The 242,969-nt window shown below is 42.1% G+C and overlaps 3 protein-coding genes and 1 long non-coding RNA gene across 6 annotated transcripts; 2 read left to right on the top strand and 2 right to left on the bottom strand.

Annotated features, from left to right (window-relative positions):
- Positions 1-25,890: 25,890 nt before the first annotated feature.
- SYNPO2 (synaptopodin 2) lies at positions 25,891-126,409 on the bottom strand. The gene is made up of 5 exons (XM_079990190.1): positions 126,125-126,409; positions 60,434-60,585; positions 55,783-56,555; positions 49,898-52,254; positions 25,891-33,002 (listed from the first exon to the last, which is right to left on the bottom strand). The coding sequence occupies exons 1-5, from the start codon at positions 126,227-126,229 to the stop codon at positions 32,430-32,432; spliced, it is 3,960 nt and encodes a 1,319-aa protein (XP_079846316.1). The 5' UTR covers positions 126,230-126,409; the 3' UTR covers positions 25,891-32,429.
- LOC307223941 lies at positions 56,146-58,558 on the top strand. The gene is made up of 2 exons (XR_013842335.1): positions 56,146-56,285; positions 56,524-58,558. It is a non-coding gene; the product is annotated as an uncharacterized lncRNA (long non-coding RNA).
- Positions 126,410-136,558: 10,149 nt separating the features above from the next.
- On the top strand, positions 136,559-198,002 carry SEC24D (SEC24 homolog D, COPII coat complex component). The gene is made up of 23 exons (XM_079990199.1): positions 136,559-136,754; positions 142,815-142,995; positions 143,660-143,786; positions 146,828-146,955; positions 149,756-150,007; positions 153,032-153,153; positions 154,829-154,940; positions 156,639-156,766; positions 169,215-169,353; positions 172,752-172,867; positions 175,980-176,104; positions 178,198-178,389; positions 179,355-179,448; positions 184,150-184,266; positions 185,504-185,674; positions 186,719-186,815; positions 188,045-188,190; positions 189,731-189,869; positions 190,456-190,574; positions 192,401-192,580; positions 193,936-194,127; positions 196,036-196,125; positions 196,317-198,002. Exons 2-23 carry the CDS (start codon positions 142,845-142,847, stop codon positions 196,455-196,457), a joined length of 3,078 nt encoding a protein of 1,025 aa, XP_079846325.1. The 5' UTR covers positions 136,559-136,754; positions 142,815-142,844; the 3' UTR covers positions 196,458-198,002.
- A 433-nt stretch (positions 198,003-198,435) lies between these two features.
- Positions 198,436-217,718, bottom strand: METTL14 (methyltransferase 14, N6-adenosine-methyltransferase non-catalytic subunit). 3 transcript variants are annotated; one of them, XM_079990283.1, is made up of 11 exons: positions 217,553-217,718; positions 216,028-216,116; positions 213,807-213,900; positions 212,957-213,037; positions 212,308-212,395; positions 211,192-211,282; positions 209,643-209,784; positions 209,428-209,520; positions 207,083-207,199; positions 201,575-201,785; positions 198,436-199,987 (listed from the first exon to the last, which is right to left on the bottom strand). In XM_079990283.1, the coding sequence occupies exons 1-11, from the start codon at positions 217,616-217,618 to the stop codon at positions 199,683-199,685; spliced, it is 1,377 nt and encodes a 458-aa protein (XP_079846409.1). In that variant the 5' UTR covers positions 217,619-217,718; the 3' UTR covers positions 198,436-199,682. The 3 variants fall into 3 exon arrangements, with proteins under 3 accessions (XP_079846409.1, XP_079846410.1, XP_079846411.1); XM_079990284.1 differs by having other exon boundaries at positions 213,813-213,900; XM_079990285.1 differs by lacking the exons at positions 213,807-213,900; positions 216,028-216,116; positions 217,553-217,718 and adding an exon at positions 213,266-213,734 and having other exon boundaries at positions 212,957-213,130.
- Positions 217,719-242,969: the final 25,251 nt, after the last annotated feature.

Genomic DNA, 242,969 nt, shown 5'->3' with positions numbered 1-242,969 from the left:
GACTAATCCTTTGCTGAAAGATAAAACCATGCTTGTATACTGCCTAATAGCTGAAGTTAGTGTTGAACAAAGACTGCACTTAAGATTCTGCAGAGTTGTCTGCACTGAAAAAACAATTTTCACTTTGGGTGGGGGGTGAGGATAAAGTCCTATATCACAGTCGCATGATTTTTAATGCAGATTGCTAGAAATGACAGTCCTAAATTTCCATTTTACACACTGCTTCTGTCCATGCTCAGGCTAAAGGAACACTTGATTATTTGCATACAGCTAGTTTTACCATGTTAAAGTGGTTATGCTTGCTTTTTTGTAGCTATTGTTGCTTGATAAGACAGCATACTCCATACTTGACATCTCATAGTAAGTTGTTCCAGAGGAATGAAATGGGAAGTAGTTTCTCAGATATCCCAAGCAAGCTGTACCCAGTTATCATGCAGCTATAGTTTTGGAGATGAACAAATCAGCCTCTGTCTGTCTTTATTCTTTAAAAACGGGCAGTTCTAGAGTGATAGCTTAATGACTGAAAGCTTATCCTACTGATAAACACACAACAATTATATAACGAAATCTACTTAGTGTTCCTCTACACTTTCCTAGAGCAACTGACCTGTGAAGTACCCTCTTGTGTTGAATAAAGATGAAATGCTTTTAGACATCACACGATTGACCATTTTATATTCACTAGTCATGAAACTGGCCTTTACCTTCAGATAAATCACCAGTTAATGCCTTACCACTGAAAGCTTCTTATACCATTACTCCAGTGTCTACTTCAGATTTTGGTGTGTCTAATTCCATATAATTCCAAGTTGTTGTGTTGACCGATAAAGCTCTGAAGCCCTTAAAGGCAGCTTCCATCCTTGTGTTTTGATTCAGCCCTTTAAGCTTAACAAAGAACTCACTTTAATTGTATAATTCGTGTGTTGAATTTGATCAACAACGTCACATGAAGGTCACACACACACCATCCATTTAGAGCATATTTAAAGGACATATCCTCCCCACCAAATAAACCTGGGAACTGTAGTTTGCCCCTCACAAAGCCATGATTCCCTGTACTCTTAATGAACTACTTTTCCCAGGATTTTGAGGGCTTTGAAATTATGGTCTTCTTGGGGACTGCCCTTCGACTATGGTCTCTTAACTGATATTCTTTACAAGGTGATAATTACCCTGGGGGTGGTGTTGAGGAAATTTACAGTAAGCAGCTTTGGTGTTATTTTAGCTTATTTTGAGTATATGTTTGTTATATTACACTGGGCTTTTTTAAAACAATAGAACTCTCACCATGCTCTATTGAGGGAATGGGTTAAGAATATTTAAAAATCTGTTTTGACCATCTGTACCTCTTGTTATCAAGGTCTTAATGGTCCCTTTCCCAGAAAAATTCCATAGATAAATTTTATTATGTTTAATGTAGAACTATACAATTAGTAGAGCAAATAAATTATATGCTGTATAATAGATGTTCAATTCTTAGCTGTTGTGGGATACTCCAGGGGTCTTCCTTCTCGTAAGCCCTTCTTTGGAATGCTGCATCCAAAGTGGTGTAATGTTTATTAAACAGCTGGAATTTTAAAATAGGGAGGGAAATCATTAGCAATTGTTCTAGCTGCAAAAAGGAAACCAGTAATTAACTCATTGATTAATGTATGGCCACTTCAGGAATGCCAATGCCATAAGAGTGAACAGGAAGAAACTAATTTAATGGGCAGAAGCCAAAATAGATAACCAGGAAACTATGAATTAAGTGACCAATTGAAGAGAGAAAAGCCGCAACAGCTCTTTAAGAGGTCAAGCAAGTGTTACAATTGCTTTTTATGGAAGCGGGTGGCATTGTGGTCTAAACTACTGAGCCTCTTGGGCTTGCTGATTGGAATGTCAGCGGTTCGAATCCCCGTGATGGGGTGAGCTCCCTTTACTCTGTCCCAGCTCCTGCCAACCTAGCAGTTCGAAAGCATGCCAATGCAAGTAGATAAATAGGTACCGCTGTAGTGGGAGGTAAACAGCATTTCACTGCGCTCTGGCTTCCATCACAGTGTTGCACCAGAAGCAGTTTAGTCATGCTGGCCACACGACCCGGAAAGCTATCTGTGGACAAATGCCGGCACCATCAGCCTGAAGCGAGATGAACGCCACAATCCCATAGTCACCGTTGACTGGAGTCCTTTACCTTACCTTTTACCTTACCTTTACAATTGCCTTTTGAAATTAATTTTTTAAAATATTTTTTTACCACAAATCAGGTGTGAAAAAGGATGGGAGCAACTCAGACACAGCGGATTGCAATAGTTTGTTAGGAATGACCTCTAGGTTCTCCATAAAACCTGAGAGAATGAGTTATGTACATTCCAAAGAAAACAATTAGTGTAGAAACAATCTACAAATCTCTGGACTGTGTTCACTTTTGAAGATCTCAGGTCTGGCTATGTGTTATTTTTGAGTCTCCTAGTGGAGTCTGGAACACAACAAATGGTTCTTCAAATATCTCTTGTGTCAACTGGATAATGTCCAAAACATTTTTAGCAATGGGCAACATCTCCATGACTGCACCATTTTATAAATGTTTTTAAAGGATTTATTTTTTTCTCCCCCCCCCCTTTTAGGAAATAACAATATACCACTTCTCTCCAATGAGGAGTGCGTTCTTCCCCCTCCAAACAGATTATTTGCCATGACTGCAACAGCATCCCCCCGCTGCAGCAAAGATACACTTGATTCATTTTGTGAGGTCAGGATAATGCACTTACTAATGCTGGCAGGGTTACTGCTACTGAACTAAAATCTATTTTTTCCGGTCATCTGAAAAGACCATAAGAAGCCATCTGCTGCTATGACTCAGCAGTAATGCCACTGCCTTTTCATAGAACAGTGCAGCACCTGATAAGAGGATGAAATTAAGCTAGCGCAAAAGAAAAAGTTGCTGTATAAGACAAAATATTCTGTCCATGCAGCTAAACACAAGGACCAATTGGAAAGTGCAATGCGGCCTTATAACATAAAAAAGAATTTGATTCCAAAGTGTACAATACTGGTTGTTCTTTATTTTAAATAAAATGTGGTGTTTTTTTAAAAAAATGTAAGAGAATCTTTCTTTTCTTAAGCAAGCAGACCAGTTTTCGCAAGATCTGCTTCACAAAGCCAAATTATTTACATGAAGTTTGATATTTTAGCCAGCCAGCTATGATAAATGATGCAAATTATCTTTGCGCAGTCATTTGGCATTAAATATAAGAGCTGTTCAAATCAAAGAAAGGAAGAAAATGACCTAAGTGATTTTGAATAAGCACACCATGAATGACAGGGCAGGTTCACACCATACATTAAAAACATACGGTATTCTATGCACGTTTAAACCACGTGAATTCTCTCAAAGTGCAGGGCAGCACTTCCTCTACACAGCCCCTGACTAGACACAATGTCACATAGATATGCCAGCAGAGTTCTCCTGAGCAAGGCTTGAAGATCTCGGGGGGCTCACAGAGCCAAGTTCAAAAGAAGTGAGTTTTACAAGTGATACAAAGAAGCAATAGATTCATATCTGGTCATATAAAGCTATCTCGCCTGGCTCACCAGTCTGCACAACTTACTGAGATGCAACATTATCTTCCTGATTACCTGTGGAACCATCAGCAGGCCTCCAGATCACCAACCTTGACATTAGCTTATGTCAAGCTAATATTGTATCATCCACATATTGGACTGCAGTTTCCATAATCCCTGACCATTGGCCATGCTGGCTGGAGCTGGTGGGAGTTGCCTCTGGAAACAGTATTGACTATCTCTGACTTGTGCTGTCATAAAAGCCACCTGACATTGCAATGCTTTGGTACAGAATTTTGGTCCTCATTTTTTTTCAAGCAGTAGCACAGACCTACTTTCTTCATCTGAATTTTCAGTGAATGTTGTGGATATCTTTGTTTTCCCCCCTATAAAAGCAACATCTGACTACTGCAGCTCCTTCAAGACATTTGTTCCAGTTTCATCACTGCTAAGAAGTTGGTAGTGTAGATTTGTTGGGTATCCCTGTGTTGGCTTGGGCTAGACACTTCCTACTGCCACACTGCTTCATGCGATACTATTGGACCTAGATCTTCAACTGCATAAAAAGTGGGTGCCCAAAGCCATATTTTAAAAGGTGCAACATGAAGGAAACAAACACATATTTTTGCAAATGTACACATAGCAGTGATTTTCTCAATATGACCCCATTTCATGAACTTCAATGGAGGAACAAAAGGGCCTTGGTGGAGTAGAATATTTGCGTTGCAGATGGGGAGCTATTTTTTGAATGCTCTCCAATATAAAAAAACAAGCAGGTGATCACTACAATTAAATCAGTCTAGTCTTTTCAGGGGGGAAAGTGCTATCCCAACCCTCTCTTTGCTGTATTTGTTTTCTTATTGCAGTGACTTTTTTATTAGGATAAGGAACCATTCACAAGTATTACTTTAGCTGTGTGCAGTCTTAAGTGGTACAGTCCATTCTACCACCTCATTCTGCAGCAGGGTAAAAAAAATCAACATCTAGCAGAGTTGAGAAAATGTTTTGATTAGGTTTTATTGGAATCATAAAAACTACAGCAGAAAGTCTGAAGGCCTTTCACCAGAGATTATTTAATGATAACCATTTATACGTCAAGTCTACTGGTGAACATTCTGTACTCAAGCTTTATGCTGCTCCAGTCTTAAGTTTTAGCAATTCACTTAAAGGCCTTGTTCACGTGGCACACTAAACCAGGGGTTATGTCCCTGGCAGGCCAGGGTTTCTTCATTGGACTAGCACAGTCTCTTACAGCTCACAGCTCTGGTGGCAGATGCAGGAGATTTCAAGTGAAGGCTTCCCCTAGTCTCCAGATGTTTCAGCTGCCAATCTGCAGCTGAATATCCTTGCCTGGATGTTAGTTCCTCACAGGCCAGGGCTTCTTCTCACAACACAGTAAGCCAAACCATGGTTTACTGGACTTCACTAACGTGGGGACTCTTGGAAAGGAGCTTGCATCCCCTATACTCCTCCACTGCCCCCTTTGCTACTGTGCCATGGTAAACTAAGGTCTGGCTTAGCATTCCATTCAGACCAGGACTTAACGGTTTATGTCTCTCCTCACTAACAATGAGCTGTAGCCATGGTCTTGCTGCGCACTATGAAAGGGACCAGGGAGAAGGGATTGCTTCATCTTTGTCCTGCCGGTTGCTTTTTGTAAAAAAAACAAACTCTCAAATTCTTTCCCACTTCTGCCAGTGTTCCAGACTCACGTTTAACTCTCAAACATACTGTGGAATGACACTGGGATAAAAGCAGGTAGGGAAGAGAGTTCAGGCAGGAGAAGGGTTAAGTGCTTCTTTCTCTATTGTCCCTTCTCTGAGGCAAATCACCTCTTTTTGAGAAAAGAGGCCATCATGATCTGGTTAGACATGGCAGCTGTAGTGAAACACCACACCCCCTTCCCAAAGCTCTCATTCTTTCCCACAGCAGAACACAACCATAAACCAACTGGATTACAGTGAAAGGAAATATTTTTGAATGAATGGCAGACATTTGGTTACCCAGAGGCCAGGGCAATACTGACCTCAGTTCTTCCTCTAGCAGTTATGGGCTGAGTGAGCCAATGCTTTCCATGTTTGTTCTTATTCCTCATGGGATCATTCATGTTAATCACGCAGTTTCCTCTAGTTTGCACAGCTGACCAGAACGGAAGAGCAAACTTGAAGATGGAGCTGGAGCAGCAGGGTGGAACCAAGTCATATAATCCAGTTTTCTCCATTAATGCAATTTCCAGATTTCTTTTTCAGCCGTGTCATAGGAACACGTTCAGCTTTCACAGCAGAATATAAATACATTTTAAACCCCTGGATGCATCTGCTCAGCAAGACTTTAAGCTTGTCCTTTAGTTCTTTCATAACTCATGGGAGGAGGGAACCTTTGAGGGTGACTTTTATTTTTTTTTATTTTTTGCCTCATTAGGATTTGTCTCTTTTTTGTGGCACTAAGCACAATGTTCAGATTGCAGGGCAAATTAGGCAGCGTCTCAGCAAACACATGTTCCCAATCCAAAATGATGACATTTTTATGGTTTTTATCAGCAGAAAGAGGAGTCCTTAACTCTTTTCTCCCCACCACATTTTCACTTGCTCCCTCTCTGCCTGTGCACAATCCTAGATAGGGCCGGTCCTACTCTTAGACAGTGCTGCCTCAGACATCAGACGCTGGTGTGCGTGGAGAAGATCAATTACTGGCAAGCTGTTAGAGGACAGAGCTGTGTGTGTCACATGGTCTGCTGATTGCCCCTTAAGCTAGCCTATTGCCCTAAGACAGGGGTCAGCAAACTTTTTCAGCAGGGGGCCGGTCCACTGTCCCTCAGACCATGTGGAGGGCCGGACTATATTTTTTGGAGGGAAATGAACAAATTCCTGTGCCCCACAAATAAAAGCACACATTCTACTCATGTAAAAACACCAGCCCCCCCCCCCAAATAACCCAGAGATGCATTTTAAATAAAAGGACACATTCTACTCATGTAAAAGCATGCTGATTCCTGGACTATCCGTGGGCTGGATTTAGAAGGTGACTGGGCCGGATCTGGCCCTTGGGCCTTAGTTTGCCTACCCATGCCCTAAGAGGTAGTGGAGAATGGTGTCCTGTCCCCAGCGTTATGGTAAGATTCAACTGCTAGCTTTTATACATGGAATGGGAGGATGGGCACCATCTTTCCCTCTGCCCCAGGCACCAAATATGTCTTGGTTTGGCCTTGATCCCAGACATGTGCTTCCCTTTACAAGCATGCATCTAGAAGTACCAGCGAATGATTTGTGACAGAAACCTGGCAGGGCAGGAAAGTGTTATGCAGTCTCAGCCACATCTCTGCATCAAATCACCACAGCTCCCACCTCAGTTTCTTTTCCCTAAGAGAAGTGGCTGTCATTGTTTTGTTATATGCATTTCCATGTACCGGGCAGTTCTCATTCATTGTTTAAGCAAATCCACTTGGACAAAAAATAGACGGTATTGAAAGAATTTTAAAACATAAAATTCTGTATGGAGTCATAAGTGAAATTTATGTTTCATCTGACAACAGAAAATGCCTATGTATGTAGTTATTGCCAGTGCATCCTTTCAGCAGCGTACTATTAAATTTAAGACACCAACAACGAAAATGTTCCTATGCCTGCTGCCCACACCAACTCCACTACTGGCATGCCTTCGGTGCCCCAAAGCCACATACTGCATTCATAAAAAGAAAAGAAACTATGTTCTGTAGAGAGACCCGAAGAACGTTGTAGGCCACATATTAAGAAATGAGCTGTCAGCCTGTAAAGTGAAATTATTTTGCCCCAGTAGCTGCTCTGTTTCCTTTAATTTTTATATATTATTTTAAATTTTTAGAATTGCCCTTGGATTAGAGCAAAGTATATATGTATTATGAGTCAGGCCATAGCTTTATTTTTTTAATTAATCAAAATAAATATATATTAATTCAAAAAAACTCATCCTTGCGTGGTATAGCTACCCTCATCAGTCATGCCCACATTGCTCATATTTATTAGCCCCTGAGTCTTGGTGGGTTGATTAAAGAGAGGCTAATGCATACATATTTCCATATTCAAACCAATAATAATTAGGTAATAAAAAGACAATTCTAATAGGGTAAGCAGCCATACCCGTACCTGCTTCACTGTAGCACGTTGAAGATGGAGGTGTCAGTTACAGAGGCTTTCACAGTTTTTTCCATCTCCTTTTTGTTCTCAAATCTCTTAAATCATTTTCTTTAACAATTACTTTGGCTGTTAGAATATCTGCAAGCTTTCCTGGCACAAATTTAGCATGACCTAGATGTATTAAGTTTGGTTTTCTCAACATGAAAGGCACTAAGATTTTCATTTTCCTCTTTAAAGGGATTCAAAGTGGATAGACTGGCACCACTGTTTTCGTTTTCCTTGCAGGAGCTTACAAGAACAGTCTTTTCAAAACAAACTTCTCATTGTTATTGGGCAATGGTAGGATGTCAAAGTTAAATGGAGCTGTGTCACTTAAGGACTGTTGGTTTTTATGGTCCAGTAGAGAAAATCCTGGGCAGATTTTGGAGGCCTGGAAGAGTAGACTGTTCCACGGTCAAACAGCTCTTACCATCAGAAAGGTGAGCTTTTCTTTAGGAAGACCCCAAAATCTGGATGTATGGCAGCCCTATACTAATGTTTAGTTGGAATCCATCTTGATCCATCTTCCATGTGACAGATATGTGGAGATTGGATGCAATAGATTGCCTTGGGTAAATCAATATGCGGCTTTCAGTGATCTGCCTCATGCCAGGGTAAACGTGACAGATATTCAGGCTACTTCAGTGCTGTATAAGACTGTACATAACACATAAAACAGAAATCTTACCTTATCTGTACTCCAATGTTTGTTTAGTCTCACTTGCACTAACTCCAGGGAAACAGGTTCCACAACTTTTCCTTTAACCCGATCATGGTTATGGTCATTGCTAATCTCAGTCTGCCACCCTGATAGCTTGGCTCTGTTCAAGGCTGGTTGCCCTTTCCCTTCATCCATGCCAGTAAGACCATTTACTCCTCACTCATCTTGGCAACCTTTTGGTATTGTCAATATTCCCATTTCTAGAGCAGTCAACAGTTATTGACATTTTACCATAGGCTCCATATACATAAATGTCAAGATCCCTCTTATCTTTGTTACTGCCATAACATTTACACACTATTTTGCATTTCTGCATTTGGATTTACCTCCTTTCAAAATGTGTCCCTTAATATAAAAATGTTGTGCATTTACTCTTAAATTTCATTGCTTTTGGTGTGGTATGCTAATTCCCACCTTGTCTTTCATTATTCTTTCCCCTCTCACTTTTTGAGTAATCAGAACATTTTATTAATATGTATTTTCCCAGATTTCTTCTGTGTATTATATTTGTTTGCTTTATTTGTACCATTAATAAATGTTGTAATATAAGAATTTCCTGGTTTTGGGATTTTTGATCCATTGAATATCCTGAAGAGCCAGTGTGGTGTAGTGGTTAAGAGCAATAGACTCGTAATCTGGGGAACCGGGTTCGCGTCTCCGCTCCTCCACATGCAGCTGCTGGGTGACCTTGGGCTAGTCACACTTCTCTGAAGTCTCTCAGCCCCACTCACCTCACAGAGTGTTTGTTGTGGGGGAGGAAGGGAAAGGAGAAGGTTAGCCGCTTTGAGACTCCTTCGGGTAGTGATAAAGCGGGATATTAAATCCAAACTCTTCTTCTGGCAAAGAGTGTTAATCTCCACAAAAACATACAAGGAATCGCAGGGCAATTAAGGATATATGTGCATTATTAGCTAGCCCTTGCTGTACTCATGTTCCATAATCACAACATGCTTAGGTGATGGAGTGTTGCTCGGTACTTAAAAGACTCAGAGTACAAGCCCATGATGCACATTTGCATACAATTTACACATGCTAATTTATAATATACAGATGCAAATTTAGGCCTCTGAGCAAATTAGGATGGTACATAGCTGGGGTTTCACTAGCATTGTGTCATACAGCATGGAGAGAGAGAGCCACCCTGTTTGCAAAGTAAACATATACCGGTTTTTCCTACCGTAATGCATTTTTGTATGTTATTTTCTTGAACACATGCATTTCTTTGTGCACTCTGCAACATTGTATGCATTTTGATACACATTGCTTGGTTGGAGAACAGCTTTGCAACTCAGCGAAGTGCAAATTTGGAAGGATGGCTGTGTTATGGTTCTTGTATCACTTTGGAGAGCATGCGTTAGGAAAGTTTGCCTTTAAATGTGAACACAATAAAATGTCTCACCCATCCCTACCCCTGAGTCACCACCTAACAACAGCACTCTTAGATCATATCACTGGGTCACTCTTGACAAAATGAATTGTGTTGTTATCTCTTACGAATGTGTCTGAGCTTGCTTTGAACTTTTTAAAAATACGTTTTGAACCTAAATTTTACGGAATTTCCATGTTGCATTTAGGACTCTGTGCCACCAATAGAAGTGAAATTATCACTGTATAACAAAAAAGCCCAAATATGAGGGTTTTGTGACTTCCCTTGGCTGTCACATAGTATGGCCCAGCTGCATCCAGTGGTGACCACTAATGAAAAGCACTTGCATAAGATGTGGCAGTCAGTTTTTGCCAGTCCCTGCTACCCACTGCAGCCCTCCCCTATACACCTTGAATTGGATAGCCCTCCACAATGGCATTTGATATACTCCTTAGGGCTGCTGTATATTGGCAAAAATTGTGTGCCTTTGCTTGTGCGAGCACTTACCTTTTTCGCTCACATAAACACACCATTGGGTATGAACCTAGGTTTTGAAATTAGTATGCTTAATGCTCTATTTAACATTGCCTTTCTGTCACACTATCCCCAGTAAAAATAAAGGAAGGTAGCTCTGAAGGAGTCAAATACCTGTTTAATATGCACCAGCTTTAGATATTCGGTTTTCTTGTAGCATTTTTTTGTTGCGAAGAAATATTTCCGTTTCATGTTAGTTTTTCCGTTCCCTCATTCCCCGAGGGATGCATAAGTTCAAAGTAAAGTTTCTCAGATTCAACATGTTCTGCCAAGACTTTGTGCTTCTCTTTGGCAGGAACAGCCAAATAACTCAGCTTGCAACGACTGTGTATGCAAACTCTCTTCTGAGGTGCTGTGGAAGTTAAAGGTCACAGAGAGAGATTGTGTGAGAGACATGCTATTGTATTGAGGGCACCACAGACTGTAGGTTGTTATGAAACCCTTGGAGAGGTTGTTGAGGAGGAAATGGGATGAAACAGGTATGTGGAGGATGAAACTAGAATCATGAGAGAAGTATGCTTACATGTGGTATTTCTTTTGGGATATTTACAAGTATTGAAAATTCTGCCTCTTAAGAAGAGCCATGCTGAGTCCTATCTGCTCCAGCGTTCTCTTCTCACAGTGGCAAGCTACAAGGAGGGATTTTTGCCCAGCTCATGGCTGACTGATCTCACCTTCTCTTGGCCCTTAAATATATTTATGAAAAAATGCATACCAGTAATTATCAATGGTTAATTAATGAGTAACTCCATTGCCAGCTGAACAAAACAGACATGCTTCTACTTTATTAATCTTCCAACTCCATCCTCTCATTATATAATTTTGGAAGGGCAATTTGGGAGCAAAAACACTTCTATTGTTCAAACAGATATTGTTTAGCTCTACTCCCTTTTACTTGGCAAAGGAAGTTCCCGGACTCTTTTATATTCCAGTGCCCCCAACATGGACAAGGTACACATTGCACCAGCAAGAAGCGAGCAATAAATGCCTTCCTCCTTTTAGAACAGCCACATAGTTGTTGGGTGTGTGGTTTTTAGAAAAACACATGCATTAATCATCCTGGCTTCTCCACCACCCCCTTTCCCTTGTGAATAATTTACTCTGTACCCTTCCCAAGTGAGAAAACACTTTATGGAAAGCAAATACAATGGTCGATCCAGGGAGGGACAATTTGAAGAATAGGAATGGTGAGGTTGGGTTGATGTGGGAAGAGGAAAACAAAGTCTGTTTGTGTGTGCCCAAGAATGAGTAAACCATATGCATTTTGAGACAGAGGCTGCAAAAGAAGATCCAGTTCTCATTAAACTAAGGTCCCCTTGCATCATATAACACCCACAGCATACATTTAAACCATATCCCCCCACCCTAAGAATCATGGGAACTGTCATTTGTGAAGGGTGCTGGGAACTGCAGCTCTGAGAGAGGTAGATGACAGTTCACAGGATTTTTTTCCTGGGGAGAGAAATGTGCTTTAAATGCATGGTGTTTACACAGCCTTATTTTCCAGCTGGTACCTCTGAACAATTTCTCTTTGTGGTTCGAAATAATTGAACTATAGGCAAAGAAGGGAGCCCCATGTTGACCATACCATTAACTCTTACTGCACTGAACAAATGACAGTTCCCAGAATTCTTTGGGAGAACCCATGACTTGTATGAGTGCTCTGAATGTATGGTGTGCCTGTGACCTTTGTTACTTGTAAGCTGCCTTGGAAGGATTTTATTTCAAAAGGTGGTGTAATGGTAATAAATAGTATATAATTAATTTCCCAGCCAAAAACTGAATATGGATAGAATACCCAGCCTGTCATCTGTGAGCAGCAATCTCTCACACCTCTTTCCCCTTCATTTGCTGCAAAAGTCAAACTAATACACCTAATACTGCAGCTGAAACAATAATCATTTATAATGCCACACCAGAAGACCCTTTCCTGAAAGGTAAAACATAACATATCTGCTTAGCTTTTTGTTACTGGCTGTATACATAATAGATCTGTGAATTCATTTCCTTCCACTTTTGTATGAGCTGCAAACGGAAAAGGAGGTACTTGGGGAATTTAGATGAGCTCTGTAATGAACAGCCCTTTCACAATCACACACTTTCTGGGGCAACAGGGCCAGCACTGATAAAATTCTCCCAGCAACACTCAGATTCCTCTGAATGGAACATCTTCTAGGTTTAGCTCTGATACAATTAGTGAAGAAAATGTATCCAGGTAGGTGCCTCGTTTGTAATGAGAGAAAAAGAAAAGAAAAGAAAAGAAAAGAAAAGAAAAGAAGAGAGAGAGAGAGAGAGAGAGAGAGAGAGAGAGAGAGCAGTAATATGCCAAGCATCACATAATCTCTTCCACTGCTTCTGTCTTTGTATAGAAAAATAAAGTGAACCAGCGGCTATCTGCTAGTGTCTGAAGTGCATTTTCCTGAATGGCTAGTGGCTTAACACACCTTAATGCAATCTGTTCCATAAATTCATTTCTGCTTTCTATTTTTCCAGATTTTTTGTGGTATGGAATATGGCCCTTCTCCCTGCTTAATCTGCTTATTTTTTGTCTTTGTTTCTCTCCCCCACCCCTTTCCCCCCCATAGAAAAGACCTGGTGAAATCAGTTTAGAGAGACTTCACTATTCACAGCCATGTCCTTTTTAGATGATTAACAGAAAACAACCCTCCAACTAGCACATGCTTTCCACTTTACATCAATCCAGGCATGCCACAAATATCTTCCATACCAAACTGCAGTTCTCTACAGTTGTGGAATTAAACCAGCTTCAAGAACTTTGAAGTTCATGCCAGTTATTAGAGTGTGCAGTTTCATAAAAACCTGAGACTATCCTGTGTCAAAAATGCATAAAGCAAGAGTATTTGTTCCTAAGTCATTTTGAACTGGTCACATGGTGAAGTAGCCCTTTGAACTAGTGCCGTCATAAAGCTCTGATCTTGCACTGGATCTGGCATCTGCACTAGGGATTTAGGAGGTATACTTTCAACACCACAGCTGCACCAGTACAACTGCACTGTACAAGGAATTCCATGTTTCGATACTGAGCAGCAACAGGCCATGGGATGTAATGGACTTTGGACTGATAATGTTAGTCAAACTAGGTAAGGTAAAGGGCCCCCTGACCATTAGGTCCAGTCATAGCCGACTCTGGGGTTGCGCCGCTCATCTCGCTTTATTGGCTGAGGGAGCCGGCGTACAGCTTCCGGGTCATGTGGCCAGCATGACTAAGCCACTTCTGGCGAGCCAGAGCAGCGCACGGAAACGCCGTTTACCTTCCCGCCGGAGCGGTACCTATTTATCTACTTGCACTTTGACGTGCTTTTGAACTGCTAGGTTGGCAGGAGCAGGGACTGAGCAACGGGAGCTCACCCCGTCACAGGGATTAGAACCGCGGCCTTCTGATCGGCAAGTCCTAGGCTCTGTGGTTTAACCCACAGCGCCACTCGCATCCCGTTAGTCAAACTATGGTGTACCAATTGTTTAATCAACCTATTTATTTATAACATTTCAATGCTGCTTTTCATTAGATAGCCTAAAGATGGAGGAGAAATGTTGCCTCTGGAAGAGAGAATATAGCTTTCTACCCAGCAACAGAAGTTTGGGTCAACTCCCTTTGTGTACCGATGGGCAGAAAATCATTTGAATTGGTGCCAGTTCATCATCAAGCAAGGACAGCGCCCCAAATTGCATAGGATCCACATGAAGTGCAGAATGTCAAGTTGACATTTCAACAAAAACTTGCTTGTACATTTATAGCCTTAAAATATGATGATTATGTCCACTCACACAAAGAGGCTTTGGGTCATGCAGGGAAAAAAGGACATACATTACAACACGGCTTGTTATGAGATTAGCTGTGCAGCTATATTTACTGTGCAATTAGAAATGAAATGAAAACATTGAGATAGCATCAGCGTCATTATCTTGACTGGAAATGAAACGTAATTAAGCTGACATACATTTGCAGCAGGAATATGGGGCACATTCTTATCTGCCATTAACTGTGGTGTTCTCTTCAGCTTGCTATCTTCTTTCTCATTAGCCACGTCATGGACTTCTTTCTCTCTTCTCTTGCATGTCGACATAAAAGCTGTCAGTCAGATAGATTTTGTTCCAACTTGTGTAAGGAAAAGTCCTTCATCAATCTATTCAAGGTTTATATGATGCAAATGGGGCCTGTAACAAAATGGTTCACTGTGGTGTGCTCCTGCAGACCAGCCTTTGCCAACCTGGTGCCCTCTGGATGTTGTGGAACATCATCCCCTGCCAGCATAGCACGAGTGGAGTTCTGGTCCAACAACATCTGGGGGGCACCAGGTTGGGAAAGTTACCCTTGCCATTCTCCAGTAGACTTGGTACCACTCCCCCACAAGTAGCCATGGATGAACTTGTCGGTTTCACTTCTCCCCCCCCCTTATATTTTTTTTCTAGCCTTGAATTCTCCACATTTCTCAAGCAATCTGCATTTTTAAAAGCCTAACTTCATGAAAATTCATCATCAACTCAGTGCAAATTTCTCCAAATAAACACATTTGTAAGCATATTTTGTCTAATGTAAACAATTTTTTTTTGCAAAGCAACTTCCCCTAGTAAAAAGCATTTTTTTTTGCTAATATATATGTTTTTGCATAGTACTTTCACCAATATATGTGGGGGTTTTTTTTTGCACACATTGCTTGTCTGGAGAATTGCCTTGCAAAATTTGGAGAAGTGCAAGTTTCAATGGATGTTCACATACTGTTCAGGAAATTGCAAATTGAGGAGGTTTGCTTCTAAATGTAAACTGAACAAAATCTCTCTCCCCCTCCCCCCATCCCGGCCCACATCTTGATTTTCTGTTTCTCTCCCCTCAGATAAATTCAGGTGAAACTGGGATTTGGCTGGAGATGGTTGAAACAGCCCTGGGTCAGATTTGGTTTACACGGCACAATCTGGGGCTGTCAAAGGGGGAGAGCAAACGTTCTGATGGTGAAGATAACAGGAGGAAGAGACCTATGCATCTCTTTCTCCTAACTGCATGTTTAATTAGGGCCCCTCCCAATGCTACAATTCTATGGTTTTAAATCCTAATTAAGCACTTTGCAACCCCCCCAATCAGTTCAGGGCTTGGATCTGGGTTTGCAACTTTCCTGAGACCTACAGATGAAGGGCAGTACAGTAGTACCTCGGGTTAAGTACTTAATTTATTCTGGAGGTCCGTTCTTAACCTGAAACTGTTCTTAACCTGAAGACCACTTTAGCTAATGGGGCCTCCCGCTGCAGCTGCGCCACCGGAGCACGATTTCTGTTCTCATCCTGAAGCAAAGTTCTTAACCCGAGGTAATATTTCTGGGTTAGCGGAATCTGTAACCTGAAGCATATGTAACCCGAGGTACCACTGTATACAAATTTGATGATGATGATGATGATGATGATGGAGTATCCCAGGTCAGATTTGAACCACTTCCAAGCATTGGATTGGGCCCCAAATTGTAACTACTGGACTGTGGATGGCTCTAATATATACTGGGCAACTGGAAATTTGTTAGATGTTGACAGTGCGGGAGAAGGGCTTTGAATCGACCCATTTGTGACCATATGGTGGTGACAGTTTTGTTATTTCTTCTCCCATATTCATGAAGCCACTGACCATTTTCCATTTAGTCAGAGGAAATGTGACCTCTGCACCTGATCATTCTCTCCATATGCCCGTGGATGGACTGCTGTGGTTTACAGAACATATGAAGATGCCTGTGGAGTTAAATACTTTGAGCAGTTTTTTTCCATATCTGAAGTTGACTCTCTGCTGGCACGCTGCTCTATTTTGCTGTTAAGAAAGACTCATTAGGAATGGGTGTACTTTGCATTCTTTTCCTACTCCCACATATTCTTAGGCCACTCCTTGCCTAAAGCATGTACTATTTTAGTTTATTTCTTGCGTAATTATTTAGGTTTCTGCTCTGAAAGTACAGGGTGCGTTACAGGGTATTTAAAAACCAAAACACAAAAGCAAAACCCAAAATATACTCAATTGGTCATCTTGGAAGACTCAAGACAGGTTTAAATTCTCTGATGCAACCCTGCTCACTAAAAGCCATTGCAAAATGTAATAGATTGGAAGTGAGTTTTGTTGCTAACTCTGTTTTGTTTTTGCTCTTTCAATATTTCGGCCTTAATGGCATTCATTATGCTGCCAAGTGATAAAGATAGAAAAACAGTCTGCAGATAAGAAGCAGTGGAATTCTGGTGCCAATGCTGAGCTGGTTGGGAAAGAGTTGGGGTGAAGAAAGGTGGTGGTGAGGTTGGGGTCACTGCAAACCCAGAACTTGCTCCCCACAGCTTTACCACCACCTTGCCCCACTGTATCCTGGCCCCAATGAGGGGTGCCACTATAACATCATACTCTCCAACACCCTGGCAGCAAAATCTGGGACACTATCATCTGTGACACCAATTTTCTGTTTTTTCTTGAAAAAAAGGCAGCCATTATGGACATTGTGATTTCACGCGATTTTGAACTGTGATTCCACACACACACACACACACACACACACACACAGCACTTTTTGGGTATGGCGCCTAACAATGCACATTTTGAGGTGTCACATGAGATTGCAGTCCTGGGGCTTTTTGCGGTGTGAAATCACACGTGATCACTATGTCCAAAATGGTCGCTTTTCTTTTGAAAGAAAAAATTGGGATGTCCTGGTTTTTCCAGAACACTTGTGGGGTATGCAGTAGGGTGATGCAACATGCTTCAGGTGGCTTAGATTAAGGCAGGAATCGGTCTCTGAATGGTACAGCAAGACTTTTTTAATGTGTTGGTCCTGGTGGTGTGGAGGGCATTGGGGAAATTTAGGCAGCAAAAGGTCTTGGCCTAGCACAGTGTGGCCTAGAATCTAAGCATGGGGATGGCTAGATAGGGTGAAGTCTTTGCTCCTTTATAAGCTCTCAGCCTGATGTAAATAATTTCAAATTCTTTGAAGCTCCAGTTCTCTTGAAGCTCCAAGCTCCAGTGCAAGGCTTTCCAGAAAACAGACAAATAATTAAGGCAGTCTGTACACATTCAAATAATTTACATTATCTACTCCAACTGTAGAAATCTGACATTTTCAGTTGCAAGAATGCCAGTTGTTCAGACCAGACTACTAGAGCTGGTGGTCACAAACCTGTATGGGTTGTAGGTGCACACAAGCAACAATAGGTGTGCATTGCTGTTTGACATGCTGCTTTCCATACCCACATCACTAACACTGGGCTGGCCCAACACATTTTGCTGCCTGAGGCAGAACACAAGATGGAGTCGCCTGCCAATTTCATATCTACAGCACATGAGGACACCGGCAGGCCACTCGGAACACACCCACCCCTCTCTTCCAACACCTTGTTGCTGCTTCCCATGACCTCTCCTCCAACACCTGCTGCCTAAAGCAGCTACCTCACTCTGCCTAATGATAGGGCTGGTCTTAAACCGCCAGAAGGTACATTTTCGATTTGTGACAGTTTGTGAAGTGATCTGAGGCTTTCATTGACAGGTTGCTGAAGAGGAAACAATTTGTTCCTAGTTCTTGCCTAAACTTATGACTGTGACTTCTGATTCAGTCACAGGTGTTCTGTAGAATATGTTAGACATGCCTGGATCACCTCCTGCAAAATAACTATTAGCTAAGGAAATCTCCCAGCAGTCATGCAGCTAGGTCAAAGCGATTGCCCAATGCCAAACAATGCACCAGTGTCAGAGAAGCCATAGTTCCTGACTCATTGTCACAGGATCAGTTCATGCTTGCCTCTTTACATGTTGGTAAAGATAAAGGTAAGGGATGCGGGTGGCACTGTGGGTTAAACCACAGAGCCTAGGACTTGCCAATCAGAAGGTCGGTGGTTCGAATCCCTGTGACGGGGTGAGCTCCCGTTGCTCAGTCCCAGCTCCTGCCAACCTAGCAGTTCAAAAGCATGTCAAAGTGCAAGTAGATAAATAGGTACCGCTCCGGCGGGAAGGTAAACGGCGTTTCCGTGTGCTGCTTTGGTTCACCAGAGGCAGCTTAGTCATGCTGGCCACATGACCCGGAAGCTGTATGCCGGCTCCCTTGGCCAATAAAGCGAGATGAGCGCCGCAACCCCAGAGTCAGCCACAACTGGACCTAATGGTCAGGGGTCCATTTACTGACTCTGGGGTTGCGGTGCTTCTCAAATAGCTTGTTTTAACATATTCAAAGAGTAACTATAAGAACCTCACCCCCACATTATTAAAATTTACAGCACTAAAGAGCCAAACCACAAATCTCTGTCTAGAGGAGACTGTTGTGGCCACAGCAGGGGTTTCTTCATTTAACTGCTTATATTCCATATATTTAAGGTACACCGTTTCCTCCTAAGAATACTTGGAACTGTAATTTGTTTTGTTTATTTTTTTTTTTATTTTTTTTTCTCTCATTACAAATATAACATACAGCTTACATAACATCTCTCCCTCCCCCTTTTGGACTTCCCTCAACTTCCATTTCTGGTTTGTTAACCTCATTAGTATATTCTGCTATTTTCTACCAATATCATATTTTTCCTTTTATTACATTATCTATTCCCTATCCATAAAGTTGTGGATGTTTATTTAAATCCTACCATCAAGTCAATATTATTTCTTTGTTTCAGCAAATATAATATAATATTCAAATCAGAACCAGTGAAGGCGGTGAAGGTTCTGTGTGAGTGTCTGGAAGCGGTTGGAGGATGGATGGCGGCTAACAGATTGAGATTGAATCCTGACAAGATAGAAGTACTGTTTTGGGGAGACAGGAGGCGGGCAGGTGTGGAAGATTCCCTGGGCCTGAATGGGGTAACTGTGCCCCTGAAGGACCAGGTGCGCAGCCTGGGAGTCATTTTGGACTCACAGCTGTCCATGGAGGCGCAGGTCAATTCTGTATCCAGGGCAGCTGTCTACCAACTCCACCTGGTACGCAGGCTGAGACCCTACCTGCCCGCGGACTGTCTCGCCAGAGTGGTGCATGCTCTAGTTATCTCCCGCTTGGACTACTGCAATGCACTCTATGTGGGGCTACCTTTGAAGGTAACTCAGAAACTACAACTAATCCAGAATGCGGCAGCCAGACTGGTGACTGGGGGCGGCCACCGAGACCACATAACACCGGTCTTAAAAGACCTACATTGGCTCCCAGTATGTTTCCGAGCACAATTCAAAGTGCTGGTGTTGACCTTTAAAGCCCTAAATGGCCTCGGCCCAGTATATCTGAAGGAGCGCCTCCACCCCCATCATTCTGCCTGGACGCTGAGGTCCAGCACCGAGGGCCTTCCGGCGGTTCCCTCAAGAAGCAAAGCTACAGGAAACCAGGCAGAGGGCCTTCTCGGTAGTGGCGCCCGCCCTGTGGAACGCCCTCACATCAGATGTCAAAGCGATAAATAACTACCTGACATTTAGAAGACATCTGAAGGCAGCCCTGTTCAGGGAAGTTTTTAATCTGTGATATTTTAGTGTATTTTTGGTTTCTATGGAAGCCGCCCAGAGTGGCTGGGGAAACCCAGCCAGATGGGTGGGGTACAAATAAATTATTATTATTATTATTATTATTATTATTATTATTAGAAAGGTTCCCACTCTTTTTCAAAATCCCTATTGTTCGGGAACTGTAATTTGTTAAGAGTGCTGGGAATTGCAGCTATGTAAGGGGAAAACGTTGCTTGGTCCCTGCTCCTGCCAACTTAGCAGTTCGAAAGCCTGTCAAAGTGCAAGTAGATAAATAGGTACCACTCTGGCGGGAAGGTAAATGGCATTTCTGTGCAATGCTCTGGTTCGCCAGAAGTGGCTTAGTCATGTTGGCCACATGACCCGGAAGCTGTACACTGGCTCCCTTGGCCAATAAAGCAAGATGAGCGCCGCAACCCCAGATTCGTCCACAACTGGACCTAATGGTCACGGGTCCCTTTACCTTTGCCTAAGGGGGAAATTAGAGTTCCTAGGAATATTTTGGGGAAAGGGTGTCTCTCAAACGGATGGTGTGCACACAGGCCTTAGACCTGCACTCTCAAAGGTTTCCCAGTAAAAACTCACAAAATTCACTTTGTTTGTTGACATCACTTCTGTGGGCCTCCCTACTTTTGTTTTAGTTCTCTAAACACTTTTTAAAAGCATCAATCATTATGGAAAATGAGACTAGAACAAGAGCTTTAAGGGGAACATATGAATATGCGCATTCCCCTAGATTTTCAGGGACGCAATCCCTCAATCAAGCACAGCATCTGTTTACTAGCAGTGCATAGCACAACAGCAGAGGTAGCACTCTGTCCCCAAGTTATACTTTTTCCAATAGTCTCCTAGTCTGTAAACAATTTAAACTGTCTCTCTTCCTTACTGCCCAAAGTGGTATAATGATTTTGCTGTAATGTGTGCAGAGGAGTGTGATTGTAATGACCCAGCCAGTAGATTGTCAGGTATCAAAAATGAGTTGGAGGAAAGCAAAGACAGGGGGAAGAGAGGAAGGATGTGTAAAAGGGGGCGGGCAGTTTTATCCAATCCTTCATCCATATATTATGCCTGCTGGAAAGGGTGCATATATCTCCAGTGGCCACATCAAAGCAGATAAATATGAGAGCTGACACAATGGCTCCCTGAATTTGATGTGAGTACAACTGTGTCCTCTTTAGTAGGGACTTTTCTAAACAGTACATATATAAAATGCACCAAATAATCCGTTGGCTTTTGCTACTAGGTCTCTCTGCCCTCTAATGGGCAGAACTAGAATTGCACCACTTTTCTGGCCTGCTGTTTGTTAAATTACTTCTGCATCACACTTTCTCAAGTAGTGTTCTGCATCCATTACAAAATATATTAAAATCCTGTTTGGCACATATAAATATTGAATGTTCATATTTACAAACACAGTGCCATTTCTGTATAAATTTGCATAAAATAAAATGTGCTTTTGCTCCTATCCAGTTGCCATTGACGTAGGAAAAATAGCTAAAGAAGCTGAAAACCAAGACCAAATAAACCAAATGAAGACAACCTAAGAGATATATGAACCTTTTCCTCAATTTTGCTTTTTAATCTGCTCTCCTTTTAATATGCTTCTGCCGTTATTCCCCTCTTTCAAATCCCTTCTTTCCTTTCTGTCAAATAAAGCATATTTCTTTCCTCCCTGCATGGCCTTTTAACCCTATTTCCTGAATTTACCCTTTCTCTATTTTTGTAATTGTATCCAAGTATTTTTTATAATTGTATCCAATCATTCCTTTGTAATTATATCCAGGTAATTCTAAATTGTATCTAGGTATTTTTCTTGTAATTGTGTCTTTACTACTTGTAAATGTGAATCCCTACTGTGACCCTTATGCAATTGTTACATTTGGGGTCTTTGCAATGGAAATGGACTCCTTTGTATCCTTGTGCCTTATCAGTGTTTGTTCAACTTCTCAATGATTGTAACTACTTTCAGGAAAATAAGAATTGGAACCCATGTGTTCAAATTGCATCGCTTTATTGTAACAATGAAAGTATAAACGTTATTTTTAGCCTTAACCTAATCACTTCCACTCAGCTCCCCTTCCTTCTTCCCTAAAGTGCCAGATGACCAGATCCATTTCCTTTGACCCTGCGGGAAGAGGAATTCAACTGTTAGATAAAACTCTCATCCCTATTGTTATTCCATGGGCAGATTCCATGGAGGCGCAGATTGCAGCTATAACAAAGGCAGCATTTTTTCATCTCCGCCAAGCTAAGCAGTTGGCTCCTTACCTCTCTCGCCCTGACCTAGCCACTGTGATCGACGGTCACCTCCAGACTGGATTATTGTAACTCGCTCTACATGGGGCTGCCCTTGAGACTGACCCAGAAACTCCAGCAGGTGCAGAATGCTGCGGTGAGACTCCTTATGGGGTCCTCGCCATGGGATCACATTCACCTGGTGCTATACCAGCTGCACTGGCTCCCGGTGGAGTACAGGATCAGGTTTAAGGTGCTAGTTTTAACCTTTAAAGCCCTATACGGCCTAGGACCCTCGTACCTGCGGGACCACCTCTCCTGGTATGTGGTATGACCCACAGAGGAACTTACGGTCTTCAAACAAAAACATCTTGGATGTCCCAGGCCACAGAGAGGTTAGGCTGGCCTCAACCAGAGCCAGGGCTTTTTCGGCTGTGGCTCCGATCTGGTGGAACACTGTGTCACAAGAGACTAGGGCCCTGCGGGACTTGACATCTTTCCGCAGGGCCTGCAAGACAGAGCTATTCCACCAGGCCTTTGGCCAGGGCCCAGCCTGACTCCCTCCTTTGGCCATCCTCACAGAACTCTAGCCCAATGGTTGCCATCAATTTGATTTGAATTAATTTTATAACGAAATGATTTTAGAATGTTGTATTATTTTATTGTTGTTAGCCGCCCTGAGCCCGGCTTTGGCTGGGGAGGGCGGGATATAAATAAAAATTATTATTATTATTATTATTATTATTATTATTATTATTATTATTATTATTAAAAACCGGGTAACCACATCATTTGCCATCTCTCCCTGGATTTCTAGGTATTACCTTACTCATGTAGATAGGATTTGGACCCCACCTTGTATCTTTCATCCAAACCTCCCTTTTGCACCCTGCACCCATGTACCTCCCCCTTACCTTGTAAACTGACGAACAAGACCACCCACAATTGCGATTGTATAAATTTCTGGACTTACCTTTGGGCAGGGTTCCACATACCGTTTGTCACCTTTGCGTAGGGAACCCGGTTGCAACAGAATAAAAAGCCTCTTGCTTCTTTCTCTCCTTGGTTGGACATTACCCATCTTCTCCAACCACAGCAGACCCCTTTGGGCCCCCGAACCAAATTCTAAGTTTTTTGCATCACCATCAAGAGCTACATATTTGTACTGGCTTCTTTATTTGTACATCAGTCTTGGACTGTACTGTACTGGGAATGCGACTGCACCTGAGTCTCTCAAGGTCCCCATATATGGAAGCAGCTCCTGGATCAAAGCAGTTGACTTCAACCGTGAGATCTCAGGGAATGTCTTTTTAGGGGGTGAAATTTAAATTTTTGCGAATTTTTTCAATGAGTGGTCTTAAAAATACATTGTGGGATGTGAGGAATTTAATTTGGCTGTAAGTTTTGTGATTGGACAACGTTTAGCTTGGTCAATCTACATTTGATTAAAACACACATAAACTGCTCTTGGAAAACCAAAGAATTTTAATTTTACCTTCTGAATATGTCAGGTAATGTTATATGAATTTTTGTTTCTCTGCATAAGATATATACTACGAAGCATACAACATTACCTTGTAATCGTAAAACAACGATTGCAAATGTTGCAAACGACAAGTTTCCCAAGTCATGTTTCAACTATTTAGCTCCCCTCATTTTCAGAATTTGAAAGCTGAAAAACTCAACAAACCCTATAAGTCACCTAATTTTTGTTTTATGTCAAATCTTTAGTTTTCACATAGCAAAGCTTATCTTTACAACCAAAAAAATTGCTTTGCTTGCAGAATGACAACTTGATCTACTAGATTCCACACTCGAAGCCATCTACTGTGATTGAAAGTGTACCCGACCACAGAGAAAACCAGCATCCCTGCAAATGACGCTGTCATTCTGGATTTTAGGTTACATTTAATACAAAACTTGTGACCCACGTGTCATGATACCAGAAGCATTGTGCATCGTAATTTATATGGTTAAATTATTGGACCTACAGATATTGCTTCCATCTTTTATCTGTCCCTTGAGACAAAGTGCATTAGAAATGCTTTGGGGATAAGCACGCTGGCTTTCTTTCAAATACGATGTTTTCCAGCAAACACAGAGTGATCTGCTCTGATTATACTAAAGCTGGCTATTAATATCAGGAAATAACAGATTAAATCTAAAAGGGATTAGCATCTTATTAACTACATTAAAAACTATACAATTTTTATTGGTTTTGACGGTCCTGTGTGTTTATTGATGGAAGTGAAAGTATGTTACCCTGTGCATTATTGATTAAATTACGCTATTTTCTTTTATTTCAGGCCATTTGTATTAATCTTGCTCATGTATGAAGACTGACATGGACTAAGACCATTCTTCTTCTTTCTTTCCTTTCCCTCCCACTCCTGACTAAAGAAAACTAGAGTACATAAAAAAAAAAAACCCAGCTCAAATAAACCAATGTTCTGTGGATATTTTGCTGTCTGCGGAATCAAGAAATGTAATTTCCCACTTCACCAGTAATTTACTGTGTGTCTATGCAATCAGCAATGACCAGAAATATGCACCTAGATTATATTAATTAAAGATAGTTTAGCATATGCAGGACAAGCTTGAATAAGAGAGAATTCTGGTATGTGAATTCCTGTTCAACTCATTGACATGCAGGCCTAAATTATCTAAAGACCTCTTTGGAATTCAGGGGACATTTTTACATGCTTCTGAAAATTTTGGCAGGAGCAGCGTGAGTGGGGGTGGAGCAAAGTGACTTTAGCCTGGTGCACTAGTAGTCTGAATGCTCACTTTTAAACCATAGGTTAGTTTAACGATGGTTTACAAAGATGTACAAAGCCACTGTCTACAATGAGCGGCAGCAGGTCTCCAGAATTCCAGGCAGAGGACTAAGGTGGCAGGGGTTGAACTGGGGTACTTCTGCATGCAAAACATGTGTTCTACCACTGAGGCATCACCATTTCACAGATGACACATAGGCATTAAAAATGGAATCCTGTGTTATCTGTGTCAGGGGCTGGTCTGGATCGGAAGATTGGGGAATGCAATTGCAGGAAGGTCAGTTCCTAACAGAAGAGGAGGGGAAATATTCACACACACACACACACACACACACACACACACACACCGCTTCCAGTGTTTCCAGAAGCAGAGAGACAGGCAGACACAGAAGCTGCACAGTTGAGAGAGGAGCTACTCAGCTATGAGATAGTAGCTAAGCAACCAGAAGGGAGGGAGCAGCTGGGCGATGCATCAATTGAGAGTGGGGGGGGAACCCCTCCCTCCCCCTGAACTCAGAGGTCTGAGTGTGTCAGAGAACAAAGGAAACATGGGGGGGGGGGGGGCGGAGGAACTTCTCATTGGTGCACTTCTTGCTGTGGAAGTGGGGAGGAATCAGAGTAGGCAACTGATATCCTTGCGGAGGGTTGCCTGTTTGTGTTTGTTACAGAATGCTGGAATAAAAGGACTATAAATCTACCAGATGCTTATTAATTCTGATTGGTGAGTCACTGGAAGGGAGAGGGAACTCCCATACATGACAATCTGTGAAGATCAGCTATCCCAACTGTGTATCTATATATCACATGTACACAGTGGAGGGAAATACCAGGGAGTGCAGCCACCACTGTGATGAGGCTTTCTTGACATTCCCTGGGCTCTTTGGAATATGTGCAAAGACTGCACATGAAACGATTCTGCAAAAAGTCAGGTGGTGGTTTCAAAAGTGACCCTTAAAACGTTGGCAGGGGAGCAGAAAAAAAAGATGAAAAAGGACTTAATAGTGCTGCAGAAATTGTAATGCTATATGTTCTCTGTAGTCTGTAGATGAAACCTGTTGTATCGGATATATTACCAGGGGACTTGCGGGTATAGGGCGGTATACAAATTTAATAAACAACAGTAATAAAAAGATTTATTTAAGTTTGTAGAACTGGTGTGGTGGTGGTCAGACAGTGTGACACAGACTGAGGAAGTAAGGTTTTTTTATGAGTCAGATTATGTCTGGGCACACACAAATGGGGAGAAAATAAAGTTAAGTCTTTCATCTGATTGGTAAAATCATTTTTTTATTAGATGATACCATTTTACAACTCTCTCATGCATTCTAACAAAAGTGTCATTCCCTGGCAACCTAACAGCTGGTGAAAGTGAAAAAAAACTTAAGAGTACAAATCTTACCTGTTATGCAAAGGCAGTGGTAATAGGTACTAACTTGCATGGAAGCAAAACAAAATAATCACAAAAGTAAGATATTTTTCTTCTAGTATAAACATGGAAAATTCACTTTCAGTCACATATTCAGAGCCTCTGGCATCTTTTATGCAGAAATCTCTGTGATGTAAGAATCTGTTGGAATGTCAGTAACAGCCACTTAATACTGCCAGAGTATTTTCTTCCTTCAGCAGATAGGATCTGTTCCTTTACACACAGGCACAGAAAAAAAGTACTTGAGTGAATGTTCAGAACTCACACAAAACTTGCACATACCTATTTCAATAAAAGAAGTGGGGCTGGAGGAAAGTGTACAGTGAAAGCAAAGTGAAAGAATGTGATTCTTCTTACCCCCCATGGTTTGTTAGGGGAAAACAAACCAGGAGTCAGCTTCAGATGTAATACTAAACCAAACTGTGCACTGCACAACACAAGCTACTTCAGTCCTTCTGATGTTCCACAGTTATTTCAGTAATAAATGGGATCCTAGGAGTAATTTCAAGAAAGCTGAGCTTCTATTGATCCATTCAGCAATGCAACAAATGTGCATCAGTTTCCAGCATTTTAAGCAATACCTGTCCAAACTTCCAAAGATTTTCTTTATATTAAGCCTCCTCTGAAACCTTTACTTTCATAGTCTATGACAGTCAAAATTCTTATCAGCCTGTAGTGATTTCAGGGCCACACACATTGGCGTAATGCAGTTGATCACTATATGTATGGTCAGTGAATCACACTGCAAAAATGAGAAGTACACCACCAGTGTTGCCACAAACCACTAAACCCATCAAGTTTTTAAGTGGCATTCATGCCCCATCTGAGTCTGTACTCCCTTTTCTGCTGTCTCATCTGATCTCCTGAAACTTTGCTTTTTGCCCCATCAGTTTAATCTTACAAAGCACAATATCTCTTCTTCCACTGTTGTTTTCTAAACAAAGCAATGGCATTTAAGAGAAGCTGAGTTGAATAGATCGTAGCAAAGCATGTGGCCATTCTTCACCAAGTTAGTTATGATAAACCTTGCAAAAATCTGAACTCCTAAATCATAAGGCATCCCCTCTGCACATTAATAACATTTTCTTAAAACACCCAAGCAGACATCCCTGCATGTCGAGTGAAATGGCAAATCCAGATTAGGTTTTTCAGAGCAGAATTTAAATTCACTCTCCTTCTATTGTAAAGCACAGCAGTAGATTTTCGTTTGTAGGCTTAGCATACATTTTCGGAATATCATCTGAATCAATGCACATTTTTAAATATTTACCCTTCTTTTCCTTGTCTTAATTTTTTCATGTGTCATGTACTGGAGATAGATGGGATTTAAAGTTTCAGGAGAGAGAGAGAAAAAAAGAACCATGCAGAAAGAACAAGAAGGTGGCAATTCTGCTAAAGCCAACAGGACTGGATTAGGAACTAGGTGTAAAAATCACACCTGCAATCAATTAGAAAGACTAATCAGTCATCAATATGAAATAGACAAATTCTTCTTATGGAGCATTACATGTGTGAGTGCAATTTTATGCATGTCTACTTGAAGCAAGTCCCGTTGGAGTCCCAGAGGAGTTTGCTTAGGTTTACAGCCTGATCCCTCATCTAATCACCCATGTTAATGTATCCAGAGAAAGTTAAGCATGCTCAAATTCTACTGAATTCAATGAGACATTAATACCCTTGACTTTCTCTGGTTTGTTTTCATTGAGAAACAACTGGGGCGGGGTGGAGGAAGACACACTGTCCATACCAAACTTCACCCACAATTGAACCTAACTTAAGATGACGCTATCTAGTCCACCATCCTATGGGTATTCTATAAACATGACACAAGGACAATATCACTGCCCTGCTTTTGTCCACCTAGTGACTTTGTGCCTGCCTAGCCTGCTGTCCAGGTGCTGCTAACTGTTGAGAGACAACCTCAAAGCACCCCCCCCCCCTTCTTAGGGGTTCTTTGGCTTTAAAACCAAACTTGGACCAGGCAGCCCTTAGTTTGAAACAGGACATGCAGCCACTTTGTCCATGTATAGTTTAATTCTCTTTTTAAAATCCTCTGGTACATAATGCCACAGTGTGAACAAGGCCAAAAGGAAAATGGGCTCTATATAATACCCTGTTAGTCTGGTTTGACTCAACAGAAAAAAATTCAAGGCAGAGTCTCTTCCAAGCAGGATTTCATGTCATGACCTTGTCTGTCGGCACAACTAGCTTAATGTCTTTGGATATGGTTAATTCTTAAAACCTTTGGACCATGGGAAGCAAAGACTTCCATTGAATTCAGTGAGCCTGTGGCTTGAAGCCTAAAACCAGAGTAGTTAGAGTCACCCTCACCATGATAGGCAGGGCTAAGGGTTTGTAACATTCCATGTAAGTTCCATCATGTGCTACCTAGCCATACACAATCCCCTGGTTATCTCACAGCATCCCTGTGGTCAGATGTGTCATGATGGGTGCATCGAGGACAATCCTCAGGGTTACTGTTCTCAGGATTCTCAGGGAGCAGAGAACATCCCAGACAGAAAGACACACGTCCTCTTTACAGTCCTTCTTGTGATGGGAAAATTATTTGAAGGGGCCTCAAGTATCCATGCTCTGATCAGATATGATTTCATGCTTTTATCCGTGCCATATTAGGTTTCGTACAAATGTTCAGAAAGAAAACATACATGTTTGTTTTTTCAATACTGAGAAAGGGCAGGGTGTGTGTGTAGCTGCATTTGGCTACATTTATGTTTGGGGGAAGCTAATTAATCATGGTCCAGATAGAAAGGCAAAGCATTTCAAAACAGAAACCTGATCCCTTGGGACATATTCTGGCCCCCAATAAACCAGCACATGAGTCACAAATCCACAACGTGGATTTTCATATTGCCTTTTGCCTCAGGCAATAAAATGTCTTGGACTGGCCTTAACTTTGGTTAAGCCAGGGACAGCCAATGTGATACTTTCCAGATGATGTGAACCAAAACTTCCAGTGCCTTTAAACAGCATGGCCAATTGTGAGGGATCATGGGAGTTGAAGTTGAACAACACCTGGAGGCCGCCAGGTTGGATATTGCTGAATTGAATTAATGCATGTCTCTATACAGCTTCCCTTAAACTAGGCTCAAACCACTGAACACTTATCAGAAATCTACTTCTATACAAAACTGACTTTCTACATTGTTGATCTATAGCAGCTTTTCCTAACCTATTGCATTCCCGATGTTTTAAAAGCTTGTCCAAAATGCCTAGAGGCAACTGGTTGGGCGAAAGCTGCACTATATCTATGTTTTGATACCTTGATAAATCAAAAGTTCCATGACAAATACTCATCTGCTAGTGACACAAGAGAATGTGAGCCACTGAAGGGGTGGTAAGGTTCACATGTCACAAACATATGCAACTTCTGAAGCCCCAAAGGAGACATGTGCCTCCAACTCACTCTGAACAAAATCTAAGGCATTACTTCCCACTTACCTTATCTACCCTGTGATTTTGAGGTCATCCTTATCCCTGTGGTGTTCAAATGCTAGGAATAATTTCTTCATGCACCAGACTTTGCCACACGTCTTCAAACAGATGGTCGTGTGAGACCAGCTTACCAAATTTAGCCATGAAACTCACAGGGTTGCTGTTCAAAAGAGTGGAGGGTTGGGGGATCTATGTATGTATGCCTGTCTGTCGGTCTGCACATGCACATACTAGGCTATGCACAAGTATGCACATATTGGCAAAAATACCACACAAAGTTGCATTAGATTTCAGAAATCTGCTTTGCAAAATACGTATATTAAGCAAAAGTGGATAACAAAATGTGTATATAAAGAGAATTATGTACTAAATGCTAGTGAATTTTCAATGTGGTGGGTTTTTCTGCAGTGGGGGGTTGATATGGAAATGAAGAGAACTGAATTTAAGAGTGGAAAAATGAGAAACTGAGAGACATTGAAACTGACAGATTTGCTCATCCCTATTGACAACTGTGCATATATCACAGGGTCCATTTCAGATCTGAAGAGAATTCCGGGGTACTATTTGTGGCATTGCACACGGCTGAATATGACTGCAGATTTGAAGCACATGCACAATGACATTTCAAGGGATCCTGGAGTACACATTTTGGGTTGTGCTGGGCAATCTCTTGGGAATGCACAGTATAATGAATCAGTTCTCTTAACAACCCATTCCAAAATGGACAAAATCAGAGTTGTCGCATGGCCATTTTAAAACAATTGTTTGGTCAGCCTCTATACCATGTAATAAGATGTTTTTAGATTGAAGAAATATGAAACTGAGAGATACCAAAATGGACACCCACCCCTTTTGCAACACATTTATCTGCTTTCAAATCCTGCATGGCTTTGCACTTCATACCCTATGATCCTTCTCAATTGCTATTTTTGCTAATACTCAGCTTGTATATCTGATAAAAGGTTTATTCAGTGTCAATCCTGCTGTTTATTTCACTATAAACTTTGCCCCAGCTGGTGGTGGAGAAGAGGGAGTGACTTTGTAATTGCCACAGGAGCAACCAATCCGCATTCTGCAAGCCAGCTTTGGCTGGAAACAGGCGTTTGGTTATTTTAAGAAGGTGGCACAGCTATCGAAAATGCAATGAGCCACAATAGGCTCACTGTCCACAACATGTATGCCTGTAGAGAGACTATTAAATAGTTCTAGAGATCTGGCAGAATACAGAACATTTTGCTTCTTTTCCCCCACCCTATCAAAAACAACCACAACAAAAAACAACCAAACCATTGCCACATTTCTTCAGGCCATCTTATTGCCTTACCATCTAATTTGCTAGACTTTGAATGTCTGTGAAAAGTAGTATCACATCTTATTCACCTCTCTGCATTTCAAGCTGAATAACCTTCAAAGAAGGCTATTCCCCAGCATAGCTGCCAATTTTGAACTGGTAAACAGGATGAGGAAGTTTATCAGGATGAATTGCAGGTTTTCAATATTTTGGAGTAACATCAGACAGCATGCAGTGTTGCTCTAAGGCAGAGGTGGGGAACTTGCGGTCTTCTAGATGTTGTCTGATTCCAACTTCAATCAGGCCAAAGCAGTATGATGAAGGATGACGGCAGCTGTACTCACCCCTTCTGGAGTCCACTTTCAGAACATGGGTTAGGGGTGACGATTAAAAATTGTGATTTCCCAGCTTTGCTTTTTTTTTTTTGCTTTTTTTTTAAAAAAAGCCAGTAACATACAACTTTGGGAACTGTTTGCCTGAGCTTTAACAGGTTTCTTACTCAGGGGAACCTCCCTCCTGTCTCCAGTTTTCAACCTGATTGCCCCGTCATAAAAAACCACACCCTTAGAGGAACAATTTCCACCCTCCCTCAAAATGCTAAAGTCTCTCCTTGCAACTATCTTCCGGAAATTTGTCACAGTTCATCCCTTTAGAAAGGTCTACTGTACCTGCAATTTGCATGCAAATATGGTTTTGATATTTATAAGTAGGAGCAGAGCTCAACAACAAGTTGTGCATGAATTTAGGAGGCTGCCATATACCATTAGAATATTTGTTCACCTGGTTCAGCATTGTCAACTCTGATTGGCTGGACTACAACTCCTCTTATCCCTGACCATTGGCCATGCTGATGGGAGCTGGAGCCCAACAACATCAAGAGGCTATCCCTCACTTAGGAAATCTTTGCTTGCTCCTGCCCTTCCCTAATCCATGATTTGCTAGGGAAAGCCCCATTTGACTTAGTCAAAACTCCAACCCCTGTGAAACTGTTTTAAGTCAGTGGTGACATTTACACTGAACAGAGACCAAGGAGTTTCTTTAAAACCACAGACTGGTCAGCAAATAAGAGGTGGACATTTAACCAGCCACAAGCAAGTTAGGATGGAAAACAGAAAGACAGCTTTTCAAAAGACCCACAGGATATGTCCTTGATAAAGGCTCATTGGTTAATTTACAAACATTCAAATCTCACAATTGTTGCACTCTTCCCAGCTGAAGCTTTCACCTTTGAATTTCATTCTTCCACAAATTTGATTTCCTTTTAACACACACACACATGCACCCAAAGACAAAGGAAAGCTTTGAAGCTGGGATCAAAAGCTGTCGTGCTACTGAGAGCCTTATGGATCTTTTGTCAATATCTTCTCAGGCCAGCAAACACCTGTCCCACACACTTCTTCACATTTTCAATTCACCCTCGAATCTAAGACTTGTAGAACTTCAAGAAGAGAAGCTAAAACAGGGCCTTCCGCTTCTCATGTTTGGCGCCTCCATCCCTTTGGAAGTGGATTATAGTTGGAGTCAGCTAGTGACAGGTAGTAATCAGACCTGGAATCCATGGAGACCATGTCAGGATCTGTCTGGGCACGTTGGCCATAGTATGCATACTGTAGACGAGAGCTGCAGGGGGCAGTGGAGCTCGGGGCAGACACTGTGCTCTTTGCAGGGAAAAATGCCGCTGACTGGCTCCTTCCAAACGAAGCTAATTTTGCATGGGCACTGGGAGCAGGATGCTCGTAAGCCACTTTTTGTTTCCACTCATCCGGCGGCGCAGGCAGTGTTTTCCGGCGAGCAGCAGACACAACATTTGCAGCGATCGACTCTTGAATGGTCTGTGGGCCAAAGGCATCATCCACCAGCCCAAGAGGGGACTTGGCGGCTGCTTCCCAAGGAGTCAGCCTCTTCCCAGGCTTATCAGCTGCAGGAGGTGGTTTGCTAAAATAATCAGGAGCAGGTTGAAACACCACAGGAGAGACAGGGGACATGGATCGTGAAGTGGCTGAAGGTGGCCATCCAGGGAGTGATAAAGACCGTTCTCCACCTCTTTCCTAGAAACAACAAAACCTTAAATATAATGACAATCACTGAATAGCAATGACAGAGACTTCCAAATGAAACAACAGATGGTTGTTTTTGTCTAGTGATCTATTATTGTAATACTGTGCTATACAGTAAGTAAGTAGCCCCCAATTTTATAAAAAAAGAACAAAGTATGAGCAATAGCATTAGAAAAGAAAAAGATGGAATTTGCTGGAAAATTGTAGGGGGGGGGGAAATCCTCCAAGTTTCATTACCATTGCCATCTGAGATTTCAGATATCTTTTCTTAGATCAGGGGTAGACAACCTAAGGCCCAGGGGCCGGATTTGGCCCAATCACCTTCTCAATCCGGCCTGCAGACGGTCCGGGAATCAGCGTGTTTTTACATGAGTAGAATGTGTCCTTTTATTTAAAATGCATCTCTGGGTTATTTGTGGGGCATAGGAATTCATTCATTCATTTATTTTTTCAAAATATAGTCCGGCCCCCCACATGGTCTGAGGGACGGTGGACCAGCCCAAGGCTGAAAAAGGTTGCTGACCCCTGTCTTAGATATATTGATAAAACATTTTTTTCTCAAGGGAATTTTGAGAATCTACTATTATTGCACACAAGAAAGTTCTAGAAACATAGGAGATCAATTAGCAGCAATCACCAGCCCAACCTGTTTGCAGGCTTGCAGTAGGTGATCAGGTCTGGAGAAGGATTGCGACACAGCAGGTTCATGGCCAGGAATACCAGAGCAAACAGTTAAGGGGGTGATCAAATCAAGCACATCTATGGTGGACTTCATGGAACGGAACAGAATCAAGGAGAAAGATATGAAAGGGCAAACAGCGAGAAGAAATCATAGTTCTCAAAGGGTGAAGGAAGACAAATTCAAGGAGACAGAATTTTGTGTGACTTTTCAGTTCCTTGGGTGGAACGATCCTTGACCAGATTAGCCAAACTCAATCCACATGTGATATATTCATGTAGCTTGTGCAGGCCGCAGAAGTCACTCCCAACACTAAGCTTTTAAGCTCCTTGCTTTTGATTGACACATTTGACAGTGAGGGAGAGAGGATGAATTAGATAGAATTAGAGAGATAACTGTGAATAAATTAACTCATTGAACGGTTTAGGGATGAGGCAACTGTCTCAATCCAGATTTTGTCGGACTACAGTTCCCATCATTCTTGACCACCAATCATGCCGACAGGGGCTGATTTGAAGTGAAGTCCAACAACATCTGGAGGGCCGCAGGTTCCCCATCTGTTATCTCTTCTTAACTTAAAATCTCAAGCATGCTCTTCTATGAAGGACGGTTACAACCCACCAATCATTGCTGCTGTGCACCCCCTGTTCATCTCAGGGAGCTTGTGCTGGCAGTTCCAGAGGGTGGCCCTTATTTGGAATTGAAAGAGAAAAGGTGAGAGGATAACCTGTGTACCCTTCAGAATACTGTACCTCCTCTGTCAACCTGTGCTACTATGTTTTAGCTATTCAGTATCAAATATTATATTCAAGAGAACGATTATGCTTCTCACTCATTCTAACATACTTATATCCCTCTCCCTCCCAATGATTACGTTCAATATGGCTAGGAAGGCCAAAATTAAAATCAAAGCATCTGACTGAACCTAATTGCAAATGTTTGTATTTCACCATTATGATACTCTACTTAACCCTGCTCCTTTAAAATCAAAATAAAGCTTTGCCCTGATAATTTCAGAACACTCTGACCCATTTATAGGAGCAATCCATTCATAGTTCACAAATCCTAATCTGCTTAGGTAATGAGCGCTTTCATTCATAAATCCAGTGCACTGCCACCGCAATCTTCTTTCATATACAACATGCTCTTACCCTACAAACACTGCCTATTAGGCTATTCAGCTGTACAAAGAGGACTTGTTAGGCTGCACAAAGACAAAAGGTTTTGGGACACATGGGTGGAATGCGATGAAAATTGAAAGAAATATTTCTTAAATTTGTGAGTTATACCACCCTAAGTACATACAGGTGGCCTCAGGTCTGTTGAAACCACTGGCGTTTACTTCCAGGTACCGTATTGGCCTGAATATAAGCCACACACGCAAATAAGCCGCACCTTTAAAATTCAAAGGGTGGGGGAGAAAAAAAGACAATACCCAAATATAAGCCACTCCCTTAAAATTCCGCAGGCACTCACACCCATAAATGGCTAACATAGAAGAAAATCCTACAGCAATATCATAAAAGCCAATTTCTGTAAGGTTGCAAATTTAAGCTGCACTTTAACTTTTCACGGCCGGAATTTTTTTTGGGGGGAGTGCGGCATACATTTGGGCCAATACGATATATAGCTTGGATCCAAAGGTGCTGTTGGATGAACAGAAGGCATTGCTTTTCATGTGAAATTGCAACAGTTTTAGGGGGGATGTAGGGGCACAATGGGGGAAGGAGTGGGTGAGGAAGTTACTCTGTGCAGCTAAAAGCTGTTGCGCCAAACTGTTTAGTTGAATACTGCCCAACATGAATATTCTGAGTATGGAAGTAAATTGCAGATAGTTTATGGTCTGCATTTGTGCTATCTTCCCACCACTATTTGGAGGGGAATGAATAATGCAAACAGGTCTTCTAAATAATTGTGCCTTTACATGGAACATCCGCTTTACACAAAGTGTTTTCTGCATAGTGGAGAAGGGAAGAAATGGGCTTTCTCATGTAATGGCTGTATCAATCTTGGCAACCTTAGAAACTGGAAGGTTTCTAGCTACCTACTACACACATCCTAAATAACTATGCCCTTTATCTAGAAAAGTCAATGCAGGAAGTTAACTACCATCTGCATTTTGACCTACAACATTACACAATCATAGCTTTGTGTTGGTGCAATGCTTCTGCTGAAACATAACGCAAAGTTACTGTGTCACACTGACCTTGTGTTAAATTCCTCCTGTTACACTGACACAAAACTACGATTGTGCAACATTCTAAGTACTTCGCTCTCCACAACTTGGCATTTCAAGCAACGTGGTTTTCCTTCCTCAGGAAGGTTTTCCTTCCTCTTTCCTTCTGACTGTCTAGTCAGGTTACACCACTCTCTTCTTCCTACTGGGGTTTGTGGCTTTCCTTTTTTCTTTGTATTTGCTTATTCCTTAAACAGACTTATACAGCTCGTTCTGACTTCCTAGAATGCAACAGCCAAATCGTGTTGTTCAGTCTCACATACTCAGGCAAGATTTTATTTTTTAAGAAACACCCCAAATTTGCATGGCCATTCCACCTGCCACTGAACACACACACAACAAGACAACATTTTCCATTCATGTTACACTAATATAGTGCGGGAATATGTTGGGAATGGTTCAACCCATCACAGAAGCCTTACCCATCATGGCTAATTTCCTAAAAGTAGAAAAGGTGAAAACCTGGCCTATAGACAAATGTCCTTGCATTTCCCTGCTGCCTAGCCCATCTGTCCCAAGGAGTAAAGTAAGTAAAAAGAAGTTAAAACACAATATCTTATCATAATAAATACTATCAATCCTTACAATCCTGGCGATATAGATGATAGATGGATTACATAGAATAAAGATCCTCAAAAAGTCCTTACCTACCAAGGACAATTGGGATGCGGGTGGTGCTGTGGGTTAAACCACAGAGCCTAGGATTTGCCGATCAGAAGGTCGGCAGTTTGAATCCCCCCGATGGGGTGAGCTCCTGTTGCTCGGTCCCTGCTCCTGCCAACTTAGCAGTTCGAAAGCACATCAAAGTGCAGGTAGATAAATAGGTACCGCTCCGGCGGGAAGGTAAATGGCGTTTCCGTGCGCTGCTCTGATTTGCCAGAAAGCGGCTTAGTTATGCTGGCCACGTGACCCGGAAGCTGTACGCCGGCTCCCTCGACCAATAAAGCGAGATGAGCGCTGCAACCCCAGAGTCAGTCACGCCTGGACCTAATGGTCAGGGGTCCCTTTACCTTTACCTTTTACCAAGGACAATAACTATTTTCTTATACTTGTCCCCTTATTTTGCCTCTTCTATAAAACACTACCAGCTTTCCTTCTACAATGTTAGTAAACCAAGCATCAAAAAGAAGCAGACACAATCTGTTTACTAACATACCCTGCTTTCAAAGTCCTGTGAGCTATTCTAAATCTTGCCTGCAGTCACATACCAAGATTCATATCTTCATTGCTGACCTGGTTCTTCATAACTGTGGAAATTTCTCTGAGCGGAGACTGTCTAGGATGAAGCAGTGTTGTTATAAATGGGTAGAGGAACAACTCTAGTAATTGGAGTTATTGGAATGAGGTGTCATCCAAGGATCACAGGCAAGAGAAGAGTAAGTGGATACCCACAATGAGGTACGCCAACTTTTCAACTCATTTTTGTAGCTGTGCCTTTAACAGCAACATGTTCTGCAGCAATTAGTAGATGATGACATTCTTCTCCATGCAAGGACAAGTCAACAGCTAAAGGCAATGCGACAAGGTTAAAAAGTTGACAGCATTATCTACAGGATGCAGAGATGCACTTCAGTGCTTTGAAAGAGTAGGATGGAGGTGAGCAAGTGGTTCATGATGGGAATAATACCAGTCTTTGCCTTTTTTGTTTGACAGTACACCCAACAAAAGGGAAGCTGTGGGTTAAACCACAGAGCCTAGGACTTACTGATCAGAAGGTCGGCGGTTTGAATCCCCACGATGGGGTGAGCTCCCAGCTCCTGCCCACCTAGCAGTTCGAAAGCACGTCAAAGTGCAAGTAGATAAATAGGTACCGCTCTGGCAGGAAGGTAAACGGTGTTTCTGTGCGCTGCTCTAGTTCACCAGAAGTGGCTTAGTCATGCTGGCCACATGACCCGGAAGCTGTACGCCGGCTCCCTTGGCCAATAAAGCAAAATAAGCGCCGCAACTCCAGAGTCGGTCATGACTGGACCTAAGGATGAGGGGTCCCTTTACCTTTACCTTCACACCCAACAATATTAACAGTTTGCTGTCATAGCTTTGACTACTTTGTGGTCTCAATTGGATGTAGCATTAAATTAAACTATGGTTTAGCATTATTTGAATAGGTCTTGGGGTTTTCAGTTTCTTTTTCCCTACTCCGCTATAGTCACAGGGAGAAAACTGGAAGCTTTCACTTCCATTTTTAACTAACTACAGTTGATCATTATGTACAAACCTGGACAAATCTTAGAAAAACAAGTCAACCTCAAACCGTGGTTTACAATCCTGGCTTGTTTCCCTAAACCGTAGTTTTGCACAGTTTGGGGGTTTGGATGGGACACTAAATTACAGGTAAATCAAAATGGAAGTAGAAGTTTCTAATCTCCACACATCCATGCCAGAAGACGACTGGGTAGTGATGAAGACACAATCCCACGGCCCATTCATGTAACCGTAAACCACACTGTACTGCACTCATTGCCAGCTTAAAGTGATTGCTTTGATTTTGTCTGTCGTTTGGTTCCTACAAGCTTTTGAGTTGTCATAATGAATACACTTTGTGCTAAGTCAGTACAGCTCACTTCAGTTTCCCATCTCCTTTTAAAAAAAAATTTTCATGTACTAAGAAGGCATTCACTACTGCCACCTTCTGGAGATCAAGAGTAAAATCACACATGGTTAACTACTAGAGCACGACACTAAGGACATTTGTTAACAGGTGCAGTGTATGAGCCTGTCATTACTTCAGAGTTTGGCTAAAAATCAATTGGCCATTCAAGTCTGTTAATACTTGCATGAAGAACTGTATAATTACAGTCATACCTCGTGTTGCATTAGGTTCATGTTGCATCTTTTCAGCTTGCAAACACGGCAAACCAGGAAGTACCGTATTTTTCGCTCTATGGTACGCACTTTTTCCCCTCCAAAAATTAAGGGGAAATGTGTGTACATCCTATAGAGTGAATGCAGGCTGCACGGCTAAGCCCAAAGCCAGAACAGGGAGACGGAGCGCTGTGCAGCACTCCATCTCGCTGTTCTAGCTTGGGGATGGCTGCGCAAAGCCTCTGCAGGGCAGTGGGGTGAAGGCACTGATAACCACTGAATAAATGAACTTAAATTATGCAGGTCCACTGATTTCATGGGGTTTATTTTGACAAACGTTGGACAGCGTACTATGGTTTTAGCATCATGTGTGAACACGGCCACAGAACAAATACTCATAAATACATGCATGTATTCACCAATATTTTCCAAATCCAACAATTCATCTTTCAGAGTATGAAGCCTGTCCTCTCAAAACACACACATACAGTTCCATCCTTTCCCAATGACATTTAAAATTTATTTTTAACACAATGCTCCACCAACCACACTTACTGCCAGCTCTCTGCAGAATTCAAATCCCTACCTGACTTTTGGAAAATAAATTCAGCACCACACTGAATTTAATGGGGTTCAGTTATTTTTAATGCAGGAAGTAGGCTTTTGAGGGATGTAAAAACCTAGCTAGCTAGCTCCCCCCCCCACCTTTGCATTTCTCCACACTACTGTGGAGCCCCCATAAGCAACGCTATTTTAAGGCTTCTTTCTTCACTGCATGGTCCTAGCCATTTACAGACCATGTAGTGAATATATTATGGCACTATGCAGCAAATCTGACTTGACTATTTCACCTCACTTTTGCTTATGTACACCAACATTCTCCAACATTTTCATGACAACTTTTACCATTTACCTTCCCACCACCTATTTATCTACTCACACTGGTGTGCTTTTGAACTGCTAAGTTGGGACCGAGCAACAGGAGCTCACTCCATCGTGTGGATTCAAACTGCCAACTTTCCGACCGGCAAGCACAAGAGGCTCAATGGTTTAGACCACAGCGCTACCCGCTCCCTTAAAAAAACCACTTATTACAAACTTTCAAACACATATGACAAACTTGCACCCAATGAATCAGTCCATGTGCAACATAAATACATGCACCTGTAGGCCCTAGAGGGTCTGTGGTGGTATTCATTGAATAGAAGATGGAACAGCTCCTAAGAATAATCACATCTTATCTCAGCCCTTGAATTACAGTGCTACTTTAGTCATAAATTATTTTAGTGCCTCATCTATCTCACATTACAGTTGAGAATCAATGAAGACTGCAATGCACTTTGAATAATAACTACAGTATAGTGCTCTGTAAATAATAATGGAAACATTCCATAGGCTTGGTGACACATCCTGACCTACCAACTACGTGCATAACTCATCAACGTCAGTAGGTACGACAGAATGGAATTCTGTGCAAAGGAACACTAAACTTGGAAACAGAAGTTCATTGGGGGGCAGAGGGGGGCATTGTTATGTAGGCATGTAATTTGCCCCTACTGTCCTCTAAACTATTTACAGAGGGAGGGGGAGGGCTGTTAAGAGCGACACGGCAGCTCTTATTGCATCCAATGAATCATAGGAAGACCTTGGGATTCTGGGGCTACCTTTGAAGGTGACTTGGAAACTACAACTAATCCAGAATGCGGCAGCTAGACTGGTGACTGGGGGCGGCCGCCGAGACCACATAACACCGGTCTTGAAAGACCTACATTGGCTCCCAGTACGTTTCCGAGCACAATTCAAAGTGCTGGTGTTGACCTTTAAAGCCCTAAACGGCCTCGGCCCAGTATACCTGAAGGAGCGTCTCCACCCCCATCGTTCTGCCTGGACGCTGAGGTCCAGCGCCGAGGGCCTTCTGGCGGTTCCTTCATTGCGAGAAGCAAAGCTACAGGGAACCAGGCAGAGGGCCTTCTCGGTAGTGGCGCCCGCCCTGTGGAATGCCCTTCCAGCAGATGTCAAAGCAATAAATAACTACCTGACATTCAGAAGACATCTTAAGGCAGCCCTGTTCAGGGAAGTTTTTAATCTGTGATATTTTAGTGTATTTTTGGTTTTTATGGAAGCCGCCCAGAGTGGCTGGGGAGACCCAGCCAGATGGGCGGGGTACAAATAATAAATTATTATTATTATTATTATTATTATTATTATTATTATATGGAGCTGTTGTCAGACTATAGCATTCACGGTTGCTCTGCGTGCATTTCAAATGCTATATTGGGCCACAATTGTTTTTCCCAGCTCAAGGAAGCAAACTTCTTTTATGGAAAGTTGTTGTCACATATGCCTCTTGAGTAAATAACAACTCCACCCCTGTGAATTTGGGGCTGGGGTAAGAGGTAGCATCATACATGTTTGCACACTGCCAAGTTATGAATTCATATTAGAGGTTGTATAAATGAAGCATGTAATGCTACATTTGGGTTTGTTCTGCTATACAAAGTAAAGTTAGATAGTTGATTGGCAAAGTCCTCAAACACTGTAGAAGGGGGGGGGGGAATTGAATCCTGGGAGTCCCTAACCCAAAGCCAAGATCTGTTGGTATGAGCAAGTTATGATCCAGCACATCTCTAGCTCAGCCAACTGATTCCTGGTGCAGCCATGCTAAAATGGCATAAGCCCCACATCTTAGCTCAGCTAGAGACAGCATGGCATAACTCCTTCATTCTGGCTCAACCAGTGTTCAGCCAGCTGAGCTGAGAATGGTGGATCTTACAGTACTGTAATTGCTGAAAAGCAGGTATTCCAGGGGCGTGATATGGTGACAAGTGGGGGTTGCATTTACCACTGGATCCTAACTCCATTTGGCTTAGTCACATGACCTGATAAGCCAGAGCAACATACTCTGGTAAAATGGATAGTGTAAGTCAAACTCTATTTTAAAGCTTAGCTCTCCCTCTCTCAGGCTTAGGACAGCTGAACCAGCATGATTTCTGCTTCTGAACAAAGTCTGTAATACCACACTGGCTTAATTTAACTTCCGTCAGCTTCCTAATACTTAAGATTGCTCTGTAAAGCAGAAGCAGTCAATATGGTGTCTTCCAGAAGTTGTTGGATTGGTTTGCTAGAATTTGGAGTTGACTATCATGGACCTAAAGGGGGGGGGATACAATGTTGCAGATATCTGCTTAAGATCAACAAGCCTGTCTGCTTATCTATACTGGTAACAGCAGGATCAGGGACGGACTTTGGTAATACGGAATCCTGAGAACAAAATTTGGCGACTCCCCCCCAAATATTTATTTTCACAATAGCTCCTTCCTTTGTTATTTATTATTATTTTGCACCCCACGGCTTGGCGCCTTGTGCAGAGGAACTGCCTGCACCACCCTAAATTCAGAGTTGGTAGGATCATCTGTCCCTAGAGCTAAGCCACTGCAAGAAAAATATTGAAACACATGAAGGAAAATGATCTTCCAATGTTGCTACCAGAATCAGCCCCATTGTCTCATACCCTGGCACTCACACCTTTTCAGAACTTACAGGGAGATTCCACACTGAAAAGCTGGAGCAGCTGAGCATCCCTGTAATCTGGAGAGTGCGCTCAAGCAAAGGGCTGGATACTGTGTGTAAGCCAGGCTTGCTCTTATAGGGCTCTCCTTCCCCACTCCTGCAAGGGGCCCTGATTCTGTTCTTTCTTGCTTAGAGATTGTCACTTGTGCATCTTCAAGAACAGTCTTCTTGGTGGAGACCTTCCCAAACAACATGAGCATGTCTCTCTCACCAGGCAGAGGAGCTATCTCTTTGGAACCTATTGCACTTGCAAAGGCTGCATGATTCCTCATTTATAGCCATTTTAGCTCACCAAGTACTTGTTTTATAACTGGCTTTATTTTGTCTTCACCATTGCTAGAAATCTTGTCAGCTATATTTGTGTATTTGTAATTTAGTAAGGTATGGGACCTGGCAGCTACATTATCAATTTTTTGCATGGTCTGTGGTATTTTAAATATCATATATTTGCTGCTATGGGGGGGGGGGGTGTCTTCTGGCTGTTCCCTCACTGCAAGAAGTGAAATTCTCCTTGTAGAAAGCCCTCCAATCAGATGTTAAGAAGATAAAGAACTAGACAACTTTTAGAAGACATCTGAAGGCAGCCCTGTATTTGGTAGCTTTTAATGTTTGATGTTTTATTATGTTTTCATATGTGCTGGAAGCCGTCCATAGAGGCTGGGAAACCCAGCCAGATGGGAGGGGTATAAATAATAAAATTATCGTTATCGTTATCATTATGTTATATATGACTTGCATGATAATTGAATTGTTTGGTTTTTGTTATAATCTTCACTAGGACTTTGGACTGACTTGTTACAGCATGTGGATTTTGTTATATTATTTTCTAATTTCTTTGAGTTGTGATTGTGAGCCACAATTTGAAAAAGCTTATGTACAAATCAAAAATCAAAACAGAATAGAGTAAGGTGCATCAAGTGCTTTGTGTAAGGAAAGGATACTGTACCTTTTTGTCCTGAAGACAATGTACTATCTTTCTAACACCATGATAAAAAAACCCCCAATAGAATAACAAAGCTCAAACCTGGCAATAAAAAAACCAATTCTATACTAGTACATTTAGCAAAATCCATGAAAAATTGAAGAAGGAGCTATATAAAGAGGCAATGAATCCATGCTTCCAGGATTAGGGGGCCACAGGATAGATGCCACAATAGAAATTAACATGCTCCATACGCTCACACTGACAGACTGTGGAGCAAAGATCATGGAGACACACATGGAAGGAGGTGTTCCATAAGGGGTCTGTGGCTTGGCTTTTGAAAAATAGGGGGTCCTTGGTAATAGCTAATTGGGAACCACTGATCCAGAAAAATGGAGCATCACCTATGCCTTCATGAGAGCAACACAACCTTGGGCTCAAAGCCTGTCGCTGTACTTCCAGAGAAGCTACCTTTGTTAAATGCTTTGAAGACCTGAGCTTACTGGAGCCTCAGAAGGCATATACATTCCATGTCCTGGGTCACTGGTGCACATAGAGCTCTTGAAACCTGCAGGTTTCTCAGCCCTAGTCTAACATGGTCTGTACAACATTGTAAAGTTCCCGTATGTGAACTCTGTCAGTGTTTATGGGCATTGTGAGGTTGGCCACTGAATGGTGTCATGAAGGCTTACTACAAAACACTTGGGTGTCTTGGGATGAGGGGCTTCAAGGGGACCACACTGTAGAGGCACCTCACTAGCAAATTCCATCTGACTCATTGTCTAAGCTGGATTTCACTAGAATATTAATGAGTGGAAAAAGCAAAGACCCTGCTTTCAAAGACATGAACTCACTTCTCAGGGAAGAGCCATTAGCAGTGCCCAACCTTTTGTGTTACCAGTGAAAGAGTGCTCCCACTCTGCGCCAAACAGAATTGTCCATTACATGGGCAAACATGTTTTCCACATCTTACGTTTACAAGATAACATGATGGGGGGGGGGGTTGGACACCTGCAGGTCAGGTGAGGGTACGTAATCCTTAATCACCTGCTGCTTTCTCTCTGCTGTTGCTCTTCCCTGATCCTGTCCCCCAGCTGAGCTTCTTTCTTGTTTCTGAAACCTGGCTGGGAGCAAAAGCAGGGGAAGCAATTGGGGCAAAGGAGGCACTGCAGTGGGGAAAAGGGTGGGCAGTCAAGGATTAAGTACACACGGCTTCTCCCCTACAGATTCCTCTTCACCATGTACATTCATGTAACTCAGCAAACATGGGGCAGGGAAGCTGCCTTTGCCTGCATGACATGAAACTCCCGCCTGGTGAGTTGCCTTAACCAACCTCCTTGTGGCTTTTATTAGAAGGGGATGACGCATAGGGCACAAGTGTGTAGGTTTACTATGGAAGTTAGAATCCAGAGAACATTAGCTTCTGTCTGTAGAAAAACACATTTCTAACCCACCAGCAAAAGCTTAGTAACTGGCAATTTCGGAAAACTTTAAATACCTTCCACAGCTCTCCATAGTTGTCTATCCCCTGCCTGTTTCATACCGCTGCAGCCTCTGCCTTAGCAATCTTTGCCACAAAATTCCAAAGAATTTGAAAACACGAGTGCTTGAAAAAACATTGCATTCCCTTGACAGATAATTCAGATTTCTGGGTGTGTGCTGTGCAGCCATGAGTGTAGACTGATCTTCACATCTGCTCACATCTTTCTTTCTGAGTCTTCCAATAAGAATGCCAGCTGATGCTTCTTTGGGTTGTGGTTGGGTGTGAGGCAAATCACTCTGCTTAAACTGGACTGAGAGTCACCATCCACTGATGTCACTCAGACGACTCAGCAGCTGGGCATGGCTTTCAGTCATTCCTGCCCTAGGCCATATTTGAACAAGAGGTGAGAGGCGCTGTATTCTATTACCAGTCCCCTTTGCAACCCATTCCCTGTGGAGTTAAAAATGAAAAGCATCTAAAACTTTAGTCTCAACTCAGGAAGAGGGCAGGCTTTCCCCGTGTCATTGCAATAGATAGGTGCAGCAGTACAATTCTCAGAAATATCCTTTCAGAGCAAAGATGGAATAGCTCATTGCATTAATCTATGAGCCCTCTTCCTAAAAAAGCCAAATTGGGCAGCTATTTTGACAGGCGCATTTTTTAATCCAGTAACTGCAAGTCTAATGTTTTCATTCAGGATACTGCTTTGTGTATTCAAACACCTAACACATTTATTTGTCTCTGATTCAAACAAATATTTTTAATTAGTCAACACATATTTACTCTTGTGGGTGCCCAGAGGGTGGATCATGGTTGTGAAATGCTTCAGCACATATCCAAATTGCAACTCACTGTGTCTTAGTTCAAACTTAGATTTTGAAGCAGTCACAAGTCTACTCACCACTGAAAAGGCAGCTCATGTTGACTCAACACATTTAAAATAGTTGGGGAAACCAGACTGGAATAATTTATTCCTGTACAAACTTCTAGCAGAATGGTTATAGGACCCTGGGCCTCTCAACCCAATTTATAATCCAGTTCTGACAGATATGATGAGGTCTACTCACCTTACCCGAAGCAGGATTCCCAAAAGGCAGACCCTGAGAAGCAGACAGCAACTTTGAAATGCCAAAATGTGGCCAACATTTTGAGGGCCCGACCAGAGAAGAATGATAGCACATTTCTCAGATCATCTCAAATTCACAGGGCAGCAGCATTGATTATTTTCTCTGTTCAGAATTTAGGAAAGTGAGCAACAAGCAGAAGGGAGAAGGAAAGGAAGAGAACTGTAGAGGCTGTGCAATGAAGCTTTAATTTAATCTTCCCCTTCATGAGATGGTTCAGTATGAGCCTGGTGAGTGATTATAGAAAGACATCACCAGGCTTCTTTCACTTTCCTCCCTCTGATAGTTACAGCAAAGACCAACCTATATGACTGCAGAGTCATCAGCTATAGAATCACCCTCATAACCATCTTGGCACCAATTCTGCACAACAAATTTATGACACTTCAGTTCTATTGATGTCCTCCTACTCAATTCACACCCTATTCAGATTTAAGCGCTTGGATTTAATTGAGTTGTTGATCAGACTGAATTCATTCCACCAGAAACTGAATGGCATTTTGAGCAATTTTGGCAGAAGGAAGGAGAGAAAGGAAAAGAAGGAAAGAAAGACCTTGAAACTCTTTTTCAACTGCAGATAAAAAACATGTGAAATCAAAGAAAAAGCAAAAAATACAGATAAAGAAGAAAGGAACAATTTTAATGGTAGAGGGAAAAATACAGCAGATTGTAATTGGAAAATGAACAGAAATAAGACCCCAAGAGGATTAAAATATTGGTACTGCATAATCTTAAATATGTTGTGCTGCAAAAGAATCCTTTGTGTACATATTTCTATGTAACATGGGCTGTTTACTTAAAATTAATACAGCCACATTTGATTTCCAATATAGACTACTGCAGCTAACAAAGCCTACCCTAAATATGTTGAGCTTTGGACAAGAACCCCACTGTAGTCAAAAGAACTTCTTATGACTAAATATGTTCTAGCTGGTCAAAAAGAATTATTCCATTTGCTCTATGGACTTTGGATATGTCCTACATGTTAGGGAATGCTCCTTTTATGTGTGAAGTATGATATATATGCCTCAAATGTTTCCTAAGTGTGGCACATTTCACACTTTTTCATTTTTGGATGGTGATTGGTCTACTTATATGGTACATGGCTGTTCTTTCAATATTATAGTCAAAATGCCTTCCACATGACTGGAGAAAAGCTGTTCTCAATTGCCTGCCCACTGAACGTAATCACATGGGGCAGTATCCATCAGCACAAAAGTTTCCATCTACACAATAGAACTGGCTCCCTCTCCCATCTCCTGTGTGCCCCCATTCCCCCTCCAAAGCTGCTCCAGAAGTTTGGAAGAAACCTCAGAGCAGATTTAGGGGTTCCATAGAAGGCAAACAGAAAGAAGAGAGGGAGGGGAAGTTCTGTTGTGCACTCCAATATCCTTGTGCTAATGGAACTACTTTAATGTATACCACCAAGGGAGGTGGTAGCAACAAGGGAGGCTTGTTCACTGTGTGACCTAGTCTGTTCACACAGATAGGTAAGGCTTCCTTACATAAATTTCTGTAATTGTGACATCAAGCCACAATAGTGGAAACTGGAACCAAGAAACTACCCATTGGTGTATCCCCCCAGCCCTGCAGGCTGCGCATGGTGTTCTCTATGGAATGCATCTTCAAAGGCAGTCAAGACATATTAAATTGAAGTAATTTTGACTGCTTGCAACATTATTTTAGTGGTATAGGAAGTGTTGCAGCATGTGCCCTTCACGCATTGCTGAAACCTTGGAAATTCAAGTTGTAGCTGTTTGTGTGAATTGGACTGTAGGCAAGGCACAGCTCTGTTTCAGAGGGATTCAGTGATGTGAAGGTGAGCATCAATTTCAGCACTAGACAATGGGGCAACTTCTCCCATGAACACCACCAGCCTTGGCAATGCACCATTCAGGCAATGCAAATGGGAATGAAATGGCATTATGGCCACAGTAGGTTTTTGAGGGCCTCCAGAACTTAGTATGCTACAATGGGGAGGGACTGTAACTCTGTAGATCACATGATTTGCATGTAGAAGGTCCCAAGTTCAATCCCTGGCATCTCCTGGTAAAAGGAGTAGATAACAAGAAATGGGGGCTTTAGACTCCAAAGAGCAAGTGCTAGTCAGACTAGATAACCCTGGGCTATAAGGGCCACACAGAAGCTTTGTATGTTCATTTATATAAATTCAAACTATTTTCAGACCTGACTTGGTTGGATCTGTTAATCAGCAGTCAGTACATTCACATGAACTGTCCCTACTCAGGCACTTTCCCATTATGGCTGTATGTCCAACATCCATCTAAATAATTTCGCCAAACCTAAATTAATTATTGTCATTCATTTTGTGGTGTTGGTTTAGCTAGAAGAGTGGGGAAAGTCTATCCCTTAACCCCTTTTTTACTCACCTCAGTGTGTGCACTCAAACGGTATTCAATGGAATTCAGTCTGTCTAGAGTGAATACAGCCTAGACAGTCAAGCGTTACTGGAGATGTCAAATATTGTTCTTTTGTATCACAACCATAAATAAAATTGGCAGAACCTAACCCTGGATATTCAACCCAGCAAACATGGTGTGGTAACAGTGTCTTGATCCTCCTGGTCCACAGTGTATTATTACTCAAGAGTAGGGTGAAAGCACAAGAGCAGAGTGAAAAGAAACGCCAGTGGAAGAAGCAGGACTGGAAAGCCCAAGGTGAAAACGAGAATGTGCCTCAGCGATCCGCAGAAAGATGAGGTCAGGAATCATGGCATGTCATTAGACAAGTATTTATAAGGCACATACTGCTCTGGTTGCAAAACTGGTATTCAAGGACGTGTCCCTTCAGTTTATAGTCGCTATGCTTTCACGTGAACATATTGCACCACTTCCACAGCTGTAGGACCCAGCTCATTCTCCTGGCTCCTGTAATTTTCTACTTGTCAAAAACAGAACAAAATGCTAGGCCTGAGGAGGTCAACATTTCCCCCCAAAATGGGAAAAGTTTGAATAGCCTCTCCAGCCTATGGCTTTCTTCTTCCAAATCTAGTAATATTATTTACCCTTAACCAGGGGAAGGGGGAAATTGAAGAGGTAATTCATGATTGCGGATCACCAGTTTACTCTCTAATGACCCAAGTCTGCAATTGAACCTCCAGTGAATGAAACTGACCAGTGCTGATTTGTATAAATCATTTCCCTGTAGTTATGGGGTCACGGGATCAGGTGTAACACAGCCACGTTATTATAGTGCTTATGTGAGCTAAGCCGTCACGGATCTGTTGTGGTGGTGTGTCACCTTAAGCTGAGAATCAAGGAAATGTTGCTGGCGAATACACCACTTTGCATGCCCAGTGGCTATACAAAAAGGAATCAATTCATTCCCCCCCCCCCACATATGGTTGCAGTGATAGTAGCAATGGGACGCTGAAGATGTCTCATAATAAGGATTCAACTGCAGAGCTGGGCCAAGACTCTATACCTATTTTTATACACAACATTCATAAGAGACATAACATTTGAAGGCACTTTTCAGAAATAAATCTAATATCATTGTTATTTTGATTGTGCTCAGACCCTTTGGCCGCCAGTCTCCCCCACCCCCACCCCAAAAACCTTCTGTGAAACCTATGTTCTAACAGATGAATTACAGGAACAGGGTTCCCTGTGTATTTGTGTAACTGAAGCACTAACACCTAGCATCCTGCTTACTTAATATGAAGTGGCATGTGCCCATCTTAGGACGCTGTGCATGCATAGCCATGAAAGAGGACTGCATACATAAATGTGTGTCATTGCAAATTAATATTCATTTGATTCATTTAAAAATCATCCACTGTGCCATCCTATGCATGTTTACTCAGAAAAAAAAGCCTCACCATTTTCAGTGGGACTTACTCCCAGGTAAGTGTGCATAGGATTTCAGCCTGAACCTTTTTTTTTGCTTTTTTTTGGACCCAGATTTCATGTGATATATCAGAAAAAAAATATTAAGTAAGCCAAGGATCACTTGAGTGCCAGATTACCACTGCAAACAATTCATTGCGAGCTGAGTGGATACTGAGTTGTATCTATGCTTTACTCTTCAATGGCCGAGGGTTTCCACACCTGTGCTGAGACACCAACTTTCTTGGCTGAGAACTTTGGCCTGGGAGCACTAAACATAGAAGATGCTGCTGGTTCTTGCTTCGAAAAAGAAGGGTAGCCTGTCGACACACAGGACTCAATGACAGGGCTAGAGGCATTCGACTGGAAGAAAGGTTGTGAAGTGTAGGCTGGTACAGAGTACACTGAAGATTCCCGGACATTAGAAGGAGAACCAGCGTTGAGCGATCTTGAAGGTAGAGCTTGCTTTGAGGCAGACGCTGAGTCAAACTTCGTGGGCTGCTTAGGAAGTGCACTTTCCTTATTATCAGAGGGAGGCTGGAAAGTAAATAAGGATGAATTAAGCTGGTATGGTTGGTGCTTCATAACTTCCAAAGAACTAAGTGCTTTCTTAGGCTTTTTCTTGGTAGTTTTGGCAGCAGCAGGGGACTTTGACTGTGGCTTGGTAGCAGCGAGAGGATAAGATGGAGTGTAGATGGGGTTATAGCCCACAGGTGGTGGTGCTCGAACATTCGACGAATATTTCCAAGACGCTGGTAAAGACGGAGTTGGTGATCCGGCCCGCGCCATATTGGCCTGCACGGTTTCTGAGTCTACCACATATTTTTCCATCCGCGACTGCCTTTTGGCAAAGAGCTGGGCTCCTTTCCCACTCAAAGCTGGGGGCATCTCAAAAGCTGGTCCCACCCCTCCAGCAAGCACAGCGTTTCCTACTGGGGTGGTGGGCGTTGTTTTGGGTGTATAATTTTGGTGTGGCGCTGCTGTTTGAGGCCCTTTAAAAGGACTGGCTAGCTTAAGAGTACTTGGGGGCTGTGGAGGGGAATAAGCAGGCTGGGGAGGAGGGTAAGCAGGTTGTGTTATGTTGACAGATTGAGGAGGGGGATAAGCAGGTTGTGCTACGTTGACAGGTTGGGGAGGGGGATAAGCAGGTTGTGCTACGTTGACAGTTTGGGGAGGGGGATAAGCAGGTTGTGCTGTTTTGACAGGTGCTGGAGCTGCCATTTCAGGTGAGTTTGGAGCTGGAAAGATAGGAGGCTGAGTAACAGCCACAGCTGGAGGTGACCAGACTGGTGAAGCAGGCGTTGCGGCAGTGGGAGAAACCTTTAACGAGGGTTTGGGAGCAACTGGAGGTGGGACCTTTTGCTTGGCTGCCTGGATTTGCATGAAATTGCAGGCCTCTGCTCCCAAGCTGAGGTAGTCTTCTTCAGGCCCCGATTCAAAGCCTGCAGCACCACCTTTTTTGCCTTCTGTATTCTGTACAAGGGACAGAAGGGCAGGGTTAGGGCTCAGCTTGGGGGTGTCTTTGAAAGTAAACATTGGCTTTGCGGTGCTTCTTCTCTTTGCCTCTTGCAATATTCCAGTTCTTTTGGCAGGCACCGCGATCCTTTCATCCCTGGATGCGATCTGTTCTGTTGACTCTGTTGGAGACCAGATCGCCGGCTGCGCTGGACTGGCGGCAACTGGAGACAAAACAGTTCTGTATAAGGTTTCAGGGGGTGGGCTGACAGAAGTGTAAGGCGGTGGCGCAGGGAGATCTGACAGAGGGCTCGTCATGCTTCTGGTGGGAGAAAACGGAGCCGCTGCTCTGTTTTGTACACCAGGGAAAGGCTTGGCTGTTCTGTTGGAAGCAGCAGTTTTAAGGGTTTCTGAGGACGGGTACATCAGGTTTGCTTCAGGAGTGATCCCGATGCCATTTTGCTGAATTGCTGCACCATGACTGTGGCTCACTTCTATGTAGCTTTTGCTAACATGGCTTTTCACCCTGGAAGATTCTTCCTGTTTTGCCTGATATGAGGAGGAGCTCATTTTGTAGGTGCTCTCGGTTGCTGTGGTTGCCTGGTGTTCCTCAGAGGAGCTGTGCCCTGCCTGCATCCTCATTGCCTCTTGCTCAGCCGTGATCTGGTCCAACCGTTGACGCCTTTTGGCAAACATGACTGCCCCCTTGCCCTTGCTTTCTGGAAGCAGCTGAGACATCTCGTCCCCACTTTTTGGTTTCTTTTCAACCTCAAGCAGTCCAGTATCCCAGTCAAATGTCACAATCCGGTCTTCCTTGTCAATGTCGGAGAAGAAATCTTCATCGATTTCCGACTCGCTCGTGCCTAGCAAGGTAATTTCAAAAGCGTTCTCTTTCTCACCTTCTTCACCTTCGTCTTCTTCACCCTCGTCCTCGTAACGCTCTAGCTCCCCAGTCCCGTAGCTGACCAACGTATATTTCCTAGCTCTTTGGCGACGCTTCTTGAACATCAACACCCCCTTGGAATTGGGATTTGGAGCTGCTGTCAGCAAGAGGGCAATGCTCTTACATTTAGACTTGGCTTCTTTCACCTGCTTCTCTGACTGACTCTCACTCCGTCTGAGCCCTGCAGAAAAGGATTAAAGAACACATCTCAGGCAACAGCGTAACATGAGAGCCATTTTAACCATAAGCTGCACAATAGCTATTTGGGGTGCAAGAGTGCAGTCCTAATCTTTCTTTCTCTAGAGCTGGAATGTTCCCCCTTATGTAAAGATGCATAGGAAAGGCATTAAGATTAATCTTTTCCCACAGTTCCAGCCATGATAAAAATTCCATAGCAATCATTCCTCCCTGGCTGACATTCATTGCACAATTTTTTTTTTCTTATGGATTTGCTAGCTCCACTTTCAAGAGCTTTTGATGTCACATATTTGCTTCTGTCTGTGTACATATATATAAGCCAGTATAATATAGAAGATAAATCAGAAGTGTCAGATAGACGTACATATACTATGGATGCTGAGTTAGCCACACATACTCCTGGAGAAGCTTGGAGAATGTGTTTATTAACTTAAACAAGATCAATTCCTCTGAAATAGTTAAATGGTTCAACTTGTCCAGCGATCTCCCTCTCCCCACATGTCTGAAAGTTATGGTGTAAGGAATAGGAGTTTGAATAAAACCAGGAATATTTTATATACACATACACACACAGTCCTACTGCGACACAACTAGCCCTTGTATTTCTCTATCCTGAGCCTTCTATGCGGCATAGAAAACCATGGTTGCAATGTAGTAGGCTTTTATAAGCAGATTATATGATAAGGCATGGATAGCCTTCTGTTCAAAGGAGAGGAGAGTAAAAGAAAAAGAAAAGGATCCCACTGGAGGTATCTGTGCTATCATGCCCAAAGTAGCTATTGGGAACTCTCCCAGCAGTGCCATATCTGGTCCTACGGAAGGCAGCCCAGTTTTGCTGCAGAATTGCAGGGCAAGACAAATCACAAGTTCTTCTACAAACAGAAAATAATGTGATCATCCAGGATTTATATCCACAGGAAAATAAGTTTGAATCCCTGTACCCTGAAAACCATTTTGAATGTGAATAATTGTAACCATGGTATTGAATCATGCTATTCAGAATTGGATTTTTTTAAAACAATATGAAATAAATACTTTAATTAAATGTAACCATTTCTTTCTCTGGGGAGTGAAAAAAATAAAGCAGACTCGGTAAGCAGACCTAAATCAGTGGTATTAATTTACATTTATTTTTATTTTTTAAAAAACATGTTATAACTCTACTTTAATAACTAATTTCTGTTAATGTCTCTAGTTTTTATTTAAAAAGAAGCTCTGGAGGATATAAACTTTTCACCTTGAATGAACTGCTATCGAATGCTCACATTTTGCTATCCTGAGATAAACAGCATTTCCTTCTATTCATATTTCATCTCATATTTCATCTTTTACACATGTAGGTCTGCGCCTGAGCGTAAGCATTGTAATGTAAAAAATGCTTCCACCAGTATCACAGCAATCCTATGCACGCTTATTTGAGAGTAAGCCCCATCAATCAGAGGAGGACATACTTCTGAATAAACAGGCATAGGGTTGGGTTGCCCACTTCCAGAAGCATGTACTGGGCAAAAAGGGGAAATAGATGGTTATATAAGACATGAGATCTTAAACATTGGCAGGCACATGCTACATGATAAGCAGGCTGTAGTGTGAGTACTAAAGCATAGAACAGAATTCCCAACCTGGTGCCTTCCAAATGTTTTAGACCATAAATCCCATTATCCCTGACATTTTACATCACTGCCTAGGAATGGTGGGAGAGAAGAGTCCAGCAATCTCAGGAGAGCACTTGGTTGGGGAAGATTGGCAGAGATTAGAATATATTGATATTATAATATGGAGCCCTGTTGCTTTACAGGCTAGCTTATATTTCAATGTGGGATATACTACCCCATTTTCCTTTTGATGCATCGCAAACAGCATCCATTTTAACACAACAATGTTACATAATATTTTAGGCTGTAGATAGCCGAATCCAGGGAACATGGTTTTCATGGATACTTCCATAGTAGCTACTTGTTGGGAGCCAAAGAGCCCTGGAACTAGAGATGCACACCCCAAAAGACTTTAGATTTGGGTGTTATCAAACAGAAATCTCCCATATCTCATTGTAAAACACATTGGAAGCTGTTTCTAAAGCAGTTTATGATATGACACGAGTGTGGGAGCCTACTATTCAAAGAGCGGGGGAAACAAAAATCATATTGGGCGCACGTTAGCCCTTGTGTATATGGTACCTAAGCCTATAGTGACTCTTTTGATACCAGCCTATGTTTATGTGTTTAGAAATGAATGTATTTTCTTCTTTAAGAAAGGAAATACGACTCCCTGATTTGTATTCATTGCAATGGTACTTGAAGCATGCAAAACATTCCTATATTGAATGGCTTAATTATGGGTATTTAGTCAAACTCCTTTCTAACTAAACCGATGGTGTAATCTGACAAGCACAACCCCACAGTTGCTGCTGGCTTCACTGCCAAAATGCAAAGCATGCATGCTGTTCTTTTATACTTTGTTAAATATGACATAAATATGTGGATTACAGCTGGGCACTTCAAGCATAAGCAACAGCTTAATTTACACACTGATGCAAACGGCTATAATTCTAAAAATATGCTTGCAGGGGAATTAGTAATGGGTTATCATGCTCAGCCTGTGTAAGACAGCTCAATGCTACAGTATAGCATCAAGCCTTTGTCATTTTGCAATGAAAAATCGCTTGACGGAATTCTTGAAATAGTCCACAGTGAATGCACAACTGCCAGGAACAGAAGTGAATCAATAAATGGATGCTTTGAGAAAAGCTGTATCTGAGTTAGTCTTTTTTAGCTGTTGTACTATTGGTCAACTAGTTTACTTCCAATTAAAGACCTTGTGTAGATTTTGCACTGACCTCTAGGTATGGGAGGCAGAAGGAATAGTAAGTTCACTTTACAGTGTAGAGAAGCCTTGCAAAACTGAAAGGGATCATATAACTGGCCAAAAATACACATGCTGGTGTCTGTCAAAGCGACTTTCTGCAAGCATCATCAAGCTTCACTACTTCACCACTTTTCCTTTTTTTAAAAAAAAATCCTTCTCGACTTTTAATAGAAGTAGTATCATAAGTGTGCCAATTCTAGACAAAACACAGCCTTTCTTTGTACATGGTGAAACCTACAAGCAAGAAACGGTATGCCTGACAACATTTCTCTCTTCTGGGACAATCTCTGTCAAATTGCCTTTTACGTCTTTGTTAAGAAGCCCCACAGGCTGTCTGTACCAGCAAGTATTTTTAGCAGTAGAAAGTTAGCAGACCTAGATAATGTTTCAAAGCGAGCTTTCTAGTCAGTGCTATGAAGAACATTCAATTCCTACTGATTTTTTTTTAAAAAAATATTACTACAGGGCTTACAAAAACGACATATCAAAACAACAGAAACTGAATGGCATTTAGAAAAGTGAGGGGGAGATATTAAGAAACCCCCTTTTAAAGTTTATATTAATTCTAAGCACATGGAGGCAATTGCACTTTGAAATGTTCTACGTTGCAAAATGTAAGTCTCAAGCAAAGCGATAACATACTCACTGGCGTGCCTTGCCCTGTGTTTGTGAGGTCTGCTATGTTCCCTTTCAGAGTGCTGGTCGTCTTCTCCCTGCTCTGTGCCTTCTGACGAGATGCCGAAGGAGACTACAGAAGGAGGTGCTTCTGACTGCCCTCCTTCCACTTGAGAATCCACACACCCCTTTTCGGCCAGAGACCCAAACTCTTCCTTTGCCCTGTCAGAGCAGTCTAGGATCACCTCTACCTTGGTGAGAGACGGCTCCTTTGTCTCAGCTCTGAGGGCTGCTTTGACCTCTTTGCCGCCAGCAGCCTGGAATGTTCTGCTTGACCACTGGACAGCGTGGTCTTTTTCAGCCGCGGGACCTGCAGTCAGCCAGCTAGTCCCATCTTGCGGTAGGGTGGCTCCCGCTTCTGAGGACTTGCGCTGTTCAGCTCCCAGGACAGTCAGGCTGGGAACACTGCTGCCTTTGTGTTTGCCATGCAAGAGGGACAACTGGAGCTCAACTGTTGGTCCTGGCTTTTCCCCGGTGAAAGCAGGCACCTCTATGAATTGTGTTTTAGGGGCTTCTATCACTTTGGGAAGGATTTTGTGAGAAGGGGTGATATCTCTTTCGGCATTGCTTTGCTGCTCTTTCTGGAGTATTTCATGGGTTGCCCCTATGATCTGCAGTTGTTGGTGAGGTCTGGGGGCTGCTGTTCTGATTTGCAGGGTAGTGCTCTCTTTATATTCCTCATTTTTAATGTCACTGCCATTTTCTGTTTCAGGACTGAAGGACTCATTTACTCCACTGGAAGATCTGCGGAGACACAAATAGCAAATCTGAGTTGTAAATCTAATTATGTATCAAGCTACTTTTTAAAAAGTTCACATCATCAATACAGTGCATTGCACAAGTAGTCAATGTGTTGCCCTCCAGACTTTTGGAGTACAACTACCATCAGCCCCAGCTAGCATGCTCAATGGTCAGGGATGATGGGAGTTGTAGTCCAACAATAGCACACCACAGCTATCCCTGGTGTATGCAGTACTGGACTTAAGCTGGGGAGAACCAAGAGTTTACAAATGAATCTCAGAATGGAGTTTGGCCAAGCAAGAAATCCTCTGGATCCCAAGTCAACCCAGCTGCTGTTGTGTGATGTCAACAAGCCTCATTCAGGCCTTTTCACTGCACCAGTCTAGGAGCTGGCAAAGCAAACAATCAGTTTCAACCTTCTGCCCGGGCCAGCACCAGTGGCAGGGCTGTGGATGTGGCACTGGGTATCCTGCTTCATTAAGTTCCACTGCTGCCAGCCAAATGTGAGGTGGTTTCCTAGTTCCTTCCTAGTTAGTATCTAAATCTATCACATAATTTGCTTTGTAGGACAAAACTAGTAAAGTTTTTGGTTTTTTTTTTACTAACAGTAAGAAACGTAGACACCTGAACAAGTGTTGACACTGATGCTAATGCATCTTTCTATCCTGGTCTTCCAGTATATTGATGAGCCTCAAACATATTTCCATGTATTTCCATGTATTATGAAGAAGAACATGTTAAAGATGGCATTCTTTTCACTAGATCAAACCATAGCTTAGTGTGCATGTTCAAATGTGCAGATTATTGGAGAGGGTTGTGGCTGCCACACAACTCCTGTGGTTCTGCTGCCATACTAACTGGGAATAAGCCATAGTTTGGCTTCGTGTATCATCAACACCCACTCTCATGGTTTGTCTCACTCTGGACATACAGTGAGCTGTCACCAAGGTTTGTTCTTCATTTAGCGTATATGCCACACAACTGAGTGGAACTATTCTAAAGAACAGGGTTGGAGGATTTTAGCCTTTAGCACTGAAACTAGAGATGGGGTGAGTCTTTGAGGGAAGGCCAAGCTCTGCCCTGCTACCCTTCGATTTTGCTCCAATTTCCCTGAGAAAAGTACCTTTACCTTTGAGGAATGATGGCATAATACTTGGCGGAAAGCTGACTTCAAAACAAGACAGGCTTCACAAGGTCTGTCCTTAATTGCAAATGGCAATCCCCTTGTACCCAGCAGGATCAGGCCACATGTGACTTCCAGCTAAGGGAATGCTTTGTGGTATCGAGGTTCGCTGTCTGTCATTGGATACCCTATCCCTTCTCAAAGGCAATATCTTTTACTGTGAGAATGTGGGGAAAATTGGCAGTGAATGTGTGAACCAATCCTTTGGGTTTTTGAGCATTCAAAGCCCAGTTGATTTTTAGGGCAATCCCAATGTGTCCCACATTTTAAACAAGCTTTTCAAAAGCATCTAAAAATGACTTTTTTCTCTTTTCTTGGCTCCTAGAAGCCAGATTCTACAATATGAAAGTCATAGTATTGTCATCAGAGAACTATTCACCCCTTTGTTACTGCCTAGAGGCAGCAATGGACTATATATGAAAAGGCAAAACAGAGGTGCTCCTGGTCAGGAGAGATGACAAGTCATTTTTTGTTTCTGGGATGGTGAGAGTCTAATGATTCCCTCTAATTCTTCTATTAGTTAAATAATATTGTACTTCACAGAATGGCTGTTTAATGGGAAGTTACTCACAAATTCCACAGGCAGGATCAATAAGAAGCAGTAAAATGTATTGAATTTGTGAGCAGTACATTTCTATTTGAAGTCATTGGGGGCTTTTGTTGAATGGAACTTACTTGTGGGTCTTATTGATAACCCACTTGGCCATTGGGAAAGGGCACTGCTAGTTAATATAGCTGTTAAGTGTGTTAATATCAATGCCACCTTTTTGGGACAAAGGGTGAAATATAAAGTTAACAAATAAAAACATACAGTATTGTGCCATATGGAGATCTCTCTTTTAATCCAGCAAATTGCAGAGTGGTGTCTCAGTAGCACTAAAGGGGTCTAATATGGACCCAAGGCTGTCACATCTTAAAGGAAAGGGGGGAAATGTAAGTCCTTGGTTCCCTCAGACCCCACAACCATACAGTGGTATCTCAGGTTACATACGCTTCAGATTACATACGCTTCAGGTTACAGACTCCGCTAACCCAGAAATAGTGCTTCAGGTTAAGAACTTTGCTTCAGGATGAGAACAGAAATCATGCTCCGGTGGTGCAGCGGCAGCAGGAGGCCCCATTAGCTAAAGTGGTGCTTCAGGTTAAGAACAGTTTCAGGTTAAGAATGGAGCTCCAGAACGAATTAAGTACTTAACCCGAGGTACCACTGTACATCCAAGTGATATACCATGAATTTTCTATCTGGCTTTGAGGAAGCAAAAGTTCAGTATACTCAATAAAAAGCATGAATAAATTATGCAGGATCTGGCACTGTTGGCTGAAGATTTTAGGGGAAACTGGTAAATTAAAAGACATGCTTAAAATGCCATCTGTTCTGGCAAATCTCAGTCCCACTCTGTCTCTGTCTTGCACATCTGTATCAGTTGCTGGAAACAGTACCTGGACACAGGGCTGGTCCATAATATCTATCAAACCATGGATGGAGCTCCCAAAAGGTCAAGCATCTTAATTTATGGAGCCCTGTGAATGTAGCTGGTTTCCATCATGTTGTGTTATTTGGACAATCAATTGTGGTGCTTAATAAACTATGAATCTGTAAACATTTCCTTGTAGGAAGGAAGACTGGTTGTGAGCCAGATAAACGTTGGCCTTTATTGGTAGCTTAGTGTGTCTGGATTTCTGTTTATGTGAGGACAGGAGGGAGGGAGGGAAAGAAAGAAAGAGGGAGAGACAGAAACAGAGCCACAAAGAATTCCCCCCTTAAAAGGCTCTCTGCCTATGGATATACTTGAAGTCTTTATACACCATCTCCTGTCCCCAACAGTACATGTTTGCCCTTTGCTGTGCAGGATTAAACATCTTTCTTTAAAGTCTGATGATTACAATTAACCAAGTTGCACTTCTGTTGTGGGGAGACTGACCACAAGATACAAAGTGCGTTGTTCCCTCTAGGTCTTAAATTTCAGTATTTGTATCTGGTCTGTGGGATTTAATCTTCACTCTTATTGGGCAAATGCATTTTCTATTATATAAATGATAAGTGGTACAACTCCTATCACACCACTGTATGAACTTCAACAGGCTGATGCTGTTTAAAAGTGAACACTACTCTGATCCCTCTGAAAGTTTAGATAATTTTGTGTTATGACTGTCAGAATGATCCTATACCTATTTCCATGGGAATTAATCCTTAGTAAATTGTTCAGGGTCGAAGGCTCAGTTTTCCAATGAAATAATGTAATTACCGTATTTTTTGCTCTATAAGACTCACTTTTTCCCTCCTAAAAAGTAAGGGGAAATGTGTGTGCGTCTTATGGAGTGATAGCAGGTTGCACAGCTATCCCAGAAGCCAGAACAGCAAGAGGGATCGCTGCTTTCACTGTGCAGCGATCCCTCTTGCTGTCCTGGCTTCTGAGTTTCAGAATATTTTTTTTCTTGTTTTCCTCCTCCAAAAACTAGGTGCGTCTTGTGGTCTGGTGCGACTTATAGAGCGAAAAATACAGTAATTTGCACTTTCTTGGTGCAATTAGGAAGCACAAAGAACCAGGCATTGTGATTGTGAAAATAGGTGTTCTTAAAATGGTATATTAAAAATTGTGTAAAGTGACATAGAAAGTGCAAAGTTGGTTCCCAAAATCCCCATGGGACTATAACATGGACCTTATCAGTATATGTAGCCAAGCTGAGTTTCCTTTACCTCTTGATAAGCATCTGGAGAGTGTCAGCCAAGCCTTCCATCAGAGCGATAACTTCAGAATAGGTCAAGTCGTCACAAGGGTTGCCATTGATTGATATCACCTCATCCCCTTCACACAGCCCAGCCTTGGATGCTTTGCTTTTATTGCGAATCTGAAAGAAATAAACAGTAAAGCATCGATTCAGATAGTGGCAGGGAAAAAAAGTTCATTTCATTCGTATGGGGCAACAAGATGCCATAAGAAAGCTGTATTTATCCATTGTTTTGATTCATGAAAGACTGCAATGATTGCAGTAATTTATCAAATTCTTCTACATTTCATCTACTTACATTTTCAATTTCTCTCTCTCTCTTACTGCTGACCACATATCACCAGCTCATGCCCCTTGATTTCAATCAAAGGATGGGTGCCCCGGAAGGCTATAATGTGCAGATGACCAGAGTGATGGTTTGTAGAATGAAAAAAGGACACTCACTAAAACTCGTCTGCCACCTCAGAAGCAGGCTAGCTGCAACAAAAAACCCTCAATAATTTTCTTGATTGATAGAGAATGGTTGAAAAACATAATAAAGCAGGTTGTATAGATATATCAGGGACGCAGGTGGCGCTGTGGGTTAAAGCCTCAGCGCCTAGGACTTGCCGATCGAAAGGTCGGCGGTTCGAATCCCTGCGGCGGGGTGCGCTCCCGCTGCTCGGTCCCAGCGCCTGCCAACCTAGCAGTTCGAAAGCACCTCCGGGTGCAAGTAGATAAATAGGGACCGCTTACCAGCGGGAAGCTAAACGGCGTTTCCGTGTACGGCTCTGGCTCGCCAGAGCAGCGATGTCACGCTGGCCACGTGACCTGGAAGTGTCTCCGGACAGCGCTGGCCCCTGGCCTCTTAAGTGAGATGGGCGCACAACCCCAGAGTCTGTCAAGACTGGCCCGTACGGGCAGGGGTACCTTTACCTTTACCTTTACCTATAGATGTATCAGAACAAAAACAAAAACCAGGCACCTTAGAATGTATTTCTACAGTGGGATGCACCTAGCTTCTTCCACTTTCAAAATGCCAATGAGGTACCACTTGAATACTCAATCATTTCCCTTGCTCTTTCACAGGGTCATTCACATTTCAATGGCACCTTAAAGACCAACTAAGTTAGTTCTTGGTATGAGCTTTTGTGTGCATGCACACTTCTTCAGATACTTCTTCTGTGTATCTGAAGAAGTGTGCATGCACACAAAAGCTCATACCAAGAACTAACTTAGTTGGTCTTTAAGGTGCTACTGGAAGGGAAAAAAAATTATTTTGTTTTGACTATGGCAGACCAACACGGCTACCTATCTGTAACTGACACATTTCAATGGTTATTTTTATAACTTAGCATTTATTTTGTTCCGTGGTTTTTTAAATATTGAAAACCTGCTCTAGAGAATAGGAGGGAAATAGACTCAATCTGGCTAACAGATTGAGGTTGAATCCTGAAAAGATAGAAGTACTGTTTTGGGGGGACAGGAGGCAGGCAGGTGTGGAGGACTGCCTGGTCCCGAATGGGGTAACTGTGTTCTTGAAGGACCAGGTGCACAGCCTTGGAGTCATTATGGACTCACAGCTGTCTGTGGAGGCACAGGTTAATTCTGTGTCCAGGGCAGCTGTCCACCAGCTCCATCTGATACACAGGCTGAGACCCTACCTGCCTGCAGACTGTCTTGCCAGAGTGGTGCATGCTCTAGTTATCTCCCGCTTGGACTACTGCAATGTGCTCTTTGTAGGGCTACCTTTGAAGGTGACTTGGAAACTACAACTAATCCAGAATGTAGCAGCTAGACTGGTGACTGGGAGTGGCTGCTGAAACCATATAACACTGGTCCTGAAACACCTACATTGGCTCCCAGTACGTTTCTAAGTACAATTCAAAGTGTTGGTGCTGACCTTTAAGGCCCTAAATGACCTCGGCCCAGTATACCTGAAAGAACATCTCCACCCCAGTCCTTCAGCCCGGACACTGAGGTCCAGCTCCGAGGTCCTTCTGGCGGTTCCCTCACTGCGAGAAGTGAGGTTACAGGAAACCAGACAGAGGGCCGTCTTGGTAGTGGTGCCAGCTCTGTGGAATGCCCTTCCATCAGATGTCAAGGAAATAAACAACTATCTTTTAGAAGACATCTGAAGGCAGCCCTGTATTAGGATATTTTTAGTGTTTGGTGTTTTACAATTTTTATATGGGAAACCCAGCCAGATGTGTGGAATATAAATAATAAAATTATTATTATTATTATTATTATTATTATTATTATTATTATTATTATTATTATTATTTGGGAAACCCAGCCAGATGTGTGGAATATAAATAATAAAATTATTATTATTATTATTATTATTATTATTATTATTATTAATAATAATACTTGTGACATCACAAGGAACCAGGCAGTCAGTGCTACATACAGCTGTCTTCAGCTGCAAACCGGAAGAATGAAATTCCATTGAACTCAGTTCTTAAGACAAGAATCGGTTGCATCTGCTTCTACAGCAGGTTCAGATCCTCCAAGTCTCTCTATTTTCCATGGTCAGTCTGAGATTTACAGATTTTCTGATTTGATCCCAGAAATGTCCCACTTTTCTTTAGGACGTCCTGATTTTCGTCAGAAAATTATTGTAAGGTATGGAATGGGATACCCCTATTTTCATCAGAAAAATGTTGGATGGTATGCAAGTTTACTGCTGAAATTGCTGAAGTCTTGATACACTATCACAGAGTTACTTTTTCTGCATATCTATAATCTAGATTTGAAATGAGAATAAGTGAATGGAAATGATATAAAGCAATGTGACGCAGACTCAACAGTGCCTCAACAGAACACAAATACATGAACATTACAGCTCCTTACACAGTGGTTTGAGCTGGTAATTCACTGGTTGGGCACCTGTGGCCTGGGGTTATAATTAGGCCTGCAAGGACCCAGGGGCTGGCCCACCAGGCTATTTTGGATGAACCATGCCCACCTTCCCCACACTTAGAAGAGTGACTAGTGGGGTGCCACAGGGTTCTGTCTTGGGCCCGGTCTTATTCAACATCTTTATCAACGACTTGGATGATGGACTCAAGGGCATCCTGATCAAATTTGCAGATGACACCAAACTGGGAGGGGTGGCTAACACCCCAGAGGACAGGATCACACTTCAAAATGACCTTGACAGATTAGAGAACTGGGCCAAAACAAACAAGATGAATTTTAACAGGGAGAAATGTAAAGTATTGCACTTGGGCAAAAAAGATGAGAGGCACAAAAACAAGATGGGTGACACCTGGCTTGAGAGCAGTACATGTGAAAAGGATCTAGGAGTCTTGGTTGACCACAAACTTGACATGAGCCAACAGTGTGACGCAGCAGCTAAAAAAGCCATTATTCTATAATGATGTGGCTGCAAAAAAGGAAGAGCCAGGAGCCCACTCCTGCACACTAACAGAAAGAAGGCATCATTTTTTTTTTAAAGTGCTCAATTTTGGTTGCAAGAAAAAAATTGGGAGCACAATCCTGATTTTTCCTTTGCAAGCATGGCTTGAATTCAAACCAAGGCTGAAAATGATGAATCTTGAAACTTCAGTGACATAATGTCACATGATGGCAAGTGACAGACTGATGGGTGACCCCACTCACTTGTCAAAGTGGCCCATGGAGGGGTTGCCACTTCTGGATTTTGCCCTCTGACTGGATCCAATTCCTCACACTTGCTGTAGGCTAGCTACTCCCCATCTGAGTTGTCTCTGAGATGACCATCTCATGGTTTGAGATGGTCCTGGAAGTCACCTGCTGCCAGCCACCAACCACTCAACTGAGACAGGGTTTGTTTTCTATACACTAAGTTGCACATGTGCTGCTCCTATGCAGAAAAAAGTTTGCATAACAACAGTAACAACATGAAGAATCAGAATCATCCCTATAATTAAAAAAGTGGTTGCAGTGGGCTTAGATGGTCAAGGGAATCAGTATTTAAACTGATTCACATAAACTGGCCAGTCACATTCGCTTTTTTGGTTTGGTCGACTCATGGAGCAGAATGAAGTATTATGAGGTGGCAGGATGACCAGAATTGCTTCAGGTTGCAAGCTGGTAGGGAGGGGCACATTTTGAAAATTATTCCCTATGTAGAAAGCTTGCCACATATAGCACATGCTTAATACTAGGAAGCATTCTGAAATCGCACTCCCATGTGTAGTCTGAAGTGGTATGATCCAGCCTTCCATTAGCATACAGTGCATTCCTACGCATGCCCACTCCATTAAGTTCATTGGAGCATATTCCCAGGTAAGTGTGTACTTACAAGACTGGCACCTTAGCTCACTTAATTACGTTGCATATATAGACCAAGGTCAGAGCTTGGTTGCCTTTGCCATTAATGCAAAATTCATTGAAAGAAAATACATCACTCTCCATCTTGAGGTGAGAAGAAATGTCTTCAAAATGTGATACCTTCTGAGACTCCAAGATTCACCACCCCTCATGCTTCCTGAGTCATACTTAGCTGCAATAAAACTAACTTTAAAACCCAAACTAGTGACACACAGTGAACCGAGCTGCCACTGTGGCATTCTGGTATTCAGTTGGATTAAGTAAAGAGAAAGCTCTGTCAAAACATTTTCCTTCTAAACAAAAATCTGAAGTGGCTATCCTAGCGGATTTTTTCAATAAAATGGATTCGGAATTGAAGCATGGTGACTTTATGGTGCACCTGTTATGGGGCACCTGTTAGTAGATTCCAAGACAAGTCCATACCTTGATAGGACTGATAATTTTTGGTGACTTTCTCCACTTGGATTATGCCAGAGCTTTACTTTTATAAATGAATTTGTAAGAAACAAAATTACAAAATGCGTAATTGATAATTGTGCAAGTTGACTGAGATATTCCTTAGTCTGCAAACTATTTCAAACAGACCAGTTCTGTGCAGGGATGAATGAACACGACAGGTAAAGGGGTCCTCATTTTTATCCTCAGATGTGAAGTGTGGCCCTTGGGTTTTTAGTCCAAACACAACTGTTCCATGAATGAAAGCAAGTCTGCATTCCTTGGATTATCTCAGATTGCATGGGCAGAAGAAACAGGTCTGGGATATCTATGACTCAAGTCACGTAAAGCACCAGAGGCCATAAATAGAATCTTACATTGTTGGAACTGGCAGCTAATACTTGGAAGTACTAGCAAGATAAATTGTTAGTATTTTATGAGTTCCAGGACTAACATAAGATATCTACTTTCTGTTATAGTTCACATGGACTATGAAATAATATAATATTCTGAGATGTGCAGTGACATTAACCAGGTGGGCATCTAAGCACTCAATTATATTAGCCAATGCAACAGCAAATAAGGACATCTCTGCAAAGAGAAGGGGAAATGGGCTCAGAAGTGCCCAGCAGTACACCCAAGCACTCTTGTTTATAGAATTCTTGGCACTGCACAGATCTATGGATAAAAAGAGATGCCTGAAACGGGGAATGGCAGGGATGAAACATGCTTATGAAGCTGGTTAATATTCTCTGTTGAATAGAATGCTGGTCTAGTGCCCTTTCCAGTAAATGGCTTTTAATATTAGCAATCAGTGAATAAAAAGGTAAAGGTACTCCTGCCTGTACGGGCCAGTCATGCCCGACTCTAGGGTTGCGTGCTCATCTCGCTTAAGAGGCCGGGAGCCGGCGCTGTCCAAAGAGACTTCCGGGTTAGCGCCATCGGTGAATGGCGGAGTTCCTCCGATTGGAGGAACGGGCTCCGTGGAAACTGGGTTTTCCCGCCACGGCGAAGGCGGGGACCCGCTAGAAATCCCAGGTGGAAGAAGCCTGGGAACGTGGGGTTCGGCAGAGCACCAGGAGCGCCTCCCCTACTCACGGGGAACCCCTTTTTGGGGCTCCGGAGCGAAGTGGGGTGAGCAGCGCGGTGCATCGAACCGACTGCTACTTTCACGGAGGGAAGCCGCGCAGCCATCGCTGGAGAGCGCTGACTTTTTCCTGATGACAATTGGACTCTAAAACAAGTACCCGTGAGTAAAAACGGAAGATTTGATTAAGGAAACTACAAAATTTATGAATTAGGCACGAAGCGGGAAGGTCTAAACAGGAAGTCTGCCTTCCGCTTTGTAAATAGACTGAAGCAAAGATCCTATAAACTAATCAGCCTGGAAAATTGACTTAAAGACTGAAATTTCCTGCATTTATAAACAACAAAACCCCCTTTGACAGCAGGGGAAAGGGGGGAAAAATCTTTGATCTCCTAAGCCTGCGGGGAGAGAGTAACGGAACATAAGTCTCCGTCGTCCCAAACCTGGGGAAGGGGTGTCAGGGCAGAAAGTTTTGGAGATGCCCATTGATTGAAAGTGGTTTTCTTGACAGATAGTAAAAAGAAGAGAAATAATTTAACTTTAATGCCGCCTTCTGCATTTTGCATGTTAAGGAAACAAAGTATTTGAAAATCGAAAGTAAATTTTCCTTTGTTGGATACCTATTAAAGATGGATGTGAACTGAAATTGTGTCCCCTAGAGGGAGCTTGTCAATTTGTTGCTGCAGTTTATAGTGAAACTCTACAATTCTGGGATTTAGATCGTGGGACCAGCCGCCTGACCTTGAACAGCAATGTGCCGGGAAGAAACCTTGTTGTCTGACCTTGGCAGAATAAATGCTAAGCTACAGCAGCTGCATGAGAAAATGGACTTAATGAACGAAAAGCTAGACTCTATATCTGTTGTAGCCAGTAAAAGTGAACTAACAGAAAATAAGGATAAAGAAGCTCCACAACAATTAACTCAGGAAACTGGCTTGACAGGGCAAGTTCAAGGGCAGATGATGACGGAAGAGGTTGTGATTGCACTTCAAAAGATACAGATGGATAAACCAAAAGTCCTGCATGACCAAAAGTCACAGTACTGCAAGACTGAATATGATGTGTCTCTGGAAGTGTTTGGAGTTAAGGAAGCTTTCAGCTCTGGTGGGACTCTGGAATGGGTTGACAACTATCTCTGGAACAACTATTTTTTGGATTACAAAATTAACCTGGGGGAGTGGGACTCTGGGGAATGGGCTAGCTTGATGAAAGAAAATGGAGACTATTACCGGTTGGAGTTCCCCGGAAGCCCACCTCCCAAGGAGAAAGGGAAGAAATTACGAAAGAAACCAACAAGGGACAGGGAAGGGTGTAAGAATAAACAGGAACAAGAAAATTTGCAGAGGGGGCATGGAAGTGACTTAAGAGCCTCGGATATCAGAACACCAGATTGATGGACTGGACGTGAGACTGAAAGGACTGACATAACCCGAAACCAGGAAGAAGGGATGTTGGATAAAAACTTGAGGAGAACGTCTTTTTATTTTTGGAATTAGTTTGATATTAATGAAACAACAGGGAATTTGTTGGAAAGGAAATAATTGGCGTTAGTAGAAAGCTTTGAAGAAGTTAAGGATAAATATGGTTTAAACTTTGAAATTTTATGGGAAGAAATTTAAGGACTATTTGCAGAAACAGTGTAAAATCAATGGATGTTAAAATGAAGTAGGAATGAAATGAAGTGATTTCTAATAATAAGGTTAAAAAGGAATAATGCAAAAATGGCTTGATAATTAGATGAGAAATAGAATGATATAATATGTTTAAGAGAAAGAACGAAGATAAAACAAAGAGGGGAAAATTTGCTGAATTAACTATTTGAATTGGAATACAAAGGAGGGAGGTGTGAGGAAGTCATGGAAATAAGTAAATGAATTATAGGACAGTGAAAGAGGGATTTGTTTTTAATCTGTTCTTATTTTACTTTTGTGTTGTTGTTTTTTTGTTTTTTCCTGCATTTTGTATTTTTTCTTTTTTCTTTGGATTATGTAAATTCCTTTACTTTTTGTACTTTTGTACTTTTTTTCTTTTTTCTTGGAAATTTCAATAAATATTATTATTTTTTAAAAAAACAAAGACACTTCCGGGTCACGTGGCCAGCGTGACGAAGCTGCAGTTGGCGAGCCAGCACCAGCGCAGCACACGGAAACGCCGTTACCTTCCCGCTATAAAGCGGTACCTATTTATCTACTTGCACTTAAGGGTAGAAGTAACAGGTCTGGGATATCTATGACTCAAGTCACGTAAAGCACCAGAGGCCATAAATAGAATCTTACATTGTTGGAACTGGCAGCTAATACTTGGAAGTACTAGCAAGACAAATTGTTAGTATTTTATGAGTTCCAGGACTAAGGGTGGGCAGGAGCTGGGACCGAACAATGGGAGCTCACCCCACCACGGGGATTCGAACCGCTGACCTTACGATCAGCAAGTCCTAGGCACTGAGGTTTTACCCACAGCACCACCAGCTCTAATCCATGACCACAAAGCACTACAGTACAGTACATGGCAATCTTCAGATATGCTTTTGGTGTCAGAGAACAGGGCAGGAGAACCAAAAAGCCAGATGCCAATTCAAAGTGGATCAATAATCTCTGCATCATTTGACCTCCTCAAATAAGGTTGAGAGCCAGTGTGGTGTAGTGGTTAAGAGCGGTAGTCTTGCAATCTGGGGAACCGGGTTCACGTCCCCGCTCCTCCACATGCAGCTGCTGGGTGACCTTGGGCCAGTCACACTTCTCTGAAGTCTCTCAGCCCCACTCACTTCATAGAGTGTTTGTTGTGGGGGAGGAAGGGAAAGGAGAATGTTAGACGCTTTGCGACTCCTTTGGGTAGTGATAAAGTGGGATATTAAATCCAAACTCTTCTTCTTCCTTCCAGAGTTCTTGAGATGTATTTATTTGCTGTCTCTGCCCTAACAAATGCATCTTCCTTATGGTGAATTTTGTAGCTTCACATTAAAGCTTCTTACAACTTCTTATTGGTTACGAACAATAATTCCTAGCGCACCCTCACTCAGAGCAGAGTATACTTGGCTCAACATTTTCCCTTAATGCTTCTCATTTGGGCCTGTCATCTGAAGAAACTAACTGACAGAATGCCTTGAAGATAACCATCAGTAGGGTAATCCTAGGCATAGCTGTGGACATCTTCACTGTTGAGAATACTTGGCACTCATTTGAACAATATCAAAGCACACCCTCCATAGCCTAATTGCTCCTTGTAGAGATGATAAAAATTTACAAATATGGTGTGGTATGCTGTGCACATCTTTCCCTTGAAGGAATATATAAACACCCTTGCAAGTTTGGAAGAACCCTGGTCTCGAACTTTTGGGATGCCCCTCTAAGAATTAAATGCCTTGTTTTTGCTTGCAATACAGAATCTAGGGCTTTCCTATTATTATTATTATTATTATTATTATTATTATTTTCAGTAACCCTTGGTGCTAATATTTGGTAGTGTATGGGAGCCTGCATTCTTATAGCAAAGAACAATGCATATTCCAGGGAAATATTTGGTTGCTGAAAATAAAAGTTGTCAGTGATGTCAAGGGAAAATACAGCAGTTTCCAATTTCAATCTAGCTGAAGCTGTTAGTCATTATTGGTGGAAGTTGGGTTTTAAATATAGAGGAAACAAACTCTCTAGTCACCACTGGGGCATTTAATCCACTGCTCCTGCCACATAGGAGGTTAATGAAGACTGTCTTTAGCTTATTTGACTCTAAGATACAGTAGTTGTTAAAGTTGCTTGGTTTAAATATGCCATCCGTTCTCCAACAGCAGAAATCCATTCTGGCCTTCTGCAGTCATTTTCTACAGCCTTGAACTACCTTATGTTGAATATGTCTAGACAACAGCTGCCTTACTGGAACATTCAAAAGTCTCCCTTTCCTTCCCCCTGGTGCAGAGCATTGCTCCTGTTGAAAGATGTGTTCCATAATATACAGCTCTCCCTCTAAGGTAAGTTCAATAGCGTGCCATCTGCTGGTTGGAACTGCACACAGGAAGAAAACACAATCAAAATGCAAATCTGATTTTTTCAAGTTGACACTATGAGAAATTCAGATTTGCATTTTGATTGTGTTAGAAGCATGTTTCCTGAATTTAGTGATTTAGTTATATAGGTCCACATGCAACCCAAACCTGAACTTAAATTGGAGAGCTTAACCTTACTGACCCCAACACTATATTACAAATCACTGAATACAAACTGATAGCTGCAAGAGTTCAAAACAGATATAGCAGCAGAAGAACTCCAGAATTCACTCCATGGCAGCCAGAGCGATTTCCGGAGTCTGCTTTTGGATTATTCCAAAAGAGATTTCTCTCCACTGAGTCCAATGTCATTTCTGGGCACAATTTAAAACACTGGTTCTTACATAGAAAGCCCTTATTTGTTTAGGGTGAGGTAGCTGAATGGCTGCCTCCTCCCATATGCTCCTGCTTACACACTGCACTCAACATCAGATACTTTGTTTGTCCCAACATCCTTGAAGGCTTCCTTGGTTTCATGCCTTTCAGGGCCTTTTTTGTTGTGGCACCCAAGTTGTGGAACTCCCTTGTTTTGCCCAGCTTTCAGCTGGTTTTTAATTTCTCTCTCTCCGCTGTTGAATAAGCTAGTTTTATTCTCCTCTAGATTTCATTGCATTTCAATTGTAGAAACAGAATGGCTGGTGTCCTGTGCAAGGTACCCTGACTAGTTTGAAGAAAACAAAGGCAAGGGAACAGAGTTGAGCAACATGAGACAGATACTGGCTAAAGAAAAAGAGAATCTGGATCCCACAGTGATCCACAGGCTTGGAACATCTTGAAAAGAGGAGCATGAAACAGTATTCTGGACACATCCCAAAAGCTGAGCTTGGGGATGCAAGAGAGGTTTCGCTGTAGGGAAGGAGCTTATCAGCAAGCACTAACCTAAGTTTTTAAGGTGGTCTCCTTAATGTCTGCGATGGACATAGGTGACATTAAACAACAAAGGCTACAGGTTGTGAGATTTCATGAGTTATTACAATTTTCCCATATCAGAGTGGGGACAGAGACACACATATGTCTCAGCCAATCAGATAATGTTTTAGTGGGTGTGGAGCATATGCCCATTAGAGCTGCAGATATGCATAAAGTTCACATTTTTTGTATTTTTGGCAGCAAGCCTTTGTAAGAAAGGTATGAGGGTGAAGCTAGTGGAGATGTCTGTAACATTGTTGTGTGTGACTGGTTTGGGTATGAGTGCTTGGCTGGTATCAGGGATGAGGGAGAAATCTGATTTAGTTTGCATTTAAGGTAAACATTCCCAAACAATGTGTGAATCCTTTGAAATTTTCACTTTTCTGAATTTTGCCATGCACTTCTAGTAATGCTAAAAAAATGCATATTCTATGGTAAAGTTTACATTAAAATGCATGTATTAGTGAAAATAACAAACAAAATGCATTGTTGTAAGGGAAATCTCTTTGCAAAAATGTTAGCCAACATTGAATAAAAAATGTATATGTTATACATATATATATATATAAGGAGAAATTGCACTATAGTGTAAATTAATTTTCATGATTAATTTAAAAACAAACAAACAGCAAAAAGACCTGGAAATGTGGGGGACTGACATTAAGATTAAGATTAAGATGTTGTTGTTGTTGTTGCTGCTGCTGCTGTTAAAACAACTGGGAGACAGGAAACCCTAGTGGTTCTGCCAGCCAGTTCTGATCTTTCTTCTGCCCCCCCCCCCCGGAGAGTTTGTTCTGTACTGAAGTCCACCAATTTTCCTGTGCTCCAGAATAAGCTCTCCTCCCCAGTCATGCTATATACTGCATATGAGGTTTGTCTCCTCCACACATCCACCCAGTCCAAAACACTGACATCAGTGGAGCTTGTTTAGATACACAGGTTTCAAATATAGAGTCGAATAAATGCCACCTTTGAGGGTACATTTCAGTTTTGTTACCAACAATAAATGAATGGCTGCAAGAGACGGACCATTCCACCACATAGAGCAAAGGCCCCTCTTGCTGTCTGCATCCAAATAACCAGTTGAGTTCAGTGGAAGGAAAAGCTTGCTTGGGTTTCCAAAGCAGTACCTAAAGGGGCTAGTCTTATCATTGTGCTAATGGACTGCCTTTCCCTACTCCTCCCCCTGGCCAAAGTCCAAGGTGAGCAACCGAAGCAGGGGTGAGGTAACGCTCACCAAAATGTTAACCTGGCAAGCTGACGACACAGCACATTTTCAAAGAGTGAGCCCCGTGCATCACATTGGAGCTCCACGTTCCATCAGAGAATATTGTGCAAGTCTCCGTTTCCCCCGGCAACACAGCATTTTGTCTGAGCTCTCAAACTTCTCGTCTTACGGAACTGGCTCTTATGTCACTTTCCCTGCTAATGCTTGTTTTAGCTTAAAGTATGTGTGGCTGGGGAAAGAATAAGGCAGGGAGATGGAACCTCCAGATATTGTTGGACTACAACTCCCATCATCCCTGACTGTGAGTCTATGGGAGGGTGAAAGAGGAGTAGCACTCTTTACTTCCATGGAGATGGGAAATGTAGTAAGAGAAGAGATGCTGTTGAAAGCTGGGAGGAATGATGCTATGAATGAGAGATGTGACTCCCCTCCAATCTGTGCATGTTAATTATGGTAATTCTTTATAACTGGGATCTTTTTCACCTTGCTTGCTACCATTTTTATTTCATTTTAATCTTTTAAATCAGGTTAGTTTATTTGTATGGCTTTGTGCAATGTTGTATGAATTGGTTTTGTGAAAAATGTATTTACTTATTGACGCTTTGATTATTTGCATAGGCTCTTACATTCTTTTGATGTTTATTTGATGTGTTGTGAGTCATGTTGGGCACAATCTTGTGGGAAAATGCCAAATGAATGAATGAATGAACCATGCTAACTGGGAGCTAGAGTTCAAAAAACAGCTAGAGAAGCACAGTTGCTCCATCCCTGGAATAACAGAAAGGGGCAAATAATTGCTTAGAGTGGTATCACTACCTATTCTCTTCTATGTGCACTGAAGTTCCTTTACTTCTTACTGGCACCAGAATCTGTCATCTGCTTTGCTTTTAATTCCTCCTGAAATCCTGTTGCTGTTTTTAATTGACACAGTAGTGCAAGGCTGCTTCCAACTTTGCAGATGGGATTCAGAGAATCATAGAGTTGGAAGAGGCCCTAAGGGTCATCTAGTCCAACTCTGCAGTGCAGAACTCCTGCCCACAGATGTCCCTGGATGGCCTTCTGGTTAACAGCCAGGTGTACAGATCCATTGCATCACAGATGGATTCAGCAGCATGCTGGCAAACTCAGGGTGCAGAGTTGTTATTATCATTATTATCGATTAAATTTGTACACCACCCTTCCACGCAGTTCAGTTAAAGTGGATCTGACATTCTTGCGCGACAAGCCTGCTTCCAAAGAAACAAAACTAAGAGAGGGCTTTTTCTTCAGTAAATAATGATGAAATGCACTGGAAAGTTTGGGATAACCTATGACCTCCCCACAAGCAAATCAGAATGAAAGCTCAATAAGCAGCAGATGGTGTATAATCTCCCCACATTTTTTCTGCAAACAAATCAGAACTGAATGCTCATTAAAAAGGTCTTCTGGAAGTGACTTAAGTTTTCAGCCATTTTCTCCCAGCTTTTCTGTTCACACAGATCTTAAGGATGCAATAACAAGAAGCAACATCAAAATATGACCTGGCGGCCGGAATAGAACCAGGGAATGTTTATAGATTCTAGTGAACATCTTTGCAAAGGAGGAAAATGATGTATTTGTATGTCTGCTAGAGGGCTTCTTGCTCCATACACCTTATGCAAAGTTTGTGGTGTCTGTTTCCACCTAATCACAGTTTTCTTGTCTTCCCCCAAGTAAGGATGTACTTCACTACACAGCAAATGACATCCGCATCCCGTTCACTCCCATCTGTGCTTAGAATAAAGTTTTACTTTCTCTCCAGATTTTCCTGATAGAGAACAATGCCCATTACAAGTCATCTTTGGTCATAACCCTAGCAAAAGCAAGCCTCATAGCAGCTACAGCAGCTAATTGCCCTTTTATTGCCTGTATCTGTTTCTTCCAACTGGTCTAGTTTATTGCTTTCCTGCACTCGATGACATAAATAAATGAGGAAGGCATGTGTGACTCTGCCCAGCAGGAATACTGGAAGCAACACGAAAAGAATCAGGGGTGTTTTATAGGCCTCTTTTCCACCCAGCATGCAATTATCACTCTCGGTGATGTCACTGGGTAATATTGAAATGTAATATATTTTTTGCTACTTGACTCATTGCTTGGGCAGCCTACCAGTCAACACCAAGAGCCACAAAGCATATAGAAGGGCAGCTTCTCCTCAGCCCTGAAAGTAAGGCAACTGTAGCTGGAGTTAAAACAGTGCTCAAATTACCAAGGGTGACGGGAGGGATAGGTCTTTGGCTCCTTACCTTTTGTGACAGTTCCTTTAGATTCTGTTTTTAGAAGGCTGCATGGTAGGCAGGATTCAAACAGAATTGCAGAGGGTAATGGCTAGAGTTTTGGGGTCCCTTTAAAGGCCTCCCACTACTTTCCTCTCATCATCTGAATGCTTAGTTTAAAACAAAACAAAAAAACCAGTTAGATTTACAATTGTGCTATTAAATTCACTGAGAATACTCTAGACCAGGGGTCTGCAACCTTTAAGACAAAAAGAGCCACTTGGGCCCGTTTCCGAAGAAAAAAAAAAAACTGGGAGCTGCAAAATTCGTCATTATAAAAATAACGTTTTTGTCACTTTTTTATTATTTCTTTGTTTGACCCCTCAGAATTACTCCTCCTCATAGAAATAAACATTAAATTAACAAGTTACCTTTTTGTGTGTGTGTGTTCTTCACTCCCCTTCAAAACAGTGACCAGCGTACATGCCCCTTACAATGTAGCGTGCGGGCGTGCGGGAAGGTGATGTCGGGACGGTGCGTGACTAACGCACGCACCGCCCCCATGCGACGTCACAGCCAGTACAGCACCTGCCACAGTGGGGAGTGTCGGGGCGCCCAATGCGCCTCCTCCCCTCGCTAGTATCCGCCCCGGAGCCGCGGCAAAGGTGTAAAAGAGCCACATGCGGCTCCGGAACCGCGGGTTGCCGACCCCTGCTCTAGACAAAGTGAACTGTTGTTGAAAGAGCAAGTTTCATTTTTTTACACACTTGCTGAGTTTCAAAAACTGTGTGATAAAGAGTTTCGGATCCACTTTCGATTGACATAATGCATTTTCTATTTTAAAAATATTGTAGCTTCGCGGGACACAATGCATTCCCATTTGTTCAGAGTGGTATCACTTCTCGGTTTTGAACTTTTAACCTGTTTGATTGGTGCATTAAAGATCTCCTTCCCATTTTCCAGCACCTGATTAAAATTGGGAGTAGGCCCAGGGCAGAAATCATGTAGGGAGACCTCTAGAATATGTTGCCCTTTTCATACAGAGATTAACTGATTAACTACCTGGGCATAGAGACATTGTTTTGCAGTAGCCCTGGGATAGTCACATGTGTGTTGCCATGTGCATCCTGTGTTCTGTTCAGAATATTTTTTGGGGGGCGGGGGGGGGGGGTTAGAAAAAAGGAAAAACTAACCATACTTGGTTTGCATGCTATGTGGGGTAGGGTGGGTCTCCTGTCAAGAACAGTCCTGCTTCTCCTTTGGAATGCTGGTTTACATGAAGCTACTCTGCTTTGGTCTCAAAGACTATCCCCTATAAAAGGAAGCTGGAGAGGCTGCTGGCATGTTGCTCAACCACTCTGGTTAGAGCTCATTGGTCAGTGCTTTCTTTGGCTGCCTTTGTCTTGCTCTGCCTCGTGTCTCCCTGGATCTCACCTGCTTTGACTGCTCTCAGTTTGTTTGCCCTGACTTGTACATGGCTGGCCACAGGCTTGAAACCAGCATGCACAGATTTTCACGTGGTTTTCTTATAGCTATTACATTCCCAACCGTTGAATAAATTTTGACTCCCTTTGACTCCCCTGTGCTATTATAGAGGTGCTTGTGCTGCAGTTCATAAAGCCACCTTTGCAACCTGCAGGAAGATTTTGTATTCTACACCAGCACTGAGTTGCAACAGCAGGGCACTGAGTTTGATAATGCCAGCATCCTGCGTCACTGCACTGTGTTTGGAGGCATGCAGCCTGATCCTAAACATGTTTGGGTTTAGGCACAAGTGTTCCAAGCATATCCTTTAAAATCAGTTGCACCTTCCCACCAACCACCAGATAGTATGGGTGACACCCTAAGACAAGACGTAAGTCTCCAAAAGTGTAACTTGAGCTGCATCAAACCAAGGGCATTCTATATCTTATTATTCCTACCAAAAAAAAAAAAAAAAATGCTTCTGCTTGCAGTGTCCCATTTTCATAGAGCTTGGTGGGTCAGATCATGTATTTTACAGTGCTGCCAGACAATTAAAGGGCTGTTGGATCCATTTTCCAAAACGTTGGCTCAAAATATAACAGTTTCCATATTGCCTGGCACCTCAAAGTCAAAGAGAACACTATTTTTAGAGGGACGTTCCATTCAACCATCTATATAAGGCTGTGCTGGAGAGGTTGCTGCTTTTGTATAATACATCAAAGTGGCAGTTATTCCAAGAAGAAGAAAAGGACTGATTCTGTTCTCAGGAAAATTAATGTAGATTAGAAGAAATGCTATTGATACCAGTGTGAAATAAGCACAAATGAGATCATTGCACTCTCAGTGCTTTAATATCTACATGCTACGTGTTCTTTCTCTCAAATGTGCACATCCCATCCTCCCCATCATTTTCCCATCCTCTGCCAAGGTATGACTTCTCTGAAACAGCAACTATTTCATTTTAATAAATGTGAGAAAGAGATTGGCACAGAACAAAATAATTACTTCTAATACAAGCATACCAGTCACTTGTACCCAGTGATGTAGTGGTAAATGTTGAAGTTCAGGAGCTTTTCATGAAGCTCCCATGGCCATTATCTCCAAATAGAGTCCATAGCCAAACCCATGAGGATAGCTCAGAAATGCAAGCAGCTGTGCTGATCCAACAGCCTCCAAGTTTTTGCACTGACTTGGTGCAATGGGGGCATAAACTGAACCAAATTTCTCCACAAGGGAGGAGAAGAGGGTTTCTCAGACGAAGGGCTTATCATCAGTAGCAGCAATTGCACATCAATTCATCCTAAGACGTTTTTGCTTTGCTGATGTTGCTGTGAGTGGCAGCATCAGCAAATGTGTGGCCAACTGACCACCATTTTGTATTATTATTACACAAAAATCATTAATTGCCTTCTAAACCACTGTCTCAAGGCAATTTACAAACAGTCAAACAGTTAAAAACAGAAAAAACAGCAAATACATTTGAAGAAAAAGACTAAAACCCTAACAAGTTTTACTTTCATGTTAAATGACCCATTTATTCAACTGGAAAAGCCAGTCAGAAGAAAAATGTCTTCAACTTTTTCCAGAAAGTACAAGCAGTGGATGCCTATTGTATCTCAACAGGACTTCTGTTCCACAGACCCAGTGGCAGAGCTTGTGGTCTCAAATTTCAGCGATGCCAAAATTTGGTGCCCACCACAGAGCCTAGGACTTGCCAATCAGAAGGTTGGTGGTTTGAATCCCCGCGACAGGGTGAGCTCCCATTGCTCGGTCCCTGCTCCTGGCAACCTAGCAGTTCTAAAGCACATCAAAGTGCAAGTAGATAAATAGGTACCGCTCCGGCGGGAAGGTAAACGGCATTTCCGTGCGCTGCTCTGGTTCACCAGAAGCGGCTTAGTCATGCTGGCCACATGACCCGGAAGCTGTCTGTGGACAAATGCCGGCTCCCTCGGCCAATAAAGCGAGATGAGCGCCGCAACCCCAGAGTCAGTCACGACTCGACCTAATGGTCAGGGGTCCCTTTATCTTTACTAGCTCTTTCCTTTCAGTGCACTTCATAGTTGCGACACCCCCTGCAGCGCACCCAAGCCTCTGTGCCCAGTGCAACTGAACCATTTGCACTCCCCGAAAAATGCCTCTGACAGAACAGGGGCAGCCCCACTAAAAGCCCCACTCCAAGTAATCTTCTAGAATGCTGTTCGCCTATGTTCAGTCCAGCACATTGCAGGGTAGATGTGGTAGCTACCACAAAAAAAGACAGCGAAAACTATCTGGAGGAAATTCTGCAAAATGCCTTCTGAGCAATTTTGGCTCAGCTCTAGTACCTATGTAAAAACTTCACAAGAGGAAGGGGCATGCTAAGCACTAGCAGCTGCTACTGCTGCAAAACACAATGTTCACACAGCAGACTTTCAGAAGGCCACTGTGGCCTTCAACTGTCAGGGTTAGATGAGATATCAAGGCTAAATTAAGGACACCAAGTCTATGCCTCGCACAGAAGTTATATCAGGAGCTGCTTCAGGGTTGCTGAGAGTGGGAAAAGGAACAATTTGAGGCCCAGTGGCATTATTGGGGCTGCTGAAAGTTACCAGCCTGAAGGAGTCAGAAAAACATGAGTTTTTGGGTTCAAAGCCTTGATATTAAATACAACTGAATCTGTACTTAGCTAGATTAAACATTTCCCCTATTTATTTTATTCTCACTGAACCAGAAGCGCCATATTTTGCAAAGATGTGTGACCTGAATTCAACATCATATTTGAATATCTACTGGTGTGTTACTAACAGCATAAATGTAATATTTTTATCATTCCATCTCTATTAGTAGATATTATTCTGCTGGGCATGTTGGAACCGATAGTTGGAACAGATGTGAAGTATATTCTGCCATAATAAGAAAATGAGCTTAGGAATCATTCATAATATATGGATACACAATGAAACTGAGAGGCCTTTAAAACCTCAGAATTACTTTTGAATCCCAGGACCTAGTAGATCCATCCAACTCCTGAGCACACCTCCAGAGAAATCATCACTCCCTGTGACTGAATGTGCCTTTTCCAACCATCACAAACAGGAGGTGCTACAGCCGGAGAGGTAGAGCATTCCAGAGTGTGGGAATGAAGGTTCATCTACTTCCTGGGCACAGCTCCAGAGAAACTATCACCACCATAACTGCTCCTTGACCAGCCAGTTCAAATCTTCAGCAACTCTTTAACAAATACGCATAAGAGGTGGCTGCCTGCAGGAAACACTGTCCTTTGGACTGGTTGGTTATGATGCATTAGTAGGGATTGTTTTCTATTTACAATGTCAGTTTTATTTTACTTGGCCTCTCCCAAACCATCTTTAAAAATCATCATCATCATCATCCCACATGAAGAGAACTATCAACATTTAAAACAACTGCTATGTGCTTCTCTGAGAGTAGGATGAATGGATAGCCAGATCCAATGTTATTTTTTTCCTAATTAATATCAATAGCTTCAATAGGTAGAGGTTTTTAAATGAAAATATGGTCAGCCTGCATGATTCAGCTGAGTTTTAGTCTTGCGTTATGGAGAGTAAGGCTGCAATCCTATACAACACTTGCCATGAAGAGAGTCTCAGTGAACACAATAGGACTTAATTCTGAGAAGATACGCAAATGATTGCATGGTAGGGATCATTTTATGGCCATTGGCACTTCACCAGCTCTCAGCCTCAGCTGTAAAATGGAAATAATAATGAGCTAATGTATAGATTGGAAATGGAAATAATAATGAGTTAACTTATAGATTGCTGAGTGATCCCAAACATCAAAGGCTAGAAAGCATTGTACAAATCATATATAGAAATAGCAAACGGTGGTCAGGATTCTCGGGATTTTTTTTGCTACCAATCACTTTTGGCCTGTCGGCTGGCCTTGCATGTGTTGTGTGAATGGGGAGAAAATTGTGTGGAACTGAAATTATGACAGTAAAACTGTGATCTCACAGAAAAACACTCACCACTGTTGCTGTTGAAAGTCCGTTCATCCTAGTGGAAGATCATAACTAAACTTAAGATTGCTCAAGCATATATGGCCAGATATGCCTGAACTGGGAAGCTCATTTGTTTTGGAAAGTTGGAAATGGATATCATAAATGGCTTTTTTAAAGTCATGTGATTAGAAGATATAATCATAGCTGTCAACGTTTCCCTTTTTTAAAGGGAAATTCCCTTATTCCGAATAGGATTCCTTGCAAGAAAAGGGGAAAGTTGACAGCTATGGATATAATGCCCCCCTCTCCAGGTTTTGTGCAAGTAGACTAAGGTTACCAGACGTCCCCGTTTCCCGGGGATGGTCCCCGGATTTACAAATCAGTCCCCATACAAAATCCATTGAAGTTGAAAAGTGTCCCCGGATTCACTGAAAAAAACCCGGTAACCTTAATTAGTAGACAGAATGTGAGCAGTTTGCAATTCAGTTCACTAGCTAGGGGTGGGAAAGAGAGAAGAGCCTGTAAGGTTAATGCAGCCTTCAGCGCCACACTGCATACAAGTTCACAAGTATACAAGGCAAGGCAGAGAAATGCTTGGAACTACATTCATTCAGTTCTGGAAAAACAACAACCTTAAAATAAGACAATGCTGCCATCTCGTGGCAAAGTCACCAGATTCAGATTCAATAGACTTTCTGCTGCCTGGCATGAAGAAGCATTGGAGTCCAACAGTATCTGGGAGGTCATTACTGCCCTGAGCACTATGGAGATTCTTCAGAGTCTCCCCTGCAAACATTGTGATCTCACTGCTTCTTGGTCAACTGGAATGTCACAGGAACACTTGAATCTGCGTTATGCAGACTCAGGCCATTGGTCCCTCCAGCTCAGGGGATCTCTCCCAGCCTTAACTGAAGATGCTGGGGACTGAACGCAGGAACTTCTACTGTACATGCAAAACAGATGCTCTATCACTGAGCTACAGACCTTCCCCATGCCCACGACTGGACACTAGGCTCAGTTATCATCAGAGGCTGCCACAAGCATAATAGACTTTGTTGTTAAGTATAGAGACCTATTCTACCCCCCACCTCCCTAACTTGGCTTTGGAATCCAGACATTAACTTATAAAGGAAGTACTCCTTCTTAAAAGCAGTCATCTGGTTTCAACAATAATTTCAACACACCCTTGATGATTGAGCAGACAGAGGTTAAATCAGCAGAACAAAAATTATCCTAAATTGTTAAAAGCAGCTGCAGATAGTTATACAAGAAACTGAATTTAATTAAGGATCAGAATTGGGAACAATTTATAAATATGTGGATCGTTATTTTCGGTTGATGGGGAGCCAAGCGATGCTGTTCTTATAGAAAACATGCTAATGTGGACTAGCCTCAGGTGATTGCAGGAAGCCCCCCAGCAATGTTATAACAGCAATGTTATGCAAAGGTTAGCTGCCCATTTTTAGACGACTGAATAGTCTTGCAATGAGTCATTCAGATATCTCTTCAGCTGCAGTTACACAAAGGATAGGTGATACCACAAATTTTATGAATCTCTGTGAAATGTAATGATTTCCTACACATGAAACAATGTAGCTGGATTGGATTGCTCAATATACAGACCTAGTCTATCTCCACCTCCCTAACTTGGCTTTGGAATGTAGATTTAAGCTTTATGACAAGGATATAATGTCCATCTTGTGCACAGGACTTAGAACAGAATACCAACATAGGACTGCTGGTTTTTTTAAAAATAAATAAATAGCTGGTGTAGAATTCAGTACACTATTAGAATGGTCATTTACACATCACCAGAAAAAAGAGGAGAAAAGAGAGCATAAATTTGCACCATTTTTGCATATGTTCATTTATACATATAGATGCAAATTTGGGGAAAATATTTTAATTAGAAATACATCTCACCATAGTGGAGAAGAAGACTACAACCAAGCGACCTGTGTTCTTCTCAGTCTGATGCCCAGGTGCTCAACTGTTCTTGGGCAACTTCAAGGCCCCTTTCTTATGGTTCATTCTGCTTAAAATAAACTAGACTTGGATTGGACAGCCCTTCAAAGAGAGAATACCTTAAAACAGAGGCCGGTCCTATCATATCACTTTGAATAGATGTCCTCTGCAAGGTAGGATATGCGATCACACTAGTCATTGAGGGGGTGGGGAATAAAATAAAAGCAATGTAGACATTGGGTAGTTTAGTTTCTCTTATATCTTCCTCAAAGGCCAACCTTCTCAACCAGCAGTTCCATATTTTCTGTAGTCTTCTCCTTCCCTGACAAGTATTTGTAGAAGCTTTTACAACTTTAACTTTGGTGGTGTATGGATTTCACACTCTTGCATTGGATCCTGCACATCTCTTTGAAACAGTGCCCAGACAGAGCACCCCAATCCCCGGATTCACCAAGTTGCAGGAACATGCCTGCCCTCTCTGCTCTGCCAGTCTGGAACTGCTGCAAGAAATAATTGTAATTTTGCTCCCCGTCTTTCTGTCCTGGCTGACATGAGCACCCACACTCCAGATATGGCAGCGACTCCAGTGCTCCATTAAGTTCTGCTGGTGCCCACCGGGGGGTTGGGTTGTCCACTTTTGCTGTCTGAAGTGGTGCCAAAGTGCCCTTCCTAACTCTGTTCTCCTGCCAAGGGTCAACTCTTCAACAAATCTTGTTCTACCACACACCGATTCCTGCCTTCAACTCCTCCTCCTCACTGTGCTGTTTGAAGAGGGTCACTTCCCTTTACATGGCGGCAGCAGCTGTGTCTTTTTACACAGCTGTGTATCTTACATAGCTGAGGGCTGTCTAGAACGAAGCCTGTGACAGCACTCTGCCTGAAGGCTCCTCCTCCTGCTATCTCCCTTTCCTGTTGGAAACATGGGCAAACTCAGTATTGTTGCATGCCACCCCAATCTCTAAGTAGTGCAAGATCCCAGAAGTTCCAGCTGCTTACCCAGGGTACAGTTTCCTTGGAATCAGGGACAGTGAAGACTGTGTTTTTATGATATATGGTTTATTTACACATATATACAACCTTATGAGTTTGACCAAACTGCGGGAGGCAGTGGAAGACAGGAGTGTCTGGCGTGCTCTGGTCCATGGAGTCACGAAGAGTTGGACACGACTAAACGACTAAACAACAATAATATACAACCTTAGCCTATGATGGAGGGGCTCACAGCATTAGCACCCCAAGAAGGTCTTGCCTCTTCCATAGCCACAGGCTTGGATCCCAGCAGAAATCAGGCATGGCTCTGGCTCCCAGCTGCCCAACTTGCTTCCTGGTATTAGCTTCTAGTACACACACCTCAACTCTGGCTTCTAACTATCAGACAATATGGGGGTCACCCATTTGTTCCCTGGCACAAAGCCACTTCCTTTGTTTCCTCAATGACTTATACTTAGGGGGCATTACCAAGAAGCTGACCTGGCTATCCCAGCAATTGAATCCTCCATTAGATTTTAACCCTTGCTGGATCCAAGAATTAGAAGGGACTCGGGCATATAGCCTACCCCGCTCCCCAACTCACAACAGGATTTTGCACAGGGTTGCTTCTTCCCCATATTGTAAAGTCTCCAATCCTCTGCTTTGTGGGTAAATTCCATTCAAGATGAAAGATAGTAAGGCCCGATCACATATTTAGGTTTTCAGCCAGTGTGACCATTCCTGGCCTGAAGGGAGCATCTTTAAGGAAGGTTCATTGTCCATGCCCATCCAGTTTTTGGCCTATTGCCTGCTTGTGTTTCTAATTAAATGCTTGTTTTCATGGCGATATGAACATCTTTTTCCTCAGAACTGGAAAGAAGCCACTGACATAGGTCATTGGAGAGCTCCCAAGGATTTTGTTTTTAAATCATGTTCTCTGGCAAAACTCTACAGGCCCTTTGATCAGTTTTTCTTAAAAGAGAATTCATGTGGCTTACTATCTCTGTGTTTTACAGAAACACAAGGGCAGCGTTTACATGTTGGACCCCAAATCAACCTAGCAAAATGGATATTGGAGCCTGTTTTGTAATGGGTAAAATACGTTTTTCCTTAGAACGCAATAAGGAACTGCATGGAAGGGGCTTTTACAGGTTATTTTTCCAAAAGAGTTGTCCATCTCTATTCACAGACAGAAATGCAGTTCCTCTTGGTTTATTGTTTAGCAAATGCCAGCTTTTGTCCAACACTACAAACTAACAAAGAATATTCTCATATAAACATTTTTGCATAATAAAAATAATAGAACAACAGTGAGAGCTGGACCATAAAGAAGGCTGCTTTTGAAGAATTTATGCTTTTGAATTATGGTGCTGGAGGAGACTCTTGAGAGTCCCATGGACTGCAAGGAGATCAAACCTATCCATTCTTAAGGAAATCAGCCCTGAGTGCTCACTGGAAGGACAGATCCTGAAGCTGAGGCTCCAATACTTTGGCCACCTCATGAGAAGAGAAGACTCCTTGGAAAAGACCCTGGTGTTGGGAAAGATCCATGGGGTCCATGGGGTCATGACGAGTCAGACACAACTAAACGACTAAACAACAACATAAAAAACAACAACAACAACAACAACAACAGTAGTTGTTGTAGTAGTAGTAGTAGTAGTAGTAGTAATAACAGTATTATTTTATTATTTATACCCCAGCCATCTATCTGGATTTCCCCAGCCAACATGTGAAGGTATGTGTCATAGGTTTTGAAACTTTCACTAAACAGGAATGAGATATGTGCTCACAGACTCTCCCACCTCCATGTGTATGTAGTTTTGTAGATTTGTGACTCTCCTGACTTCAATTGGTTGCTGCCATTTATGGCCAATACATTTTTTTTTATTTGTGCAGAAACTATATTAGCACCTTTTTCATAATCCCTCCATTGTCTTAGCAACTCATTTTTTTCCTGATTTGAGACCCACTTTGGGAAAAAATGGAAGATATTTATCCTGTTACTTCATAGAAAGTATAGTCAGCTCTCGAATGCTATCAGAGAACCTGTACAGAAAATAAAAGACCTGATTTCAGAATCTTAGTTCAAAGTTTGCATAATATAAACATCTTAAAGTGCAGCATATGATATTCATTTCTTATTGTGAAAGTGTATCTTTAAATATGTCTCACAGCAAGGTATTTCCAGGGGATTAATAATTCACTTTAAGTAGTGTTCGCTGTTTTCCCCTCAGCCAACAATTTGCCTTGGTTACTCATTAAAAGCTTCAGGAAGTTGTTGGATCTCAGTCACTAGTGCTTGAATAACTGTGCCAGCACTGTTTGAAGTCAATTTTATATGGTTTCCTCAATAGCTTAATGGATTTGAGTAACAACAAGATGGCATTATGGCAGCACTGACAGAGAAGCAACAAAATATGTTTTAATGAGGCCAACCTGTGCCTAATACATTTAATAACCACATGGAAATTGTGTCTTGGGGTGTTGATTAGATGAGGAAAGGGTGGCATTAGGAATCACAAAAATCTATCATCCATTATACTTAGAGCTCTGGTAACTTTGGTGATGAGAAGCAGGAAGAACGAGCCCTTTATTTACCTAAAACAGGCATAGGCAAACTCGGCCCTTCAGATGTTTTGGAACTACAACTCCCATCATCCCTAGCTAACAGGACCAGTGGTCAGGGATGATGAGGATTGTAGTCCCAAAACACCTGGAGGGCCAAGTTTGGCCATGCCTGACCTAAAAGGATCACTCTGTGTAAGCAGATTTTCTCCAGAACATTCCTAAGGGCGCATTGCTAAGATGTCTCTTCCTCGAACTCCAACAGGTACTTGACCTTGGTAGAGACACCCAACAGCAACTCCTACTCCATACTGGTGCATACTGCACCAAAAAAGCAAGTCAAAGGAGCAACCATGCTACAAAGCAGAACTTCTGCAGCTAACTGAACCCCTTCACCACGTGTCTTGTCTGAACTGCCTTTGTCAGTAGCTAGGACTCACAAGTGTGGAGACTGCTGATATGCTCAGGCCCAGGTTCCCACAGGCATCTGGTTGTGGAAAAAAAGGATGCTGCCAGCATGTATGAGGTGGTCAGTTGTGGGGAAAAAGGAGGACAGGGAGGGATTGATGGGAGGGATGATGAGGCTGGCCTATTGGGGGGGAAATAGGCAGGGGATTGGTCAAATTGTTTGCCAGGGAAGGAGTGGGCCAAAAGGATTGGCTGACCTGTGTAAGAGCCAGGCAATTGACCCATGCAGCGCTCCTCTTTATTGACTCTGCTGTTTCTGAGGATGGGGGAACTGTGGTGAAAACCACAAGTTCAGACAAACCTTCAGCATTAGCATGAACCACAAATCTACTTTTTTAGAATGTCACTAGGTGCATGCTTGTTGAGCACAGTATAAACAAACACAAGCAGTTTTTATGAAAGAATACCCAAAGGTCATCAGTGAAATATCTCCCTGGTAATTTTAAATGAAAGCTCCTTTCATGCCACAGGGGCTTTTTCTGTTAACAAAAAATTGCTAGATTTATCGCTGGTTATTTCTCTGTGACAATGTGTCCAGGTCAGATAATGTTTCACCTGGCAGTTCAACAATAACAGGCCTTCCTAAATTGATGTTGTTAACCGTTTTCTCTGAAATCAACAGATTCTATGTGTTCATTGTTCTTGGCAGCAGGGGGCACTGAGCTCACTGAAGAGGGGAAAAATATGATTCGCTGGAGGAAATTATACCGCTATGCTGGAATGATAGCAAAAGTGTAGTTAAGGCTTGACTTGAATTTCACATTTGACAGGCAAAATATTATTTTACAGATTTTCATTATACTAGAGACAAAAATACACTCCCCAAGTTTCCCATATAAGTTGAATAGCTACTTTAATTATCACTATTCAAATACCACTTTAAAAGCTAGAGTATATATGCCTGGAAATGAGAAAGTACTTTATATATTAATGCCTGGGTTTCTTGTTGAAATAGGGGAGGGGGGGAATCAGTTATTTGAGTTAAGGCGGTATTGGAAATATTGACGACAACAGTCATCATCAGCACCTTTCTTCTATTTCTGATGTAACAGTAGTGAGCACTGATGCTTGTGTAGTCTAATATTCGAGAGGGAGATATCAGCAGGCTTGGAGGAATGCTCCAGTTTGCAGAAGTATAACAAAATATCCATGAGGGAAAGCCTTAATGGGGGGAACCCACCCAAAACAGCCCAATAAGGACTGAATATCATAAGTGGCCATGGAATGCTGACTGACTGTGGTGACTGGAACCCTGAACAGGGAGTGCTGGGGATTATTTGAAGTAATCTCTCTCTCTCTCTCTCTCTCTCTCTCTCTCAATTCACAAGAAGCCAACACCCCTCTCCCAAAGCTTTTGGGAACCAGGAAAAAAAGAATGAACAAAGACAGTAAGGAAGAAAGGAAGGAGAATGGAAAGGATGAGGAAATGAGGGAGAAAGGAAAAGAGGGGAGACAAGGGGGAGTGACAGACTACCCAAAAGCTACTTGGGGATGAGATCATCTGCATTACACATAGATGGGTACTGAGACTCCCATCTCCAAGCATAACTGAACTGTGTCCCCTACCCTAGTTATAATTGTGGTTACTAGGATTTGCCCTCTGTATCAAAATAATACCCCCCTGAAAAATATGTATAAGGTACTGTTTATAATTCCTATTTTGATATACAGCACTACCTCTAGTTACGAACTTAATTCATTCCAGAGGTCTCTTCTTAACCTGAAATTGTTCTTAACTTGTGCTTTTGCTAATGGGCCCTCTTGCTGACGCTGTGCCGCTGGCACACAATTTCTGTTCTCATCCTAGGGCAAGGTTCTCAACTCAAGGTAACTCTTCCAGGTTAGTGGAGTTTGTAACCTGAAGTGTTTGTAACATGAGGCGTTTGTAACCTGAGGTGTTTGTAACTCGAGGTTCCACTGTACTAGGGTTAATGCAATATTGTGGCTCAAAAGCTGCATAGTTGTTGCTTGTATTAATTTATACCAGTCTTGAACCAGATCCAGGACACAAACTTAACTATGTATATATCTGACTGTTCTTCAGTTTGTTGGAAGCCTTTTGCCTCTTCACAGACCTATTTCAATTTGTGAAGCCTCACAGTCTGTTGGGCTTTGCTAAGGCCTTTCTTCAGTCTGGAAGTCTCCCTGATCTTTTGCCTCATGAAGAGCCTGTATCGATCTAAACTTTGCCCAAGTCTAGTCAAGTTGATATGAGCCTTCTACAAGGATCAGATCTCTAGGAAAATGGACAAACTTGCAGAAAAAGGTTGATGCCTTCTGGTAACCTCAGCCTTACCAACAACACACATTGAATGGGATTCAAAAAACTGTCAGAGAAACAAAGGAGTCTGAAGAAAACTCTGAACCAGAGAATATATCTCAAGGGAAAACATAGTTCTTCCTAGCAGAACCAGATGGAGTCACGATTGAGGTTGCCTGCAATGCCCACAATGTAAAGCCATCCCGGGGGAAAATATGGGACTTGTAATGGCAGGACACTTTTTCAAAGGGCAGGCATCATTGCTGATTCCCACTAGAGCAATCCTGGCAACTGCTCAAGCATGCCAGGAGCTGAAACTGGGCTCCATCCTTTTAAATACTGGAAAGATACCAGTTATATTTCCCTGCAACTTGATATATAGAGGGGAACAGGGCTATTAGTTCCTGACTCTTAGACTGCATTAGCATAAGGACTGCATCCAACATGTCATTGGCTTTTTCTGCTGAAGTACCACATTGTTGATTCATGTTCAATTCATTGGCCATAATAACTTCACAAGACTTCCCAGAAATGCTACTGCCTGGCCAGCTAACCTTCATATGCTTGTGTATGCTTGGCTCCCTTCCCCTCTTGTGTAACATTTTCAATTCACCCTCTTCTAAAGATGAGTTGTGCTCTCCAGTTTTGTGAGTTCTCCCAGAGATGGGATAAGAATGCAGTCCCCCTCTCCTTCAGCTCAATACTGGAAGAATATTTAGACAATGATGGATCATTGTAGCTTGCTCAGATATGTGAATAACTAGACAAGACCCCCCAATGCAACATCCAGTTGATATTTTTTGGCAGAGCTACTCTCCCCGTATGCCTCTATCTTCTTTCTCACAGTTGATATGAAATCATACCATTGGCTCCCAAGCCAACACTTCGAAGAAGAAACAGATGATCTGCTCAGTACTTGGAAGGTGTCTTGATTAGAACGAAGAATCTTTAGCAAGAGGCCTTGTTCTCCTGAAGGAAATATGCCAATTTGATTCAGGCTGGAGGAATGAAAGGATTCTCTGGTTTGAATCAAATAGCTGCTTCAAAATAATGAATGTGCACAAAGAGCAATGCTTATTACATATATTTATGATATCCGCTAATATGCGGTTGGCGGCATTCATGTCTTTTCTTTCTCACGCCTGAGAAACCTGGCTGGATCTCACTAAAATTCATCTGCCTCGACATCCTGCTGGGGAAACCCGCAATCAGGAAATGACAGCCACAGCTCTCCCTGATATATGCCCTCTGCCAGCAAGTGGAATTGAGAGGCACACTGGTATGAACATGGAGTTGTCATGAAGGCATTATGGAGAAAGTTGGCTTATACCCCAAGTGTTTGTCCAAACCACTTGTGAAATCATCTAAACTAATGGCCATTGTTGCCACATCTTACGACTGTGCTCTGCATAAATTCATGAAATGTTGTGTAAAGAAGTACAGGCGTCTCCCCTCTTACATGCAGGTTATGTTCCCGAGTACTGTGCGTATACGTGAAATTGAGTATAGTGGGGGATACCATCTAAAAAGGCCTGTAAATCCACTCTCCACTAAACTCTGCTAAAAATCCACAAAAAAATTGCCAAGCTCCACCACAATCGCTCCCTCCAAACCTCCTTTCCATGGGCCTCAAAGGTTGGTGAAAAGGCTGCAGGGATTGCAAACTGTTTCCCCACTCTTTTCATGCCATTTTTGCAGTTTAAATCAATGCATTTATTTATTTCACTGCACTGCATGTATATGCTGTTGCACACAAGTCAAATGTGGGAAGATGCCTGTACTTTCTTGAGAAAGTTTCTGTGCATGTTGGATTTGTTTCCATTCCTCCTATCATGGCTGTCACATCTCATGGTGTTTTGCCAACTATGGATAAGATGGCTAAGGAATACTTATCTTGCTTTGCCACTCCCAAAACCTCTCTTCAAATGGTCATGTTCTAAAAACATGTTCTGATTCATACTATTCTTAAAACAAATAATTCCAAAGCATGTGCCTTATGGCCCATGTAGCTACGTCAACATAGTGTATCCTTGGCCCTATTTTTATCGAGGTAGCGGGGAGAATTCATTCAATTCATTTGATTCACATTTAAAGGTGAACCTACCTAATTCTGACTTTCCAAAACAATACAAGAACCAAAGTGCAGTCATCCCTCAAAATTTACACTTCTTTGAATGCTGTAATACAGTTCTTGAGCCAAGTAATGTTTTTTTAAAAAAACAACAACAACACCACATATTTGGAGTAAAGTGTCCATCAAAATGCATATATTAGTGAAAATAACATACAAAAATGCATTAGTTTAAGGAAAATTCCATTGCAAATATGTGTCTATTGTACAAAATTGAATACAAATGTGAAATTTGTACTTGGAGAAATTCTCATCCAAATGGTGATGAATTTGTGTATGTGTATTTGTTTCTCACAAACAAATACACACACATTTCTATAGGGACATTTTTCTATAGGGATGCGGGTGGCGCTGTGGGTAAAACCTCAGCGCCTAGGACTTGCTGATCGCATGGTCAGCGGTTTGAATCCCCGCGGCGGGGTCCGCTCCCGTCGTTCGGTCCCAGCGCCTGCCAACCTAGCAGTTCGAAAGCACCTCCGGGTGCAAGTAGATAAATAGGGACCGCTTACCAGCGGGAAGGGAAACGGCGTTCCGTGTGCTGCGCTGGCTCGCCAGATGCAGCTTGTCACGCTGGCCACGTGACCTGGAAGTGTCTGCGGACAGCGCTGGCTCCCGGCCTATAGAGTGAGATGAGCATACAACCCTAGAGTCTGGCAAGACTGGCCCGAACAGGCAGGGGTACCTTTACCTTTACCTTTATTTGTTTCTCTCTCTCTCTCTCTTTCTCTGTGTCTGTGTGTGTGTGTGTGTAAACTGATGCGGAAATATGGACAACTGAATCTAAGATTGGAAAAATGAGAAACTTTAATACTAATAATAATAATAATAATAATAATAATAATAATAATTTATTTGTACCCCACCCATCTGGCTAGGTTTCCCCAGCCACTCTGGGTGGCTTCCATAAAAACCAAAAAACACTAAAATATCACACATTAAAAACTTCCCTGAACAGGGCTGCCTTAAGATGTCTTCTGAATGTCAGGTAGTTGTTTATCGCTTTGACATCTGTTGGGAGGGTGTTCCACAGGGCGGGAGCCACTACCGAGAAGGCCCTCTGCCTGGTTCCCTGTAACTTGGCTTCTCGCAATGAGGGAACCGCCAGAAGGCCCTCGGCGCTGGACCTCAGCGTCTGGGCAGAACGATGGGTGTGGAGACGCTCCTTCAGGTATACTGGGCCGAAGCCGTTTAGGGCTTTAAAGGTCAACACCAGCACTTTGAATTGTGCTCGGAAACATACTGGGAGCCAATGTAGGTCTTTCAAGACCGGTGTTATGTGGTCCCGGCGGCCGCCCCCAGTCACCAGTTCTGGCACACTACTGTATTAGCATTGCACTTGCATGTAGAATTAATGTCCCTCTCTATTTCTTTCTTGCATCTGTAAATGAATGGTTGACATCAGCAGGCAGTTAAGGAGTAGAAAGTGCTAGGTACATCTGTCCTCCCCCAATTCTTTCACTACCTTACACACATATCAATTCCATTCAACCCAAGGGGGAACCCCCCACATCTTTCTCCACATTTGGATTTATATAGCAGATAGATTTCTCCCTCTCTTCTCCCTAGCCAGAAAATGCTTTCAAATGCACTGCAGATAATAACATTATAATAATTCTTAACAACGTGAGGAAGAGAAACTTTGGCAACAGCCACACTCTTATCACCACAGAATCTTTATAGCTTCCATTTAGCAAAACAGAATATCAGGTTTTTAAGGTGTGATGTGAAGGCCCTTTTAGGGCCAGATGCAAAGCTGGCATCGGAGGTTAGCACGATCAGGCATTTGCCAAGACTTTCGCAGGACCCCTACAGAGGGCCCACTGATCCTAGTACTAATGCTGCTGCTTCTCTTTCCTGTCACTGTTTACTTGCCCTCTCTGAGAATTTAAGTGCATGGGGTGATGAGATCAGCACTGAACCAAGGCGTTGTCCTACCTCAAGCAAAGGACAAGATGGCGCCCCATTCTATTTAATGTAACTGAATGTACTGACCATTCAGTCTTACTATCCTGGTGATAGAGGAGTGTCCTCTACCAAATCCAAGGCAGCAGAACAGATTAGAGGGTCGAGGAGGAGCTATGTGACAACTAAGGGGAATTAATGGCCCTCTCAACACCTGTCACCTGAGGTGGCTGCCTCACTCTGCCTAATGATAGGAATGTGTTTGGATGTGTTGGAGCCTATCATTCACTTGCCCTGCTCTTTTCCTCTGGGGACATCAACAGATTGGGCCCAGGGACAGAAGCAAGCGAATGAGCAATGGTGACACTGGAAAGGAGAAAATGGACACACTAACAGAGGCAGCTCCCTGGTTAATCTTGCCTAAGGAACCTTCAAGATTGTGCTCAAATCAATCACATAAATTTCAGAGTGCAATCCTGTAAAAATCAGAAGTAAGTTCCATTGAGTTCAGTAGGGCTTACTCCCAGGAAAAGGGGAGTAAAAGTGCAGTATAAGTCCATTCATGAAGTTATCAATCAAATCCATGTAAATGTGCATATGAGAAAAATAGTTCAAAAGAAAGAATATTTTATTTTCAGTGACGATATGAGTGTGGATGTGTCACAACATGGAGGCATTTATATTTAAAATAATTTGCCCAAAAGACTACCCACAGGCACTTTCTAGTCAATCAAAATAGATTTCATTGCTTCATCTAGCCAGTTCATCATCAACAGTGGAAATCTGAACATGTTTACTCAGAAGTAAGTCCAATGGGGCTTACTGCCAGGCAAGTAAGTAGGTGTAGGATTGCATGAAGCAGAATCTATCTAGGCAGGGGTGGAGAACCTGTAACCCTCCAGAAGTTGAAAGACTATACGTCCCATCACCCCTGACTATTGGCCATGCTGGTCAGTGCGGATAGGAGTTGAAGTTCCAACAGCATAGTTAAATTATGGAACTTACTTGCTCCCATAGGAGGCCATGATGACCACCAACTTGGATGGGTTTAAAAGACGATAGGAAGGATTCATGGAGGAGAAGGCTTTCAATGGCTACCAGCCACGATGACTGTCCTCTGCCTCCATGGTCAGAGGCAACAACGCTTCCGAATATAAATTGCTGGAAACTACAAGAAGGGAAGAGTGCTCTTGTACTCGGGTCCCACTTGCAGGTTTCCCACAGGGATCTGGTTGGCCATTGTGAGAACAGGATGCTGGACCAGATGGGCCATTGGCCTGATCCAGCAGGCTCTTCTTATGTTCTTAACATCTGGAGGGTCACAGATTCTCCATCCCTCATCTATGAAATACCACAGCAGGTGAATTTAGGTGAGGTAAATTAGCTCAGAAAGTCTGTCTCTCCCCTGGTGGGCACCAGTTCTCAACAAACTACAGATTAGTACTTTGTGCAGAAGGAATTGTTTTAACTTGCTTTGTTCATTAAACTCCGTGTCAGGTCAGAAGGACATGCTGTCCTCCTGTGAGCTGCATTTCCCATCCTTTACCTTAAAGGGAACTGACTAAATCCTCTCTCTCACTCTCTCCCTCACTCTCCTTCTTTTGCTATCACTCAGAAGATAATATTTTAAACTATCAGCACAGGGAAATCTGCCTTAATTCCCATTCTTTAGTTGCTTTGCCACAGAAAGCTAATAATCTAAAATGGACTCATATTTCTTCAACACCACAACTTGGGGCAGCATCTCACAGGCATTGCTAGGTTCTCTCTCTGTCTCTCTAAGCTCGGTGCTCCCCACCAGAGATGCATGTATGAAAGGGGATACTGAGGCCTCTTTTATAAAAAAAAATGAATTCCTCTTTTTTAGAATTCCTTGCTTTTTCACAGGCTTATTACGCAGACGGGAAACAGAAACAAAATCCTGCTCTCTTTTCTTTGCATGCGTTTCTCCTGTGTGGGTGTAAAGGATCCCTCCCTTGCCCCAATGAAGAGGAAAGGCCCTAGAAGCACATGCAAACTTGCCACATGACAATCCACTTCTTTGCTTTTGAGGCAGTAAAGTCTGAATGTAGTGGTGACTCTCACACTTTATGTTCACTGGGAAAGTGCATGTATGGGCTAGGACCAGCCCTCTTGTTAGGCAAGGGGAGCACCTTTCTTCAAGAGAAGCAATGGATTGGTGGTCCTTGGCCCATCTAGAATCATAGAATCATAGAGTTGGAAGAGACCACAAGGGCCATCGAGTCCAACCCCCTGCCAAGCAGGAAATCACTCCTGACATATGGTTGTCAAGCCTCTGCTTAAAGACCTCCAAAGAAGGAGACTCCACCACACTCCTTGGCAGCAAATTCCACTGTCAAACAGCTCTTACTGTCAGGAAGTTCTTCCTAATGTTTAGGTGGAATCTTCTTTCTTGTAGTTTGGAACCATTGCTCCGTGTCCGCTTCTCTGGAGCAGCAGAAAACAACCTTTCTCCCTTCTCTATGTGACATCCTTTTATATATTTGAACATGGCTATCATATCACCCCTTAACCTCCTCTTCTCCAGGCTAAACATGCCCAGCTCCCTTAGCCGTTCCTCATAAGGCATCGTTTGCAGGCCTTTGACCATCTTGGTTGCCCTCCTCTGGACACGTTCCAGTTTGTCAGTGTCCTTCTTGAACTGTGGTGCCCAGAACTGGACACAGTACTCCAGGTGAGGTCTGACCAGAGCAGAATACAATGGCACTATTACTTCCCTTGATCTAGATGCTATACTCCTATTGATGCAGCCCAGAATTGCATTGGCTTTTTTAGCTGCCGCCTCACACTGTTGGCTCATGTCAAGTTTGTGGTCAACCAAGACTCCTAGATCCTTCTCACATGTACTGCTCTCAAGCCAGGTGTCACCCATCTTGTATTTGTGCCTCTCATTTTTTTTGCCCAAGTGCAATACTTTACATTTCTCCCTGTTAAAATTCATCTTGTTTGTTTTGGCCCAGTTCTCTAATCTGTCAAGGCCTCCGCTCACCTGCAGTGATACCAGCTGCCACCACTTCCTGCCACAGAGAAGTGTGACCTTGAGCTAGTCACACTTCTCTGAAGTCTCTCAGCCCCACTCACCTCACAGAGTGTTTGTTGTGGGGGAGGAAGGGAAAGGAGAATGTTAGCCACTTTGAGACCCCTTCGGGTAGTGATAAAGCGGGATATCAAATCCAAACTCTTCTCTTTTTCTTCTTCTCCAACCTGTCCACCCTTCTATTGTGGAGGGGCCAGCAGTAGCTGCTGCCTATGATGGCAGCAGTGCTCCTAAAATGCTCTCTCAGTGGCTACCTATACTGTACACCAATCTGAGAAAGGGTCCTTCCTTGAATGAGGCATTGTGGGCAGTATTTTGCTGTGGCAAATGCTGCTCCATGATCCCCATGAGTCCACATGATCATGAACCCTGCCTCAGTCACTGTTTCTGATTGTACAAGCAGAGCCCACAGGCTCACGCTTTCTTTGCATGTAGACTCCGTGCATAAGAGGCAAAGCAGACAGGGCGGTCAGCGGAGGAGCCTGCCACCACAACCCTTCTTGCTCACCCTCAAAACATTTAGTATATTGGTCACTGTTGGGATGCTGCCAGGAAGACAGGGGCATCAGGCAGGCATCAGGCAAGTCCCCAGCTGGCTCCAGCCACTGGCCGGCAGCCGGTCTCCCTTGGAACAGCATCAATCAGCGACACGAGCCTCAGATACGTTTAGAGACCTGTGCACGCTCTGTCAGCAGAGTGTGTAAATCTTCTCACAGCAGAAGAGGCGGAGAGAGAAATGTGTAAGCATAATGTACAGCATTTATTCAGCATAGTTCATGAACAGAGGAAAACATGTCTGCTTCCCTTCATCTCCAGCAAAACAGCAGAAACACAAAAGCTATAGACAAATGGAAGTTCCCAGCAAGTGCTGGAAGTAAGCAGGCATGTGACATACAATAGTCATGCCTGTTCCCTTTTAAGGTGTAACGGAACTATATCCTAACAGGCTCCTGTGTCATTTCAGGGGTTGCTGTGGACAGCTGGAAATTGGGTGATCTTTCCTTTGTTGATGTGTGGGTAGACTCTGAAGTCCAAATGAAGCCTGTTGCTAAACGAGTCTTCATTCATTACATTTATGTCTCAACTTTTCCCCAAAGAGCTCAAGGTAGCTTCTCCCCACTTTTGTCCTGCTGTTAGCCTCACAATATTCTTGTGAGGTAGGCTAGGCTGAGAGACAGTGACTAGCCCAAGGTCGCCTAATGAACTGCAGGGCTGAGTGGAGATTTGAACTCTGGTCTCCCAGGTCCTAATCCAATACTCTAACCACTGTACCACACTGTCTTTGTAGATTTAAAAACATCAAATAGCATGAGTTGCAAGTGGGAATATAACCTTTTCCTCTCCTACTGCAGGCCTTAGGGAAAAAACTCTTTTCTGAAGCTGGTAGTTTTCACTGGCACCAATAGGGGATTCCCTTGTAACTAAAAGGTGGGATTGTCCACAGTGGGAGAGAAAAATGTGAAATTTCCCCTGCACACCTGCAGCAATTCTGATCATTATAATCCCCCTGCAAATTGATGCTGCTTGAATTTTTAAAAAACCGTAGGTTAAATGTAATGATGCATGTAATATCACATGTCTTTCTTCCCTTGGGGACGCAGGTGCTACTTTGGCCAGTTTCACTGTTGGTTTTATTATTGCTCCAAGCATGAGCCAAGAGTTGCCCCAGTTCCAATAAACTTCTCACCTTCCTTCACTGAGTGTCTGTGCAATGATTACAGCTTGGAAGCTAGCATTTCCCCACCCACCATCAACGCTGACGTGATAACTTCCTTGTAGTCCCCTTGCCCTCCACAACTGCCCCCCCATCTCAACCAGGTGCCTCAAATTTGAGTCTTCATGCCACTTGAAAGGGGGAGAGATACATACTTAGCCCCAAATCTGCTTAGCTGTAAAGCCAACCACTTTGCAAACATATGTCAGTCAAAGTAGCAATATGCAACAGGACCCCTATTTTTCACATTCTAGCATGGTGGGCACAGAGGAGTGGGGGGGGAGCCCTAGAAACCATTCTGCATGTGCAACTGGCTTTCTTCAAGTTTGGATCCTTGAGGGTAGCCACCTACAGTTCAGGCAAGGAGCCCTGTGGAGAAAAAGACTTGCCTTTTATGACAAAACAAAACAGTAACCCTATACTCCTCTCCCGCTCAGTTTCATTTCAGAGGCCACACAGGTCTCAAGGCACCTGAAAATGATTTAGCAAATTCCTTAGATATTACAACAAAGTTCTAAGTTACATTAAGGATTAGGCAGATGCAGCTGATGGACTATATGCAACTGACCGAGATGACTGGTAGAATTCGAGACCTGGGAGAAGAGAGGGTTGAAGAAGACTGGAAGAAATTCAAGATTTATTTACAAAAGTATTGTAATTTGGTCGAAGGCTAAGAAGGATGCTAGATCATAAATAACTGCCTACCATTGAATTAGATTTGAATTTGACGATAAGTGAGATTGAGGAAAATATAAAACTTTTGGAGAATTATTAGATTAAATTAATTGAACGAGATTTAAGAATGTAAACAAGATGATAAATTGCTGGAAAAAGTTCACAATGATGTAAGTGGGAGTGGGAGACGTGAGGGAGTCCAAAGAAGTTTTGAAAAATGTGTTATGATACATGTTACATTGTTTATCATTTTTGCATTTTGTATTTAAAAAAATCTCAATAAATATTTATAAAAAAAAAAGGATTCAAGCTGTGACTGCTTTGCAGAATGAAGGGGCCTCAGTTTGTCGGCTGCGTAGAGGACTGTAGCAATTGTCATCACTGGCACAGAAAAGGATACTAAGAACATACCCTCAGATGACTAGGCAAAGTTGATCCATTTGTGCGAATGGATTTATTTCTCCAACTATACCTTGGCTTCTGCAGATGCCCCAATCTCACCCTGAGCTGAACAATGTAACTAATCACTGAAAATGCCATAGGCAACAAAGAGAAGGGCATCTAAGAGTTTGTGAACCGTTTAGAAACTGGTTTAGGATTAATTAGCTGGAAGAACGGGACCCTGATCACTCTGTACTTACTTAGGCTGGAAATACAGATGGCTTATGTTGCTTATGAGTTACAGATGCTGCTTTTTATACTTATTTTGGAACAATATTTGATACGCACAAGGAAGTATGTATCCTACTGAGTCATTGCACTCTAGATAGGCTTGGGTGATAGGTGGAAGGATTGCTGGGAGTTGTAATTTAATTTTTCAAAGAATACTAAGACAGCTATTTCTGGTCACACATTCCTTCTTTGTCATAGCTGGATGTTCCATAAATAACCCTTCATATTGTTTCTCTCTCCATTTTCTTCTATTTCCTTTATTCATTTATTTTCTCAGAATACAGCTCTGCTGTTCCTGTGTGTTTCATTGGGGTGTGCTTGCTACAGAATTGCAGTGGGATTCCAGTTGAACAGGAGCTCCTGTAGACTACTAGGAGCCTGTGTCTCTATTGTTTCAGACCCTATTTGGAAAAAATATGGCCTAGGTTACAGTTTTATGCACATTTAAACTGAGAGAAAGTCCCATTGATCTCAGTGTGACAGACTTTCAAGTTAACACGTGTAGGATTTCCCTGTTCTTTTGTTACATGGAGAGAATCCAAAAGCAAAGAGCTTTTAGCCCCTTCCAGCTTCATGATTTCCTGCAGATGTGAAAAGCTCCGTATCTGTTTGTTCTTTTTTGTTCTGTCAGCGCATTGCAAAAGAAGATAGTCCCAGTTTAGGGTGGAAACAGCATCGATGTTGTCTCTGCTTGAGTCTCCCAAGTGTCTCTGAGGATGTATTTTTGTTTCTTAGCCCCTGAAATCATAAGAATCCCCCCCCCCCCCAGATTGGCAGCTGTATCTGTTGAGAGGTCAGTTTATACAAGACTGTCCCAGTATGGATCCATCCTTAGTGCACATGTGGAAACTCAGCCATATGAAGTGGCCTAAAGGAGGCATTCTCTGTAGTGGGGGAAGGATTCTGCATTGTGGATTTCAGGTGTGAGATGATTGTTTTCCTCTGTGTCTATGTACTGCCAGAGAAGATAATACTGTTTATTAAACTTCCTGCCTCCCCTGTCTTCAGTAGATTTTGGAATCTTAGTCCTCCACCCTGTCTGCTCGAGGACCGCCGACCATACGATCAGCAAGTCCTAGGCACTGAGGTTTTACCCACAGCGCCACCCGTGTCCCTCGGTGCCAGTAATAGCCACAAATTAACATATGTAAATTCATATTTGCATATTTATGTGCTGGTTCAGTGCCCCAAGTCCTTGTAAGCACCTAGCAAGGTCCCTGCTTCTAACCCCATCTAACATGTGCTTGCTAAGTGACGGTTATCTGGATGCGTAAGTTTAATTACTGATTTATTTCTTGCAATGAAATTAGTTTATTTGTGTGTTTTTTTGGTATTACATTTTAGTGCAGTTATCTGGGGAGCTGAAGCAAGAAAATAGCATTCAGCATTATTCACATGAAGGGAAATGCCAGAAACAACAACTGTAAGAGATTAGCCTTCCCAGGCCCATTGGAGGATCGATTAAGCACCTCTTCAACCATTTTACACTTTCTTTGTTTTCATCTTGGAAAATGCACATTCTAGCATGGAAAACTGTGTGTTGAAGGTATGTTTATTTTCTGAAGAAGAAGAAGAAAAAACCCTGCTGGAAATACTTCATTCCTTTATCTGTTCAAAGTTGGAGCTAATAGTACTGTTTTCTCAGGAGAGGAGGGGGGTTTCAAAATGTGGGTTAAAAAAAATAAATTAATTGAGTTGTCCAAGTGTTCAGTTTGATTAATTTCCCATCAGTGGGAGTCCAGAATGTGTAATTCACATGGCATCTGTTGTGTCAGAATTTCTTACAAAGCGTCCAAATTATAGACCAAAGGGAGACGCTTCTACCAAAAATGATAAAACAAGGGTCATTAAAATACTTTGTGATTAAGATTGACAAAAGAGACCCTGAAGCGGGGAATGGATAGGGATGAAAATTGTTCTTGTCTCTAGTTTCAAAATCAAAATGAAAAACAAGCAGTGCCTGTAGGTGATGAAAGAAGGTCCAAGCAGCATTTTATGTCATAGGACTTAATTCTGCAGTCCTTCTAAAACAACATTCATGTTACTAGAGTTACATGCTCTCTGCATTAAGCAGGTCCATTATTCTTATATCTTGTCCTTTTCCTAAATTGGTAAGAACTCCAGAATGTCCTCCTGCAACAGATCTGTTATGGTTGCTAGTGCTGTTTCCATTGCTGTTGGTAGGAAAGTAGTTCACTAGTTGTGTTGTGCTAAATATATATATGCCAGTCCTTTCATGTTCACATAGGCAGTTTTTTCTTATATGTGCTTTCTCACTCTTACCAAAAAGCAAAGGTAGCTGTTTTGACCCTTAAGAAAAAGTTCCAAAAGCCGCATTACTAAAATGTGGGCTCTCTCCAGTTCTTCCTTTTCCAATCTTAAATTCAGTTCTCCAGGTTTCTGCAGCAATTTGAGATTTTTTTGAAAAACAAGAACATGAAAATGTTTCAGTGTTTTAGTGCAGATTTATCCTAATGAACACATTTTTGTCTGCAGTTTTGACTGATGTACGCATTTTTGCTGGAAGGGTCACCAAAGGCTGGAAACCGGGTGGGTCTGAGTCATACTTTACAGCTGACTGTCCCTTGTTTGAAGGAGCTGTCCAAATGTCATCTGTTTGAAGGTCCGGGGTGAGCTCCCGTTGCTTGGTCCCAGCTCCTGCCAACCTAGCAGTTTGAAAGCACATCAAAGTGCAAGTAGATAAATAGGTACCGCTCCAGCGGGAAGCTAAATGGCGTTTCCGTGTGCTGCTCTGGTTCGCCAGAAGTGGCTTAGTCATGCTGGCCACATGACCCAGAAGCTCCCTCGGCCAATAAAGCGAGATGAGCACCGCAACCCCAGAGTCAATCACGACTGGACCTAATGGTCAGGGGTCCCTTTACCTTTACCATTACCTTAACTAGAAGGGCTGTCCAGTGGAAGTCTGGTTTAAAGAATGTTAAGAAGGGAGAGCATCAGGGGCCCTGACGATGCCCTTCAAACATTAGCACCTGGGCACACAAGTCACCTGGTCGTAGGCTTCCCCATGATGTTGAGATGGTAAAATGTTTTATATTTCTGTTTAAAGTACAGTAAGCTCGCAACTAAACTCACATTTAATTTCTGTGCATTCAGCTCTACATGCTTGGCATTTTAACAAACAATTAAAAGGGGAGAGGCATCCAGGAAAAAAAAACTTTGGCAGCACCACCTGCCTTTGCACACTATGTGTTTTGACTAGGCATCCCCAAACTTGGCCCTCGAGATGTTTTGGGACTACAATTCCCATCATCCCTGACCACTGATCCTGTTAGCCAGGGATGATGGGAGCTGTAGTCCCAAAACATCTGGAGGGCCAAGTTTGGGGGTGCCTGGTTTTGACTATACACAATTTGGGCTTTAGGCATGATCCCTGGAACGTAACCCCCACATCAGTTGAGGGCTTACTGTATAGTGATCAGAAAAGCCATTACTATTTGTGGACATTCATACACTCATAATTTCAGCCCTGTGGTCTGGGGACAACAGATGGATAACAAAAGTTGATCCAGTGAGCCCTTATGGGTAGCAAAGAGATTTATATTGGAAGGCTGGACAGACAAACACCACCCACTACTCGTCAGTCTGAAGATCTTTCTTACATTTGAATGCATGGTTCCCCACCCCACTCTAAATCGAAATTTTAAAAGTGGTCCACAGTGGAAATAAATTTACTTTCTTCAATATATTATTGTGGGCCACTAATAATACTCTTACCATTTATTTATTTATTTGTTATAATGAGTAGATTAAACATTACAACCTTCTAGAATCACATACATGTTAACCGCCCCATAAAAAAATGGGACATTCCATTTCCCCACCCCCACCCTCAGAGCACAACAGCCATTTTGCGCGCATTGGGGGGGGCATGATTTAACGTGACACTCCAAAACACATATTTTGGGGTGCCATGCCTGAAAAAGAGCTTTGTCTAGGTCCGCAATCTCATGCAGGTCACATGACTCTCATGGGAGTGCAGACCTGAAAGATGGTGTTCTATGATTTGAGCTGCCTTACATTGGAGGGTATGGAATCAGTCCAGTGAGAAAGACTGTCTATAGAATGCTTCCTTCCACTTCTGCAGCCTCATGCAGCTTAGACTATTGGTGACCACAGAATCTGTGGCTACTGTGACTCTGCAAGAATCTATTTCCATTACATGCCGACAGGAAAAGATTATCCATTTGGACCCAAGTTTAATGTGCTACAGAGGTTATATTCCTCTTCTATAAAGCCTTCGTCTGCTGAAGTGCCTGAGACATTTTAAACACTTTTAGTATATTCTTATAAAGTTGGTTAATGGCTCCGTGAGACAAGTGTGAAGTAATACAGGAAGAAGTAATGCTAAATGTGGTCTAACGAGTAACAGAAGAAATCAGATGTGGTGCTCTTAATCCAACCGTCTTCTTTTTAAGTGCTGTTGCCAAAATGAAATTGTGATAGAAGTCCCGACGACAAATTCTTTTTTTAAAAAAAAAATATTTTTATTCGTTTTCCAAACATATAATAGAAACAATACAAAACAGAAAAACAAAAAGTTCAAAACACGAACAAAAACATGCAAAACATTTAAACCAATGTAACTTCAAGATTATATTTTCATTCCCTTCTTTCTTATGACTTCCCCATACCTCCCCATCCCTGCATCCTTGTTTAGTGATTCTTTAGCAACCCTTTAGTCAATTATCCTAATTCCCTTTCATTAAATTTCCTTTAGCTTATTAGTTACAACTGCAATTCTCTGCTTCTTACCCCCTGACATCTTAGCATTCCTCAATATTACAATAGTTTTTAAGGTATATTTTAAATTTCTTCCAGTCCTCTTCCACTGTCTCCTTCCCCTGGTCGCGAATTCTGCCCGTCATCTCAGCCAGTCCCATAAAGTCCATTACCTTTGTTTGCCATTCCTCCAGAGTAGGTAGTTCTTGCATCTTCCAATACTTCGCCAGTAGAATTCTTGCTGCTGTGGAGGCATACATAAAGAAGATCCTATCCCTCTTTAACATCAATTGGCCAACCATGCCCAAGAGGAAAGCCTCTGGTTTCCCGACGACAAATTCTAACAAACACATGGTAGGGAATATTCAAAAAAGTAAAAGACTATCATCATTCTAAAGTTTGCAGTCTCAGAATGTTCTCCATAGCTCATTACAGTGGTACCTCGGGTTACATACGCTTTAGGTTACATACGCTTCAGGTTACAGACTCTGCTAACCCAGAAATATTACCTCAGGTTAAGAACTTTGCTTCAGGATGAGAACAGAAATCTTTCTCCGGCGGCACAGTGGCAGCAGGAGGCCCCATTAGCTAAAGTGGTGCTTCAGGTTAAGAACAGTTTCAGGTTAAGAACGGACCTCTGAAACGAATTAGGTACTTAACCTGAGGTACCACTGTATTTTAGTAACAACTTTTTTGGGGGGTGCTGTTTTACAGTGTTCCTATGAAAAGTGCCGCGTACAGTGAGTTGAGTGCTGTTTTTCTGGAAAAAGAGGTGCCAGATCTCACCATGAGCACCTACCTTGCTCTCTTAGAATGGCAATGGTGCCATAACCCACTTGATAGGTGCTGGAAATAAGTTCTGGAGAGTTCTGGCTGAAACAGAGCCCTGAGTAAATTAAGGATGAGATGAAATATTGCTCATGATACCTGAAGCAAATGAAAGAGGGCTTCTGAGGTCCATTTCTATGCTCAAATTATCAGCCTCTTACAGCTGTTTTTCATTTTAAAAAAAATCCAGAGACTGTTCCACATGTCTAATGGGTAACACACAATTTGGCCCTTGGTATCAGAATGAAGATGCTATGGAGAAACTTGAAGCTGTCTTCTTAAATTCCTATCAATGCATTGCATGCAAAAGAAGCAGAGATTTAAGACAAAACTTAGCCAGCCCTTGCTGTCTTGAACATCCTTGCCAATGGTCAGACAATTTGACCCTAGACCAATTGCCAAGGGCTATCTTTGAGACCATTTTGCTTCTCCATTTAGAATGAATAAATCTTGTTGCCATTTTTTATCACCACGTTGCTAGCTACATTGCGAGTTCACATCCAAATGAAGCACAAAAACCAACACAATGATTTCCTAAATAGGGCAAGAGCATTGCCATAGCATCAGACCAGCTGTGCCTGTGAATACACAGAACTTTTGTTTTCTCTGGGCTTTGCCAACCCCACATGGATACCCGAACATACCATAATTGGGTTACTGGCAATGTGGCATGCGTGGGTGGGTGCATGATGCACTCTTGGGAAAACTAAACTATTTTTTAAATGGTATGACCTGAGCTGAGAATGAGCGACTGCAGAGTTCATTAGCATTAGTATTACAGAAAGGTTGTTCAGATACTGCAAATGAGACATAGGCAACAGTGTTCTTGATTGTTGCTCTTGTTTTTAACTTACTGCATTTGCCCCAGAAAGGGTAAATCTGGTTTAAACAGGGGAAAATATGGGCTCTTACTTTGAGGCCAGAGTGAGCTGGTTTATTTCGTGAAAAAGATGCATGCACAAGGAGCATCAGTTCCACAATACAGTGGTACCTCAGGTTGAGTACTTAATTCGTTCCGGAGGTCCATTCTTAACCTGAAACTGTTCTTAACCTGAAGCACCACTATAGCTAATGGGGCCTCCTGCTGCTGCCGCGCCGCCGGAGCACAATTTCTGTTCTCATCCTGAAGCAAAGTTTTTAACCTGAAGCACTATTTCTGGGTTAGCGGAGTCTGTAACCTGAGGTGTATGTAACCCGAGGTACCACTGTAAACTTAAACTCCCACTTGGAAGCACCTTGAAATGAATGTTTTTATTCTTTGAAGATAGAAATCTTAGGGGTTTGGAGTCGAATCTCCCAACTTCAGTGTCTGTGTATTGTACGGCTTGAAACTCTCTTCAATAGATGCTGCTATGAATGACTGTCAGCTGTGGGCCCATTCTGATATTACCTGCATGGTACTGGAGCTGTTGCACTGGACTAGGACACATGGAACGAGTCTGTGGCACACTTTCTTCCCTTGCCAACTTCATCCCAGATTCAGGAGTCGCAAAGTTTGGTTGGAGATGAAAGAAGACCCATTAAAATAAATGTACTTAAATGACTTAAATCCATTGATTCCGATGGCTCTACTATGTGCATGACTAATGTTGGATATCACCTAGTACCTGGAATTACATCCTAAGCCATTGCAATTCAGGGCTGAAACCTTAGTGTTTTACAGGAATCAAAACAGGCGTATTTTTACCATGGAAGCTGTCCAGGAGGCAATTTAGAGTTGTTCACTGCTAGGAGCTAGCAGAGTTTTCTCCAAATAATTGCTTTCAGTATATATAAAAAGTAGTAACAACCGGTTATAAAAGATGCAGGGCCAAGTCCTGTGTTCTTCGACCCAATTCTTCCTCAGCATACATCTGTCTTAAAAACCAACAGGAACTATGCAATTGGTTTTAACAAGTACAGCATAATACCCTAAGGGGACAATGTTTTCCATGGGATGAACTCATTCTGCTCTCTCGGAAATAATGAGATACTGACCATATTATAGAACTGACACTAGGCAGGCCAACAGCTGGAGTAACAGAAGGGAGTGCACATCAGTTTGTCTTGCTCACAAGAATAAGTCTGCGGTATCTACCTATTAATGTTAGCATGGACCTATCAACGTTTATGGCTGAAAAAGTCACCACATGAGGATTTTTCCTCCCACTTTCCTGCGGTGATACTTCTTTTGAACTTGCCACCAGGATTCCTATTTAAATATCATCTGAAGCAGGTTAGGCTTTTTGCTCAGTTTTCAGAGGAGCAAGTGGGATGATGAAATCAGTATCTCCCAACACAGCAACGTGGCTACCATATGTCCCTAAATGTATGCTTTTGCCAGCCTACGCTACGAATGTGGGGATGATAGGAGTTAAAATGTGCAGGTCACAATACTGATCCTTGGGGGAATCAACTTTCTACATCTCTTCATTCAGAGAACCGTCCATTTATTCGTACTCTCTGCTTTGTGCTATTTAAAACGGATTCCTGATTCACAAGAGGGCATCTCTTATTGCACAACTGCTCAGTGGCCATAAGGTAAAGGTAAAGGTACCCCTGCCCGTACGGGCCAGTCTTGACAGACTCTGGGGTTGTGCGCCCATCTCACTCAAGAGGCCAGGGGCCAGCGCTGTCCGGAGACACTTCCGGGTCACGTGGCCAGCGTGACAAAGCTGCATCTGGCGAGCCAGAGCCACACACGGAAACGCCGTTTACCTTCCCGCTGGTAAGTGGTCCCTATTTATCTACTTGCACCTGGAGGTGCTTTCGAACTGCTAGGTTGGCAGGCGCTGGGACTGAGCAGCGGGAGCGCACCCCGCCGCAGGGATTCGAACCGCCGACCTTTCGATCAGCAAGTCCTAGGCGCTGAGGCTTTAACCCACAGCGCCACCTGCACCATAGAGGCCATAGAGGTCAGTTAAGAATTGGCATGGGTTAAAGGCACATAAGACTGGAAGAAGGGCATCATAAAAAGACTGCTGCAGAGAATGATACTCTAAACACCTGCAAATTTGGGGTTGTTGCCAGGTGTGTTTAATCTGCGTGATGTATTATCTAACGATTCTCTGGCATTTTTATAATTTCATATGGTACAGCACAGCTTGTTGGGAGTCTGCTCATCATACTTGTGTCTTGGTTTCTAATCTTCACACTGCAAATCAGAAACAATATGAAGAGCAAGTATTTTAAGAAGTTTAACAGGAAATCCCAGAATGGCCACTTACCCTGATCCTGAGTGAGCAGCAGTTGTAGCTCCTCATGGCTACCTGCCATACTCCAGGAAGTGAAATCCTTTTTTCTTGGCTGGTCATTAGATCATTCCCCAGCTAGCCACAGTGGATGGAAGGGTAGCCTACCAAAACCCATAAATTCAAACTGCCCAATCAGGGGCAAGCTGCTAGGTGGAGCCAGGGTGGCAGACCGTGGTGCAGAAGTCTTCACTCTGGTCCGCTGCCTGCACATCAAAACCAGCTGCACTAGTTGAACACAACACAGCTGGGCGAAAAGTAACCCTCCCATTATGTTATGCATGCATGCTTATTGTGAACAAGAGAGGGATGTAATCCTCACAAAGTTAAAAAGCAAATGATGCTTTAGGAAACTAGTGAACCAGAGCCAGTGAGGGTGTAGTGGTTAGAGTGTCAGACTACCTGGGAGACCAGGGTTCCAATCCCTACTCAGCTATGAGGCTCACTTGGTGACCTTGGGCCAGTCACTGCCACTTAGTCTAATCTACTTCACAGAGTTGTTATGGGAATTAAATTAGAATAGAGACCTTGTGCTCCGTAGAGTAAAGGGTGGGGTATGAATGCAAATCCAGGAAAATACCAGAAATAAAACAGCCTTTGGCCCTTGTTCCTGTGTTGCCAGGGTAGTAGCACTGAGGTTTCCATGAACTGCTTCCCATGCTACTCTGGCAATGTATGCAATAGACATAAGGATGGATGGTGTGTTTACTTCCCATGCCAGTGCCGTCAGCCTCCAGTACAGCTTTGGAAGAGGAGATTATAGGTCAGGAAAAGGTCACAGCAGAAACAGTTCAACATCTCCCTGCTATCCCAATCAATAGATGTTCATGGCCACCTTAAAGTTGTTGTTGTTTTTTTAAAAAATCCTTATAGAGCTGATCACAATTTCCTGATGAAAATCCTCACCCCAGCTCTCATAAAGCATGCTCACCCAGAGCATATGTACCGTAGTTTGGCCAATGTGAACCTCCCCAAATATAGAAAAGAAAGGAAAAGTGAAAAACCTAAGGCCACCCTTCAGATAAATGGATTCTGAAACTACAACCCCAAATACAAACACCAGAGATAGAGTGGAATGCATAGCAAAAAGCATGCCCAGTTATGTCCCATATATCTCTCTGATTTTGCTTTGCAAGCTCTTTATTTAAAGTGATTTTTTTCCAGTATACTATATTTCTTTCCAGATGACTACTCCCAAGATGTTGGCAGTTATACTCTCAACATTAGTGTCTGTTGCTCCTCCAATCTCAAACAGTTTAAACAAAACAGAGCAAAAGTATCCAAGGTTTTTGGAAATTATTAAGCTTAGCAGATATTTAACTAGGATGTTTCTTACAATAAACACAGTATCCCACCCAAGTACATGTGAATCAATAGCAAGGACAATGGAAAGGTGATGTACACACTGAAATGGAAAGGTGATGTGCACAAGTACATTTACTCTCCTTTTTACTTCAATGGGATTCCCAATGTATTGTGCCTAAGATTGCCTGAATGGCAAGCTGATCTAAGAAAGTAACATGCAGGGGGGGACTATTATGGTAGAGCAAAAATGGGAAGCCCATCACCCTCTGCATATTGTTGGACCATAATTCCCATCAACCCAGCAAGCATGACCAATGGTCATGGATGATGGGTATTGTAGTCCAACAACACCTGGAAGACACCAGGTACTTTTAAAATAATTTACCAGCAAGCGTACTTTAGCAGGCATTCACAGAATAATAATGAGCGCAAGTGAGATGCAATTGTTGCTTTCTGGGAACAGAGTCTAATGATTCTGAATGAAGCCTTAGTCTCTCATTCAGGATGTACCAATCATTTCAGATCAGTCAGACACCTCAATATTTTGACTTTTTTTCACTACATACATAAAATCCATCACGCAGAGATACAATTTCAGATTTTCTGTGTGGGTGGGGAAGAGGTGCAATGTCCAAATGCATTACAAATTAAAATTCTGGGGAAACCCATGTACTTTCAGGATATGAGTTGTGATTATTTTCTTTATATCTCATAGTAACAATAACCAGTTCAAGCAGTTATGCACTCAGTTTTAAAACAACAACAAAGTATCAGTTTCCTTACTTAACAAAACCACCTCTGTCTCATCTGGATTAAATCTCACTTTATTAGACCACATCCAGGCATCGCAGACTTCAGACACTAGTTCAGGGTCTCTAATGCATCCCTGGAGTTGGATGGAAAGGAGCTGAAGAGTTCAGTATCGCAAGCATACTGGAGAATTGTACTCCAAATCTCTGAACAAACACCCCCAGCAGTTTCATGTAGATGTTAAACGGCACGGAAAACAAGATAAAACCCTGTGGGAATTCATAAGCTAATAGCCATGGGACTGAATTGTAGCCCTTCAACACCACTAACAAAGCCAGCTGGGTAATGCTTTCCCTGTCTAGCCTCAGAACAAGTTGTCCACCAGGCTGGTCAAGACAATGCCATCCCTGAAGCCAGGTTCAAAGATAGTTTATTAAGGATCAAGAAAATCAGTATCATCCAGCTATATCTGGAGCTGATTACTGCCATATGCTTAACAACCACTTTGCCCAAAAACTGTATGTTAGACACAGGTCAGTATTTCTTCAGGAGGTAAAGAAGACTTCTTTGAGAGAATTCCTTACCAAGCTTCCTTCAGAAAGTTTGTATCTTGGTTTTCTCTGCAGAAGCATTCATAATCTCCTCTACCCATCCAGCTATTCTCTCTCTGATTACTTCGATAAACCAGAATGACCAAGAGTCAAGAACACAGGTGGTCACCTCCACACCTCCAGGGATCTTTTCAACAAGCTAAAGATGAAAGATAATCATAGGAACAAGATGGACAGAAGAGACCACATACCGCCAGATGGTGGGGAGTAATGGTTGTGGTCCACCATGGCCACAGCAGGTTGAGACATCCTCCTGGCTTTGGTGTGGCTGGGGGAGGATGCTGCTTCCTCCTCCGCTGGCTGAACTGATTGCTGGGGCTCACCTGTAGTTGCAGCCCATCACGGGTGAGCTATGGGGCGTGTTTGGGTCCAGTCTCTGGATGTAAAAGCTAGCCACACCCAGGCCTTGGCCTCAGCCATTGTTGGATTCCTCCCCCCCCCCACACACACACACTCTTTATGTTTCTGGGCTGTCCAAGGGTAGTGGGCAGGACTTTGCCAAATCAACTAGCAGTTGGGTTGGCTGATTGATGCTCACCCAATGCTTAAAGCACTGTTTTGTGGGTGTGACAGCCACCATTTCCCCTCCATAATTCTCTTGAACAATGCTGATTCTGGAGGATGCAAAAGGGTGGCCATGTTGCCAGCAAAGCTATTCCCCACCTTAGGAAGGAAAAAAGAAGTTGTGCTGTTGCAGCTACTACTGCTAATGGTAAGCCCCAACTCTGAGAAACCATCCCTCTATGGAAATTCATTGGGATGGCCCATTCCGTTTCTCTGCCTACAAGTATGTGAAGAATTTCAAGACACCATTTGTGCATGGGTCTAGTTTGTTTGGGCTGGTCATGAGATTTTTTTCCTCTGTCAGTTTTATCCCGACGGTTTTATCACCACCAGAAAACACAGAAGCTCTTACAAGTGTGAGAGGTTGTTTAAGAGTAGCTGTGTCAGCTGCCTGAGTCTGGAACATTTCCCCATTCCTAAGATTAACTGGGGTTTTGAGGGAAGCGCAAGTCATGGCAACAGGAAACTCCACCAAAGCCACCTGGGATCTAGTTGGATCTATCTAGCTAAGGTTGTTACTGTATTAGAAGATAACATAGTCTGAGGTGGGGAATTGGATCCAGCTGGTGGCATGGGCCCAGAACTGGCCTGCCCTCAAAGACGCACTTTTGACAAGCCATATAACGTCAGGGGACAAAACATTAAAGGAAGAACTGAGCATACATGCTAAGTGTGCTCCCAATCTTTCCTTTGCAGTCCCAGCTTTAATTTAACTCAGGGCTGCAAAGGAAGCTTCTATTTTTGCAGTTGCAGCTTGAATTCAATTTGCAGCTGCAAAGATTCCTGCTAGAATTGGGACTTGCATACAGAACTGAATGCACATATTCCTTCCACCTTGAAAATGAGCTCTAGAGTGGACCCAATCCCTGCAGGGCTTGTATTCAACACTGAATTTAAACATAAGATGAACCTCAGGCCAATGGCTTGTCTAGTCCAGCATCCTGTTCTCACACAAGTTGCCTCTGAGAAGCCAACAAGCTTTAGCACAAGAAACACACTCCCCTCCCTTAGTTCCCAGAAGCTGGTATTCAGAAGCATTGTTGACTCTAGCTATGGAGGTAGAGCATAGCCATTGTGGCTAGTAACCATCAATAGCCATCTCCTCCCCAAATTTGCCTAAGCCTCTTTTAAAGCCACAGTTTAACAATTCAACTATGCACCTAACCCATGAACTATTATCTGTTACTTGCATGTAGGGCATTGCCATGTTTAGTCCAGGTGCGCTGTGCTGCTCCAGCACCCCTTCTTCTTCCTCCAACGTATACATGTTGCACAGGTTTGTTTGCAATGAATCCTGAATGAATCCTGTGCATTACATGAATAATATGTGGCTAGGATGCTTATCTTTCCTCATATGCAACAGTAACATACGTTGTGCGATTGAATTTCTTTTTCTATGCCTTTATTCTGCACTCCTCATGAAGACAACTGGCTCTTCGGAAGATGCATCACAAATCTTACTGTACAATTTTGTCAACAGAGTGCATTAGCATGACGTAAATATATTATCACGGGTGGGAATCAAATGCAGAACATGACATGTAGTGTTTTACACTGAGGGTCTAAGAAAGCCACGGGGTGAGGGCAGATGCATGCTGCAATATCTTAGCTCAGCTGGATGTGTAACTGTAAACATTGTGTGCTTATTTGCTGCTCTCTGTAGTTTTACACGCCTGGGCTTCTAAAAGCTTGTCTCACCAGCTTGATCAGCAGAGCTGTTAAAAAAATAAAAATAAATGAATGCAGGATTTCATTTGAGAAGGAGCAGAATTTTCCCCAGCACAGCTAAGACCGGTATCTGGAACATTTACTCCACCTTGGCTGTTGCTGCTTTACAGAGAAGTTCATATTACCATGTTGCCTTAAAACAGTTTGAGATTTTCCTCCTTGGAGAAAGAGCTGCCTTCCAGTAATCTGGGGTCTGTTTTATTAAAATCCTATCTGAACTCTGTGCAGCTATGGTCCTCAAATGAGTCATACAATAACAATTCCCAGTTTGTAGCCAGTTCTCCAGAGAGGCAGAAGAAAAACGAAGCTGTTTCCTTTTAAGGGAATCAGATCTGTTTGCTGTGATAAACTTCTCTCCAGTCCTATTTGAAGACATTCTCCATAGCCCAAGAACTGATAGTTACAAAACCACCAACCTCCTTTTATTTGGAAGATAAACACGCATTAAGAGCAGAGAGCTTTGCTGAACATGCTACGCTACCATGTACATCTATGCAATGACTGATACGAGAGTGCTACATATTATATAGCATTATAGAAATCAGGACATAACCTGGAAAGTTTGTTTTAGCCACTTGAAAACTTTAAAAAGTGAATAATGTTCCAAGTTCACACAAGCACATGATGTTGTCTGCAGCACAAGAGTCCTGTTCATGCATTACTCGTGTGTAGGGCCTAATTATGTGGACCATGGAGTGAGGCTCCACTTCTAGCTTTTCCCCAATATCATGGCTTTGTCATTCAGTAACAAGCGCTATCCCAGCTTTCCTGGCATCAAGGCCATGAGCTCGATAGTGTACATCTCTGTTGATTTCAGCTCACTTGGTTTTTAAAGACTTAAAAAAATAGCCTCCTGAAGGGAAGCTTCTGACAAGGCAGCAGCCATCATCTGCCTTACCTACACCTCAGCTGGTATCAGGCACAGAGTCCTCAAATGATGAATCAGACACCCCACAGCTCCAGGGCCCTCTGAATGTTGAGGATTCCCTTGAGGGGTAAGGTTGCCAGACCTTCAGGGGTGACGTGGAGTCTCCAGATGGCAAGTAGAGGATTGAGAGTATTCTTCTCATGAGTAAGGGGCCTACTTGTGAGCAATGTTCACTGTTCACTGCCAACAGCTGTAATTTTGGAGGCCAGAGTATATAAGGTGTCCAGACCCTTCAAGTGTCCCTATTTTCCAGGGATTGTCCCAGATTTACAGAAGCCATCCCGGTTTCTGATTTGATCCCAGAATGTCCTGCTTTTTCTTAAGATGTCCCTATTTTTATTGGAGAATTCTTGGAGGGTAAGGGAGTCTAGTTTTGTTACCTTGCTACGTTGCAACCTACTAGAATCTCTGTGACATTGACCTTGAACTGTTGCCTGATTTTGTCTTTGAATCATAGACTGATTCTTTCTGCCTGACCCTTGATTTCTTTGGGCTGTGATCACCTTGGTGAGTACTTAGGTAAGTACTCCTGCAACTGGGAGTCTTGCTTCTGAGGGCATCTCCCAGAGTGTGGCATCATCATAGTTTCCCATAATGTCTCTGAGTCCCAACTGAGGGACCAAGGGAATTCTGGTGAAACTAATATGACAGTGGAAGAAGAAGAGTTTGGATTTGATATCCCGCCTTTCACTCCCTTTAAGGAGTCTCAAAGCGGCTAACATTCTCCTTTCCCTTCCTCCCCCACAACAAACACTCTGTGAGGTGAGTGGGGCTGAGAGACTTCAAAGAAGTGTGACTGGCCCAAGGTCACCCAGCAGCTGCATGTGGAGGAGCGGAGACGCGAACCCGGTTCCCCAGATTACAAGACTACAGCTCTTAACCACTACACCACACTGGCTCTCAGTGGCTTCAGCTTCCTCACACCAGTGCTTCTCTTTGGCATGCCCAGCTGCAGGCCACTGTCCATCCCTGCTGTTGATCACTACTGCTGCCAACCCTACTGTCCCTTGCAAACTTGCAGGGAACTCCATAGGATGGTGTAGCCCAGGGCATCCTCATACCTGGCACCACTGCTGGCACATAGCTTCATTGTTTAAAACACAATCTCCCTGGAGCTGTATAAATATTTGTGGCTCCCCCTCCCCCATGTGACGTAACTGGTGGAAAATTGCTGGAGTTCACTTCTAGTTGTCACAAGGAGATGGACAACTACTATGGAACTTCCTTCTCTCCTTGGCCTGGTTCCATTAAAAATAATGAACCTGCCTTCACACCCAGGAAAGTCAGTGTCCCACTGCTGGAAACCAGGACACTGCAGAGCCACAAAATGAACAGTGATTGTTTCCTTCAGCACTAACTTTAATATTTACTATATTGGAATGTGTGTTTTTTTGTTAGAGTTACAATCATTAAATATGTAAAATGATTTGAAACAGCCTAAGGTACTTAGTTTTTTCTTTTTCTTTTTATCTACTTTTCTGCTTTGGCAAATAACTAAATTCTTGCACACCAACCTGCAGCATGCTAATTAATTAGTCAACGTTGCTTAATCTGCCAGCAAACAACAAAAAATGGTTAAAAAAGTTGTCTGAAAACAATTTTGCTGAGTGAAGAGTGCATCTCTCTCTCCATCGGTGTGTTATTGCATGCCATCATCATTACTTGCATCTCAAGTTAACTCTGGTGAAGGTAGTCATGAATATTTCCTTTGTGTGTATCCTTCTATATACCAGATCATCAAGATTAAGGATGAACAAAACAAGCTGAAAGCTGAAAGCTTGCTTCATTTTCAGAACTGCTAAAACACAGTCCTCTACAAGGCGTTTCACTATCAGAGATTAAGGAAATAGCAGCTATAAAAACAAAACAAAACAAAATCCCTTGTAGTATTTCCCTTTAGATCTGAGCTCCACAGGGCACACCAACCCTCAGGAGGAGGTCAAATACATCAGAAAGGAATTGAACAGGAAATGGATTTGGCTACATCTGCTCCCTGTCACATACACAGGGCTACCCCACAATATACTTGGTGAAAAAGAAAAATAATCCAGAGAAAAAGGCCGACATTGACACAAGGTATTTGTCTTGGGAATAATGTCTGACACTGGCTAGTCAGTTAGTTTTTTTATTTTTTTTAAAAAAAGTTTGCTTTTTTTATATACAACAAAGTAGGAATAACTATGAAGAGAATTAAAAGGAAAAGAGGAGAACTGGTATCAAACTTCATGGAAGCAGGTAAATCAAACAGGTCTGTGGTCATTGGATATGAATATGGGAATCATTGGTTCAAATCCTGCTAATTCATGACAATTACTATGTGGCTTTTGGCAAGTCACATAAGCCCCTTTGGGATGTACTGGAGGGATAACTATGTTTTCAATGAATGCATGTAGGCCATGATGGAGGAATTGTTTGGCGGGATCTGTTCCCTATGCAGCATACATCTCTTCACAACTTTGCAACAGGCCTACATGTAAATGCCCCTCTCCTTGTACGCCAGGTTTCCTAATCCCACTAATATGCACATGGGCAAATTTAGGGGTGGGGGAGAAATTAGAGTCAGTTTGCATTTAAAGGCAAACCTACCTAGTTTGCACTTTCTGAAGCAATATGTACAGCTATCTTTTGACACATTTGAATTTTGCAGTGGGATTTTTTCAGCCATGTCATGTGTACAAAATACATATACTGATGTAAAGTGAGCATATAAATGCGTATGTTACTGAAAGCAGTGTAGAAAAATCCATTCAATTCAGTAAAATATGTTTCACATGCAAAAGTGTGTGTATTAGGAGAAATTTGCATTAAAATACAAATTTTCATGAGGACTTAGTTTTTTTAATACATCACTAGCTGATGTGGAAATATGGAGAACTGAAGTTAATATGGGGGAAAGGAGAAACTGAGATTGACAGATTCGCTCACCCCTAGGCACATTGCGAATGCAATTAAAAAACCAGTGATAAAGCCACTTTGCTGGTCTAAAAAATAATAATAATGTGCAGTGGAGCGCATGGGAGACAGATCTTGCCAATCCATCCCTATATATTGTCGGTCTCCAACTCCAAATATCTGAAGGAGCTTAACTCACTCTACATGCAGACTTCAGTTAAAGGTTGCAACCCTGTGCATGTTATCTGTGATTAAGTCCCATTGCACCCAAAGGGACTTACAGTTTTTTGAGTAAACATGTGTAGCTTTTCACTGCAATACCTACTTTCTAGGAAGACTGGAGGTGCTAGTCCTGAGGGGAGAGTTGGTGGCAAAGGATTTCTAACACACAATTCTCAATACTTTACCAAACTATCGACCCCAGAATCAACTTATTTGGTGGGCACCATGGCAGTTAAATTGACATAAATCTGGGTTTGAGGAGATCCTACACAAAGTTTTCTTTAGTGGGGTTCATCCTCCATCCATGGGTCCATGTAGGCTTAATATGGTGGCACTGGTGGGCTGGGATAGTTCAAAATCCATGCGTTGAAATCCCTAAGCCACAATTTTGGGTATTACTGTATTTCTTTGCAAGGCAGTCCTAAGCACGTTTACTCAGAGGTATGTCTTACTTAGTTCAATGGGACTTACACCCTAGAACTTCAAATTGCAGCCTTAGTTTAGATTTCTTTACAGATGCGTTTGTTTTTCCTTCCCTTTTAACACAGCCACAGCATTATCAGATATATTAGACTGAGGACGTTCATCTAGTATATTACAACCTTGCACCATCTTTATGCAGGGCCAGGGTGAGTACCTGGGATTCTTCGCCATGACCCATTGCTGAAGTTTGTCCTGGCCCTTCTATACATTTCCCCCACTAGTCCAAGCTTCCTCAACCTCGGCCCTCCAGATGTTTTTGGCCTACAACTCCCATGATCCCTAGCTAGCAGGACCAGTGGTCAGGGATGATGGGAATTGTAGTCTCAAAACATCTGGAGGGCCGAGGTTGAGGAAGCCTGCTCTAGTCAAACACTCCAATCGGTATCAGGCAGCTGGATTAAGCTTTCATTTTAATGTCTCACAATGCCCCAACATGGGATTGTACTGAGGCTACCATGGGAAATTAAAGTGGTAGCTAGACCCATATTTTAGAATCCAAATAGAACTTAGAGCATATGAACAATTCATAAAACATTTCAACACACACTGGAACATTTCTGAATAAGTCGTAAATTTATGAGAGCAATGTCAATAGAACCAGGCAATGAACAATAGGCAACAAACATATTTAAAGCCATAAAGTGGTATCCTAAAGTTAAATGGTATTTATCAGTCAAAGTTATGTTTCATTTTATTAATGATTTTCGCAAAAACTGGTCTGATGACAGCAACCTTGCTGTTGTGTTCAAAGTATCAAATTTCTAAGTAGGAATCTAACATATGGTGTCACTTTTTGTCTCCAGATTACCAGTCATGTATGCTTTCATAAATGGCCTCAACTGTTGTGGCATTATCTTCATTAATCTAATTCTGAGGAACAGTCCATTCCAACACTCTCAGCTGTAAAAACTACAAAAGTCAGCTCAGCTTTCTCCAGGAAACAGACTTTAAAGGACTGGATAGCCTTTAAACAGATGTCAGAAGTAATTACCATTGTAAATGAAAATAAAGTTAAGATGTGTGCCGTTTCCTGTTCCTTTTATTATTTTGACCTGAAACTTACCTTTCCCTTATAGAGCTGCATAGAATCATTAATAAAATATTTGTGTTCAACAAGGGAATTCTTTTCCAAAAGTTTATGTGCCGCCAATGTATAATAATCAATCTTCTATAACTCAGTTCTTATAAACCTTCTGCTTCTTTACGAGTAGTTGTCCGAGACTCAGGGCTGCTAATTCTAGTGTTACTCTGCTTGATGGCATACAAGGAAATGGATGGAAAATGGCTGGTTTATGATTCTTGTAACCTAAGAACTGTCAGGTGTTCCAACCAGTTAGGTGACCTTCCCAAATGGACACTCCACCAGTCTCTCACTAAATCCCCACGGGTCTGAATGGCATTGTTCCAAATTGTGCTGACTGTTGCTCCTGTCCTGAGGTAGCTATCCTGGATTTTGCTATCAGGGCTGTAGATTTCAGCTAGCGTACATGAATAAACAGGCTCCATGGTTGTCCTGTTTCCCATGATCACATGCACCAATCAGAGGGGATAGGCACTAGCTCAGCAACAACCAGCGTGATCAAGGAGTCACTCTCCTAATGATGGAGTCACTGTGGAGTCACTCTCCTAATGATGGAGTCACTGTGGAGTCACTCTCCTAATGATAGAGTCACTGTGGAATCACTCTCCTAATGATGGCATTGCTGCAGTTTACCAGGATGGGCCTAAGGCATGGCTGGCAGTGACAAGGTCATGGTTGTGTGGGTATACTTATCTTATTGGAACCTCAAAACTATTGGTATGGTCCATTAGCATTTTATACAGTACACAAAACATGTGACCATTGCTCAAGAAGGACCACGTAAATGTTCTGCATTTATAAGAAATTGTGTCCTTTTTAGTATTGCAGCCCCCATACATTGGAACTCCCTGTCTATTGACACCAGGCAGGTGCTTTCACTATCTCTTTTTGGTGCCTGCTAGAAATATCTTTGTCTAGGCAAGACTATCCAAGCATGTTGCATGCTGGCATATGTTGTAATCTTGTTTTTAGCTTGTCATTTGTTTCATTCATTCACCATCCAACCCATCTGGCTGGGATGCCCCAGCCACTTTTAAATAGTTGGGGGTTTTTACTGATTTTTATTATTATTACTCTTTTTGTAAACTGGTTTGAGGTTTCATTACAATCAAGCAGTAAACAAACAAACCAATGATATGTGAAATGAAGGGGATTTATTGTGATATTACTTCAAAACTATTGGTTTAAGTTTAAAAATCACTACAGGTTTATTGCTTATTTTATTAATCCCTTTTTTTTTATCTTGCTCTTCATAGAACCATGCCCCCATCTATCCAATTTTATTCTTCCTTCAACAAACCCGTGAGGTAGGGAATGCTTTCTTTGCTATCTTCTACTATAATTTATAGGACATATTATGCCCAAAGGCTCTATAGATATGTATATGCCTAGGACTGGGATTTGGCAATTGTGTTTGTGTAGTTTTCAAGTTCAACAAAGACTTCACCTAGAAGTCCCAAATTCAGCTGAATTCTGCTACAATTTTCATCTACAGAAGAGTCCTCTGTCTCTGATCGTACGACCTAACCGAGCGACAATGGTGAAAGCCAAGTGTTTGATCTGATTTAAGCAGTCGGCTGATGCTTTATTTTTAGTGTCACCTAGTGGTACCAACTGTATGTTTTTGTTAATTGTGTTCAAGAGGGCTTTTTTCTAGGCCAGCTATGCAAATCAAAATCTGATGAAAACAGCAAGTGAGGGGCAAACAAGAGATGCATGCAATATGTCTTTGTTCTCAGTTACTATTTCAATGCCTTGTTTGTTCAAATAAAGGACAAGGATTAGTGTCTCCCCCAAACCTCAAACTAATTATTGCACTGTGCCCGGTTCTCTCTAAAGATTTCAACACGTCACTTCTCATTAGATTATTTTATAATGCACCCAAGTTGGTTTTAACAATGGCCACAATAGAGGAAGGTCTGTTACGCTTTCTCCACTGAAGAGTAATGTAGGTCTGAATTTCAAACCACTCTTTTAGCCAAAATTGTTCCCATGAGACACTGAAAACCACAAGAGCCACTCAGCAGCCAATCCATCCAAGTTCTTTTCCTATTGTTGATATTATTTACAGCAGCCTTCCCTGGCGGGATACTCTTCAGATAGTTTGGACTACAGCTCCCAGAATCTCCAGCTATAGGCCACAGTAGCTGGAGCTGATGGGAGTTGGGAGGCCAAAGCATCTGAAGGCCACCAGATTAGGTAATGCTGTTTGACCATTAAAAACTGAAACTGCAAGCAAACATTCAATCAATCACAAGTATTACTACTTCAGTACTCAGTCTGCTTGAGTATTCCATCCTTAAATTCCATCTGTAATGCTAACAGGGAAGTTATTCCAGGAGTTATTAAATGTGGACTTGAGATATCCAACCCTCAGTTAAGGGTGTACACTTGGTTGGATTAAAACATTATGTTGATCCATGGTTCTATTTATTTATACCCCACTATTTTCCCTGAAAGGAACTCACCCTTCCTACAAGTAGCTGGGGAGAGAATTTAAAGAGCCTTTGCTTTCACATCTAGCAGTTAACAGCATCAGATTAACACCAACTTCACCTTTGGACAAATAAAATAACTGGCTAATTTCAAGCAAGTTTTCGTCAAACAGTAGTTTCCAAAGCTGGCTTGCTGAACCACAGTGTGCTAACCACAGTTCTCAGTTCAGACTACACAGTTAACTAAAAGTGGAAATGCAACATTCCAAACTCTCTTGGCTACGTGGGAAGGGATGAAGGGAAGGTGGAGCTCTCATGCCCAGGAGAAGGCTTGGTTTCTTTAGGTTGCCCTAAACCATGTGACTTCCAAATGTGGTCTTTATATTGTAGTGTAGGGGTGGCTAAACATTATACTGTGGGTTCCATGGCCAATGGTCAAGGATGAGAGGAACAGTAGTCTAACAACATTTGGAAGGCCATCGGTTCACTAGCCTTGTAGTGAAACCAGAGCTAACTACAGAAGGAATTGACCTACAGTATATTGCAATTTACAGTATATTTTCACAAGTCTTCACATTCAAAACCTTAATCACAAGGCATATGATCCATCCCCAAAAGATGAATGAATGAAGAAGCAGTCCATCAGGATGGACACAATAGAATAGAACTCTGCTGGGCACTTTGCCGACCAACATTCCCAAGCATGTGGTCTCATGAATCATGGAGATGAATCATGACCCAGGTGTTTTCAGAAGTTACTTTACCTTTGCTTATGCATAAGATACAGACTTCAAATTACAGGTTGTTCATTGCATTTGTTCTTATGTAATAGCAAGCTAAAATGTACACTCGTATACTGATCTAGTGCCATCTTTTTACTACTGTCCTAGAAGACAGCTAAATTATTATTATTTTCTTGCCTGGGACTTGATTTCCCTCCTCGTTTCATTAGCCATGAAATTATTCTTGCCTTCCAGATTATTTCCATATGCTTTTAAAAACCGGGCCAATTAAATTTGGCAGCTAGCCTTTGAAGCAAGTGATACAAAAGTGAATGTCATGCAGAAAAAAGAACCCAGCAAATGTAATGACGAACCTGAATCATTTCAGTTACCCAAATTTGGACTGTAAATCTCCAATCCTGGTTCAGAATAATAGACTGGTCTAACCAGAAAGGTTTATTCCAATCTAGTCCATGCACATTAAACTAGAATGAATGGATTTAATCCACATTTAACCCATTGATTTAGTGACCTCAGCTGGCCCAAATATTGTGGAGTCTGAATACTTTGGATTTACTCCATTATGGACTGGGATGTTTGAATGCAAAGACAAAGTAGGACAATATTCATTTAGAAAGGCCAGTAGTTGCTGCCATCTTGACACTATGATTCAGTTTGGACAGCTCTCATAACAAGCCTGAGAGGAAAGTTAGGGTGTGAGAGGATGCCTGGTCAAAGGTCACTCAGTGAGCTTCATGGCTATTTCAACTCTAGTCCTGTTCCGAACTAGGTATATTTACTACACACATTGAATAGATTTGGCCCTATTAAGACTCTATCTTTGATTGCTATGTGCACCTTTTAAAAAGTTTATATAGCCTTTATTTTATTTCTTCACACTCTCACATGTCTGTTTGGATACAAATATATTTCCATTGGCTGCCGCACAGTTAACTAGCATTGCATTAGTATGATTGCTTATTTGGTACAATGCCCAAAAGACAGATGAGTTTACATGAGAAGAAGAAAAACTGCTCATTGTTAAGGGTAACACAGAGATTAGATAATGGCTGTCAAAAAAAAAAAAAAACCCTCAATATGATATGCACAAACTGTCATAGGAACACTATTGTTCATATAAAACTGCTCTTTCATTTATTTATCTTTTATTCTTACATGGCTTGTAATTTCTTCAAATAAACTTTTTAAGACCTTCAGAGTAGGTACAACCCCGGGGAATATTATTTAGACCTGTGAGTTAGAACTTTGCTACACTCTTGCCTCCTTTGCATACATACTACCGCCTGAGTGGAAGCCACTTTCCCATGATTTAACCTCATCACAGGAGGGCACATGTATATTCTAGCCACGAAGGTGGGTTGGATCATGTGGGTCTATCAGTTTAATGGTCTATCAGGTTCTGACCATTATCCATGATGGCTGGGAAGGGATCAACATTTGAAAGGGCACAGGTTCCCAAACCCTGGTCTAAATCAAATGCTTGGGTCCTTATCCCAGTGTGCATATATCCAGAAGGACAGAAGAGGGTAGAGAAAAACAGATTGAAGCACTTCAAGAAGTTTTCAGTGCCGGGCATGCCTGGGACCCTATAATTCCATACAACAGCCTAGATGTTAGAACAGGATACTTAGGTTTGCTGAGTCACTAGTTCTCTTGGGAAATCTCGATATCAGAACATACTGGAAGTTTGGCAGTCTTCCCTCTCCCTCATAGGCAAATAGTATGCTGGGAAAGATTAGAACCCAAGAGAGTCCCATGACTATCATGGATTTTTGTGTGTGAGAGGGTTGCTTCAAATAAGCCCCCTTTTCCCAAGCTTGCTATTTTTTAAACAAGAAATTAAAAGCATTTCATCTCAATTGTTTTATATTAGTCAGGCCAAAAGTGTTTAGATCAGTCGACAACAAGGGGACAGCAAACTGAAGCACTGAACTGGAGTGGAGCTGGGAATCGCTTGAGGAGATTCTAATATTCTATCACGGGCCTATTCTCCCTTTTTTCTTGCTTTTATTTCTTCATTTGCATGAAGCCAAAAATGACAAAGGGTTGGATCCAGAGTTGCGCTGGAGGCTCTTTTTGTGTGTGTCAATTTCTTCTTCCCTCTGCACCCCTCTGGATAAATTTTCCAGAGGACTGGGAGATGCTCTAGAGCAGCTCTGGGACTCTGTAGAGGGAAGGGGAGATTGCAATTTATTTACTGTGTTTATAACAAACTTTTAAATCTAAGGAACTCAAGGTGGAATACATGGTTCTGCCCCACCACATTTGATCCCCGCAACAATCCTGTGAAGTAGGTTAGGATGAGATGAGAAGCAGTGACTGGCCCAAGGTCACCCAGTGAGCTTCATGGGCAAGTGGGGAGTTGAAGAGGTCCTAGTCAAAGCCTTAACCACCATACTACACTGGCTCACATTAGCAAGAAGCACCTCCCTACTCCCTTCTTCCAGTGAGGAGCCTCTGCTAGATCTCAGTACCTTCAGATCAGCAGCCATTTTGGACTAGAGTTGATGAACCTATCAATTTTCTGTTCTCTCTTTTTTTTCATTTTCCCAATCTTAAATTTTTTTAAAAAATTATTTAAATTCTTCAGTATTTTAGTGTGGATTTCTCCTAGTAAATACACTTGTATGCGGTTTTTAACAAATATGCAGTTTTGCAAGCAATTTTCCATAATGCTTTGCATTTCTGCATGTTATTTTCACATTTTTGTACATTTTCTTGGCTGGAGATTGCCAAATTGGGGAAATCGTAACTTTCAAGGGATGGTTGTGTTTCAGTTCGCTTAGTGTTTCAAAAAGTGCAGATTTGCTAGACTCACCTGTGAATGTGAAATGCATCTTATTTCTCCATCAACACTAGTTTGAGCCCAATCCAAAAGTGAATGCACCTTGAAGACTAAGACGTTTATTATGGCCTAAGCTTTAGTGTGCTATAGTTTATTTCACTCAACTGTTCATTCCACTGTTTTCAATGAAATGATACCACCAAGTACAGTAGCTGAGTAGCCTCCCATTCATTTCAGAGTGTTTTCTCCAAATATACTTTTGAAACACTTTTTCATGCAATAGGTACATGATTCTATGGAATTCACTGCCACAATTTGTGGTCATCTAAGACATTAGCTTAGATTTCTATTTAAATATTTTATTTTTGGGGGTTTGGTGTACATATGAAGAATCGTCCTTGAAAAGACTATTAGGTGTGCTCACTAAGAAACACGTCCATGTAAAGAAGCAATATTGCCTCCAAAATCCAGAAAGCAAAGGGAAAGAACAGAGAGTGGCTACCTTGTGAGTTCCCACAAGGCTGCTATCAGAAAATAAATGCTGGTCTAAATGGATAATGGTTTGATCCAGAATGGCAATTGTTACATCCCTAGTGATAGGAATAATAGAACACAAAATTACCAGTTATGCTTGCATTGGATAAAATTGAATGTATGCAACTACCTACCTCATAATGAAGTCCCAAGGATGCAATATCTTTGTTTCTTATCCCTCAGATCTGATTATCCCGCTGCATAGACTCTTGTTTCACTTTTAGACTGTGGTCCCCCACCACAATCTATTTTAGTTAAATACAATAGTTTCTATTGCTTTCTCTCACGAAAGTTTCACTAGGTGGCAGGATTCTGCTATCTCTTGCAAAGCAACAGCTACATTCAAGACATGGGAAGCTTTTCTCTCTCAAAAAGAGAGTTGCCAGAATGTTTAATAATCAAATATCATGATACATGCATATGATATTTGTACATATGAACTGCTTAGAAGAAAAAAAAACTAGTGTCTTTTTTCATATAGAATGAGGCAATGTTCTTTTACAAACACAGGATAACTTTTAAAACATATTTGTAATCTTATACTTCCAAGTTATCTTGCTTAACTATTTGAAAAAACAAACTGGCCTAACAGGGCTGAACAAAGTTTTACTTGAGCATCGCATCCATTTTAAACAGGCATCATATTCTTAGTTACCTGTTTTGAAGAACTAGGAGACAATGAAAGTTCCTCATTCTCTTTTCCTTTCTTATTGAAACATGATCTTATGCATGTTTACTCAGAAGTAAATTTGATTGAATTAAATAATGCTTGATCCTAAGTGAATTAATGCAAAATATTTGTCTCACTGAATTCACTCAACTTGCTCCAAAATTAGTTTAGATAGCACTGTCATTTCCTTCTAAGTAAATATGCATAGCATAGGGCTGCCTCAGCCTACCTATTTCTTCAAGTTAAGATGTTCTGATTTATAGTAAGTAATCCAAAATTAAACCTAAAACTTACTCTCTCAAGCATTATGGACATAGAAGTGTCATATTCAATGGTAAACACAAGTTGCTCCCCAAACACAATAAAATGGCACCCTAATTAATTCTCAGATTCTTTTTTTAAAAGAGTTCTAAAACATGATTCCCACCCCCATACAAAACTCCTGAAAATGCAGAAGATTTCAGATTAACTTCTCACATGATCCATAATGCAGATCACAAATCTCCTACAAATTATTAAAGATACATCAGGACATAAGCAGCATCTCATAAAAGTAATTCAAGCTGGTGTGAGGCTGATAAATATTAAGCAACAGTTTCATCAACATGCTTTCCAAGATTCCTCAAAACGGTAAGCACATTTTCTCTCTCACACCCATACATTCATTCCTTTGCCAAGAAGACTAGAAGGAAAGTGTCACAAATATCTCATCAAAGGAGGGCTTGCTAGTTGAAGTCCCAGAGTCCTAATTGTACAGAGTTCTTTCAACACCATTCAGCAAGTTCAACAGGAGCTAAAAGAAATCAGCGTCTCATAGGACTTGAGTATTTTTGTACAAGGCAGGGGGAAACCTTTGTACTTTGATCAATATAAGAAACTTTCAGAAATGTTAGCTTTTTAAAATTAAACTCAACTGCTTAAGAATACACTTGAGAATTCCATTAACCCAAATCTAAATCTGGAGCTGGAATATAACCTTCATCAGGATTTCTCAACTAGACATACTAACCCCTCTCCCAAGGAAACAAAACATCCTGCAGATACGTTCCTTTTCACAAAACACTGATAAAGACATTCTCAACGTCCTACCTTGGCAATCTGCAAAGGCTGTTTTTCTTCCTTGCCACCTTGAAGTCTAAAGCCCCAGGGTGCTCCTCCAGTCATGGTGATGCAGATATAATCCCCAGTGCCCATTTTTCTTTCCTTGGGGAGGTTAGGCAGTATTCATTTGCAGAAGTAATTTGAGGTGGGGGGAAAGAGAAATCCTAGATGCTGTGGATGTTCACTGAACTTGAAGCTTGCTTTCCCGTTTGGTGTTAGAAAGGGAGAGAGAGAAAGAGGCGCAAGCTCGCTCCTGCTGACACTGCCTGCACACTGCACTCTGTAGCATAGTCATTGACTGAGAGCGAGGGAGTTTTCCCGGAGCAAGGGAACAGCCCACTCTTTTGTCAGTTGGCTCTGCTCAGCCCACCTTCATGGCAAAGCAAAATGATGTCAAGGAAGCACAAACGAAAGGGACTATTTGACCATGAGGCAGAAAAGGCTATATTTAAACCCAAGAGCATTTGCCCATGACAACTAAATCAAAACAGCAGAGACGAGGACTTGTAAATCTCCCCCAGACAGAGAGTTTACTTTTGTAAATGTTACCAGACTTGTTAAGTTACAATTGCAGCACGTTTTGTATTCTCCTAATCCAAACAAAGTGTGTATATATATTGGGAAGAGATGGGTTCACCCCCACTGCCCTCTTCTCTTATATACACTATATTGAAATGTCCCACTGAGAATGGATTAGCAACAACGCTATTCACATTCATGGGGTTATTGCAATGATTAAGCAGCACCCTAGACTTCCGAAGGTTTTAGCACATGTGGTGTGCTGGTCCCGGGGGAAAGGTACCGTGATCGTAGTCAGAGTTCATGAGATGAGAGGCGAGGTCCGAAACAGGGAGCCGGGTGGGGAACAGGAACGCTGGGAGGTCAGAAGCAGAAGGCTGGGCAGGGAACAGGAACGCAGGAAGGTCAGAAGCTGGGAGCCGGGCGGGAACAGGAGCGCTGGAAGATCAGAAGCAGGAGGCCGGGCAGGGAACAGGAATGCTGGAAGGTCTGAAGCCAACAACGACGTTGCTCCCGCAACCTGGGACCGGGCTGACTGACCTTTATCTTCTTCTAAGGCCAGGGGCAGTCCCGGCCCCCAGGAGCCCCGCCTCCTCTGGCCTTAAGGCGAGCACTCCTCCTGGGAGCAACCAGTTCCCTTCGCCTCTCTGCCCTAAGCCTCTGTAGTTCAGGAGAGGCCGAAGGGTTACTGGGCCCTGGAGGAGGCTCACCTGTAGCCACTGAGTCCTCAAGCACCTCTGGGGCCAGAAGGGTTTCACCTGGTGCCTGCTCTTGAGGATCTGACACAGGTGCAGGCTCCTCAGAATCTAGGCCTTGCCCCAGTTCAGCCGGCCCTGGAGGCGGGGACTCCTGTGCAGGCTGGGATTCCTCTGGTTCAGCCTCTGAATCGGAATCCCAGGCCATCACATGTGGCCTTCTCTCTCCATTAAAGACTTTACAGGATTTCTAACCAGAAAACATCTAAGGTTGCCATAATGGCTTTTCTCCTACCGAAGAAGGGTACCAAATGCATTTTGCTCCATGATGAATGCTCTCCAAACAGGCAGGTCATAAACACTGGGTTTGCTTGGCATGTGACATCAGGGTTTCAGAAGAGGTGGTGATGAACCAATTGGAAGGAGGATCTCACAGTGGAAGGGAGGGACGGGAAATCCCACAAACAAAGGTGTCATGCTAATATGTAACCTTGGTGGGTGTTCAGGGGATCTAAGGGCAAGATGAGCACAGACAGGGGAAGTGTCACCTCAGTTTCATGCACTGAATAAGTTTCATGCCTAAGCCATGGTGACCCACACAAATCCTCAGAGCCCAGACAGAAAAAATATCTCAAATGCATTATTTTAAAATTCTCATGTTTTGAAGGCAATTGTAAGATTTAAACACCTATCCTTTTGTGCAAGTGTATCAGACTCAGGGGATACCTAGGACTGTAACAGAAACTGGGCCTACAAAGGGATGTAGTGAAATGGCATTTACAGGAGCAGGATTTGACGGATGACTATCTGACCATGTACAGTGGTACCTCTAGTTACGAACTTACCGTACTTGGTTCCAGAGGTCCGTTCTTAACCTGAAACTGTTCTTAACTAGAAGGGTGCTTTTGCTAAGCGCTCCAGCACATGGTTTCCGTTCTCATCCTGGGGCAAAGTTCTCAACTCGATGTTACTCTTCCAGGTTACTGGAGTTTTTAACCTAAAATGTTTGTAACCTGAGGCATTTGTAACTCGAGGTACCACTGTATTGGCCTGTTATCAAAGTGGTCCTTTAGCAAAATGAGTTGCTGATGCAAGTAGGAAGAAAGGGAGATTGGAGTGCAAGGAGTCTTGATTTTTTTTTCATAAAAAAAAATGCTTTGTGCGTCTGTGTCTAATCTTGCCACTTTCTAAAATGTATTAATTGCTGTGTGTGTTTTCTCTTTTCGTAAATCTACTAAATAATAAAATAAATTTAAATCAGGGTTAAGGGGTTTTCTCAGGACAGTGTAGAGCATGTGTGCTGTGTCTCATTTGTGGCACTCACCCTCCTCCTGATAGGAAATGCTCTGGTTGGGGGGGGGGTGCGACAAAACGATGATGGGTCAAAGAGGTTTAGTTGGGGAGAGTGAGAAAAATCCTGAGGAATGTTGGAAGGTATGACAATGTCTGAATAGGGCTTATGTTTGTGAGAGAAGGAGTGCTATGGCTGCTTCTGGGTTTCCTTGTGCACTGGGGCCCTATATGGCTGCTTAAGCATTGCTTTTCTGATAAACAGCTCCTTACTACTGATGAATCGTTCCTTAATTGTCCTGTTATTAACCAACTCCTGCCAGGAGGAGTGTGCGTTAATTACTGATTTCTTTTCACTTTTTTAAAATATTTTTTGTGGAAAAGTACTATTTTACTATAAAAATAAGGCAAAGGGAGGAAATTTTACAGTCTTAATAATAATAATAATAATAATAATAATAATAATAATAATAATTTTATTCTTTGTACCCCGCCCATCTGACTGGGTTTCCCCAGCCACTCTGGGCAGTTGACACAATATATTAAAACATAAGGTAAAGGTAAAGGTACCCCTGCCCGTACGGGCCAGTCTTGACAGACTCTGGGGTTGTGCGCCCATCTCACTTAAGAGGCCAGGGGCCAGCGCTGTCCGGAGACACTTCCGGGTCACGTGGCCAGCGTGACATCGCTGCTCTGGCCAGAGCCAGAGCCAGAGCCAGAGCCGCACACGGAAACGCCGTTTACCTTCCCGCTCGTAAGCGGTCCCTATTTATCTACTTGCACCCAGAGGTGCTTTCGAACTGCTAGGTTGGCAGGCGCTGGGACCGAGCAGCGGGAGCGCACCCCGCCGCAGGGATTCGAACTGCCGACCTTTCGATCGGCAAGCCCTAGGCGCTGAGGCTTTAACCCACAGCGCCACCTGCGTCCCCTATATTAAAACATAGTAAAACATTAAACCTTAAAAAGCTTCCCTATACAGGGCTGCCTTCAGATGTCTCCTAAAGGTTATATAATCACTCATATGCTTGAGTGGGCACCACTACTGAGTATTAACACATAGTGTGTTAATACTTAGTAGCTAATGTAAAATAGAATCAATGTGAAATTGTGCTGTTTTACTATAAAGATAAGAAAAAAGGCAAAGTGAAATGAAACCAGTAGTTTAACACTGTGAGGAACAAGAAAATGGGAACCTTAAGGGGAAATTCAGCAGTTACTTATTAGAAATTCTAGCTGTGCTGGAGGAGGCAATAAGAAAAAGAGAACGCTATGCCTTCCAGAAAGGAAACTTCTAATTAAATGCACAGAAGCACTTTAAAGCATCAACACAAATTCACCATTTTACAATGGACAGGTTTGTGCCTACAATTGCATATTTTTTGGTGGGGAGAGTGGCAGCTACAAACTATATCTTGGGACTGGGAGAATAAGAGGGCAACACAGACAATTCTAGACTAGACTAGTGATGACATTGCCTTTCATCCAGACTAAGTTAATTTATTTTAATTCCGATCAAAATCAATGGGTAAAATTAGTCATGACTAAAATTTCATTTATTTCAAAAGGGAACTATGCAATTAATTCATTCTGGATCCAAACCATTGTCTGGTTAGTATAAAAAGTGAGTTTTAAAAGATGGCAATTCCAGGCTACACAGCACTCTCCCATTTCTTTTCCAAATTACTAAATCCATGCCTAGTGACCCCAACACAGGGATTTCTGAGATTCAGCATGGATATTGGTGTATCACACCCATGCACTTCATCAAAATGTGAGGCCATTTGTCACATAAGGACACAACTTTCAGAGAAATATTCATTCTAAGAATGTGAGTCCCACAAGAGGGGTTTAAAAAGTAGTTCTCATAGCCTTATTATCTCTACAAATTACTTCTTATTGAGCATCCATAATTCCAGTTGCCATATATGACTATCTAAATTTTTTATTTATTGGTATATCTTGCTTTTAATGCTATCTTTATCTCTTTCCACATTCTTTGCAGGATTCTTTTGGGATTTATGCATTACTGTACATAAATCGGAAAATGCTTCATTGCAAAAGCATCAACAGCTGTCTTACTGTAAAAGCTAAAACAGAGATCAAAATGTATGTTAAACAAATTACTGAGGAAATACAGTATTTCAGTGACTTGTGCAATAGAAAAGAGGCTCTTCTACCAGTTAAGAAACACAGATAAAGATTCTCAAGAAACAAAATTCTGCTGCTTTTTACCTTTTATACCAGAATGGGAAACTGTTTTCAGTCTGAAGGCCTCATTCCCCAAGAGCAACTTTCCGGGAGGTACATGCTAGTCGTGGGAAGGGCCAGAAGCAAAAAGTGAGGAGACTAATTGATGTAGATCTTACCTTTGTACACAGTGTTATATTCCAGCAGCCAGCCATGCACAAGTCTAGAGATTTTTATGCACCCAAACAAGAGGCATTACCTTTTCACAGTTCAAGGACACATTTCAGCCAGGTGGAAGCACCTGCGGACATGCAGCAAGGCCACTGGGAGAACCCACAGGGCCAAACAAAGGAGGTTGGAGGTCCATATTTGAACCCCAAGTCTGAAGATTCCCTACTCTTGGCTAGATAATCCTCTGGGTCTCTTCCAACTCTATGATTCTATGTGTCATAATCATCCACCCAGAGACCTGTGAGGGACTGTTTCAATGACTGTTTCAACTTTCTAGAGTTTAAAGTCATAAACTGACTCTTCAAAGATAAACTGAATTGCTTTTAAAAACACACACATCACAAAATCTCTTTAAAATTTATAATGTGTGATGCTTTTTGTTTTGATTATGATTCAGGCCCTTTATCCACACACTTGAGTTTGTTTTCCGAATCTTGTCATGTGCTCTGAGAAACTGAAGTTTGAGGCAAGTATGTGCAATTAATTTTGGCTGCAATCTTGGCCTGCAATTTAGGCTTATGAGATCTGAGCAGGGATCTGTGCTGAATGAGACACCAGAAAGCTGGTTAACTCATTGCATGAGTGGATTTCTGGTTGATATATTAAATAAGAATTGGCCTCTTTTGTGACTCTCTCAAGGCACACACTCCTTGGCTAACTAGTCAGAGCAGGAGGGGTGGGAGCTATAACAAAACGGTGCTGCCCATCACAGTGGAGAACAGAAAGGCTGCTTGGAAACTGCAGCTGATCCATTCCTACCTGGCATGCAAAGACCCCAGAGGCTGCCACTCCTTGTCCTGGGGTCCCATTATAGTCTGGTGGCAGTTTCTGATTGTGCAAAAACAGAGGTCAATGCACACACAAACACAGTGTGTGTGTGTGTGTGTGTGTGTGTGTGGCTGCCATGTGAAGGAGGATGCATCACCACTGTGAGCAAGCAAACAGGAGATAGAGAAGCAGGTAAAGCCCCCCCAAGCCAAATCTGCTGTCCCTTCCAGAGTGCTGCTTGGTAGCTTTGGCCCTGGGCTGAGAGAGGTCGGAGGGTTGGGGGTTGGGGGGGGAGTCATAAGTGGCAAAAGGTCTTGTGTCTGCTTCTTGCCAGCTTTTTCTCTGCTTAGTGTCACATATTTGTCTCTCACATGCACTTTATGGGCATTTGGTGGCACACTGTAAAAAGGTGGTTCTGCCACTGTTCATTCCCCGCCACCATGGAAGTGCATCTGACACCTTCATTGTATAGTTTTTTGTCATGAGTTGTGGAATTGAATTCCCTCCCCATCTAGCTTTTAAATTATACCGCTTTTAGCAAATGTTGAAGACTCACTTCTTTACCCTGGCCTTTGAAACCTGAGATGTGTGTTTTGAGGACTTCCCCTATTTTGGTGATTGTAATCTGTTTTAACTGTTTTTAATTCTTAATTTGAAATGGTTATAAGCCACCCTGGGACCAGCTGGTGGAAGGCAAGTAATAAATGTAAATAATAATAGGTTAAAGATATGCCTCTTTCCATTCTTAAGGAAATGAGCCCTGAGTGCTCACTGGAAGGACAGATCCTAAAGCTGAGGCTCCAATACTTTGGCCACCTCATGAGAAGAGAAGACTCCCTGGAAAAGACCCCAATGTTGGGAAAGATGGAGGGCACAAGGAGAAGAGGATGACAGAGGACGAGATGGTTGGACAGTGTTCTTGAAGCTACCAGCATGAGTTTGACTAAACTGCGGGAGGCAGTGGAAGACAGGAGTGCCTGGCGTGCTCTGGTCCATGGGGTCATGAAGAGTCGGACACAACTCAATAACTAAACAACAACAATGCCTCTTTACCCTGACCTGAGATAGCTCAGTTGGTGGAGCAGGACGCTCTTAATCTCAGGGGCCTGGGTTTGAGTCCCATGTTGGGCAAAAGATTCCTGCATTACAGGGGGTTGGACTAGATGACCCTCGTGGTCTCTTCCAACTCTACAGTTCTATGATATTCTCTCTCTCTCTCTCTCTCTCTCTCTCTGTGTGTGTGTGTGTGTTTTAAACTGGTTCTTCTGAAATTTAGCTCAGTTGCAGCATTAAGGGGCAGTCTTGCCCACATACCTGCATTTCAAATCACATGTGACTTTACCTCCTAAATCTGTGGATATTGTGGAGTATAAAACATAACCACAAAAATGCTCTTAAAATGAACTGCTTATATCAAAGAACAGGCCTCGGAACCTCGGTACGCATCTTTCCTTCCCTCACTAAAATCTCTCCCCCTTCCCCCCACAACATGAAACAACTCCCCTAATTCAGCTTCACATGTGGAACACCTGTGGAACACACCTTTAATCCTTAGAGCAATTACTTAAATAGCTTGCATTCCTCTTCTGTGTTGTCAATTAGGAATAACTGTAGGATAAAACCTTAACAGATGTGGTATTATCAGCAGACCGTGTCACTTTTCTTTTATGTTATCTCCCGTAAACTAGCATATCGGCTTGACAGTTGTGCTTAGCTACAAAAGAACAAAAGAGTAAAATATGTAATCCGGAATAGCCAGAAGAGAATTTAAAACATTCTGTCTGTACAGATAGAAAGCTTTCCAAAGCAGACTATGAACCTGTTGGAAATTGGTGCCTATTACATCACTGTTTACATGGCATAATTTTGTAATGGTTTTGCAAAGCAAGCGTTCAGCTTAACCTTCAAGGATCTTCAACATTTTTGTTAAATAACTTAATTACTGTGATTATAAATTTATATCATCAAATATATACCACGATGGGAAAATTGTTTCCAGCTGCCCACTCCTTGCGTTTGGAAACCTTATAATGGGTGTGGGAACCTTTGGCCTTCCAGATGTTGATGAACTACAACTCCCATCAGGCTTGGCCAGGCTTGCTAGGGCAGATGGGAGCCGTAGTTCAACAACATCTGGAAGGTGAAAGGTTCCCCATAAGAAGATTCAGTAGGAGAGGGACTGTGAGTTACAGCATGACTTCAGCAGCTGCCTGAATGGCAAAGTGAATGGGGTAGTAATACTTTGTGGAAGCTGAGGCCTAGATACAGTATTTGATCAGACTAACTTGATTCTTGGCTAATTTGTAGCAAGCAAAGCAGCAGTAACAGAAACATCAAGGACAAAATCTTTAAACTCAATTGTTTTGCTACTGCCTGGAGGCGTAATGTTGCTATATTTATAGTACTGAAAAGTTGTGGGGTGGGGATTGTTCGCTGTTACATTTGTTATATACTGTATTGCTGTTGTTATGAAATTACTCCTGTAATTGTTGATTTTGTGTGTTCTAATTGTTTGCTGCTTTGACGATATGTTGTCTGTGGACAAGCAGCGTGCAAATAATGGGGTGGTGAGGATGGTGATAATATATACTGCTACGATTAGAGAGAGAAATCCAAACATGATATCGGACAGAATGAAGGGGATATAGGCAGATCTCCACCTGAGCTGAAGTTCCCCATTCTGGCTCAGCCAGAGAGACATCAGTGTAAATCCTCCATCTCAAAAATGGCTCAACTAAGGCTGAGGTAAGTCCGGACAAAGTGTTTGCTTTTTAAAAAACAGTTTATAGGTTCTATTTACAATCAAGTAGTGTGCAAAGTTTGTTAAGTAAAATAACTGTGGATTGTCTGCTTTCCCTTTAGCTCTCTTTCTCGCCGAACCTGTATGTTTTACTTCAGGATGCAGACACACCTGGTTAACAGTATTTCCAGAGATGAGGAATCAGCAACTGCATATTTATTTATTTAGCCAGTGCAGGAAAGGGGATGCATGACAAGATAGCCCAGCCTTCATGTGCCTGCTGCCCTCCAGATGTTTTGAACTACAATAATAATAAATAATAATAATAAATTTTATTTATATCCCGCCCTCCCCAGCCGAAGCTGGGCTCAGGGCGGCTAACAACAATCAAAATAATCCAACGATTCTAAAAACATTTCATTATAAAAATTAATTAAAATCAAATTGATGGCAACCCTTAAGCAAAATTCTGTGCAGATTGCCAGAGGAGGGGGGTCAGGCTGCACCCTGAGCAAAGGCCTGGTGGAACAGCTCTGTCTTGCAGGCCCTGCGGAAAGATGTCAAGTCCCGCAGGGCCCTAGTCTCTTGTGACAGAGCATTCCACCAGATTGGAGCCGCAGCCGAGAAGGCCCTGGCTCTAGTTGAGGCCAGCCTAAACTCTCTGTGGCCTGGGATCTCCCATCAGCCCCATGATGGGAGGCTAACAAGCAGGATTTGAGGGGAAAGTACTCTCCCTCCTGTGGTTCCCAGCAACTGGTATTCAGTAGCATTGCTTCCTCCAACTATGGCTGGCAGAGCATAGCCATCATGGCAAGCAGCCATCCATAGCTCTCTCCTCCATGAATTTGTCCAACCCTCTTTTGAAGCCATCCACTTGGTGGACATCACTGCCTCCTGTGGGAACAAGTTCCATAGTTCAAGCTATGTAAAAAAAGTACTTCCTCTTTCTGTGTTCTGAATCCTCCAAGAATTCACCTTCATTGGATGCCCACAAGTACTAGCATTAGAGAGTGATCCCTATCCACTTTCTCCATTTTATAAACTTCTGTCGTGCCACCTCTTCTCTGAACTAAAATGTCCTGAACGCTGCAAACTTTCTCTATAGGTGGAGTGACAAATGCATGCAAAACAAGCACTGTTAAAAGTCACAACAGCAGACAGTGGTGACAACAGTAATCTTTGAGAAGCCATGAGCTTCTCTTATTTTGGGCTGGGGCAACCCAGCTACATGGGTGGGGAATAATAATAATAATAATAGTTGCATGTGGGTAGCCGTGTTGGTCTGCCGTAGTTGAAACAAAATAATAATAAAAAAAATCCTTCCAGTAGCACCAACTAAGTTTGTAATTGGTATGAGCTTTCGTGTGCATGCATGGTATCTGAAGAAGTGTGCATGCACATGAAAGCTCATACCCAGAACAAACTTAGTTGGTCTCTAAGGTGCTACTGGAAGGAATTTTTTTATTTCGTTTCAATAATAATAGCTGCTGTGCTACCCTTCAGGCATGTATTGTCCCTCAAGGAAAGCTTTCTAATAAAGCTTACTGTGACAATAGTCTGCTCTGCCTCTCCTTTTTTTTTCTTCTTTTTTTTCTTTTTTTTTTTTTGGTAAATGTTTTGTGCCACGGGGGAAGCGGTAACTCTGTACTGTTATGTTATGGATGTTTGTATGTGATGCCAATAAAAGGTTTGATGATGATGAATGAAGCTTATGCGATTCTTCCATTCCGTCCCCGCTTCCTTAAGAACCCCGATCCTCCCCTTTAGCAGTTCTGCCTTCCCCCCCGTTCATCAATTCTTCCTTCCTCTTTGGGAGCAACGACTGGAAGAGCGCGCCAGGGCAAAAGGCTTCGCCAGAGGCACCGCGCATGCTCGACTCTTCTCCCACTTTCGCCAATGATGCGCTGCTTCTCTGACGCTCGGCGGCGGCGGCGCGCGCTCTCCTCCGGGCCAGCTGGGGCCTCGCCGCGCGCTCCCGCGAGCCCTGTTTGACGTGGCAGTTCACTGAGCGCTCCCGGGCGGGGAGAGCGAGCGAGCGAGCGAGCGAGCGGGAGAGGCGGGAGCCTGGAGCCGGCTGCCACGCTCTCCCTCCCTCTGACAAGCGCCTGCTGGACCCGCTTGGAACGGCGCGACCCGCGGACCCTCCGCGCGGCGAGAAGGGCGGACGGGAGCGCGGGAGACTGGCCAGGTGAGGGGGCCACCTGTGCCCAGGTGGGGGGGGGGGAGGCGAGCGTCCTGCGATGGGGGGGGGGCGTATCCTGGATGTTTTGCTCAGTGAGTGGAGCTCCTGTCCTCCAGGGAGCAGGAGGGAGGGGAGCATCCCAAAAGAAGGAGCAGCACAACGGCTGGAAGGGTCCCAGGATGAGCCACGAATTTTGTAGATTTGGCATAGGGGGAGTTCTATGGGGAGGAGGAGAGGGGTGTCCCAGCACGAGAGGGGACTGGGAAGAGTTTATCCTTCTCCCACAGCAAGTTGGGTGCAGTTGCGGGGGGTGGTCGCCAGACGCAGGATCTGAGCAGCACCAAGGAGGCACCTCCAGTCTTCTAGGGACTGGCATAAATCGATGTAAATTGCAGGAGTGTTCAGCTCTTCTTTGAGATTCGGGAAGGTTTTGGTTTAGGGATTTGCTGTATCCTTACGGACAGTTTTAAATGTGCTTAACTTTTTTTTTAGAAAGTTGCCTCCATTAGTAAAATGCTAAGGTGCTTAAAAAATACACACACCACCTGTCTAACTAGCACCTAATATTGCAAGGCTTCCGTGGTTTTTCTAGAGTTGATTGTATAGGTGTTGAATTTTGACAGAATGCATCCGGGCTGTTTAGGTGGGCGCAAGATTTTCTGTGTGTGATGAGTCAAAAGTGTGATGTTGGCACCTTGGCATATTGGGAGATTTCTTGCCATGCGCATCAGGGTTGGACAAATCAGCCTAATCACCGTAAAAGTTGCATGCTTCTTCCCTTCCTTTTTATAATCTTGGGTTGCCCAGTGACACTCTTTATGATGGGTTGTGTTGTCTTTTGGTAAGCATCTTAAATACTAGGGGCACTGGAAAGAGATTGCACAACTACTTCACCTTCAGCATGCACCAATCATTGTAGGATACAACACAACTACAAAACATCTCACTTGTTGATCATGGGAAACTGATGTGAATTTCAGAAACTGCCACTGTCCCCAACAATCTCCTTTGGATTTACTTCTAGTATAACCTTTGGATTAATTCTTCTGGCATAAGAAGAGGAGGAGAATCATAGAGTTGGAAGGGACCACAAGGGTCATCTAGCCCAACCCCAGGCAATGCAAGAATCTTTTGCTCAACATGGGACTTGAACCCACAACCCTGAGATAGAGTCTCATGCTCTACCTACGGAGCTATCCCAAACAGTTGTAGCATTTATTATTTATTATTATTCCTTATTACATTTATTTGCCACCTTAATTTTTCAAGGATCTCAAGATGGTGCACGTGGTTCTCCTCCTTTTCATTTCATCCTCACAACAACCCTGTGAGGTAGGCTAGACTAAGAGATGGTGACTGGCCCAAGGTCACCCAGTGAGCTTCATGGCCGAGTGGTTTGTTGATATAACCTTTGTTAATCATTTTTGTTGATTTTTAGATCTTCCTTCCTCCTTGCTCACCATTCCAGCCTATACAACATGTGTGATATGCTTATGAAAGAAGGCTCTTCCTAAGTGTGTTTGTGGAAAATCATGACATGGGTCAGATGTCACTGCTAAACCAAAGATCTGTCATTTGGGCCATGCTTTGGACTCACAAAGCCCCACTCTATCCTTCACTTCCTGGTTGGCAGTACTTACAGTTTGCTGTGATGTCCAAATCAGCCAAAGTAGTTACTGCAAGCTATAGTTTACTACAATACCAGAATTGCCACAAAACCATGGCTTGAACTGGGTTTCTAAAACAGTTTTGTGATCATCTGTTTTTGGCGGTAACCATATTTTGCTTGATTTGGATGTGGAAGAAAATGAGGAGTAGGCGAGGGAACTGGGGTGCACAAGGAGAGGAAGATGGAAGTATCCAAGCTCCAGGTATGGGCCAGATCACAAGGTGATTTAGCTGTGATATCTAAACCTGGCCTAAGCGTGACTAGTTCCTTCTATGGTTTGCAGTCAGTCACCTATTTCAGCATGACTTTGGGAAGTCTGCCTGAGTCCAATCATACAACCGCACTGGTAGGACTAGAATCCCTAATAACTTTATCCTGGAGGTAGATGAAATGGCAAAGAGTACTTTCGGTTGGCCCAACAAATTATATAGGTGTAGAAAGAGTTTGTGACACATGTTTTTGGACACCTTGGAATAGGGAACTTCTGTCTCTTTAGGGAAGGGCAGTAACTCGATGGTGGAGCATCTGCTTTGCGTGCAGAAGGTCCCAAGTTCAATCTTTGCCACCTCCAGTAGGGAATGTTCCCCGTCTGAAACCCTTGGAGAGCCACTGCCAGTCAGTGTAGACATTACTAAGCCAATGGCCTACCCCACATAAGGCAACTTCCTAAGGTTCCTATCTCAAGTGGCCAAAACCAAATACCGTATTTTCACTCTATAAGACGCACCTAGTTTTTGGAGGAGGAAAACAAGAAAAAAAATATTCTGAATCTCAGAAGCCAGAACAGCAAGAGGGATCGCTGTGCAGTGAAAGCAGCAATCCCTCTTGCTGTTCTGGCTTCTGGGATAGCTGTGCAGCCTGCATTCGCTCCATAAGACACACACACATTTCCCCTTACTTAGGAGGGAAAAAGTGAGTCTTATAGAGCAAAAAATATGGTATATGGTTTTAGTACTATTTGTGTGCCCTTTCTGATTATGAGGAATGGGTTAATTGTACTGAAATCTGATGTACTTTGCAAAATAGGGTTTTTCTTGTACTTTGTATCGTATTTGTTTTGGGAGAAAGGGTGTGGTTTATTAAACCACCTACATTATCTGTAATGTGTTTGGAAGTGGATATAGGCCACTAAGTCAGCAGTACTATGTTTGTATTTCTAAGAGTTTAGAGTCTATTTAGTTGTGCATAGGAAGTCTGACGTGGCACACTGTCTTTCCCTCCTACTGAACTGTGCAGGAAGTTGTTTCCTTTAGATACTATCAAAGCTAAGAGCATTACTAAGTCCTACAACGATTGCCCTGAACTTCATTCTTTATATTGACAATGAAAATGTAGTGTAGGTGCTTTAATACTGGCTGCTAACTAAACTTGCTGAAGTGACCAGGGCTTAGACTGCCACGTTTCAGTCTAACCAGAAGGAGGGAAAACACACTCGCACTGGGAGAAACCTGATGTGCCTATGTGCTTTCTTTCCTATTTCATTTTCTAAAACTTGTAGATTAAAAAGTTTCCAGGAAAGGATTTGCAATTTTATATATGCATGAAACTTGAGAGGCTTGGGAATTTTTTTAACTGGAATTTGTTCAGTTAATAGAAACATTCAATATAGACAAAACAAAACAAATATTTCAACCAGGGGAAAAGTAGTGTACGTTGCAGACCAGACCTCCACATTAGCATTCATAATCCAGAATGATAACATTGATAAAGTAACACTCTCGCCGTGCATCCTATATTAATATTCATCTCCATTGAATTTGGTAAAGATTTGTTGATACCTTTCCTTATGCACACCTGAAAGTTAGCAGCATAAGCATATATCCACACACACACTATCCACAGAAGAGTTTGTTTTTTTTAAAAGCAGAGCAGATATAAATCATTTTTTAATGCGGTTCCACCCTAACACTTTGTATTAGTGGTGTTTCTGCATATATATAATATAGGTAATATTTCTTCCAAAAAAGTTGATATACTCTTTCAGCACATTGAATTATTACAAGATGTGTGCACCCCAAATACACCCATGTTGATTCCACACACAGAGAGATACTCAATCCCGCCAAATGGCAATTGAATATGGTAGCTAGGCCTGCGTGATCTTGCTACCTTAATTTTTATCTTGTCTAATGTACAGATTAGTTGGAAGTAGATAATGGCTGTAGTTATAGGGACTGAAAGTGATAATTTCAACTCTGGTACAGTTTTTTTCTAATGCCACGTCATCAGGCTTACTTTTTTATATGGAATTTCCCCTCTGTACTTCTAGTTTCGCTCTGAAGAGCAAAAACATAAGTAGGAGATGTTATTGGGCAGGTGATTTCTTTGGCTGCAGTTCTTCTGTAGCCTCATTGAAATCTGTAGGACTTGCTTCTGAGTAAACTTGCATAGGCTTGAACCATTAGGTCACATTTGTCATCATTACTGCTTTCTGTCACTGTAACCACCATTGTAATGTACTCTGTCATGTTTACTGAGTCACACAGCATGACCCCATCTGCATTTACTCAATATGCTGTATACACACCATACCTTTAAAGCACCTTCTTTCCCTCAAATAATTGTTTGTTAGCATTGTTTGTTAAGGGTTGCCAGGAACTGTAGCTCTGTGAGGGATGAACTTCAGTGCCCAGAATCTTTTGAAGGAACAAATGTGCTTCGAATGTGCTTTAAAGGCATCGTGTACGCGGTCAAAAGTAAGCCTTGTCATGCTCAGTAGGGCTTAACCGAGTGCCAGTGTGAGTAGTGGTTAGAGTGCTGGACTAGGACTTGGGAGACCAGGGTTCAAATCCTCACTCAGACATGAAACACACTTGGTGAATTTGGGCCAGTCACACACTCTCAGCCTAGCCTACCTCACAGGGTTGTTGAGGAGATAAAATGGAAATGGGAAGTGTGTGTACACCGCCTTGGGCTCGTGGGAGAAAAGGTGGGAAATAAATGCAATAAATAAAGTAAAGGGGCAAACCATTGCAGCCCTCAAGAAGTTACCGCCTGAGTTACACAACTGGAAAAACAGGTCTGGATTACACTTGCAGGACTATATAACTCCTGATATGGTTGGGTTTTTGTGTGTTTTGACTGGGAGTTTGAGACTGGGAGTTGGAGACTAGTTTGAGACTACCACAAACTAGTCTCCAACTCCCAGTCAAAACACAAAACACAGTATACATAATAATTATTGGCTGCCACAGTTCCCAGTTATGGGCCAGATCTCATGACTGTTGGTGTGTGGCTCTTGAACTCTGTCTCTCTGTGTGTGTTGGTTACCTACCGATGACCACTTAGTTGTGTGAAGCAACTGCCATGGATGTGATCATGCCTTTTGCATCTTGTGGTGGCAACTGTTTGAAAAGACAGATTTTGCAGCAGTGTGTAAATGAAGGTGCCAAAGGCAGGAAAAATGACCTGAGTGAGGAATATCAGGGGCTACTGTGTGCTCAGTGACTATGGAAACTGGCCTCATTTTAGAGCAAATACTTAGAAAAATCTGTGTGTGCCATGCACATGTGTCACAAATTCCAACAAAATGTAAGCAGGGCTGGACCCACTTAATAAAGTGCCCCTGGCAAGGTCAATCACTAGATTTTGTTTTACTTGTGAAAAGGATAGCTTTTGGTTCAGAATGTGCAATGGAAATACCAAAAAGTGCAAAGTAGGGGAAGCTTGGTGTGCCTACTGTGAGTAGAGGGTGGCCCATTAGTGTGGATGGGGTAATGCCCCACTAACCTGTCTTCTTACATACAACCAGTCATGGGGAGTCTCCACCTGTCATTGGTTTTGGCTCCACCATCTCTTAGGCTCTCTTGTCTCCTGTCCTTTCAGCCCCAATGGGCATCATCCACCACTGCCTACTGGTATCTGCTTTCCTGTTTGCATTTTCCATGGAGCTGGAAAGGCAATGGCCCTTTCTACCCAGTGGTTGGATCTGTCTGGAAAGTCATCTGTATAATATTTTCAGGTGCTAAAGATAATATTATCGTGTCAAAACCATATGGGTTGTCAAAATATGTTTGGAATCATCCGCAGTCATACCTATTTTTTCCTACAAATCAGGAAATTGGGCCGTCCTACCAGACAACCACTGGGGGCAAAACCTGGTTGTTTTTGCAACAAGTGACAGTGGTTTAGTCTGTGATTAATGTTATCCACCTATTCTAGCTGATTTTTTTTAAAGTGTTTGTATCAGTGCCTTTGCTACAACAGAACGTTTGTGCGTTTTGTCCAGATCAAATAAATAATCTGGTAGCCATTATGCCAGCGAACTAATAAGTAGGATGCTATCCTCTTGCCTTGTAACATTGCTTTTGGGTCATAAAGCTCATTCTGTGCTTTACCTGCACTATGTATCAGTGAAGTATTGCTGATTTTATTACTTATTCTAATTTCTATGACAGGTTTTCCATCAGAAATAAATCACTGCTAAAATGAATCAGCAAGGATATGTTGCAACACCTCCATATTCTCAGCCCCAGCCAGGAATGGGAGGATTCTCTGTTGGTTTGGGGCAACCTGCTTCTTCACATATGTATGGACACTATGGTGATGTAAACTCATCTTCTTCTGCATCTCAATCAGGTAAAGTAACATCAAGGCATATAGAGGTTGATGTCTCCACTATGCTAGTGCATGTTATGTCATTATCCATATCATTACATTACTGTTCAGTGGTACCTTGGTTGTTGAACTTAATCTGTTCCAGGAGTCCGTTCGACTCCTGGAACCATTTGAAAATCAAGGCGCAGCTTCTGAATGACTGCAGGAGCTTCCTGCACACAATAGGAAGCTGCGGAAGCCACATCAGACGTTCAGCTCCCGAAAAATGTTCACAAACCAGAACGCTCACTTTCAGGTTTGCGGCGTTCTGGAGCTGATTTGTTTGGGAGCCAAGCCATTTGACAACTAAGGTACCACTGTACTTGTTTATATTTATTTTGCACTATTAGTGAAAAGAAAAGTTGCTGGTTTAATAAGGTATTACAATGGGAAGACCATGAGCAATGAAAAATGCTTGGTCTTGGTATTATGTAGACTGTTCATATTCTGTGAGTGATCTGCTATCTAGAATTTACAGTAAATACTAGAGCATAATATAACTTCCTGAGCAGTTTAGACTTCCTTTTTTTGAGGTCCATAAATGAATTCCATACTTATTTTGCTTTAACTGCTGGTAATGTGCACCTCATTTATGCAGTGATTTTCTATCGTTATCCACTATGTTCATGCCTGTGTTTTACTTTAGCTATGTTGAAACCTAATGTGCCTTTCGGGTCCGCTGCTCCCATTGGTTCACCATCTCCTAGTGCTCACCAGTTTAACCAAACCAATATCCAGAATGGGCCCAGCGCTACAGCACAACAATCACAGAGGTGATTTTTATTTTTTTAAAGCAAAGCAATAAATGTATTTATGCTTAGAATTTCTGTTTATCTGCTCAAATATCTACTGCACATACCATTGAAAGCAGTTTTAAACTTGTCCAGAGCTTTTTTGTCATAGCACTAATCCATACCAAAACTGAGTAAAATAATATTCTGGGTCCATTAGCAGAACTCAGGTAGTGGCTAGCACTTATCTCAATTATTTCTTCCCATCAAATACAGTATATAGTGTACAGAATAGTCTCACTCTCTGGGCATTTTACGCCTGTGTTTAATCCCCACATGTGTGGAGAGAGCAATTAGACAGCTCTTGCTTCAGCTTTCATCTTCATTCTGATTGCTTTCCATGAGTTGGAGGGATAACTTCTGCATTGGGGAATCTTTCCTATTCACATAGGTTCCCTGTACCATGTAGGTTTTGACATTGCATGTGGAATGTACATGAGTAGAAAAGGCTCCCATTGCAAAAGCTGTTCCTCCAACAGATGGATGATAATGATTATCGGTGATGTGGCAGTGGAGCTATCATGTGCATCATTGCTCTCCCTCTTCACATGTTGATGAAACACAGAAGTAGGATGCCTTCACAGGGCTAGACTATAACCATATCCTACATTCCCAGATATATGCTGAAGGGCAAGCCAAAGCCAGTTTGGTGTAGTGGTTAGTGTCAGACTAGGATTAGGATCTGGGGTAAAGGTAAAGGTAAAGGGACCCCTGACTATTAGGTTCAGTCGTGGCCGACTCTGGGGTTGCAGCGCTCATCTCGCTTTATTGGCCGAGGGAGCCGGCGTACAGCTTCCGGGTCATGTGGCCAGCATGACTAAGCTGCTTCTGGCGAACCAGAGCAGCACACGGAAACACCGTTTACCTTCCCACCGGAGTGGTACCTATTTATCTACTTGCACGTTGACATGCTTTCGAACTGCTAGGTTGGCAGGAGCAGGGACCGAGCAACGGGAGCTCACCTCATCGCAGTTAGGCTGAAAGGCAGTGACTGGCCCAGGGTCACCTAGTGAGCTTCATGGCTGAGTGTGGATTTGAACCTGGGGTACCAGGGTTCAAATCCACACTCAGCCATGAAGCTCACTGGGTGACCCTGGGCCAGTCACTGCCTTTCAGCCTAACCTACCTCACAGGTTCTAGTTACAGGTAGGTAGCCGTGTTGGTCTGCCATAGTCGAAACAAAATAAAAAAATTCCTTCCAGTAGCACCTTAGAGACCAACTAAGTTTGTTATTGGTATGAGCTTTCGTGTGCATGCATAGTATCTGAAGAAGTGTGCATGCACATGAAAGTTCATACCAATAACAAACTTAGTTGGTCTCTAAGGTGCTACTGGAAGGAATTTTTTTATTTTGTTTCGACTGACTCACAGGGTTGTTGTGGGGATTAAATGAGATGATGGGGGGTGGGAAAGAACTATGTATGTCTCCTTGAGCTCCTCGGAGAAAATAAATTATAAATAATAACTATTGTACATTTCTACTCAGAAGTGCCACTGAGTTCCATTAGATTTACTCCCAGATATGTGTGTGTGTAGCAAAAGCATCCCATTCCTGGAGCACTAAGGTCTATTGCCAGTTTGGTTTGTGCTGTTGATGAAGCCACAGTCCTTTGCACTCAAATCCTAACTTCATTACTGCACATCCTGTAGAGTCCTTTCAGTGCCAGTGTGGTGTAGTGGTTAAGAGCGGTAGTCTTGTAATCTGGGGAACCGGGTTCGAGTCTCCGCTCCTCCACATGCAGCTGCTGGGTGACCTTGGGCTAGTCACACTTCTTTGAAGTCTCTCAGCCCCACTTACCTCACAGAGTGTTTGTTGTGGGGGAGGAAGGGAAAGGAGAATGTTAGCCGCTTTGAGACTCCTTAAAGGGAGTGAAAGGCGGGCTATCAAATCCAAACTCTTCTTCTTCTTCTTCTTCATTCCTTAAACATTTGTGTAGGTGGCATACTCTATGGATAGAACTTAGTGCTTCCTTTCAAACAAATAAAGCACTACTTTTAAGTGCTGTTCACTGGAATGCTTATTAAGAAACGTCTGTATAAATCAGATTAATCAAGGGGAAAAGCCCGACTCTTTCTTCCTGGATCAAGCAGTTGTTTAGATTAAAGTCCAGAGCCTAATTTGATCCATATGTTTAGTGCAGTTACAATATGGAGTGTATTCTATGGGCAGAGAATAGCCTTTGACCTCCATGCCTGATTTTAAAAGATCAAAGCAGAAGGTCCATGAGCCATAAGATGAGGTTTAGTCCTATTTCAGTTCTCTTTGTTTCTTCTACCCTAGCATCTGAATGTGCCGGGCAAGAATTAGTAATGCTACATTTTATCAAAACCACAGGTTATTAATGCAAGCCCTAGTGCTTAGGTTTGTCTGCATGTTAATCATTTTTGAGTTGGTGTTGTTTTCTATCTCTGAACAAATTCAAATGTGTGTGTGTGTGTAAGGTGATTTAATAATAATAATAATTACAAATGAAAATATACCATAATTAATTATGCATTTTGTCTGGTCTGGAAAACACAAAACTGGATAGTGAAGGAGTGAAGTAAACATTTCTGAACTCCTTGTGGCTGCTCTGGAGAAGTACAGTAGAGGGACAGTTACAGATAGGTAGCTATGTTGGTCTGCCATAGTCAAAACAAAATAATAAAAAATAAAAAATAAAAAATAAAAAAATTAAATAAAAAAATTCCTTCCAGTAGCACCTTAAAGACCAACTAAGTTAGTTCTTGGTATGAGCTTTCGTGTGCATCTGTGTATCTGAAGAAGTGTGCATGCACACGAAAGCTCATACCAAGAACTAACTTAGTTGGTCTTTAAGGTGCTACTGGAAGGAATTTTTTTATTTTGTTTTGAGTAGAGGGAAAGGAGGAGTATCCTGTGATCCTGAGGCTTGCCTGGGTTTTCTTCCATAGGTTTACAAAGCATGTTGTTTAGACTTTGAATTCTAGGAGTTGTTTGTGGAGTGGATATTACATTGTCAGCTGTTTGGTGTTTTTTTGGTAACACTTCTTTTTCTCTTCAGGTTTCCACCTTCTGCACCTTCCTTCCCCCCGTACAGCCATCCATCCCCGTCCTCCTATCCAAACAGTCCAGCCCCTTCTTCTGCACAGCTGGCCAATCAACTTGGCAACATGCAAATAAATAATTATGGTAAGGACTACATAGTCTTCCATAAAAGCTTCTGAGAGATCACATGCATTTTTATTTTAGCTTGGGTTGGTTCCAGAGAAAACAAATGCTCACAAGTTCAAGAGGTCTAAATCTACTGGAAGATTTTGATAAGAAAGATTGAATTCTAATGGGACTGTTCTAAATCTTGTTGGAGTTCTCCAGGTTTTAGCATGTTAACCATAGTACTGGGATATAAAAGGATCATGACTTTGAACATCATGTTTATGCTTTTAAACTGGCAGCTCTTTAAAAAATGTATTATTTTTTTTAAAAAAAGCTTTGTAGACTGGCTGTTTTACTAAAATAATAATAACTGGAGAGTTCAGCATTTGTAAACTTTCTGTATGTTTCAGCTGGAAAATATGTTTCCTTTTTCAAGTATATTGTCCAACATGGTCTCTTGGAAAAGGGATAGGGAACTTTTCCTGGCTAGTGGCCAGATCCTTATTTTTCCCCTCACTTGTCAGTCATTTGATGTCAGGTGATGCTGCACTTTGAAGCCCTGACTGTTGGGTCTTCAAAACGCAGCACAAAGCAATAGGGACTTTCAAACAACCCTGCACTGCCCTTTGTCCCCAGCAAGGGAACATGTGTGCATGGCCAAATCGAGCAGGAAGTGAACTGCCACACACAGGAAAACTTAGCAGGATATCAGCTGCTGAGTGGCGGTTAAATCCTGCATGGACTAGTTCCCAGCAGGGGAGCTGCCATACTCCTATCCCGCCCCACCGATCAGCTGACATTGCCCCACATAGAAATGATGTGAGTTGATTTGCAGGTGGATGTGGTTTTTAAATAATGACCTCATGGGCCAAATTTGATGCCTTGGCAGGTCAAAGATTCACATAAACACACCCCAGTCCAGAGGTTCCCCTGAATATTATACAAGCCACAGTGCACACATGGGTCAGGCTTTTCTATTTATTTCCACAAAGAGCTTAATTCAACTCATGTATTTATATTTGCTCTCTTTTTTGAATGGGATGGAAAAAGCTTTGATATTAGGGACCTCCTGGTGGTTTTTGTATATTCAAAGGAAAGACTCTCCTCCTGCAAGAGAGGGGAGTGGTTGTGGGTGGGAGCCGGTATCCGCCTCAAGCAGGGGGCGTTAGCCCCCTGCCTCCCACTCACCTGGCTGGCACCCACGCCCACGGGCAGGCACCCAACCAGGTGCCTTCGAGGGGGCGTGTACAGCAGCCTAAATTGCTGCAGAGCCAGCCTCCCAGCCTCACTCTTCATCGTCCCATCACGAGTCACCCACCCTCCACTCCCTTAGAGCTCAGGGTCTCATTTTCTTTTGGCCTTGCTATGGACCTTAGGTTGGTCGTCCTGGTTGTTCGGGGGGCCTGGTAGGAATTTTTCCATTTGGCATTAGGCTTTTTGGTTTTTTCGCCTACCTCATAGCAATCGTCACACTTTCGTGGTATTGGTGGGTAGGTTAGGCATTGGAATAATATGTTGTGGTGTCGAAGGGCTAGGTGTGGCCATTGCCTATGCCTTCAATTTTGGGGTATTCCGTTAAAGGAATCCGGCGGTCGTGTATTCTGTCTGATGCCTGCGTGGCAGGAGGTCATGGCACGACCCTCGGTGACATCAGGGGAGAGCTTATAGTTGGATTAGCATCAACAGGCTCTACCTACTGGTGAATAAACCCCCTTGTTTTAGACTCACCCCTCTCTGAGAGGGTGGAGTCAGCTGACGTAATCCAATGCCTAAACCAATACCTTTTCACTTGCTGTAATCAATAAAGTTGTGGCCTTTTCTTGCCCATTAACCTTATATCACGTGTCCTTGTGTTTTCATTCCACTTTGCGGGGATCGGGTCCTCGAACCACAATCATAGGCTCCAGCATGAGTGCATATATAATTCACCTTTCACACAACTATTTTTAAAAGAAATTATCTAGCAAAATTTATATACTACTTGATTATGAGAAAACCTGTCAAGCAGTTTACAAAAAGATAAAAGAAAGCAGTAAAATTCTCAATAAAACCAACTATTTAAAAGCATTCAAAAATTATTAAAATCAACAGTAGCCAAAAAGAGCTACAGGTAATTGTTACATGGTGGGGTAGGTTTGCCTAAGCAAAAATGTTTTAACCAAGCACCAAAAATAATACAGCAAAGGTGCATGTCTGATGTCAATAGGTACTGCAACACTAAAATATGGATTTCTTACAATATGTATTACAATGTATTACAATGTTTATTGTGTGGCACCCATAACAGTGCCAGTTCCACAGATTGAAGTGTCCAGGTGGACATATATAGGATATATATATAGGACATATATAAGATCCAGCAAATAAATTGGTCCCAATAATAAAATGTTTCTGTTTTAAAGGAGGGGAGGAGAAACTCCTCCTTAAACTGTTTTAACAAAATGCCAAACAGTTTACAATATACTTTGTACTGGCAGTAAAACAGATGCTTGATACATTTGCAGCCTTCACAATCCATTGTTCTCATAAGATTTAAGCACCCAAATGAAGACTTGTTTTTAGTATAGAACAGATTCAGTTGTGAAAGTATTACAGTGAATATTTAAAGTTAATATTTCTAATATTCAAAGTTATTTCTATAATTATGTTTCAATTTTAAGATTTTAAAGAAGAGCAATTGGTTTGATATGAATATCATTTATATTATTTAATTCCATTTAAAATGAATGTAAAGATCTACAACAGCAGGTGTCTTAAGACATACCTGCATTCCACTGTGATTATTATTCTAAAGGGTTTTTTCAAATGAATGCATAATGGTGATACTCTTGTTCAGGTCCAAACACACCTCCTTGCATGCCTTCTGGCCTCCCATCACCTTTGCAAGCTCCACCACCTCAACCACATCAAATGGCCTTGTCGTCTGGTCTTCAGATTTCTTCTTCACCAGCAAATAATTTGACCGGTCACTGCGCTCCACCTTCAATGGCCAGACAGGAGGGGATCCCTGGCTCAAACCCACCGAACACCAATTTGCCACCACAACTCACAAGCCAACCCACAGGCCCTGGGTTTCCTCCCCAGTATGGTAAGTGCAGCTACCTAGTTTACATAAGACTGCCAGGTTGCAACATCTGCTTTGAATCCAGAGGGATGGGAGTGGAGAGAGAAGGAACTAGAAGCATGATTTGCCACTATTTTCAGGTGGGATTCAATTCTAATTCAGGTTGCACAGTTGAAGTTCTTGTGCAAAAAACCCAATGCCTTAGAAGATCAGACTTTTGGAAGAAGGAAAGAGATGGGGAAAATACAATGGAAAGTGTGGGGCTGTGCTTGCTTTGATGTAATGTCGTCTAACCTCCCTGCAAGCAAATCAGAACGAATGCTCAGCAATCTGGGTACCGTATTTTTCGCCCTATAAGACACACTTTTCCCCCTCCAAAAATGAAGGGGAAATGTGTGTGCGTCTTATGGGGTGAATGCAGGCTCCTTGGCTTCAGTGATAGCAACGCGAAGCCTCTGAAGCCTGCGCTCCGGAGGCTTCGCGTTGCTTCTGCTGAAGCCAGGAGAGTCTGCTCTTTGAGGCTGGCGGTGGGGGAAAGCAGCGCTTCCCCCATGGCCAGCCCCAGAGGATGGGGGCAGTGGGAAGGTGCGCGAAGCCTTCCTGCTACTCTCCAACCCGGCTTGGAGGCTGGCGGTGGGGAAAGCAGCGCTTCCCCCATGGCCAGCCCCAGAGGATGGGGGCAGTGGGAAGGTGCGCGAAGCCTTCCTGCTACTCTCCAACCCGGCTTGGAGGCTGGCGGTGGGGAAAGCAGCGCTTCCCCCATGGCCAGCCCCAGAGGATGGGGGGCAGTGGGAAGGCACGTGAAGCCTTCCTGCTACTCTCCAACCCGGCTTGGAGGCTGGCGGTGGGGAAAGCAGCGCTTCCCCCATGGCCAGCCCCAGAGGATGGGGGGCAGTGGGAAGGCACGCGAAGCCTTCCTGCTACTCTCCAACCCGGCTTGGAGGCTGGCGGTGGGGAAAGCAGGCTTTTCCCCAAGGAGGGAGAAGGGACGGACTGGCGGAGTCCGTCCCTTCTCCCTCCTGTGGGCTTCTGCGGAAGATGGGGGAATTCTCTCACCTCCTGCAAAAGCAGGCAAAAGCCGGGCGCTCTTTAAAGCGGCTGTGTAGCTTCTGCTGGCTTTTCTAGGAGGTGGGGGAATTCCCCCACCTCGTAGAAAAGCCCATAGGAGCCGCGCAGCCTTTAAAGAGTGTGCCGCTCTTGGGGGCTTTTCCCCAAGGAGGGAGAAGGGACTGACTGGCCGTTTCAGTCCCTTCTCCCTTCTGGTCGAAAAGCCCGCAGGAGTCGCGCGCGGCTCCTGTGGGCTTTTGCGGGAGGTGGGGGAATTACGCCACCTCCCGCAAAAGCAGGAAGAAGGTCTTGGAGTAGCGCACAGGCTGTGTGCAGCCTGTCCGCTGCTCCCAGAGCTGCGGGGGGGGGGGGATCATATTTTTTTCCTTGATTCCCCCCCCCCCTGAAAACTAGGTGCGTCCTATGGCCGGTGCGTCCCATAGGGCGAAAAATACGGTATCTGGAAGTGCCCAAAGTGTTGCTTCAGTTTGATTAGGAACTGAAGAAAGGATGAGCGGTGAGCACCCTGGAAGTGCCCTAAGTGCAGTTTTCCTGCACTTCAACATTAAATTCCAAACTTCACCTTCTGATGGCAGCTCTTTTGACCACACATGTCTGTGGAGCAAATTGGAGAGGAACATTTTTGAGAGGAAAATTGCAAGCAGGAATGCACTTAAGTAGTCGTCCCCCCCCCCCCCCGTTCTTTCTCCACTCCTAATTCTATTCTCCAGTGATGGCTTTTTTCTTTCCTTTTAAGATAGAAAAGTTAGGGTCAAATTACATTGAACTGTGTGTAACATGTAGGTTGCCCCTGTGGCTTGCGGGGTTACTATGGCAGTGTTATACCTTGAACCACTTTGGAACATTGCAGGAATCCTAGACCAAAATCGCTTGCCAAGTTTTCAAAGCTCTCTGTGTATTGCTAGTTCTATTTCTTGATCATTGTGAAAGAACGAGGCATCCCTGTATAGGGAGATTTTTCTCTGCCACATAAATGTGTCCTTGATTAATAACAAACACCTGTTTGTTCTTTTGTGTCTTGCGGCTTATTCCAATAGTTAACCAGGGCAGGTTTGAAGAAGAAGCTAAAAGCTGATAGCACACAACTGCTTGGGCAGAAATAGCAAATGAATCCAATACGAACATATGAACCTTTTCTTTCTACCTTTAGAACATAATGCCTAGAAAGAAACAGGAAGAAGTGTGAAGAGAATGCTAGGCTCTGACCAGCCGAAATGCTCCTGCTTGGGGCATAATATTGCCCAAGGCTGATAGGCTGCATATGTTATACTAAATAGTACACACGAAGAATCCAGCACCCACAATATCAAAATAGCAATGAGAGCTAATGTAGTGGCTGAGTGTCAGACTGAGACCAAGGTGACCTCAGGTTCAAATCCCTGCTCAGCTATAATTTTGCAACCAAACCCTACCTCAGAGGGTTATTGTGAAGATGTCTTGGGCGGTGGTGAACCATGTGGGCCGCCGTGAGTTTCTTGGAGGAAAGATAATATGAAAATGTAATACAGCACAATAGGGTTGTGTATTTATAGGTTGGAATTAAGTTTGTCCTTAAAAAATATCCAGAGCAGCGTGTCCAGTTTGACATCCAACTCTAATCTCACTGCTGCATCAACAATTGCCTGTGAGCTTCAACAAGGTCAGTTAACAAGTATTCTCAACACAGTAATGGTGGAAAGTGTTAGGTGTGAAAGCAGCGTCCCCTCTCTCTTTTACATCTGGCCCCCTGAAACTCTCCTGCTGGGCCCCTGTTCATATGTGTACTCCATTTATATAAAGAAGACAATGCACAGGCCTTGGTTGGAGTAGAAATTTCAAACTGGCAGTGTTGAACTAGCCAGCAAAAGACTCCTTCAATAAATAGAACTTGGACAAGTATCACTTAGGAAGTAAAGCTTCTGGCAGGATATATTAAACAACACCCTCCCCCAAAAACTTTAATTTGGCTAATTGTTTTATTTTATTTTATTTCTTTTCCAGGAAATTTTGGTCCTCCAATGGCAGGTGCACAGCTGTCTTATCCAGGGGGGCTCCAATCAGGTCCAGCACAATTAGCTGGACCACAGCAGAAGAAACTAGATCCTGATTCCATTCCAAGCCCGGTGAGTAAGAGCTTCTTGTAGGAAATGTGACTAAAACAACAGCATGAGAGGGAAAATGGGGAGCTTTCAAGCAATTCCACATTATAGTAAGGCATAACAGAATATTGGGTGGCATCCAATGAAGTGCTTCTGCTAGCTCTAGGACTTTGGGCTGTGAAATGAAGTTCCCCTCCCTCTCCTCTGCCCATGCGCCCTTGAAATTGGTTCTGGGATTCCTACAACCTTCTGGAGTTTGAGGGGAGTGGGAATGGGCAGAGGGAGAGGGAGAGGAGAGGGAAGAGAAGTTCCATTGCACAAGCATCCTTCCAACAAAATGGAAGCATTTTGTTGGATACTTTCCACTGTGGTTAATCTAGCGTTTAAAGATGTAGCTTTGAAATGTGAAACTTTTCGTGGCTAAGCCAGTTCCTCAGGCTAAGGTTCAAGTTCAAGTTGTATGTTTTCTCAATGGATTTTAGCAGTATAAAGCAAGCAAATGTCCATAAATAATTTATATTTTACCTTTGTAAATGAAAAGGGCTCAGTAAAAACCCAGAAATGTAGGTTCCTCCAAAGAACAATGAAGTCTTTAGACACTTTAACAAATAACAAAATTGTTGCAGATCAAAGTCTGTTTCAGAAAGGATCCACATGATCATTTCTAATTCAGACAGTTTATAATCTACAATCTTATGCATATCCCCCACCCCATTTTTTAATATGCAAACGGTGTGATGAAATGATGAAATAGTGTAATCGAGACCATAGCACAATTTCTCAAATAGGAGGAAAACAGAATAATAGTTATTTTAGTTTTACCCATTCAGTTTCCTCCTAGAAAAATTCTGAGGCACTCCTCCGGAATGCAGCTGAATCCTTTCGCTCCAAGTTTTGATCCAGAAATCTTTCCAGAAGAACCAAGCTGCAAAATCTGGGGGAGAATCCAGTTAAGGCACATTCTGTTACCATTCCAAACAAGTTTAATTGTGTATGGTTTTTCAATTTTGGTCCACACACAGAGTTCCGGTACATCCTCAAATCTCTTGAGAAGTGTGGAGCTCTGAGCAAAGCACCCCCAATATATTTCAGTAGACAAGGGTGTGGCTCCTGGGATTCCTATCTCTTATATCAGAAGCAGGGAACTAATAATAATAATAATAATAATAATAATAATAATAATAATAATAAATTTTATTTATATCCCACCCTCCCCAGCTGAAGCTGGGCTCAGGGTGGCTAACAACAATCAAAATAATCCAACGATTCTAAAAACATTTCATTATAAAAATTAATTAAAATCAAATTGATGGCAACCAATAAGCAAAATTCTGTGCAGATTGCCAGAGGAGGGGGGTCAGGCTGCGCCCTGGCCAAAGGCCTGTTGGACAGCTCTGTCTTGCAGGCCCTGCGGAAAGATGTCAAGTCCCGCAGGGCCCTAGTCTCTTGTGACAGAGCGTTCCACCAGATTGGAGCCGCGGCCAGATGTTCCTGAACTCCATCTCCTATCAATCTTAGCAAGCATGACCAATAGCCAGAGATTATGGGAGTTAGTTCAGCAACACCTGGAGGGCCAAAGGTTCCTCATCTATGTCCATAAATGCTGGATATAGAAATTGTCCTGTATATATAGAAGCCCTTATTCTTGAACCACTATAAAGCTCACATTTCTTACAATTTTAAACATTTTATCCATAAGATCCAGGTTATCGAAAATGACAAAGTGTCCCGGGGAGGTCAAATCTATGCTACCAACATCAGGGGTCAAGTTCCTCCTCTAGTTACTACAGATTGTGTGATCCAAGATCAAGGTAAATAGGAAACCATTTTTGGCTTCATTTCCTATGAGAAATTGAATTCTCTCCCCCTTTCCCTTTCTCTTTCTCTTTTGATAGGAATGTTCATGTTTAATTTCTATGATGCCTTTTTAAATTGGCCAGGAAGATATTTGGCGGGTTGCCTCTGTTTGTCAAGTGGACAGGGCAACAATACAGTGGTACCTCAGGTTACATACGCTTCAGGTTACATACGCTTCAGGTTACAGACTCCGCTAACCCAGAAATAGTACCTCGGGTTAAGAACTTTGCTTCAGGATGAGAACAGAAATCGGCGCAGCAGCATCAGAAGGCCCCATTAGCTAAAGTGGTGCTTCAGGTTAAGAACAGTTTCAGGTTAAGAACGGACCTCCGGAACGAATTAAGTACTTAACCTGAGGTACCACTGTATATAGAAATGGGTTCTTAGTGAATGGTCACAATTGTGGAATTCATTTTCCTTGACAAGGCTGACTTTAAGCATCGTCTGTCTACAGGCAGCCTCCCCACTTATGTGAAGGTTACGTTCCAGGCCCCTCTGTGCATAAGTGACATATTGTAAAGTGGGGAGCACCCCACTGTAATACGGAGGGTGTGTGGGAAGGAAAGAGAGATTGGGGGGCGCACCCTGGAAATCACTCGGGGCCACTGCCTGGCCTATTTTGAGCCTGCCTGGCCACAGAGGGCAAGGGGTGAGAAGGGTAGCCAGCAATACTGGCCTCAGGATGAGGGTGGAAAGATGTGGTGGAGGGGGGAGAAAGCGCCTCTTGCCCCATACCACTCGTTGACTGAAGGCTACATTCCCTTGTCTGGGCAGCAGCCCCGAACAAGGGGAGGCCAATCTATTTATGTATTTAATACATGTAAAGGCGGTCATGCATGAGTGGGGTGCATGTAAGGGGGGTGCTGTATAAACCTTTTTGCTTGAAATTACTTTTAGTGACTGGGTTTGTGTTGGTTCTTTGTTTAGGATTGACTGGGATTTTCTTTGTTTAGGATTGACTGGAATTTGATGATACTGTTGTGTTTACTGTTTGATCATTAAACTGACAATGCTTTGAGCTGTTAAATCATAACCAATCCTGATTTTCTTTTTCATAGAACGTAATAAAAATCAAAAGGTTTATAAGAAATTACTAAGGAGTTCAGTGGAAGGAGCAAGATGTTGTATTTAAGTAGTGCTTAGCCTCAATCTCTATACTTATTGTGAGATGTGAGTTTCTGAAGGTTATTGATGGTGATGCAAGTGATGCAAACTTGCCAGCAGCCGTGACTGCACACCTTTTTTGATCCACAAGTTTTCCAGAGAGAGCAGGATGCATTGCCCCCTCTCTGATTTGGCTTCCTGGCAACACAAAGTGATGACATGGCTTTGGCATGAAGCCAAGGCCAAGTGACCATAATGCTTCCTGCTCTCACTCTGGAAACTTGTGGATTTAAAACATCAGCCAGGGAGCATGGAGTGCAGTTATTACAGCTCAGACCACAAAACAAGTGGCATTGGTGGAAAAAGTTGAGGAAGCAGTTTTGAGAAACTTTCCCACCCTGCAATCTCTCCTTTTCCTGCTCTAAAATGTTATGTGATGAACTTCTGTCTCATTATAAGAATTATAAGTTGCTTTTAATTAGCCCTAAGCATGCTATTTTAATTTTTTTTTACTTCATCAAATCTTCTCATTGTTTTGATTGTCCTAGGTAATGCCAGCCCTCGCTTCATTCGATGTACCACATACTGCTTTCCTTCATCTTCAGATCTGGCGAAACAGGCTCAAATTCCGTTAGCTGCTATCATCAAACCGTTTGCCAATGTTCCATCAAATGAGGTAAAAGAATAAAACTGAAGCTCTGAGAGGAAATGTTTTTGTTCACAAGTTAAGGTTTTCAATGGCTTTGAATTCAGTTGGGATTGACCCTTGGTCTGGGGGAATGATCATCCTTTGACAGGAAAGAACAATCTGTGTGGAGAAAGTATCTATGAAACTGGGCCTCTTGTTTTACAAATTTTAAGTTCATGGTATCATCAAGGAGGATCTGTTGAATTCTCGTAACCTATTATCACAATAAATGTCTTGAGATGCAATTGTCAAGGAGAGCCATCTTTGAACTTTAACAGGATCTTATTTATTTATACTTATTCAAAGATATAAAAAAATGCATACCCATTACAATGTGTCTTTTTATAGTATACTAAGATGAAACAACTACTTAGTCTATAAGAGAACAAAGTCAGAAGGAAGAAAAGATGAGAAAAATAGAAAACTTAAAAAAAGATTCTATGGCCTTAATGTTTAGATATAATAGGGAGAATACTTTCAAACTGCATGAACGAAGCTACATGGACAGTTTTATCCTGACTTGTTCTTGCTAAACCATAGTTTTTATCTCTAACCACTGGTCATGTTGGCTGTAGCTTATGATGGTTGTAGTCCAACAACATCTGGAGGGCACCATGTTGGGGAAACCTGATTTAAATAAACCTCAGTTTCCTAAGTTTAGTCTTCTTGATGAAATTATGGTTTCCTGCTACGTGAATGAGCCTGCATGAGCCTTGGGTTCCCTCCTCTTCTCATTTACAAACCACAAGAGAAGATTAAAAGCATCTACTTCTGATCTTTAACCTGAGGGGTTTTGCAAGTGTGAAGAGCTGTTTCAGATGCTATCAGTTTTCTATATAGTCCATGTACATGAATTTTCCACATGTGAACCATTAAGAGACTCTGATCTGTAATTCCTTGGCTCTTCACACACAAATTCTAAAAGTTGTTTTTTTTTTAATTGAATGATGTATTGATGAATATTTAGATAAAGACATCCACACAGAACACTTGTGGATCCAGGCTGTTCTATTCATTTCAAATAAATGAAGTTGGGGTTCAACTGAAATAAACATTATAGCTCTCCATGTTTATCAGAACTCCATACAAAAAACAACAGCATTGGATTGTGGCAACCATCTTATGGATCCAATTTTGGGTGTACAAGGATGTGTTGGGTGTGAAGAATTCTTTGAAGAAATAATTTCTACTCAAACACTTATAACTATATTGCTGTCTGTAGTTCTGTATTTCAGAACCTTGTCTATACAGATTCCTTCTATATTCATCAACAGAATTTCTTTTCGTTTTCCTCGCTCCAATAGGGATGACCTATCAGGGGTATTTATAGGGTATTTCTTTGAGAATACAATATCATTGTTTGACAGAATATATTTTTAGCCGACCACTGCTTTAGCAACAGACTATAAAAATAAAAGCCAGCAGCTATCATGCTAGGCCAGGCGTTCTGCAAGTTTGTTTTGGAGATGTATGACTATTTGCCAAGCCTGGATAAACCAGATGATCTTTGTTTAACATTTTATGTTACTTGCCACTAATATTATCTTGGCTAGAGGTAACATTCTACAAATTAAAAAATCTTATTCCAATTCCAGATAATATATGTATGTTTGCTTACAATGTCTAAAAAGAGCTTGGATTGCTAGCAAATGATCCTCCCCCCCCCCCCCCGTGATCTTATTACAATTGGTAAAATGTACTTTGGCAGGAGACACTGGTAAGTTGAAAGTTAAGTGGGTATTGTTATTGGTTTTCATGTTTATTATGTGTACCACCTGGGACATTTAGGGTGTGGATTACATATAAGTAACATCAATATATTCCTATAGATTAGATTTCATTATTTGTGTAAGATTTCTCTAATAGAGGATGAAATTTCAAAAGTGGGAAGTAAATAGAATAAGAGAAGGTCTTGGAACTTAAGTGGTTCATAGTGTAAATTGTCATAAGCCCCAGTACCTGTTACATACTGCAGGTTTCACTAGCATAATACCAGAGTTTGAAGAGACATAGCATTCTGTAGCTGAGGCTGGTCTGAACAGTGCAGTGATCTTTGAAAGCACCCCATTTCATAGGATTTTCCACTCCTATTCTGACCTTTACTCCCATACCTATTAGCATTTAGTAGTCCAGACCTTTCAGATTACTGATGGCAGAGAATCAAGACTCTTGGCTGTAGTTTGTCTGTTTTTCAGACACTGTATTTTCATAGGTTTCTTTGAAAACATGGGGGATTGCCTATCTGGGTTTTCTCAAAGCTGACCCCCTTTTTTTCTCTTGATGATGGAGAAATCATTTTGTGTGATTGAAGAATCAGAACTAAAAAGAAAGCTGCTGCCATCTTTTATTTTTTTTTATTTCCAAATTCATCTAGAAATTGCTTGATAGAGGCAGAATGTGAGTGGCATGGAATTGCACCAAACATGGTTTTCTTTTGCAATGGGTCACAGAAATATGTCTATGCTTTGGATGTACTTTGAGAGGTAAGAATCTAGACTCAACCTGCACATGTTTAACTCCTAGATGTAGACTCCAGTTAAAAGTTTCATCCAATATGTGGACCAGGATGAGTCAGGATGTGGTGGAGGAAGCAGTTGCTGCTATTATTATTATTATTATTATTATTATTATTATTATTATTACTATGACGCAGGTGGTGCTGTGGTCTAAACCACCGAGCCTAGGGCTTGCCAATTGGAAGGTCGGCGGTTCGAATCCCCATGACAGGGTGAGCTCCCATTGCTTGGTCCCAGCTCCTGCCAACCTAACAGTTCGAAAGCACGTCAAAGTGCAAGTAGATAAATAGGTACCGCTCCGGCGGGAAGGTAAACTGGGTTTCTGAGCGCTGCTCTGGTTTCGCCAGAAGCGGCTTAGTCATACTGGCCACATGGCCCAGAAAAACTGTCTGTGGACAAACATCGGCTCCCTTGTTGTGTGTACAGACCTTCACTAGATGGTCTTTGCTCATATACAGAGCTGCTAAACTTGCAACAGGAAGGAAATTTTGTGGTGGAAAGTTGATCATATTAGTGACAAACCTCAGTGTTTATTTTGTGGTTGTTGTTCTTTTTCATTTTTGTGGGCCAGGACTTTCTGCAGTGCACCTGCTCTCTGTTTCTAGTGCACTGTGGCTCATCTGAATTGCTTAGGTTGAATGATGGTTGGAACGCCTTGCATCTGAGCGCTGAACTAAATAGCACTTTGGAAACCCTGGTTCTGTTATCTTTGAGCTGGTCAAGATCTTGTTTCATGTCTGAATCTAAAGAAAGTAAAAGTGTGCAGGCTGGGTTTTAGCTCTCTTTGGGGTAAAATGAGTAGGTAATGGCTGTGGTCTTAGTCACAAGGACAGGCTTTACCATTGGGCAGAATGAGCTAGTCGTATTAGGCAATGGATGCTGGGGGCACAGAGTGGCAGTGTGATGTCGGACAACAGAACTGTCCGCTGTGCAACCTGCTCTACATTCCCTAACCTAGCCATTAAAGTGGGGGGGGGGGGGAGCACCTCACCGCTGCTCCACCCTATCCTGGTAAGTTGCAAACACCACCAGTGACAGGAAGACAGCTCTGTCCCACCACTGGCTGCATCAAATGTGTATGCAGTATTTCAATTCAGCTATACAGTTCTATTTAAGGACTCATTGAATGGCCAAGTGTCAATGTGTCACCCTTCAAAACTAACTTAAAGGTAGCAATTGCAATTCTGCACCAGGGGAAAGCTGGTTGGCAAAAGGTCTTGCTTCCCACTCAGCAAATACAGAACAGGCCCTGTGCTTTTCATTTGTTTGTTTTTTGCTCTGGCAATTATATGACAATGTTTTTGTGTGGGTTTTTTTGTCCTTTATTTTAGTGCGCTCGTCTGCACCTCCATTTGCCCTACCTCTTTTCCCCAGGAAAACCCGCAGTTTGCATCTGGATTGGAACATACGGCAGTCAGGTTTTCTGAGGATTGCTGTTTGTTCCAATTCAGTGGTAAACAGCATATTTTCCAGGGGAAAGCTGTGTGGCTAACACAAAGCCTCTTGGACCTGTGCCTAGGAAGCAAGAGACAAGCAGAAAAGCACTTAGATCCATGCTTTCTAGGCACAGGACAAGGAGAAGTATGGACGAGTCCATATTCTGAAATGGAAACTGTGTTCCGCTCTTTTGCTGCCAAAATGGATCATAAGAGCAGTCATAAATTAAAGAGTGTAAACCCTGCTCCAAGCCTTGAGGGACTTTGCACATTTTATAAAGCTGAATCGGAGGAAAATTTAAGGCACTAGTTTTCAAGGAATCATACAAAGTTTTATGGAGTTTACATGTGCAAAGGAAATATCTCCTTAACTGACTTTACATAAGCACATTTCTATTTAAAACGCCCTACTTCTCAGCATTTTGAGGGTGATGTTTCATTTAAAGATGAATTTCCATGGAACTGAAGGAGCCTTCCTGGCAAATAACTAGATAGTTGTCTGGGTTGCTGTTGTTTTTATTCAGGCCCAGATGATTCTCACCTTCCCACTGGTTAATGTTGAACATAATTCACCAGTCCTGACTGCTCTGCATAGGCTTCTGCTTGTTAATTTTGATTTATTTATGATAAAATATGAAGTTGACACTTTAAATCTGCAAAGTGATCAACACTTCCTATTCTCAGACACTTTCCTGTATATCTAGTCACTAACCCTGTTTTCCTAATGGGAGAAGAGAGAATGAGTTTGTTATATGATAGAACAGAATTTTGAATCTATGAACCCCACTTTCAGTATGAAAATACTATTTTGGGGACCATATATGCAGGGGTGGTGCTATCATTAGACCAACTAGGCAGCTGCTAATGGCCCAGACCTCAGAGGGCACACTACTGATCTTTGAGAGGCCCAGATTTATACAGATAAGTTTTTGTTATATCTTATAAATTTCTGATAATATTTTACTTATATTTTTTCTACAAGACATCTGCTTTTGAAAACTGAAGTTAGCAGTTTGGGGTGTGTGTAATTAGTTAGCCTTACTGCGCCTATGTCCCATTATAGGCATAGGAATTATTTCCTGAATGTGTTTAAAGCATCAAGAAAACCAAATTAATATTGGGCTCTTTTGCTGGGCTGCCTTGAATGGATGCAAAGAATGAAGGGTACAGAATAAGCTTTTAGTTAACAGAAAATATCCTTCATGCCAGTGGGAAACAAACAGTGATGGTGCTTGGAGCAGAAATTAGAAACTTCCTTGCAAATTTTCTCAGAACCCTTGTGTAGTGGTTTGTACAAAATCACAGATACATGGTATTCTGTTAGTTCTATATGGACGGTTGCAAATGTCAGTAATCCAACCACATCAGTTCAGCCCTGAGTGAAAGCCATGGAAGGCAAATGCTTGGTATGGAAGCAGAGACTTTGCTGTAAATTGTTGTCATGACCTTCTGATACAAAGTTAAAACTATAACTCTCTTATTAAAGTAGCAATTACCCATCAGTTCTGCATACAAGCTTTGTTAAATTTCTTTCCTTTCAGTTCCTGCATTCTGATTGCTTCTGTTCAGTGACATTTTGGAGACATGTTGTCTAAGTACAGTTTCTTGATTATCATCGTGCATTCCATTTCATGTTTCTGCTTCCATCATTGGTTAATCCTGACTACTGACCTTCCCTTGATAAACAGTGTGGCCTAACATCCAAATAACAGTTCAGCACTTCAAAGCTGAGAAGTAGTTGCATGTACTTTGTCTTGTTAATTCAGGCACTCTCCCCTTGGACTCCACAATCACTAGAATTTGTGGTATTCTACTCTGCTGTCAATACCAAGCACATCATACATTTGTAAGAGTGTGTGTGTGTGTGTGAGAGAGAGAGAGAGAGAGAGAGAGAAAGAGAGAGAGTGAGAGAGAGAGAGAGAGAGAGAGAGAGAACTACACAGAATTACAAAAATAAAAACGTTGCCTTGTGAAGATGTACACATATAAGATATTGTAGAAAGCAGAGGACTTGGCCTGTTTTAATTCTTTTTTGAAAATGGACTTTGTATTTGTTAATCATGCATTGTACAATGCATTTGCAATATCTACTTAAAGAAAAGTTGTAATACTAGAATATTGTTAATGACTTTATTACATGTATTCCCTGCTGTGTCATAGTACAACCAATTGTTGGTTCAATGCATTGTCTCATCCCATTATCTAAAAACAGCCAGATCCAGATGATTTTGAAGGTTTTAGTTGCATGGATCTTCAAAAATGACAAATTTTGCATAATTACATAGCCGTGCAACTTCTAAAAAAAAATACTGAAGGTCACTCACATCTGGCTTATGGCGCCAATTCTATAGATGCCACAATCCTAATTAAAATGGTGTCTTTGACAATGGAATGTGATAATAAATCTTCAGTTTCATGCATTGGCCAATGTTGTCTTGGTTCCCTTGGCTTTGTTCTGTGGATTTAACGTAAAAGGGTTTTATTTGCCTTTTTTATTTCATGCTATGCGGGTGACATAAAAAGTGACATTATCACTTGACATCTGTGAACATGTTGACCGCCCAGGCATGCCTCTGTTACTTCTTACCTCAAATGATGGATGTGAGGAAAATTTGTGTTGGCTGTTCTTGGGATGGGGTCATCTTTGTCTTAACAGCATGCACACATTATTAAGTTGCAACATACAGTAAGAAAATCTTTGACCACTAAGGCAGTTTTCACCAGAATCACTTCATCTAATTTATAAATGTCACATGATGTCACATATATGATGATGTCACTCTGACCAATGCTACCATATTCTAAGAACATAAGAGCCTGCTGGATCAGTCCAATGGCCTATCTAGTTCAGGATCCTGTTCTCCCAGTGGCCACACACATGCCTATGGGAAGCCCATAAGCAGGAGTCAAGCGCAATAGTACTCTCCCCTCCTGCAGTTTCTAGTAGCTGGTATTCAAGACCATACAGTCTCTAATGAGAAGCCAGAGCAATAGCCATCATGGCTAGTAGCCACTGATAGCCTTTATCTCTATGAATATATCTAAACTTCTTTTAGTCATCCAAGTTGGTGGCTTCAGTTCCTTTTCTTAATGGAATTTGCCTTTCTCACAGCTTTGAGCACTGGGTGCTCAACATCTTCATCAAGCTAGCTACTTTGATCCCAATGTATTATTCCTTGTCAGCCACTGCCAGTTCAGACCACACTGTGTGTATATGTGAAATTAAGGGGAGTTTGCCACAATATGTTATTGCTGCTGCTGCTGCTGTTTTAATAGGTAAAGGTAAAGGTACCCCTGACTCTAGGGTTGCGTGCTCGTCTCACTCTAGAGGCCGTGAGCCGGCACCGTCCGAAGACACTTCCGGGTCACGTGGCCAGTGTGACTGTTTTAATAGCCCTGAACAATTTAGTATCACCAGCAAGCCTCGACACCTTACTGCTTACTCCTAACTCTGGATCATTTATGAATACGTTAAAAAACATGGGTCTCAATATCAACCCTTGGGGACTCCGCTTTCTATATTCCTTCATTGAGAGAACTACCCATTTATTCCTTTGTTTTGCATCCTGTTAAGTAACCAGTTTCTGATCCATTAAAGGACCTTTCCCTTTATCCTATGACTGCTAAGCTTACTCAAGAGTCTTTGGTGAGGTACTTTTTTCAAAGCTCTTTGAAAGTCCAAGTACACTGTGCCAACAAGTTCACCTCTATCTATATGTATATGTTAACACTTTCAAAGAACTAAAATACCTTAGTCAGACAGGACTTACCCTTGAAGAAGCAATGCTGCTTCTGCTTTAGCAAGGCTTGTTCTTCTATATGCTTCATTATTTTATCTTTAACAACACTTTCCACCAGTTTTCCAGACATTAAGTTAACTAGACTGTAATTTATATAATCCCTCCTAGATTTCTTTTTAAAAATTGGTGTTACTTTGGCCACTTTATAGTCTTCATATATGAAGGCTGCTCTTAGGGGCAAGTTACATACTTTTGCTAGAGGAGCCTCAATTTCACATTTGTTTTTTTTTTTAAAAATAATGTTTATTACCTTTTCCAACAATTTAAACACTACAAAAAATAAAAACAATACAATACAATACAATACAATACAAACAAAAAACAAAAAAACCCCGCTACATTACACTAACAAAACACTAACATTAAACTAACAAAACAAAACAAACACAATTTAAAACACATCAAATAGTTTCAATGTCTTATCTTTCATTCACTTCTTTCTGCGACCTCCTCGCACCTCCCTTTTCGTATTCCACTTCTATTAATTTTTCCAGCAATTCCTTTCCATCTTCCTCTATTTTTAATCCTATAATTATCTTAACACATTCTAACCTTATTTTCCCTTTAATACTCTATTAATCTGTTTATCCTTGATTCCTCATAACATTTCTACTAAAGCCATATAACTTCATTCCAACATTTTCCTAACATTCATTAATTTTACAGTATTTCCGTAAATAGTCTTTAAACTTTTTCCAGTCTTCTTCCACCGACTCTTCCCCCTGGTCTCGGATTCTGCCAGTCATTTCCGCCAATTCCATGTAGTCCATCAACTTCATCTGTCATTCTTCCCGGGTGGGTAAATCTTGTGTCTTCCCTCAGTTTCACATTTGAATTTGTTGAGAAATTTCAGGTGAATATAAATCACACCTGGCGATTTGCCGGTTTTTATTTGGCCTTTTAGGCCTAGAATTTCGTCTCGTCACCACCATTTGCCTCAGAATTCTAAGGCAGAAGCTGTGAATCCAAGTTTGATGGCCTTCATCTTATATGATTCATGTAGGAACAATGCCACACAAATTGTTAACCAGAGCCGTATATGCCTCATTCCTCCAGAGAATCCTGGGAACTGTAATTTGTGAAGGCTTCTGCAAATTGTAGCATTGCGAGGGATTATATGGTGGAAGCAATGTACTTTAAATGTATGGTGTGTCTGGAACCATAACTTGTTTTTAATGTTAATTAGATACAAAATTGTGTAAATAGTATCAGTTGTAAATGCACTTTAACTGTTCTAGGATGAGCATTTGTATACAATATAAATATGAGAGAAATTGGCAATACATGTCTAGCATTTACCAATCTGATTAGGAAAAAAGTATCCTACTTTACTCTGGGGGCACTACAAATTTTACTGGTTGCTTAAGATTTAAGAATAAGCACAAGCCCTCAATATCTCCTAGTACACAGTGCCACCTACAGAGAGTATGGTGGATTAAAAAGTGTGTGTTCCAAAATCTACACATTACTTTTATTCTCATAGGAGAATGAAATTATCTCCTCACCCCACCCCACCCCAGTATGAGTACAATGTGTGTACCGCATTTTAGTCAATTCAATAAGATATGTGTGCATTGTTATCAATTTACTAGGATGAGCGAAATGACAATCATGCATGCAAAATTTTTGCCTTATTACTGTAGGCTTAAAATTAATTTTAAATCTCATATGTAATCATCAAAAAAGAAGCTCCTGGCCATAGATATGAATTCGTAGAAAACGTTTTTATACAGGTTGTTGATTTTGTGTTACTTGTGTTGTCATTGGAAATATTGAAGCAAAAAGCCTTAGTTTAAAATCCAGAAGGGGATGACTTCAAGGAACCATAAAACTCAACCAAAATAATTGCTTCTAACAACCATGGTGGCAATCTAACATTGAGGAGTGTAGATTTAAAATGAATAGGACATTACTAGAGTAAGTGATTTCCTAAAAACATGAAAGTTGAACGGTACTATTTTGGGGGTAACTAGATAATTACTGCAATGAGTGGCATTTTAATCTTATTGCAGAGCAGCTTGCATGTATTTACACATTTAACTTAGTTTAAATGGGTGATGCTGTGGCAGCTCTGATTATATGATAACACTCCCACTCCCACAAAAAAAGCCCTATTGCTTCTAGTTGTACTCTGGTTGCGCTATAGAAAGTCAGTGTGGGTGTTTCCTTTGAATGCCTGTATTCTAATTTAGTACTGCTGACATCTAAAAAAGGAAGTAACTGAATACAAAACTATTTAAAAACACACAGTGCTAATTTTGCCTCCTTAGGGAAGCAGCAAGAAAGGAAAATGGGGCAACCCACTCCAAATATGATGATAAAAAACCAAGCTGATTTGTTTTCCTTTTACTAAACCTGTCTGTAGCAATAAATTGGATACAGGCAAGGAAAAAAATATGTCTGCAAGTTCCTAACCTTAACCAACGACTTTTATGAGCATTCTTATTTGTATGTTGAGCCTTCTGGTTTCTGGAGACACTTTTAAGATGATGTGTTTATTACAGTTTCCCTTTTCACCTTTACAAGTTCACTGAGGTTCATTGTCCATTGCAAAGCAGTATCCCAACAAGAAAATATGTGTGGGGAAAATACATATTTGCATGTATAAGGAAATTAATGAAACAACCCTCGTCACCTCTAACCAAACTATTTGTGTGTTGGGCACAATCCAGCACAAAATAAATACTTAACCCTGTCCAAATCTGTCATACCAATTAGCAGTAAGGCTTGCTAAGTTTAGTGGAGTTTGTTCATAAGTATTGTATATAGGATTATAGACATAGGGTAAAATCTGTGTTCATATGCCGGTGGAATAGACATAGTTGGTGGATTGGATGCCCCTCCCCTGCTTGCAGTCCCCTGGGCACCCATAAAATCTTCTCCGGAAGATTGGGGGTGGGGGCTACTAAATATTGCTGTTGCAAACCTCTGCTCCATTCATTTCAAATTATTTATATCCTTATTAACTTCTGTTTCCATTCTGCCACTGAAATATATGAAGGCTATCCATCATGAATGCTTAATTCTTTGGGCAATGGTTCAGAGACATAATATTTGTGACTCCCAATGCTGAAAAGGCAAACTTTCGTCAGTTTAAAAGAGGCTTGTTTTTTCAGCTTCAAAGAGAGATCCATATATACTATCTAATCTGGATTGTAGCATTGGTCTGGAAAAATTGCTCTTTGACATTTTATATCAAAGCGCAGAAATTTGTCTTTCGCCGGCAGAAGTTTTACCGCTAAATTCCCATTTCACGATCAAAACATTTCAAGAGCCATTCTTCTTCTCCCACCCCAGAATGTATCTTGTTAAATAGCAAAATGTTAAGCATACTTTTTGTTGGATTGTTCAATTTGGTTTACTGGTAACAGGTTATGTTTTCAAAAATGAAGAAATGTTCATTGTAGTGTGACATTCTTGGTGAATTGTCATATCAAAGTAGCATTTTAAAACAGGGGTAGCCAACATGTTCTTTGGATGTTGGACTATAATTCCCATCATTATTGATCTTGGCTATGCTCTCTGGAGCCGATGAGAGTTGGAGCCCAACAACATACAAAAGGAAGCTCTTCTGTTTTAAAACTTTGGTAGAGGAGATAGTATTTAGCACACATGCAATCATATTTTGCAAAAAGGTTTTTGGGAAGACTGAAAACTAATACTGGGAGAAATATTTATTGAAATGAATAACGAACTTGTACACAGTGTGAACTAGCAAAAAATAAATTAGACAAAGCATTCTCAACAGTAAAAGAGAACAAATTAATTTTAAAAAAACATTTTGTGTGGGCCATGCACATTTCCTAGAAGAGACCCTATAATCAATGGAACTTACTTCCAACTATATATTAACACTCTTATCCTACACAATTATGTGGGGTTAGTGGCTTAAATGTTTGTTTACAGTAGGTATGATCCAGCCAAAGTTAAGCATTTTTAAATCCCACTTGTTTCAGTGGGAGAGATTTGTGCTTAATGCTGCCATTAAAATAAGGTAACTTTGAGTCGCACGTGCTTAGCTAACTGTATTGTTCCCTAGTAATTATACATAATGCTTCAGTAAACTTGATTGGTAATCTAGAACTTCTCCATTTTAAAGAGTTAGCATGCGGTGATCTTAGATTTCCTTTCACTTGCTTCAGTTAAGTAACAGGAAAAAGATAAGCATGGTTTGTGAATTAGTGAGAACACCATTTTCTTCACACAGTCAGGATGTGAAGAAGATGTATTTATGAATCAACGCTCTGGCTTGGCTCTAACATAAAAATCCTTGTTGAGAATGATCCAGGTGCTCCTTTACCATTTCCCTTTCATACTCTCATTGCGCAGCAGGTTTTGGCAAAGAAATCCTGGTTTCTCAAACCACAATTTCCCAGGCGATCCAAACCGAGGACTCAGCTACACAGCTGCAATGATAACGTTACAAATGTGTTATAAAAATGTGACACCAGGTGACCCTGTGGAGCTCAATGGCAAATTGCATATATATTTTATAGTGGGGCTTTTTGTAGCATTTTCATAGCGTTTTTTTATATCTGTGTAGATCCAGCCTGAGAAACTGTGGTTTAAGGGCTACCTCCAAATAAGAATACGAAACCAGCAACAATTTGAAATTGATTGGTGCTTTGGTAGTTTAGTGATCTTGTTTAATCTGCAGCTAAGTGGTTTTCTTAATTCTCCGTAGACACCCCTTTATGTGGTAAATCATGGTGAAACAGGACCTATTCGATGCAACAGGTGCAAGGCTTATATGTGCCCCTTCATGCAGTTCATTGAGGGTGGAAGACGATATCAGTGTGGATTTTGTAACTGTGTGAACGATGGTAAGTAGTATTTATTTTGAAATAATGGAAGCCATTTTCTAAGCAAATGTGAAACTACTTAGGTCTTTATTTTTATTTTTTAAAGTAAGTTTTTGAAGACTTTGTTTCATTTTCAGGCCAATCTGCATTGACTTGAAAGTCACATTAATTTAGATACCTAAGAAAGTAAGTGAGCCCAAGGTTGCATTCCAAAGTATCTTGCTAAAACTACATGATGGATTTTTAAAAATATATATACTAAATGCTTAACTTTGTGTGAACCTGAATTGCTGAATGACTCGTACATCAGAATTTTTATATGTGGTCTTCATGCTCTTTTAGACCTAATTTTGCTATGGACTTTCCTTGTGTCATCCTGGATACCATTTGATCCAGGAAAATAGATGTCGCTGGGAAGAGCACAAAACAAAGCTCTTGTTTTCTCTAGCCTGAAAGCTGCGAAGAGTTAGAAATTCTTGCATTAAGAAAATGCTCCTTCCATGATGCAATCATCTGGAATGGGAAAGGCATAGGCATTTTGGCATGCAGAATAAACTTTAAACCTGTGTTGAGCTTTTCACTGGCTTTCCCTAGGGAATGCATATGTATGCACTCAACAAGGACGATCAAACTATTATGAGAAAATGTACCTGAATCCTTTGTTCTGAAAAGTTCTGTAAAATAATATGGCTGCTGTAATGATTTACGTCTTGTCTGCAATTTCATTAGATTGAATAGGCATGCAGAGGAGGTTATGCCATTATATGAGATTATTTTCTGAGCAGGCTGAAAATGTGTTTCAAAGGGGGAAACATATTTTAACTGCCCAGAAAAGAGCAAATGTTTAGGTTGTTGCCTCCCTTTATGACAGAGGATTTTAATGGTTAAATCATCCATTAATTTTCCCGTGATGGGAGTTGCTTTGAACACAAAATGCCATGCCATATTTGTCCAAGTGCAGTTGCATGTGACTCATAAGTACGAGTTCCTGAGCTTTTGGCTGGTTCCCAAGACTTTGCCAGAATGAGTCTTTCGAGACGTTTGTATCTAGTTGGATTTCCTCAGCTGGATCAAAGTGGCAGCAGAGAGCTTTCCCTAATACAGTAATCTTTTCAACTCTGAAACATGAACCTCAAAAGACTTATGCCAACTCTTGTTTGTCTCAGACCTTAATCTGCAGAATGAAATAGAGAGAGAGGGCCGTCGGCATCATGGGCTGTTAACTCAGCATGAAGTTCTCACAAATGCCTACTATTTGCATAGCAATAAGCTACCAAATTATTATTTAAACTGATATTGCAGTAAAAATAGAATCATTTGCACTTTTGCAGGGCCTTTTCATCTGTATCCTTTCATGCACTGTAATTAAAGCTTCAAGTACTCATCATAAACAGAGGGATTAAGAGAAAATTGTCCAGTCTTGCTGAATAGGTGACTGGCAACAGTGAGACACTAGTGAGTTGTTTTGCATCGGGGACTCTGAGCTAAACTTGTAATGCAAACTTTTGTTTCAACGTTGGAGAAGGAAGGGCACTGGGAGTCTTAAAAGAGCCACCAAATAAGATTCATGTTTATCCTATTTATACCTGCCCTGAGATTGCAGAAGTATGAAAAAAGACACCGAGCTTTGTCCCTGGCTTGCGGAGCAAGGGCCCCAGGGTGTGTGTTTTATTGTTGCAATCTATTCTAAACTGCCTTGGAGAACATTCACTTGAAAGGGGGTGCATAAACATTTGAAGTAAATAAGCAACCGAGCACCCTAACAGCTGAGCAAGGGCTTATCCACAGTCACCCAAAATGTTTCCAGCTTATTTTTAAGAATTTTGTCATTTTCTTGTTCAGTAGTACTAAGTCTTCCCTGAACTATCTTGATACTGTATTCATAATAGGCAGCGGAGTGGAGAAGGAGGTTGAACCTAGTGCTATTTGCCATTCCTTGCCACCCACTTTTATAAACTTAAACAAGATAAGTGCTTTGTTGAAAATTATGAATTAGCAAATTTCTAGCTCATATTGCATTTGAAGCTGCCTTATATGGGGCCAGTTTATGAATTCACATGGTAGTTTATTCTACTTTCATGATGTTACCCTGTAGCACCCTGCTTGTGGTTAACGCTTAGCTGGAATGAAATATTCAACACAGCAATAGAGAAATTAAAATAATAATTTATTTGTCGGACAAATAAATATGAGGCACAGTGGTATATGGTTACCAAGCTCTGGCCTCGCCTCCTGCCGCTATGGCCAGCACTTATATTTCCTTAATCCAGCCCCCTTGCTCCTCCTTTGGCTGCCTCTGTCCAATCAGCCTGGTTGAAATTCCTATTGGCTGTTTGCTAGAACCAATCACAAAAGATACACCCATTTCCTCTTGCCTTTTATGGGAAACAAAAAGCTATATATTCTTCTATCTATAAATGACAAATAAGTAGTCATTTATCTTACATTTGTCTCAACAAGGAACCTTAATTACCAGCTCACCTCTTGCCCTCCTTGCCCTATTGCCCTCCAAAACAAATGGTTAATCTTAAATTTTTATCTTAAACAGATGTCAAGGATCTTGAGTTCACATCATCATTGAAAGATCTCCTTCTTTTGGAGGTCTTTAAACAAAGGCCTGACAACCATATGTGTGCTCTAATGATGTTTCCTGCTTGGCAGGGGGGCTGGGCTGATGGCCCCTGTGGTCTCTTCCAACTATATGAAATAAGAATCTAGCATAAGGATTTAACATTTCTTGGTTTCTAAATCCTTTGCATAATTACATTTAAGCTAATATATTTCATACATTATCATAGATAGCCTTTTAGAAGAATAAACCTTCTCAAAGTAAAAAAGGAAGGAACATTTTACAGCCTCAAAATAAAATAGAAAGAAAACCTCTTCTTCTCTTTACACTCCCCTTCTCCAGCCAAGCCAGTCTATTTGTTCTTGGCCTTTTAACCTTAGGAAAATATGGCTCAAGTTTAATGGGAGGCACATGGTTTTATTTTACTATTTATCAACTCTTAATTATGTTTATCTCTTTTTTTATCTTCTGTAATATGTAGGGTCAGTGTAACCTTGGCTGTCAGCCTGTAATTCCCTTTTTACGACTTTGAGAATTGTTTTCTGCTATAAATCAAGGGGGCCCCTTGTCCAGGAGGATAAACATCTTGCCAAGGTTCTTAGGCAGCTGGTCTTCTGCCTGGCATTTAACATTTGAAAATCTTTAAGCTCATTTTAAAATGCAGGCCCTGATCAAGCCTTAATAAAAATGCAGGCTATGATTAGATGCCTCAACCCTACCTCTTAATTTCCACAATATATTTGAGCTTTCCCATGATGTAAAAGCCACTTACAGAACTATAGTGAACCAGAGCCATCTGTGTGTTTAGCAAAAGGGGAGAAATCAGCTTCCTGATTTTGTTTTTCTTTAGTTCCTCCATTCTATTTTCAACATCTGGATCACATTGGCAGAAGAATAGACCACTACGAAAGGCCAGAGTTATCTCTAGGATCATATGAATACATTGCTACTTCGGATTATTGCAAGGTAAGTCTGTTCAGCCTGGAAAACAGTTTGTAAACTTTGTGCTAAATCAAGGAGAACCCATTGCATTTGTAAAACACACACACAAAATGAAAGAAAGAAATGAAAGAGGAAGCGAGAGACTCACTTGCATGGATTATAGAGGGAGGAAAGAGCTCTGCAGATACTTATTAACTATTTGTTGAGGAATTAGGTCCCTTTGATCAGTGAGGCTTACTACTAGGTAAGTGTCCTTAGGGCTGCAGCCTTAATGTATACCCTCCAGCATTTCTCCAAGAAAATAGGGACGTCCTAAGGAAAACTGGGACATTCCAGGTTCAAATAAGAAACCAGGACTGCTTCTGTAAATCTGGGACTGTTCCTGGGAAATAGGAAAACTTTGAGGGTCTGTTACTGGTTTAAGCATAGTATCTAGTTTTAGTCTGCACCAAAGCCAAGGTTATTATGTTGTTGTTTAGTTGTTTAGTCGTGTCCAACTCTTCATGACCCCATGGACCAGAGCAGGCCAGGCACTCCTATCTTCCACTGCCTCCCGCAGTGATTATACCCAGTTCTAAATGCATTAGGTGAAATCCAAATAAAGTTAAATGTCACATAAGTTCACATTGATTTTAATGTGGGTACTCATAGGCGTCTGCTTGGCTATTGTGAGAATAGAATGCTGGACTAGATGAGCCTCTGACCTGATTTAAGTGTGACATAGAGTTGTTTACTGTTGCAAAAACTGTTATGTGTGCACAGTGCATACTCTGCAAGAGCATTTCCATTAATTTCAGTAAAGGCACTCTGTCCATACCCTTTCCTTTTGCGATTACAGAATGTGTCCCTCGGTTAAACTGACTGGACATCTTGTACATTTCAAGGCAACTATTTGTACACGTACAAAATTGCACAGACCTCTCAGTCAGGTTGTATGGGGTTAAGCTATTTTCATTTTACACAAGGTTTTAATTTAACTGTTGACAGTCCCTTTTTACTGTTGACGCTCCACATTGTAAAGTCTTTCACTAGAATGGTACATTCATGATTTGGGGAGAGTGTATCGAAAACAACAAAAGCATAATGATGTATTTCCCTCCTACATTGAAGGAAAACCACAATTTTTCTTTGCCTTATTGAATAACAGTGAGGATGAACAGCTAGAAAAACATTAACAAATAACAGCTGTTGAGTAGTGTTGCAATTCTTTGGAATGGATTTAGTAAATGCAAAATTTTTGCTTTTTCAATAAATGTCTCACAAGAGTGCCAGCTTAGCCCTGTGACCAGGGGTGCCTGGAGCTGTGGGTGTCATGCAGTGTGAATAGCTCTGGCACCGAAATTTCTGGGTGCCTGGCCCCTTCATGGGGATTTTTGTGGGTGCTTGGGCACCCTGGGAGTTGGTACCTGTGATGTGTCATGAATCTCTCCAAGGTCTTTTCATAAAGTGCTATAGAATTTACATGAGGTATGAGAATGTTTGTCAGCCTGCTGCAAATGCAGAAACTGGAACAGCTTTTGAAAACCTCAGATCTCCACTTACATTGCTATTTTACTGCTGGGTGTTGCTTTGGAGTCACTTGGAAATGAATGAAAGGAAAATAAGGGTTGTTATGGCTAGCCTTAAAGTATGCTGACAAAAATCCTGCACTCGTTATCACCTTTGTTGCTGATATGTACTTCCATCTTGCCATATCCATGATTAACCTGTGAATGCTTCGATGAACTTTAACAAGTAAATTATAGGCCAGGAAGTGACTTTCATAAAACACTTAACACGTGCAAGCGCTCAGGCTGATTGTTTGTTTGATAATGGAAATGTTAGGGGAGCCTCTTGTGTGTACATTCTGAAACCAGGAGTCTGCAGTGCTGGGGTTGGGGTGGAAAGTATGTTGTTTATCATCTTTACGTTCTTGGAGCAAAGGTAAGACTGCAACTGATTGCAACGGATACCTGATATCTCAGTTGACTCTCATAAATTGCCTTGGCGCTGCGGCTTTTTTAAAAAGAGCTCTGAGAAACATTTGTGTCTGTTTCTTTGAGTATTTGCTTATACTTTACATTTCTAAAGTAATTAGTCTTCCGAAAATTGCTGAGCGTTGAGTATAAATAGTGGAGGTATCAATGTATTTGATTCAAATTTGGTGTGTGTGTGTGTGTTATATGACGCTTCACAAGAGAAGCAGCAGCATGCAGAAGTCTGTAGGTTTCTGCAGTAGTTGTGCCTCTTGGTTACATATATGACACTTGTTAAAGGATAAAATGCAACATGTGGCTGATCTGTTGAGGACCAGGCACATGTTGCATTAAATGGGTGCATTCATGTAATGTGCCTCATTTTACCATTACAAATAACAGGCAGATCCAGAATCATAGTGCACGGGGACTTAGCCCTTCTTCTTTTTGCCATGGTCCCAGTGAGCATCCTCCCCACATTCACCAGCATTCTGAAGCTGCTTTTTCATCTGGGAAGCTGTCTCTTAGGGTGAAATTCTCTCTCTCTCTCTCTCTCTCTCTCTCTCTCTCTCTGTGTGTGTGTGTGTGTGTGTGACAGAGAGAGAGATTTCAGTGGAACCACAGTGCATGGGGGCCACCTATGTGTGCCGATCCCAGTGTCCCTTTCTCCCTGCCAACTTTGGTTTTTTAAAAAATAAAAACAAGGTACATGCAATTACACACATTTAACCTATTGTCTTCTTGGGGTTGTTCATCAGTAAATGCTGAAAATCTGAACTCTGTTTTCTGATTGCTACAGTCATCTGAAGGTATATATTTTTGAAGCTTTTAAATTGGATAAATAAAAGCTTCATACAGAATGAATGAACGAATGACTGAATGATTAGAACGCTGAAAAATAAAAATGGGGAAGCTACTTGTTAAACACCTATGTATAAATATTGTGTGAGGAAAAAAAATATTTGTCCAATTCTTAACAGTTTTACTGAAACACGACTTTTGTCAGTAAAAAACATTATCCTACGGCAGTGACTTACCTGTGCAAATAAATAAGCAAAATGATTGCCCAACAATTATTAGGGTAGTCTGTAGAAATATTTGGGTGGATTATGAATCTTTGTTAGGTATTTTATTTTTCCTGATTTTTGTGGCTGATTTCTTTTTTTTTTCTTTTTTTGTAGAACAACAAGCCTCCACAGCCGCCAGCCTATATCTTCATGATTGATGTTTCCTACAATAACATAAAGAGTGGCCTTGTTAAACTTATCTGTGAGGAACTGAAGACTGTATTGGATAGGCTTCCAAGGTAAAGACAACAGTAAACTTCTAGTACAGTTAGCATCCTTGGTGAAGATGTAGTAACTGCCAGGTAAAAATTCTTTGGTGTTTGCATAGAATTTGCTCCATGCTCTTTTTTTCCTTCTGGATATCACTTTCCTGGGGTTCCCAGTTTTGTTGGTTTGAAAGATTCTACTCCTCATCAAGCACTGCAGCCATGACATGAATGGCACGGAATGTCTTGGTTTGCTCCCTCCTCCTCCATGTTGTGACTGCAGAATCCATATGTACTCCATCCGTTGGTTTTGCTGTGCTGTAGGAAGGTCAAACTCCTTCAGTTCTGCTCAGCTTGTTCAAATAATTAATGCCTTCCTGTGTCCCTCAAGAAGGTAAGCATTCCAATACGTTTTGAGATGCATGCTCTCTAGCATGTTTCAACAATGGCACGTGAGACAAGGGAGCCACAGTTAACCAGTGCATATTGATGTACTGGTGTCTACACTTCTCCCTTGTTGCAAGTGGGAAAACAAGCCGACTTTAAACCATGGCTTCAAATGTTGGCTTGATTTGAAGCCACTAACCCTGGTTTCTGGGTTTTCTATGGTTACATGTTGAATCTTTTGCCACTTGTGCATATCATTGACTTGTAGAACTAAACCAGGATTTTTGGCTCCGTGTTGTGTGCAAATGCTAGTGTTTAATTTATATACATTGGGCTACAGTCATACATCGGGTTACGAACGCTGTTGGTTGCACGTTTTTGGGTTGCAGACCGTGGCGAACCCAGAAGTACCGGAACGGGTTACTTCTGGGTTTCGGCGCATGCGCAGAAGTGCAAAATGATGTCATGTACATGCACAGAAGTGCTTAATTTCCTCACACGTGTGCGCAGATGCGGCGCTGCGGGTTGCAAATGTGTCTCTCACACGGATCACATTCGCAACCCAAGGTACTTACATACTGGACAGGAACTGGTACAGGACTTTGGTGGTGGTTGGCAGAAGTGAGATTTGCTTTTCGCTCCCTTGACTCATCTGGTTATTCTGGATGTATTTCCTTTTTCTCTTCACTCCTGCCCCCTAAGCTTCAAACAGGCATTTAGCTTAAAATAAAATAGTACCGTAACACTTCAGGCTCCTGGTAGTCTACGTTCATCTGTTTAAATGTTTACCTGGCTTTTCCCCAACCCTCCAATTTGATATACAGTAGTACTGTACTTCAGAGGGCAGATGGGGGGCAGGGGTACCACGCAGCATTTTCCTGCTTGAGGCAAAGTGGGATGTGCCACCCCACTCTGCTGCTCTGCTGTGCCATCTCTGCCGCAGCTCTGCCCACCTATACCAGCAGCAGCACCACGCCACCTCCACTGCTGACAGAGAAGTCAAGCCGCCATCAGCGCTGATTTCTGGTGAGATCTTGCCGAAATCTCGCAACATCTCTCTCACACTGTGAAATCTCGTGAGAGCTTGCAAGATCTCACAGGAAATTGGCACCAGTTCCAGTGGTGGAGGTGATGGAGCTCCCATGCTGTCACAGCCTTGGGGGCTTCCACTGCCTGAGGTAGCTGCTTCACCCTGCCTCATGGATGGGCAGAAAGGACTGACCTTATGACTGTCATAAGGACAGCTCAGCAACACTCTTCACATCTGGGTTTTGCTGAAGCCATGGGGGGGGGGGGCAGCTGCCCTTGTGCTGTTTTCTGAAAGAAATGTGGCCAAGAAAAGTGTGAGTACAAATTCATAGTGGGCTCACTAGTAACACTAAGGCTGCATGCACACCATACATTTAAGGCACAGATCTTCCCCCAAATAATCCCTGGAACTGTTGTTTACCCCTCACAGAGCTACAGTTCCCTGCACCCTTAAACTACAGTTCCCAAGATATGTGTGTACATATCCTATTGATGCTCAGATATGGCCTTTCATTCACTTTGTCTCAGGCTAAAATCTAAGTCTTTCATAAAGATTGTTTCTTGTTGTACAGTTTAGACACTCGTGATATGACCATTAATTAATATTAATATGGTAATTAATAAAGCTCTCTTCCCCCCCTCCTCCATGCAAAATAATGCTTTTGAAATTTAACCTGCAGCTGTGTTTTCTAAAACCATTTCTCTTCCAGGGAGGAGCAAGAGGAGGCTTCAACTATTCGGGTTGGATTTGTCACCTACAACAAAGTCCTCCATTTCTTCAATGTAAAACGCAATCTTGGCCAGCCTCAGATGATGGTGGTCACTGATGTCAGTGAAGTGTTTGTCCCTTTACTGGATGGTTTCCTCGTCAACTTTCAGGAGTCAAAAGCTGTCATAAACAAGTAAACATATAAATTATGCTTTTTATGCTCATGTGTGACTATCTTCAATAGCAATTACCTTGGGTGATTTCATCAATTTTCAACCTACAAAAATTGACAATCACATATTTAAAGACCATGGTTATGACCTAGAGAGATATGCATGTAAAACTTGATTGCATGTGTGCTTCCATGGGTACATAATGTCCGTAGACCAACCTAATCACGAGTCCCTCAGTGTTGTTGGACTACAACTCCCATCACCCCTGACCTCATGTCTGGAGCTGATGGGAATTATTACAACAGTGCAAAAGGCGATGCAAGTAAAGACAAGAACGTTAAACAGTAGGCCCACAACTTACGTGAGGGTTACCTTCCAGGCACTATGCCTAAAGCCAAAATGGCATTTATTCACAACACACTGGATGCAATAGCAGGTGGGGTTGCCAAAGTCTTTTTTCCAGGATGCTGAACCGTTTTATATATATTCCAAGTTTGTAAAGCTGAATGCACAGAACTTAAATGCACTTAAGTCACCAGCTTTCTGTTTGCAAATAAATAATATGACTGAGATTGCACTGCTAAAAATACACTATTTATAGAGTGCGTACACAAGAGCCGTAATTTATTTTGGTATATCGGTGCAGTCAAACGAAAGTTGCCTTACAGCATTACAAATCTGCCTTTTGATTGAGGAATTAATGTTTTTGTGCAGTATTCAACAAATGGCTTATAATTTACTTGAAAAGTATTTTGTAGTTTTTAAAATCTTTTCACTGCATACAAAACTTCTAAATAAATTAGAAAGCAGTTTCTTCTGCAAAACGGGGAACTGTGTAATGCACCAGCAACATTTCTTTTCTTTTTTAATGCAAAGTTTAAATCTTTCAGCAAAGGGGCCTGGTGTCTATATGATTTATTTTCTTTGAAGGATTATCCTGTCCATTCCAACCTGTTGAAACACTGATCTTTCCCCCCTGTCATAGCTTGCTGGACCAGATTCCAGAGATGTTTACAGACACTAATGAGAGTGAGACTGTCTTTGCTCCTGTTATCCAGGCTGGCATGGAAGCGCTAAAGGTTAGAATGCTCTTTTCTGTGCAACAAAGTCTTTATTAGGACTGACTTTATAAGCCAAGAAAGCTCTTCTGGAGGAGGGCTAGCCTTTCCCACAGGTCACAGCAGGAAGCAAAAGGAAGCACCAACCATAGAACTTTGTAATATAACTCAGAATTCAGGCATACTGCACACAGGTGCAAAACAATAAATCCTTCAAATTATACAGATTATAAATTGAAGTCATCTACTTCATAGCACACACACAAAACTGGGAACCAGCTGTCAATCTTAACTTTCCAGTGTATGCAAAACAGATATGGACAATACTCTGTTGTTGTTGTTGTTTTAAATCATATTAGTTAAATATATAAAACAGTACATGATTCCCCTGCCCATTTACACAGGCCCTGTATACCTGAAGGAGTGTCTCCACTCCCATCATTCAGCCCAGACACTGAGATCCAGCTCTGAGGGCCTTCTGGTGGTTCCCTCACTGTGAGAAGTGAGGGTACAGGGAACTGGACAGAGGGCCTTCTCGGTAGTTGCGCCCGCCCTGTGGAACGCCCTCCCATCAGATGTCAAGGAGATAAAAACTACACAATTTTTAGAAGTCATCTGAAGGCAGCCCTGTAAAGGGAATTTCTAAATGTTTCACTGTGGTTTTATGATTTGTTGGAAGGTTCCCCAAGTGGCTGAGGTTATATTGTGTCCACTGCGGTGCTAGTCTAGAGTCCACAACATAGAAAGAATCAGTGTTCAAATTACAGCAGTAGGAGAGGAAAGGAAGTGAGGTGGCACATATCACAGAATTTAGCTTTTCTTCACACAGGAGTCAATCTGGAAGGGCTGTAGCTCAGTGGCCGAAAGGTTTTGGGAACGGCTCCAGGTTCAGTCCTTGATAACACCCACTAGGACTGGGAATGACTCTTGTCTCAAACCCTCAATAGCCACTGCCACGCAGTGTGTATTACAAACTTGGTGGCACATTTGGACATCTAAGAAACCACATGCCAAACACCAGGCAAAGTTCCTACTACAACCCTGCCTCCAAAAACAAGCAGTCCCCACACCAAACCACCCTATAAAAAAGTGAGAAATATTCAGTCTTTAAAAAGAGGCCTTGGTAGGTGTTGTGGGGTATTGTGGTACCTATGAGAACCACATTGGGGAGCCCAGTAAAGTTTGATGGATCAGTGGTCTGACTCAGTATTGGTTATAGGTTTGGTTCTTACTACAGTTTTAAACATAATTACAGGTAGGTAGCCATGTTGGTCTGCCGTAGTCGAAACAAACAAACAAATTCCTTCCAGTAGCACCTTGGAGACCAACTAAGTTGGTTATTGGTATGAGCTTTCGTGTGCATGGAGCTTTCGTGTATTTTTTGATTTTTTTAAAAAAATAATAATTGTGTGGCTTATTTGCTGAGTTGTCATGATGTAATCCTGTTTTGATGCCAGGCATTAACAATTTTGGTGTCATTCTCAGAGAAAAGCAATATAGCTGGTGCCTTGGCTCTTTTTGTATTAAATATCGGCAAGTTTCTGGAGAGGGTAAGAAAGCTGAAGCACATTTCAGTTTTCAGGAAAATGTATTTATTTTTTATAAATTTATATAAATGCCAAATGGCATCTGTCATGAATGAAAGAAATAAACAAATATGCTGGAAGCAGACACACAGGGAAATTAAAACCAAAACCCATAAAATGAATACATGACAACTTCAAAGGGGGCAATCTGAGTCCATCTGGAATATTTTTTGTGTATATTTACCATGAAAGTGATCTCGGTGGCCGTGCAGACTTCTCGTCTCTGCATTTATTTTCCTTTGTTTCTTTTCCGCATGATGCCAACTGTGAGCAAATACAGTCAAACTTCTTATGCTACAGCATAAATCAAATCTTCTCAGTATTTTTCCTTTCTTTCACCATCTTCCTGGGAAAAGGAAATTGGTGATCGGGTAAAATGGGTGCTATTTGAAAACTTTAAATACACATTTATATTGGGAAGTTGGGGGGGGGGATGTACTAAACCTTGGGTAGGTCACTAGGGGCACATTAGCAAACTGCTAAGGCTCCAGTGTGTGGGCTGTACATTAAACTCACTCCTTGTGTCAATTGATGGTCAAGACCAGTATGAGAGCCAGTGTGGTGCAGTGGTTAGTGTCGGACTAGGACACGGGCAACCAAGGTTCTAATCCCTACTTGGCCATGAAGCTCACTGTGTGACATTGGACCAGTCTCTGCCTCTCAGTCTAGCATAAGAACATAAGAATAGCCTGCTGGATTAGGCCAATGGCCCATCTAGTCCAGCTTTCTGTTTTCACAGTGGCCAGTCAGATGCCTCTGCGAAATAAGTGAGCAGGGTTGTTGTGGAGATGAAATGAGGCGGAGGAGAACCATGTACACTAGCTTGATCTCCTTGGAGAAATAGGTGGGATATAAAGGCTACAAATAACACATATTCCATTTCTGGATCCTAAACTGCCCTCATGCATACTCCCCACCCTCACCCCCTGTAACGACTATGTTCTGTTTTTGGGTGCTACCAGAGGTGTGTTTATTCTGGGACTGATGATGTCGGTGCATGATGCCATCAAAATACCAGCCCGCCCATCCCCCGATTTAAACCAGATTTACCCTTTCCAGATTAAATGGGGAGGGGGGGGGATGTAAATGGTATTTTGATGCCAACAGTTCTGTTTGGGTGCTGCAAAAAATAGTAACAATAAATATATGAGGAGCATGATTGCAATATCTCAGTGACCAGCTTGGAAATTCAGTCCCCATCTATAAGCCCCCTCAAGTGGTAGCTATGAGCCTTATGATCTCTGACATATAAAAGTACACTTTCCACTGTTTCTTTTCCTCCTTTCCTTGATTTATACTGGGAATACATGTGGATAACTGTTCTGAGAATTATTTGAGCAGCTAGGTCATTTTAGGCATCTCTGAAGCAATTACAAAAAATTATGGAATTTGGCTTTTGAAGATGCTCAGAATTCTTGCTAACTGTCTCAAAGCAGTGAACAGAATATTGGCTTCAGCTGGTTTCCCATCTCTGCTCAGCTGCAAAACTTGCCAGATGAATATTATGCCTTTTATTTGATCTACATGGGGCTGTTCTTGAAGATGATTCAGAAACCTTCAACTGGTCCAAAATGCACCCACCAGATTTCTGGTCGGAGTTTCATTTGGTGTTCAAACATCCCTTTTTTAAAAACAGCTGCAGTGGCTATTCTGTTAGACTGGGATAGTAAACATACACATACCAGAGTCTTGTATGTGGCTTAAATACTAGCAGATTTATTGTAGCATAAATAGATGTTGATTCTGAGAGTAAAGTGTTAGAAGTAAAGTGTCCAGAAGTCTAACTCAATTCTGCCAATTCCCCACCAGTTGAGGGATTTGATGCAAAGCCACTAATCTTTGTGTTTCATCCCAGATAAGAGGGGTCCACAGCAGACATTTTCCTACTGGAAAAGCTTCAGGTTGCCTAAAAGCAAACACTCCCCCGTGCCCAAGCTCTTTTTATTATGGGTAAAATTGGAGGACAAAGTAAAATTTGATTGTCTGTCATTGATAGAGGAGTGTTTTTGATGTACCTGTGCCTTTTGGCCAAAGTAAAAGTTGGGAAAACCTCTTCTGCTGCTATGTTTCATCTATGTTTGGTGGTAAAAAGCACAAACAGTGGCAGCTCAGCATTTGCCATATTATAAGTGTTTTTGTACTGCATCTAACAGACTTCGCTGGTAACCCTTATCTAGAATGCAAACCTTCTGGTATTTGCTTTCATCCTTAAGTCATCTAAACCCTAGATTATTGAGTTTGGGGAGTGTTCCCATCACAGGTGTCTTTTGAAGCTGATTCGCTGTTTTTTTAGACTGGATCAACAGACAGCTTGAATAGCACAGTACAGCAGTCCAAGAGCATCGTACAAACACATGCCCGCCCTGGTCTAGTCCTGAAGTCACTCACGTAGGAATAGCAAAGCAAAAAGCTGCATAGGCTACAGTATTGTGTACTCTGCCAAGGTAGGCATGCACCAGAGTGCAGCATCAATGGATCCATGACCATTCCAGCCCAAGCTGTATCCTGTACTGAACCCACATCACCCTTCCCTAATTGCATGGCTAATTTGTTGGTCATGGTATTAATATAGCAAGAATAGCATCATTCTTCCTCTTGCATTTGAGCCTCATGAGCAGGTTAGTGCTGGCACACACCTGCACTTAGAATCTGGCATATTGTTTCCATCCCCCTAATGTGCTGGTTTTGGTTGATCCCTAAAGGTCAGTCCAAGAACTGCATGTTCTGGAGTAGGGCCCAGTTTGATTACGCATTGCAAGTGGACAATTTATTGATTTTTCTAGTGCACTGAAATGTGTTTTTAATTTGTTTTGTGCCATTTAATAATTCCTGGCATACTGTTAGCATGAACTGCCCATAGCACTAGTTTTCTCATTTATATATGTATATTAGCACTGATATATTGAGGTGTTTGTGTTAGATTATTTGTGGTTATTTAAAATTCTGAACTTCCCAGTTATTTTTTTCAAGGTGTCACCAAAAGTTCAAACTCTAAACAAACGCACTATTTAGTTTCCAAAGTTTCCAGAGTAGTTTATGCTGGCATTTGAAACTCAGCTAAAATTGTATGGAGATCTGGCTCAAATATTTATAATGCCAGCTTGAAAAAAGGTCATTTCTTGTGTCTTTGCAACAGGCAGCAGAGTGTGCTGGAAAGCTGTTTATCTTCCATTCTTCCCTGCCGACTGCAGAAGCACCAGGGAAGCTGAAAAGCAGAGATGATAGAAAATTGGTCAATACAGAAAAAGAAAAGGTATTTCAGTGTTGGTTTGTTTTTTTGTACGCAACTTAGTACAGAAATATATGTTACTCTCAATGGGTAACGTGAAGCTATAGATCTGTTTTTTACTTCAATTAATTTCAGATTCAGGGGGATTGTTATTGGGAATGCAGTGTTCCGGGAAAAGGAGATTTTCCCATCGTTCCTCAGGACTAAAATAGCATCACCCTGAATCACTACAAGGGTCATAAAAAAAGTTCCAGTTGGTGCCCGTGGGAACCTTTTTTTAAAAACTTCTCTACCTGTGCTGCGGACTACACTGATTTTAGCTCTTTTTGCAGCTGGAGGCATGGAGATAACACTTTACTTATTATTCATTTTACCATAAGAGCCCAAACTACATGCTATGCTTAATGTACAGTGTGAAGGTATGCGATCAGGATTGGAGGTTTATTAAGCATAGCATGTAGTTTGGCTCCTATGGTAAAATGATTAATAAGTAAAGAGTTATGCTTAGTAGATATTTAATACAGCAGCAATCATATCTCTAAACTGAATATTGGTTTTTGTTAATCGTCTTTCCCACCCAGGAATTCTTTTGATGATTCTTGTCATTGTTTAAGGGCGCCTTTCTACTAAACATTTATTGCATAAGTTACTGCTGGAATTTTCCTTGAGTTTTGCTGTTAACTACTGCATTTAATATATTGGGTTTATTTAAACTGATTCTTTCTATTGTTAACCAGAGTGTATGTTTAAATGATTGCTACTAATGAAATAGTTTATTTGTAATTAATGTAAACAACCTTGGGAAGATAATAGTCTTTGAAAATGGGTTAAAAATATGTGAGATAAAGTAAAATAAAATATGCATTTGCCCTTGAAGTTGACATGCTATGTTAACATTAGCAGCTTCATACGCAGTGCTGCTTGAGTATTCTAAGAAACAAAACAAAAAGTGCCATTTTGAAAGCTTCTTTATACATCTTGATTCAAAACTGCAACCAAACATAGACTAAAATGGGCTCCTTTGATCTCTGTAACCATCATGCAAAATTTAGTTACAATATCTTAAGAGGTATCCAAATGCATGGTGAACAAACAACTCTATGTGAAATATATCGGATATGGGTACAGTAGACCTTTTAAATGTTTTCGATGTGTTTGCTTTCCTATTTTTTCTGCTAATTCATATTGAATTATGTCAGGTTGTTCTCATGAATGGTGTTTTGTTTGTGCATTGCTCAGTACTTGCCTTTAAACTCTCCAGACACTGTTTCAACCCCAGACAAATATTTATGAGACCCTGGCCAGAGACTGTGTCGCTAGTGGCTGCTGCGTGGATCTGTTCCTTTTCCCAAACCAGTATGTTGATGTAGCCTCCATGGGCCTTGTAACAATGCACACTGGAGGAACCCTGTACAAATACAACAATTTTCAGGTAAATGTCAGAAGATTCTCTTTCTGTCCACTTGGATGCATGGAATTTGACGTGCATAATATGCTGCTGTTTCACCTGCAAACGAAATAGTAAAGATCTAATGGTGTCCTCTAATGGACCAAATGTAGATTTGGAGATAAGTCACAGCATGTCTAGGTTAGATACTTACTGTTGTATCCGGAGTTTGTGAAAAAGCATTGCTTATTTATACAATATGAACTAGAGCAGAGCTGATACTACAACTCTAATCTTAAAAGGTAATTGCTGAGGGAAAAGTGCAAATGCATGCTAATCTTCTACTGAACTGAGTTCTTGCAAACCCCTGAATCTTTTTAATGAAATATCTGCTACTCTACATCAGTATTAAAAATAAAGCCGTTGGCACAACATTGAAGCAGTGAATGTGGTTAAAAGCAAGCTCTGTCTTCAGTGGCGTAGCGTGGGGGGTGCAGGGGGGGCCGGCCGCACCGGGCGCAACATCTGGGGTTAGGGCAAATCCACGGGTTAGGGGCGCAAATCCACGGGTTAGGGGGCATAAATCCACGGGTTAGGGGGCGCAAATTACTTGCCTTGCCCCGGGTGCTGACAACCCACGCTACGCCACTGTCTGTCTTGATCAAGGAAAACAGTTTCTGAGAAAATAATTTCAGATCACTAGCTTTCAAATGTATGCTTGCTCCAGTTATTAATTTAGAAAACAGGCATTTCGTTTGTTAAACATCCATTATTGATTCTTGGATTCATTTGAAAGATGTGGGCTTTCGTTACTAGTATTACGTCTGAGAAGTTAACAAGCAGGTTGAGCTTTTTTTTATAAAAAGTCTCCTGGAACATTGGTGAGTCTGAGAGCCCTATGAAAGTTTTTTCACTGTACTCCTTATTAAAAGGAGTACCTTTTAATATAAAAAGTTATAAAAAGTTGAATACCACTGAATTTAAGTGTCTGCAATTCTGTTCAAGTCCTGGAACAACTTTCAGCATGTTGCTGCCATCCAGTGGCAGGTCTACAATTTGCTTAAGAGATCTCTCTATATTTTCATTTAGGTCCATTCTGACAGCCCCCAATTTCTGAATGATCTCAGGAAGAGTATAGGAAAAAAGATGGGATTTGATGCTATCATGAGGGTTCGTACTAGCACAGGTAACAACTAGAAATTACAAGTGGTGCCTGTGGTAGAAATTGCAATGTGCTGTACTCAGTTCAGTTCTCCAATCCCTTCAACAGTTAGTCAGCATTTTGTAGTCATTAAGCATACTCATTCCTCAGTCAGCTGTTTTTTGGGGTTCCCTCTACATTCCTCCCACTTTTTTGTACCTCGGGGTTCCCTTAAGGTTTCTGATAGGTCTTTGATGCTGGTCCTGTTGTAACTGCATAATTGACTGCCTGAACCAGAGATAGTGAGAGAAGGTTTTTTTCTGGCCCAACTACTACAGTGGTGCCCCGCAAGACGAATGCCTCGCAAGACGAAAAACTCGCTAGACGAAAGGGTTTTCCATTTTTCGAGGTGCTTCACAAGACGAATTTCCCTATGGGCTTGCTTCGCAACTCGAAAACGTCTTGCGGGTTTGCTTCCTTTTTCGTAAAACCGTTAATACCCGGGGAATCCGCGCTCTGCAAGATGAAAAAATCGCAAGACGAAGTAACTCGCGGAACGAATTAATTTCGTCTTGCGAGGCACCACTGTATTCAGCTTTCTTAGTTGTAATTCTCCACACTTTTAATGGAACAGTCTTAGTGTGGCATTGGGAATCCAGCAAAAGCAGAGGAACAGGGTTAGGTCATATGTAAACATATGTGAACAAGCCATGCATGCTTTCCAAATGAGAAACTGCCAGTGTCCCAGGATTTAATAAGTCTTTGAATCCCATAGTTCAGAATACATTAGCAACTGCTGGCAGCTTCCCAAATCTAGTAGTCATGGATAATCTGGACTGATGTTATGGTTGGCCCCATTCATCTCTAGCAATGGTGTGTTTCTGAAGGTCAATTAACACATTGCTTCTCGAGTTGAAAATACCATCACACGGTGATTTAATCTTTTTGTCAGATTCATTTTAACATTTCGTATGAATGTTCCGCAGCATAGTGTCATGGCATTCATCGCACAAGGGCAAAGGTTTGAGAACTAACATAATAAATACCAACTGTTGCCACACAGAGCAATTTTCGAGTGAAATGTTAGCCATGTGAAACTGACAAGATAACAGAAATCTGTGGTTGCCCTTCCACATCAAGTAACTTGCACATCAGTCCTGAGGATGGAAGGAGGGCAGAGGAGGAATGCCACCTCTGACAGTCTTTCAGCTCTGGTGCTGATGCTGCTGATAGCCGGCAGTCCATACATGAGATTATTTTGCAACCTGCTCTAGGTTTCAGGGCTACAGACTTTTTGGGAGCTGTTTACATGAACAACACCACAGATGTCGAAATGGCAGCAGTAGATTGCGACAAAGCAGTGACAGTGGAGTTCAAGCATGATGACAAGTTGAATGAAGACAATGGAGCTTTAATCCAGGTAACAAGTTGTATAGGTTCATGTGCTTGGTCTGTTCAGGGTCTCTCTCTGTGATTGATAAATGTGTACAGCATTCCAGACATTTCCTCCTAAAGTAAGTCTTGTGTTATAAGAGTTTTCCAGCATTCCAGACACTGATATTTTCCCACTAGGGAAATAAGATCCTTTGGCCATGGTTACTGCAAATGTGGAATGGGAAGGCACCATCTTGTCCTTTGCCTCAGGCAGCAAAATGGGCCCTTTCCTTTCTCCATCATGTGAGCTAGCAACCATCCTGAGGGCACAAAATAAAAGGAAATATCCACAAAGTTGAAGCAGCAACCTAAGGAAACCTTGCTCTTCTAATGAGAAATAGGTTTGAATCTGGATGGAAGCTCCTCCTAGCATAAGCATAACATTACACAGATTTATCTTTCTGTTCATGAGAGGGTCAATTTATTACAAAGATGGTTTCTACACTATAAGAAAGACAATTCTGGAAGGAGGAATATCACTAGCAATATCAAGCATCCAATGGTTATCCATGACACCTGCAAAGCCACATTCTACTTTCCATCTTGGACTTCCACATTGGCAATGGGATAGTGACCTCCCATACACTTGAGGGCAGCTGACTAGCTTTAGGTTGTACAGGGGGAACAGAGGACTGCTGAATAGTCCCCCAGCACCTGCCACCTGAAGTAGCTGCCTCACTATGCCTAATGGTAGAGCCAGCCCTAAAGGCACTCTCCCTTACTGATCATATTGGCGAGCACGATCCAGTGCTCCTCTCATAGCAGGACGAGAGAAAAGAATTGCAAGGAGACATGTGGATTGTTATTAGAACAGAATGGATGCAAATCTACTGCAATGAAACTACAGCAGTTTTGCTTCCCAGTGTCCTATTAGAGAGAATTGAAAAGCTGAGTATTTCGCCCCGCCCCCAACTTTTCTGCCTCAAAAGAGTTGATGCAGCGATTCTTTAAAACCTAGACGTGCTATAAACTTCCACATGAGGTGAAGACTTTTTATTTTGTCATGACTGCTTCCTCTCTCTCTTTTTGGTGCAGGTTGCAAATCTAGTTCTCAAAATGACCTAAACCCTTCACTTTTAGTACAGTTAGTCATCCGTCTTGAAATATAGTCCATGAGTCAGCCACAAATCCTTGTTGTAAATGTGGTACAATAAAATATAATGAGCCTTGGCAAGGATGAAGGCGTTCCTTAGGAAAACACATCTCTGCCCTAAGCCCTTGTATATCAAAGGGAAATAGAGGGTGTCTGTCTTGGTACCACATGAAGAGCTGAATCAGAACCATATGGTTCTGGTTTTAGCACCTGAGGCTCCCTTTAAGATGGGATAGAATATCACCAGGTTTGGGGGGTGGGGTGTCACAAGACCCACTGTAGTTGTGATTGAAATTTTTTATACTGTTTTAAATGTGGTATTTCACATAGTTGTGACCAGCCCTGGGACCTTGTAATAAATATATTAATACCGATAGTAAGAGATGAAATTACGGTTTCTGAAAAGTGAATTTCACTTTTATGTTAATTGCAGTGTGCAGTTCTTTACACATCCATGAGTGGTCAAAGACGACTGCGTGTACATAATATTGGCCTTAACTGTAGCTCCCAGTTAGCTGAGGTCTACAAGAGCTGTGAGACCGATGCGCTTATAAATTTCTTTGTTAAAACAGGTAAGATTTGGATGTATTCTTTGGGGAGGGGAATTTGAGGGTGGCTGTGGAGCCTAACTTCTTGAGTAATGCCAAGTATTATAAATCAGAGATGGCACGTCAGAGACACATTAACTTATTGGATGCATGAATAAAATGTCCTAGGTGTTGCATGTAGCTGGTAATCCTCTTAAGTCAACTTCTTATGTATTTGCTAGGTTCTTACGCAAATCACAATCTCATAGTTTAATTCCACAAATTGTAAGTAAGAATATTGGCATATTTACGTCACATCCCAGGGGCATGCTTGTGTCTTGGATGTATGATAGAAACCCATTCTGAGTACTGTTTTCACTTTCATATGATTCACATTTTAAACCAAGAAGATATCTCTCTGGGCAGGTGCAATTTATTGGACTTGGATCTGCTTTAAAAGGTCTGAAATGTGTTATTAAGAAGTTGATCAAATAAAACTCTGGTTAGTAGTTGACTTCTTCTTAATTCAGTAAATAAAATAAAAGGATGTTGCTTTACTCAGCTGTCTGTGGAAAGGTGGTATGGAGGAGCAAAACAACTTCAGTTTCACCTCACTTTCATACCATTATAGCTTACAAAGCCATTATCAGCCAGCCATTGAAGACTGTCCGTGAGATCCTGGTGAACCAGACAGCTCGCATGTTGGCATGCTACAGAAAGAACTGTGCTAGCCCATCTGCAGTGAGCCAGGTATTTTATTTTTTTCAGCTCCAAATGTTTGAGTTTTATGCAATGTTGGCTGATGGGGTTTAGCTCTGAAATCCCAGTTTTGAGCATGGGAGTTTGACAGAAAGCTGTACCTTCTAAGAAAATATTGGCCCTCCATGATTTTTAGTATGCAGTTTTGATTTCCACCACGTCATCTAACGAGTTTTCCCATTGCAGCCTAGATTGTAAGTCCAACAGATGGCAAATCCCCCCCCAAAAAAAAAATATCATGCCAGTGTAAATGCCAGCACTGGTCCTTCATATGTAAGTGCGGAACCCTTTCTCACTCTGTTACTTTTTTAGCACTGGGGGTTAAGCATGAGGTAATGAAGAATGCAAAAATATCACTTTGCTCATTGCCTAATTAATCAGTAAGAGAAACATTGTATATTTTTCACCAGTTACATCATCACCTTAAAACCATGGGAGGTAAGCACTACCTGCTATCTTGGCATAAAAAACACCAAAACAAAACTTTGACAAAGTTAATTCCCTCTCGTGGACTTTTCCAGCCAAAGATATTTTCAGCTTTAATTATCTTTTTCGTGACCGTATTGCCCCCAGGTTGTTCTAGGCAAATCTTTATTTTTGTGCTGTGTGTGTCCACACATAGAAAAGGGCATAGAAAAAGAAAAGGGCAAGGTATGTGGTGAATTTTGGTGCAGTTTCCACTGGATATTGTATCCCATCACAAACCGCTTTCCTGCTTAATCATCATATTGGCATGTACTGTACTTACTTTATATGTTTACCACAAAATCAGCCCTTACGTCACCTAGAATTTGGACAGTCAAAGGCAATTTTCAGCTACAGGCAACCCCTGATTTGTGCCGGGGTTACATTCTGGGTCATCATGCGCGGCAGCAGAGTGCGCACAAGTCTGTTCTGCACCATGTGCCGTTGTGCACATATCAAATGCATGTAAACAGCGGTGTAGCTAGCTGCTCGGGTGCCCGGGGTGGTGCACCCTGAACCCAGGAGCAGGGCAAGCTGCCCATGGGGTGGAGCAAGCCACCCATGGGGCGGGGTGAGCCGGGGTAGGACTCGCTGCAGGGCTTCCAAGGAGTCTGCCCACTGCCTCCCCATCAGCTCTAGGGCAAAAGAACAAAGAGTAAAGGTGCTCCCAATTAAGGTTTACACCCCCCCCCCGACTCACCCTCATCACTTCATTGTCTTGCAACCCAATCTTACAACCACCTTGCTTTCTGTGCTGCCAGATTATCTGCTCATTGTGACTTTGGGCTGGGCGGATGTAGGCTTCCCAGTGAGAGAGAGTCTATTAACTCTCTCTCTTCCAGTTCTTCATCTCCTAGCTGTTCACCACCCAGTTCTTCACAACTTTTGTCTTCTGAAGTATGCCCCTCTGCAAACCACTGTTCCATATCTATACTGTCCCACTGCTCCTGGGAAGATTCAGGATCCTGATCAGGAGCAGAGAGAGGGGGAGGCTCCCACCATTTCTCATCTGTGCAGCCCTCCTCAGCACGGTCCCTGACACACTGCCATTTCAGGCAGCGCAGAGCCTGCAGGCGCCCGAGCCACCGTGTCACTCCCAGGAGAGACATGTGGCTGCAGGCCCCATGGTAAGTGCTGCCCCCCCCATGTGGTACCCAGTGTGCCCCGTCCCCCCATGTAAATCAGTCGTTGCTTGTATGTGAAAATAGTGACTGAACAAACAATAAATGTCAGCCTTTGGTTTGTTTCCTTTGGCACCTGTCTGGTGAAATGCTCATTTAAAAATCAAACATTCAATGCTGAATGAACAAATGGTGCAGTAGTTTGACTTTACCTACTTTCTTGTCTTCCAGCTTATCCTTCCGGATGCAATGAAGGTCCTCCCAGTCTACATGAACTGTCTCCTGAAAAGCTGCGTGCTGATAGGCAAACCCGAGATTCCCACGGATGAAAGAACTTTTCACCGACAACTAGTCATGTCAATGGACGTTGCTGGCACCCAACTTCTATTCTATCCACAGCTTCTGCCAATTGTAAGTTGTTGAGAGAGGAGAGGTACAACAGCAGGTATCAGGGCTGGTGCCATCACGGACATCCTCCGGGAAGTGCTAGGGTGCTGGGAAAGCCTTACTTCATCACCTGACTGCTGATTTTGCTACCAGACAGTGACCACCACCTTGAAGCCACCATGCTTCCATGCTCACACACCAAAACGGACAGCATAATTTTACATACACCAGCCCAAATAACTCAGAGCAGGCATACAGTCCCAGCCCTCTGCTGGGTGGACAGACTGCCTGTCTGTTTGCCCACAGCAGCAGCCCAGTAGCAGAGCTGAGCCAACAGCTAGACATATCCCACTGGACTTGAGTTGCCATCACCGCCATTTTTAGCTACACCACTGGTAGAGCCAGTGTAAGTAAGACATTGGTTCTGGTGAGTGCATGTGCACAGACCTGGACACTGTACCCAAAACCACTTTCTTGCAACCTCCCCCAACACACACAACCCCTCAGCCACCTCTGAGGGCAGATGAGTGGCCCACAGCAGTTGCAGGAGGCAGCCTGGAAACATCAGACTCTGGAGATGGGCACTGAGGGCAGTTTACTCAGAGCCACGCAAAGGAGGCATTGTTGTTGGTAGGTACATTTTCATACATGAGTCAAATAGGAAAAAATTTTGTGCCCCTTAATGTCCATCTTTGAGCCCCTTATTCCACCTGCCTATTTCTGTACTTGCAATAACTTTGTACCATTCTGGTGATGCCAGTATAGTAATACCACAATCCACTGTTGTGGCAATGTGACAAACCCTGGTCATTCCTCAACCCGGGAACATGGGAAACAGCCTTGCACCAAGTGGACTATGGATCTATCTAGCTCATTATTGTCTGCAATGACTGGCAGTGACTTCCACAGTTTTAAGATGGGTCTTCTTCAACCCTATCGAGAGATGCTGGAGATTGTATCCAGGAAGATTTTCCTGTCCTTCCCAACTGGTTACAGAACCACTTGCAAGGCTGCAATACTGCAACATTGGGATGTTCTGCAGCCACTTCTTTTGCAATCTGTCCTGAACTCACATGTGCTGGAATATTTGCTTTATATAGTCAGAAAATGACCCCATAATAAAAGGATTGAATTTAGTCTATCCAGTGTTACTGGGGACAGTGGAAGGAGATGTCAGTTCAACAGCCTGCAGTTGGTGTGGCAGATGGAAAATAAAATTGTTTAGGTTCAAAAAATATTTGGAAAGGTGCATGATAAGCAACTAGAACAGCTTTCTACCATTTTATTCACCCAGCAACAATATTTGCACTGCTTACTTGCAGTGAACATACTATAAAGAAAAGGACTATGTGCTAAACAATGTAACATTATCATTACAGCACTCTATGGATGTAAAAAGCGACGTGTTCCCCTCTGCTGTTCGCTGTTCCGAAGAACGTCTGTCTGAAGGAGGACTATTCTTGCTGGCAAATGGGGTACACATGTTCTTGTGGCTGGGAGTCAGTGCCCCACCAGAGCTTATCCAGGGGATATTTAATGTGCCCTCCTTTGCACATGTCAGCACAGAGGCTGTGAGTACACAGGGTGGTATAAGATGGGGGTGGGGAGAGGTGTTGCATGCTTGCCTTGAAATGCAATCTCCAGCTTTAACTTCTGTTTAATGATAAAATGTCCACTGGCAAGTACAACTTTAAGATCATCACCCCCCCCCTTTACTAGTCAAGGGAGCTGAAAGTACAAACACTCTGCCAGTTAACAAGCAGGCAGTGGTAAAGAACCAGGGGTGGGTTTCTGCAGCTGAGGGCTATTCTGCATGAAAGGAAAATACTAAGTTTCTCACTACGAATATTAACTCCCCTCCTCATCTGCTCAGGTTAATAGCTACCCAGCTGTCGTTCTCCGGCTGCATTAGAACCGCACCCCAGCAGAGAGTAACATGTGGGTCAGCGTTCTTTAATTCAAGAGAAGCCCAACCCTTTACAGCTAAAGAGCTGTAGTATAAATTGGATGTGCAAACAGATTTTCTTTCTGTCCTACCCCCAGCCCATTCATAAGGCTTGAAATGTCCCAAATTAAAAAAAACAAACAAACCACACACACAGCAATTCTGCACACCTCCAGAGACTTCAGTATACAGTGGTACCTTGGGTTACAGACGCTTCAGGTTACAGACTCTGCTAACCCAGAAATAGTACCTTGGGTTAAGAACTTTGCTTCAGGATGAGAACAGAAATTGTGTGGCGACAGCGCAGCGGAAGCGGGAGGCCCCATTAGCTAAAGTGTTACCTCAGGTTAAAAACAGACCTCCAGAATGAATTAAGTTCTTAACCTGAGGTTCCACTGTACCTGAAGGAGCATCTCCACCCCCGCCGTTCAGCCTGACACTGAGGTCCAGCTCCGAGGGCCTTCTTGTGGTTCCCTCACTGCAAGAAGTGAGGTTACAGGGAACCAGGCAGAGGGCCTTCTCGGTTGTGGTGCCCGCCCTGTGGAACGCCCTCCCATCAAATGTCGAGAATAAACAACTATCTGACTTTTAGAAGACATCTGATGGCAGCCCTGTTTAGGGAAGTTTTTTATGTCTGATGTTTTATTGCTTTATCATCATCATCATCATCATCATCATCATCATCATCATTAATTATGTTGGGAGCTGCCCAGAGTGGCTAGGGAAACCAAACCAGATGGGAAGGAAGGAAGGAATGAAATAAATATTATTGAAATCCTCTTTAAAACTCTAGTACTTTCTGCGACTTGGGAAAGGAAGTAAGTTAACATAACATGGGAAGCAGAAAGGAAACAAGCAAAAAGCTATATGCAATTGAAAAGCAAAATGTCATTTATAGAAGAAAATCAGAATTCACATGGTATTAAGTTGCAGCGGTAGCCCCCATTTATGGGAATTGTTGTGGTGCATGTATTTAACTGGGTTTTCATGTTACAGAGAGCTAAGTTGCAGCTGTTGGCATAGCAGCCTATATAAAATTTCTTTGCTTTTTGTAATATCTAAGTTGCAACTTAATATGGGTGATTAAGACCCATATTAAGAGAATGGATTTAAGACTTTATTCCTTCTATGGTCCCAGTCTGGACCACACACACACCACTGCTATTTGCTCCAGAAGAAAGTTACAATTGACACCAAATACTAGCGACATAGTGTAGAAGATCTGGATTGGGAATATGGGTAGGGGCAAAGGTTTTAATCCCCTATTACCCCAGAATCTGGAAAAGAAAATGAGGCTGGCCAAAGTAAGTAATCAGGGCTGCTTACTGCAACAAATACAATGTCCAAACCCATGAACAATTATAATCAAAATAAATCCACAGTTGCAAATAATAATAGTAATCCAGATTAAAATCCAATGTAATTTGGTCACGCCATAGAAACCCCCCATCTCCCACAATATGTAAATAAGGCCGTCTTTTGACCCAAATCAATTCTTTTATACATTAATTTTCTGTGCGTTTTTATCATGCAGACACTTCTTCCTGAAGTGGACAATCCCTACTCTAAGAAACTGAGATCAATGATTGATCATCTGCAGAGCAAAACACCTTATTCCATGAAGGTAACAGATTAAATTTCCCTTGTAATGCTATTTTTAAAATGCTTGCTGAACTGTGCAGTTTTGACATGGGGATAGCAAACAGAACTTCTTTCAAACCTTTTCTGCTGTGTGTTCAGTTTGTTGCAAGGTAAAACAGAGTCAAGGCAGTATTTTTGAATTCTTAACACCTGGATCACAACTTTTCTTTTCAGATCCTGATTGTGAAGCAAAGGGAGCAAGCAGAAATGGCTTTCAAACAATTCCTGGTTGAAGACAAGAGTATTTATGGAGGAGCTTCTTACGTGGATTTCTTGTGTTGTGTTCATAAAGAGATCTGTCAGCTGCTCAACTAATGGATGCTTGAATATTAATTCTCTTTGCATTTTGTCAAAAGGGACTATTCTTAAGTGACCAACCACCAGAAGGTGCTTTTTAACGCTACTTTTTTGTACAGTTTCTAATTCCATACACTAGTGCCCCTTTTCATAATAATGTAGCATAGGCAAGTCTGCGCTCAGGTATAACTCCTATGGGAGAGCATTTATTGTTCTTTAAAAGGAAAAATATTTCTTATGGCAAGATCTGGAATCCTGGAATCTTTCAATGCTTAAACCGTGTGGTTTTCATTTCATAAACTTTCAATAAATTGCAAAGCATTAGAAAGTTGTTACCTTTGATTTTTAGTGCTCATGAACTGATCGTTTTGTTCTCAGCCCTGTTTTGTTTTGGTCTATTTACAGTTTCAAGTTGATATACATTTAAGTAACTGTTCTTTTCATTTTGTGTGCTGTGATGCACCATGGTAACCAAAATATCATCCTTAGGATGAAAGGCTTAAAAACAGGGGTAACAGACACAGTGTCTTCCAGACATTGTAATTCCCATCCCTGACCATTGGCCATGTTGGCTGAGACTGATGGGAGTTGTAGGCCAACATCTGGAGACTATACTGCCTGTTCCTGTTGCTTAAAGCATTTGTGGCGGATAAAACAGATAAAGTGGGCAAAAGCTTTTCTCCCTCTTGTAACATTAGAACTTTTAGTAACTCAATGAATGGCTGCTGTAACTAGGTAGGTCTTTGTTTCAGCCAGCAGGGTGCTACTTATGCACTAAACCAGTGGTTCCCAATTAGCTAAGTATTGCAGTCCTCTTGTTTTTCTGAAGCCAAGCTCTGGACCTCCTACTTTTGAAAAATGTTGATATATCTGGAGTAGTTTTTGTTTTGTGAATGGTGCCACGATACCCTCCAACATGTCCCAGTGCAAAACTGGGATGCCGTCTTCTGTGCTGCACTCCCACATGAATCACATTACCCACATGAAAGCACAGCCGCAATCTGATATGTTTGGGGGCGAAAGCACAGCCCCCAAAAGCAGGCTGTGCCGGACAATTGACAGGTATGTGCCATGGACTCACCGGGTGGGCTCCCAATTGGGAACCACTACATTAAACTGTTTGTTAAGAAAAAGTGTCCTAGCTTGTTTAACAGCTTGATACATTTTCCATCTTCATCTCGGTCTATCCTGTGTTCTGTTGCATCATAACAAACAGTATTTCATAGTTTTTTATTACAAGAAGCCACTATCGCTATACTACACTGTTCTTGCAAAAGGACCCTACCTGACCAGACTTAAGTGTCCATGATGTAGTCCACCTTCATGTTTCCATAAGTGCCTCTAGGAAGTGCGTAAAGGACATTAAGCCATCTCCTGGTGTTCATCCCAAGCTTCTGGTGTTTGAAAGTATATTGTCTCTGATTATGAGTTTTCGTTCAGCTGTTGATGGATGTATATGAATGTCTGATTCTTTTAAAAAGCCATCTAAATTTGTAGAACATAATATTCTTCAGAAGCTGGAAATTACTACCTTGAGAAATAAACTATTACTTTAGTCCTACAGTAGCTTTTATCTTTACTTAACTGAGACCATTTTAAAAACATATTTTACATCCCCAATTTTCTTGGAGTCGGTATTATACAGGATATAATCAATCTCATCCAGTGGTGCCCTCTCTCACGTAGGATGTGGAAATACAGTGGTCTTCTCATAGGTTGCACAATAAACTGACTTTAGAATTTCGTTCCCGTTCCACTAGGTGGCAACTCTACCTAATCAAACCAAAAAGGTTAACCCGAGTCACACATTTGTCTTGGATACTGCATAAACAGTTTCACAGCTGAGTTCTCATTTACAGACTTACATAAAATCACAGTTCTATGGAAAAAATGTATTACTACAGTAAATTAGGGTTTAAACCTGCAAAGCTGAACGTGAAAACTGACATGAACCCGCCAATGAAAATAAATATATAAAATAAAGGCAAGCATCCAATAAAATAATTACATATTTATCAAAAATAGTAGAAATACATTCCATCACTTAAAAAGACATTTAAAAGCTGGCTTTCAGGAACCAAAGTACAAGAAATTTTGAGTCCTTACAAGATGAGCTGAAATTTCATCAGATTTCATCATACACAACTAATCCATAACATCAGGTTTTTTAAAAAAATAAGCACACAAAATTCAAATGATCATGGGGGGGGAGAGAAAGGGAGTACAGCCTTTAGCCCCCACTCTGTTGTTTATGTGGATCAAAGCACCTGGCTGCAATAAAAGAGCAAATGAATTCATATTTACAAGCAGTATTTTAGAAGTAATTTCCTATTATTTTGGTATTATACATACTCATACTTACAGCACAATTCAGCCTGGCACCTTCTGAAGTCCCAACAGCTTCAACAGGAAATTCAGAATACCTGAATTTCTTCCACTAAATTGCTTCAGTTTAGTTGGACCATATTCTCAAGTGTTTTGAGCCTTCTGCAAGTAAATCTAAACTTTAATTTTTCAGCCAATGAATATGGTAAATTGTTATAGGTATTAGCAAGATTTAAACTTTTTTTCTTTTTTAAAAAGGCAGCCATCACCACCACTTTGCATCATTCCCTGATTACACACATATATGGACTATGTGCTGACATACAGATATGAGGTATCAACAGAATACTGATAATAGGTTCTCTGTGCTTCCTATCAATCATTAGTCTCAAAGTCAATCACCTCTTAAAAGAAAAATTAACATATTTGACACAAGTTGTTAATTAAAATGCCAAATATAATAGTTTCTGTTTACATCAGCACCAATTTTCTAGTATTGCAATGGGAACTAGAGTTGCATTTCATTAGCCTGAGAATAGTGTTTAGAGGAGGCAAGCAAGGATTTTTGTTCGGTTTATGAGTCAAGGTTAACAGTAAATAAAATGATTTGCAAATCGGGAAGACCGAGAGTTGATGAAAGCTCTTGAAACCACAACTGAAACCACTGAGAGGTGTTTCTGCTTTGATTTCAACTTTTGTGAATGAGATCTGTCACAAGCACTGGATGTTACTCATCAAGGAAGCTGATGTGCTCTAAATGGGCTGGCTCAAGCAGCATGTATATAAAAAAGAAAGAATACAGTCAGTACTAAAATTCTGGACTCAGTCGCTAATAAGGACAACCTCAGCAGAACGAAGACTTCAAACAAAGGAAAAGCAGTGGTATTAAGGCAGGGAAAGATTGAGACTTTGATACGTTCAACGAGGAGGAAAGCCACCCCGGTGGGTACCACCCCGTCCTCCCCGGAACCCTCCCCTTTCCCCCCGAAAATTTGTTCTGTTTCTCTCTCTGCCCCTTTCTCCTCGGCCAGCTGAAGTCCCGCCTCTTCCTCCACCCCTCGGTGCGCCACCGCCTCGGTCTTTTGGCGGCGGCGATTTAGGCCTGAGTCTCTCAATCTCTTCTGTACAGCCAGTTAGGTTGGAATTTGGAGCTGTGAAATAGGACGTATATGTTTCTGCGTTGAAGTTGCTGTTTGTGAGTGTGGGTCCCACAGTTAGCCAGCCTAAGAGGAGAAAGAAAAGCAGCAATCAGTGAGATGCGAGCAGAGTTCAGTGCCTTGGTTACTACCAGACTGGATTACTACTATAACTACATAAAGTTATAGATATTGTAGAAATGGAAGCAAACTATTGTTACACACACACAAAACCGCCCTACTAGGCTTGGTAATCAGATGCTAAAAGCAGAATCTGAACTCCCATTGCTGAAGTGCTGCTAGGGAGGTTCATAGACGAAGGTTAGATTACCTGCTCGGTGGAAAGAGAAGAGAGGCAGGCAAATACACCGCCACATTTGCAGAAGAAACTTTTGGGATTGATTAATTTCTAAGGTGGTCAAGAAAGAAGCAATAATTGGCCAGTATTCTTACACTTCCTTTCCTTTGTTTTTAGAATCCTTTCATCAGTTCTGCTTAGAAAGTGAGCTCTCAAGAAGTATGCATTTATCATTGTTAGAAAATGCATGATCCATGACTCGAGAGAGGAGAGCCTATAAATCGAACATTCTAGTGCCAGAACGAAACTCTCTACAATGCGGTAACCAAACAAGATATACTACGCACAAATCTTTATTCGTAAACTTTATTCACTGTTGTGATACTCAGCATTGGGGAAATCCTCCACTCACTCCAGTACTTAAGTGGAGAAATTTTGCACATAAAAGTTGCATGGTCTCTTTGTAAAAGGAATTCAATTTTTGCTCAGTTCCAGATGACATCAGTAGCTCTGGTTATTGCCCCCCCCCCCCCCATTTTATCCCCACTTATTTAACTGGGGAATATCTCAACAAAGGGTAGAAATGGGGAGCCCTAACCTAGGTTTCAGCACAACATGGCAACCCATGACAGTCTGCTGATATCAAAGGAGATGCATTTATTCTGATGCAAATGTTTAGGATCAGGGTAGGAGTATAAGGGCTAATAAGTTCCTCTTGTGGGAGAACATGTTTTCTCAAACTCAATCAACCAAACAGCTGGAATCAACCAGAATACCATTTAGTCACTGCCCTCTGCACCAAGACAGAATACACCGCATCTGAACTCTTCTAAGATCAACCCAACTATACATGAAAACAGTGGACCATTTCGCTGAATATTGTTTTCTCTCTGAGATTAGTCTTTGGAAAAAAAATGTTCAAAAAGGAGTTAGAATAAGAATCTGCATAACAATTATCTTTCCTTCATTAATAACAGAAATTACTTAGCATTTGTGCATTGAAGATCCCAGCACAAATAATTCTTCAATTCACATCTTACACTGCAGATAGCAGAACTCAGATTCTTGCATTCTCATTCTCATTTCCTCCCCACCCCCAAGTGCCTTAACTCTGAAATATTTATGTTCCCATCATGTTCTCAGTCCACTTTATTGAAAAAAAATAGTCTCTTCCCTATGAAAGCTCATGCCCTAATGAATCAGTTAGTCTAGGAGTATAAGTAGATTTTGTATTTGGCTGCAACAGATTAATGTAACTACTCTCTAAAGAGTTTCTTTCTCCCATTCATGCACACCATTAATCTTTATAAAAGGTCCACCTCTCCTGGAAAAACTTTGAAATAATGATTAAGCATCAGAATCAGACTAACACTAACCTGGTCGGATTGTGCTATCCCGGCCAAAGAGGTGAAGCCGTCGTCTTCCAAGGCAAAAATGTTCAATGATGTGAAATATTTCCACTGGTTTCTCTATATTGCCAATTTCAGGCTCTTCTGTGATAATTAAATCTATGTCGACATTAGCATGGATAAAGTCTCCATCCGTACTACGACGGACTGTTCCTTTAATGCCCATAAGGCAGTGTTCCTAGGTAGAACAAAACCAAAGAGAAAGTTTTTGGAAGTATATCAGACGCACACAAGAAAACGCCAACCCAGCAAATCCGCATGTCACATATATACAACTGCTTATGGGAGACAGAACACAGCATGCCACTTCTTTTGAAGATCCATCTAACTAGCCAGAGACCAAGACAATGAATGGAGAAATTCTACTTTCTCAGCCACAGATATCTTTTTAAAATTGAGCATCAAAAGCACGAAAATCATTATTCTAAAGAGCGTGACCAAGTCCTCAGAAAGTGTTTGTAAAGTGGAAGTGATTGTTATAAAAGTGTGCAAAGTGCACAACAGAGATATGTTATGAATAGCAAGGTTAAATCTGCCCCACATTATGGAAGATAAAAGATTGAGCAACTGAAGAAGCGTATTTTATGTATGCGACAACAGCAGCAAGAATACTCATTGCGAGGTACTGGAAGACACAAGATTTACCCACCCGGGAAGAATGGCAGATGAAGTTGATGGACTATATGGAACTGGTGGAAATGACTGGCAGAATCCGAGACCAGGGAGAAGAGTCGGTGGAGGAAGATTGGAAAAAATTTAAAGATTATTTACAGAAATACTGTAAAATTAAGGAGCTTTAGAAAAAAAGTGGAATAAAGTTATATGGCTTTGGCAGAAATGTTAGAAGGAACTAGGTATAGATAGATGGTTAATGCATTAAAGGGGGGGGGATTAGGTTACAATATGTTAAAATTAACTATAAGACAGAAAATAGATGAAGATGGAAAGGACTTGCTGAAATAGTTAATTGAAGTGGAATACAGAAAGGGAGGCGTTGAGGAAGTCAATGAAACAAGTGTATGAAAGTTAAGATCGAAAAGATTGGAAGTGTTTTTAATTGTTTTTGTTTCGTTTTGCTAATTTAATGTTTTATGTAGTGTTTTTGTTTTTTGTTTCTGTTTTTCTATGTTTAACTTTTCTTTTTTCTTTTTGTAATTTCCAAAATCTTAATAAATATTTTTTTTTTTTTTAAAAAAGCATATTTTATAAGCCCTCCTGAAGTGGTTACCAAAGCTGTCATCTTTCCCAGCACCTCTTATCACTAGTCAGTGCTCAGAGGATGGCTTTGCCTTCCACCTAAACTGACCTGCCTCTTCCAGTCCAAATCAAATGGAGTAGACAGGCACTATACAAAGAGCAGAGATGGCTTGTGTTCTGGGCACTGACTAGTGGCGCAAAGAAGAGCTGCAGGTGACCTGTATGCTCAGCACATATTTGCCTTACGCTGAGTTTTAATGCTGCTCTCAACTGCGATTTAACAGCTGTGTTTTTATTGACCATATAGATTGGTTGTGTTAGTATTATATAAGTCCTGTTGGCTGAAGGGCACAGAAAAAATATCTAAAATAAGAAAGTACTAGCACTGGAAAGGTACAGGACAGGGATATCAACTTGGATAAAGTATCGGGGTCCACGTAAGCCCTGTCCAGTGCAATCAACCACACACACACCCCATTTCAATGGCAATGACCATCAACTTTGGGGGTCCTAGCCCCCTCAAACATTTTATGGGGGGGCCAAAGGGACCTTGGGCCCTAGGAGTTGGCTCCTATGGTACAGGATGAGAAAGGAGGAGGTAGCTATGGTGATGAGAGCCGCAGAGATGGGCAGATGGAGGAAGCAGCATCAGCAATGCTCCCTCAGCAGCTCTCAGCTCAGGCAGAGTGTAGAGCAGGCCATAGGCAAACTCGGCCCTCCAGATGTTTTGGGACTACAACTCCCATCATCCCTGACCACTGGTCCTCTTAGCTAGGGATGATGGGAGTTGTAGTCCCAAAACATCTGGAGGGCCGAGTTTGCCTATGCCTGGTATAGAGGTTGGGGATCTTCTGTATGAATCTGCATCTCTCCCAAGCATGTTTCCCAACAGAAATATTCTCTGGAGTTCGCAGAAGGGATGGGGGATTTTCCCGTATGTCCACAGTTAAGTATAACATCCCTCTGAAAGAAACTGAAATTTTGGCTGACTGCCTAATAAGGTGAACTATGTGGGTCCTCAGATTTGCTCCTCTTTGATTAACCCCTGTCCTCCTAGTGTTAAGGCTGTGGATTCAATCAACAAGGTGCCGATCGGTTCTGTGTTTTACACAGTTACTTATTATTTTTAAAACAAAAAAAATCCTTCCAGTAGCACCTTAAAAACCAACTAAGTCAGTTCTTGGTATGAGCTTTCGTGTGCATGCACACTTCTTCAGATATTATTTTTATGCAGTGATATTTGCAATTATAGACAAAAATAAATAATTTCCAAAAAAACCCAAAACTAAACAGTGTCAGTTTTATGCAGCTTCTTTCCACAAATTCAAATGCCCAATAGAAGTTCATTGCAGTATGCTATGGAATCAGTACCAATTGACTTAGATAACCCCAAGAACTGCCCTGTGTCAATTAAATGGACGATGACACTCAATGTCTACTCTATTCTAATGTTAAAGATGAATGCAAGTGGCTGTTCACACAGATAGTCTACATAACTGATTTAAAATTACTTCAGGTTCTGCAGATTAATCTGGTTTTGAAGACCACCACCCAAATGGGCAATTTCCCCCAGATCATAAAATGCTGATTTACTGAAGTCGCCAGATGGTTTTCACAAAATTGCAGACATGAATGAATAATCATTTCCAGATCTCTGGCGCAAGCTGTAGGGGTTCACATTTTGAAAAAGCAGAGAAAGAAAAATGACCACTTGGACGAGTACTGCAATTCTCAAAACTTCAGTGTAACTGTCTCTGGTAAAACAGCACTGAGGTTTAAACAGATGAGGAACTTCTCTAAACTAGTGCTAGTGCTCCTACCTCAGTACTGAAAGCAACAAAGCAATACTCAAGGCACCCAAGGACACTAAAGCCGCTAATCGGGGAGAAAGAACCAGTCAGCATTGCATAAAAGCAGAATATAAGTAAATGTCCATTGTAGACATGAATCAACTTCTCATACTTTCATCATGTGTTATTTCTCATGAGTATTTCAAGACTTGTAGTGACCACATAGTTTAAGACACACACAGGGATAACAAAAAACTGCTTTAAGCTAAATATACAATTAAATACGACAAATTCAAGACACTTACTTTGTAAGATGCCATATAAAGTCCATAACAGGCTTCCTCAACCTCGGCCCTCCAGATGTTTTTGACCTACAACTCTATTGATCCCTAGCTAGCAGGACCAGTAGTCAGGGATGATGGGAACTGTAGTCTCAAAACATCCGGAGGGCTGAGGTTGAGGAAGCCTGGTCTATAATAACAACTAGTCACCAGGTATCCTTTAGCAAGTCACCGCAACCTACTCTCTAGCTTGGCTTAACATCTAGCCTGATGAAGAGTTTTGGATAACCTAAAAGCTTGTTCAAAATTTTGTGCATCTTGTTTAGCCACAAGAAACATATTCCTGACTGTGGACTTCATAGTTTTTTCTTAAGAATCAACATTTTTGTGGTCCTCTCCCCTTCATCACCACAGCACATAATGTATAACATGAAGAGTTAGGCTCCGTTCTCCTCCCACCCACCATTTCAGATCGAACTAGACAAGTGAGGAAATGCTGGTAGGATCGTTTTTGGAGAAACCTGTGCTATACAATTAAACAAATCTCTTGGCTGCTGCTGTAAATAACCTTAGTCATTCATCACAAAGAAATACAGTTGTTTGAGAAAGTACTACGAATACTTTCAAGCCCTTAATAGATTGCACCCATATGCAAATGAATGCATTCAATCACTTCTTTTCCTTCAGTCCTTCTCCAAGCTGCTGTATCATCTTTACAGACCGCAACCTCATCACAGTAGTGAGCCCATCTCAATTTACATAAAGTATTGTGTATATCAGGACACGGGTGGCGCTGTGGGTAAAACCTCAGCGCCTAGGACTTGCCGATCGTATGGTCGGCGGTTCGAATCCCCGCGGCGGGGTGCGCTCCCGCTGCTCGGTCCCAGAGCCTGCCAACCTAGCAGTTCGAAAGCACCCCTAAGTGCAAGTAGATAAATAGGTACCGCTTACTAGCGGGAAGGTAAACGGCGTTTCTGTGTGCTGCGCTGGCTCGCCAGAGCAGCTTCGTCACGCTGGCCATGTGACCCGGAAGTGTCTTCGGACAGCGCTGGCCTCCGGCCTCTTAAGTGAGATGGGCGCACAACACTAGAGTCGGACACGACTGGCCCGTACGGGCAGGGGTACCTTTACCTTTATGTGTATATCAATAATGCTCTGCAAATACTGAGTTAGACACAGACCTTAAAATGTGTTTAGTGACAGTTTCCTTGATGCTGCTATCATTAGGGAAACTAACAGAACAAATGTCATAGAGTAAACTACATACATATGCAACCAATTCCTGATACTGCTTGCTTCAGGAAAAGCAGCAATCTCAAGAAAGGGCAATTTGAGAGGAGAGGATATTGAACCACTCTCCAACTGCTGCCACCCAACATTGCTTTTATCTCGGGAAAGCAGCTATCAGGCTTTTGCTAAGCACATCTTAAATTTCTCCAGGTAATCCTACTGACATTTTTCCAAGGGTAGAAAGTCTTAAACAATTTAACTCTACACTAACTTATTTTTTCCGCTCTATCATTCTCAACGACATCCTATCAAACACAAAGCAATATCCAAGAAATCTGCTCTAGTAAGAGGCACAGTTGTCTTAAGGAACTGGTGTGGCTCCAGTTCTACAATGCATTTAGCATTGTAGGGTAGTGATAGCAATCCCAAAAGGCTCTTGAGAAAACCAAAAGAGAACCCCTTGCTACCAATATATTTTATTTACATTTCAATGTAGGAGTCTTAATAGTTGACAAAATGAAAGTCAATCACACTGCATTCCCATCTATAGCAACAGACTAGCACAAAGAAAACTATACAAGGCATTCTACCCCCTCTTCCATCATCTCCTGAAGGGTGACAGAAGGGTAAAGTATTTCTAAGACGCCTTATCCTATCTGATCTGCATTTCAATAAGAATGACTGAATAAGAGCGTTCAAAAGTTTCCCAAAAAGAACTTTATGAAGCTGTTAGATGAAGACAAGAGAGGGTTTCAATATTTACTCAGATGAAGCTAAGAGTCCACAAATGTTAAAAATTGGTCACTCATTTTCTAAAATCATTATCCGATAAACTTACATTTGAAAGCAAAAGAAATAAGCTGCTCTGTAACTCCTTTTCTAAAATTACAACAGCTACCAACAACAACAGAACATCTGGTGGTTTTTGTGGAACTACTAAATTAAGAGGAGATGAAGAAATTCAGACAAAGACGTACCTTTGTTCTTTGAAAGACAGCCTTAGGGTCCAGAGTCTTGGTCTTCCCAGGATTGTTTTTGTTGGTTTTAATCCAACAGATGTCTTCACATCTTCTATAGCCCCATTTACGCAAACACTGAAACATTTCAACAAAAGGGGAATAAAATTAGACAATCACTATGTACAATACACAGAAGTAGAATAATATATTTCACTTCTGGCATGCCTAAAAGCTTCTTCCTCTCCTGTACATTTTTCAGAATCAGATCAAATTCCAAATGTTAAAGCAAAAGCCACCTTGAAATTTCCACTGTGGTTATTCTAGCAACTCTACTAAATATTTATTTATGCAGCACATTATTTCATGTGAAGGAGTGTATGCTTAAACATTTGCCTACCATGGTGGAGATGCATTGGCATGACACTAAGCATACATACGGTGCGATCCTATGCATGGTTGCTTGGAAGCAAGTCCCATTGTGCTTAAAAGGGCATACACCCTTGAAAGCCTGTTCATGATTGCAGGCAGATACCTATATTGATAGAGGGAAGTATGGCCAGACAAGGTCTCAGATGTAGTGCTGGAAAGCCTCCAGTCAATTGTACTGGGGAATTTCAACATGTACACCAATCTAGGTCAGCTCAGGACTTCAATGGGTGCCATGACAACTATGAAGCTGTCAATACTTGCATTTGCTTGGCAGTTGATGCCATAGCTGGGATAGAACCTCTAACAGTGGTTTGAAAGACTATCTGGCCAGATATTGTGGCCCAGGGATGAGAACAAGGTACTTTAAGGGGTTTGACCAACCACATCTCTTGACCCTTGTGATTCTTGGCTGACAACAGCTCGCTAAAAGGGCTGACTAAACCAGCAGGTGATGATATCCAACTCTTCTCTCTATATACTATCTGAATCAGGAAAGGCTGTGCAGGTGCTGAACCACCGATAGACACAGTAATGGCCTGGGTGTAAGGGCCAAATACATCCATAATAGACCATCTTCCTAATTCCTGGATGTGTGAACCACCCACCAAACTGAAGCTGTTGGTGGGTGGTTCACACGTCCAGGAATTAGGAAGAAGGTCTATTATGGATGTAATTGCTTAAGAAGCAGTTATGTAGCTGGGCGGGTACTGCTTGATCCAGTTCTGTCACTTGAGGTCCAGATGACTGCAATGGCTAGTAGTGTCAATTTCCAGTTATAAATGATTTGCCACCTGTGGCCTTTCCTTGACTGAGACAGCCTGCCACAGTTCTCCGTGCCCTGGTAAGTTCCCGGTTAGTCTACTGTAATGCACTCTACCCTCAAGGATGATTCAGAAGCTGCAGCTTATACAGAATGTCCCTGCAAGAGTCATTATACAATACTGACACTTTGAGAGCCATTATGCAATACTGATTCTTCAGGTGTACCAACCTGATGGCGTACCAACCATCAATTTGCTATAAAAAAAACCCTATTCAGGGCATTACTTTAATGTGCAAAGCCTTAAATAACCTGGGACCCAAACTTGGAGAAGCGCATCTCCCTACACCTGCTGGCCTAGGTTTTGACTTCTTCAGGAAGGTCCCTTCTCATAGTGAAGCTTCTTGTGCAGTGACACAAAACACAGCATTGTCTGTGGTGGCACCCTGCAGGCGCAGCTCATTTCCACTGGAGATATGCTTCTCTCCTACAGTAAATGACATTCCAGGGTCAGAGCGAAATGCATTTTTTTTGCCTTGGCTTTTGGGGTAGGAGTGTAAAGTTCAGTGATCTGTATTTTTTATGTCTGGTGCTGATCTGCTAACCTGATTGTGTATTTGAATGCTGTTGGCTTTAATGTTGTTTTAGAAATGTTATTGAGTATGGAAGAGAGTTTTGTTTGTTTTTGCATACTGCCCTGTGATTCTAAGAAATGAATGGCTGCCTGAAACTGCATGTAATTGAAAACAATAACTGTTTTAAAGACCATGCATAAAATTGAACATGTTAGCTCCCTCTTAGCAAAGGTAGGCAGTGGAGTGGAGAAACATTATTGGTTTAATGAGAAGAATATTTAAGATACCAGTGCCCCCATGGCTCTTTCAATCAAAGGCATAGCAAACTGCCAGAAGAAGACACCCTAGTGCTGAAGAACTTAAGAGATACCAAAGCTACAAAGAGAAATATGATCTCTTGAAACAGTGCATGGTATTTTTCATTGGTGCCCATCTGGAAAATAAGGATTAACATTTGATTGATTTCATATCTGCCTCAGCCCATTATCTAGGGAAATAGTAAGAATTATTCTGCATTTAAAGTGACAAGAAACAGAGACAAAGTGATACTGTAAGGTTTGAGAAAGTATGTGGCCCAGTGTACTGGAGCAGGATCTTACCATTCTGCCAAGATCAAGGCCCTCTCCAGAACCACACCAGAGAAAGACAAAAGAACGCGGGGAAGCTAGCTCCTCTATATCTAGCTTCATAATCTAAAAAAGACAGAACAAAAAACATTTTAAGCAAATAGAGCAATACACACAACGGGCTCATGGAAAGCTAAAAATATAACAAGCATTCATCCTGTAAAGGTTTTTCCAAAAAGCAAACTCACTTCATCCCAATTCCAGCACTTCTCATTAGCTGTAATGCCAGTCTCCCTATAGTATTCTTCCAATGGCGGCTCCAAAAGAATCACATCAAACTTGAACTTGAGTTCACGCATATCAAAAGCCTCCAAGTCAGCTTGTAAATACCTATATTCACAGACAAAATACAATGTTGCTTGGATGAATTAGTGCAGGATTTTCCAATTAAGTTGAAAATTTCTCAGCAGTTACTGACAATGATACATATCTCACACAATGTTCATGGAATGAACAAAATATGTACAGATGAATGGTATTTCTGACTAAATATCTATTATTTACATACATGAAAAGTAACACGCAATCTCTGAGAACCCAATTCCTATGGTGAAGCTGCAAAAATTTTAATATTCTTGGTTTGAGTGAATCACTTCTAATTTGGAAAACCACAAACAATTGTTGACCACCAGACACCTCATTATATAGAAACTGATGTCTGAAATCAGGTCTGGCCACCAATATTCTATTAAATTTTACAAATATTGCTACAAAATTGCACCCCTAGGTAGATGAAAAATTAGGCTCAGAGCACTGTGGTTGTTTTTAAATCAGCACAACTTTAATTCTACTTAAAAGACTGATGTCCAACTTTACTTTAAAATTCTCTTCAAAGATTTTTCTAGGGCCTCTTCTTGGATAGTTATTGACCTACAAGCAAGGTAGCTTTTGAAAAAAGCACTGTCAGCAATCATAAAAATGATTATTACTACAGCTGGTTTATACAGTGTAACAGTCTCCTCTTTGATACAATTTTACTAACCAGTTTCAAACCACGATTGGTTCATAGCGCAAATAGAAGGGAGAATCGGGGGTTAGCTTTCATAAGCAACCATAGTCCTGGAGAAAATCTGATTTAAACACACTAATTAAGCCACCAGTTAATACGAAACAGGTAACTGGACAGAATCATATGAGTTGGAAGGAACTTCAGAGGTCATTCTGCCCAACCCCCCTGTCGATGCAGAAAGCCCACTACTACAGCATCCCTGATAGGTGACCTTCCAGCTTGCTTAAAAACCTGTAATGAAGAAGTACTTGCTTCAAGAGGCAGTGTATTCCACTGCATAAATTTCTTCCTAGCAGGTTAGTCTTTTTCATGTAATTTGAACCTGTTGGTTCAAGTCTTACACCCTGGAGTAACAGATAACAAATGCTTACAGGAAGCCCCAAAGCAGGATTCAAGTGCAATAACAACTTTCCCAGCAACTGGTATTGAGAGGCATACTGCCATCATGACTAGCAACCTCTGAGAGCTTTATCCTCCATACATTTAATCCTCTTTTCATGTCATTCTAGATCGGGGTGGGGCACCTTTGGCTCTGCAGATCCTGTAAACTACAACGCCCATCAGCCCTAGTAATCTTTGAAGTTCACCTTGCTTATTTCATAAATACAACCCAAAAATAAAACATGCAAATCTTAAACAGGTGCTGAAAGGGGTTTAGTTAGAAGTCTAACAATAACCAATGTTAAGCCAGTCTGAAGAACAGAATCCAGCTCATTTAATGTACTTACATAGGGGGAGTGTTTGATTTAGATATTAGCTCATCCTTCAGTCTGATAAGCTCTCGAAGCTTTGGATATTCTTCAAACCTGTCTGCTAAGCCTAAGAGAAAAACATGCCATTTTAATGCTACAGAATTACGTTTTCATAAACAGGTGGTCACAAGTGAAGAAGTTTAATTTGACACAGACTCTCTGGCACAAACACTTTCATTGAACTTGAGCTTGATGCCACGACTTAGTCAAGCATGCCATCTTTTGGGGCAGAATACCCTGCACTAATCCACCCTAGAACAGGAGGGGAACACACACACTGCTCTGTAAATGCAGCATCAGCTACTTTCCCCAACAACCATGTCAACCCTGCCAGTAGCCAGTAGCTGTGGAGATGACACTGAGATTTCCCCATGTCAGCCGGACACAGAAGAATCCAACCCATTTACACTAACAGGGATATACTCTGATTATGTCCTCCTACTCCTATGCCCCAGGCAACCTGCCAGAAATGTCATTTATTTATATATGAAGTGATAATCCACACTTTCATAATACAGCAGAATACAACATACAAGAATAGACTCAACTAAAATAAAAAGCATAATTAAAAACATCATTAAATGCTGAAAAGTCAAATTATGTGACATGTGAACCAGGCTAAGAAGTGTCTAAAGTCTTTTTACAGATGTTTGGTTGAAGCCTGCTATTTTTACTTTTAGGCATGGCTACCTGAAATCTAATTTTTGTATTACATAATTAGAGGAATTCAAACTTTTAAAACATATAAAAAAAACAATTTCTGCAAAAGAAATGCCATTGCATTTGGAAGATAGATCACAAATATTTGTGATTCAGCCAAGACAGGAAAAAGCAGTGATTCCTACCCTCTTCTCCATCCCTGCCCTCTGTACCATAAGTAAACTGGTATACAGCTAAACACCATTCAATAAAGCCTTCCACATAGACCACTAATTTTGCTGACACTACTCTCAAAGGCAGATCTGGAAACATCTGATATCCTGTTTTCTCAGGATAATAGTGAATAATAACTCCTCCAACTCTTGCATGCAGAAACCATATGGCAAACATGAAAAACCACTTCATAAATTCATTCATGTTATTCTGACATACCCACATCTCTGATGAAGTTCTGAGGCCTATGTCCAGTATCCACAAAGTGTTGGCAATAATCGTTATGAGGATTTAAGCTCTGGGTCCCCTATAGGAAGAAAAACACCCAAGAACATAGATTAGCAAAATGATGCACATCAGAGATACACTGGTTTTATCATGCCATTTGCACATGAAGGAACCCAACACTATGCACAGGGTTTGGCTCAATTATCTTGATATCGCTTGCAGACAAGTGATCCATTATCTCCCTGCTCGCTATTATCCTAACATGCTTCAATTCTAATGCACAGCGTATCCTGCTCATCCCTTTTTAATGACATGAGGCATATAGCAAATAGAACAGTATAACCACCATTTTAGGCAACCAACTTTGCCACCTTTCAACCTTGTCATCATTGTGCATAACAGAAGCTTCAATGTTGTGGAATGCTGCAGCTTTAGTGTTTAATGCTGGTCATAAGTATATCTAGGAGTATGCTTTTGTTTATTCAGTATTATTTATTTATTGAATTTATATACTGCCCTATACCCGCAGGTATAACAATCCTAAATTAAAGTCCTAAATTTGTATTTCCAGTTATTTCAGGTGCAATAATGATGTAAGAAAGGAGAACAATGGCAACACTGCAGTATATGAATTGGTTACCTTAAGAAAAGTACTGGAATCTTTGTAAATTTCCTCTTCATAAGGCAGGTTCTCTTCATCTTGTTGCAATTCTACTTCATCCTTTGGAAGAAAGCACATTTTATATGAATGTAGAGACAGGATGTTTCTCTTCTCATTATCCTTCCACTTCTGGATGAAAGAAGACTGTCTATGTGTATCTGAAGAAGTGTGCATGCACACGAAAGCTCATACCAAGAACTGACTTAGTTGGTCTTTAAGGTGCTACTGGAAGGAATTTTTTTTTGTTTTGACTATGGCAGACCAACACGGCTACCTATCCGTAATATGAACATTAGCTTCCTGCAACAGCAGATCATGAGTGGTTCCAATGACAGATGTTTTTTGGGGGCAGGGAGGAGAATAAAATCTAATGGTGCCAGAAAGGCCCCTCTCTGTCATTACTGAACCAATTACACCTTACAAATTACATTACAAACTAAACAATCTCCTATATTACACTATTATTTCACTAAAGAGGAAAGATAAGCTTTTTGATGTTGACTGGCTATATGTATATCATCATATAGTAGTATGCTGTTTAAGGCACCAAAATGGTTTCTCCATTGAGATAGCTATCAAACTATTTGTGCACCAGTATTAAAACAGGAACAGATCCAAAGACAATTCTTCAAGTCTTAAAAACCACTACATGATAAATTGCGGCCTTAATTATTAAAATACGTAACGTCAAGGTGCTTTGAAAAAGCAAACCTTATTATATTAATGTCTTGCAAAGTAATGTTTCAGACCTCTGCATTTCATATAACTCCATTAGAAAGAATGACAGACATATGCTGCTATTATAAGAAGAGGGATTACTGCGACACACTTTAACCTTATATTCTTCTATTTCTTCTTCATCAGCTTCTCCCTCATCTGGATATCTGCGTTTGGCATTTGGTGCAGATGTATCATAAGCGGCCCTGCAAATGTGGAAGAAAACAGTCTAGAACACATCTACCGTATTTTTCGCTCTATAACACGCACCTGACCATAACACGCACATCGTTTTTAGAGGAGGAAAACAAGGGTAAAAACATTATGAATGAAACAGTGGATGTATCATTTTTGTGCTTCATGCTGTGGCCACAGACATGTGATCTGATGGTGAATTTGGGGTGACCCAATGCAAAAATCCTGAGAATCCCTGTGGATCCATGCTTTGTAACCACGTTTTTGTACCATTGCAGCCCCAGGCAACAGTGGGTGCGTGATTTTTGGGGGGCAGGCTGTAGCCATGGACATGCTATGTGCTCTGATGGTGAATTTGGGCTGACCCAATGCAAAGATCCTGAGGATCCATGTGGATCCATGTTTTGTAACCACATTTTTGCACCATTGCAGCCCCAGGCAACAGTGGGTGCGTGATTTTTGGGGGGCAGGCTGTAACCATGGACATGCTATGTGATCTGATGGTGAATTTGGGGTGACCGAATGCAAAGATCCTGAGGATCCATGTAGATCCATGCTTTTTAACCACATTTTTGCACCATTGCAGCCCCAGGCAACAGTAGGTGCGTGATTTTTGGGGGGCAGGCTGTAGCCATGGACATGCTGTGTGATCTGATGGTGAATTTGGGCTGACCGAATGCAAAGATCCTGAGGATCCATGTGGATCCATGCTTTTTAACCACGTTTTTGTACCATTGCAGCCCCAGGCAACAGTGGGTGCGTGATTTTGGGGGGGCAGGCTGTAGCCATGGACATGCTATGTGATCTGATGGTGAATTTGGGCTGACCCAATGCAAAGATCCTGAGGATCCATGCTTTTTAACCACATTTTTGCACCATTGCAGCCCCAGGCAACAGTGGGTGCATGATTTTTGGGGGGCAGGCTATAGCCATGGACATGCTATGTGATCTGATGGTGAATTTGGGGTGACCCAATGCAAAGATCCTGAGGATCCATGTGGATCCATGCTTTTTAACCACATTTTAAGTGGGGAGGGAAGGAAAAACACAGAACGGACAAGGAGCACGAGAGGGGTGTGCAGAGAAGCAGCTGGCTAAGAATGCAGGAGAGGGGTATAACGGGAGGGAGGAAAGGAAGGCAAAAGTTTTCCCTCACCTACCCACCCAAGCCAGCCAGCATGCGCTCTCTCTCTCTCTCTCTCTCTCTCCCTCCTGCATGTTTTCAGCAGCACGAGACAACACTCTGCTTTCCCCTCTGCTTGCCTGGAGGGGAGGGGCTTTCCCTGCTCTTTGTTCCGTTTGGGCAAACACAGCAAGGAAACAGAGGTGGGTGAACAGTAAGACCCTGAGGCAGAATGCAGGAAAGCAGCCGCTTCCTCTTTTCAGGTTTCCCTTCTAGGAGACGCGCAATTTGATTTTTGCCTGCTTTTTTTTGCCTCCCCTCGCGCCATTTGGCTCCAGGGACCACACATTCGCTCAATAACACGCACAGACATTTCCCCTTCCTTTTTAGGAGAAAAAATCTGTGTGTTATAGAAGGAAAAATACGGTAATTAACATGATTTGAACAGCAGTTTCACTTATTTCTGGTTCTTATCTCATTGGATATGGCACCATCTTTACTTCTATGGCAAATCAGGACTCTCCCAGTTTAAAGCTTACTGGAGAAACAGTGGCATGGATTCGAAGATTAATTCACTTAAGGAAGTCCATGAAATAAACGTTCCCCAACCTCCACTCTGCAGGCCAGGAAAAGCCTCTCTAGAAGTGGGAAAGGCTCCTGAATAAGCTTATTTTCATATTATGTTGGACATCAGAAGTGCAAAGAAACTCCTGCTTGACATAAAGTCATACCCCAGATAAACTGTAAATTCAGGAACTATTAGACAGCTTACTAGAGACAATATATGCATTTACAAATAAGACCACAGTGATTAATATACTACTATTTGCCAAACTCTTTTGTCCTTTACAATGAAATGCATTTCCAGCTTTTTGCTGACAAACTCAGCAGTCTGCATTAGTCAAGATCAAAAAGAACTCAAGCTCCTTAGTGACACAGCAGTTGACACGATCTCCCTTCTCCCTCTGAACTGCTTACGGTATGAGAAATGCAACCAACCTCTTTTAGTACAAACCTGCATGCTTCCCTCGTTTCAGCGATTTCCCTCTGCTCATCCTTGCTATTCAATACTGCACCAATGCTATCAGCACTTTCAGCCCCAAGCTGGAAGAAAAGCAAAAAACGAAGAACACCATAAACAGCACACTTAGTACCCAACGAAAAAGCCAGAGATGAAAGGTTTGCTATAAACATAACACATTTTCACCATTTCCAGTGGCTTTGTTTGAATAATTAAACCCCACTGAATTCACCTCTGAATAAGTTGTGCTGAGTATGTAATGGTTCCAAGGGCACCTGAGCAAGCTTTATACCTGAGTAGGGTTTTTAACCTGCGTCTCCCATAAAGTCTTGCCTTCCCCAGCCTGGCTGCAGTCCCAAACACCTGGAGAGCTCTGGGCTGGGGGGGGGGCTGTCTTCCAACACAGGCTCTCTCAATGTACAGTGGTACCTCGGGTTAAGTACTTAATTCGTTCCAGAGGTCCATTCTTAACCTGAAACTGTTCTTAACCTAAACAGCTTACCTTTAGCTAATGGGGCCACCTGCTGCTGCCGTGCCACCGGAGCACGATTTCTGTTCTCATCCTGAAGCAAAGTTAATAACCCAAGGTACTATTTTCCCAATAGTGATGTATGGAAGTGAGAGCTGGACCATAAAGAAGGCTGACTGCTGAAGAATTGATGCTTTTGAATTATGGTGCTGGAGGAGACTCTTGAGAGTCCCATGGACTGCAAGAAGATCAAACCTATCCATTCTGAAGGAAATCAGCCCTGAGTGCTCACTGGAAGGACAGATTGTGAAGCTGAGGCTCCAATACTTTGGCCACCTCATGAGAAGAGAAGACTCCCTGGAAAAGACCCTGATGTTGGGAAAGATGGAGGGCACAAGGAGAAGGGGGCGACAGACGATGAGAGGGTTGGACAGTGTTCTCGAAGCTACCAACATGAGTTTGACCAAACTGCGGGAGGCAGTGGAAGACAGGAGTGCCTGGCGTGCTCTGGTCCATGGGGTCACGAAGAGTCGGACACGACTAAACAACAACAAAACTATTTCTGGGTTAGTGGAGTCTGTAACCTGAAGCGTATGTAACCCGAGGTACCACTGTATTGTATTATCACTTGGAAAAAAGCCCTGGAAAGCACACTGTTAACAGAAACTCTGAATTACTTGCTCCTTTAAAGGCAATAAAAACACCGCCGTCATTTATCATCATTATTTATAAATAACACCACCAAACAGATGTACCAGGAAACACACCACCCCTCCCAAAGGTCCCAGAGACAGGCGACTGAACTATTCCTGTACAGCCCCCTCGACCTCCCGCCCTCGTCTCCATGGCGACGGCAACCCCCCCCTCCCCACTAGGGGAGACTCGGGCTTTACGTCACAGCAGTGCGCTAATTATGAGACTCATTAGGAGACGGGAGACAAGCCACTCTGCCCCCACCCCACCCCGGGGAACACGCACGCGCCGTCGTCGCTCCCCGAAAGACAGCTGCCGCCTAGAGATAATCGACTCGGGTGTCCAAGCCGCCTCTACCTGCTGAGCGAGGAGCTGCCGGCGCAGTTTTTGCCGCTCTCTGATCTCCTGCAGGCGGCTGTTCATCCTCGTCCGACGGATTCGCGGGCGAAAGAACTGTCGTCGCCTACTTGGCGCCTACCTAAAACGACACTTCCGCCTTCCTCTATAGCCGGCACCATCGACGGTAAGGAGTTTTGCCAGTACTTTCGTAGGAATGAATGGAATATAATGTGCAGAAGTGAATGGAACCTGTGCGACCGCTCTCGTTCCGGTAGCTGTGAGCGGCCATTTTTGTTGAGGGCAAGCGGAAACGCGCTGGCTTGGCTGCTTTAGTGTGGGGTTTGCTTTGGTTTGCCTTTTAATTAACCGTTTCAGTGAAAGTTGCTAAAAAGCGCATTAGAAATATGCCACATAAACCAATCGATGCAAATTGTTGTTTCATTATTGAAAAAAATCAGGCAAACCGTTTATTTTTTGCAGACAAAAGCAGGTTCATTGTCATTCTTATTTTATTTTTTAAAACAAATATCTGTGTGTAATTGGCATATGGACGTTGTTGGTGTCTACCGCTTTCACCTTATTTTTGTATTTTTTGTGTGGTGTGCCTTTCACTACCTTGAATACAGCATCCATATGATGATGCAGCTGTGACACATCTTCCCCTGGCTTAATTGGAGTGTACTGTACAGGAGTCTTCCGCCTTTTCAGACCTGGGACCTGCCTTTAACCCAAACATGGATTTGAGGATTCATTTCTTAAATTTTCATAATGGTGATAGTACTGCTATTGTGACCTTGGACCAGGTTGTGGCTTAGTGGTGGGTCCAGGCCCAGCAGTTGAAGATCCCTACATACTACTGGGTGAATGTAAAGGTAAAAAGGTAAAGGTACCCCTGCCCGTACGGGCCAGTCTTGACAGACTCTGGGGTTGTGCGCCCATCTCACTTAAGAGGCCAGGGGCCAGCGCTGTCCGGAGACACTTCCGGGTCACGTGGCCAGTGTGACATCGCTGCTCTGGCGAGCCAGAGCCGCACACGGAAACGCCGTTTACCTTCCCGCTGGTAAGCGGTCCCTATTTATCTACTTGCACCCGGAGGTGCTTTCGAACTGCTAGGTTGGCAGGCGCTGGGACCGAGCAGCGGGAGCGCACCCCGCCGCAGGGATTCGAACCGCCGACCTTTCAATCGACAAGCCCTAGGCGCTGAGGCTTTAACCCACAGCGCCACCTGCGTCCATTCACCTGGGTGAATGTAGGCTTGCTTTATTGGGCTGTAGATGCACCATACATTTAAAGTGTATTGCTTTCTCCCTGCCCCACAGAGAATCCTGGAAACTAATTTAGCCATCACAGAGCTACGATTCCCAGGACTCTTAGCAGACTGTAGTTCACAGGGTTCTTTTTGCGGAAGTCATGTGGTTTAGATGTATGGTGTGTGCACAGCCAAATATACCATTATGAGGCAGGGTTGTTTCAAAAACCTTTGCTTCGCAGGTATAAGCAGGTTGACAGTATTTGGAAATAAGCTCCACTATGTTCATTGTTGTCATTCCTAGTGCTGTTTTCTACACCAATGGAAGCGAAAGCTTTTAAAAGACTCAATATGGAGTCCAAATGGCCAAAATATTGGGAAATTCTGGAACAAGAGGGAGACAAATTGAAATTGCAGAGCTTTGATAAATTAAAAAACAAAGTTCGGGATTGGCTTCATTATTGTCAGATAATGGAGGCTTATAAATTGGATGAAAAAATTGGACTCCAGGTGAAAAAATAGAAATTAGAAACAGAATTGTTAGAACCCAAAACTAAGTTTTTGTCAAAGATGTATAACTTGTTGCTGAAATGGAATACTCAGGATGAAACGGTGAAATCTGTAATGATTAAATGGGCACAGGATGTTGGACACAATATTATGTTTGCTGACTGGGAACAGTTATGGACCACCGGTTTGAAATTTACGGCATGTAATGCCTTAAGAGAGAATATTATGAAAATGATTTATAGGTGGTACATGACCCCAGTCAAGCTTGCAAAAATCTATCATTTGCCAGACAATAAATGTTGGAAATGTAAAGAGACTGAAGGTACATTCTTTCACCTTTGGTGGACGTGCCCAAGGGTTAAGGCTTTCTGGGAAATGATTTATAATGAAATGAAAAAGGTATTTAAGTATACCTTCTTGAAGAAACCAGAGGCCTTTCTCCTGGGCATGGTCGGCCAACTGGTGCCAAAGAAGGATAGAACTTTCTTTTTGTATGCGACAACAGCAGCAAGAATACTCATCGCAAAATATTGGAAGACACAAGATCTACCCACTTTGGAAGAATGGCAGATGAAGATGATTGATTACATGGGATTGGCAGAAATGACCGGCAGAATCCGAGACCAGGGAAAAGAGTCGGTGGAAGAAGACTGGAAGAAGTTTAAAGACTATTTGCAGAAACACTGTAAAATTAAGGAATGCTAGAGTGATGTTGGATAGCAACTAAGTGGTTTTCAGCTGTAATGCTTAAGAGATAGAAAATAAGGATTTGAAATAAGTAAAAGACTTAATGGTGAGGATTTGCTGAACAAACAATTTGAATTGGAATATAAGAAAGGGTGGTATGAGGAGGTCTGGAAAGTAAGGTAAAAGAAAATATGTAAATGGAATTTATACGTGTTCTTTTTGTTTTTCCTTGTTTTTAAATTGTTTTTAATTTTTGTATTTTTGTATTTCTGTTTTTTTTCTTTTTTCTGTTACAATGTATTAATCTTGAAAACTTTAATAAATATTCTAAAAAAAAAAAAAAAGTGCTGTTTTTCTAGAAAAAGAGGTGCCAGAATAATGGCAATGGTGCCCACCTGAGAGGTGAGTTCCGGCTGGAAAAAAGCCCTGGTTATTCCTATGTAAATTTGAAAAGTATTGTGTTGTAAAATTCTTCATGGTTTTCCCCAAGGGGAACCCTGGACATGATACAGCTTATAACCCCACACCACTAATTTATTAAGATTTTTCATTATTTATAATAAAACCTATAAATAGTAATGGAAGCGAAACAAAATAATTAAAATTAGGACTTTTAAAAACAGGTATCTGGCATTATTTATTTAATGTATTTTTTATTGACAATAATCGAATAGGACCTGTGCCCTGTACAGCTTTGTGTGTGATCGAGTCAATTCAATAATGCCTCTTGAATAAATAACAGCAATTGAATTAGTCTGCTGTTAACTGTCACAGTAACTTTGAAGCACATCAGATCATACGACCAGACCACTGTAAGAATGTGGTTAGGGTTGATGGAAAAAGTTCATTTATACACAATATGCTCTCAAGCAGGTTCTCCGTCTCTCACATTGGAAATAATATAGAAATTAGGAACCAGCATTTCGCTAGCTGTGAACCTCAAGAACGTAAAAATTAAATTATTCTGGGTCGTGTGATGGAGCTCTCTCTGGTAGAGCTGCTGAGAACCTCATTTAAAAACACACTTGTGGGCTTCATGGCACAAGTGGGGTACATTCATCCCTCGCAGTAACAAAATATTAATAGGGAAATGGAATTTGAACAGCTGTGCATCCCCTAATACATTTTGACCCACCTCAAATCATAGAACCAGACCACCAGGAGATTGCTCCCTGTGAGCAGCTGCATACTACTGCACATTCCAAAAGTGGTCTGGGTGGGTATCCTCATACCTCACCTTGGAAACATAAATTCAAAAAAGGAATTAGTTTCACCACTTCTGCATCCAAAAATAGACTTTGTATCCCCCCAAAGTATTATCCGGACCACTTGGAAATTGCCCTCTATGAGCTTTTATATCCCAGTGCTCAGTATTTGATGTGGTTTTATAGATTTCTTTTTTTTTTTTAATAAAATTTTTATTAATTTCCAAATTTTTTAACATAAACAAAAACAACATAAAAATAAACACAAAAACTCATATTTTCTTAACCTTATTTCCATAACCCTCTTTTCCCGGACTTCCCCATACCTTTCCCTTTTTGCATCCTTAATTTTAAACCATTATTCAGCAACCCTTCTTAACCAATTAAATGTAAGTTCATTCTCTTTTTCAATTCCACCCTAAAGTTAAACACAATTTTCCGCTGCAATTCTACGTCTTCTTTTCCCTCAGCATTTTAGCACTCCTCAATTTTATGGTTTTATAGATTTCTGTTATATCAAATAACTGCCTGGAGAACAAATGCATTCTACTTCATTTTGTCAGTCTCCCCCAACTCAAGCACATGGAGCTACATAAATACAATTTGGCAGTATCCATTTCAGTGGAATGGATGATCATGTTCATTATTAATATTATTATCTAGGACAGCTTATTGCAAAGGCTCAACACAAACAAGGATATTTGTCGATTGTTGCTAAGCTGTATGAATATGTGATTTTCTTTTATTAAACTGGATCTCCCACCCTTAACATTGAAAAAATAATGCTTTAGTGAACTGCCAAACTGTCCCGGTCATATAGCTACTACAGTATCGGTTCCCAAAACTGCACAATTATGTTTTGAAGTGAACGGTGCTTAACTATTAATATCATTTTACATGGAAAGATTAGGAAAAGTTTTTCTAAGGAAAAATGCATTTTTAAGTTCTGGAAAACATGAGCTGGCTAAAAAGTAAAATAAAGTATCAAATAGCAAACCTAATTTTGAAATAGATATGCACAGTCATATCAGGGAGCAGCTAGACATATTAGCACAGGGTGTTTGGTTACTTTTCTAGTATTTTGTCACTTGATCCACATTATAAGGAAGTAGTCAGGACATTCCTGCTGTGTGTGAGGCTAAGCTTCCTCCTTGGTTTTATCCCCCCCTGCCTACCTTCTCCCCCCCCCCCCCGAGTTATGCTCATCAGAATGCATTTGACTACTGGAAGACAGATAGGGAAAATTAATTTCAAGGGTCACTACAGAAAGTTGAGATGCTACATCGCCTTGAATGGACAGAATAATGGCACTTCCAAACCACTTTCTTATAGATTGCATGATTAGCACAAGTAGCTCAAGTAGCAAAATGATATCTTTGATTGAACAGAAACGCAAACCAAACAGCTTTAGTTATCTCTTCAATAAGACTGTGGCTGATACCTCATCATAGCAATTATCCCTGTGTTGTGTGAAGCACAGATCAATCTCTTTCTTCAAGCTTGGGTTAATAGTTTTGTGACATTTTATTTTTTTCATATTTCAGAAGTTCAGCATTCCTTCCTTGTGCAATTTCTGACTGGAAAACTTAGCCTGTCCGGTAGCGAACTTAATCAAAAATACCCATTCTGCTGCACCTTTGCTAACAATTTCGTTAATGTTTGCTTTGAAATTGCTTTTTATTTCATTCTTAGAAGACTGTGCACTCCTACTGATACTTCTTTTTTTGAAAAAGGTGGGAGACTGAAATACGGCTATCTTCCAGTAGCAAGTTTATTCTTTCTCTATCACATTTGAACCAGATATTGTGCTATTGGCATTGAGTAACACACCATGGGACAAAGGCTAAGCAGATTTGGCCTGCCTAGAACCTGGATTAAGAAGAAGAAGAAGAAGAGTTTGGATTTGATATCCCGCCTTTCACTCCCCTTCAGGAGTCTCAAAGCGGCTCACATTCTCCTTTCCCTTCCTCCCCCACAACAAACACTCTGTGAGGTGAGTGGGGCTGAGAGACTTCAGAAAAGTGTGACTGGCCCAAGGTCACCCAGCAGCTGCATGTGGAGGAGCAGAGACTTGAACCCGGTTCCTCAGATTACAAGACTACCGCTCTTAACCACTACACCACACTGGATTAGAGCCCAACAGGGAATAATAATAATAACAACAACATACATGAGATCCAATGTAGATTTGTATATAAAATCAAGTGCTCCTGGCAACTAATTTGGGGTGCATGTGTTCACTCACTAAATAAAAAGGTATGCATTACTTATTTATAATGTTAACAACATAATGGATATCTTCTGTTGTTGTTCTTTTTTAAAAAATGCCATTTTGTGATTTAGTACTTCCTGAGTTACCAGCTTACTACTTTTACCACCCTGTAGATGGAAACTTCATAGAAAAACTTCATCTCAAACTACATCTCTCTTGTACCGTTAGCTGTAATGAATATGGTGGAAGTCCCTACGCAGTAACTGAATCACTTCCTCTTGGATATTCAGACTTCCCAAATATATATATCCACTGAAATGATGAACAGAGATTTGTGTGCATGAGTATTCTATTTTTAGGACTGTCTCGTAAGACAAGGTAATTTTATAACACTCTCAATGCTGGCTGTGGCACAGGGGAGGATCACACTGCATCTGAGTGAAAAATATTAAGTTATTGGAGTTTTCAAAAGTATATACCTTATAGGAAATCTGCACTGCATTATTTTTTGTTTTAAATAAATGCTGAGCTGAACTTTGTCCATGTCCAGTCAGCTAGGGTGGCCCTTATTCACATTTTAATTGGAGAGGGGGAGGGTAGAGCCCAGGCACAGCTGAATACTTTGAGGCTCAGATTATTTAAGCAGGGAAACTTGAGCTCCTGCTTAACCCTCTCTCCTTTTGAAATTCATGGGATGTAATTTCTTGTCCAACAGTAGGGCATATTTAGAGCACAATAGCCAGTTAAATAACCATAAGTAGGGGGCGAAACTAGGGACGCGGGTGGCGCTGTGGGTAAAAGCCTCAGCGCCTAGGGCTTGCCGATCGAAAGGTCAGCAGTTCGAATCCCCGCGGCGGGGTGCGCTCCCGCTGCTCGGTCCCAGCGCCTGCCAACCTAGCAGTTCGAAAGCACCCCCGGGTGCAAGTAGATAAATAGGGACCGCTTACTGGCGGGAAGGTAAACGGCGTTTCCGTGTGCGGCTCTGGCTCTGGCTCTGGCCAGAGCAGCGATGTCACGCTGGCCACGTGACCCGGAAGTGTCTCCGGACAGCGCTGGCCCCTGGCCTCTTAAGTGAGATGGGCGCACAACCCCAGAGTCTGTCAAGACTGGCCCATACGGGCAGGGGTACCTTTACCTTTACCTTTAGGGGGCGAAACTAGGCTTTATTTCACCTGGGTCAAAGACCCAGCTTGGCACTCCCTTCCTCCCCTAGCTAGGGCACTGCTTTAAGAGACTTAAGTTGCAAGCCAAACTCCTCACCCACCATGCTGGGGGGGGGGACTGGATGGGGTGGAAGTCTCCCTCTCCTACCCCATCCAGTCTCCCACCCTAGCATGGTGAAGTCTCCTTCTCCAAGCCCAAAACAGCTTAGCTTACATCTCTCTGGAACAGATCTTCCCAGCACAAATCAGCTGAGCATTATGATCACACCACTCATCTAAAGGTGTATAATAGGCTCAGTTCACAGCTTTGAGTGAAGGTGCTGCCCCACTCCTCTCCTTCCATGTGTTCATTTGTACTCAAATTAACACGCAAACTGTCCTATTATCACCTGCTAATGTCTACACATCAAGCTGCTGCTAAAGACACAACTGCACTGGCCTATTGGCAGACCTGTTAATTGCTCACGGGTGATTTGCGCTTGGATTTTCTCTTTCCTGCCTTGTGGAACAATGCTTTGGAAACCCCCCTGGCTTTCAAGAGCAAACCTATGATATGGTGGTAGGCAGGTTCAGGCCCAGGTGCTGTTGGGTTCAGGACCCTAGTACTTCGCACCTTGCCAGAACCTCCTCAAAGCTGGAGCCATCCCTAAGGAAAGCTTGCCGTATGTACTTCGCTTAACTCTTCTATGCTGTACTTTTTGTGAGGTTTTAATTATAAGCTGACCCAAAAAGTGAGTGAAATATAAACGTAAGAAAAAATGAATAAAATAACTAACATAATTTGCAGCTGCACTATGAATGTGCTGCATATTTGAGACTCGTGTTGTACTCCACAATTTCACATGCAGATGAATGAAAATTTAGGCAAACACATGGTTTGATTTACTTTCTCCATGTGACTCAATGAGGAAAGCATTGCAGCCAGTCAAATTCCATGGGTATGTTGGAGGTTGGAAGAATCTGAGTGGCAGAGGACACGCTTTGCATGGAAAAGAGTAGAGCTGGCAGAGACTTCTGTCTGAAACCCTGGAGAGCAGCTGTCAGCACTGTAGGCCATACAGTGGTACCTCGGGTTAAGTACTTAATTCGTTTGGGAGGTCCATTCTTAACCTGAAACTGTTCTTAACCTGAAGCACCACTTTAGCTAATGGGGCCTCCTGCTGCTGGTGCGCTGCTGGAGCACGATTTCTGTTCTCATCCTGAAGCAAAGTTCTTAACCCGAGGTACTATTTCTGGATTAGCAGAGTCTGTAACCTGAAGCATATGTAACCTGAAGCATATGTAACCCGAGGTACCACTGTACTGGGGGAGATGTTTTTTATACTTCTACCTAGTCCACACACTCATTTATTATTATTCCCCTGAAAAATGCTTCTCGGTGAACTGGTTTCATTTTGAAAGTAAAAGCCCACTGCAGATTGTTTCTGCATTACCTGACAGTGTGTTGATCTGAAAACAGATATAGGTGGTCGCAGCAATGAGGGGTCTCTCTATGCATGCCCAATGATGTTGTGGTATACCAAGATTGCAAGGGGAGGGTTTTCGAATGTGTAATCCGATCGAGGGGAGAGTTCTAACACATACCAAGTAACTACACCCACGAATCTGGATGGTGGAGCTACAATCAGTCTAGATTGAAAGCAGCATGTTGAGGATGAGCATGAATCCAGGTTGAGAAAAACTACATTTTGAGACCACAAACAGGCAAGTGTATACGGAGCCTAGGGCAGTTTCTTGTGTACCTGCAAAGCCAGGTGGTTGAGCAAAGTGTCTAGGCTACCTAAGAGCTTTGGTTTCCCTCAAATTTCACAGCAGTATTTTATACCTACTGGGCACTCTGCATATTAAAAATAATTGCAAAAACATGTACGCCAGATCTAAATGAAACCAAATGTGTTGGCTTTACAGTACATGGTAAAAGATCTGTCAGGACCGTCAGCCCTTCTTTTTGCAAGTATAATTTTCCACTGAAACCACCAGTGTAGAGAAAATCACATATTTTCGTCCAAATTGCACAGGAATCTTCTGGTTAGGTTCAACTGCAGGACAAGCAGTCAGGACAATCTCCAGTACCTTTCAGGCTTCACAATGATCTTGCATTAGAACATTTGCTAGATAATCTTGTGGCATGCTTTGCTGGCAATTTTACCTTTTAATCATGTGACAGTTGCTATAATATATATGCACTAATACTAATGCTAATACTGTGGGAACACTTCAATGAAAGAAACAAAAGTGGAAGGGACATATGATTGAAAACCTAAGATGTTTATGCCACTAATGGTAATCACTTGTCATTGGAATCTGTCTGTCTTGGGAAGCAATGGAGGAATGCGCCTTTGGGTTTGAAGTCAAACCACTGGAGAGTTACAACGCCTGCTGTGGCTGTAGAGCCCCAAATGGGAGATATGTGTTTTGTTCCAACTGGGGCAAGTGAAGGCGTCTGTTTCTGTTGCTGCAAATGCATCATGGTGTTGCTTCTCTCTGCACTCCTCCTGGTGGTCATTCCTCCTCTGGTCACTGCTGTGGATACACAACCTGACGGTCTGTCTCCAGGCACTGCAGTCTTCTGCAACGGATTCTCACATGGCAGGGTTGTTGCTACCAGCCTTCGTGTATTGTTTGCAGACATTTTTGTAATGCAGAGTTGGTCTGCCAATGGGCACGCGGGGTCGATCGACCAGCTAGCCCCCATCTGGGTCGTCTCCTTCCAGTTGTTCCGCTGCGAAGATCCATCGACCTCTGCTGCAACATAAATCAGTGACCCAAGCCTCCCAGACTTGGGCACACGATATTTTGTGTAAACTGCAACAGCAGGCGAGACTGAGACTGTGAATACATACTACGAACTACAGATTTCTTAAACATAAATCAAGACAAAGAAACATGTTGTCTCTCCTGTCGTCTCCTCGGAGAGAGTCAAAAGCAAAAGCAATACAGCGGAAGTTCCGCTTACGCCAGCAAACAGTGCATTGAGTTCAGCGTCACAGTAATGTTACAAATAATACAGTGGTGCCTCGCAAGACGAAAAGAATCCGTTCCACGAGTCTCTTCGTCTTGCGGTTTTTTTGTCTTGCGAAGCAACCCTATTAGCGGATTAGCGGATTAGCGCTATTAGTGGCAAAGCGGCTATTAGCGGCTTGGAAAAAAGCGGAAAAAATCGCAAGACTCGCAAGACGTTTTCGTCTTACGAAGCAAGCCCATAGAGAAATTCGTCTTGCGAAGCGCCTCGAGAAACGGAAAACCCTTTCATCTAGCAGGTTTTTCATCTTGCGAGGCATTCATCTTGCGGGGCACCACTGTAAACCCATGTCTGCAACTAAGGGTGGAATGGAAATTTCCCAACAACCTACCCCTTTCCATGTAACCTGTGATGCAGTATTTCAACCCAACTGCAACCACTGTACATAAACCTTAACAACTTTAGACAACAGATCTGCAGAAATTTCGCTTCCTGGCATGTAGGACACCTGAATGAGTCCTTTCCGAAGACACTCCCTTACACGATGTAACTTTATCTGCAAGTACTTGGTTCTTTGCTTGCAATTCTCTGAAGCTAGCAAAGTGTCAGCTAGCCAGCTGCACGCGTTGCTGCACTTAGCAGAGAAAACACTCCCGGCAGCCAGCCATAAATTCCTTTCTTTATTTCCTTCTGACAAGATTACATGCAGAATAAACAAAGCGATCCGTCTCTCATGACGCGTTGCTCTGACTAGTTTCTCTTTTCCCTCTCCCTCGAGACCAACACAACCAACGGCTCAGCCCCTTCCATTTTTCCCTGTGACATGGATCCCCCTCTCTCTGAAGCACCCCTTCCTCCCCAGACTCACTATCCTCTTCTCTGTCTTCTGAGGAGGACTCAGTACTGAGCAGTGGAGATCGTTCCCTGTATCCTCTAATCCTTTCCTCCCTTGCTGCCTGCAGTTCCCTGACATAAAGCCAAACAGGACCTGTTGTCTTGATACACCCGTATAGGACATTTCACATTAACCCTGACATTCTGAAACAGTTGCAACAACCATTCACAATCCATAAGTGAATATGCATTGAGTTCAGCTTCACAATAACCCCATATCTGCAACTAAAGGTGGAATGGAAATTCTCCTATACCCTTTTGGAGAGATGAGCCATTGCCATAGCTGCCTTGCCAATATGCTTGTCCAGCTCAGCGTCAATGAAGAGGTTGCTTGTAATGGTGGAATTCATGTAGACAACATTGTCTACCACCTCAAACAGGTGGTCACGAATGCTGATGCATGGAGTGCTGGTGACATCCTGACCCAGAATGTTGGTCTTCTTCAGGCTGATGGCAAGGCTGAACTCCCTGCAGGCTTGGGCAAAATGGTTGATGAGTCCCTGTAGAGCTTTCTCAGAGTAGAAACAACATCTGGAAACAACATCTCTCAGGTAAGGACCCGTCACACTTTTGTCTTAGCATGGAGATGTGCAGTTGAACAGCTGAGCTGAAAGCATATGAAAGGACCAGGGAGAAAAATATGCCAAAGATAATTGGGGTGAGAACATTGTCCTGTTTCATACCATTCTTTATTGGAAAGGTGTCTTAGGGTGACCTGTCATCCTCATTGGTGCTGTGCATGTTCTTGTGGAAGGGACACTAACATTTTGTGAAGCTTAGGAAGACATATTATCTTGTTGAGTAATCAATTTCCCATAATATAATGCATTTTTGTACACATTGTTTGGTTGGAGAATTGCATTGAAAAATTAGGAGAACAGGTTTCAGACAGATTTTGTTGACTTTGTGTTCTTTGGCCAAATTTCCTTTCTAATTTTAAAGCTGCACATCTCAAAAAACAAACCTACATAGATTTTGCAAGAGTTACTCCATATGTACACAACTGATACTGAGACCATACTTTTATCTTCTCTCAAGGGTAATTCAAACATAATAACATCACATCTGCTGCCTATATTATTTTGATTTGAAGCGAGCTTATTATAATTGAATAGACTGCACACTATATCTCCTTGCACAAGGCACTTGGACAGTCATTTTATTGTTTTATTTTTGTGTGCCTATCTTTGTCATATGCAACCCTGTTTAGTTTACAGCAGTCATGCAACTTAATGCCATGTTTTCCCTCTACACTTTCAGCAGGAGCCAAAGCATTTTACTCACAAGTAAATCATACCGAGTTCAATGGCATTTATTCCTAAAGCAAGTGTGCCTAGGATGACAATCCTGCACTACAATCTTATGCACGTTGATTCAGAAAGATGTCTATCTCTATCACATTTTGACTGTTAGTGTTCCAGGGCTCTGCAAACTTTTTCAGCAGGGGGCCGGTCCACTGTCCCTCAGACCTTGTGGGGGGCCAGACTATATTTGGGGGGAGGGGAATGAACAAATTCCTATGCCACACAATTAACCCAGAGATGCATTTTAAATAAAAGGACATATTCTACTCTTGTAAAAACACGCTGATTCCCGGACCGTCCACGGGTCGGATTTAGAAGGCGATTGAGCTGGACCCGGGCCTTAGTTTGCCTACCCATGGTCTTCCCCATGCAATTAGAGAAGGGACAAGCTTGTTAACTCAACTATCTCTGTGGAGTCACAGTGCTGGAGACCAGGAGCCAGCCGTGCTCTTGCACGATCATTTGAAGTTCTAAATCAATGGTGAGGAACCTGTGGCCCACCAGATGCTGTTGGACCAGAACGCCAAACATTCCTGAGCATTGGCTTTGTTGCTGGGGATGATGGGAATGGTAGTTTATCCACATTTGAAGGGCTACAACATTCCCATCCCTATTCTAAATCATGCTGGGGAGGTCTACATGAGTACAGCAGGCTCCCTGCTGTAAACATTTGTCCTCTAACCCAGTGTTCCCCAACCTTGGGCCTCCAGCTGTTTTTGGACTACAACTCCCATCATCCTTGACCACTGGTCTTGCTAGCGAGGGATGGGAGTTGTAGTCCAAAAACAGCTGGAGGCCCAAGGTTGGAGAACACTGCTCTAATCAGCCCATGGAGAGTGGTGGAGACAGACATGCTGATGCTGCAGAAGAGGCTAAGCTAGCATGCTCACCCTGCTGTCCTTATCTTGTGAGGATCATAACCCCCGAAGAGGGCCTGTGTTCAATGTGGATTTCTCCTAAGCAAGCAAACACTTGCTCTCACTCTAGAGTCCTATACACCGTTATTCCAAGATAAGTCTCATTGAGGTTCACCTTTAAATGCTAACTGGATCAAATTTCTCCTCCATCCCCAGGTCTGAGTACACATCCATTGGACTTCACTGCTAGGCTGCAGTTGACACAAGAGACTACTTATTAAGAATCCAGCAAATCCAGGCATGAAGGCAGATAAACTGTAAGCCACAGCCTGATTGCAAAGTGATAGTGTTTCCCAGCCCGAAGCTCACTTTTATTATTAGTATTATTGAATGTATACCCCACCCTTCCTCCCAAAGTGGCCCATATATAGCCCCATTAGGCACAGCCACAATCTTCAGACTTCATCAATCACAGTTTTTCTTGTTGGGTGTGAAGATACCAAAAAGCTAGCGTAAGGATGACACACCCAAACCCCACCATTCAGTAACAGGGTGCCTCTGAACACATGAGATTTTTCTTCAGTAGTCTACTCCTGATTAGCAGAAGTTCTGTTTCAGTAACTTTGATTAAGAAGAAAAGGGGGCTTTGTTGCTGCTGCTGCCAAGAGCTAAGGAACTGAGAGTTGGAAACCCTTACAGATCTATGGCAAATCGTCCAGAGATTTAGCAATAGATCTGGACCTTCATCCTGCCCCTGTCCTACTTCTGCAGCATGCCCAATTAAGCCCTGCACCTGCAAGTTCATCTTTGCACTCTACTTGCAGAGTTTACAGCTAGCAGAGATTTGAACTCAGCCAGGCATCCAATCCAGTCTATAGGACACTGTGATGGAGATCTCCTTTTATCTCTTGTCTGCTGTTGAAGGTCTGCAAGGATGACCTCACACAACCCTTTGGCGTTGCTGCTATCATTTGACAAGCTTTTAGAGCAGTGAACTTCCCTCAACGGCTTGTAGATGAATAGAAAATGATCTATTCATAATGGCAGACACTTGTTGGGGCTTTGAAATGACCACGGAATAGCTGAAATCATATGAAAAACTTAATTGTGTGAAATGAATTTACTCCGTAGATTACAGGCTTGAACAGAAGCGGGATGCCCATAAGATGTGCATTGTGTTCACTGACATTGGTAGGATCCAGAATTGTATTGCACATATGAAGCAGCAGTCATCAAGTTAGCCAGCGAAAAGAGAGATTATTCAGAAAACCAGAAAGATTTAAGAACTACTATGTCTCACACTTAGGGCAATGGTAGTAAATCTTCCTCTGTTTTTGTTTTTTACCCCAATGAGCATTTAAAGTTTTCTGTGGTAATGCATCTGGCAAAATGCCAGTATTGTTTCAGCTCCAAAAGGCTGGTTCAACAGTGAACTTTCTTCCCTTCCAACCCAGATAATAACCTCAGCACATTAATTTCAACACTGTTGTTTCATTTAGGAATTTGAGTACACACACTGAACAGAACGCCAAGCGCAGGAAAGTGCCTTGAGTGGACCCTTAAGCAGAACATTTTATAGCAGAGCTCCCAAAGGAAATTGTTTACCTGTTCATTCATGCATCCTTGGAAACAAACTTGGAAAAGCATATCTGTATTGCAGAATCAGAAGAACAGCTTTGTGTGCATTCTTGACTTTTGTAACGTCTATAGTACTTTTATGCTCGCAGCACTTTTATCAGCTCTTGAGAATGCTGTAGAAGCGAACATTAGTACACAGACATATGAAACATTATATTAACATGCAAGTGTAAAGCCAGGGCATTCTCATGCTTGCAGACATGGGTTTCTGGGGGAGGGGTGGAAAATGTCCTTGTTTAAATGAATACAAGAGTGGGGGGTAATTTCAGAATGCAGATTGATGTGTTTGAGGGAAATTAAACACATACAATACTTCCCGCACACCCAGTTGTTCCCAAAAATATATCCCCAATTGGTTTGACCCCTACATGCGGGTTTTTCTTGTCTCCGAAATTAGCTATATTTACACTACATTTTGCCGAACAAAAGATCGCAACAAATTATAATCTATAATAATGCTTCCAATTTTTAAAATTATAATTGGCCCAATTTTAAAATGGCTTTTGCAGTAGTATCTTTTATGGGCCTGTTAAAGACATTCCTCTTTCACCAAGCTTTCGAAATGGAGATCTTCATCCCTGTTGGTATATGAATTCAGTTTGAATTGATTTAATGTATGTGCTGTTTAAATTGTTTTACTATATGCAATCGTTTTAACTGTTTTGATATATGTAACACTTTTATTTATGTTTTTATTATAATAAAACCCACTTTGGGATGCCTCATAGGAAGTGGTTCATAAATGAAATAAATAATAATGCAATCTGATAAATATTTTTATTTTTATTACTACTACTATTTAGTATTGATTGCCTTTAGGAATCACCCTTCCTCATACAGGACCAGGTGGCTGTACAACAAAATTGGAACAAATGCAATATGAATATATTCACAAAGTAACCATAATTAAAAACATAATCCACACATTGCTATTCAATACAAACATTGTCATATCAGACTGAAAAAGCCTAGGCAAACAGAAATGTCTTTGCTGACGTCTAAATCCCAACAAAGAGACACATGCAACTCTGGGGGAGATCATTCCAGAGTCCCAGCAGCCCCACTTGGGAGAAGGCCCTTCTATGAGTCCCCTCGCCACGAATTGTCTTGGAAGCTGTCAAAAGAGGCCCAACCCTGCCATTCTTAAGAACTGCAGTTGGCTGCTGACACCCACCTAGAGATCCAAGCCCTTCCATTGGATGGGGAGCAAACCTGGAGGCTTCAGGTCATTTCTGGGAGTCTGGCAACACTAATAAAAGGAGAAACTGGGGCAGCTTCCTCAAGCTTAGGCTTTGAATCCTGAAATGGGGGCAGGAGGGGGCAGAGGGGACCTTGGCAGAACATTGTGGGCACTATGACACCTGCATGCCTATCTATCTATCTATCTATCTATCTATCTATCTATCTAGTTTGTGGCCACACGAAAATGGGGTATGCGTAAGTGCCGGTGGGTTGTATGTGTACTTGTATTGAAAACAGTAGCATGCAGACACTAAGAAAACTGAACAGAGGAGAAGGCTAGGATCCTAGTTTCACATTTAAAAAACTAAAAAGCTTTAGGGTACTTGAATCAGGGTCGGTAGGCAGTGGAGTGCTTTAAGAGGCAATGTTACATTATCCTAACTTGCTGCCTCTGTTCAGAACATGGCAGATTAATTCTTCACTAGCTCCAGCTCCAAGGTAGAGCACATACCACGTAGAGCACATACCAATAATCCAAATGCGAAGTCACCAGAGCATGAGCTACTGATATCAAAGTATCTCAGGCTAGGAAATGCTACAGCAAGCAAGCATATAAAAAGAATTGCCAGCAACTGATGTGTCAGACCAGATAAGTTGGACCCCACATGGATGATAAAGTTAGAGCACCATTCTCGACACCATCTCCACCAGCTCAGTCAGGGAGATTGTTGGGCAGTACGCAAAAATCCCTGCTTTTCCTCTCTGACCCAGCTGCAATCCCTCCCATTCTATAATAAACACCAGGGTGTCTTACTCATTTGTGAGGTGTTTCTTAAAAGCAGTATCATGAATTTGAGAGGTTTTACTGTACACAGACCTGGTGTTTAGCAACAGCATCACAAAGTGGGAGGGCAAGTTGGTTATCACAACCCAAGATCTCTTAGCTGAGGGATAGTCCAGAAGGAGTCATAGCTTGTAGGCATCTGCTACCCCTTCTATGGTTCCTTAGAAAATGCCACAAATGGCCCTGCAAGAAATAAAAAGGCAAGTCTATATAGTGAAGCTGAGGCTCCAATACTTTGGCCACCTCATGAGAAGAGAAGACTCCCTGGAAAAGACCCTGATGTTGGGAAAGATGGAGGGCACAAGGAGAAGGGGATGACAGAGATGGTTGGATAGTGTTCTCGAAGCTACCAGCATGAGTTTGACCAAACTGCGGGAGGCAGTGGAAGACAGGAGTGCCTGGCATGCTCTGGTCCATGGCGTCACAAAGAGTCGGACACGACTAAAAGACTAAACAACAACAATATACCGGTAGTTACTTCTAAATACTAAAAGTTGTTAATATATTTTGTCTGCTGTTTGAGATGAATTTTAATTGTTATAATTTTTGGTAACAGATTTGAAAACTGTAAACGAAAGATATATGAGGAGGGGGCAATAGCCCCTAAAAGAAAGTGATTCAAATAGTTTTAAGGTTCTCCTCAAATAGAAAACTGCAAATATCCACTCCATACATTCAAAGCATGTGGTTTCCTGCAAAGAATCCTGGGAACTGTAGTTTATACCTCTCAGGGCTACAGTTCCCAGGATTCCTTGGGGAACGCAATGTCCTGTCAATGTGGTTTTAAGACAATGGGATCTGTCAACGCCATTGCTAATGCTTATAGAATGCAGCTGCCATAACCCTTTCCTTAAAAATCTATAAATATGCTTTTCATTAAGCCTCCTTTTCCTTTGCATTCCCATTTGTAGCCAGCAAGTTCAAATTGCCATGTTTCATAAAAATCTTTTGAGTTATTTTTCTATGCAGGATCTGTAGTTTCAATACTCAGTATTTAATCTGGAGAAATGTTAAGCACTCATTTGACTTAGCTGACATAGGTCAAATTAGTCAGAGCAAGATGGATCCCCGCCACATCACAGTTTTTAATGTGTCTGTAATTGCAGGGCATCTTCAAGGATGGTCTTTGTAAGGAGATTCTTCTTGATGAACAATCCTTAAACAGCAGAAACATGGAACGGCAGCTCCACCAGCCTGCAGCTGATGCCCTGACAGTTTGAACAAGCCAGGTTGGAAAGTGAGAGGCTGTTTTATTTTTTATTTTTATTGTCTTGCCAGCTTCAGGCATAATAACTGTTTTTAAAAATAACTTTTAAAAACCCTCACATTTAACATGGGATGACACCTTTATGTTTTCCCTTGAGTTCAGGCCCACTACTCATTTGAAGTAGAAGCACCTGCATGAAAGGATTGCCCTGTACTCAGATGTTTTGAGTTCAGGCCCTTCCCTTACCACCTCCTCAGGTATGGACATAACATGTGATGGAGGTTCCACATATATCCAACACAGGTGCTGATGAAACAATGCAGAGGTTCCCAGCTCCATTTGCACTTTCAGAGTCCTCTTCTGGCTCCAAAGGACTTGAAGTGCATTCCTACATATCAGGCAATAACAAGGCATTTAATTCAGCAGAATGAATTAGCCATAGCGAATCAGATACAGTCTTTAACAAAATTCGTTATTTTCACAGTTCATTTTGGGCACATGTTTATGTCTCTTGTCTGTGCTTGGATAGAAATATTTTCCACATTGCTCTTTGTTATTACTTATTAATATATACGATCTTGTTTGCCCACTACTGATTTGTATTGACTTACTTATGTTACGGCTCACAGGAAAGAGACTGTGTTTCAAATAGTTGCCCCTGAATACTCAAATACATATTTTGGAACCAATGTATAGTCTTTCTTGACCTCGGTAATATAGTAACTTGACAAAACCATGATTAATAGAATATCCGAGAAGGCGTTTCATATCCAGGCACATATTACAGCTAAATTAATTCTTATATTCCTCCGGGCCGTTGCAGTGCCCTGGGAGATATTTAATCCCCCTTTTACATTTTGTATCTGAATTGCTATCAGGTTTCCTAAAAGATTCCTTTAAAATTCCTGCAGGAAATATCAGAAATGCCTTAGTATCACTATTGCTAACAAGGAGTTGGTATTTCATTAAAAAAAAACAACCAGGGGTGAAAAAGGTTCCAGTTATTCATTCATTCATTTAAGTATTTCTACACTGCTTTGCATTTAGAGAAATACTGAAATGCTTCATACAGTAATAAAACATAATGAATCTAACAACAACAACAATAAATTCACTAAAACTATCATAGTGGCCGGTAATAATAATAATAAAGGTCAGGGCAAGCCTGGGGGAACAAGTATGTCTTCATTTGGTAGCATCAACACCCTTGGGTTTGTGCTTGCATAATCTCAGCATAGGGATGCGGGTGGCACTGTGGTCTAAACCACTGAACCTAGGGCTTGCCAATTGGAAGGTCGGTGGTTCGAATCCCCGCAACGGGGTGAGCTCCCGTTGCTTGGTCCCTGCTCCTGCCAACCTAGCAGTTTGAAAGCACATCAAAGTGCAAGTAGACAAATAGGTACCGCTCCAGCAGGAAGGTAAACGGCGTTTCCGTGTGCTGCTCTGGTTTCACCAGAAGCAGCTTAGTCATGCTGGCCACATGAACCGGAAGCTGTATGCTGGCTCCCTCGGCCAGTAAAGCGAGATGAGCATCACAACCCCAGAGTCGTTCGTGACTGAACTTAACTGTCAGGGGTCCTTTACCTTTACCTTTTTAATATCAGCATTCTACATGGCAGACACCACAATGGAGAGGACTAGGTGAGCCCCATCTCCAGACTTTAGCAGTTCCCATCATTTTTTCCAGCAAAAAGGGGTATTGGTAGGGATCATCCATGCCATATATTTAAAGTACACTTAAAGCATAAGGTTTCCCCCAAAGACTCCTGGGAACTGTAGTTTACTCCTCACAGAGTTATATTTCCAAGCACCCTTAACAAACTATACAGTTCCCAGGATCCTTTGTGGGAAGCCTTGTGCTTTAAATGCATGGTGCAGGTGTGATTGAACGAATGAGTCAGTGTGAACCCTTTGAATCCAAGGGTGCTTCCAGACTGTTTCTGGGTGGGATTCAGTTGCACACTGGCAAATATACATTGCTCAGTAAAAGTGGATTTGGCGCTCTGGAGCAACAGAGCTGTTTCTTCAAAAACATAGGACTATCTGAAGTTAGGAAAGTGACAGGGAAATGACTGGAAAGTGTGAGATAACAATTGCATGAGGCAATGACATCCTTCCCTGCAGACAAATCAGAATGAGCACTCAGTAAACGGATAATCTGGGAATGAGCTGTTGCCTTCGTGCCATTTTCAACGTGCTTTCTTTTTACATAACTGCATCTGTGTCAGAGCTGAACCACAGGCAGGCATCAGGCAGGAGTGGGAACCACATCTGAAGGTCAGAGCCAGAGAATAGGACAAGACAGATTATTATTGCCCAGGCTAAATCCCAACGTGAATATAGTATAGCTTCTCAGTCAGAAGATCTGAAGTATAGGCTTGCACTATTTGCTGAATATGTGGATTTCACTGGTATCTCTGGGAGACAGAGCTCCTTGAATACTACTCAAATCTATTATTCTTAGTAGAGTTTCTTTGTCTTGGTTCTTAAAAAGCAAATCTTTTGTCTTCATGCATTGTTGCAATCCTTATTGAACACCTAATTATATTCTTGGTGAGCGACAAATTACATTCTTGACGTTCTGGAATGTTGCCCAGAATATATAATTAGCAGATCTTTTCAGCAATTATTTTCTAATGTGTCTATTACTTACTCTAAATTTCTCATTAATAAAAGAATTGTCAATGTGTTTCAATGCATGGTAAAGTCTTCAAATATCCTTTTAGCTTAGACTCAGTAATGTAATGAAGCAAACAGTGGTTTTCTTTATTCTACGTAAAAGAACATTTCAATCATAAAAGAACTGAACTTTACATTAGAGGAAACTGCTATTTGCAGTGCCCCGAGAGACCCCACCATGCTTAGCTCTAATATAAAGTTCTTTTGTGAGGGGATCATGCCAATCTGTGTTTAATAAAATATTTTTTAAAAGTTTCCCAAATAAATAATTTACTGAAAAGCTTTTAATACTTGCTCTTGCTAATGTTATGATCATGTTACTTTCCATCATTCACTTGGACTGCAATTCTATGAATGTTTACTTGGAAGTAAGTCCCACTGTATTCCATGAGATTTGCTCACTAGTGTGGGCAACCTGTCCAAATGAGTGGCTGTTGTCCAACTCCATTTTCTCTTGGATGTCCTTAATTATCTAGATCAGGGGAAACTAACATGGTACCCTCTAGATATTTTGGACTTGAACCTGCAACGCCACAACCAGCATGGCCATTGGTCCAGAATTATGGGAGTTGTCTCCCAGACACCTTGTTGGATACCCCTAATTCAGATGCAAGATCCATTTCAATCTGGTGCATTTATGTGTGTACGACACATTAGCTTTATTATAAATATACAAATATTTCCCAGAAAAGAGAAGAGGGCTGCCTGACCTAAGTTTAATTTTGGCCTGTTTGTACAAAAGATTTAAAAAACAACTCCTAAAACAAACACACTAAATTCATATGATCCTGTGATGGAAATGATGGGACAAGAACCGCAGGGATACTTTCTGCATAGTCACACACAACTCTATTTATTTTCAAGCTAGATGCATCGAGCAAGAAGCTAGAGGCCTGCAAGTTTTAGGTTTTTTTCCACAGCGGTGCTTCTGCAGAATATTTTAGCTTTTTCTTTTCAGATGAAACCTTGGTCAATGGTGCTATCAGGGCAGAGGTCCAGGGGTCCATTCAGAGGAATGAACAGGAAAGCCACAAAACCTAGCACGTTTTGAATTAATATACATGACCATCTAAGAAGGAGAACAGCTGTAGGACCATTGAGTTCAGAAAAACTAAGGTTACCTAGCTGCACCATTAACCTTGGAAGGAAAGCAGTAACTGTTGGCTGCTTGCGGTTTATCTCCATTAAAAACGGTGATGGCATACAGCCAGGTCAAATGAAACTAAAAATTGCTGGCCTGTGAATCTGGGTTCTCCACAAATCTGGGTATGTTTATGGGAAACAAATTTGCACAAAGCTGAATATTGTTGTACACCCTATAATTTTTGGAGGATGAAGCAATTTAGTTAGTTGCAGTGGGATACTTTTAAAAGTTCATTTGTAAGGCATGTTGGTGTTAAAAAATTCAAATCAGCTCTAGAGGCAAGGAAAACAATTGATACATTCATACTCAAAATTTGAAAAAGTTAGTCATGACTCTAGTTTAAATTCAATGTACACTTACCAGGGAGTATGCCCCATTGAACAAAGTGGCACTTACTTTTAAGTAAACATGTATAGGCTTCTGCTGTAAGGCTGCAATCCTATGCATGCACTACTTTGGAGTATGTGCCATTTAACATAAATGTGCTGTAAATCCCACTGAAACAACTAACATTCAATTGCTTTCAATAGGATTTAGTCATAGATAGTAATTGGGTTGCACCATTACTGACCGCTCACTGGAAGGACAGATTGTGAAGCTGAGGCTCGAATACTTTGGTCACCTCATGAGAAGAGAAGACTCCCTGGAAAAGACCCTGATGTTGGGAAAGATGGAGGGCACAAGGAGAAGGGGATGACAGAGGACGAGATGGTTGGACAGTGTTCTCGAAGCTACCAGCATGAGTTTGACCAAACTGCGGGAGGCAGTGGAAGACAGGAGTGCCTGGCGTGCTCTGGTCCATGGCGTCACAAAGAGTCGGACATGACTAAACGACTAAACAACAACAAGTAATTGGGTTGAAGCCACTTCCTATGAAGGAACAGAAGCCAGCTGTGAAAGCTTAATGTGAATGGCACATTTAAAGCTTCTCTAAAAATGGCACATTTAAAGCTTCTCTAATATAGTAAACAGAGATGAGCACATGGTAGAGTTGTCTTGGATCCAGGCATCATCAGGCATTGTGGAATCTGAAGTAAGAAACTTGGAATGTGGGGAACACACCCATAGATGAAACAGAATGGCATGAAAACAACAGGGCAATTGAAAGCTAGGCAAGCATCTGGAATTGCCTCTGAAAAAAAGGGAGAGAGAAACTGAATGACATAGGTATGAATGGGAATGAATTACATTACAAAGACAAACCATGAAACTGCTTTGTATGGTGTAATCGTATTAACTCCAGTGGGTCTTTGTTTATTTACTGTGGAGCAAGTGGCTTGGGGGACTAAAACTTTTTATGCTGTGATCCTAAATACATTACAGTTTCTGTTGACACCAATGGACTTCCCATCTAATGTGTCTAATGGTATGACCAGGGGTGGAATTATAACCCAAGTAGAAGACAGACACCCCATTGCACCCCTTATTTGAGCTGCTGAACATTATACATAAAATTGTGGCTCTGTGTAAACCACCATTCAGCTTTCAGTACTCAGGATATGAGGTGAACCAAAGAACAGGTGCATGTATATGTATGCCTATACATATGTGGGACGCGGGTGGCACTGTGGTCTAAATCACAGAGCCTAGGACTTGCCGATCAGAAGGTCGGCGGTTTGAACCCCCGCGACGGGGTGAGCTCCCATTGTTCGGTCCCTGCTCCTGCCAACCTAGCAGTTCGAAAGCACGCCAAAGTGCAAATAGATAAATAGGTACTGCTTCGGCGGGAAGGTAAACGGCGTTTCCGTGCACTGCTCTGGTTTGCCAGAAGCGGCTTAGTCATGCTGGCCCCATGACCCGGAAGCTGTACGCCGGCTCCCTCAGCCAGTAAAGCGAGATGAGCGCCACAACCCCAGAGTTGGCAACGACTGGACCTAATGGTCAGGGGTCCCCTTTACCTTTTACATATGTGGCAGGTGTTTTGGAACCTGCTGTAGTCCGTGAATCTGCCCATGTATAATCATATGATGGAAAATAAATGTTCCTGGAATTTTTATTTCTAACTCTTTCAGTTGGTTTTCTGGTGAATTTAATGCAAGCTAGTCTAAATAATAACTAGGGAGGCTGGCCCACTCTTACTAGACAGCCCTTCCGATTCCCTTGTGGTCCTAACAGTGGTCAGCAGTTTTCAGTGGCGTGGTCCCATAGACTTGGTCAAGACACCCTCCTAGCGTGGCCAGGCCGTTTTTCAACAAGCTCAAGAGAGCGTCACTGGTAAACTGGCACATCTCTGGGAATTGGCACGAGGCACAGCAAGGGAAAGGCCGAGCAGACACTCCCCCTCCCCTGCCTAAACCAACTTGGCTCATGGGATGTTTTGCTCACGACGCGCAGGCGCGCGCCAGGATTCCCGCATTCCAAAGCAGAACAGAGCGCGAGTCACGTGCGTCGGTTTAGCGGACTTGGGCGCAGGGGCCGGTTGGTTTTGCGCAAAAGGATAGAAAGGAAACCGGCGGCCCTACCTGCCGCCTCCACTAATAAATTTTCCCAGTTTCTCTCAAATCTGGTCCACGGGGGGAGGGGGGCTCCCGTTTGCCTTATTTTGCCTAACTTTTCCCCGCATAAGGATGACGCTACTGCCAACAGATGCCTCTCGCCTCGCTCTTCTTTCTGGTTGGTATCGATGCTTTTGCGTCGGATCGCAACGGGCCATGGTGCGCCCCGATTCCTTGGCAGGCTCGCGGAAATCTCTCCGGGTGGCCGAGATCTTCCCTCCACCTCCCACCCGACTTTGGGTGCCTTGCCCCAGATGGAGACTGTGAGCTTCTCCGCTGTTCTCCAGCTCTGCCCGCAGCCTGAGTTTGCCCTTCTCATCTCTTTGCGCTTCCGGGTCTCTGCGCCCTGGTGATTTTTCAGGGTTCAGCTGGAACCAGAAGAGCCTCGAGGGCTTAGTTTCCCTCACCCGGCAACATCAGGGCTCTCCGAATACAGTCCTGTACTCCGTCTCTTGTGCACGTACAAAGCGCTTGCCCTCCTTCAGTAATCATCACAGCCCCCTTGTCCATATGTGCCTGACTTTTTTGGGAAGACGATCCATCTCCGAAGATGGGCTTGTCAGCTCGCCCAGCCTCCAGAAAGGATCCTGAATAGTTCCCGGACAGGCAGAGATGCAAATGGTGCGGCTTTCCTGCCAGCATAGGAGGGGGAAACGCTTGACCAGTGGCATTTCTGCAGATGCTGGTATAGCTGTGAAAGGCATATGTGAATCTCCCAAACTGGGACTGGGAAGGGGCGTCGTCGTGGGCGGCAAAGAACATTCCCATGGGGGGAAAAGTTGCAACTCCTAAGCGCACTTTACCAGGGAGCGCGTTCCCTTGGACTCGGTGGCGCTGACGTTTGAGTAAACACGCCGAGAGTCGCGCGGTGACGAGCCAGGGCTGAGCCGCAGCTCGCACGTTACACAGATGGCGATGCGAAGATCGAGCCTTCGTCATTCTCAGAGGAGACCCCCCTGGAAATCAATGGGTTTGTTATGACTTACTTAAGCCCCATTGATTTCCGCGGATTTACCCCGAGTATGACGGAAGTCTGGATTCAAAATATGAACAACGAGGGCGAGACGATGGTTGGATCCAGACTTGAAGGAGACCCACTTGAAGCCAACTGGGATAATTGAATCCTGACCAGCAAGGCTTATTGATTCCCGTGGGTTCCCTCTATGACTACGTCTGGATGCCAAATGGGAAGATACAGATGAT

This window comes from Podarcis cretensis (assembly GCF_951804945.1).
Source record: "Podarcis cretensis genome assembly, chromosome: 9".
Classification (NCBI taxonomy): Eukaryota; Metazoa; Chordata; class Lepidosauria; order Squamata; family Lacertidae; genus Podarcis; species Podarcis cretensis.
The sequence above is the reverse complement of the archived record's forward strand: the minus strand, read 5'-3'. Positions and strand labels throughout refer to the sequence as shown.

Bases quoted from the DNA above. Each gene is read 5' to 3' on its own strand.
- SYNPO2 (XM_079990190.1), bottom strand. From the start codon at position 126,229: ATGGGCACTGGGGATTATATCTGCATCACCATGACTGGAGGAGCACCC. The intron at 60,586-126,124 runs GTAGGACGTTGA...TATTTCTTTCAG, and splicing joins AGCCTTTGCAGATTGCCAAG to ATTCGCAATAAAAGCAAAGC. The intron at 56,556-60,433 runs GTAAAGGAAACT...GTGTCTCCGCAG, and splicing joins CTCCAGATGCTTATCAAGAG to ATCTTCCAGTGGAGTAAATG.
- METTL14 (XM_079990283.1), bottom strand. From the start codon at position 217,618: ATGAACAGCCGCCTGCAGGAGATCAGAGAGCGGCAAAAACTGCGCCGG. The intron at 213,038-213,806 runs GTGTGTCGCAGT...TTTCTTCCAAAG, and splicing joins TAGAAGAATATAAGGTTAAA to GATGAAGTAGAATTGCAACA. The intron at 212,396-212,956 runs GTAACCAATTCA...TTCTTCCTATAG, and splicing joins ATTCCAGTACTTTTCTTAAG to GGGACCCAGAGCTTAAATCC.
- SEC24D (XM_079990199.1), top strand. From the start codon at position 142,845: ATGAATCAGCAAGGATATGTTGCAACACCTCCATATTCTCAGCCCCAG. The intron at 153,154-154,828 runs GTGAGTAAGAGC...TTTATCCATAAG, and splicing joins CTGATTCCATTCCAAGCCCG to ATCCAGGTTATCGAAAATGA. The intron at 172,868-175,979 runs GTAAGTCTGTTC...CTTTTTTTGTAG, and splicing joins CTACTTCGGATTATTGCAAG to AACAACAAGCCTCCACAGCC.